The following is a 288,358-nucleotide window of genomic DNA, read 5'->3' as shown; positions in this document are numbered from 1 at the left end:
ATATAATGTTTATGTTCATTCAATTACTAAGTAAGTACCAAGTTAAATATATGAACGTGTATATTGAGCCCCTAATTGATGAGTTGTTGAAGTTATGGAATGTCATCACTATGTATGACATCTCTAGACCAATAGGACACCGACAATTTCAATTCCATGCAATGCTTGTATGAACAATACATGATGCCCCTGGGCTAACTCATTTTTGTGATATGTTATATTGTTAAGATCACATATTTTTGGTCTATTATAGTGCTTACATTTTACTATTGTATGCTTAAGTTGCACATGATAATTGTACATGATCCAATTGTACATGATCTTTTAGGTCTTTAGATAAAGAAAAAATTTGCATGTACAGTTTGTGGTCTGAAGATGAAATCTCATCATTCAAAAAATTTAAGAAAGTAAGTGTTCAATGAGTTTAGGCACTTTCTCCACAATAATCATAGGTATCGAATTGCCCAAAAACATCTTTTCAATGGAAAAGAAGAGACATCATCAAGATTACAAAGACTAATACCTCATCTATGGAAGTTGAAATACGATCGACTAAATCGTCAATGTAATATCTAATTTGTCATCCAAAGTTTAAAATTTATATTTTGATATTGTCTTATATTTACTAATGTTGTAATTGATGCTCGTGAAGGTTGTTAAGGCATCAATGACCAACTTCCTAGAGGAATGAAAAGTTATTCTACTCAATTTAGTAGGTTATCATAGTACAAGGATATCTCAATCATGTATTTGTTTGATGTTATGCATATTGGAAAGAATGCAACAAAGACACTATGGAAAATTTTGGATGGAAGGCATGATAGAGAACAAATTGTAAAAATTCGTACTGCCATTCATGAATCCAATCATGCACTAAAAGATTTCATTGAATCAAATAGCAATAGAGACTGCATAGATAAAAGTGCCCTTCCTTGGTTATTAATGGAGCAACAAAGTGATGCATTAAAAGAAGTCATAAAAAATAGCAAAATTTTCAACAAGATTTGCTACAAATATAAGCACTCTTCTATCAAAGAAAGGTGATTTTGGGCCAAGATTGAAAAGACATGGTTGGCATACTTTCATCAAGGTAAGTCATGTTCTCTATTTACAGTATATTTCTAAAATTGAATGTACTACCTATTGCATTATTTAATAATATATTGAAATGATCATTTTTTAATGATTGTAATATGTCCTACCTCTATCCCTTTCACACCAGTTTGACAACAATATTAAAGTGGTTATATATGATCTTGGAAAATACATGAGGTTAGAAGTGTTTTTTTTAGATTTGTAACTTTTTATCTGAAATCTATTGTATAATTTTATTTGAAATCTTGTTTATGTGTTTTTACATGTTGAATCTCTTTTAGGTGGTTATCATCTAAAAAAATTGATTAAAAAGATATAAAATATTGGAAGAGAAAAATTTCACAGCTTATGTGTGAAATGCAAAAGTGTTTACCTCCAATCTTTTTCAATACTCAAGAACACTACCTCATACATCAAGTTGAAGAGATTGAATTGTGTGAACCTATACAAAATAGGTCAACCAGAGGCACTTAAAATTTATGAAGGGCTTAGTTTGAAAAAGAGTATGTCTTGAGGGTTCTATAGTAGAGGGATATATGATATACTAGACCATGGTATACATTAGTGAATATTTGTCAATGTTTATAGCAAATATCTATGTAGATCACATTTGAGATCCTAACTTTAATAACAAATTCAAAGGGAGTACTTGACGGGAAAAGGTAGATTGAGGAGAGTGAGAGGTAATTATTTTTTAAAAAAATTGTATTTTAATAATTCTTATCCATTATCAATATATATAAGTTGTTTCTAACTGGTGTAATTTTCTTCTTTATAGTTGGTCATGAGTGGAATGCACTACATTTGTATATTGCAAACAATCTTGATTGGGTGATGGTATGGATTGAACAATCTCAAGAAAATGGTTGCTCATTAACATGGGATGGTGTCGCAGCATTGGTTAAAGAAGCTCATCGTAATGGAGATCCCAATGTTATGCCAATGGTAGTTGATCTAGTATATGACTTAAGAGATACAAAGGTATGCATAAGATTACTAATCATGAGACATAAGTTTAATATCAACTTATAGATCAATGCAAATAATCTTGACATGTTTGAATAATTGCAAGTCAAACACCACAAAGCTATGTACTACCATGGCTATAAATTTTACACAAAAAAGTTAGACAAAATGAAGAAAACGTGTGATTCTAGGATAAGTGATGTCTTTGCGGTCACCAATATTTTGTCTAGAACTGACATACATCCTCAATAATCTAAAAATTGATACTATGGAATTTTGGATGATATACTTGAGTGTGACTTTAATTCATTCAAAATAGTTCTATTTTTTGTCAAATGGTATAGGCTACGTCTGAATCGAAATAATCTTGATAAGACTATTATTGAATATGATAGTGGATTTACTATAATTAATACAAGGTCATTTGAGCTAGTCGGAGATAAGCCCTATGTTTTTTCAAGCCAATGGAAGCAAGTGTTTTACTTTGGTGTTTCACACAAACCAAGTTGGTCATTTGTTGTTAGACATGACCCAAGAGGAAGGTGGTAAAGTATAATGTGATGGAAAAAGAAGATACTGAAAAATCACAAGATGAAGTAAATGATTATCAGGAACGACAGTTACCCAGTGATGAAGAAGAAGAAGATGGTGATGATATTGGTCATGCTGACGATAATAGTGATAATGATGATGATGATGTTGATGATGATCATAATCATTGTGATGAAGATGGTGATGATCATGGCAATGATGGTCATGATGATGATGGTGATGAAGATGATGATGGCAATGAAGATGGTGGTGGTGACGACAATAATCAAAGTGACAAGTAAAATGATGGTGATGGTGATGATGATGATGACATGGATGAATATCATGATGATCAATGAAATGTCTAGGTAGGATCAATGTCAACTATGATGGGGTGATGTACAACCAAATTTTTCTTTCCAAACCATATGTGCAGATATAAACATTAAGTAGAACATGTCAAATATTTTTTTAGATATACACATTAGTTACACCAAATTTTTAGCCAACTTAAGACAAATGATTTACATATACAATCTACTTTATTATTTAATTTTTTTTTTTGGTAAGTCTATTACTTTAATTTTCCTGTTGATTTCTAAGACTTACTAATCTTTTTCACAGGGCGACATGGATGCACCATCTTACACACCTTTAGCGGAGATAAACATTAATTATTGTAATTTTTAATGTTAATATAGAAACAAATGTTGTATTATTATGTGTTTTTCTTTATGTCTTTGGAGTTATTTTGATAAAAATTTACTGATATTTGATGTCACAAAGGATAGAAAAAAGCTAGAATGATAGCTAATCAAATGCGATTTGAAATACGGGCGTCATTTCTACATGACATCGCCCTTAGTGCTGACCTTATGTTCATGGCCCAGCAATTCAAACAAATATACAATGATGAAATTGTTAACATTATCATCGAGGGTGACACAAGCAAGGAGAAAGAGGCACTGAGAAAATAATTAGACCATAGACTCCAACCTTTGAAGGCAAGCAGTAACTCGACTAAAGCAATAATAGAAGTTCAATAGATGTTAATATTTTATAGTACCTTATGGATCATGATCTCTAATTTTATGTGTTCTTGTATAGAAATATGTAATAGTTGTGACATCACATGGTGAGGGTTGTAGCGCACAACCTTCGTGTAAGTAACACTTTGTTTGTTTGTTTTCATCAACATTATAACACTTACTTCTTCTTTTCGTCGATGCTTCTAGCTAGTATCCCATTTGATCTTTATCCATTGAAAATGTCTTTGCTAACAATATTGTATTCTTTAGCTCATGATGAAGTGCAGATGCTTCCTTTAGTCAGTAGTCTAGTATTGCCTTGTGCATTTTCGACAATAAGGTCCATGCAAACATCCTCGTCTATACCCACTACAACTAGTAAAACCTTGTTTTGCTATATTTTTTAATGTGATAATCATGCATTTTTTTTCGTTGGGTGGATTTTGTACTCATGTACCTATCATACGTACCATAGTACAAAATCTAGTGATTAGTACTCTGGTACGTGTGACTAATCCATTTCCTAGAGCAATTCGTGTGATTAATACTTTAGTTCCATCACCAACAAAATATTCCTCAACACTTTCATTTTCAGCCTTATGCCTATATCACTATGTATAACTATAGATAAGAGCCTGGGGTGAATTGTATTTAAGACATTGGGATTTGCAAACCTAAGCTATTAAGCCTTGCATGCAAAACATACTTCTTTGGCTTTTCATTTGTATCTTTAATGGAAACTTTTTCTATGCATTTAAAATCCTATTGCACTTTTGTAAGCCTATAGATCATTGATGCTTTCCACTTCCTGATAGTATGGATATCAACACATATTAAATTACTTTCTTTCACATGCACGCTATTAGTCAAATCTATCTACTGGAAAAAAAACATACATACCAGAGTAGGTTCCTCCCAACAATATTAGTATTGGATGCTCACAAAAGAAACTACACTCAAAAACATTGAGATATAGTGAAATTCACCATAAGTTGTGTGTTATCCCTGCACTCTGGTTACAAACTAGAGAGAACAATGATGCTTAAAGGATGTTTCTCGGAAACCCAAGTACTCTAGATGCAATGTAAATCAATTGTTTCAATTGCAGAAAAGTCATTTTAAATGAAACATTAAATATTTTGTCTCCTATAGTGACATGCTTGAGGTATAAAACTCAAATTATGTGAAACAGTTTCTAGGGAAAATTGTATATGCTTTTTAAATCAACTTTTCTGTTCCTGATGATAGATCACTGACTGCAAACCAAATAATTGATTCAAAATACATATACAAGTTTTTCTACAAAACTCTTGCACATACTATATGAACTGTGGAAAGCTCATGCCCACTATTAAAATGATGATTTATATTCACCCATTTGTGTACTGCCTTCTATTGTTCTTGTAATGATAGATTATGTATTCCATGACCTGTGTGAATTACTAGACATACAATTGAACAGTTTAGAATACTTTTTCTACTATTACCTGTACAGGGAGTAGGCAAAACATTATTTTACATGACTGTTGTATACTTGTAAATAGTATCAGATGCCTCAGTTAGAGAAATTGAGAATGGATTGTTAGTGCACGCACTTTGTCATTGGCACTTTATTGCTTTGTGTAAATGTTAAAGTGTACACCTGATGAGGTTGATTAACATTACAAGTATTTAATCCCACAGTAAGTGGCTCATGTCCAATGATCTATCACAAACCTCTACTAACAAAACCATCACAGAATCAGTTGCCCTCTGCTTATGGTAAAAACTATTATCACACACATAAAATAGAAGTTAAAAACGAAACCATTATATGTTACTGTATGTGTAAATTGAACTATGTCAATATTAGATCTAGAATTGTTATACTGCATGCATCCACCAATGTCAATCTATGATCAATCACAATCTTTATTAACTCTAGCTTAGCCTATATCACTACTCTGACCACTCATGCTAAAATATTCAATTCTACTGTAATGTTGCAAATCAAAACACAACTTAACTGATTGCTCCAAAGTTCAACTACCAACATAAAAGCTCTTGACCAAGGGCTTTCCAGAGGAAATTACATGCTATGCTACCATGATGTGCAGCTCAATGCTAACCACTCTAATAGAACAATAAAACTTAGAGAAGCCACATATTACATCATAAATAATCATAATTATGTATAATATATGAAAAAATTCAGTTTGTAAAAACCACAAAGCAATGATTTCTGAATCATTGCCACCATAAAAATGAATTTACAGATAACATACTCATTGGATAGCCCATGTTTAGCGTACATCCATATTTAGCTAGTCTCATAACTTTCACTCACCTAGACTGCTAATAAAACATAGACTTAAGCTAATTCATCAAGTTGCTCTGATCTCCTCATAGATTAAATTATTCCACTATTGTCAACTTTTTTTAATTCACAATACTAGTAATGAACAAATAACTTGAGACTTGGATAACTTTTAAATTTCAAACTTAATTCACAAATTGGTCACTAATTTTTTTTGCCTCAAAGGTTACTTGGCATTTGAAACTTACATTTGCTGGTCACATGTCAGATTCCTTGCAGAACAGCAATTTGAGGCAACTTTACACTCAACAGAACATATTTTCAACATAATGAGGTTTGCTCCACTTCTACTGAAGAAATTTTTCTTTTCCATAATATATATGCTGAGAAGTAATAGCATTATTGTGTGTCAACACAAGGAGAATGAGTAGTGATAGGAAATATTAATCACCCTATAAATTTTACTTAACTAATTGAAAAAATAAAATGTCAAAACAAAATAGAAGATTAATTGGAGATTAGAGGGACAAGAAGACATTCAACTACCTCTTGTTAGTCACTGGTGACAGGGCTATAAAATTGTGGTAGTAACAAAATTATTTGTGACAAAAAAAACTAAAACCAATTGCTTCCAAGTGGTAGCAGCAAACACCTCATATCATTCGTGGTCAATAGTAATGATCTATAATGTTGGATACATATGCAACAAGGACTTCAACTCTAAAGCCACATAAGTTGTGGTTGGATGTGTTTGTCCCCAATCAGTTGCATGCAGATGTGTGTGTCTCTATTCAGGACATGTTGGATACATGTGTTTGTGTCTCAAGCCAAACCTAATGAGACCTTGGATACATGTATTAGTCCCTATCCTTGGGACCCATGGGTAGATGTGATTGTCCCTATCCTTAGATGGAAGTACGATAAATTTAGTGAGGCTAATTCCACTATTGATTGGGATGAGTAGAGATGTATCTTATATTGTTCACACTAGGGAGGTGTTAAATTAGTGTTTGTTAGCAAAATTGCATCATAGAGCACATAAGATAATAATTAGGTTTTTTAAAATTTGTTTAATAAGATTATAATAATGGTCTGTATTTTGTTGTTAAAACCATAGTTTGCAAACTCTCTGAGTATTCCCCAAGTTGCCAAGTACTCTACATTTTTTTTGTTTGGCGAGTACTCTCAAGTTTAACTTGTGTTATTCTAGACACAAAAAACTAGAGGCAAAAATGTCAATGCAAGTAAAATGTTGGTTAGAATGTGTTTTTCACATGCTTTTTTAGCTACAAAACCATGCATTTTATCTTTTAAGATGTCATTTTAGCTACAAATCCATGTCATTCAATTCCACTTTAAGGGTCATTGGATGTCAATGAAGTAAAATATTTTAAATCTTCAAACTCATCATGAGGAATGTTAGTAAAAGAATAGTATGGTCTGTAAGTGTTTTCCCTGGTTCATCAATGGATGTAACTAGTGATAAACGTTATGCCAGATAGATCTTACTGTAGTCCTATTTTGTGCACTAATAGATATACCTTCAGTTAATAGAGCAACAGAGAGCAATACTACTGAAGTTGATCCATTTCTTGGAGCAATCCGTGTGATTAGTACTGGTTCAAATGCAGGGACATTGTTGCTGAATAAGAAAACTATGTTTATATTAAAATTACGAAAGCTTCCAAGTGCTTTAAAATTGTTATTATTTAAAGTGTAAATTTAGTTTACTTTTACATTACTCGTTTTAAACTAATAATCCCTTTATGTTTTTGTAGGTAATAATGTTTTCTTTGATCATCTTTTTGATATGACATTGAGACTATTTGGACCCACCATACGTAAAAGGTACATAGTTTCATATCGTTGCTACATAATTTTTGTTTTCTTCCATTTATTGTACTATATTAAAGTTATTGATCTAACAATCTAATTTTTTTTTAAAAGGTGGAATTTACAAGCTGTGGAATTAAAAAATCAGCTGATTATATCTTTTGAGGAGAAATTTGGAAAAAACATTTTTGACACTGGCCTACTTCTGAAAAGAGCATAAAAACATATAAAGACTATGAGGGATCAATATAGAAGGGGTCTTAAGGAGAACCCAAAGTACAACCATCCTCCTATGATTCTACCAATGGAGTGTAATGAAATAATAGAAGATGCAAATGAGAAAAGACTATGTGAAAATAGAGTAAATGAAGCAGCACATGGAAAAAAAGGTATGTCATGATAGTATCAAGTACATTGTAATCATGCACTAATTAGTGTTATTTGTAAATATATAATCTAAGATGTTTCAAATTGTTATAGACTGCAGGACACATCTGTGGCTACAAAAGCGAGACTACAAAAGGTTGGCCAACACAAACTTCGCTCTAGTGGATATATGAATCTTTAGTCTCGACTTGTAAGTAGGAGAAATGAAATTTCATATTTTTTTTTTTATATAATAAATGGAACCATACATGGAAAACTGATGATATTAAGCAAAAAATACAAGGCACAGAATTCAATGTGGAGCTTACAGATGAAGATAGAAAAATTGCCTTGAAGAAAGGCTATAAAGTCGTGGTTGCATGCCTACACGGAGAATCTGAAAGCCTTGCTGAAGAATCTAGTGCACCAAATGATATCTCACAGGTAAATTGGTCAAATGAAAAGTAAATGAAATTGAATAGTTGAGAATATTATTTTTTGGTGTTAGTTTTGAACATAAATTGACTGCATAACAGTTTACTGCAACCTTCATATCCTATCACAGAACGTGCTCATGACGAAGGCCATGATGTGCATTATAGTGGTGGAGGTATTAATTTGCTAGTGGAAATTAATTATGCAATTATGAATACAATTTAACATCTTCAATTGCAATTTGATGTGTATCCTTTTTTTGAATATTTCAAAGCATGTTGAACATCATGGTGAAGGAGTGGAGCATGTTCCAAGTGTTCAACATGTTGACGTGGCACAGGATCAAAATGTTAATGTACATGATGTGACATTGTCAGGTAAGAAAAATGCATGTTATGTTGTACTAGTACTTAATTACATGTAACAATTAAAAAAAGAAAAAGAGTATGCCAATTTATCTCGTTTACTTGTTCTTTCAATAGAGCCCCCTTTAGTGTAGCAACCTCCTGCTCCTCCAAAGAGAAGGAGCCATCATAAATTGACATTACAAGTGTTAGAAGAGGAGGAGAATGAGAAAGATATGGATGCTCCTATGAGCATTTTTTTTAAGAGAGCTAAGAAAAACAAAAAGAAGAAATGATGTTTTAAAAATGCGCTTTGATAAACCTTGTTGGATAATGAAAGAACTTTGTTTTAAGTAATTATCTATGAATGATGCGTATTAATATTGATTTGTATTTATATAAATGAATATTGTTATGTGTTAATGAAGTCTTGATTAGTATTGTGTATTAATGAATTTTATATCATATTAATGAATGTTATGTGATTGTATTGATTGAATGTTATAGTTCATAAATGGATGAATGAATGAATGAAGTATGTAATTAGATGATAATGGGTCATTTAGATTGATGTTAGGGGGAGGGGGGTGAGGCTAGATGAGCTTCCACCTTCACGTGGTTCGCCTTGTTAAGTAGAGAATATTATAGTATTCTTGAAACCAAGTGAAGCTCAAACTAACATACCAAGGAATCGCAAAACCCAAATCCATCTACCTCTCATCTTCTCATCACAATAAGTCATCTTTTCTGCCACTTTTATTTGGAAGGGTCTAAAGCCTGATCAATTCATCATCTACATATCCTAAAATCATAATGCTCCAAAGAAAAGAATCATGTGCTTGAATAATGTACACTATTTCTTTCACCCACTTTATTTGAATGCCAATTGCTTGCATCACCAAGTTGAGGTAGTGTAACTTATAAGGTGCCCACAATATGTGCTCATACCTCACCTCAACTAATGCAAAGTCTACAACCTTAATCCATCAAAATCTTCTTAAGTGCCTAGTAGCACCCAACCCACTACAAGATGCCAAGCAAGGTTACCGGCCTTTACCCAATGCTGACCTCTATCTCTCTAAGTGGAATCCACTTCTCTAAGGTCTTACCCCCTCTCTAGGGCTCTTAGCAAACCTGGGTCAAATTAAGGCTTTAGGGACACTAGCCCTCAACTAGGCCAAATATGGAAAATTAGGCAAAATGCTTTCAAGGCTTCAAACAAAGATTGGTTTTGTCATTCCTAGTCCTATATACCTTAGTTTTTATTGAATACAAATACAAGAACTCCACCACTTACCTTTGATTCAAATATGGCCCCATTTTCCAACAAGATTATCTAATATGAATCCTAAAATCTCTTCCCATGATAGTGGTTGGCTTTGACATGATTTCTGCTAAGTTCATTTTGTGTATATAGGTTCGGATGGAGCATTGGGCTTGTTGGGCTCACCAAAAATTCTAGCATGGTGCTCTCTAGAATATCCACAAGGTATGAAATTAATGCTATTGTAGTTAGAGCTAAAGTGGATGAAAAAATGATCTTCAACCCTAAAATTCCACTGTAACAAAAAAAAAAAGGTTTACTTACTCTGTTCTAATCAAACATTCACTTGGTTTTGCAATCTCATCACAGGCCTAGAGATAGACCTTTTGAAATGAATGATATATTTACCATCCTCAATTCCATCCCTACCAATGTCTTACTAACATACAGACTCTACTGCAAAGCCCTTGTGCCAATTCTTTGTTTTAGTGCTATAATTTTGTCATGGTATACTTCAATTTTGTTTGCCCTTGACTGTAGTTTTTTCTTGTTTACTAAATCTATTTGTACTTATTGCTAATATAAATGTTTTCTGTTTTGTTTGTCTGGATCTCTACTTTGGTAGCGATTTTCTTTAGCAGGAGTAGTTTTGGGTGGAGCTTTGTATGCTCTTGGTGGCTTTGAGAGCCAAAAATACTTGAAGTAAGTTCACATTTGCAATTTTTAAGTTGCATGTATGTGCATCCAAATAAGGTGATTGTGTAATCAATTTACATATTTTTGATGTGTCATTGTTATTATATTTAGTCTAGTTGTTTACTTTAGCTAGAAAGATATTGCTTTGTTGAACTTTAGAGGGAGTTATTCTTTGTAGTAATTTATATGCAAAGCTTAGGAGGTGAGAGCTGATGAAAATATTTATTCAATTTCAAGTCCCAACTATAACTGTACCAAATTCAACCAATTTGCAGTTAATGTGTCATCCATTTTTTAGCTCAAACTCTCCAAACATGGATCAAAATGCAAAATTCAAATAATGAAAGCAACTTAAAATTCATTGGCAGTTTTGGGCAACTCAATTTGGAACTGAATGATGGAACTTTAGAATTTCCTAAAACTGACACCAAAACCTTGGACTTTCTCAATTTGCATAAACATAAAGACAAAAGAATGAATTGACTTCTTGTAATGAATGCACTTTTATAAAATTTTAGAGCTAGAGCTTATTCTTCACAACAAATGCCATGTAGCTTATTGGTTACACATTTCACTTAAAAGACTTCATTTCTCATAAGGCAACTTTATGTTATATTTCATAGTTGACAAATAATAGAGTCACTTTATTATTTTTACTCTTCTTCCATGATAAGACATGAATGTTCATCTAAGCTCTTGACAATTGCCGCTTTGGTGTGGGCTCTACCTATGGAAGCTCATAAGAGGATTATTTTCCATTTATTTAAATATTGTTCAACAAGGTTTACAAGCCTACTCTCTTGTGGATTTGAACCTTTGACCCCTCCCTTATGGAGTGCACATGGCTTATATCAGATTGGATCAATAGATAATGTGGCAATTAGCAGTCCATGCCCATGACTTAACAATCTTTGATGAATTTAAGTGCAATTTATCCCTTCCTCATGAATGCAAAAATTTGTACTTTAAACTAGCAGTTGTAGTCCTCCATCCTTTCCATAGTGGATGACTGTTCATGAGAAGAAGCCAGGGATATATTAAAATTTTAAGAAAATTTGGGCAATGTTTCTTATCAATTAATTTGGAGGATGATGGTAGTTGAAGTTGGGTCAGCATTGGATTCCTTTTGTGATTTGAGGTCTTCTAAATAGGTTGTGTATGTTGTAGTCTAGCCTGTCTATAATTGATGCCTTAAAGTTTTTCTCTATTACTGCTAGCAGCTATTATGCTCAGACTGTATTGATTTTGAATATAATTTCATGATTGTAGATATGAATCAATCTTAATTATTATTTTCACAATTTTCCCATGCAATGTTGAACTTAGTAGTTTTCTAGGCTAATTTATTGCCCCACATTTGGTAATCATTTTTTTCCTTTCATGGAGTTGTCTAATTAACATTTATTTCAAGATAAAATTTCCTTCCATAAATAAATTATTATATGTTTATTTGATCAAGAGGCTTAAAATTATCGCAAATCAATTTTTGTAAGGTCTTTGAATAATGTAAAGCTACACTTGGTTTCTTCTTCTTATTGAATTCAACACTTTTTAAATGTTGTTTCTAATGTTGGACTTATCACAGAGAACTTAGATAAGTGTTCTTGTCTAGGTCAGTTTGGAGGCATTTTCATTCAGCCTATAATGCCATTTCTAAAATCTTGTCACGTGAAAGTTAAATCCCAAGAGGCTATGCACATATTGCATGACTTGCATAGAGATTTTGAATTCTTTGATTTGTGTATGATATTTTGTTAAGGAAAATGTCATTGATCTCTAATTTATAGTTGGAAGCAGCTATGAAGTGGGAAGTTAAGTCCTAGAGCCTTCCTTGCATTGCATTTTGAAAGAAATTTTATCTTTTCAATTCCCATTTTAACGTTAAAATCTTGCAGAAAGATCCAGAATTCACAGAGGCTATTCTCGAGGATAACTTAGATGCTTTTCAAAACATTCTTAGAAGATGCCATCAAGAAAGGTTGCAACAAAGATGTATACAACATTAAGAATTAGTAAGTGAATTTTGTATTCTTTATTGACCTTGCACATTCTATTTATGGTTTTAAACTTCTAGGTTGTGCTTGTCTGAATGAAGGTTTTCTCGGTGGAAAAAATTAATTCTTTGCTTGCTTTGGAATTTAGATTTTCCATGATAGTGCTTATTGTGCTTAATGAATTCATTTCAAGTTTTCATGTATTCTTGTAGATGAATTGAATAAGTGATGTTGTTGCTTAAACAAGATACTGATTGTTTGTTTCTCTGTTTGTTGAAGAATATTTTTTATCATGAAAAATCCTCTTTTGATTTTGATATTTACTTAGAATGTGTAGCAATATGTAATTAGTACTCATATTAATTCTAACCTTTAGCTTGAGACATACACAGTTTTGCTTGTTTAAGGTATTGCCTCTTTTTTCTTTCCTAATTCTATAAGGGCTTTGTACGTGTCAAACACTTCTTAATGCCGATCCTTTTAATATTGATGCACAACAGAAGATTGAAGAAATGATTCGATAGGTAGGAATAATTTGATCACAATGAAATTTATAGAAGAGTTGTAGAAGCATAAACTATATATTTTGTTATATATGGCTAGTATGCAATCATAAATAGCATGTTGAGTACATTATAGATAACAGTGTGAGTTAAATGGTTGTTTTAGTTAATTTATCTTACTAAAATGTATATGCATCCTTAAAGAAAAATCAACATACCACAATGATCTAACTGAAGTACTAATTTCTAGGAGCTTTAGGATCTGCCTGCATTTAATGTTTGAAATCTGGCCATTTTTAGTGGACACAATAGGACCTTAGAAATTAGTCTAGAGGAGAGGCCTCAAATTCGTGATGTGTGATTACAAATTATAAAATTGCCTGTAGACAGACATTTCTTAAAGAAAGGTAGTACAGATTATATGCATATTTGTCTGTAGCTTCTTCAAAAGACCTTGGATAAGTATTTCTATGTAATTGAATCATTTCCATGATCATCTTCTGATGTTTTCTATAAATCTATTTTTTGTAAATGAAAATTTTATTGATACATAATGATCTTTGCTGTATAATTGATTTGATTGTCTATTTTATAGTTTGTATTGCAAATATATCACTAAAACTCCTACTCATTTCTAAAGCATTGTGAAATTACTAATCAAGACAATTTGAGAATATATCCTAATTATAAAATGACCAAAATCAAAGAAATGATGCATTTTTAATATAATTTTGGTTTTGAAGTGCAATGTATTTCATATCTTTTGTCAAATCCAGTGGCCTACTTATTTTAAAAGCATTAATTTGTGTCTCTAATCCATTGTTGATCTTTCTTCAGCATTTATTTTCTTTAAGAAATCATGCAATGCTACCCCTAATTATTGGACATTGACGAATTGCCTAGTCTATAGCCTTTAAATAAACAATGTTGACCAAGTTGAGATTAGAAACCTTATTCAGCATGCTTTCACTTATTCTTTTCGCTTTGGCTTCTACATCAACACTCACATAGGGGATAGGAGCCCACAACAAAGATGAAAATTGTTAGTCTATGGTGCAAGTTAATCAGTGAGGAGGAGTTCTTAAACTATATAGTGCAATCAACAAATATGAAGTGCCTCACACCCTTGAAAGTATTTCAATATTCTTAGCTTCTTTGAGGCATTCTATAAAACAACTCACATGCCTTACCTATGATTTGGTATTTTGCATGCATCCTACACTCTTTGGTCTAGATGATGATGGATTACACAGAGTGATCTGAAACGATGATGCTAAAAAATAAACACAATCAAATCCAAAACGAACTTGCATTACAAATGGATTGTGGAAATCTGATATTGTTAACTTTGCATGCATGTCTACCAGGACAATCACAACTTAAACATATATATAATAGTATATATATGTTTAAGTTGTGATTGTCCTGGTAGACATGAATGCAAAGTTAACAATATCATATTTCCACAATCCATTTGTAATCCAAGTTCGTTTTGGATTTGATTGTGTGTGTTTTTTAGCATCATCATTTCAGATCACTCTCTATAATCCATCATCGGGATGAGAGAGTGCAGGATGCATGCAAAATGTCAAATCATAGGCAAGGCATGTGAACTGTTTTATAGAATGCCTCAAAAAAAATGACCAAGCATTTGTCGAAATTTTGACCAATGTTTGGCAGTTTTCTACCTAGCATTTGTCAAAATTTCAACCAATGCTTGGTAGAAAACTATCAAACATTGATCAAAATTTCAACCAATACTTGGTAGAAACCACACCAAGAATTCTGAAAGTTTCAACCAATGTATTGGTCAAAATTTTGACAAATTCCAGCCAGTTTTCTAGCAAGCATTAGTCAAAATTTTGACCAATGCTTGGTAGAAATTGCAACAAAAATTTTAAAAGTTTTCGACCAACATATTGGTTGAAATTTCGACTAAGTAGTAAGTTGGTCGAAATTTCTATGAGAAAAATTTCAACCAACCTGGGTGGAAATTTCGACCAATATTCATCAAAAATTGGGTCCAAATGTACTAGTGTAATATGTGTATGTACCTCCTCATGTAGGTTCTTGACATGTTCAACAAAGTCTTTTGTTCAATACTTGTCATCTCCCCTTGCTCCATCTGCCTCAACTTTGGTGTAGTCCTTGGACTACTCCCATATACAATTTAGAATGGTGATCTACCAGTACTCCTATTCACAAAATTATTGTTAGTAAACTCTGCTTGTGGTAGAATCAAATCCCATACCCTGGGCTTACCTCCTACTAAACACATCAGCAAATTGCCCAGATTTTTATTTACTGCTTTTGTTTTTCCATCAGTCTATGGATGATATGTAGAACTAAACTTTAATTCTTTCTTCAACTTCTTCCACAAAGTCCTCTAGAAATACCCAACAAATTTAGTATCTCTGTCAAAAACAATATTTTTTGGGAGACCATTTAGCCTCACCACCTCTCTATAAAACAAATCTACAATATGCACTACATCATGACTTAGGATGGTATGTTGTTCAAGGGAAGTCAATTGTGTATTCCAAGGAGTTCCATGAAGGAGAACTTGATCAAGGAGAAGCATAGTGGAGGGATGGTAGGACACTTTGGTCAAGATAAGACCATTGCCATTATTAGAGAGCACTATTTTTGTCCTCAATTATCACAGGATGTGAAAAAGTTTGTGCAAAGTTATCAAGTATGTCAAACAGCCAAAGGATTTAGTCAAAATACTAGACTCTATCAGCCATTGCCTGTTCCATCGAAGCCTTACGAGGATATAAGTATGGATTTTGTTCTTGGATTGTTGAGGACACAAAGGGGTAATGATTCAGTATTTGTGGTAGTTGATAGGTTCTCCAAGATGGAACATTTCATTCCCTGCCATAAGACTCATGTGTAGTGCATATTGCAGATTTGTTTTTCAAAGAGGTGGTGAGGCTACATGGTCTCCCAAAAAGTATTTGATTCTGACAGAGATACTAAATTTGTTGGGTATTTTTGGAGGACTTTGTGCAAGAAGTTGAAGATAAAATTGAAGTTCAGTTCTACACATCTTCTGCAGACTGATGAACAAATAGTGGTAGTGAATAGAACTCTAGGCAATTTCCTAAGGTGCTTAGTAGGAGATAAGCCCAAGGGATGGGAGTTTATTCTACCACAAGTAGAATTTTCTTACAATAATTCTGTGAATAGGAGTACTAGTAGATCACCATTCCAAATTGTGTATGGATTTAGTCCAAGGACTACACCAAAGCTGAGGAAGATGGAGCAAGGAGAGAGGACAAGTGCTGAGGCAGAAGACTTTGCTAAACATGCCAAGACCCTACATAAGGAGGTATATGTACATATTGCCAAGATGAACCTATAGTATAAGGCTAGAGCAGATCAAAAGAGGAGACATAAGGAGTTCCAAGTTTGGGATCTAGTTATGTTATACTTGAGGAAGGAACAATTTCCAATGGGTACCTACAACAAGCTAAAGATGAAGAAACTTGGCCCCTACAAAATTTTGAAGAAACATGATTTAGGAAATGCATATAAGGTGGAGTTGTCATATGGGATTCACATTTCTCCTTTCTTCAATATTGTAGACTTAATAGAATATCATGATGATGGTGCAGAGAAGGAGTTAATGCTAGAGCCATGTCCAATTCCTACTTCTGAAAAAGAAAGAGATTGAAGAAATTTTGGATAGCTATGTTGGTAAGAATACCTGGTGAAATGGAAAGGACAACTAGTGGAAGATTCAACTTGGATATTTGTGGTGGAGTTTTCCCATTTGGGTTTTCCTCTACCAACTATAAAGTGATAGGGCCACTTTTCAATTTACCCTGAGTGTCTGATGCAGGAGCATCCAATGGTGTAAGGGCAATCCTGTAGCACCCAAAAATATGCTTAGTGTTAGTTTATGTTTAATGTGTTTTTACCTGTGGATAACCATTTGGGTCAAATAGAGATTCCAACTCTCATAGTTCCACTATTGGTTTTCTAGGTTAGTGTTTTTGAGCACCTTAGGATATGTGCCAAATGTAGAAAATAGGTTATTTTGTAGTTGAGCCATAATTATGATGAGTTAGAGGGTGTAAGTTGGAAGGATGATTATACTTGTAATTTAAAGCACTCTAGAAAAAGAATCAGGTCAAAAGGCTTTACAGTTTGAAAATTATTTAAGTTTTAAGTTTCTTGGAGACCCCCTAAGAGCACTTCAAAGTCAGATTTGAGGAACTAAATGGCCTCGTACGGGCCCAAAAAATGGGAGACAAGCTAAAGCTCATCCATGGGTCTATAAAGCACTTTGAGAGCTTTCCAAAAATGTAAATGCTTGTCGATCGAAGTCCCGAATCAAAAGTTATGCCTCCCGAAAGTTGGACTATCATTTCTGGATTCTTATAATTTTGCATTGACTTCTGACATGTTTTCTAGAACCTTTTGTTTTGGTGGTGGATGCCAAATGGCATATTCTAAAATGTATTCTTAACCCTAAACCTAATTCAGGTTACTTGAGGTCATTTTTGGCATTATAAACACTGTTTTTTGGTGGAGTTTGGGAGAAGGTACTGTGAGGAGTGTTTTTCTCCAGTATCAGAAAACATTCCAAGCCCCTAAGGCATGTCATTGAGTCTATTTTCATTGTACCAAATGTAATAGCATATCGCTTCTAATAATAATATTCCCCTTTTCCTATTGTGTTCATTTTGTCTTGGGTTGTGCCCTCATCACAAGAGGAGTACATCTTGAACATGTTAGTGACGAAGAATAAGTACAAACAACATCAAATCCTAAACTTGAGGTAGATCAAGATGAGGAAAGACTTCTAACAGTTTTGAATAGAGTGAATGCAAGACCTATTTTGTAACTTTCCACATATAGTGGAAGACTTGATACTAATTCTTTATAGAATTAGATCATTGAGATTGAGAAATATTTTGATTATGAAAGTATTCCTGAAGATAAGAAGGTGAGGATAACAACTACAAAGTTGAAAGGACATGCATCTCTTTGGTGGGAACACTTGCAAAATGATCAACATAGAAGAGGGAAAAAAGAAAAATCTCTACTTAAAGATGGTTGTTAAGATGAAAAATAAATTCCTTCCTGTTGATTATCAATTTAATTCATTGAGAAGAATGCAAAATGTGGGATGGAGAGAGATGATTGTGAAAGATTATATTGAACTATTTCACAGGTTGGACATTAGATATGGAAATTTTGATGATGGGTGGAGAAAGTTTCTAAGTAGCCGAATAATTTGAGGATTTCTATATAAGATGAAATTTATTTTGTAAAGATGGAAAGTATAGAAGAAACATATTTGTATGCATTGAGAGATGAATAAATTTTAGCAAAGAAACAAGAAAGCAGATAAAGTGATAGAAGTGGAAGATTTGAGCAAAGTAGAGGAAGATATTTTAGAAAAGTTGCAGATCTAATAACATATCTAAGACAAAGGAAAATTTGAATGGAAAGAAGATAGTGGTAGTAAAGGAAAATTTAACTACACTAGAGGTAATTATACTAGTTACTTTAGGAATAATAGCAATGGGAAGAGAGAGGATAGTTGTTGGTTTAAAGGTACTTGTTTAAGTGTGGCAAAGAAGAACATAGAGATTTTGAATGTAACTTTTCTGGAAAAAAAGTTGGAAGTAGTAGTAGAAATACTTTTATTAAGGAAGAAGTGATTGATGCAACTAATGAACCTAAGAAAGGAGATAACTTGATGATGAGAAGAACTACGTGGAATGACTAGTTAGATAATGAAGTTGTTTTGAGGAAAATCCTCTTTAATGCCAAATGTAAGATTCAAGATAAATGTTGCAAAGTGATTATTGACAATGGCAATTCTAAGAATTCAACATCTAAAGAATTTGTTACTATGTTTAAATTGTAGAGATTAGAGTATCTTAACCCTTATCACATTGCTTGGATCAAAGATAAAGATACATTACTAGTAAGTGAGCAGTGCTTGGTGAAATTTAAGGTTCAGAATTACTTTAATGAAGTATTATGTGAAATCATGCCTATGAATTGTTGTCATATACCTTTGTGAAGACCTTGGCAATATGATAGGAAAGCTTTGCATGATGGTAGATTGAACCAGCATACTATTTGGGATAATGGGAAGAAACAAGTATTGTTTCCTTTGGTTGAAAATTTTGAGGAAAGTTAGTGTACTTCTATGAGAGTTTCGTTGAGGGAAATCAATATGTGAAAAATGTGAAGAAATAGAATATTTGTTTTACTTGTATTCCTAGAAAGACTAAGAAACATGATGAACTTCAAAATGCACCTAATGTTAGATCTTTGTTGGTTGAATTTTAAGATATTAATTTTTATAATGTTCCTAATGGATTACCCCCTATGATAAGTATAAGTCATTGTATGGATTTGATACCTTGAACTAGTTTGCATAATATGTTACCATAAATATTGATGGTATATCTCTAGGGGAGTATCATAGCAATTCTAGAGATATGATTCAAAGCTTATGTGTTGCATTCATGATAAAGTTTGTCACTAATGTCAACATACACCTTATTCTGTGAAGAGCCACAAAGTTAAAAAGAAATATTCATTTGGTGTGGTTAATGGTCAATGATTTATTCTATTCACACTTGAAGGTGGCTCTAGAAACATGTCTTGATGCTATGTATATGTTTGTGAAAAGAGATTTACAGTTATGATTGAGTTATGAGATGTTTTCTAAAGGTAGCTTTTAGAGACAGTTTTTGGAAAGTGAGTATTAGGAAAATAGTTGTGTTTTGACTGAGATGGAATGTGGTTTCGCGCATCTAAAGGACAATTAAAAACATGTTGAACATGTTATGGTTGATATGCTAAAATTAGATATACAATTTAAGCCAACTTATTGAAGACTATTCAATGTGTTATTTTCTTTGAACTAACTACTATTGATATCATTAAGGAAATAGTTTAATTGTGATGTAACATATATCGTAATATCTTAAAGATGTATTGTATTATTATTGTAAATTGGGAAAGCCTCAATGTTGACTCAATACTTTTTTTAGGAATTGATATAAAGGAAAGATCATTTCCTTGTGGTAAATCATCATATCCAATCATATGCATTGTGGTTGTAGATCAATGAGATCTAATGCAGATGGTTACTATGTATGTGATCCTAAATGAGAATATCTAGTTGATCAAAGCAACAATTGATGTTGTGGATATATTGTGATCTTTAAAGGAACTATATTGGAAAATGAGTTATTTTTTAGTCGGTTCAAAGAGCTTAGATACAAAAGATTTGCTAGTGAAGACTATTTTGAGGATATTTGGATAGTGAGTTCAATTATCCTCTTTTCAACTCCTAACAAGGTTGGCATAGATCCTAATAGAGTTGGAGTCTCCTAATAGGGATTCCATGTATTGATTGTATTTTATTGACTCCTAATAGGGTCTTTCCTTTCACAAGGAACTTTTTTTTATTAGCACATCATCTTGTGGGCATCATTCCCACTGGGGTTTTTCCTTTGATAAAGGGTTTCCTTAGTTAACATATCCAGTGTTATTAATCATGTTTATCTTTCTATGGTTGTTACATCTACTATTTACATATTTTAGAATCAATAAAATATCAAGACTTGTTTAAAATGCATAATTGATTTAAATCCCCCTCCCCCCCCTCTAATCAGTTATCTTTGTCACAGAATCAAGTCCTTGAAGGAAAAGGTTTACAACTTGAGGAGATCCATGTATTTTTATTTCAGAAAAGAAAGTCCAAAGTTTCATGGAATCAATTATGACAACTTGAAGGAAAAGATGAAGACTCACTTGTTTTGTATAAGTCCAGAATATTAACTAGTGACATTGAATGTGGAGGAGGTGTTAAAACAAGACAAGCTTGACCCTTGTGAAGAAAGTGAAAATTATCTACTTTTCCAAAATGCTTGCTAGAGAGTTACTATTCTCAACTCTTCCTAAAACATAGTATGGAGAGGTAAAATCTTTAAGACTTGCAAATGAAATTTGGATTGCTTTAGAGAAAATATTTGAAGGTGATGAACATGGTAAGAAGGCTCGATTGAGGAGTTGGATATGTATGTTTCAAGATGCAAAAATGTAGGAAGATGAAACTACAAGAGATTATTTTTCTATAATATTGGAGATTTCTTTTGGAATCAAAAGTTGTTGTGGATCTAAGATAGAAGATATAATTGTGTGGAAATTTTTGAAGACTTTGACACCTGCTTATCATCAAAGGGCACAAATGATTGAACAATATATTCCCTACACACCAAAATTTACAAAGAAGACTCTTCTTGCAAGATTGCAGGCATTTCAATTATGGATGAAACAAAATGAAGAATTGCCTAGAGTAGAAACAACTTTTAGCATATGGAAGGACATACTTGTGTTCACAAGAAGTGTGAGTACAAGTGGAGATTATGCCAATAGCAACTAAGAAAAAGAAGTTGAAGATAAGAAAATTGAAGGACTTTCCCTACTTATAAAGAGAGAACCTTTAGGTTTAAAAAATTGTATTTGTTGGACATGTAAAGAAATTGGTCATTACAGTTGTAAATATCCTAAAAGAAGCTTAAGCCTAGAAAGCCTTACAAGTCAAGAATATGTAAGGATTGCTTCTATGTTAATGAGGATGGTGAACCTGATTTTAAGATGGTATGATGATGAGGATGAAGCGATATCATTTTATTCTATTAAAGAAGAAAGCCCTAAAAAAGAGATAAAATAAGAAGAAAAAAGTATTAGTTTTACAAATCGAGAAAATAAAATCTGATTGGATTATAGAAAGTGGTTGTCCCCATCATATTAAACTTGATGGAAACACTAACATTGATGATGTTTACTTTTTAAATGGTATGAAACATAATCTTTTGAGTGTTGGCCAACTAGTTGATCAGGGATATTATTTGCAGTTTACAGAAAAGATATACATTATCGAGGATAAGAATGACATATTGATTGATATTGGTACAAGGATAAGATGTAATGTATTTCAGTTGTACCCAACTGAAATGACATGTTTAATTGTTAAAGTGGATGACAGTTGGTAATGGCATAAGAGATTTTGTCATATCAACTTTGATAACATTATGAAGGTCAATACTACATTTGTTGTTAGAGATTTACCTAAGATTTTGAAACCCTCTAACATGATGTGCAAAGAATGTGTTTTTGCAAAATAGAAAAGTAATTCATTTCCAAGCAAGAAATTTACTACTTCACCGAAGTTGGAGATTGTGCATACATATCTGAGTGGTCCTACAAAGACTAGATCCTTTTATAGTGAAAGGTATTTCATGATTCTTGTTGATGATTTCACTAAAATGATGTGGGTTAGATTTCTTAGATATAAATTTGAAGCTTTTAAGAAATTCAAGATATTTAAGAGTAGAGTTGTGATCAAGTATGGTTTGAATATTAAATGCTTGAGATCTAATAGAGGTGGATAATTAATTTCAAATGAGTTTAAGATTTTATGTGAGGATAATGGTATAAAGAGACAATTTTTAGCCCATAAGTCTCTATTGTAGAAGGGGATAGCAGAAAGAAGAAATAGATTAGTAACTAAAGAAGCAAGAGTAATAATGTTTGCGAACAATGTATCACATATCTTTTGGAGAGAATCAATAAATACCATAGTATACAATATGAACATTATACATGTTAGACAAGGAATTAGTAAGACACCTTATAAACTTTGGTTTGGACATCAACCTATTGTAAAATACTTTAGAATATTTGGAAGCAAATGTTATATTAATAGAGATGATGATTGTAAAGGAATGTTTCTTGGATATTCATTAAAAAGAAAATAATACAGATGTTTTTCTCAGAGATCAAAGACCATAGTTGAAAGTAGTGAGAGTTGATGAAAGACAAAATTCAAGAAAGGATACCTAATTATGATTCTAATGTAGAAATTAATTTGAAAACTAAATATAAAATTGTTGAGAATTTTTTTTTTTTATGAAATTAACACTGATTTAAAAAGTAAACTACAAAGAGAAAATTAAGAACAAAGAGAAGAATCAATACTTCAACCTAGTGCAAAAATCAGAATTGAACAAGTGATTCCTAGTAGAAACATGGCAAAGAATTATCCTATTGAACAAATTATTGGAGGTGTGAACAAATGAGTTATGACAAGAAACGAGGTACACAAAGATTTGTGTTTGATTTCTCAAGTTTAACCTAGGAATACTGATGAAGGTGACAAAGATGATCATTGGATTAAAGTTATGAAAGAGGAGTTAGAACAAATTGAGAAGAATAGGACTTGGGATTTGGTTCCTAGACCTAAAGATAAAAAGGCTATTTAAACTAAATGAGTATTTACAAACAAGATGAACGAACAAGGAGAGGTTGTGAGGAACAACAAAAGATTGGTTTCTAAAGGATATTCATAGCAAGAAGGAATTTATTTTGAAGAAATGTTTGCACTTTTTTCTAGACTAAAAACAACAATTTTTTTTGGCATATGCAGCTAACAAGAACTTTAAAATTTATCAAATGAAGGTTAAGTCGATCTTTCTAAATGGAGATCTTGAAGAGTAGGTATACATTGACAAACCTAATTGTTTTCCTTTGACAGATGAGAAAATATGGTTTGTAGATTGAATAATGCATTGTATGGATTGAAACAAGATCCTAGGGCCTGATATGCAAGATTGGACAAACACTTGATAAATTCAGGATTTGAAAAATGTAATGTTGACAGTAATTTGTAGCTAAAGAGAATAAAGATGGATTATTGATTATTTTAGAATTTGTGGATGATATTATATTTGGAGGTAATGATGAAGCTAGAAAGAAATTTTTAGAAGAAATGAAGAAAGAATTTGAGATGAGTATTATTGGAAAGATGAAATACTTTTTGAGATTATAGATTGTACTAGAAAAAAAGATGGCATTTTCATATCACGAGCTAAGTATCTCAAATATTCAATGAAAAGATTTGGATTGGAAATTTGTAAACCTATTAGAACATCTATGGTAATAGGATGTAATTTATCCAACATAGATGAATCCCCTAGTACAAAACAAAAGAAGTACAAATCTATGATTGGTGGATTATAGTATTTGACGTGTACAAGAACTGATATAGAAAATGTCTTTGGAATTGTGGAAAGATTTCAAGAAGATCCTAAAGAGAAACACCTTGCACCAATAAAAATAATTTTCAAATTTTTGAAAGGAACGCCTGATTATGGCTTATGGTATGACATATCACATGATTTAACATTGTGTCCATACACTGATTCTGATTGGGAAGGAAATGTAGATGAGAGAAAGAGAACATGTGGTGGAACATTCTTCTTGGTGAGAAGATTGGGTTCTTGGCTAAGTAAGAAAGAGGATTGCATATTGTTGGAAATACCAATGGGAAAGTAAGTTCTGAGAGAGTGAGGGGGCATGAATCAACACTTTAAAACTTTAACCTTAGAAACAATTCACCATACATCCATCTTATAACTTTGCATGTAAACTGAAATAACTAACCATTCATCACATCCATAGCATAAAGTAAATCAACACATAACACATAAGATTTTGGTTACCCAGAAACCCTACCAGAAGAAGGTAAAACTATGGTGGGGATGACACCCAAAAATCTTCACTATTACAATTGTAAAGTGTGGCCAATTATGGCTACAAAGTTTTGACCATAAACTATGATCTACTTTGTGAGGGGTCTTCCCTATTAAAGGCTTGCAAAGACTGTTAGGTCTCACCTTGCTAAAGGATTTTAACTCACAATTAAGTAAACACTCGGTTAAGAGATTTACAACAGCCTGTTGGGACTACTTGGTTAAGAGATTTACTCTACATCACCTATTAGAGTGACTTAACACCTGATCTTTGGTTAGCACCTTTCTGCTTGATATTAAATCTCCTCTTTACTGGTTGTTTCTTGATCCTTCTGATCAAATCTATCCTTTCTAAACATCTCACTCCTTGTTCATGTTCCTCTAGACTGATTATGCTTTGCATAACTCTATCATAGCCATCATAGCCACCATGAATGCCTTCTCAACTCTTAGTATATGTCTCCTCGCGCATTGATACAATTCTTAGCATTTAGCTTTCTTAAATGAACATAGGTGTAGATGGATTAGATCTGAATCAACAGCTGTGGTTGATCCTTATTCTTGCCTAATGCTTCCCTTAATCTGAATGATTGCATGCTTGCATAGGGATTCATAATATGACTCCATAGTTATAATCATAAATTCATGATTATGTCGGCCAAAAATGGTTTACATAGAAGTTTGTGCCATAACAAACAACTATGTCAAAAACTATTCACTCAATATCAAGAGGCTCTAATGCTCGACCTTCATTGTGCTTTGAATGTTGTAATTCATCTTCTGTATAACTCGACACTTACTATTATTTGGCACCTGAATCGCTCAACAAGTATAGACTGCTAGGCACTAGAGTGACTCAGCATAGACTATCTGCTCGGCACATACTAGTGCTCGATACTGACTAATCATATTACTTGGCATATATTGTCTAGAAACTTATGCTCTATATGCTTTGATCACTTGGCTCACATTGATTTCTCAGCTCACTCTGATCATGCGTCATGCACTATGCACTCGATTTGCATGACTAAGTGTTTTGTCACTATAATCTCAAAACCAAAATGAGATTACTAATCTCCCCCTTTGATATGAGTGGCAAAAACACTTTGTCATGGCATACATATTCCTTTATGCATAAGTCAAACAATCTCTCTTCTCTGCTCAACTTCTATACAAAATCTTCAAAGATTCAAAATTTGCAAAATTGATGAAGTTACCTTTGTGTTTTACTTCCCCCCAAGTAAATGCTTCATTTCTGTTCTCTGACTCCTTTTGAGTAGGTATCTGCATTGACAAAAATTTCTTCAAAATTTGTATAATCCCCTTTTTTGAGACTATGTCATGTGGGTTTTTACACTTATAGTGTGTTTGTCCAAAAACGGCTTGCATAACTCCAACATTATCTTCAATGTTGCATCCCAATTATCACTTGATGCATCAAGTGAATGAATCTGTATTTCAAGATTAGCGTAGAAAGATGAGAATCTTTCTTCATCAATGTTTTTGCATAGGCTAGTTCCTTGTGTAATACTTCTATGTGAGGTGTCAACATGGACTGGATATAGATCAAAGTAGATCTAATATTGGCATCTTTTGCTTGTAGCTTAGCAAGCCTACTCTGAGTCCTCACTAACCACAAAAAATGTAAAAGACTATTACTAAGAGATTGTTTTAGTGTGGTACTTGTAAGTGGCAAATCTCACTGCAACTAGTCAATGGCATATTGAGTTTCCTTGGTAAATATATCATTGTTACACAACTTAGTTTATAGAGAGAAAATGTTCTCTAACACCTTTACATTTTCCATCTTGGTTACTAGATCAACCTGCCTAAGTGCAATGGCACTAAATATATTTTCCAAAAATTTTGTATGAAACTTCCTTTCAAACCATTCTAATAGTTTTATATTTTAGTCTAGGTCTTCATCATTGATCGTGTCCTCTATATTGACAAGTTTCTCTATAATAGGCTTTTCTACAGTTGAATCTGGGAGGCTAAAAGCATCAATGAATATATCTTTATGTGAATTAATTGAGCAAAGGAAGAAAGTTGAGGAAGACAAGGTTGTCGCTAAGGAAGACAAAAGGATAATGGCAACAAGACTTGAAGAAACGATATATAATGTAAAAAATCTCACAAACACTCAACTTGAGATGATGAATCGTTTAATTCTTGCAAATCAATAGTTGAACAGAAAGGATGTGGAAATATAAATTCTGATGTCACAAAAAGACTTTTTGAAGAATGAACTAAAAACTAAAAAATAACTTGTGGAAAGATTCAACAAGCCAAACCAAGCAATAAATTACTTTGAAGAACTTATGAGGTCATCTGGCAGCACTACTAGATTAGGACATTCATCGATCAAGCAAGGAGAATCATCTAGAATGGAGAACTGATAAATGCAAAGTCAAAGGGAAAACCAATATGTTATCACTTTGGAAAACTTGGTCATACTGCAAACATCTGTTGAAGCAAAAATGTTATGCAAAGTCCTAATCCTAAGTTTACTAGTTATTGTTTTCACTACAAAAAGCAAGGACATCAAATACATGAGTGTAGGTCAAGATTGAAGAATGTATCTATTGCACCTAGATTTGAATGCCATTGTTACAATTGTCAAAAGTATGGACATAGAGAATATGAATGGAGATCTCATACTAGACTAATCAAAGGAAAAATCATGCACCTAACAATGCATGTTCCAAATGTCACGAGTTTGGACATTCAAGCAAATACTGCAGAACTCAACTTCCAACAACACCAAGGGTAAAGGTAAAGTGGACATTGATCAAACAAGGAAGAAGATGAAACAAACATGGACGAAAAAGATAGAAGATGGAAGCAGTGGAACAAGTGGAGTTGAGATCACCCAGTCAATTGGAGAAGGTGATAATATCACCTCAAAATATGTAAGAAAGGTATGTTTGGAATTTTATATCTAATGACAACTCTTACATTAGTTCCTAACATAAAATGTGCTAAGGTTCATATTTTCTTAAGTAACAATGCATAAGAACAAATCTATGAAAGAATCATGTACACAGACAATGCTGAACATCAGTAAAATTGGCTATAATCACTGAACATTGCAATTGGACCTAGTACTTTGGAAGCTAAACCGATGTATAGGCCGAGCTAGATGGAAGAAACTAAGTTGTATAGTGAAGACACAGTTCAAAGGCACATATGCTGACTGAGACAGTTGACTTCCACTTAGTTGTGTATACAACATTAATGGAGAACCTAAATCGAGTGAAAGGAAGTATATATTGAAATTTGAAGGCATTATTTCATACCTTGCATATAGAATTCAAGAGAGTAATGTGATTTGGGCAAAAAGGAGATCCTAAGGAGATTTGAGAGAAAATCTAACACACAGATTGATCAAGTGAAAATCTGAGTCATGCCGAGTGAACCAGAGGAAGAAACGTTTTTGAACTCTAACAAAGAAAAAATGGCATCTTCATCATCAAGGAATAGAGGTTAGTAAGATTCAATTGGTGAAGAGTGACGCTTGTTGTCCACCTAAATTTTGTGTTATTCCTAAGATTACAATGAAAACTGACTCAGTGGGTGTGTTATCTTTGATACCACCTCAGATGATTATGATACACAATGTGTAGAGTTGCTACATGTGTAAAATTGGAGAAGTAGGAGATTATGAAATTTGAGAAGCATATGAGAAATTGTGTGATGAAGGGTTTTTGAAGGAGGAATTCAAAATTGTTGAGAGGAAAGGGTTAACTTGTGCCCTAGAGTTCCTAAGGAATTTGAAGATCAAATGGATCAAGATTGTGCTAAGCAGGATCCATGACATCAAGCTATGGCTACGCAATGGACCAGTTGAAATAACCAAGAAGATGATTCACAAGGTTGCGGGCTATCCTACACTGGACAAGAAGAAGACAATGAGAAGTTATGAGTCATGAGGAAGTTGAAGCAAATACAAGAGCCGAGTGGAATGGATGAGGGTTGTCTATCACAAACATTTTTAATCCATTGATTGAATTTGCAGTGAGAATCATTTGTCAAAAATTCTATATAGTGTACCATGACAATGTATCAAGCATGGAAGATAGTCATGAAAGATCATGAATATGATCTTGCCAAGTTGCAAAGGCTACAATTAGCAGAAAAATGGACAACCATCAAGAGGAAAATGAACTCAATGTGTTAATTCAGTTCACTTCTCATGTGCATTTTCTTTTATATTCATAAATATTTTCTTGGTATTGGAAACATTGTTTGGGAACAAGCAAAACCTATAACAAGACAAATCAGTGAACATATAACTCAATTAGGAGAGAATTTAGAGAATATCATGGATACATACTTTGAAGAATTTAGATAGAGAATGAGATTAAGGATGAGGATACCGGAAGATTTGGTCATGAAACATTATAATGATGTATGTTTCCTAGTAGATATAGATAGCTCATATAGACAGTTAAGTCGAGGAAGGCATGGCTAACAACATTTGACTATGAGATTGATAGTGAGATTGTGAATGCAAACATTGTTATATTATTGAAGGAAGATATTGGCAATGAAGCAGAACCCTCTGGGAAGTATGAAGAAGCTAAGGAAAGAATTACTATAGATATCAAGATAGCTTCCAAGGAAAAGAAGAGGAAGAAAATGATTGAAGACCTAGAGGCAAAGCTAGGCACCCAAGGAAAGAACAAGGAACCTATGTAGATAACACAAGGTCTTGGAGAAGATAAAGATAGGGGTAGTAGTGATGAGGAAGAGGGAGAAGAAGAAGTGAAGGGTAAAGCCCTAGTGGTTTCCACACTACCTAGAAAGAAGGATAAAAGAACTGCAAAGAATCCAGTGGTAACACCCCTCTCTCTTCCACCACCTACCAAAACAAGAACAAGGGCACTAGCTAGTGCCAAGCAGTTTGCAAAACAAAGAATAGTGGAGACTACTAAGTCTAGTGGGACAAAATTAAAAAGGAGAATATTAGTTAAAGGACCACCCACTGGTAGAACAAGAACCATTGATGAGGTATGTGTCGACCTAAGAAAATCTTCAGGCTTATCAAGTTTTAGATTTGTGAAATATGATACACTTGATAATGATGATAGAACAAAAGTTGTGGAGGCCATGGTCGATATGATGGAAAATCACAAGTTAGCTCCAAATTAAGTAGAGAAGAAAATACCTATATATTTATATAATAGACTTGAAAGGAGGTGGCTACATGCAAAAAAAGAAGAGAAAAACATAAGAACTGGCACATTAGACAAGGTTATGCTTGATCTATCACAAGATCATAAGGAAATATTTTTGGAGAGGTACGCGAACACAATCATATCTAAATTTAGAATCTTTATGATACTGCAAAATAAGAGTGATAATGTAATTCAGCAAAATGAGTTACTCTGGAAGAGTATTTTTGGTCTCGCAACAAAATCAAAAGAAACTGAGACCATTAATAATAAAGATAATGAGAGTGATGAGATGAGTTCAGGTGTGCCGAGTCAGCAAGGTGACATGTCACTAGTTCATGTCGACACTCCTAACACTTCATACATACCCTCCAATGCAGACTAGGAGGAGTAAGAGAAAGTAGAAACAGATAAGAACACAACTATAGGTATTCCTACCAAAGATCAAGGACCACAAATGTCAACTCCTCACATTGAGGTAAATAAGGAGAAAAATAAAGCAAAGCCAAGTACTACTATTGTTTTCTCGCGCACTAATGTACAGACAAGACTGAGTGGTGATACCCCATCACCATCTCCCAAAGAAATGCCAAGCAACATCACTTCTACACCTCAAACAAAGAAAGCAATAAAGAACCTCTCTCTCGATATTGAAGTTACTCTTGATAAGTGATTAACATGCCACAATTGGATTTGGAAAATCTCACTCTTGAACAAAAAAAATTGTTGCAAGTAATTTTGGCAAAGAAGAAAAAATAAGAAGAGATGAGGAAATATCAACAAAAGCAGGTACTACATGATGTTAAAGATATTTTTGTTGAGGCATTTGATATTCAAAATTTTGATGGGGAAGCCCCAATAATTTCCCAACTTGTAAATATTGTTGAGCAAATCAATGATGGCAATATTAAATCAAATGAGAAATTGATCAAAGTTCAATTGCAGGAACATTTATAGAACACAATAGAACTTATTTAGAAAGTACAATAGTATACTATTTTAGGTGATGTTCCAAGATTCACTAGTGATGTTCAAGCTAACATCCTGTAGATTCAATATGATATGAAGATAGAAAGAAACCCTCTTTTATAGCCAGTTGAATCTAGTTCGCAACACTATAGTAAGGTATTGTGTGCTCAAGGTAAATTGGCTGAGCTTTAGCCAGCTAACAGCAGCACGTGATCATAGTTGATCTCTATTCAATCAAAGTTGATACCTCACTTGGAGGTCATGTAGAGAGAAATCAAAATAGCCCAATATCTTATAAATGAAGATCATAATCTTTTAGTGGCTAATAGTTTAACCAATTTGGCAGCTAGGCTCTAGTTGCAAAATCACACTTTGGAATCAGCAAGAACCACTTGGGATAATGCACTTGCTATGATCACCCAAATACACAAACCTTTTATTGAAAAAATGGTTTGATTCCACCCATTCAACCCCATCAGCAAACATAAGTGACAAAAATAAGGGGGAATGTAATGATGATTACATATCTTGAATGTAGAAAAGAAGAAAGGATGAATAGAAAAAAGGGAATGAAAGAAGTTCAGAAGATATTCAGAGTTCAGAAGTGATCAAAAGGAAATCAGAGTACGACACTAAAATAATCAAACTACTTAGATTCATGTATATATATTGTTCATTTTTTATTTGGCATAAGTTAAAGTTTTGAAGTTCTATTTTGAACTAAGTCATAAGCTTAGGGGGAGTACTCATAGTAGCATTGTAACAGTGTAATCATGACAAAGTGTTTTTGCCACTAATGTCAAAGGGGGAGATTCTTGGTATTTGTAACATTGTTGTCTATTAGTGTCACACACTTAGTCATTTACTAGGTGGAGTCAGGGGTCATCACTACAATCGAGCTACTCTATGAAGGCCGAGTCATGTATAGACTTGCAAATATTAAGCTTTATAGAAGCTGAGAAAGTATGTGGTTGTTAAGTATTTTCAATGTAAGTCGAGTATAATGTTGACCAAGTAGTTCAAGCATATGAAAGTCAAGTTATACAGAACGTACCGAGCATAGTAGAGACCAAGCGTCAACAACTTATACAGTGGGTGTCGAGTGTCATAAATAGTAAGTGTTTAGCAATGTTGAATTAACATTTGAGTCAGGAATGATACAAACTTTGAGGTAAAACATTTCAAGCTAACATGGACGTGATATTTAATATTTGTAGAGTTTGTTACAAAGAGTTTTATACATTTTTATGACATCTATCACAGATCCCTATGTTATGTGATGAATGAATCAGATAGAGAGGCGAAACATGGAAGTATCTAGACAACTCTATGAAATCTTTAAATAGGTCAGAACTTGACCTATTTAAAGAGTTAGATGGTGATGATACAAAGGAGCAAACAAGCTACTCATGCAATCCAAGTGTGAATGTGTGAACATTGTAGAAGAGGCAAAGAAGTTATGTTATTCCAGAATATTACAAGTAACCTAGTCAAGCAATGAACGACAAAAAAGATTTATTAGATCAGAGATCATATAAGATTAGAAAGAGGAGATCAAATATCATCTTATGAGAGCGAATTGAGGAACGTGTATTGAATCAGTTTTAATAGATTGAGTAAAGGTAAACCTCTTAACAAAGTGGTCTTAACAAATCTTTGTAAATCTCCTAACAAAGTTCTTACTTTGTTGTAAGTGTGAATCTTCTATCAAGGTGGGATCTAATAGCCTCAAAAGATTTTGATAAGGTAGACCACTCATAGGATAGATCATTAATTTGATCAAACATTGTAACCCTAACAGGCTAACTTTATTACTACAGTAGTGAAGATTTGTGAGAGTCATTCCCACCCTAGTTTTACCTCCATTCTGAAGTGTTTCTGGGTAACCAAAATCTTTGTGTCATGTGATTACTTTTCATCCATGTGAATGATAGATTAAATCTATATGCTATTATAGTTTGATTATATAAGTTATGCATTCATAAGCAATTGGCTATGAGATGGTAAATGTGGTGAATGCTTTATAAAATTGTTGAAAAGGTTAAAGTATTACAAATCTTGACTCCCCCCCTCAGTATCTTGGTGTCCAATTAAGACTTCCAACACACATAATGGGTTGTTTGGAAGGAGCAAAGTATTTTACAAAAAATTGATTTGAAAAGTGGTTGTCATCATATCAGAATTAGAGAAGGGGGTGAATGGAAAACTTATTTTAAGAGAAATGAAGGTCTGTATGAATAGATAGTTATACCTTTTGGTTTAACTAATGCACCTAGTACTTTCATGAGGTTGATGAATGGGGTTTTGAAGTGATTCTTGGGTAAGTTTTCAATTGTATATTTTGATGACATTTTGATAATAAGTAAGACTAAAGAAGAACACCTTGAGCATTTTAGACAAGTATTGCAAAGATTTAAGGAAGAGAAGTTGTTGATTAACTTGAAGAAACCATTTTTCATGAAGGAGGAGATTTTTTATCTTGGTTTTGCAATTTTTCCTAATGGTTTGAAGATGGATCCTGAAAAGGTAAAAGTTATTCTTGATTGGCTTATACTTGAGAATGTTGGAAAAGTTAGGTCATTTCATGGGTTGGCAAGTTTGTATAGAAAATTATCAAAAAATTCAATTTAGTATGCAATGTTATGACAAAAAATATAAGATGTGACAAAAGGGATTTCAAGTGGACATATGGAGCACATAAGAGTTTTGAAACATTGAAACAAAGGGTAACAGAATTACCTACACTGGCTTTGTCTGATTGCAATTAAGTTTTTCAACTTGATTGTGATGATAGTAGAAGTGTCATTAGAGTTGTTTTGAGTCAAAAAGGAAGCCCTATAGCTTTCCATAGTGAGAAGTTGCATGATGCTAAGAAAATATATTCAATTTATGATTAGTAATTCTATGCTATTGTTCAAGCTTTGAACAAGAGGAGACATTATTTCATGCCTAAAGATTTTGTGTTATACAGTGACCATAAGGCTTTGTAGTATTTGGAAAGTCAAAATAAGTTGAATCATAAACATATGAATTGGGTTGACTATTTGCAGAATTTTTCCTTTGTATTAAAACATAAAAGTGGATAGTCAAATAAGGTTGTTGACACTTTGAGCAAAAGAAGGCATTTACTGATAGTAATGAGAGTTAAGGTATCTGGTATTGATGATTTGAATTATTTGTATAAAAATGATCCTAATTTTCTAGAATCTTAAAAGGCTTGTAAGAATTAATTCATGAGTGAGAAAAATAGGTGGACTAATTATTTCATTTAGAAAGATATGTTGTTCAAAGGAACTCAGTTGTGCATACCCATAGGATCTATGAGGGATTATATCATAAAGAGAAACATAGTGAAGAACTTGTTGGAAATTTTGGAATTGATAAAATAGTAAAATGCATTGTTGATAGGTATTTTTGGCCTAAAATTTATAAGGATGTACAAAAAATAGTTAGAAGTTGTAGAATTGTTAAACAACAAAAAGAACTAGTCAGAATTTGGGATTGCATTTGTCATCGCATGTACCTAATAAACCTTGGGAAGATATCAATATGGACTTTGTTCTTGGTTTACATTGAACTCGGAGAGGTAATGATTCTATTATGGTAGTAATTGACAGGTTTTCAAAAATGGCTCATTCCATACCTTGTAAGAAAACATTTGATGTTGTACATGTGGCTAAATTATTATTCAAGGGGGTTGTAAGATTTCATGGGTTTCCTAGAACTATTATTTCAAATAGGGGTACAAAATTTGTTGGTCAATTTTGGAGGAAACTTTGGAGGAAAATGGATACAGAGTTGAAGTTTAGTTCTGCATTTCATCTGTAGGAAGATGTACAAACTAAGGTAGTGAATAGAAGCTTGGGTAATTTACTAAGATGTTCAATTGGGAATATGCCCACTAATTGGGATTTTATTTTAGCGCAAACAGTGTTTGCATTTAACAACTCTACGAATAGAAGTACTAAGAAGACACCTTTTTAGATTGTTAATAGATTGAATCCTAAGGGAGTTACTGAACTAAGAGATTTGACTATTGGGATAAAGAGAAGTCTTGAAGCAGAGGAATTTGCAAATTTTATGAAGACTTTGCATGAGGAGGTAAAAATGAATTAGAGGATAGTAACTTGGAATATAAATAGAGAGAAGATAAAGGGAGAAGACATAATTCTTTTGAGGTTGGAGATAAAGTAGTGGTTCATTTGAAGAAGAAATGATTGCCAGTTGGTACTTACAGAAAGATAAAGAGGAAGAAATTTGGTCCTTGTAAGATCCTAAGGAAGTTTTACAGTGGAAATGCTTTTGAAGTTGAATTTATTGGAGACATGGATATTTCACCTATATTCAAAATTGCGAACATATTTCAATATTTTCAAGCAGGTGAGAAATTATAAAGATAACCTAAATTATCCTAAGGAGGTGTTAGAATATATAGTCCACCAATATAACTAAGAGGGGGGGGGAGGGTGTCAGTGAATCATTTATCCAACTAATATCACAATTATCAACCTTATTAAACTTTAACCATATGAGTAATATAATTAGAAACCAGAATAAGATATTCATGCACAATAACACCATATATGTTAACTAGGGAAAACCTTGATCAGAGAGAAAATCCCAGTGGGGATGGTACCCACAAGATGATGTACTATATAAATATTCCTTGTTAGAGGATGGACCCTGTTAGGAGTCTATAACAACATTCTATACATATCAGTCTCTGTTAGGAGACTTTGAATCCCTGTTATCCAACCCTATTAGGAGTTGTAGAAGGTAGATGGACCCATTGTCCAAACAGCTTCAAGGGCAAGACCAATGAACCCATTGTCCAAATGATCTTTGTATTATTCCTTACAAAATAATAGAAATGGATAGTATTGCTCCTTCCTCTTTCTTTGTCTTGTCAACCAAACTTCTGCTCTTTATGATCGTGTAACAGATCACAAATCTCACATCCAATAATCCCTTGGATGGCTTACTCACATTCACCAAACACTCTACTTCTTTCCGCAATTCACATTCAATACAATGATTACTCTCCTTTACATTATAAACAAGGAAAACATCTTTCCTTTATAACGTATCTTCAAAATATTTCCTTGACTTGACTTGAGGCTTTTCCAATTAATTATAATATGATAATTAATTAATTCATAATTACAATAACATTGTCAACTCACAGTCTATACTACTTCTCACATGTGCAACACTAAGGCTTGTGCATTCATTGTTGTCATTATCGGACTATCTTATGTCACTAGATGGTTGCGCATCTCCAAATTATATCTCTATTAGAAAATATAATGCAAACATCAAATATTGCTTCTTAGGTACTCTGTCTCTATACTATTCTCTATAAATCAGGCCTATCTTCCATACATCTTTGTCTCAGATACTGCGCATTGAACCTTAAAATCAAGACACCATATAGAACATGTCCATGAACGTGTATCACCAGACAATCAAAACATTGTTCGTACAACTAAGATCTCTATCTGTTTCTTTGTTAGTCTTCACAAACTTACTGCTATGTTGATATTAATGACAAACACGTTCATGAATGTAACATGTCAATCATGCTATCATTCTCCCCAAGTGTTCTACGAATGCTTAGGATACTCCCCCAAAGGAATATCATCGATATTCATGTTAACAAAAGGTTGACTGCATTGAGAAGGTTTTGGATAGCATAATAATCAAGAGTACCATAGGGAAAGATTACATGGAATACATTGTTCAGTGCAAAGATAAATCAAATGAAGATAATTTACAGATAATACAAGATGAGTTGGATATTTATGTTTCAGGTCAGAGAATCATGGTTTCTTGATGTGAACATCAATTCTTCACTTACCCCAAGTGTTTGATGCAAGAGCATCTTGGATCAATGAGAAATCTTGCATCACCCAAAAACATTTTTTATTTTTTGTACCTTTTTTTTGTTCGCAAAGTAGTTGTTGCTACCTTGAGTTTTGTGTTGTATGCAATTAGCATCTTGTTGAGGACCTATTTTCAATCCTTACCTAGGATTGCAAAACATGATGTGCCATATCCTTCAAGATTTGTGCCCTTCTTTCCAATCTCAGTTCCTTGTATTTTCATCTAGCAAGGCATGTGATTTCATTTGGCACAGTTTCCTATGATGATGTGGCATCTTGCATAGTTGGGAGCTAACTCCTAGATTGTGTTTGGACCTACCTTCAAGATCACATGAACAATTGATGCCCATTACTTGGGTTATGGATTACACCTCCAAGGCAAGACCCATATTATAATTAAATGCTTGATTGGCCATTGTGTGGTCTAGTTGGCTATATAAGAACTTGGATTTGATGTAGGAAAACAACATGATTAGCATGAGAGAAGAAGAAAGTCTCTAGATATGGAGTTTGAACTCTAAAGTTTTAATCCTTTGTATATGGTCGTAACTCAAAAGGCCTTACAACCGAGCATAATGGGTGTTATTATATCTATTTCAACATGTGAGTTGTGTAATTAGTGAGTAAATCTATAAGTTCTATGGTCTCTTTGTTGCAATTTCGTGTAAAGTTTTGTGTGTGATTCTTGGCAAGGTGTTAGAAGTAGTTGAGTTTATTCCTCCTACTATCTTTGAATCACTTTTTTTCAGCCTTTAAGGCATATAAAGATGTTTCATCAACACTTTCCATATTTACAAAACTAATTTCATCTTGTATAGAAGTCTTTAAACCATTCAAATATCTAGAAACTTTCTACTTCATCATCAACATGTTTAGATCTAATGTCCAACTTATAGAATTCATTCGTATAATCTTTCACAGTCATAACTTTTTGTCTCAAATTTTGCATTCTTCTCAACAAATTAACTTGAAAATCAGTAGGAATGAATTTCTTTTTCAAGTTACCAACCATCTTTACCCAAGTCTTGATCTATTTTTCTTTCCTCTTCTTTGTCTATCAATTTGTAAGTATTCCCACCAAAGAGATGTATGTCCCTTCCAATTTTTAGCTTCTATCCTCACCTTCTTATCATTAGGATTACTTTCATAATCAAAAAACTTCTCAATTTCAGAGATCCAATCCAGCAAGGCATTATTTGCAAGCTTTCCACTGTAAGTAGAAAGTTCAAAAGTAGGTCTTGAATTTTCCCTATTCAAAGATCTCAAGAGTCTCTCTTCATCTTGTCCCACCTCAGGTTCAAGATCAGGTATTGTTTCTTCTTCTTCATTACTAACATCTTAAAGATGTACTCCTCTTCTCTAGGTTGTTTCAAGAGCTTCAAGTCTAGCTGTAATCTATCTCAACATGTCCATAATGGCATTGTATGCATTTCCTCTACCTCAAACCGATTTAACAATAGTTCCTAAAAGAATCATAACCCTCTCAAAGTTATAGGTCTTCCACCCTACAACCAATCCAATTAGGGTTCTCCATGATCCCAAAACTTCACAAAAAAATAAACCTTCACTCTTATAACTCCTGACACAAGCTAGAGGGGATACAATCTAATTGCAAGCTACCTACACTGGAGTTACATACGAAAGAGAACCAATAAGGGAGAAATCACAAGAAATTATAGACTATAATGAATATACAATGAGATAATCTTTAACCAATGTGTCAGACATAAGCTCTACCAAGTTGCAGCCATGTACATTCTAAATACAATCTACAAGCTTAAGAACTCGGTCTTACAAAGTCAAATCTTTGTTATTTTCCTTCTATCCAATTGTTAGATAACTAAGAGGAGGGATGAATCCATTATAACCATTTATCCTACATGTATTTAAACACTTTTCCAAAAACTTAAACACTTTAAACTTTCAAATCACCAACTTGGTAGACACATTAGCAAAGAGTTAACTCCATATACCAAGTATCAGAGTAAACTTTCAGCTTATAGTGAGTTGCACAAATAAATTGTAAATATGAAATTAGATGCAACACAATAAACATCCACACAATTTTGACATGAGAATTTAACATGGAAGCCCTATTAAGGGAAAAAAACATATGGGATCAGCACCCCAAAGATTTCACTCTTTGAAAGCAAACTCTATTAGGATCCAACCTTGTTAAAGGTTACATATACATTTTTAGTGTGACCTTATTAGAGGATTTTCACCAAAGATCATCTAGACCTTATCACTCCTGAAATATCTATAGAGTGGTCTTCTCTAAAGGACTTACAAAATACTCAACTAGATGTCAACATACAATGGATTTACAAATAAGACCGTTAGGTCCACTTGATTAAGAGATTTTATACTACAATGGTTAGAGAGTAGCAGTAAAATGATATATTTAGTTGAGTACCTTTTCTTGTTTAGATCTCTATTTTGGTCAATCTATTTCCTCTATGCATCCTCTTTCTTCATTTTGCTCCCTTCTGCCTAATCCACTCATGCAATGGAACCAGCCATAAAAGTCTTCAAAGACTGAAATTAGTCCTCAAGATACTCTTTGTTGAAGTATTGAATAAGAAAGGTGTCAATTTGAGGCCAAAGTGCTCAAACACTCATCATAAGTGTTGAAATGGGATGTTTCAAGGTTCTCACAACCCAACCCAAACAAGGCAATCCTAATCACTAGGACAACGCAAGTTCCCAAGACAACTAATCACTAGTTGCTTAATTTGCATAATGACAACTTTTTACACAAATTCCCTAAAACACAAACTAGGACCAGGGGTGACTCCAAGATGAACATCTTGTCTATTTAGGTCCTAAACAAGATGGGATGATGGATAAATCCATATTTTGCAACTTTATTCCAATAGTTGCTTCACAATCCCTATCTTAGGCTTGTAGCCCTTCAATATTACAAATCAAGTTTAAAGTGAACAAACTCCACACAACCCCTGAAGTGAATCATGGACTTAGATACTCTTTTGGGTTTTATAAAACATACCTAAGCCCCAGGACTTGAAGCTATAAACCAACCAAGTATTGTTGACCTTTTCTCCTAGGCAATTAGCACTATTAGGCCTCTATTTACAAAGGAAGTACAATTTCTCCTTCTCAAAACCCCAATTTAGCAATTGGAATAGGAAGGGGCACACAATTGAAGCCTAGAAATGAGATTTCAAGCCCTGATGGCTCTTCTGTAGTGAGTTGTGGGAGTTGTTGATCCACGATATAGACATGCATATGGGTCTTGCACCCCTAGGGCATCAATTCCCTTCCAGCCTCCAGCAAGTTATCATCTAAAACCAAATGCATCTTAAAGTATAGGGTGAATACTTAAATTTCACCAAAGACCATCAAATTCCCATGATGAAATCCCAAGTTATAACCAATTTTGTATGAAACCCTAGGCCTAGGCAAGAATATGTGACATTATTTACAAAAATGTCACCCAATCAGCCTGGTTTGTATGTACATGCCCGTACAACCTGTTACAATATCAAATTTACAAGAAAATAGTGATATTTAACTGATTCAAAGTAAAAGTTACACAATGTGACCCTACCACCTTCTTGAAAGGGCTATGTAGTCATCCCCAACAATCATAACAACCATTCAAACCAAATTTAGCCATTGGGGAGTGAAAATAAAAATTTTGCAACTTCTTCATAAAAGTTGCTTGACAACTTACTAGCAATTTTGCAATAATTAGCAACTTTTGCAACTATTGACCAAATCATGGTCAAGAATTAACTAAATGATCCAACATGAATCCAAACATGTCAAAAACATGAAATAAGGAAATATTCTAAGATCTAAGGTTATTTGACACCTTTGACCAATAATTGACCAAGGGCTTACAATGTGCCAATCTTGGAACTAGGTCTTACAATTGGGTCCAAATAGATAACCTTCATTCCTAACCTATCCTAATAGTTCCTAGGACCTTCAAGAAGTCCTTCAAGTATATAGAAACACTTTGGTTTATCAGGGTGCTCCTACACCATACTCTCCTTGAGTTTTTGAACTCAAATTCCTACTTGAGGATAATTGTTCAAGAGAGATGCCATGTTGTTTAATTGATCCTTTGTCATCCAAGTAGTATCTATATCAAGGAGTCCTTTCCACTTCACCAAGTGTTGCATGTATTTCCTTTGTTTGGTTTGTTTCAGCAACTTGGTCTCAAGAATTTGTTCCAACTCAACAGGGTTTCTTTGGGGAAGATTCGTAACATCGTCTTCATTGTCTTCACCATTTGTTATCCTTGCATCACCTTTGTAAGGGATGAGGTCTGCAACATTAAATATAGGAGAAATCATCAAGGTAGGGGGAAGAGAGATTTCATAGGCATTTTGACCCATTTTGTTAAGGATGGTGCATGGTCCAACCTTCTTCATATGCAACTTTGTGTACCTACGCTTAGGTAGTCTTTCCTTCCTCATGTACGCCCATACCTTGTCTCCAACCTGGAAATGAACTTCTCTCCTTCTCTTATCTTCTTGTTCCTTGTATTTCATGGATTTTTGCAATGTTTCTTTCACTTCTGCCTACACTTTAGTGATCAGTTTTGCAATTCTTCACCTTGTGCACTCACTCTAAAATCAAAAGGTTTAAAAGTTGAGAAAAATAAACTTTTGCTGTGAATATTTGTATTTTCATTATTTTGATGTGTCTCTTTTGTTTTTTGTTTTCTTATTCAAGTTTCCCATCAATGGTAATAGATCTCTTGGAAATTAAACTCTTGTTGGTTCAACTCTTCATGTTCATGTTAGTTGATTGTATCACATTAGAATTTTATCAGAGCTGGTGGTTCTGAGCATATGAACAAAACATCGAATAGAGACAATTCATACCAAGAACTATAATTGTGGATTGAATTATCAAAGCAAGTAGTTCTAAGTGTGTGAAAAACGTTGGGTAGAGGAAATTCATACCATAACCTATGAGAGTGGGTTCAGTTCAAGAATGATTCCCAAAAGATCTAGGTAGAGAGTGTGTAATGTTGTGTTACCTAGAGAGTGGTTGCGAAATGACTAGGGACAGAATAATGGGAATTCCTAGGTGAGGCAAGAGGAAGTAGAGTGAGAAAGAGTTGGTGGGTTTATTATGTGATTACTTGAGACATAAGGGTTTGCAAAAGTTGAAGCATGAAAAAGAGAAGAAGATAAAAGTAGAAGAAAGAAGAAAACGTGAAGAGGAAGAACATAAACAAAACAAAAAAGAGTTTAGAAATGTTAAAGAAAGAATTCGAAAAGTTGAAACAAGATTTGAAAGAAAGGATTAGGCAGTAGTGACACTTACTAATCTAACCAAGGATTAAGTGGCCCACAAAGAAGATCATCCATGAAAGGAGAAGACAAGCAAAGGAGGCAACTCAAGAGGCAAAGGTAAAGCTTGGATCTACTATTCAACAAGAGCAAGGTACATTGCAAGTGTTTGACAGTTCCTTTGAGTTTGAGAGCAAACAAGATTGTTTGATCATTGATGAGTTAGTACAAGAGCCTACTAATGTTGGTACTCATGATGTGGTTGTTGTTGATGGACCAGCAAGAAATGTTAGCATGAATGTTGATATTAAGGTTCACATGGAGAGATAAGTTGATGCTTATGCTAATGGAGCAAAAAAAAAAGTTCCTAATCAATTGTATGTAGTGATTTTAGGCAGGCAATTGTGTTAAAGACACCTATGACAACATGGAGATGTATACTGAGGACTTGGGTTCTTGGAGCTAAGAGGTTGAGTATCAATTAGACAAGAGGAGGTGCGACAAGAAGCAGAGGAAGAAAGGACCAAATCTATTGGAAAGAACAAACAACCATGTACAAAATAATTGGAAGACCAAGAAGGAGAATGTTATTCAAAGAGTCTAGAATTCTTTGTTCTATGTTGTGAGTTTTCACGACTTTCAGCTTCCAAAGTGATGGGGTCACTTCTTTTCTAGTTCGAGTGTATGATGTGGAAGCATCTTGTTAAAAAACCACTAGCAACTTCAACCCTACATTCTTCAATCACTATTGGCTTCAAATGGTTGTCTTAGTTGTAGGTTTTAATACTAGACCTTGTTGGTATGCATTGTGTTAAGTCTGATCTATTGGTTAACATCAAATTAACTATGCATGCAAATCAAAGTCAACAATTGAATCATTTATTACAAAATTTGAAATTTCAAAGCTTCCAAATTTAAGCATCGCTTTTGGATTTCAATTCTGTTTTGATGCTCAACTTATTACTTAGTTCTAGATGTCTAAGGTAAGGGGAAGTTAAAGAAAGACAAAAGAATAACATACTAGGGATATGGATTGTTAGAAAGTAAACTCCAATAAGATAATTGAGAGGGGGGGGAGGAATTTTTTATGCAAGTAAAATAATTTTCAATATCCTTATTAATGCCAAAGCATGTAAATAGCAGATGCAACAACTATAGAAATATAACCATACACAATAACACCAAATCTATTAACTAGGGAAACCCTTGATCAAAGGGAAAACCCCAGTGGGGATGGTACCCACAAGATGATGTACTAATATAAAACTTCCTTCTAGAAGGATGGACCCTTTTGAGGAGATAATGAAATACATTTGATACATATGAGTCCCTATTAGTAGACTTTGAATCCATGTTAGGAGATTTCAACCCTATTAAGAGTTGTGTCAACCCTGTTAGGATTTGAAAGGAAGACAGATGGACCCACTGTCCAAATAGCTTCAGTACTATCCTCATTGAATAATACAAGTGTACATCAACAATTGTCCAAAAACTTGTTTTTGCCAAATACAGTTTGTTGTAAGCTCATTGTGCCTCAACTGCACCAACCGCTTCTTTGATCTAAAAGATGTTCACATGTAAGGTTGCACAATACATAGCATAGATATGACCTCATATCACACTTTACATCCAAGAAAATGACCATTCCTTTATACCAAGTCCTAAAACAAATTATTGAGTTAATCTTGAGGCTTTCCCAATCTCTAATAATAATATAGGACCAACTTAAGATATTACAATACACATTACATTACAATATTACATCTTTTTCACAATTACATTTAATTTGTTGGCTCACGGTCTTCATAACTTTCCACTCATTAATCATCTAAATGTGTGTGATTAAACACAACATCCTTAACATGTCTTCAACCTTTGTCCAAGTTTGGTCAACCAAATTCCATCTCTCTTAGGAGATACAATCCAAACAACAGTATTAACATTCCTAATATGTTGTCTAAAAATTGCCTTCACTAAATTCAACATAACTTTGTCATGTCTTCATATTTCTGTATGTGCTCTTAACTGTAGCATCTAGACATACTCTAGAACACAATCCCACGTGCACATACGCTGATCTTCAATCCTCGAATTGCACGGAACCAAACTTTGTTTGTTGCTCAGTCAGTCTTCACAAAATAGCTAGTATGTTGACATCAATGACAAACTCTATCATGAATGCAACACACAACCTCTAAATCATGTCTCCAACACTGCTAGGATACTCTCCCATACGAATACCATCAACATTCATGCTAACACAGATATATATTAGAGAGTTCAATACATATTCTAAAAGTTGTGTATGATTTAATTCACATAAAGTGTTTGTCCATATAAAAAATACCTTTGACAAATTTTCATTTGAAGATACATTTCTACAAATTCAAAGATATTTTATATGGAGTCCTACTTAAAGAATGCTATAGATGTGATTAAACAATTTGAATGAATTATACATTTTACATGATATATATTTATTAGATAATACTCTAATTATTTTTCTAAAATTATTCAATTAGAGATTTCAAGTTTTAAACTAATTTTTCCCGCCGTGTGAGAGTCTATTAAAGAATACTCATAATTCATTACTATTTAGATCTTACCTCTTTGATGTCTTCGAACAACTCCTACAGATGTGTTTGCACTTATTTCTAATGTTGGATTTAAGTTACTTAGATACAAGTATGGGTACACATATAAATATCCCTCTTGAATCTTGTTCATTTTTAAAACAATTGTGCATAAAATTTTAACTAATAAGATTAAAATTAGAATTTCCAAAAAAAAATACTTGCAATGTGTGCATGGTTAGTATCAATATAAACATAAACAAAAGTTAGCAGAGTGAAACATTATGAGTTTAGAGGTTGTTGGAACTTGGGTTTCTTATTGGAAGAGGTTTAAAAATTGGTTGGATGAGTTTAAGTATATTTTCTCAACTTGGAGCTCAGAAGGGAAAGTGGAATGGCTAGAGAATGACTTACTCTTAACTTCAGCAGCATCAAATGTTCAGAAGAAGTGTCACTTTTGGCAAGGTTTTCAAAAAAGGTTTGATTCTGAATAACTTAACACTTCAAGCAGGAATCTAACCTGAGAGGAAAACCAGATGTAAACTAGTTCTAGTATGGAAAGAGTATTCATAAAAATATAATTATATTTTTCATTCATATGTCATTACATTTTTTTCATATAGGTAGTTTCCAATGTGTGTTAAAATATTTTATATTTTTTTTAATATTTAACTTCTCAATTTTGGATTGAACTATTTTGATCCATATCTCACAAATAAAGATATACAAGAACCCATTATTCGAGCAAAAATAATCAACTCAGAAATCATTGTACATCTAAGTGACTATCCATAGACTATTGTAATCTTATTTTTAAAAAGTAAAAGCCAAAAGTATTTAATGACAATAAATATTTTCCATGCCTAAAGAACATGTACTATTGCATATAAGGACTAATTTTGACGGATAAAATTTCCTCCTACTTGCTAAAGAGCTAAGTTTCTGGTTCGGACTCTGGTACAAATGCAGGTTCAGGTTCGAGATTCATCCAAATTTTTGGATGGTTGGGTTTGGATTCGTTCAGGGTTCGTCTGTACAAGTTTATATATATATATATATATATATATATATATATGCAACATCTTTTTGGTTCATACACAAATGAAGGCAACAAAATTTTATTTTCATTCACAAATGCACAAACAATGCCCTTTTGGTCTTTTAAGTGGTAAGTTTTAGGGTTGGAGGGTCAAATTGACCCGAGGATGCAAAAAAATCTTTATATGACATTTTAAGTCAAATCAGCAACAAATTCATTTTGGGTTCCTCTGGCCAAATCAAAAGCCTTCCAAATTTGTCCTAAATTCTTAAGAGAATTTAGACCGAATTGCCTGACTATAGCAGAATTTTCAGTGAATTTGAACAAAATCATCTTTGCACCGAAATGAATTTCGAATTCCACCTTCTAGGAGTGATTCTGTTGATCATTTTTTCGTTCAATTATATAGCTGTCTCCAAAACAAAATAAACTAATAGCACTAACATATTCAGTATCATATCACCAAAAGCATGCAAACAGAGCTATTTTCAAAATCCAATCCACACTTGGCTGCATTTCTAGCTATATAATTCATGCTAGAGTGAAGTCAAAGAGTAAAAATATTTACCTAAAAACAAAAGCCTTTAAAAAATAAATACCTAATGACTACAGACAACTACCCAACCCTGGAACAAGATAGACACTACTAAATATATAGTACATAACAGAAATATCTTCCAAAAATGGAGACTCCGTGACTACAGATGACCACCCAAGCAAGAAACAATTCAAAGACTGCTACTTATGTACTCGTACCAAATACCCAGTGGCCGTAGACAACCACCCAAGCCTGTGTTTTAAGTGTAAGAATTTAAATAGAAATACATGGGAAGGTATTGTTAAAACTCAACAAGAAAGTGCATTATTCATTCCATTAAGACTTATTGCTGCACTGATAAATTCAACACAGAAAAGAAATTATAATATGTCTTCTTTAAAGGAAATAAGGTTGATGCTGTCTACTAATACCCAAAATGCATATCCAGTGAGATGAAATCATGGATAATAAAGCAAGATCCTTCCTACCCAAACAAATTTTATCTCAAAACATGCATTAGCCTGCTCTTTGATATGAAAGTCATACAAAATTTGATTTGTCTAACTAGGCCCGTTGATGATCTAAAATGAATAAGAAGGGGAAAAGGAGGGAGCAAAAGATTGGAAAGAAAGGTATTCGACAGAACCTGAAGGAGAATATTGTTATTTTAAAAAGATATGTAGTGATTTATAATTCTGCATAGAATGGCCAATTATAGATCAAGGTGAGGATTTCTTACTTTCCAGCAAACGTTAAAAGGTCTGGTATTTATCTACATAAAAGATAGCAGAGGCCACAGGTCTCAAATAAATCTGGCATCATTGTGCAATATCGTACCCTTAACATGAACTTAAGCCAGCAAAGGCTTTTCTGTACAAGCAATATAAAGTGATTACATGACAATAAATAATGTCAGTATCAAGATCTACAGTATTTCATGATCTATAAAGATTGTAAATATTCTTGCAGCATCTTTACTTACATATTGCAATAATAGATTAAGTAATAGACCAACTAGTGCTAGATCCATCTAATTTATTGGATATGGTGGTTATAGACCGGCACTAAACATAAGAATCATTGCCACAATGTGATTCAACTGTTAACACTCACAAAAAAAGTAATCATTAAGACAGGTTAAAATGTGCAACTACGGAAAAATATGCAAAACAAATTGGTGACCACCATTACCAAATTGGTCTGAATTGTAAACAAAATTGCTACAGATGTCAAATTAGAGCAAGAAACTAATAGATCTAACTTATAATCTCTAACATTGTCCTTATCTGACACTGACAAACTCTTGTAGAAGAGAAGAAACAAGAAAAATGTATCTGTGATAAAACAGATCAAGATCTAATACAATTGATAGTTTAATTTGGCACTGAAACCATGCAAAATTATGTCCATAAGTCACTGTATATGCACCTATCAGGCATGCAACAGCCGACAAGTAGTATTAGACCCAAAAAGATGCTTTCACCCTTGGCCTTAAATGTACATCTTAGAAAGCATTTTAGCAATCTAGAAGGGTATGTAATGGGCTAATGCTTCTTGTGAATAGTATAATAGCATGTGATTTCGGCATATGTTAGAAAGGTCAAAATTGGTAGTGGGGAAACATTTCCCAGCATGCGGTGCGGTGCGACAATTTCAGCTTAGCATTAGTGCAGAAAGTTAGTAGTGGGGCTTTGTGCATAGCATGACATTTCCCCACTACTAACTTTCTGCCCTAATGCTAAGCTGAAATTGTCGTGGAATTGGACTAGAGGAGCCTCCCCTATGCATCCCTTATTGGATTCTTTAGTCAGTACATAAATTATGGGGTAAGATGACAGGTTGCCATCATAGGAGGTCAAAATGTAAGTTACTAGTAAAACTCTCAATCTGAGCTAGCTTTAGAAATTGATCCATTCAGTTTTACCCTGAAAAAGCAGTCAGTTGAAGCAAATGATTAGTTTTTCTTTCAAGTTGGTGTTCAATGCTTTAAAATAGTTCCTCTAGTTAGTCTCCGGAATATAGAAATGTTTACAACATCTCCATTTATAAAAGGTTATAGCGTCCTGGATGTTCAGAGAGATGGCAAGGTTCCTGAAAAAGATCACATGTTTTACGAATTCTACAAAGCTACACAAGGCTTCCCTTGTACACCTCTCCTTAGGATTGTACATTATACATTGTCCTAGTTTCCATCTGGTAAAACTTGATAGATTTCTTAACAAGGTGCAAAGAAACATCAATTAATCTCTTAACAAGGACAGAAAAACTTTGTTAAATGTCAACTGGAATATCTGTTACCTTAACAAAGATTAAGGGGTCTAAGTTTGATTGATATGGCCAAGTGCAACAACAAACCATGCCATTGAACTATGGGTTAATTGTCTAGCGACAAATAACATATTATCACTATTTTCGCTCTTCATCCATTTTCTGCTGGTAGTTCTCTATTTGCTAGGCCACCTAATAGAATAGCAGAAAAAATTCAATAACTGCTAAACTATGGTCAAAAACTTAGAGAAGTAAAAGACATAACTAGTGTGAAGAAGTCAAGTCCACACACAACTGAGAGGACGGGGGGAGATCAATTGTGAACAAATATAAGTAAATCCAAACTTATAAATCTGATCTCCAACAATTAAAACAATGATGCACAACAATAAGAAACCATACACCATGTTTAGTGGTGAAATGGAAGTAATGAATAAGATGTGGAAATATAAGATTTCCAGTCCACTCTAATGACCAAAATACAAGAGAAAGATGGGCTTCCAAACATAACTCTCAATATAATAAAAGTTAGATTAGTAAACTCCAAAATCGATAGAGAGATGTCAATGCTAAACCCAAATTATATCAAGTATGCAAGCAAGTCCTCTTTCATGCAACATAAATTTGATTAAAGAGATATAAATGTAAATGTAAATGTGAAATTGAAGTAACTGATTTATTGAGAAGAGTAAGATAGATCTAGGTGCTAAATATATGCAATCATCCCAATTAAGACATAGAAATAGGTCAAGATTAAAATGTGAAATAAATGATCACGTACTTAACTCCAAATGTGCAAGGGAATATGCCTTTATGCTTCGAAAATCGTGGATCTGAACCTGTGACTGAACTTGCGACTGTGAATTTGCAATCACAACAGTGAACTCAGAAAATGTTGTTTTTCTCAGGCTTCCAGGAAGACATCAATCTGGTGGTAAAGTGTCGAGACACTTTACAACAAGGTGGAACGTTGTAATAAAGATACAATCATGAAACTTCAAACAATATTATCATATAAAAAAATTATGATAGTATCTTTGATGCCTTTTAAACTGAGATGCCGATGAACAATTACAATCATTGGTAGAAATTTACCATGCTAATATTTTTAACAAGCCCATTCTCTTGTTTGTCTATCTGTTATAGGACAGTTGATGGCTTCTTGTTGGGTTGTTGTTTGTCTATGCTCTTTCTTTTGCAGCTTTGGATTTTAGGTTCCAGATCCCTCTAAAATCTGTTTATAAAGGCTTTTGGAGCCCCTTCAAAACCTGATTGTTCCTCAATCAAAAGCAAGTGTGGTCTCTTTCCACTAATCATTTTTATATTTAATTTGAAGGTTACAACTTACAACGAATTAATAAAGAGGCTAACCAATAGATGGCTGCTCGTCATGTCCCCTTATTCTCAAATAGAATTTAATAATAAATAATCAAAACAAGTAATAATATAACTATTATTAATATAATATTATATATAAACACATAATAATCTAAACAATGTTATAATAAATAATAATCATCATTGTGAGGAAGAGATTGGGGAGGATGGATGGCGTTTGCAACTCGTCGCCGAGCCAGGGCAGTCGTGCCCTAGCTCCTTTTTGTTGTGACTGCGACTGCGTAGGTGGGGGGTGGTTGATCGAGTGTGTGGGGGGGGAGTCGTTTTTCTACTGTCGACAGTTCTGGTTATCCTTTTCTGGTCGCCGTTCTGTGCTGAGACGGTTTTTTTGGTCTGTGTATGCGTGAGGGGGTATTGTGTTTGTGTTTGACGCCTCTGTTCTCACCTTTTCTGCCTGCGGATCTGTGCAACGTCTGTGATCTGATCGCAGTGCTGTTGTGACAGGTTGGGGTTGTGCTGGGCCCGGACGGATCCCATTGCTGTGGGGTGTCCAAGGTTGGGCGGGTTAATGGCCAAGGGAGAGCCCTCTAGGGCGGTGCCTGGTACAAAATTTCAAGAAACGGTGGGTATGAATATGCCAGGTCAGGAAGCAAGGGTTTTTGAAAATGCCCTCTTCTCTCAAAATAAAAGGGCTACGGATCCAAGCTCGCCTATGGGATCTCGGATCACGAAGATTAACGGATGTCTCGAAAGATGCAAAGATAGACCCAAACTGGTAATTCCCTTTGAAATGATTGCTGAAGATGTTGAATATTACTCTAAACATTCATTGTATTGCAAGTTCCTAGGTTTAAGAGTTTCTCTCCAATTTCTGGAGAACTGGGCATGGCATGCAGGCTTTAATCCTTCTGAGGAGCTTCCAAATCGGGTTCCAGTGTGGGTTCGGTTACCCAAATTTCCTATAGAATGTTGTCGCGAGGATGTTCTCCATATGCTTGCATTGATGCTCGGGAAGCCGATGGGTCCTTCAACACAAACCTTGGGTAAGAAAGTTATGACTTTTGCTCGAATTTGTGTGAACTTGATTTGAGTAGACCATTGCCTAATGCAGTGGAGATGTGTGCTGGCTCACAGTCCTGGGTGCAACAACTGGATTATGAGACCCTTCCTTTTCGATGCCGCCTTTGTCATGAATATGGCCATCTTGTGAGAAGATGCCCAAAGGCCAAGTCAGTGGAACAACAACTTTTGCCTCCTCGTGATATTCCTAGTGCGGACAAAGGGAAGAAGCCTGTTGTTGGGGAGGGCAAGGATGCTGAGGGCTTTGTTCAGGTTAAGGCTCAAAATCGGAACAGAGGCCAAAAGCGGACTCTAAGGGAGCGACAGGAAGAAGATACCTTTAACAGGTTCGAGATCTTGGATGAATTGGGTCAGCCAGAAGTTAATCCTGGATTAATTATTGAGGATCAACATGCAAGGGATTCTAGAATGGAGACTACTTCGTCCATTCCTCCTACGGATTTTCATGTGGAGCCTACCATGCCTATGGTCACGGATGGGCAGACAGGGGTTCAGATGATATTAGAGCCAAATGTTGAATTGGGACAGGGGGTAGAGAACGTTTCTATTCCTGCACAGAATGCAGCTCCAGATTCGGATAAGCGAGGTAAATCTTCTCCTCATCTGGGCATTCTTCAAAAAGATGGTAAGGGGGTCTCAGAGAAAAATGTTAAGGTAGGACGAAAGAAGGACCTAGAGAAGATTAAGATGATAGGGGAGACATTGGTGGAGTCAGGTTCTGTGAAGACCTTGGATTCCCACTTTTCGACTCCTTCGAAATGATAGTTATTTCATGGAATGTAAGGGGCTTGAACAGCGGCCCTAGACAAAAGGTTGTTCGAGAATTAGTTAGAAGTCATTCTCCTAATGTTCTCTTCCTTCAGGAGACTAAGGTTTCTGTGGAATGCATGATGAGTATTGCATCTAAGCTGTGGAGGAATGGTCTATGTCAGTGTATTGGAGCTCAGGGATCTTCGGGGGGTGTGGCATGTCTCTGGAACCCATGAAAGATCCATCCTGTGTCCTGGATTTCCTTTAAGTCCTCCTTATCCTTGGTTGCTCTGTGCACTGAGTCGGGGGAATCTATCCTTTTTTCTAATGTCTACACTCCTATTGACTTCCAAGGTAAGCTTCTTGTCTGGAATAATATTTTTTTGGTTCGTAGTTTATTTCCTTACTTGCCATGGATTATTGCTGGGGAATTTAATGCTATTCTTGATCTCACGGAAAAACGAGGAGGTAATACAAGACTGGATCCATCTTCTTTCTTGCTCCAAGATAATATCTCAGCACTCAATCTTGTGGATATCAAGCCTAACAATGGCCGCTTCACTTGGAATAATAGAAGGGAGGGTGACAGGTGCATTGTTGAACGCTTAGACCGCTTCATGGTTTCCTATTTTTGGGTGGGTGGATTGTGGTCTTCCAGTTCTGAGATATTAGATTGGAGAGGCTAGAATCATTGGCCAATAAAGCTTGTCATTTCTTCAGCTCGCTTGCTTCAGAAGCCGCCTTTTAAGTTCCAGCTTATGTGGCTTCGTGACCCGAACCTCTTTGGTTGTGTTGCCGAATGGTGGCAGGTTGGTAGGCCGGCTTTTGGTACAGCAATGTATGTTTTTGCTAAGCTTCTCCAGTATGTTAAGTACCAGCTCAAACGGTGGAATCGACAATGCTTCGGAAACATTTACCAGGAAAAACATGAAGCTCAAGTGGAGTTGAATGGTATTACCAGATTGATTAGGGAGGAGGGAGTGTCTGAGTATTTGTTGCGGGAAGAAGCCAGAGCTTTAAAAGCATTGGAAGAATGGGAGCTGAGAGAGGAAATCTTTTGGAAACAGAAAGCTCGGATTGAGTGGCTTCAAGAGGGAGACAAGAACACTGCCTTCTTTTTCAATTCAGTGAAAGCCAGACAACATGGTAATGCTATCTCATCTTTGGTGACTGATAGGGGGGAGATTATTTCCTCTACTCAGGGTATCGCTAATGAAGCGTTGCAATATTTTGCTTCTTTATTTAGAGAGGATGCACAGGGAGACTCTGTTGCAGAGGCCCAGGTCCTTTCCTGTATTCCTTCTTTGGTTTCTTTGGAAATGAAACAACATCTTATGAGTGTTATAACTTTGGAGGAGTTAGAAAAAATTGTTTTCCAGATGAAAAAAGGTAAGGCTCCTAGTCCAGACGGTTTCCCAATTGAGTTCTTCCAGGAATTTTGGGACATTATCAAGTTTGATTTATTGGTAGTTGTTCAAGAATCCCAGAAGAATAAGCAAATGCTCCGGGCCCTGAACTCTACCTTCTTGGCACTCATTCCCAAGGGGGAGGGGGTTGACCGGTTAAGTCAATTTCGCCCTATTTCTCTTTGCAACGTAACTTATAAAATTATATCTAAATTGATTGCTGAAAGGTTAAAAAAGTGGCTTACAGTGCTAATCTCCGAAGAGCAAAGTGGATTTGTGGAAGGTCGTCAGATTTTGGATGGGGTGGTGGTGGCTACTGAGACTATCCATTCCATGGCTAGTTCCAAAGCCAAGGCTATGTTCATCAAACTGGATATGGCCAAGGCGTATGACAGAGTTTGTTGGTCCTTCCTTTAGAAGGTTTTGGGTGCCTTTGGTTTTGAGGAGGAATGGATTTGTTGGGTTATGAGCTGTGTGGTTTCGACTTCCTTCTCAGTTTTAATTAGTGGGGAGCATTCTAACCTCTTTGGGGCCTCTCGAGGTTTGCGGCAGGGTGACCCTCTTTCTCCTTACTTGTTTCTTCTTTTGGTGGAAGGTTTGGGAAGGTTGATTAAAAGGAATGTTGCAGGAGGCTTTATTCAGGGCTGGCAGTGGGGAGGGGGTATTCCTGTTCAGTCTCACCTACAGTTTGTGGATGATACAGCTTTGATGGGTTTGGCTACTATTAGGGAGGCCTCTAACATGGAAAGAGTGCTGGATGTCTACCTTGCTGCTTCTGGTCAGTTAATTAATGAGGCAAGTCTTCAATTTTTTTCTTCAACACTCCACCTTCAATTCAACAAAGAATTGCCCATATACTCAGGTTCCAAATTGGAAGTCTTCCTTTGCTTTACCTTGGGATCCCCATCTCTACTGGCAGGCAATCTAGGGATTCCTGGCAGGTTATTCTGGATAAGTTCAATGTCAAAGTGAACCACTGGACTCATCGTTGGCTGTCCTTTGCTGGTCGGGTCCAGTTACTTCAATCTGTGGTGCAGGCTCTTCCTCTTTACAGGTGTTTGATTCAGGTGGCGCCGGTGAGCTTTGTTAAGAGCCTTGATTCCTTAGCCAGACAGTTTTTATGGGCTGGTAATTTGTCATCTACTAAGTGGAGCCTTATTAAGTGGGAGACTGTTTGTAGTCCTAAAAGATTTGGTGGTCTTGGATTACGACAATCATTGCTTTCTAGTACTGCTCTGGCAGCTAAATTGTATTGGCGATGGTGTGTGGAACAGGATCGGGTGTGGGCTAGGATCTTGTCTCACAAGTACTTTTTTGGGATCCCCCAGTGAGATATCCCTCGATATAGCTTGGCAGGGAAAGGCTCGACGATTTGGAATACTCTCAAGAAGGGGGTTGCGCTTATTAAGGGTGGTCTCTTCTGGATTTGTAAGAGTGGGACAGAGGCACAGTTCTGACATGATTCCTGGGATGGCTACCCCCCCATAGTTTCCCAATATCCTCACCTGAGTATATTGGCACAGAGGTTTTGCGAAGCTGGTTGGACTAGGGTGTGTGACTTTAAGTCATTTTTCCTTCAAGGGCAGGTGGTGGAAGCAAGCTGGAAGACTTCAAGGGAGTGGCCTATTTTTGGGTTGGAGGCTGAGTGTGCTAAGCTTCATAACATTCTTTCGGGTCGTAGTTGTAGCACCCTTATGGATAGTGATGTGTTGGCCTGGTCCCCTAATCCCAAAGGTACATACACTGTGTCTACTAGTTATCAAGTGCTGCTCTCCCAGCAATTTGCTGGGGGGGAAGTCCATTGGTGGAAGAAAGTTTGGAATAATTTCTCTTGGCCAAAATGTACTTGCTTTTCTTGGACTTTGGCTTGGAATAGATGCTTGACCTGGGACAATATTCAGAAGAGGGGTTTTGTTGGCCCTTCAAGGTGTGTTCTATGTGGTGGGGGGGAGGAAGATTCTCCACACTTATTCTTTAGTTGCCCATTCACACTGCAATTATGGCACTTCTGATGGGATGTCTGGAAGAGTCAGTGCTTTCATGCATCCTCCCTGGCTGAGCTTTGGATGAGATTGGGAAGGCCCCCTTCCTCGGCTCCCTTCTTGTAGGATGTCTGGTATGCTGGCCCTATCTTTTTGCTATGGCAAGTTTGGTTGGAAAGGAATCGTAGAATCTTTCGGGGTGAACATTTGGAGATTCAACAGGTCTGGACTAGAATTATGGGAATGGTACAAAAAACTGTGAAAGCTAAGAGTGAGATTATTTTGCCGCTGGAGAAAGGTGATGCGGAGATAGTTAATAGGTTTGGTATACAGGGGATATCTCCAGCCTTAACTTGCGTAAGGAGAAGTAGGCGTGTGAAACATAGAGTTCAAAGGATGGGGAAATGGCTCCCCCCTCCTAGCGGCTTTCTGAAAATTAACACGGATGGTTCTTCTAGGGGTAATCCTGGTCCGGCTGGGATCGGTGGGATTGGTAGGGATTCTTCTGGATCTGTGGTCTTTATCTTCTCGGCTAATGAGGGCGTGCAGACTGTTAATAGGATGGAAGGCTTGGCTATCCTATATGCTTTGAAGCGAGCTTATGCCCTAGGGTGGCAGAAGGTGATTTGTGAAGCTGACTCTCAAGTACTAGTTAATTTGCTCCTTTAGAGGAAGATGTCTGAAGTTAGTTGGCAACTATCTATGTTAGTGCAACAGATATTACAGGTTAGCTCTATAATGGATTTGGTGTCTTTTACCCATATTCCAAGGGAATGGAATAGGGCAGCTGATTGTCTGGCTAAATGGGCGTCAAAAGATATTGATGGCCGGAGGATTGATGAGTGGGAGTAGTTGCCCTACGAGCTATGTCAGGATTTGGAGAGGATTCTTGTTGAAGATGAAAGTGGTGTTGGGGAATGAAGTTCTCGTTCTTGTTCTTTCTGTAATCTCTAGTAGTTCTTGGGGCTTTGGCCCTTTGTTGTTTTGCACTCAGCTGTTCTAAGTTTCAATAAAGTTTTTACCTCTATTTTTTCAAAAAAAAAAAAAATAATCATCATTGTAAATGACAAATGATAAATAATTATTTATAAATAATTATTATTATAAATTAGAATTACTAAATTATATGAGTTTCTTAAGAGACATGACATTATCATCACAAGTCATATGGGAAAAGGAAGTGGCATCGAAAATATCAATCAGCGACTAATCAAAGAAGATAGAGATGCAATTAAACTCCCCATTTTATCAAACATCTGATTAATGAATCATAGTTTTCCATGACTATAGAAAACTGATATTATTAGTGACTGATTAATAAGAATGATTAATCGGTAGATGAGCTCGAGTTAAGAAACAATATTAAGGAAACCCCTAATACAAATGGCTATTTTAGCAAAATGGGGCACAATCTTCATATAGCAGCAGACACAACTCGTGCAAAGCAATGCTTAAGTCGAGGAGGGGGGTTATTATATTTATCCAGAGAACATTATTCAGCAGGAAGAGTACAGAATAGGGAGATAAATGTGAAGACAACTACTTATGTATTCAAGACAACAGTGAATAGAATAAATACAGTCAACAACACAAAAATAAATAACAAGTCAGCAGCGAATAACAAAAACAGCAAGGAATATAACAAAAATATATTATCTGCAAATTATTTTTGAATATACTCTGCTTAGTTACATATTATGCAGGAAATAGATCAGATATTTTTGGGCATTGACTCAGAGGAATAACACAGCAAATACACAAAGATATAGTTTGATGTAATAGACCACACATCAAAGTTCAAACAATTGAAACATTGACATGGTAGATAGATGGCGATTAATATAAGAGAGATATTAACTCGGGAGAAACAATTCAGATCGATCACATAACACATATTAAGACCATAATTACTTATCGTTGCAGAGAACAATATATCAGAGAAGTCCATACCATTATCTTAGAGGATAATATGTATACTGCAGAGGATAACATACAGTTAGCAGAGCAATATTGACAGCAACCACGTAAGGCAGAATAAAAACTGCAATTCGCAGCACCCAGCGACAGGGAAATAATTTAGTATAACAGCAAAGGCAGTGATCCAATCACTCATTCCCTTTATTAGATAACTAACTTCTTATTAAAAAAATATCCTTTTTGAGAGAACAAGACCAACTAATCAAATCTCCAATTCTTATAAATCCATCCATGAACATTCAATCGCATGGTTACAAGTCTTCAGACAAGAACATCAGTCAATAAGAGATCAAGTTTACACTTTCTATCGAAATTAGTTCATATATTATTTTGGCATTTTGGTTTCGCTATTTATAACATTAGACCCCCATTTATTGAGATTCACCTTAGAGTCTCAATTGAAGTACTATTAAAACAATACTTACTCATATTTGAGATCGATCATATATATTAGTAATTCATTACATTACATCAAAAGCACATAGCAGGCCCAAAGGTGGAAGCTTATGCTACTATAGTTGACCATCTAATTGTACATAGCCTACCATTGTGAACAAGGCCCTTTAATAAAACAATTTCCCATAGTTGACAATTTGAGAACATTGTCTCGACATTCCTAGCTAGGGGGACACAGGACATTATAGTTCTACAGCTAAATTAAGCAGTCCCATTGTTGCCACACCCAGAAGTTTCACCTGAACCCCCCTAAAAATAGAAGCTTCCTCTATATAATCCCTTATTCACCAATGTCTTGCCATTAGAGAGATTTTACAAAATTTGCATCTGTAGCCCTAAATGCCCTTTGCAAAATTATGAGTCTGCCCAGTATCTAGTCAGCTTTTGCCCCTTTTATAAAGTCGGCATAGCCCTACATTAATCTCCTCAGCTAATCACTTCCACCTTTGTTTCCTGCACAATCAGAGGATAGCTAGCCTTTTCACTTTCATTTTTGGCGGACTGGCAAGCCATATTTTCTAAAACTGTGTGTGCATATTAAAGCATTAAAATAGTGTGATTTTCATTACTGTTCTGCTTTGTCCCTATAATCACATAACCATCCAAGGGAAGTAACTTATTTTTTCATTTTTTCGTATTTATGTACAGCCAAGCAAGGCTGCGCAGAGTTCAACTGCTTCACTGAGTTAACTGTGTTTGGGTATTTGCACCACTAGCAAACACCTTCCACAGTAGCAGACCTTTGGTGACAGAACACAGCCACCATGTTTTTATTTTGTTATGGGAACATACCAAAACGAACGATGCATATGTTTCAACCCTAAGTTACCAACCCACAATGACAAATGAAATGCTACTGTCTAGCAGACAAATAGCAAGATAAGGCTTTAGTGAGCTGTAAAATGTTGACGGTTGGCTTCATACTAGAATACAAACAATGAACTGGTCAACGAGATCAGCAAAGGAGCACTCCTAGAAACAAAATGGCAGGGCAGAAAACACGCTTGCTCATATTGTAAATCTTGAGCTTTGCTGTGACATCAGTCAGCCCAATGAGAGAATAGTTTTTCTGTGTTAATGTTAATTTGGAGAGTTTTCTGTTGCTCTTTCTGGTTAATGTTGGACTCTGTGGAAGCTATCATTTTAAATACACTCTTTGCTAAAATATCCAACAATGATATTATTGTTTGTAATATCCCTAAATAGATTTACTCTATTTCACTTCAAAATTATCAATTTGAGATAAAAAATGAATGATTCTCGATTATATTTTGCACTTAAAATATATATTAAGTCTATGCTCGCTTTTAAAAATATTTAAACTTTGGATAGTATACGTTTTCTATTATGAACCCCTCCTAATAATGTGATGCCTTTATTTTATCCTTATTATTTCCCTTATCTTATTCCTTACTTTTTACCTTCTTTCCGCTATCATTTACTTCTTCTTATACACCCTTATTTTGTTTGCCGTATATATACTTAACTCCCTTGCCTTAAACCATTTTATCGATCCTTACTTTTTTTTATATACTTCTACAGGCATTTCGGCTGGGATGCTTGTTGTGTGGATATTTTGCAACTAACAATTTGGGTAAGATTCAGTCGCAAAATAGGTAGACTAACCACAATGTGTGAGACAAAGTCTCTCCTACATTAAAGGGAAGGCTCCCCCTTCTCACCACTCTGGATCAACTCAAGGTAAGCAAGAAGTTGAGAGATTTGTAAAGGGTGTTACCAATATTCTTTCCTCTTAACTTTTAGGAAATAACCCACTTACCCGCAAAGCAAGTAATGGGAAAGATGAGACCTCTAACTACACTTCTATCTAGTAGCTAGAAACGGTGATACTAATAAATCAACGCCAACTCAAAGGTTGATTGAAAGCGTACAAGTTCGGCTCTAAATCCTGTTTGTCTAATTTATAAGAAAAATCACTACCATTGGGGTGCAAAGACTTCCAGAAGTAGGGAAATTCTAACTATTTTTCATGAATTTGAGATGGCAACACAAGCTACAGTCAAAGCTTCTAGTCTATGCATCACCACCATCGCTCCCAGTCAAACATTTGGTTCTGATTGCTTATTAACTCAATATGCTCTATTATTGAACACATAATAATAACATGAATCAAAGACAATAAGCACAAATTACAATCAACGCTTATAATTTTCTCTATAACAATTGCTTCCAGTCAAAGCTTCGATTCCAATTGCTTCTTTCATTCACTTTTCTCCCAAATTGATACTACACAATCAAAGTTATGCTTGCACAAGTGTAGTAGAGCTTTCTTGCATACAACAAAAGATGAGTTTTATAATGAGGGGGCACTCCTTTATATAGGAAAAGGAGTTGAGAGAAAGAAATAGGAAAAAGTAAGAACAACTCAACCATCTTTGATCTAGTCAAACTAGGCAAGAGAAATTATTGGATTACATGTCATAAGGATATGCAAATCGTATTACATGTAATTACACAATTCCATGCAATACATCCTCTTCATCTACAAACTTGGGAACTAAAGGAAGAAGACGGAAGAGAATTGAAATGACCCTAGGGATTTGTTCTGAAGGACCTTGTACTTGGCGATGCAATCCTAAATGATCACAGGATCAAGAGTTCCTATATTTTGTACCACTGCATTCACCTTGATAACCATGGCGTTGCATCTTTTGATAGCCTCTAACTCTCTTTGATGGATTGTCCATTGTCATTTGAAAATTTTATGCGATCAAGCATTTTCTCATTCAAGTTGTCATGGATTCTCCTTTGTAGATCGGCACAACTGAAGTCTTTGACACTTTGAAAACCTTCTTGATGGTGTCCAAATGTAAACTCAAAACAATTTTTTATTAGCAGCCGCTACTAACTTTTTTTTTTCCTTTTTTTTTGAAACAAAGTGTTTGGTGCATTCTCACACGAACTTAGGTTCTCGGACAACCATTGGCAAAATGGAGATCAAATGAATTATTGCTTCTTTGATTCCAAGCACTCCTTTATTGGATGTCTTCATTCTTTATAGAAATTTTGGCAATCTTGACTTGCTGCAACATGAAAGTTTCAATGGGATTGAATCCATAATTGGAATATATGGATTCTAACTCCATGAGAATATTGGCAAAATGGATCTCTGAGGAATAGTATATTTGGAGTATTGATTAGATACTCATAGAACATATGCAATGAATTGGATGTGATATGGAAAGTACATGCGGAGGGCTAAAATGGGACTTAGGAAGATAGATGGCATGTAAATGCATATGGGAAGAGGATGAGTTCTTATAAAGATGCCTTAAGGAATGAAGGCTAGGTGCATGGGAATGCATGCAAATGATAACTTTTGACTTTAAAAGTGTGACCTTTAGCCAAAAATGTGTTCTTGAGATGTAATTACATGTAAAGTGATTTACATGTAATCATGACTTGATGTAGTCATGCAATGAGGTTCGAAGAATGAGATTACATGTAAATGTGGATGGAAAATAAAATTACATATAATCGCATGTGGAGAATGAGATACAATGTGCTATGGCATATAATGATGGATATGGACTGAAAAGATCTACTTGCATGAGATGATGGAAAGTGGAGTGAAGTGAAACATGCTCAAGTTCTTGAGAATGAACTTGCAATTTTTTCCAAATGAAGAAAAGCGAGAAAGCAACCAAACAAACAACGAAAACAAGCACAATAGATGTTAAGGTTTTAGCTTTAATCAAATTGATTCGATCTGAGATATATTATTGTTATTGGTAAATGATCATTTCCTATATATACTTATCCATGTTATACATATTATTTTTGTTAATATATTATTATTAATTAAATGATGATTAAACCATAGAGACATGTCTCTTCATAAAACATGTCTCCTCTCATATTTATATAAGATTCAAATCTACATTTGGAACACACCTATAACAATGGCAATGTTAGTACATTTGCAATGATTCTGATAATTCAACATAGTATCCGAGCCACCCTGCAAATGAACATGCAAGGAATAAATCAAAAGACATCTTGAATGATGAGAAATGAAACGAATATCAATCAATATTGCCATGAAATGAAAAGTCGGAGATTAATAGATGTAATGCAATGAAATACATTACCTTCAGCCTTAGAAGATATCATAATAGAAGGAAAGAACACATGGTCATACGTGGCCAATGAGCAGATTGACGATACTGGGTTGGATCTATGTCAACCTCGTGTTTGAAACACATTGCAGTTGGATAGGGTTAAGAGGGGCAACCGGTTCAATTTTTGATACCTTGCAGAGAGGAATGTGCATAAAAATGGATGAGGACAAGTTGGCAAGGGCCAAAAGAAGATGCATGACAAGCTATGCTATAGGATGCTCTTTTGTAATACCTTAATCTACAAATTTGTACTTCTCTACATGCATGGAAAAGTCCACCAATGATATTCTATTTCATGCTCTTGGCAGATTCCAAACCGTTCTTTAAATTCTGGTTGTTGACACACAATTGTTCTTTGAATGAATTCGCAATTATGTAGAGACCCTGAATCGTACAGCAAAATAGCGAATTAGATCAAACATGGAGTCATAGAATAAATCAAGTGATGTGGATCGAGTGATTTGAATTATGGATCTAATTGTCATGCACATTTGATCTCTCACCGATCCATCAATTGTAGTTGGTCTATGTGCATGTATGCAAATATTGGGCAACCATAAGCCATACAATCTCGTTGACTGAGCATTATACAGGCTTGTGTTTAAATAGTATATAATGGAATCTCAAGCATTTGAAAATGCACGACACTTATAGTTTATGCATGCACACTTTATCAAATGCATCCTCCCCTTGACGTAAATTGCTTCATTTCTTACAACCGCAGGTGCATCCACAACTTGAGTTGTCGTGAGAAAAGTGTTGACAATCTTGAAAGGCATTATGTTCGTCTCCTTTTCAATGTAATAGGTTATAGGGTAGCATATAATCAATTTCCCTAAGAAAATTTTAGAAGTGATGTCGTGTATCCATGCACACACTGAAAAGAAGAAACAACCATCTCTTCAATGCCTTATCCCTTTCATTTTAATGGGGCCTGATGCAGAGATAGATGACGATTGGTGAAAATTTTTGGATGGAAAATAAAGAAAAGCAAGCACCATATTTGACTTGGACAACTCACTCTACTCTCAGCAATATCTGATTTCCTTTGAACTATGAACAATGGTCTCTATTAGAAAATGGAGATAAGAACAAGACAGTAAATTTATCAACACGAGTGAACAAGACTAATATTTTACTTGCAAATTAGAAAATGGAGATGTCTTGGCAAACCTAAAATATCTGTCGCCAAATCACCAAGCTGAATTGAGAAGATCATGAAATAGAAAAATTCTTTATTTTGCAAAGCTTCACTCGCCACTTTACCAATGGCCCTCGTAAGCCTCCCTATGATGTGTGCAACGTCTATGAGACCTATTGCGACTCAGAAGGCTCCATGTTTGCAAAGGTCTTTTAGATGTTTCTCAATGAACGTAGTGCCATTGAAAATGATACACAATGAGTGAAGGAGATGCTTCGAGAGCCCAGAAAAATGGCCTTCCACCACCACCAACTACCCTTGGATTCATTCTTCATGTTCTCTTTAGTGATGATGTTAATCCACCTATCAATAAGAAGGTATGATTGGATTGGAGCCTTCTCGTGTGTTGTCGTTCTTTCCTCATGCACAAGTGGAATTACTGATTGCGAGATCTATTAGCAGAATCTACGAAAACTCAGATCGAGCTTAGAGGAGTAATGTCAACTCGAAGCACGTCAATTAGGGGGTCGGGCTCACTGTTGCCTGACAAAATGATGTGTGAAGTTGCTAGAGCATTCAAGCAAGGTGATCTCACCGCATATGAGCAAGTTATATATTATCACAAACCATATCTTTGGAAAAATGTTTAAATAATCAAACCTTACCACATATTCCCCTTGCATAGTTGCTATCGAGTTACTATGGCCATAAGTATTGCCACCTAGTCAAATATAAAATAAACAGTTAAGGGGCAACCACCTTATTGGCTTGACTAATTGATATGTGGCAGAAAAGATAGTTATCTTCGCGGACACTGATACCACATTGGGTACATAAAACGCATAGACTAATCAACATTGATGTGTGGAGACCTTGGTGATGGGCAACTATCTAACAAAGAGGGTCATTCAAATAATAGGAATCATATGCAATAGGTAAGAATAGGTAAGAACATATCAAGTAGCAATGCCTTAAAGGTGAGCACATGTGATTTCAGTTTTCATTTCATAGTATTGTGGATTATAATATTTATGTTTCTTATATCATTGATGTGTTAGTAGGTATATGGCATGTAAATAAATATGAAAACATATATATGATGAAATTTGATCATTTGATATTAGTAAAAGCAAAATGAATGTATAGTAAGAAATATAATTCTATAGATGAGATTAATTAAAAAATGTGTAGTGCTAGTGTAGGAACTATGCTCACTCCTACGCTTCTTTACTAGATGACTTCATTCTTTATAGAAATTCAAGCTTATCTTACCTTGCTGCAACATGAAAGTTTCAATGGGATTGAATCCATCATTGGAAGATATGGATTCTAACTCCATGAGAATATTGGCAAAATAGATCTTTGAGGTATAGTATATTCAGAGTATTGATTAGATATTCATGGACATATGCAATGAATTGGATGTGATATGGAAAGTACATGCAGAGGGCTAAAACGTAATGGATGCCCCCAAAATCTGCTTACAAGTATTCATAGCTATATGGTAATTTTATCAAACACTTAGCTTGCAATCTCTAATTTCCCATTATGCGCTACTACCCTTATGACTCCTAAAAGGTTTGTGTGTTGTGTTTGGCATGTCACATAAATATAAGAATTGGAAAAGCATAACATATATCACAAGAATAACTAGCACACTATATTTTCTATTGATTTCCAAGAATTAATAACAAGTGCAAAGCTGACTCACTAAATACTCCAACAATAAATCAGAACATTGTTTACATCAAATAGTTGAGGGCGTAGCCCTTGCATTGACCTGCTACAAACAATATGCAACTTCTACAATAACTTGCTACAGTAACTCGGCTACTACAGTGAATCTGCTACAATAACTTGCTACGGTAACTCGGTTGCTACAGTGACACGACTGCTACAGTGATACGGCTACTACAGTAATGCGTTGCTACAGTAACTCGGTAAATATAGTAACTTGCTACAGGAACTTGGTTGTAGCTAGAAATACACCCAATCTGTCGGATATAAAGCTAACAACAATGAATTCCAAAGGCCAAACCCCAAGGGAATGACGTCTAGAATGTCACACGAGAGGATAGACGTCCTCTAATGCCAAAAACAGATCTGCAACTGACACATCTATTTTCTTCTCATATTCAACCTGTTGAATGAAGCCACTAATGCTCCCTTTTATTCTTTCTCCAAGGGTCCATTCCACTCACATGAGCAATGTGGGATAAAAGATGTGCGATATAAAACAGATTAAAATAATCACTTATGTCTCCCTTAGGTGCCCCTTTTGATTTGCATACATTCCAATAAAATTTAATATTAAAGTAACACCTTAATATTTTACAACTAAATTACTTGTTACTTTAATAAAACTTTAGGCATAAAAATATATTAGCTATCGGACTCCAAATATCACAAGTGATAGCTCGTCAGAAATCTCTCAACACGAAGTATCAAATTCAATCACCAAAACTAGCCTCCCCTGTGTCTTGCTAACTTATTAAAAATAGTAATTATGCCTGAAACTGAGTAGATCAACTCTGTTTTGGCCCAAACTGGAGATTACTAGGCCAAAACACTCTAAGATCCCTTTAAACCCTTCGTTAGCCCTCAGGACCATGTAGAACCAGGCTAACACACACACACTTGGTCAACTGCTAAAGTGGGGACATCACAGTCTGCCCCCCTTGAGGTTGCTTGTCCTCAAGCAATCTCAATCCAGCCTGTTGAATAACCCACTCACTCTCCCATGTAACATCCTCCTCCAGCAAATCTTTCCATCTAACCAAACACTCCTTCACTATCATGGTTCTGAGTTTCCTCTCTCAAGTGTCCAAAATAGCCTCAAGTACTAACACAAGCTTCCCCTCCTCATCCAAATGGGGTAAATCTGTAGAAGGAACTACACTCTGACCAATGGCTTTCCTAAGCCTCGACACATGAAATACATTGTGCACTCGACTGCCCTCTAGAAGCTCAAGCTCGTAGGCAATTTCTCCCTCTACGAATTACCCTGTAGGGACCATAAAATCTAGGCTTCAGCTTCTTTGCTCCGCTCCTCTTGAGTGATAACTGCCTATATGGTTGTAGCCTCAAATACACCATATCCTCTACCTTGAAATTGCGCTCTACCCTATGCTGATTAGTATACAACTTCTGCTGATTTTGAGCCTGTTGTATGTTCTTCTTGAGTGCTCTCAGCATATTCTGACTATCCTACAACACGTCTTTGGCTTTGGGCACTCGATTGTTCCCAAAATCTAAATCCATGAAGTTGGGTGCTTCATACCCATACAATGCCATAAATGGGGTCATCCTGATGGTCATGTGATATGTGGTATTGTAACAATACTCCCCCATGTATAACCACTTGACCCACGCTCTCTGTTGCGCAATCACATAGTTCTACAACTAGCCTTCCACCCATTTATTTACTATTTCTGTCTGTCCATCTATCTAAGGGTGGTAACTCGTACTAGGTGTAAGATCTCTACTACACAGCCTAAACAACTCCTGCCAAAAGGCACTCATGCAATTGCTATCCCTATCACTAACAATAAATATTGGTATCCCATACAACCTAAAGACCTCTCTCAAGAACAAATCTGCAACTTGTGTTGTTGTATAAGTGGAAGGAATAGCAAAGAAGTGAGCGAACTTTGTTATCTGTCTACCACCACATAAATACAATTTCTTCCCTGCACTCGTGGTAAACGGGTGATGAAGTCCATAAAAATACTTTCCCATTTCCTGTCCGGAATGGGCAAGGGATGTAGTAAACCTACAAGAAATGTGTGCTCTCCCTTGTTCTGCTAACAAACTGCACACTCCTGACATACTTCTGAACATCATCCTTGAGCCCTCTCTATGAGAACCGCTCTCGAATCTGCCTACAAGTCTTGAAGACCCCTGGGTGCCCAGTTGTAGGTGCATCATGAAATGCCCTCAGAATCTCCTCTCTAAACTGTGATGTAGGGATCAAATAAACCCTGTCCTGAAATCTAATCAACCCATCCAACACCACATACCTGTCATCCTGAATGGTGCTTGTAACTATCCCAAAAGCCCAATCATCTCCTGCATACTCTGCTGCAATTCGATCTCTCCAATCTCCTAAAACCTCTGCCAGAGCACATAAGTGAGGTCTCTACGATAAAGCATCAGCCACCATATTTTTCTTACCTTTTACAAACTCTATATCAAAGTCATAAGCCTGCAATTTAGTGACCCATTTCTACTAACAATCATTAAGATCACGCTGGCTCATGAAGTATTTAATACTATTGTGATTGGTTTTGATCACAAAAAACGCCCACCTACCAAATATGATCAGAATTTGGCCAATGCATGCATTATGGCCAACATTTCCCTGTCATAGATAGAATAACTCCTCTCAACCCCTCGGAGCTTCCTACTCTCGAATGCAATGGGGCGTCTCTCCTGTATCAATACTACTCCTATCCTGTCTCCTAAAGCGTCACATTGAAGCTTAAATGGCTTCGTGAAATCAAGTAGAGCTAAAATTGGACAAGATGACATCACCTGTTTGAAGTGGTCAAAACATCTCTGCACTACCTCTATCCATGTGAAGGCTCCTTTCTTGGTAAGATTTGTCAAAGGTGCGACAATCTGTGAAAATCCCCTAATGAACCTCTTGTAAAAACAACATAAACCAAAGAACCCTTTAAGCTGTGTGAGGTTTGTGGGAGTAGGCCAATCCACAATAGCTCGAATCTTTTCAAGATCAACCCTATAAGAATTTGCCTAAGGCAATAATTCAACACCAAGATCAAGAAGTTCAATAGATAGCACAAGAGAGACTAATGATGATCAAATGAGAATCTCAATAATGATCAAGATGATAATGGATATCAAATAAATATACACTAGAAGTGTCTTGTATATAAAAGCAACTAGAATGACTAGAAGTCACACAAGAGATAAGGATTACAACTTAGCACATGTCTACCAAAGGTGGATTATCCTCCATTGAACACAGGAATTTGTGCGATGATGAGAGGATAAGTTTACATAGTTGTATCTCATAAAGAGATGTTGTAGACACCATGTGCTCTAATAAGTTGCTAACTCTTGTGTTGTCAACAAGACAACTCATATGACTATGCATATTCTTAAGTAATCTTAAGTGTAATAATAATTAATTATTTACACTAACACCCCCCCTTAAGTGCAACTTAGGGGAATGCACTTAAGCTCACAAAGCTAAATACAAGATGCAATGTGGGTCTCGACTATTAGGCCATGCTAAGTACCCATGTACAAATGCAATGCAATCTCTCCGAAAATGGAGAAAGAGGGAAAACCTCATGGGAAAAATCTCCTCCAAAAAGAGAGATAAGTACAATAAAGAAGAGAAGAGTCATGTGACCCCCTCTGGTGAAAAATCCCGCACCCCCAAGAGATCTTGCAAATGAAGATACTTGACCTCAATGAAGGGCAGGGTGAAGATATCTACAATCTATTGTTCTCTAGGACAATACTGCAATGCAATGACCTACTCATGAATCAGCTCTTTGATGTAGTGCATATAAATCTCAATGTGTTTTGTGCGTTCATGTTGCACTGGATGTTTTGAGATTTCAATGGCACTCTGCTTATCACAATGTATGACTGTGGGTCTAGGTATGTCAAAACCGAACTCCTTCAGAATATGTTGTAAGCAAATAGCTTCTATAGCCGCAGTGAAAGCTCCTTGATACTCAACCTTAGTAGATGAAAGAGCAATAGTATTCTGCATTTTACTCTGCCAACAAATGTGGCTGAAACCAAGATGAAACATGTATCCTGAAGTGCTTTTGCAAGAATCAAGATCCCCTGCATAGTCTGAGTCTGTATAACCCATAGTTACAGGACTTGGACTCGCCTCTGACTCAAAAAGTCAAAATCCGACTCAGACTCGGACTCGGCAAGGACTCAGAAAATTGAAAAACCCATGAAATTCAAAGATTTTTAAGGATTTTAAGATTGTTTATGCATCTTTCAATCAATTAACATCAAATACACAATAATTGCAAAGAAGCTACTTAATACATAGACACAATTTTGAATAGATCACATAAGTATAAAAACGAATTTCTGAAGGAAAAAAACTGAATAACACAATATAAAGTTATAAACTATAAAGTATAAACTTAAAGTAATAAACATAGTGTCACTCCAATGTCAAAAACTCAAATGTTTACAATATTCGTGGATTACGAAATCCATGGTATCAAAAGTTCAAAACATATATCAAAATAACAACTACAAGACTAAGGCTCATAGTAGTCTATGTCCTCCTACGAGTGCGCCTAAGATAAGTCATAAAAGACTGTAGAGCCATCCTCTCTCCCTGTGTCTAAGCCTGAGCCTGAACCTCATCCTCATCCTCATCCTCATCCTCACCCACATAATCCTCGTCATCAGACTCGGATCTATCACTCTTAGCCTCAAGGTCCTGCACTCTGTCTCCTCGCTCTAACCTCCTCAACTGCCATCGCTATTGCCTCAGTCTCTCGATCCACCTGATCTACCCACTCCACATCTTCATCATTGAAGACAAGATCAACCATCTCTGTATTCCACTCTGCATGAGGAATAAAATTCTTTAATACAATTGGTGATATATCAGTTCCAAGGATCTGTTTGCGGCGAGGGCGAAGGTTGTAGTGAACAAAAACAAGATCATTCAATTTTTTCACTGCCAACCTATTGCGCTTCTTCGAGTGTATGTGCTCAAATAGACTCCAATTACGTTCGCATCTTGATGTACTAGATGGCTGGCTCAAGATGCGAATCACAATCCTCTGTAAATTTGGCACTTCTGTGCCAAACATCTCCCACCATGCATCTAAAAGATCATATCGATAACTTTGAATTTATCAAATTAAAATGGTAATAGAATTAGAAATTAGGATGTAGAATCAAACAATTTTTACCAGGCATCAATTTTGTCTTATTTTTCTTGCACAACTCCCATGCAAATAAGTCCCCTTGAGCTTTCTTAAACAATTCAATCTCACGGACTACAATTGTTCCAACTCTTGAATCAAGTGACATTCTCCACACCTCATCATCAGCCTTGAAATGTGGGCTGAATTGATATGCTGGATTAAGGAAGTAGGCCGCTGCATGTATAGGCCTGTGAAGTAGATTGTGCCAACGTCTATCAATGACATCCCATATAGGCCCATACCTATCTCGATTCTTTACAAAAAAAGAGCGAATGGCCTCCTTCACGCTATCCATGCCCTCATAAATGTAGCCCATTGAGGGCTTCTCTCCATCAGTAGTTCGTAGGAGAACAAACGGCTTTACAAACTGCAATCATTATGAAAGTTAAAAGAGAAATAATCAGCTTTAAGTTTTTTCTTTAAAAAATGAACAATAATTTATAACATAATTTCATAAATAAAATAAAGTTGAAATGAGGACAAAAAGGAAAATTGTCGTCACAATATCAGCAATGGGTGTCCAAAAAGAAGCCTCATCAAAAGCATGATCAGCTACATCAATCCCTGCAGTGGTCTTTGCGTATGATGATGCAATCCACTCTTCACTAAGAAACATGCATCTCAAACCTCCCTTTGAATCAAGCAAACATTTCAATGTGAAAAATTTGGTTGCAAATCTAGTGACCACTGGACAAGACAACTCTTTTTGCTCATTGTGTTTCCTCATGAAGTTGAGAACCCATGTATGATTATATATGAATTTGCATACACTCCTTCCTTGCTCTATAATTTTTTTTATCCAAAGTAGTTTACCAAGATCTTCTAACATGAGGTCAATGCAGTGAGTAGCTCAAGGGGTCCAAAATATGTGAGGGTGTCTCTCCATAATAAGCTTTCCTGCAGCAACATAATTTGCTACATTATCTGTAACTATCTGCACCACATTCTCCTCACCCGCATCCTTTATCACTTCATCCATTACCTCACAAAAATATTCAGCATTCTTTGTTTTTCCTGAGGCATCAATTGATTTCAAAAAAACCGTGGCACTTGAAGAAAAAAAAACAAATTAGTATAATAATTAATGATGAATCATAATTTATAAACTTATCACTTAAGTACAAGCTCTACTTCTAAACTTTTAATGTCTAAGAATCTAAGTACAATTACTTGATGAGGAGATAAGAAAGTTGTGGAGTGTTCTACTCCTATCAGTCCAACCATCAGTCATGATGGTGCAACCCTTCGTCTTCAATACCTCACACTGCTCCTTGATTGCACCTTTTACATCAGCCACCCTTTGGTTCAAAATAGGGCCTCCTAGCTCGTCAACATTAGGGGCTTTGAACCCCGGACCACAAACAGCAACAACATCGATTCCAATTTGCCAATAAGGGGACCTAAAACAAATTAAATAAAATTTAAAGTTAAACAAATTAGTATATTATAAATAAATTTGAAAACAAAATACAAATTAAAATAAACAAAATAAGCATATTATTGTCTCTTGAAAGTTGAAAGTTGAAACTTTGAAAGCAAAAGAAGACATAAACTTAAATTTAAATAAATAAATACCTTGCTGCATTGAATGAAATGTTGTTGTAGATGAAGAAGTCTCCAAGTGTCAATTTTGCATAATCATGCTTCTCTTTGTTCCAACCCATGCTCTCAAGCGATGGTTGTGCACCTGGAGCCGTGCATGGAACAAACATGGAATCAAGTGTTGATCTTTGTTTACGAATGCGAGGCCCAATGGTCAAGCTTGTAGAGGCAGTGACTTCCATAGGTGGAGTAGGGGATAATGGAGAGCGGAAACTAGAAGATCCCTGTTGGGCTAGTTGTGTCATTTCTTCTTGTTGCTTTTTTTTCAATTCTTTTTTCTCCATTTTTTCCTCTAGAAGAGTTAGCATGTCTCGCATAACATCTTGGGGTACATCTTTGCATTTTTTAGCATCACGCCTAAGTATATTGGCTAGGTGATACTTCAATCTATTTATTCCTCCCCTGTTATATACTACACCGCAATGCCAACATGTAACAACTACCTTTTTGTGCCTCGGGATGATATGTTTCCAAGCCCTATCCCTTGCTATTGCACTTGGGTCTACATCAAGGTTAAATGTAGGCCTAGTTCCACTTCCCTCACCCTGAAGCATTATGTCAAATTTCAATGTGTTTTCTGCTAGCCTGCTACAATATGAATGTATTTTAAATAGATAAAAGTTAGCATCATATCAGATTTTTAAACTTTAGGGCCTTCTTACTTTGTCATCAACATAAATTAGAATAAATCTAGATTCTAAATAGTAGATAGCAGAAGTAGAGACTAAACAAATGTAAACAAAATGAGAAGTAAAAAATATGAATGTAAAAGTTTAAAACATATTACAAAACAACACAAAGAAATGCAACTTGTTGCTTACCTCTTCAAATTTGCACAAAGTCAAACAATGGAAATGCAAGTTTGTAGAAGCCTCCACCAAATGCTTCCTTAAGCTCCTCTCAATGCTTCAATGCAAGCTACAAAGTTGCACAAACCATCAGTAATCGATATGGGAGAGTCAACCGATTTGCTGATTTCTCTCTCAAAACCCCAATATTCTTCTTTAACCCTTTCCTCTCTATCACAAGCATAAGCAAATGGTGGAATGACCTTTTTAGGTCAAATAGATGATATAACAACCGAAAAAAGGCAACTTAATATAATGATTTTTTATTTTTTTTTCACTTTTCATGTTTTTGCCACCGGCAAGAGTCTTGGGCTCTGGGCTCTGCGAGTCTGGCAAGTCCGAGTGGACTCTACCAAGACTCGGCCGAGTCCGAGTCCAAAGGCAAATTGTCTCGAAAAGGGCGACTCTGGCTCAGAGTCGCAAAGTCCTAGTCAGACTCGTTGAGTCTTGTTACACTGCTACAACCCACTAACTGTAGTCCAGTACTAGCTTCATAGCATATTCCATATGTATGTGTTCCCTAGATATAGTGTAAGATGCATTTGGCTGCCTTCTAGTGAAGTTCATGTGGCTCTTGCATGAAGCGAGAAACCATGCCAATTGCAAAGGATATGTCAGGGCGTGTATGTGTCAAGTAGATGAGACTTCCAACCAACTATCTATACAAAGTAGCATCAACAAATGGAGTGGAACACTTTGCTTCTAACTTAACACCTGAAAGAAATGGAGTAGATGCAGCCTTGTAGTCACTCATGCGAAATCGAGCAAGTAGATCAAAAGCATACTTAGGTTGAGATAATGTAATCCATGATGAAGATTGTTGTATCTCAATACCAAAGAAATAACGAAGTAGACCCAAGTCTGTCATGGAAAATTTATCCTACAAAGTAGACTTGACACTATCAATGATGGATGTTGTACTCCCTGTAATGATTAAGTCGTCAACATAAAGCACAAGTACCAAGTGAGAATCATCCTGGTGAAGAATGTAGACATTACATTTGGTGAACCCTACTCAGAGAAGGAAAGAATCCATCTTGGCATACCAAGCTCTTGGAGCTTGTTTTAATCCATAGATAGACTTTTTCAACTTGCAAGCCAAAGTAGAATCCTGAATGAAACCCTATGGCTGCTCCATTTAAATTTCCTCATAAAGATCACCAGTCAAGAATGCACTCTTTACATCCATCTAATGAACAACCCATCTCTGAGCTGTAGCTATAGCTAGTGTCAAACGAATGGAGTTCATTTTTGCAACTGGGGCAAAGGTCTCAGTGTAGTCAATACCAAGCACCTATGAGAAACCTTTTGCAACAAGTCTAGCCTTATACTTATCAGTACTTCCATCCATTGCAAACTTGCTCCCATAGATCCACTTACATCGAACCAATTATCTTCCCTTAGGAAGAGAGACTAAGTCCCATGTGTTGTTTCTCATAAAAGAATTGTCTTCTTCCTCCATTGTTGTATCCCGTTCTAGAATTCCTGAAGCTTTTTTGAATGATTGAGAACTGCAATATAAGCATGAGGGAGTGAGTTGTGTTGTGATCTTGTCCTCCTAGTATCTGAAGGATTCCCTACCAATGGTCCTGCTGCATTCAATGTCCGTTGAGCCCATTTAGGTCTAGTGGAAGATGTAGAAGTAGAAGGAATTTTCTCAAGCTCATTTGTCTGATGCCTCTGTTTGGGTTGTGGACAGACATCTTCCAAGTCACTGTCATCACTGTCACTCTCTTCAATGAAGGAGGAAGGAGGAGTTGAAGAAGTAAAGCTTGGACAAATTTCTTCATAGTGTACACTCCTCTCATAAAAAATTTCATGTCTCTGGATCCATCAACTTGTAGGCTTTATGAGAGTCTACATAACCAACAAAGATGCAAGGTTTACTTTGAGGTTCCAATGCCTTGCGTTTCTATGGAGGTATCTGTCCCCATGTTGGACAACTAAAGACTCTAAAGTGCTTTATAGTAGGTTTCCTTCCATTCCAAGCTTCAAAAGGAGTTAAACCATCCAAAGCTTTATGAGGACTCCTATTCTGGATGTAGTTTGCACAATTTATTGCTTCAGCCCACAAAACTTGATCAAGAGACTTATGTAGTAGCATGCAAGTGGTCATCTCCTTGAGGGTTCTGTTCTTCCTTTCTGCAACACTATTCCACTGTGGAGTGCATGGCACTAAATGTTGAAGGTCAATTCCCTCTTGAGTACAAAAATCTATAATTCTTGAGTTCACATATTCCCTTCCATTATCTATTCGAAGAACCTTGATGGCTTTCTCTGACTGCTTTTCTACTTGAGCCTTGAAGGTGAGAAATCGTTCAAACACTTCACTCTTATGAGCCATGAAGAATACCCAAGTATAGCGAAAGTAGTCATCAATGAAGGTGAGTGCATAGCGAGACTTTCCAAATGATGGCACTGGAAATGGGCCCGCCACATCACTACGAACTAGGTCAAGAACACTTTGTGCTCTCCAAGACTTCCCCTTGTCAAACATTTTTCTGGATGCTTCCCAAGTGTGCAACCTAATCAAACACCATCTGAGCACTGGACTTGAGGTAGACCATGAACCATGTTCTTGCTGCTAAGCTGTTATACCCGTAGTTGAGATGTCCAAACCTCTCATGTAACAATTTGCTTTCTGTATTTGAATGAATTAACAAGGCTTGTGCATTATATTTAGGCACAAAGGAAGAGAAAGTGTAAAGCCTCGAATCATGTTTAGCTTCACCTATTGCAACCATACAATCATCTTTGATGCTTTTCACAACAACTGAATCTGGAAGAAATTCAACCTTGTTTCCACCTCCATAGTGAGTGATTTGGTAGACTAGAAGAAGGTTGGAGGTAAGATTAGTAACATAGAGAACATCCTTGAACGCTACACTTTCCATCTCAACTTTAGCTTTTCCTTCAACTTCTACTTTAGTATCATCCCCTACAAAGATGTTGGGTACCTCTGAAGGTGTCATTGAAGAAAAATCTCTCTTTGAAGGCCCCATGTGATGTGTGGCACCTGAGTCAATAATCCATTCCCTCTGACTGACAGTGTGTGTGAGTAAAGCTTGCCCTTTACTCTTAGAATCTGAAGATGAAGACCCATTTTCCTTATAAGCATTAGGTAATTGAACATTGTGTTTTTTCATGATGTTTTTCAATTCATCGATCTGCTTGTGATAACACCCGAGTCAATAATCCATTCCCCCTAACTAACAATGTGTGTGAGTAAAGCTTGCCCTTTGCTCTTAGAATCTGAAGATGAAGACCCCTTTTCCTTATAAGCATTAGGCAATACAACATTGTGCTTTTTCATGACGTTTTTCAATTCATCGATCTACTTGTGATAACACTCATGTTCATCATGACCAATTCTTTTACAATAGGCACACTTATTCTTTTCCTGATTATTGTCCCCCTTTTTGTTGGTATTAGTAGAAGACTTGCCTTCTTGTTGATTTGATTTAGGTGGTGACTTTTCTGTGTCCCTTTGTTTGTTATCTTTACTCTTCTTCTTTTTACCCTTGCCTTTGTTTGAACTTCCACCAGTTGGATTTTTTGAGCTCTCATTGTTAGCCACCAATGCCTTAGACTTTGAAGACTTGAGAATCCCCATTGTTATCAACTTAGCTTGTTCATTCTCTAACAATTGGGCATATTCATCAAAAGTGAGTTTTTGATAAGAAGCCCCAAGGTTGCCTTTGAGGTGTTGAAAGTAGAGACAAATGTGTAGTCTGATGGCAGCGTATTCTAAATTAGATAAATCAACCTATCATCCTTAATGGGACTACCACAATCATTAAATTTTGTTCTCAACTCCTTAATGATAAAATACTGGATGGAATCAAAGTTCTTAGGATCTAGAGAGATAAGTTCATCTTCAATCTTGTAGACATCCTCCTCAGTCACTTTCCCATATAGCTTTTTAAGGGCATCCCAAGTTTCCTTGGATGATTTTATGATCTGATAAAGGGTCTTGTCATCAACCCCTAACCTAAGGATTCCTAGGGCTTTTCTATCTACCAATTCCCAAGCAAGGATATCACTTTGAGTTACTTTATCACCTGTGGGTTTAGGAAGAGATCCATCTACATATTGAGAAACTTCTTCATTCATTAATTCACACCATTTTTTAACTGACCATGTGGCATAATTATGTGGTGTTAATTTTGGAATCTTAATGTTTCCCATAATGCAAGGAAAGAAAGATAATAGCAAGAAGAAAGGAACACAACACCAAGAGACACCCACCCCCTCCCCTGCGCCAACCCCCCCCCCCCCCCCCCCCCCCCCCAAATGAATGCTTTAGGCACTTTATACTTAGTGCGATTTCAACAGCCACTTGCCAATTTAGGGCCTAAGTGGACTTCTAATTTTGTTGTTTACAACCTCCTTTTGGAGTTCAAATCTAGTACTTAGCAATGTAGCTGAGATATACAACAATTTTGAAGTTTGATTAAAGCAATACAATGCAAAAAAGGATCTATTTCTGAAAGTGATGTTTATGTCCACATAAACCTATAATCTAATTGCAAATCTGGGAAGTAGATGAAAAATCATACACTTTAAAAAAAAAACAGAACTTGAATATGTGTCCAGATGAGCCCGTACGGAGCATTTGAAATTACAAAAGGCAGGATTGGACAAGTACAGTCACCAAATGTTGACATTCCAATCATGTTTGTTATTAGTGACATACACTTATTCAGATTGTGAGTTCATACCAAGCATTTGTACAGTTTTAAGTGTTAACCAAGCATTCTAGTTGCTACCAAGTCCTACAGTTGCTACCGAGTCCTATGAACAAATTTCAGTTTGAACCGAGTAGTTACCACAGAGTTGATGAACAGCAGTGTAAACCAAGCATTTCAGTGTATGCCGAGATTACCAATGCAAACCGAGTTGTGCAATGCTTACCGAGTTCGCAGTTGATGTGATGTGAGTCTAGTGTTGACCAAGCTACTCAGTGTTAACCAAGAGACTCAATTTATACCAAGCTCAAGGTGATAGTGTTTACCGAGCTATGCAGTGTGAATCAAGTAATTTAGTTTATATGCCAAGTTTCACAGTATTTGCCGAGTCACCAATGCCGACCGAGTTCAAGACTACTTGGAAGTGATCAGTATGGACCGAGCTTTTACGTCTACCGAGTGCATGACGATGCCAAGCATTGACAGTGGATGTCAAGTATCAGAACCTCACCGAGTCAAATCTTCAAAGCCTGAGTTTCTACACTTTGGCTGACTTTCTAATATTTGTGTAAACTTGTATTGTGGCCGACTTTGTAAATGTGTAATTGGATTGATATATATGCAATGTATTGTATCACATCCAAATCATTGAAGTGAAGTAATGTAACCCATCAGAAAATCGCAGAAGAGTGAATTATAAATGCTACAGTAGTATAAGGAGCAGCAAAGATTCATCTATCACAGCAAGGTGATTTGTACACTCAGAGGAATCTCATTTAGAAAACCAAGTTGTAGATCAGAGATCAGCTACTGTTTCATCCTAACAACAGGTGGATCAATCAAATCCTTTAACAACGTAGACCTATCATTCTTATGTAAATCTCTTTATCGAGTGCATACTTCATTGTATGTTTGTAAATCCTTTTTCAAGGTGGACCTAGCAGTCCTTATTGCTCCTAATAGGGTAGATCATCAGAAGTGATTATTGTAAGTCTTAACAAGCCAACTTTATACTACAATACTAAAGCTTGTGGGTATCATCCCCACCCATTTTTACTTTCTATTTGGAAGGTTTCTAAGTCACCAAATCTTGTGTTAAAATGTTGTGTATGCTTTCATTGTTTTTAGTTTCTCATGCATGCAATTAGATCTAAATTCATATAAAGGATTAATTGCTAATTGGGATAAAAGGTTGAGAAGTTACTGATTCACCCCTCCCCTCTCAGTAACTTAGCTTGTCATAATATTTCCAACAATTGGTATCAGAACATTGTGGTTCTCAATGGAAAGGTTTGACAGCTTGAGCAAAGATCAAAAGCAAAGGAGGTATTCGGACTTGACAAGGCTATTGACAATGAGAAGCTAGATTTGGAATTGGCCATTGGACAACTCAAGAAAGCAAAAGAGCAACTCTCTCAATCCCTAAAAAGAAGAAAAGATCTTGCAATCCAGATGAATGATTCACTCTACATTGAAGAAATAATTGAAGACATCTATCCAAGCAATTCAGATGAAGCTGATGAAGCAATCAAAGAACTATTGGAAAAGAATAATACTCTTCAAGAAGAAGTAAGAAAACTAAGAAGAGAGCAAGAAATTCAGTCAGTGAGAATGTGTAAAGTCATGGAAGAGAAAAACAAGATAAGAGAAGAGATAGAAGGAAAGAACAATAAAATTCAGCACCTATCCCTTCAACAAGGAGACTTCACTGATCAACTCACCAATGCAAATGAAGAAATCATGAACCTAAGATCAGAGAATGAAAGATTGCAGAATGATCTAAACATTGAAAAGCAAACCAATGAAAGAATGTTGAAATCCCAAGCAGACATGAATCAGTTGAATGAGCAGAGTCACTTTAGACAAAAGGGAAAAGCAGGAATTGGATATACAGAAGGAGAATCATCCAAGCAAGGAGCTCAAAGGAACAAAAAACCTACTTGTAACCACTGTGGTAAGATAGGTCATACTTCAAACAAATGTTGGAGCAATAGGAAAGCAAAATTCAATAAAAAATGCTACAATTGTAATGAGCACAGTCATAGAGCAAATGAATGCAAAGAGAAACCAAAATTTGAAGGCAAATGTCACAAATATAAGAAGCATGGGCACAAGTCATCAAAATGCAAAACCAAGATATTGAATCTAGTAGCACAAATTGTGAAAGCTATATTTGGTTGGGACTATAACACATGGTGCAGATGTCACTACTGTGGAGAATTTGGACACATTGGAATGAATTTTGTAAAACATCACATGAGGAAAAGAGATACTACCAAAAGATGTTTCATTTGTACAGAACTTGGTCATCTTGCCAAGAACTATATGAATACTGGAAGAATTGAAGATGAAAAGATGGCAAAAGCTGATAACATCAGAAAACAAATGAAACAACAATGGGTTCCAAATTTCACCAAGAATGCAAGTCCAAGCAATGATGATCAAGTCACTCAAGAATTGGGTGACTCCAATATTTCTACTTGATTTCTCAAAGGAGTACTGGAATTAGACTACCAAAGGAGACATCTAAATAAGTTCCAGTTATCAGGACAAAAGATCCATATCAACATTCAAGATGTGAAAGGTATCACCGAGTAAAAGGGTACCAATTACTAACGAGCTACCTTCCTTACCGAGTGAGGTCGGGTGACAAAATCTACCGAGCGAGGTCGGGAGTAACTAATTCTTATGTGGTTACCGAATGAAGACTCTACCGAGTAATCAATGCAAGCAAATTGGATGACAGTCTGTCAAATTCATCTAACTTCTGTACCAGGCATTTAGGGCAAAATTTGATATAAGGAATGAAATCAAAGTCATTTTTACCGTGAACTTTCGAGAGCAAATTGTGCAGTGCGATCTTCAAGAGCATTCAAGCAATTTGAGTGAATTGTTATCAAAGTTTTCAAATTTTCTCAAACCCTGCGGAGTGAAGATGGCAACTACCAGCAGAAAAGCAAAACGAGGATCAGACATGTTGATTCGAGGTGTAGAACAGAAGGCACTGGATTTTAAGCTCACTCCTGCAGTCGCTGAAACCCTAGATCTAAGTGGAGTGCAGTTGCAAATCCCTCCCAAGGTACTGTTGATCAACAATATCCGTTCTCATTTTAAATGTGCAATTCAAGATATTGATACTCTAGAAATGGATGAATGTTTATAGGAGTTATGCAATGATGGCATTTTGAAACTTGAGCATCAACATCTTGAGGCAAAAGGTTTAACCCATATTCCTCACATGCCCCATGATTTCCAAATGAAATGGATTAGGTATATCCTCAGTCGTGGGACAGTTGTGGTTGGAGCAACCAATTTTGATAACAAAGAAGATGATCCACAAGATCACTGGTCTCCCATGTTGACGAAAGCTAAAACGACAAAAACCCTACGTCAGGTCGAACTGGAAAAGAAAACCCTAGCTGAGTGGGATGGTAGGGGAATGAAAATTAGCAATGTCACTGACATGGAATTGAAGTTCGGTATTCATGTCATTGCAGACAAGATCTACAATTTGAGCTAGTTGAATAGTGTGTAGTGTGAAGCCATAGACCTGGCATACAAGGTAGTCAAGAATAACCTATCTCTTGACCTTGCCGAGCTACTATTGAATCAATTCAACAAGAACATGAAGAGCATCAGGACATCAAAGAACAATCCATGTAAGTTTGGCTCATTTTTGACATGTCTATTCTTTTATGTTCAAAAATTCTTTCCATCAAAAGGTACTGTTGTGTGGAGGAAAGATGTGCCAGTACTTTATCAGATAAATGAATACATTGTTGAGATGGGAGAAAACTATACTAGTATTATGGATAATTATTTTGATGCATTCAAGGAGAAAATGAACAACAGATACCGGATCCCCAAGAAACTAGTTGAGGACTATAAGGATGATGTACGTTTTATGGTGGATAGCGATAAGGTATACATTCAAGCAGTTAGGCCTAGAATTCCATGGGTGAAACCTCTAGGATATGAGGTAAACATTGATGAAACAAAAGATATAATTGAGGCACTAATAAATGAACCAGTTGACCCCAAGCTTGCATATTTTGGCACATGTGATGAGGCTAAGGCTCGAACAGAACTAGAGATTAAGCTCCCTCAGGCGATTAGCAAAGGCAAGAAAAGGATTGCCAAGTTGAAAACAAGTTCTACTCTCTTGTTAACTAAGGGCAAAGGTGAAGATGAAGAAGCAGAGGATGAAGAATCACTGAAGAAAAAGGGCAAGGTACTCATTACTAAGCCTGCCAAGGCATCCACTGCAGTATTTACTAGGAGATCCTCCAAAAAGAAAGCAAACAAAGAAGGGGGAGACATAATTTTCAAGAGGTCTCCACCCACATTTGAAGAAAGGATGAAGGAATTGGAATCAGGTTTCGGGATAACAAATTTCAAGGCGTTAAAATATGAGACTAGAATAGCTGATGAGCAAAAGCAGATTGAAGATATTCTGATATCTAAAATGGGCAAATGGAAATACTCTCCTAACCAGCTCACTCAGCAAATTCCAGATGCATTAATGAATAAAATCAAGCCAAGATGGGAACATGCAATTGCAAGGGACATTCATGAGCAAACCTTGAGGCAACTTATGCCAAACCTAAGTGACAAGGAAGTAAAAGAATCTTTAAACAAAAATGAAGAAAAATTAACTTTAAGATTCAATACTTGTCTAATTTTGTTAAAAGAAATAGAGCATGTTGTGAAGAATGCAACAAATACATGGAAAAATATCTATCTTCTTCACAAACCGAGTGATTTTTCAGGTTAGTATAAGTGACAAAGATAATCAAGAAGATCAAGAAAAGGATGAAGAGAAAGATGATGAAGAAATAACACATTTTGATAATGTTGAAGATGAAGAGGAACAAAAGCAAGAGGCTACCAAGGAAGGTACACAGGATGTTGAGGAAACCGACCCAGTCAAGATTGTTACAGTAGTCATTGCCTCGCTTTCTCATTCTCTAAGCAAAATAGTGACAACATCAAGCACGGAGACAATCTCAGCTGGATTGATTGTGTCTAGCACTGCAAGAACAAGCATCCAATCAATCTTTGCACCAGTCCAACTCAACACTTCATTGACTGAAGTACCAAGTACTTCATCTACCGAGTTGTAGACTCTTCCCTCTTCAATAGTTTTGGATACATAAATTTTGGCTTCAACAGGTATTTCTACCAGTATTTCTACAATGAGTGCAGTATCAATTTTTGCAGAAAGCCCTACTATTTCAACTATTGTTTCCATTCCGAGTTCATAAGCAATAAGTGCAAAGAAAGTTGAGACCAAGCCTCAACCGAGCACAAAATTCTGGGTAAAGGTAAAAAAAGGAGGATGTAGATCTTGATGAGGAAATTGTGATTCATAATTGGGATATTTCAAAACTCAATCCTGATCAAATGCAGACCTTTAGAGAATTACTCCAAAAGAAAGCCAAGTAGCAGAGACTAAGAGAGGAAAGAGACAAAGAATTTAAAATCATTGAGAATGCCAAGAATATTTTGGCAAAAGCTATAGGTATAGTGGTTGATTCTTCTCAACCAGTTTTGTATCAATTGGAAGAGGCAGTCCACAAATACAACGAAGATCTGAATGGACAAGATAAATTATTATAGAGAGCAGAGAAAAAGTTTGAGAATAAGGTGTTAGAACTTATTGCTCAAAAGATTGCCATTTACCAAGCAGAGTTATCTACTATTTTGAGTTCCCTTAAAATCTCATGCACTAATGTAACTTTACTTTTTGGTAAATTATGTGATATTTCAAGTTTTACAAAGGAAATAAAAGACAAATTGTCTAAGATTGATGAAGAGCTTCAGGCGAGTGCTCAGCAATTGCAGGTTGACCCAAGTTCAAGCTCTGCCCATTTCAAAAGGATCAGATTTTTGACAAATATACAGGCAAAATTACTCAGAGAAGAGGCCAGAATCAGATCTACATTGGTAGATATTCAAAATATGATTCTCCCTAACATGGATGCACTGCAGAAGCATATTGCATATTCAAAAACCCTCATCCATGACAATAATTTCTCTATTGCAGACCATATGATTGAACTATCAGCAGAAGTGCAGGTGGCATTGCACACATGCAGGCTCTTGCAAGAGAATTGGGACAAGACCTTAGCACTGATACTAGAGGTACATTCAGACTTCTTGTCTCATTTTGGCATTACTATGTAAATACATATAGTATAAATCTTTGGCATTAATGTCAAAAAGGGGGAGAAGATATAAGATGATATAAAGGGGAAGAAACTATAGAAGTCATGAGGAGAAAGATGTAAAAAGATAGGGGGAGAAGATTGCAAGAAAAGTGTAAAGCAAATGTATATTGGATGTATATTGTATATTATACTATGAAAGAAGCATTACCATGTACAGAAATGTATCCTTTACAAAACAAATTTTGAAACATCTCAAAAACAGTATACTCTACTGAGTTGGAGATATAAGGTGAACGATAATTCAGTTTTGACTGATAAGTGTTTTGGTCACTGATGTCAAAGGGGGAGATTGTTGACATTCCAGTCATGTTTGTTATTAGTGACATACACTTATTCAAATTGTGAGTTCATACCGAGCATATTGTACAGTTAACAGTGTTAACCAAGCATTCTAGTTGCTACTTAGTCCTATGAACAGATTTCAGTTTGAACCGAGCAGTTATTATAGAGTTGATGAACAGCAATGTAAACCGAGCATTTCAGTGTATGTTGAGTTTACCAAGGCAAACTAAGTTGTGCAGTGCTTACCGAGTTCACAGTTGATGTGATGTGAGTCTAGTGTTGACTGAGCTACTCAGTGTTAACAAAGAGACTCCGTTTATACCAAGCTTGAGGTGATAGTGTTTACCAAGCTATGCAATGTGAATCAAGTGATACAGTTTATATGTCGAGTTTCACAGTATTCGCTGAGTCACTAGTGCAGACCAAGTTCAAGACTACTTGGAAGTGATCAGTATGGACCGAGCTTCTGCGTATATCGAGTGCATGATGATGCCGAGCATTGACAGTGGATGCTGAGTATCAAAACCTCACTGAGTCAGTCTTTAGAACTCGATTTTCTACACTTTGGCCGACTTTGTAATATTTGTGTAAACTTGTATTGTGGCCGACTTTGTAATTGTGTAATTGGATTGATATATATGTAATGTATTGTATCACATCCAAATCATCGAAGTGAAGTAATGTAATTATCAAACAAGAGCAGAAGAGCGAATTACAAAGGCTACAGCAGTACAAGGAGCAGCAAAGATTCATCTATCATAGCAAGGTGATTTGTACACTCAGAGAAATCTCATTCAGCAAACCAAGTTGCAAATTAGAGATCAGCTACTATTTCATCCTAATAGATGGATCAGTCAAATCCTTTAACAAGATAGACCTAACAATCTTATGTAAATCTCTTTACAAAGTGCATACTTTATTGTATGTTTGTAAATCATTTTACAAGGTGAACCTAACAGTCCTTATTGCTCCTAACAAAGAAAATCATCAAAAGTGATCATTGTAAGCCTTAACAGGCCATCTTTATACTGCAGTACTAAAGCTTGTGGGTATCATCCCTAACCCAGTTTTACTTTCTATTTGGAAGGTTTCTAGGTTACCAAATCTTGTGTTAAAGTGTTTTGTATGCTTTCATTGTTTTCAGTTTCTCATGCATGTAATTAGAATAGAATTCATATAAAGAATGAATTGCTAATTGGTATAAATGATTGAGAAGTTATTGATTCACCCCTCCCCTCTCAGCAACTTAGCTTGTCATAATATTTCCAACACCAAAATCTCTCAATTATGCAAAATCTACTCACCAAAACTAGAAAGTAGTTGCACCAACGTGAAATTTAGAAGATGTAGCCCGAAATCAAAAAAAATTGTGCTTGATCTAGAGTCCGGATGAGTGACTTATGGCCTCTTGAAGATGGACTATCAAATCAAAAACGCATATGAAGAGGGGTCCAAAATGCAAATGCTTTCTAACATCAGCAAAACATGATCCTAAATTTGATAGTTTGGGTCCTGTCAAGGCAAAAAAATGAAAGCCCTCCTTTGACTGTGTCAAATATTCATGAAATGCAGAAATTAATGAAAAATACCAATTTTAGATGTGGCAAGAATCTTGCAATGCAAGGTTTTTATAGATTGATGGAGATGGCCAAACCCTAACCCTAAGGGGGGTTCATGGAGAAGGAACTGCATCAGAGTCCCAATGTTTAAGCCAAACAAATGACCACGCTTCTTACGAGAAACGGCTCAAACCATTAGCATACAGTGCAAGATGATTGAAAGTCTTACAACTGTTGATAATATTTGCCAAATGATTTCTTTCCGTTGTTACTGTCGAAAATTGAGCATCAAAGGGCTATCCAATGCCAATGTCGCTCGCAAATAAAGACCATTGATAGAGATCAGAGAACCGACAAGAGGAATTTGGGGTTGGATCGGTGATCTCTCTGAGAAGATCTTAGGGCCGCATGAATCAATGAAGATCTTAGTCAAATTGTGCAGACTAGTCGATGGGAGAAGAAATCGACTTGTGTTGTAATGTCTAGATCTGATGCGCTACCAATGAGATCACAATATGTGATGCTTGAATCGTATCAGAGGAAGTCAGAAATCCAACTATTAGAAGCACATTGGGGGCTCGTCATTGCTTGGTGATGGACCTGATCGGCCTCCAAATACAAGCCAATGGAATCAATCTCAATGCGCTGAGTGCTCCCAAACTGTAGATGGGATTCAATCAACTGGGATCGCTAGTGGAGTAGATCTATGCTCCAAGACCCTGCGTCGTTTAATAATAGGTCTCCATCAGTTTACCTCATGGAAGTATCCATGGCGACATCGAGGCATCCTTTCGACAAGATCTTCGCCAAAATGGTTGAATGTGATGGTGACATGTATTATCTCGTCCCCTGTAAAGCTGTGATGTCCACGGATGGATAGGAAGTTACCATACCGTGGCAAGCTTGTCCTTCAAATTGACAAATTGGTCTTCCAAGTCCGATTTGCAAAAAAAATTTGCCACAATTTTTGTAGAATAAAATAGCCCAAAAAGCTCTAAAATAACAACGATTCAAAAATATGCACCAAATAATGCCAAATATCCAAATCTTCAAATAATGGAATATATGCAGATTTGAGAGAAAAAAATGAAAATAGTTTTTTTTTTTTAATTAAAAAAAAACCTCAAATCTGTACCGCCAAGATTTTGTCTGAGATTTGACTTTTGCCCAACATAGGCAAATTTAGTCAAAATTTATGGAAATGACCACCCAGACGCAATGATGAGATCAGATCTTGCTCAAAACGCTCTCAATTTCTGCGGATACTCCAGATCCGAATCGTGGCCCTCCAAGAGGTGAAGCAAAAATGGTCTCCAATAGCTATGTGAAGAGATCTCCTATGGCTCTAATACCATGTAAGAATTTGCCTAAGGCAATAATTCAACACCAAGATCAAGAAGCTCAATAGATAGCACAAGAGAGACTAATGATGATCAAATGAGAATCTCAATAATGATCAAGATGATAATGGATATCAGATAAATACACACTAGAAGTGCCTTGTATACAAAGGCAACTAAAATGATTAGAAGTCACACAAAAGATAAGGATTACAACTCAGCACATGTCCACCAAAGGTGGATTATCCTCTATTGAGCACAGGAGTTTGTGTCATGATGAGAGGATAAGTTTACATAGGTGCATCTCATAATGAGTTGTTGTACACACCATGTGCTCTAATAAGTCGCTAACTCCTGTGTTGTCAACAAGACAACTCATATGACTATGCATATTTCTAAATAAACTTAAGTAAAGTGTAATAATAATTAATTATTTACACTCACAAACCCGAACACTATCAGTACTAGTGATATGCCCAAGGTAAAGGAGCTCGGTCATGCCAAACTCACATTTTCATTTCTTAGCAAACAATGACTCTCTATCCAGAATAGATAACACCTCCAAATGCTGCAAGTGCTCCTCCCAGATCTTACTGAGGACCAAGATGTCATCAAAAAAGATGACTGGATGGATGGAAGCATAGGAGAGATTGATCGGTTAAGGTTTCAATCCTGCCTCCGCCTACCTAGGGGGCCAAGATGAATCTCCTCAATTGCCCCTTGAACACCTGGTTCATACAACTTTGAAATGTGGTAGGTGCATTGGTTAGCCCAAATGGCATAACCATAAACTCGAAGTGGCCATAATGACATCGAAAGGTTGTCTTCTCGATGTCCTCTACTCATCCTAATCTGGTGGTATCCGGATCGGAAATTGATTTTGGTGAAGAAGCATGCACCATGCAACTCATTAATCAACTCATCAATCCTACAAATGGGATACCTGTTTTTAATTATTTTTTTATTTGGTGCCTTAATGCACATGCGCATCGTCCCATCCTCCTTCACTAGAACTCCTGTTGAAGAAAAAGAGCTTTTGCTAGACCTGACATGCCCCATCTCCAATAGCTCATCAATTGCCTTCTCTATCTCATCCTTGTGTTTCTTAGGATGACGACAGGGAGTAATCATTACTAGTTTGGCTCCCTCCTCAAGCTCAATAACATGCTCTATTTTCCTGTTAAGAGGAACCCCGTGTGGAATATCGCCAAATACTTTGGCATGCCCATCAATTATCTCCTGGATATTCGATGGATGACTCTTTACCTGTGGCTCCTATGGGGTTGGCATGATGGAACACTCTGCTGCTCACTCTGTCATTATGCCAAAAAAGTCTCTGCATTCTCCTTAGGGAGATTACTCTACAACTCCCATCCAAAAGTCCCCTAAGTACAACAGTTCTTCCCTCATGCTGGAATCTCATCTCCAATTTTGCTTGGTTGAGTGTGAACTCAACTAGTGAAGCCATCCATGTCATGCTGAGGATGACATCATAGTCTCCCATGTCTACTACATAGAACTCATCCTCTAACTCATAGGCATCTCCAAACCTGATGTGAAGATTAGATATCTTCCGAGTGCATAATAATTTGTCACCATTAGCTACCATGACACTAAATCCAGCATGTTCCTCGGCCTGTAATCCTCTCGTGGCTACCAGTCGTGCATCTATGAAGTTATGTGTAGCCCCAGTGTCAATGAGAGAGATCACTTTCTGGGCCTAGATAGTACCCCTGACCCTAAATGTGATCGCCTTTTGAGCCCTTGTCAATCATGCCAACGGCCTATCCTTAGGAATGATATTCTCCTCTGGAGTGCTATTCTCATCCGAATTAGAGTGCTAATCCTCCCCCTCTGACTATGACGACTCCACTGAAAAATACTCCATTTGATTTTCCTTAGCCTTGAGAGGGCATTTATGAGATAAGTCCCAGGGCTCTCTACAATGAAAACACAACTTCTTCCTCCTCAACTCATTCAGGGTGTCATTATCCAACTTCCTATTATCCTCTTTTGGCTGTGCATCCTGGTAAAAAGATTTTTTGTCCTTATCCTTATCATTCTTCGTATGTGAATCCCTAGGCTGAAATATGCTCTTAAAACAAGGTGTTAAGTCACGAGCCTTCTTAGCAGCCTCCTATAATGTAGCCAGGTCATACCCTTTGACCCAACCCCTTCAGGGATCTGAGAGTCCATCCATAAATAGCACTACTAATATCCTCTCTGAAATATCTGTAACTAACACAGCTAACCTCTCAAATTCACTGATGTATGTCTCAACTGATCCCCACTACTTGAGTTGTGCCAACTCTTTAAACTGTAACTCAGGATCTTTGGTATCGAATCTCTCTATGAGTCTCTCAATGAACTCCTCATAAGATGTGATCCGATTATGCCCCAAGGTTGTCATGCCATGGTGCCACCACTCATGCGTTGGGGCATCCAAATGAATAGCCACATACTTGATAGCCTCCTCCTTAGGCATCGGATTCAATTGGAAGTATGTATTTACCTTTTGCTCCCAAGCTCAGTCATCTTCCTTGAAGCATCATAATAAGGTAAAGAAAGTTTTCCAACTTTCTTTCTTAGCTTAAAGTTTTGATTTCTCCCTCCTACTCTAGGCATGTGTCTCATCCTCAAGTCCATATAATTTCTAAGGGAAATATCCGCCTGAAACTCTGGTCCCCTAGCCTCCCAATCCCTCATGAACTAATCCTATAACTCAATAATCTATGATTCATTTACTAGTTGAACCGGATCTCTAGGTGGGAAGGTGGGTAGAAGAGGTCTCGAGCTCACTATCCGAGCTGGGCATGCAACATGTCTAAAGTTATCAGCCTCATTCCCATTATTACCATGTCCATTATTATTACCATTAATGTTATTCCCAGGACCATTGTTGTTGCTTCGGCCTCCATTATTATCATTGCCCTCATTTCCATTGTTTGCATCACCTAGATTAATATTGACACCCATCTGTCTAGCCATAGGCTGCAACATCATATCCATTCGCCTGTTTTGCTCATGTTGCATACATTGCCCCTCCTCTAACGTACCCAATAACCGTCTGAATGTTACCTCCTCCTGATCTAGACAAGCATTCCTGTCTCTGCCTAGTCCTGTATTCCTATCATCTTGGTCACCCACACTACTGTCTTGTTCAAAGAATATCTCCTCTATGTCTGTATGACTGGATTCTATGTCCACCTGCACGGATGAATTAGACTGCTCCTCTGTAAGTCTGAATCTTTGTTGTCTTGCTTTGGTATAGCAGAAGTTAATGGCCTCTGTCGCATGCTCAAACATACATTCTAAACCTGTTTTATTTCTGACTTAAGTGCTTTGGCATTTCATTAAACACTTTTCCCTTTATCTGGCTATTCCAAATTCCCTGTAAGGCTTTTACAGGATGGCAGGACTTAAGGCTCTGATACCACTGTAATGGATACCCCCAAAATTTGCTTACAACTATTCACACCTATATGGTAATTTTATCAAACACTTAGCTTGTAGTCTCTAATTTCCCGTTATGTGCTACTACCCTTATGGCTCCAAAAAGGTTTGTCCGTATTGTGTTGTGTTTGGCATGTCACATAAATATAGGAATTGGAAAAGCATAAACTATATTACAAAAATAACCAACACACTATATTTGATATTGATTTCGAAGAATTGATAACAAGTGCAAAGCTGACACACTAAATACTCCAGCAATAAATCAGAACAAACATTGTTTACATCAAATAGTTGAGGGCATTGCCCTTGCATTGACCTGCAGTAAACAATATGCAACTGCTATAGTAACTTGGCTGCTACAGTGAAACTGCTACAGTAACTTGCTATAGTAACTCGGTTGCTAAGGTGACGCGCTACTACAGTGATACGACTGCTACAGTGATACGGCTGCTACAATGATGCGTTGTTACAGTAACTCGGCAGATATAGGAACTTGGTTGTAGCTAGAAATCAACCCAATCTGTCGGATATAAAGCTAATAGCAATGAATTCCAAAGGCCAAACCCCAATGGAATGACGTCTAGAATGTCACAGGAGAGGATAGACGTCCTCTAATGCCAAGAACAGATTTGCAACTCACACATCCATTTTCTTCTCATATTCAACCTACCGAATAAAGCCACTAACGCTCCCTTTTATTCTTTCTCCAACGGTCCATTCCACTCACATGAGCAATGTGGGATAAAAGATGTGCGATATAAAACATATTAAAATAATCACTTATGTCTCCCTTAGGTGCCCCTTTTGATTTCCACACATTCCCATAAAATTTAATATTAAAGTAACACTTTAAAATATCACTTGAATATTTTACAACTAAATTACTTGTTACTTAAATAAAACTTTAGGCATAAAAATATATTAGCTATCGGACTCTGAATAGCACGAGTGATAGCTCATCGAAAATCTATCGTCGCGGAGTATCAAATTCAATCACCAAAACTAGCCTCCCCTATCTCTTGTTGACTTACTAAAAATGGCAAGTATGCCTGAAAGTGAGTAAATCAACTCCGTTTTGATCCAAACTGGAGATGACTAGGCCAAAACACTCTAAGATCCCTTTAAATCCTTTGTTAGCCCTCGGGACAATGTAGAACTAGGCTAACGCACACACACTTGGTTGACTGCTAAAGTGGGGACATTATATAAAATGGGACTTGGAAAGATGGATGGCATGTAAATGTATATGGGAAAAGGATGAGTTCTTATAAAGATGCCTTGAGGAATGAAGGCTAAGCGCATGGGAATACATCCAAATGATAACTTTTGACTTTAAAAATGTGACCTTTAGTCAAAAATGGGTTCTCAAGATGCAATTACATGTAAAGTGTTTTACATGTAATCATGACTTGATGCAATCATGCAATGAGGTTTGAAGAATGAGATTACATGTAAACACATATGAAAGATGAGATTACATATAAATGTGGATGGAGAGTGAGATTACACGTAATCGCATGTGGACAATGAGATAAAATGTCCTATGACATATAATGATTAATGTGGAATGAAAAGATGCACTTGCACAAGATGATGAAAAGTGGAGTGAAGTGAAACGTGTTCAAGTTCTTAGGAAAGAACTTACAATTTCTTCCAAATGAAGAAAAGCTAGAAAGCAAGCAAACTAACAACGAAAACAAGCACAAAAGAAACATGTACCTTTGGTTTTAGACTCAAATATGTCAACAAGCAAGTTGTTTTCATGTGCAAATACAAATTTGGAGTTTGGGGTAAATCCAAAAGTGTGAAAATGAGAGTTTTCATCATTCATAAAGGCAAAATGCACTTTTCATGGCATATATATGAACAAGTGTGCAATGTCAAGCTAAAATATACATCAAAACAGCAAGATAAGCATGAATTAGTAAGCAAGATTAAAAATGTCCACTTACTTGGACATCAAAGAGCCAAAATAGCCAGTTTTATAGACTTGAAGACCAATTGTCCCTCAAATCCGGATTTACAAACAACTATTTGACTTCCTCCACACTTGAAAATAATGAATGATTAATGAGCATTTGATGGTCGAATTTGACATGAGAACGCCAAAACATAATCTCCAAAGGCAATAGCATCATTAAAACTTTAAAATGATCTCTATAGATCCGAACGTATGGGCTGGAAATGCCATTTTTTTGGTGTTTTTAACTAAAATGTGCCCTTTTCATGCAAAAATCTGGGTCGTTTTTGCAAAAACATGGCCAAAAAATGCATGTATTTGAGTGCTTTTTGATTGGGGAATGCAGAAACATCGTCCCCAAATGCATATACATGAACCCAAATGCAAAAACGTGATTCCAAAATGCAAAAAAGTGGATAAAAACCAAAATTTCTCGGTGTTTTTAGCAAAAACGTGATTCATAGAAGGCATGAAATGAAGTATTTTTGACATCTAAAGGCGAAAATGTGTTCTTCAATAGCAAATATATGGATCAAAACCTCAAAATGACTTCTATTTGAGCCAAAACATTAATTTTTTTGCCCTTGAATCTTCATATTCGGGTTCACCTTTAACAAATGCATGAAATACATGTAAAACACATTCTCTAGGAGAGATTACATGTTTAAAAATACATGTCTTTTGTCTTTTTCATTCCAAACACACTCTTGGGTTACTATTACATTTTTTTTTTTAAGTATTATGACTTGCCATTTAAAAGGCACTCTTGGAAGGTTTCACATGTTTTAAAAATATGCTATATGCCTTAAAGATGCAAAATGCACACTTGGAAGAGCATTGCATATTTTAAAAACTTGCAAAAGCATAAGTCTTTTAGTGCAAAATGCACTCTTTGGAGGTGATTGCACATTTTAACGACTTGAATACGCATTGCTCACTCTACAAGCCTCATTGCATATTTTAAGTTTAAAGGCATTTATATGCCTTTAGTTCAAAAACACATTCTCTAGAAGCATTTGCATATTTACATACAAATGGGTTAAAAGACATGTTTGCACAACTTAAATGACCAATTAAGCACATTTTAATTGATTTTTGAAGAAATGTCACTTAATTGGATCATAAATAATATTTACGCTATATAGTGTAATATACAATGTGCAAATATCATTCAAAAAGTAATATTTACTAAAATGTTTTGAATCAAAACTCAAAAATTAAATCAAACTATATAATTAATATAGTCACTTAAGTGATAAATTTAAGTGATAAAGTAACTTAAAAACATAACATTAACTGGATTTATGTTATATTTTTCAAAAAGTGAATCTCAACTTTAAAATATAACATGATATTTTAAATCATGCAGTCGTACCTAGAGAATCCACCTTTTGGGCACTAAAATGGTTATATCATTTGATTAAATAGTCCATTGAGTTGTGGTATAAGATCAAATCAAAGGGAAAACCGAAAGCAATAATTTGAGCAAAGCCACAAACACACTCAAAAACGGAAAAAAAAAGGACTTTGAAGGCTTAAAAAATCAAGCATAGGCTCAACAAACTTGACAAAAGCCTCCAATAAAAGGATTCTTTATATCAATTGGGATCGATTGATTGAGCAATGTTATCCAATTGAATAATGAACTAACTCAGAGAAAAACAAAACTGAGTTGAAATAGTTTCATACTGTTACCTCCATTTTGTGGTGACAAAATGCAGGACAACAATGCTGATCTTTCTCGTTGGTATGGATTCCTTTTCACAATAATAATGTTATAGGGATTCTCGTCACCACTAAGCTTGTTTTCTTCCAATATTTTTACACCTTTGAATCTCACTTGATATCTACTTATTATTGATTCTACTATCATCAAAGGTTATTTGTATGTCCTTCCCACTTTGTTCATTGTCTTCCCTTCCTAATCTTTTCCACTGTCTTGAATATTATTTGAAGTATAATGAAATATTAAATGTCTTGTGTTAGCTACTCCAAAAATGACCAAATCACTATATATGTTGAAGGTATATATTAGTGTTCCAAATGATAACCAATCAATAATCTAACAATGGAAGTAATAATCTAGTTTTGATGATCGAAGACTATGTAATTTCTGTCAGTTATTACATTCAATCAGAGATTATATAATGTTGCTGGCGACTTTGAAATTGGAACTGAAATGATATATTGTTGTAATCGATTTTTCTATTGGGTTAGATTTTTTCCAATATTGCACAGTTGTTGATTGTGATGTTTAGACTAGGGATCACTAATATATTGTCGCTGACTGTATCTTTAATCTATTGAACTCAGAATTAATATGTTTTGAATTTAGATAGGAATGATGATTCTATCCCCTCTGGTTCATGTTCCTTCATATCATGTTTGACGAATGGATGCAACGCTTAGAATGTCAAGAATGTTGAAGTATAGCATCAGTCGAAGTGACATACTAATTATATTGAGTATTGGTATTCATGATTTATATGAACATTGTTTTATGTCTTATATTTGTTGGTAAACAGATTTGTCCTCTCTTGTTTCTTGTGAAGATATGACTCTTAATGCCTGAATGATGAACAATATCTATTTACAACAGTTGAAAAGCCATTCTCTGATTACTGGCTTCTCTCTGAATTGGTAGATACAGCTCCCTATGTGAATGATGTTCAAGGAATTATGTCTTATTCCTAAAACTAATGTGGCGTATGCTCTTAACCCGAGAGCAGAAGAGGCAAACCGAATTAAGCCTAACTAGAACTTAATTCAAGCAAGAAAGACTTCTAAATACTGAAACAAATTCACGTATCCACACCTCTTATGAATCCATAAATCTATTCGCATAAGACTAGAATAAGTTGAAATTCAGATCTAAACTACAACTGATGAATCAGGAAAAACTAACAGAATCCTTTCGTCAAATGAATTATAACAATACTTATTACATTCATTTGTATTCTGGAAAATAGGGAAAATGAAACTCTATTCTTCCTTAGTTCTCTGTAAAACAGAAAGGAAATACTAACTAATCACAATATGTACTGGAACAGAAAATGATTGAAATAAAATACCATTCAATTGTTTCTGCAACAAATAGTACTTCACACCAAAATTTTGCCGACCTTTCATTAATCATTCAACTTCATACATATAGAGTTGAGAGATGACCGTTACAATAGGAATTTTAATCAGTTCAACTTCTAAGGATGACAAATGGCAAGATGTCAGTTTGTCGTTTTACAAAATTTACAAAATTTACCAAAATTTGCAAAATTTACATCAGAGAATGAAAAGGGAGTGTCAAATGAATTACTTAGACTTCTTTCCCTTCTCAGTTTTCGCCCTATATGTTTTGGCAGCCACTATAATTGGGATCATTTCTTCGTGACTAGGCACATGTACATTAGTGAATCTTAAGAGCCACTTTGAATGCTCCCGAGCCAACTCCTTTACTGCATTTAGTTGACTTGTCAATTCTCCAGCAGCCACATGTACATATCCACCAAGCGTCTGCAACTCCACCACTCTGTTTTGACCACTTGAAGTTATTCCAGATAGATTACTCAAGTATGTGGAGAAGTTATTTTTCATTACTTCTACCCCAATGAGAGCTTTTCCTTGCCCACTGTTTTGTGGGTCAGTGTGTAATCCTCACATGAATTCAAATGCTCTGTCTTGGATCTTCTTTACCTTTTCCTTTGTTTCTTTGAGTCCTTCAGCCTCTTGAATCATCTCCTGCTTGAATTGCATGTTTTGAAGCCATTTGAACAGAGGCTCAGTCCCCTTCTTCAAAATATTTGCTTCAACTGCCTCTTTTGCTTTCATTTGGATGACCATATTCAGGAGAGAAATACATTCGTCACACCTTGCCTTTTCTATGGCCAAAGCGTTGTGATTAAAAGTGATATTATCCTTCTCAATTTCCAATCAAGGGATAACATTTCCAATTTGATCAATCAGAACAGCTCCATCTGCATTGAGTTTCTCAATCCATTCTTTTCCGATCTGGCCAAAATGCCTATCCTTTTGAAGCTATGAGATGAAGGCTTGCACTTCTTCTGCAGTAGGGTTCTCAGTAGCAGGCACACCAGTAATGGTTGTCAATGGAACAACGAATTGCCTGATAAATCTTTTCAATTCTTCAATCTCGGCTTTCATTTTGATTTTTGACAATTTGAGGTTCTCCAATTGTTCTTCTATCACCTCGTTACTTGATCTCCATAGGTCCACCTTTGTATCATGCCTAGCCTCTTCGAGATTGATTGACTGCAGAGTGAAATCTTTAGGTGTCATGTCCTCAATTCTCCCTGCTTTATTTGGCTTTGCTACCTCCATTGTTAAGTGTCCTGTTTCTGGATCTTGCCCAGTACTGATAAAGTCTTTTGCTTCTTAGCTTTTGCTACTGTAGATCCAGGGCAAACTGCTTGAGACACAGTATCCTTTGCAGGGATACTCTCCTCTTTCCTCTTTCTCTTCCTTTCTAGAGTATCTTCTAGCCAGGATTCTGTGCTGATTACTTTAGAAGCAGCCCCAAGTGATTCTATACTGAACATCTTCTTCCTCATCGGAGTCACTGGCGCTGAAGTAGCAGAAAATGGATTCTTAGGATCCTGAAATAGAAGCCTAGAAGAACTCGGGACTTTCTCTTCCTCTTGAGTTTTCCTTGCGGCTTCATCAGATTCAGTGGATTCATTGCTACTATTCTGTTCATCCCCGATTTCTACTATCTGAATGGGGGAACCAGTCGGCTTCAAAAGGGGAGCACTTGCAGATGGAGCAGGGCTATGATGAGGAGATGGAGTAGCAACCACATGAAGAGGTGAAACTGGAGCAGCCATATGAGGGGGTGAAGCTGGAGTGGTGGTTCCATCTTTAGGCTCTTCTGTCCCTTTTTCTGCAGTATCAGCTTGAGCTCCAATCACTGGTAGAGAACCTCCTTGGCAAGTGGGAGCTATTGGAATATTCTTCTGTGGGGGTTGATCACCTCCTCCTAAAGATTGAGCAAGTCCTGGAGCAGCTGAAGTTGTAGCACTAGGCGTGGCACTTTGAGAAGAAGTGGGAGTAGCAGCGGCTGGTGAAGCTTGAGTAGTCTTGCTCCTACTGCGGCCCTTTTTTGCTGTCCACTCGACCCATTTCCCTATTCTTTTGATAATCCGAGCCATCATAACATCAAGGTCTTCCTCCACATCAACATATGGCTCAGAACTGATTGGAGTATTTCTCAATTTGGTCAAATATGTATTACTATACATATTTTGCCCATCATCTTCTAGCCCTTCCACCTCTAAGTTAATGCCATATGTCTTTATTTGTTTTATTGTGAGTCTAGCAAAGGCACGGTCTCGGCTCTCTAGCTCATCTTTGCAATCAGCCCAGTAATCTTCTATAGTAGTTACATGTTTGATGACACTTCCAATTTGAAGCACATCTCTAGCATACCCATTTGGATCAAACATGGGCCTTATCACTTCATACTCCTCCAGTCTGTATTTGTTCTCGAATGCTTTGAGTATGTTCTTCACATCTGATCGAGACTCACAACTGTATGCTCCAACTTTTATGGGAAATTCATATCCCTTTTTCTTCAAACTGGTGCTCAGCACATTTACTTGAATTGCTTGCCTGACGACCTCGATGAGCACGATCATATCATCCGGATATCTGGGCAGCTTCAGGGGAAATCCGTCAAACGTTGCAAGATGCAAATAAGAAAAAGATGAGAATTGAATAAAATAACAGCCAAACTGGCTGATGACTGCCATCGCTTTTGGGCTAAACCTTCGCTCCGGACCCCCTTGAAGTTCCCTACAGATTCTCATAGTAAATGCATCATTAACCCGAATATACTCCGCATAGCTATTCTATAACTGCAAGCATGGATAAAACTCATAACTTTTTACATTTTCGGGAAAATTCTCTATTCTAGGGAGTCCCGGCCACAATTGTAGGGAAGCCAACATATATATCAAGAAAGATGACATATAAAATGAATTGTAAAACTTAGCTGCACTGAGAGCCCTAGACAGATGTTCACTAACTTCATATGCCCAGTCAACATACTGTGTGTTTGAGCAGATAATTTGCACCATAAAGAAGTATTGTTCTATAAAATTGAATGCTTCTACCTCACCTTTTAGTCGGTGCAAGAGGACCAAAATATCCACAATTTCGGGCTTAAGATCCATGCCAAACAGGGTTTTAGGGACCTTACCTTTGCCCCTCTGGGCTTTTGGAATCAGGAATTCATGATCTCCTTCCGCCACACCATCTTCTTCAAGGAGAATTCGGACATGGCTCCTCCGATTGTTAGCTCAAAGAACTCCTCTCGTTTTGGAATCCGCAAACAATTCACCACCACTTGCCTATCAATCGAAATCAATACCGTTTGATCAAGCAATAGGATCTACTTGGTGTCCAAGTTGTAATGATTGATACATTCCACAATTAGTTCCGGAGCTTGTACTGCGACATGAAACCCAGCTGCTTCCACCAGTCCACTTCCTCGAAGCTTCTCCATTATAGGCTGAGTCGGCTCAGTTCTCAGCCTTCTCTGAAAATCTTACATATCGAAGAAACGAAGTGAAGTGTCTGTGATATTCTGCCATGTGGACTTGATTCTTCCCAATCCATCAAATCCAGCAAATCTTGTTGCCATTTCGATTGAGGTAGAGATAATTGGAAATCTTAAAACTCAAAATAAGATAGAGAGTAGAGCTTTGCAACTGTGGGGATTTCTGAATCAATAATCAACTTAACAGCATAACAATTCAAATGAGTAAGCAATAGTTTGAAAATCCGTTATGTTCATCTCTATATAAAAACTCTAATCCACTCGTTAATCTTTAAAATCCGTGCCACATGAATGACTTAAATGATAAATCCGTTAGAGTAGTAAATGTGAAGGTTACAACGGATTCTTTCTTGTCTTTTCACTGTTTCCGTTGGCCCAAAGGTAACTATCCTTTATTACTGACTTACCTTTCCGTTTTCACCCAGTTTCGGAAAAACAAGAACGGAGTGCTCCCTGGGGAAGAATCCACTTGGCTAGATTCCGCTCAAAATATCTTTACACCTTTCATTAATTTGCTTCCATTTGTGTCCCAGACACATCCTGTGATTTATTCAAACACTTACCATGCTTGTAGTAGCCATTTTTCATTAGATGCGGAATATTGGTTTCAAGGGTAGAAAACCCGCAATGGAGAAGGCAATTTTCATTTTTCTGCTTAAGCTTTCGCTTTACCTTTTCTGCCTTAAGCACTTTACTATAAGCCTTCGGAAAACATAAAAAAAAGGCTTCGCCAGCGAAAAATGAGGCCCACTAATAACTTTACCCTTCTATTTAGGCCTTTTCGGAAAACTTAGTTCTTAGTTCGGAACCCGCCAAAGGAGAAGCTATTTCTGAGTTTTTCGCTAATACTTATCCTGATCATCCTGATGAGTTCTAAGTGATTCCCACTATGAAAATGTGATAATATTTGAATGATTCATCCATAATATGACTTACCTTTCCTTGTTTCAGCCTACAAATAGCATTTATAGATCCCTGCGGAGTTTCACCTTCGGGGTGCGAAAACCCGCTATGGAGAAGAAGAAACTTGATTTTCCGCCAATGCCCGTTATTTTACTTTCTCTGCCCTAATCACTTTACTTTAAGCCTTCGGAAAATATAAAACCGACCTCGCAAGTGAAAGGTGGGACCCACTGGCTCACTTTATTCTTTTACAAACACCTTTTCGAAAAACTGACTTCTTGGTTCGAAACCCATAGAGGAGAAGCCGTTTCTGAGTTCTCCGCCGTTGCCCTTTTCAATCATCTTAGTGAGTTTTGAAAGATTCCCGTAGCGAAAACATGGCAACAATTGACTGATCTATCCATAACATAATTTGCTTCTCTTCATTTAAGCTCAAGAATCGCATTTAGGAATCTCGGCGGAGTTTCACCTTTGGGGTGCGAAAACCGCCAAGGAGAAGATGAAACTGGATTTTCTGCCAATCCAACTTTCTATAAGTCCGGAACAAAATGACTTGTGAGTAAATTCATATGGAGTAAAATAATTTAAGAATCTCCATCGAGCAAGGTCCTAAACTACCCCAAAGACTCATGATGATAAACAAAACCCACCCGGCCATACAATGCGAGAAAAAGGGAAAGATGGAAACCCGATGGAGATACTTATTACTTGAGGAAAGAAAAGGGGCAATTGACTCGACTAAACTAAAAACAATACAAGCTAATCTCCACTTTGCAAAATTGGTCCATGGTGAAAAGTGAGGCAACAATATTTGATAAGAATAATATATATATGTGTGTGTGTGTGTGTGTGTGTGTGTGTGTCTATTTATTTATAAATGACTTAACTAATCGGACTCTTATAATCAAAAGAGACTATTATGTTATCGAGTTCCTCAATGTAATTGTTTTACCACCGCATGATTGTCGATTGAGAAGCAAACTAATTGTATTTGCTTATACATCGATGGTGATCAAGTAGGGACATAACCTTACATGGCCTTTGGCCACGTAGAGTCATGTCTCTACGGGGACATGACTTTGTTGTTAAGGTTGTAGCTTCTGTTGGATTGATTTTATCATAAGATACCTTGTTGATGGTGAATCATCTTTAAGATAAATATCTTATATATATAATATATATTATACATTACATATTATTATATAATATAATAACATATTATATATACTCTTAAAGATTAATGGTTATTTATATTATTAATATATATTATCTAATGATGATTAACTATAGAGACATGTCTCTTCATGAGACATGTCTCCTCCTCTCATATTTATGAGTCTTCAAATCTGCATTTGGAAGACATCAATTAAATTGGCAATGTTAGTACATTTGCAAAAAACGATCCATGTTACTTAACATGGTACCAGAGCCAGATTACAAATGTAAGAAACATTGAAACTTATTACTATTTGCATTGTATTCACATTAAAGGTAGTATAGACTGCAAGGCTATCAATTGTCGAAGGTTCTTTACAAAAGAGTTGGTGTCTATGCTTGGCCAAAGAATCTTGCAATTTATAAAGCACAAACTTGATGGAAGTCGTGCTTGAAAATGAAAGGTTGAGGAGGATATGACTAACCAACGCCTCCAATGCCATCAACTTTTGAATAGAATCATGTGGGCCATGTTAAAGAAGAAATTATAAGGAGAGGAACTGCCTATGAATAAAGGCAAGCATACTGTTGGAAGATAGAAGGGGTCGGTCCCTATACCTTGGAAGCATTCAGAAAACAACAATTGGCAGATACGAATCAAATTCAAAACCAGTTAAAGAATGTCTGTAGTGGCTGATCAAAATATAGATACAGAAAAACACAAGCAACAACTAGAGGAAGAAATAAGAGCAGACAGGTGACAGCAATAGCAGTAGTTGGTTAAATTAACCAGCGAATAAGATAAAAACAAATATCATCAATTGGATAGCTCTAGTAGCACAGGCGGATAGCAGTAGCGTGAGAAAGACAACGAACACTAGAACAAGTAGTCAACAACAAGCCAAGTCGGAGCATTGTTTGAAACATTAAACTTCATTCGTATTAATAAATTGAGGAGCGGCCATCAAATCTTTCATGGAGAAATTCAGAGTTATAGTGTTGATTGGACCCACCCATTATGGGGTACAGATTATAAAGGGATATAATCCCATGTGGCCATCAAAGTCAAAGAACCAGTAAAAGAAGAAAGGTGCATGTGTCAAAGTAACCTCTAAGGGAAGTTTGCACAATAATGATGCCACTTAACATTTAGTGAGATAATTCTTAACACCGAAAGAGGAGGATAATCGTTGAGCGATGAGAAAGGCGATCAACATATGAAAGCATTAGTGAACAACATGATAGTGTCACCTGATAAACAACTGTCAAACAATATCAAGCTCCAAAGAAGGCACCGACCAATGGATTATTAGAAGTACGCGAATGTGCTAACAACTCTGATGCATGACTGAGAATGAAAATAGGACAGCGCTGACTATAGATCGTAGGAAAATGATTAGGAGATTGTCCATCATCATTTGCAAGGAAACTTTTCATTATTAGAAGTTCTATCACCTTCATAAATAGGTAGCGAGCAAGAGTAGAAAAACAATAATCGAAGGAGTAATTAATGATGATGTGCAGATAATATGGAAAGGCTAATAGAAGAGTTTATAATGACATTGGATTTAATGCATGTAACAAAAGATGTGATGCCTAGTAATTATAAATGCACTAAGGGAAGAGGAATGTTATAAAGTCAAAAATGCAACGTGGAAGAAATAGATCTCATGCATGATTCTAAGTCTAAATTTCCAAAGCATGTCGATGCTAAGTGCTTCATACATAAATTCAATCAATCCCCTTAATGTTACAAAATTGCAATATATCTTTGAATGGTCATGTATCAGACACAATGGATTTATCTCAGATCGACATGACCTTATATTATGTGTGATACCTTGCAAATCATAATGTTTGATAACATCCTTGGCGATCGTAGAACATAAAATGATCTCATTTACGTTTGACGACAATATAGAGTAGAAGTACCCATTACAAGGAAGCCAACTTAAAAAAGGATGAGCAAATATTTTACAAGGACAAAATAACGAAGGCATCTTTGATCACTAATAGAAGGATAAAATAATAGTTTATTAAATCTCTCGAAGTGTGAATGGATAATGTTAAAGACTTGATCAAGAGTGGATGCCCAAATATCCATTGGCATTTCGTTAGAGGCAATCTTGAAAGAGAGGGAGCAGATAGAGGATATGATTCAATCAATCTTCGATGATCTCGATCCTATTGATTCAGAGGGAGTAAACTATGTTGTGATGGAATCTTCAATGATCGATAAATTGTAACAGTCAAGAGGACTGTAATTCATGCAACTATGTGATCCTAATGGACCTACCCCTTGTGTACATCATATGAAAGTGGTGACTTCAATTGAACCATCTATGGTAAATGGTAAACAATGTTCTATTCTCACTTGAACCATCTTTAAAGGGAAGATGTTCCATTCATGTGGAGATAAGTATTTGTTGTCTTTGAGTATTACATTGATCTACTCATTGTATTCTCTATTATTTGTAATTTCTGTACATACCATAAAGGTTATTTGCTTTGATTTTTTCCTTTATGTCTGAGGATGTTCTGACAAGAAAAGAAAGTTGGTACTTTACACATGCTACCAAATATTGTGCAGACTCAACCTAATGATAGTAACTCCAAAGACCCTAATGATCAAGATGGATAAAATAAGGCTCTCATCTTCGATGATTGAGATTATGAGATTCTTCTACATTATGAGGGAGTATGACACTTCTTCAACGGCAATGCAGGAGCTTAGAAGATTGATACTCAGAGAGAGTCTAGAAATACATGTGGGTAACTACATGATGTTGATGGGCCTACTCCTACATATATCATGAGGGAGTGATTAGTTCGACGGGCATCCTTGGGTAAAGAGAGTTTCTGAGGAAGCAACTAGAGGACCTAACTTCCCAGAATCAATGTTCAGAGGGAGAAATTTTGAGATGCTATCTTCTCTATGAGGAGAAGTTCTAAGAAAAATTCTTTATAATGTGCTCTCCTCTATGAGAAAGAAGTATGAGGTGAAAATCCTTTGTACCACCCCATGACTAGGTTCATGGTGGTTACTATTTCACATATGATATGTAATAAAAAGTGACAATCTTTCATTGACATATATAAATAGAAGGTAATCATTATAATATGACAATCTTATAAATAGTAGACCTGTTATCATGGTTCTTTGGGCCGGATTTTGCCGGAGACCATGATAACAAACAGACAAAAGGTAATCTTTGTAAGGTGACGATCTTGCAAATGATAGGCCTGTTATTATGACAGTTTTGTTCCGGATATTGCCGGAAGTCATTGATAACGAAAGCATTATGATTACTCTAGATATTGTTTTGGACAATTAGAGATCATAATATATGTTATGATAGTGTTCATAACATTGTGATCATAGTTATTTGACAAGTCACTATTTCAGAGTGTTAAAGACAGATAATATGTTGTGTATAGATATCCTTGATACTGATATCTCATAAAAGAATTGTCAAGAGGGAGTATTGAAGTATAGCATCAAAGTGACATACTCATTATATTGAGTATTTGTATTCATGATTTATATGAACATTGTTTATATATATATATATATATATATATATATATATATATATATATATATATATATATATGTGCGTGTGTATGTCTATTTATTTATAAATTACTTAACTAATCGGACTCTTATAATCAGAAGAGACTATTATGTTATCGGTTTCCTAAATGTAATTGTTTTACCACTGCATGATTGTGGATTGAGAAGCAAACTAATTGTATTTGCTTATACAAAGACAGTGATCAAGTAGGGACATGACCTTGTTGTTAAGGTTGTAGCTTCTGTTGGATTGATTTTATCATGAGATACCTTGTTGATGGTAAATCATCTTTAAGATAAATATCTTATATATATTATATATAAGATATTATATATATTATATATCCATGATGAGACCCAATGAGGAATCATTGTAATCTTGATAGACTTTATCTCTTCCTAAGACCTCTATGGCATAGTCTCTACTTTGTAGTGGGGTGCCTTATCAATTCTCTTATAATCACAGTGTAATAGGGTACCCTACTAGCAGTTCTCCCTCAACTACTTCTTCAAGAGGGTGTCCTTAGTGGTTATCCCACACTTGCAACATAGTAGGGTGCCCTTTTCACAATTCTCCCTAAAGTCTTGTTATAATGGGGTGCCCTTCATGATTCTCCCTTTATTGCAGCCTGAGCCTCTTCTGCAAGAGGGTGCCCTAGCAGTTCTGCCTTAATTATAGAGCAGTGGAGTGCCCTTGTAGCCGTTCTCCCTAACATGCATAATAGGGTGCCCTAGCAATTCTCCCTAAATGACAGTGCAATAGAATAATAATTCTTTTTATTGCTACTGCAACAGGGTGCCCTTGCGATTCTCCCTCAATTGCCAATCATTTAAATTGAATATTAAATTTCTATTAATAATCATAATAATATCTACATACATGGATTGTTTGATATTTATATTTCTTGATTAGGGTATGACTAAGGTTGGACTTCCTTGAAGCTCCAATGCTTTTTTATTCCCTCATTCTCTGTTTGGATATTATTATGATTCACTTGATCACACTTTGGTTTGTTCTGTGAATTTTCTTCTTTATCTATTTTAGAAATTGCTTCTATTTTATGGAGTTGACTCTTCTTGCCGCACTTATGTCCTAGTTCCCAAGGACCTCTACATCTAAAACATGTCTTTCTTCAATGTGTCCACTTTTTGTTTTTGGCCTTCCTTGCTTGGGCAATGGTGTCCTCTTTTCCATCTTCCTTTGCCGAAATAACATTATTTTTCTCTATGACCTTTTCTTGAGTCCTCGTTTCTACGTTGTCTTTGCTGAAAATTCTTAGATCTTTCTTTTGAAGGATTTGATTCTACCACCTTTGCTTTTCTAATGGCTTCTTCCAAATTTTGAGGTTCATGTAGTTTTACATGTCTAGTTGAGTCTTTTAATCCTTCTATAAACATATGAGTAAGTCTCTTTTGCAAAAGGTCTCGGACCAGAGCTAATAACTCTTGGAATTTGTGAGCAAATTCTTCGGCTGTGCCAATTTGTCTAGGTTGAGTTAGTTCTTGGAAATACCATTCGATATCCTTATCATCAAATCTGTTCATGAGCTTTTGGGAGAATTTTTCATAGGATTTTACATCTTTATGTCCAAATGAGATACATCCATGGGTCACCAATCATGTGTTGCTCCCTCTAGATGGACTATATAGCGAATTGGAGGGGATTTAGACTTTAAAATGTGTTTAATTTTTCTAACCATTGGTGCAGTGTAATCTTTTCTCTCCCATCAAAATTTAGGATTTTTATTTTGTTGGTTTTATGTTTAAGGTCTTCATTTACAAGCCTTTGGATGTCTACCTTCCTTTATCTTCACAAAATTCTCTAAATGATACCACTTCTCTAATGTTAGGCTCTAGAGTTGCATATGCCCTTGCAATATCTTCAGTGTTGGTCATTGGTTGCTCTATTCCTTCTTCTCTTGGTAGCTCTACTCTATGTAAGAATGATGGTGGTTGTATTCTAGTTGCAAAAAATACATTATTATTTGCTAAGTGAGTGAAGCTAGTATCTCTTACCTGGTTGGGCTGTCCTCTCAAATTGTTGATAGAATTTCTCATATCTTGCACTTTTTGGAGAAATGCTTGATTTAATTTTTCCATTTGATGCAATATAGTTTGGTTGTCTTTTTGTTTTTCTCCATATAGGATTTTACCTCATTTGCTAAATCATTAATGCATTGTAGTTTTCTTTGTCCTCCTCTAGTAAGTTTGCATAAGCCTTCACTCACAAGATGGTAGGACTATGCTTTGATACCACTGTAATATCCCTTGATAAGTTTACTACTTTTCATCTCAAAATTATCAATTTGAGATATAAAATGAATGATTCTCAAATATATTTTGCACTTAAAAACATAAAAAGTTTATGCTTGCTTTTAAAAATATTTAAATTTTGAATAATATATGTTTTCTATTATGAACCTCTCCTAATAATGTGATACCTTTATTTTATCCTTATTATTTCCCTTATCTTATTCCTTACCCTTTATCTTCTCTCCACTATCATTTACTTCTACTTATACTCCCTTATTTTGTTTGCCGTGTATATACTTAACTCCCTTACCTTTTATCTTCTGTCCACTATCATTTACTTCTACTTATACTACCTTATTTTGTTTGCCGTATATATACTTAACTCCCTTACCTTAAACCCTTTTATCGATCCTTATATTTGTTTATATACTTCTACAGGCATATTGGCTGAGATTTATCTTTCTCATTGGTATGGATTCCTTTTCACAATAATAATGTTATTGGGATTCCCATCACCACTAAGCCTGTTTTCTTCCAATATTTTTACACCCTTGAATCTCACTTAATATCCACTTATTATTGATTCTACTATCTTCGAAGGTTATCCGTATGTCCTCATTTTGTTCGCTATAACTTTTCCACTGTCTTGGATATTATTCGAAGTATAATGAAATATTAAATGTCCCGTGTTAGTTACTCCAACAATGAAAAAATCACTATATATGTTGACGGTATATTAGTGTCTCAAATGATAACCAAACAGTAATCGAACAATCAAAGTAATAATCTAGTTTTGATGATCGAAGACTGTAATTTCTGTCAGTTCTAACATTCAATCATAGATTATATAATGTTGCTGGCAACTTTGAAATTGGAACTGAAATGATATAATGTTGTAATAGATTGGGTTAGAGTTTTTCCATTATTGCATGGTCGTCAATTGTGATGTTTAGACTAGGGATCACTAATATATTGTCCCTGACTGTATCTTCAATCTATTGAACTCAGAATTAATATATTCTGAATTTCAATAGGAATGATGATTGTATTAATCAATTTTTCTATTGGGTTAGAGGTTTTCCATTATTGCATGGTCATCGATTGTGATGTTTAGAATAGGGATCACTAATATATTGTCCTTCAATGTATCTTCAATATATTGAACTCAGAATTTATATATTCTGAATTTTTAGAGGAATGATGATTGTATCCCCTGGTTCCTGTTCCTTAATATCATGTTTGATGAATTGATGCAATGCTTAGAACCTCAAGAATTCTTAGTCACATTCTTCCTTTACAATTGGAGTAATGGGCAGCATCCATATTAAGCATAGAAGGAAACGATTAGCGATAAATAATCGATTATTATTAGAGCGAGACCTTTATTAGCATCTTTTAGTCTTTCAGCGATAATCTTCTAACACCTCCTTATATTGGTTGATGATTATATATTGACTTCATGCTTGGGTAAAGACAATATTTCTGGTGTGCAGAAACAGAATGGCCATATCATTTATTTATTAGTATTTCTTATGTCTTCAGCAGTATAGTTTTAATATTTATAGTTGGTATATTATAATTATTATTTACTATTGGATCTGTATATTAGATAATACACACTTGATGGTATATATTATATTAATATATGTATGTCGTGTGATAATACTGGTTTGACTGTTATATTTTAATGTTATCATATTTTATTTATTAGTTTATTATATCATTTAGTTCTTCTTATAATTTATCATTTATTCATATCTTCACATATTTTTATTATACATTATTAAACTCTAGAATTGAGGGACATTACATTGTTTGTCAAGAAGTCTATATAGTTCCCTTAGGACTTTCATACTGCATGAAAATGATGCAGGAGCATCCAGTGGTGTAAGGGCCTATATCACCCAAAAAAAATGCTTAGTATTGGTTTTTGTTTAATGTGTTTTCATTTCTGGATACCCATTTGGGTCAAATAGAGATTCCAACTCTCTTAATTCCACTATTGGTTTTCTGGGATATGTGCCAATGCAGAAAATAAATTATTTTGTAATTGGGCCATAATTATGGTGAGTTAGAGGGTGTAAGTTGGAGGGATGATTATACTTGTAATTTAAAGCACTGCAACAAAAGAATCAGGTCAAAAGGCTTTATGGTTTGATGGTTATTGCAGTTTTAAGTTGCCTGGAGACCCCTTAAGAGCACTTCAAAGTCAAATTTGAGACACTAAATGGCTTTGTACGGGCTCGAAAAATGGGGGACGAGCTCAGCTGGTCCGTAGGGCTATAGAGCACTTGGAGAGCTTTCTGGAAATGTAAATGGTTTGTCAATCGGAGTCTTGGATCAAAAGTTATGCCTCCCGGAAGTTGGACTACCATTTCTGGATTCTTCTAATTTTACACTGACTTTTGACAAGTTTTCTAGAACCTTCTGTTTTGGCAGTGGATGCCAAATGGCATATTCTAAAATGTATTCCTAACCCTAAACCTAATTTGGGTTACTTCAAAACATTTCTAGCATTGTAAATGCAATTTTTTGTGGAGTTTGGGAGAAGGGACTATGAGAAAGGTTTTCTCCAGAATCTGATAACATTGTAAGCCCATAGGGCATGTGGTGGAGTTTATTTTTGTTGTATTGAATGTAATAGCATACCACTTCTAATAATAATATTCCCCTTTTCTTGTTGTGTTCATTTTGTCTTGGTTGTGCCCTCATCAAGTGGTATCAGAGCGGGTTTTCTTGAGTGTGTAGACAGAGCGCCGACTGTGAAGCAGTTTGCACCAAGACTGTGGTTGTGGGATTTGATATAGCGAGAAGATGCCTCCATGAAGAGAGCGTAGTGGAAGGGCTGGAGTTGTTCCTCCTGAGGTTAGAGCCCTCCAGAGACAAGTTCAAGCATTGCAAGAGGAGATCCGTAGAGGGATGAATATTTCCGTCGATGACGGAAGTGAGGAGGAAAATGAAGAAGGAAATATTGGGCAGGAAGGGGAAGGAGACGAAGAAGTCCTAAACTAGGCAAAGGAGAAGCTTTTTAGGGCCATTGCCAAGCTGAGAAAAAGACCTAAAATTGACGTCGGCATGTTTTCGGGAAATCTAAACCCGGATGAGTTGATTGATTGGATCAATGAGCTAGAGGAATATTTAGAGTATGAGGATATTGGAGACCCTGATAGGGTTAAGTTTGCGAAGGCCAAAATGAAAGGCCATGCCAAAATCTAGTGGCAAGAGATTTAGTTGGGAAGAAATAGAAGAGGAAAGGAGAAAATTACAAGATGGGATCGCATGGTGGACAAACTAAAGAAGCAGTTCATTCCTGTTGATTACGAGCTTGATTTGTTCAAGAAGATGCAAGAGTTAAATCAAGCGGGAAAATCTATCCAGGAATACACAAAGGAATTTTACCAAGTCCTTATTAGGGTGGGGCATACGGAAGCAAACAAGAAGATTGCTCGTTACCTTAATGGGTTAAGACCTAGCATTCAGGAGTTAAGTCTAGTTAGAATGACTAGCATTGAAGAGGCATACTAGTTTGTCTTGCAAGTTGAGAAGCTAAATAAAAAGTTTGATGGAATACAAAGAGCGCACAATTAAGGAGGAAGAGGCGGAGGCAGGTCATTTGGAGGCTGAAATGAGAATCAGAAGAAAAATGAAGATGTGGGTACTAGCCGAAACCAGAGGAACAAGGGTTTTAACTACTCCCGTGATCAAAACTTTGGAGATCAGAGAGGAAGGGGTAGAGGATGTGGACAAGGTTCAGGAAGAGGAGGCTTCCATGGTACCTATTTTCATTGCAATGAAGGGCATCGTGCCTACAAATGCCCTCAATGCCAAGGAAATGACAGATAGGAGAGCTGATGGTCAAGCAAGGATTGCTCATGTGGATAATGATGCACAGTCATCGCATTCAAAGGATGCAAAAAAAGGAGAGGTTTTAGTAAATGAAAGGGTCTTACTGAGCGGTGAGACTGAACCTAGACAAAGGAGGACTTTGTTTCGTACCAAGTGTAAGTGTGAGGGTAAATGTTGTGATGTGATTGTTGATGGTGGAAGCACTAACAACTTGGTGTCAGAGGAGATGGTCTCAAAGCTAAAGCTCAAGAGAGAGAAACACCCCCAACAATATCGGATTGCTTGGGTGCAGGATGATCATAAGGTCCTTTTTAGTGAGCAATGTTTGGTAAAGTTCAAGATTGGGAGTTACCATGACGAGGCTCTCTATGACATCATCTCAATGGATGTCTGTCATTTATTGTTGTGAACGCCGTGGCAATTTGATAGACATGCTATACATGATGGTCATGCAAATACATACTCTCTGACAAAGGATAGAGTTCGCCACAAATTGAAGCCCTTGATAAAGGAGGGTGAAAAGTTATGCAATAGTGCTAGGGTATGTCTTGTTGATGGAAGAAAATTTCTAGATGGCATGAAGCATCAGCATATGTGTTATGCTTTAATTCCTAGAAAGGATAAGAAAGGTAGTAGTGAAGTTTCACTTGAAGTTTCAAGTTTATTAAGTGAATATGGAGATGTCATCTGTGATAATGTGCCAGAAGGATTGCCGCCAATAAGGCAAATTAGTCATCAAATAGATTTAGTCCCTGGAGCTAGTTTGCCTAACAAGGCTGCTCATAGAATGACTCCTACTGAGACTGAGGAGCTAAATAGACAAGTTCAGGAGCTGTTGAGGAAAGGTTTAATTCGAGAGAGCTTGAGTCCATGTGCAATACCTGCAGTGCTAGCACCAAAGAAGGATGGAGAGAGGAGAATGTATACAGACTCTCAGACTATAAATAAAATAACCATCAAGTACCGATTTTCTTTGCCAAGGATGGATGATCTTATGGACTGCTTGAGTGGAGCTTAGTACTTCACAAAGATAGATCCCAAGAGTGGCTATCACCAAATATGGATACGAGAGGGAGATGAGTGGAAGAATACATTCAAGACCAAGGAGGGTCTATATGAGTGGTTAGTCATGCCCTTTGGACTGACCAATGTGCCAAACACCTTCATGCAACTTATGAATGAGGTACTAAAGACTATCTGGATGATATTTTGATTTTCAGCAAATCTTCGGATGAACATTTATTGCACATTCGTAGTGTCCTTGAAAGGTTGAGGGAAGAGAAATTGTTGATTAATTTGAAGAAGTGTAGCTTTGTCAAAAGGGAGTTAGTCTATTTGGCATCTGTTGTATCAGCTGAAGGTCTTAAAATGGACCCAAAGAAGGTGAAGGTCATCTTGGAATGACCTACTCCCCAAGGTCTGCCATTGGGGTGAGGTCATTCCATGGTCTGGCACCCCTAACTAAAACAATGAGGGGGGATAAAAAAGAGTTCAAGTGGACTACAAGAAAGAAGGTGACAGAGCAACCTGTGTTGGCACTTCCTGATTTCAACAAAATGTTCCAGGTGGATTGCGATACTAGTGGCAGTGTTGTTGGGGCTATGTTGAGCCAAAAAGGTAAGCCTATTGCCTATTTTTGTGAAAATTGGAATGATGCAAAGAAGTATTTTGTTTATGATCAGGAGTTCTATGCAATAGTTCAAGCCTTAAAGAAATGGAGGCATTATTTGTTACCAAAAGAATTTGTTTTGTATACTGATCACCAGGCATTGCAGTACCTAAATAGCCAAGGTAAATTGAATCAAAGACATTTGAAATGGGTAAGTTCATGCAAAGCTATACATTTGTATTGAAACATAGAAGGGGAAGGTCTAATAGGGTTGCAAATGCATTGAGTAGGAGATAGTTGTTGCTGACAGTAACACAGGTTGAAGTGGTTGAGTTTGATAAACTCAAGAATCTATACCCTGAGGATCCTGACTTTGCAGAGGCTTGGAAGGCTTGTAAAGAACCTGTTACTCAATACAGGATCAAGTGGCTAGATTACATGACTCAAGATGGTATGTTGTTCAAAGGAAGTCAATTATGTATTCCAAGGAGTTCCATGAGGGAGAACTTGATCAAAGAGAAGCACAGTGGAGGGATGGCAGGACACTTTGGTCGAGATAAGACCATTTCCATTATTAGAGAACATTATTTTTGTCCTCAATTGTCACAGGATGTGAAGAAGTTTGTGTAGAGTTGTCAAGTATGTCAAACAACCAAAGGATTTAGTCAAAATACTAGACTCTATCAGCCATTGCCTGTTCCATCGAAGCCTTGGGAAGACATAAGTATGGATTTTGTTCTTGGATTGCCAAGGATACAAACGGGTAATGACTCAGTATTTGTGGTGGTTGATAGCTTCTCCAAGATGGCACATTTCATTCCATGCCACAAGACTCATGATGCAGTGCATATTGCAGATTTGTTTTTCAGAGAGGTGGTGAGGCTACATGGTCTTTCAAAAAGTATTGTTTCTGACAGAGATACTAAATTGGTTGGGTATTTCTGGAGGACTTTGTGGAAGAAGTTGAAGATAGAATTGAAGTTCAGTTCTGCACATCATCCGCAGATTGATGGACAAATAGAAGTTTGGGCAATTTGCTGAGATGTTTAGTAGGCGATAGGCCCAAGGGATGGGATTTGATTCTACCACAAGCAAAATTTGCTTACAATAATTCTATGAATAGGAGTACTGGTAGATCACCATTCCAAATTGTGTATGGGAGTAGTCCAAGGACTGCACCAGAGCTAAGGAAGATGGAGCAAGCGGAGAGGACAAATGTTGAGGCAGAAGACTTTGCTAAACATGTCAAGAACCTACATCAGGAGGTACATGCACATATTACCAAGATGAACCTATAGTATAAAGCTAGAGCTAATCAAAAGAGACATAAGAAGCTCCATGTTGGGGACCTGGTTATGGTATACTTGAGGAAGGAATGATTTCCAGTGGGTACCTACAACAAGCTAAAGATGAAGAAATTTGGCCCCTACAAAATTTTGAAGAAACATGACTCAGGAAATGCATATGAGGTGGAGTTGCTAGATGGGATTCACATTTCTCCTATTTTCAATATTGCAGACTTAACAAAATATCATGATGATGGTGCAGATGAGGAATTGTTGCTGGAGCCGTGTCCAATTCCTACTTTTGAAAAGGAAGAGATTGAACAAATTCTGGATAGTCGTGTGGGCCGGAGTACCAAAAATAGGCAGTATGAAGAATACCTGGTGAAGTGGAAAGGACGACTAGTAGTAGATTCAACTTGGATATCCACAACGGAGGTTGCCCATTTGGATTTTCCTCTACCAGCTATAAAGTGATGGTCACTTTTCAATCTACCCTAGGTGTCCGATGCAGGAGCATCCAGTGGTGTAAGGGCAATTCTATATCACCCAAAAAAAATGCTTAGTTTTAGTTTTTGTTTAATGTGTTTTCATTTCTGGATACCCATTTGGGTCAAATAGAGATTCCAACTCTCATAGTTCCACTATTGGTTTTTTGGGTTAGAGTTTTTGAGCATCTTGGGATACGTGTCAATGCAGAAAATAGGTTATTTTGTAATTGGGCCATAATTATGGTGAGTTAGAGGGTGTAAGTCGGAGGGATGATTGTACTTGTAATTTAAAGCACTCCAGAAAAAGAATTAGGTCAAAAGGCTTTACGTTTGAAAGTTATTGTAGTTTTAAGTTGCCTAGAGACCCCCTAAGAGCACTTCAAAGTCAGATTTGAGGCACTAAACGGCCTCATACGGGCCTGAAAAATGGGAGGCAAGCTAAGCTGGTTCGTAGAGCTATAGAGCGCTTGGAGAGCTTTCCGGAAATGTAAACGGTTCGTCAATCGGAGTCTCGGATCAAAAGTTATACCTCTCGAAAGTTGGACTACCATTTCTAGATTCTTCTAATTTTACAGTGACTTCTGATGAGTTTTTTAGAACCTTCTGTTTTGGCAGTGGATGCCAAATGGAATATTCTAAAATGTATTCCTAACCCTAAACCTAATTTAGGTTACTTACGAATATTTCTAGCATTGTCAATGCAGTTTTTGGTGGAGTTTGGGAGAAGGTACTATGAGAAGGGTTTTCTCCAAAATCTGATAACATTGTAAGCCCATAGGGCATGTGGTGGAGTCTATTTTTGTTGCATTGAATGTAATAGCATATCACTTCTAATAATAATATTCCCCTTTTCCTGTTGTGTTCATTTTGTCTTGGTTGTGCCCTCCTCAGAAAACCAGAGATGTCTTTGGTTTGCTCATTTGTGAAATTCAAAATTTGCAACAAAATTATATAAGAACTCCCAAATAGATCTGTAAAGCCATTCTAGGAGAACCAGGTTCATAGTTAGAAGGCTATTGAACATTAAAAATTGGAGCCATTGGGGAAAGCACCTCCTAGAAAACTCCACGAGCCAAATTGGCTACAACATGTAGTGGCAATTCATTTTGGCATATTGTAACATACCATTTTTCCTAAGCCAAAAGAAGAATCATATTCTAAGGTAAATCTGAATTTCATAACAGAATGACATAAGGTGGTCTATTCGTTAACTCACATAAATGGAAAAGCTATCAACTGATTTCATAGTACATGAATAAATGAAATAGAATATAATAACAACCTTTTCCAGTTCACATGAAAGGAAACTAGTTGAACTTCCATAACTAACTTTTGCCAATACATTCGTTAAAAAACTTCAGAACACTTTATATATATCTCCAAAACATTAAATTAAGATAAAGAAATGTACAAAAGGAACAAGTGTTATACATGAAGCATATAACTATCACTGTGTTGTGCAAGCCTCGGCATCTAGAGAAGAGGAGAAGCATTGGCATGGACTTAACCTCCCAACCGCAAACCTTAACTTATCCCACACAATCTCATTTGAGAAAGGCCCCCCCACCCCAGGATTAGGCTTGGGGCACCATGGTCCTGCCACCCGAGCATACTGGTGTTAGAATGTTGGCTAAGCAGCAAACAAGGAAGTTGATATCCTCCATCAACCTCCCCTCTGTCAGCTAGCACTCTAACCTCTAGTGATCAATTGTGACAAGCATATCACTAACCTACCTTGGCCAAGGATTCTAGTTGGCTATTAACATGCCCGATCACCCACCACTCGACTTGACAAAAAGAATATAATTTGGACAATCATGAGATAACTCAGTTTATACAATTAATCATTTAATTAGTTTCATTTAGTGACAATCATTTGCTCTTGCAGGGTTGCTTCTCTTCCCCACCCATTAATGCTTGACCCTTCCGGTTTTGGGTGTATCTTGGGAGATTTCGAGCCATGTATAGTGAAAGTATAATTTTAGCAATTCAGATCTGTTTCTCATTCAAACTGATCTTGTCTTAGAGGTATATGGCCAATACCTCTATACAAGTCAAATCGATGCCTTATGTAATGTAATATATATCAATGCTTGCTTCATATATTCATGCACAAAATATGCCATTAGCAATGTGATCGCTGAACATTCATAGTGATGACAATTTATAGTTGCGGGTCTGTATTATAGGTAGCAACCGACAAGCATAGTAACAAAGGAGATTTAAAAATGTCTATCAATTCCTTAGACAACATTCTATAGCTTTATTTACGACATTGTTGCTTCATTTATGATCAAGGATGAACAATGATAATACAGCAACTAGTTCGCATCATTGATTTTCAACATCGAATCAAATATGAACAGAGAGTATATGGCAATAAATCATGAGTAATGATTGCAGGAACTGTAGTTGGATTGGTGTTTTGTCTAGTGCGGCTCGAGAGCAATGAGCTGCCATGCGATGAATGTTATCTGCACTACTGGAAACAGCATTGATTTGATTCACAGCCTTTGTTATTCACTAGAAAAAAAATGCAGGGATTCGTGATAAACTATCTATGGGAATTGAATTCTTGAGGCCGTGAGAGAGAATGCTTGCAAACAAAATATAAACTCAGAAACAATTGCAAGAAGAAAGGGAACACTTCCCAGGAAACAGGGAGTAATAAATAGATCATCTGCACGCTAGCTCAATTACAAGAAAGAGTGGCGGTGCATGGCCAGTCATCGGTCACAAGAAACTCCACCAATTTAAATTTTAAAAGATTATAAGCCAACATGAAGGTGGCAATTGCTCATCAATATGGAGCCAATGTTAAAGACATAAAAATTATTATTCCTTATGATTGTTATATTAAAATATATTGGCATCATGCTATTGGCGGCACCTTTAGTTATACGTACATATGTGTGTGTGTGTGTGTCTGGATAAATTGAATCATATAATTCATTTTATCAAAATGTTAATTTACGCACACACACACACATATATATACATGTAGGTGCAAGTACAAAAGTTAAAAATAACATGGTCTCAACATATAAAATCACATTTAGGTGACCACTCAACAGTCTCAATTATAAAATGGTAACAATTTTATGTTATTAAATGTTTAATGTTTTTCTTTCTTTCAGAACCGACTAAGTAGCTCATGGTTGTCCAAGGTATACTCTTGCTTGTCTAGCCGTTAAATACTTAACCAAGATGGTTAGAATTATACCTGATGGCTTGTCGATGAACTTTTGGTGCCCCAATCCTTTAAATCTCGTTTAACAATGCTTTCCCTCCCTTCGTCTTCCCCTGCATCCAAAAAGAGAATATCTCCACAATAATAACATATTCCTCAATCTTAAATCAAGACAACTATAATCAAAAGTATTTCATAATTGTCACAATGGCTAACCACCATTACTACTAACAACTATTTTTCTAACTTCTTGAAATGTAAATATTCATTTTCAATTGAATTGTAATCGAACAACATAATTTCCTTTTCACAAGATCATAACATCCGATTGTTTAATTAACTAACTGCCATTCACATGAAATATATAACGACTATACAGTTATTTTAATTCAGCAATGATTTGGGATGTAACATATCCTCCCCCTTGTGTCTCATCATCCTCGATGAACTTTATAATATAAAAGGAACAGAATTCTACTTAGATAAACAATCCAAAGTCCAAGTGATAATTTAACAAAAAAATATTTTTGGTTCAAGTCTTTGAGAAAGGTGGGAAAATTTGTGGAAGATCTCATCATAGTCTTCCCACGTAGCATTTTCCTCAATATATTGGTCCCACTAGACCTTGCACTAGGTTATCTCCCGATTTCGCAAGCAAAGCTTACGCACCCCGAGTATTTTGAGTGGCTTTATTTCCACCATCCCTAGGTCTCACACCTACAAAAGGTTCCAGTCAATTATATACTCATGCTGGGTAATATATTTCTTGAGATATGATATGTAGAATACGTCATGCATTTTGGCAAGGCTGGAGGTAGTGCAATCCTATAGGCTACCAAGTTTACGACTTCTAACACCTTAAATGGTCCCACATATCTTGGGGCAAACTTGGTGTTCTTCCTAAACTTGATAGTACTCTTGTGGTTTTAACTTTCAAAGCACTTATTCTCCCACTGAAAATTCTCGGGGTATTCTTTTTGCACCTACATAACTTTTTTGTCTGTCATTTGCCTCTTTTAATCTTTGACGGATCTGAACATGTCCCTACATCTCTAATAGCATCTCAGGGCCACTGATGATTTTGTCTTCGATTTGGTTTGAACTTACAGGGGTTCAACGTTTATGGTCATTTAGGGCCTCAAAAGGTGCCATCTTGATAGCGGATTGATAAGAATTGTTATAAGAAAATACTACTATGGGAAGATATATTTCCCATTGGTATAGTTGATCCATGCAATACACTCTTAGGAGATCTTCTAATACCTGATTTACCCTTTTGTCTAGCCATTGATCTCAGGATGATAAGCGGAGCTGATATTTAGCTTGGTCTCCAAAGCTAGAGTAAAGTTTGCCAAAATCGGGATGTTATCCTAGCATCTCTATCGGATATAATCTTTTTTGGTATCTTGTGAAGTCTGAAAATGTCTCTGACAAACTTGTGAGCAATTTCTGATGCTCAATTTGTTAAATTACCTGGTATGAAGTGAGCCACCTTGGTTAATCTATCCACAAGCACTAAGATGGTGTTGTGTTTGTTCTGGGTCATGGGTAGCCCTTGAATAAAATCCATGGTAATTATCTACCACTTCCATTCGAGAACCTCATTGGGATGTAGTAGTCCTGTTAGTTAACGGTACTCTTCCTTGAGCCTCTGACAATCGAGGCATCCTACCATGTATTCTACTATTTCCCTTTTCATCCCTTTCCAAAAATACAAGGTTTTCATATCTGCCAACATCTTGGTAACCCCAGGATGTCCAGAATATGGAGTTGTGTGCATTTCTCCTAAAATCATCTATCGGATTTTTGGAACCTTGGGTACATACATCCTACCTTTGTATCTCAAAAGTCCATCCTCTTCTAGTTGGTAACCTCCACACTTGGGGTCTTGAGGATCTCTGTGAAGCACTTGGCTAACCTCGCTATAGAAGTCGTCACTGAATAGATGTAGTACTTACTCCCTAAGCACAGTATTTATTGCTACCATAGCTGATATATGCCTTCACCGGCTTAAAGCATCCACTACCTTGTTTTCCTTGCATTTAATATAATTGATCTCAAAATCATTTTCTACTAGAAATTCCAAACATCTTCTTTGATGGGCATTGAGGCTAGGCTGAGTAAATATGTGTTTCAGCCCATGATTATCTGACCGGAGTTGAAATGTTTTCCTATGAAACAATGTCTCCACATCTAAAGAGCATGAACAATGGCTATCAATTGTCAAAAGAAAGGGAACGCTTCCCAAGCAAAATGGAGAGTAATAAATAGATCAGCCTCATGCTAGCTCAGTTACAAGAAAGAGTGGCAATGCATGGCTAGTCATCAGTCACAAGAAACTCCACTAATTTAAATTTAAAAAGATTATAAGCCAATATGAAGGTGGCAATCACTCATCAATATGGAGCCAATGTTAGAGACATAAACGTTATTATTTCTTATGATTTTTATATTAAAATATATTGGCATCATGCTATTAGCGGCAACTCTAGTTGTATATACATATATACATTTATATATGTGCGTAAATTGAATCATGTAAATCCTTTTATTAATATGTTGATTTATGCGTACACACACAGATATATATACATCTAGGTTGTTACATCCCAATTTTTGACCTAATTTTAAATGTTCATATAGTCGTTGAGATGTCATGTGAAATCAATTGACAGTTGAAATTTGTTATAATCATGTGAAATGGTAAGATGGCTAATTGTTATAATTTCATATGAAGATGACATGTCAGTTAATCATTATGATGTTATTATATTGTTATCTTGAAATCTAAGAAAATTGGTTATCATTATGGGAAGTGGGATGATGGTTTATGAATAATAATTTGTTATGGTAAATTGTCATTATATTGAGGAATATAATATAATCGTGGAGAATTCCCTTACAGGAGTATGTCAAAGGGGGAAACATTGCCAGAAAGGAATTGGGTATGGAGGGGCACCACCATCACTAAGCAAATAGGTACAAGCCCTAAACCATTTGGGCTAAGGATAACGACTAGGCAAGCAAGAGTGTACACTAGACGACCATGAGCTAACTTGTTAAATCACATATCATTTAATAGTAAAAGAGATTACTAAGCATGAATTGGAAATTGAACGAGTTTGTACCTTTGTAATTGTGTTGTTGGGTGGAGCCTTCTAATGTATAATCATGTCTTATCATATCAACATCATGATACCTACATATTTATACATGTATATCCGTATATATGAAAACCAACTTTATATATGCAAGAATGTATACGCATACTTGATATTTTGGCGTGTACGAAAGAAATATATGATTGGGGTTTACACATGTACACATATATGCATACATACATATATAGGTACCTATAGATACCATGATGCTAAATACTAAGACAATATTATTTTTTTAACCTTGGCGGTGGTCTACTATTATTTAATGCATAGCAACCTTTCATATTCTAATTTTATTTCTATCGGGCGTTATAAGTTGAGATGGCCATTTTAATTATTTATGCCAATGACTCCTTGTTGGTATTGTAACTCTTCCACCGCCACCTTCTTGTTCTTTTTATAACCGAGCATGGATTGATTTTTTTTTTGGAGAATCTTGCTGCCGTAAAGAGATATATACCTCAACCTCCTCTTGATCAGGGATCAATCATTTTAAATCTCTTACTTTGTGTTCGCATGAAACAGGGATTGCAGTCCTATCATAGCATTTGTGATCTTGTTATGGAATCAAATCACATCGTGGACTTGACCACTAACCAAACACCCAATAACGAGCTAAGTTTGATGCACAATACGGGTTCAATTCCTAATGGCATCATTTATGATTCTTTGATATGGTAATTTATGTACTCATTCAAGGTTTTGATGATCCTCAATTTTTGCCGCAACTTCATATATTTTTCCTAGATCATGTGTTTAATCTATTGTCAACACTAGTATATGTATGTCAGACTAGGATGCTCCCCTGTTACTTTCATATATTAAATCTGCATGGAATTAGATGGGTATCGGTACATTTGAGTTATGTATCTCTGTAGTTTGGGTCAGTTGTATTCATATGCAAAGGCTTTCTTTTATTTTGGTTGTACATGCATACTTGTATCAATAATGGTGATTCACTTAGTCTTCTTGTCTCTCAACCCGGATTTCCTTATCCCATATCATGTTGGTAACTTGTATTGATTTTCCTGTCACAGAGCTCTCACTATGATGAAGAGTAAAATAGATGCAAGTATAGTTTGCTTCATAATACTGTGATAAGTCTGGATAGGACATAAGATTTCACTGTGATTATAATACAAAAAGAACATTTAAGCATACACCCAAAAATTCATCCAAGACAACCATCTTGGTTGAGATGAACGGTGAGATGAAAATTATTGTACAATAGAATTATTTCCTGCATGAAAAGAAATGAACCTTTACTAATAATAATTGAAAGCTCAAGAAAAGAGATATTAATCATCAAGAGTCGGCTCATGGTAATCCTATATGCTTAGTCGAGCAGTGGGAATGATACCCTAGTACTAGGATGCTCAATGATTGGTTAAGTTGTTCCATGTCTTCTTCCGGATAGGAAGGGTCTTTCTTGTTAGAGATTGTGTGGAAATAAGTTATGGTCCGAGGTTGGGTGGTTAAGCCCCTGACAATGTTTTCCCTCTCTACAAGATGTCGAACGTGCATCAGATAAAGATAAGCCATGCATTCAAATGTTTGTCAGAAACAAGTATTTTTACTTTTATGATGTATATGCAAGTAAAAGGTAAGATTAATTGAGTTGTATCATCATTACAATTATTTCTTTAAATGAAAGCAACTCTTATCGTCAATATAATTGGCAATCAATTAGATCGGTTGATCTTCTAACTGAAAGTGGAATATATTTATTTGCGAGAGATAGATTTATCTAATGGATTTATTTATAAGAATAATGATTAAGACCATATCTTCTAATCTTATGTTGTTGCCATAGTTAAGCAATCGGAAGAAAAGGAATGATATAGTGGTATTGACGCCCCAAATGATACAATGGTATCTGATGCCCTAAATGATCCACTGGTAATTGATGCCCTAATTGACACAGTGGTATCTGACTCCCTAAATGATATAGTGGTATCTGATGCCCTAAATGATCCAATGGTATTTGATTCCCTAATTGATATAGTGGTATTTAATGATCCCCTAAATGATCCAGTGGTATGTGATGCCCTAATTGATATAGTGGTATTTAATGGTAATCGTCATTTGATTTTGATATAGTGGTATTGGATGGTAGTCATCTTTTGATATTGATATAGTGGTATTTGTGGACTAACCTAGGTGTTTGCAGAAGCATTCCTAGATTGATTTCAAACTTGAATTCCATGGTATGTTAAATTTAATTTCCATAGTAAAATCATTGATGGTATTTTTAGTTCTTAGTTATGAAAAAATTGTTTAACACATTTTAACCATTAATCTCATTCATATGAACATAACTGATTTTAACTGTCTTCCTATGAAAATGAAGTAATAACTGTATTTCTTTGAATATGTTAGTTGTTAATTAAGACCCGGAAAAAGTGGATGTTACAAAGGTGCAAGTACAGATGTTAAAAATAACATGGTGTCAATATATAAAATTACATCCTACCGACCACTCAATGGTCTCAATTATAAAAAGGTAACAATTTTATGTTATTAAATATTTAATGTTTTTCTTGCTTTAAGAATCAACTGGGTAGCTCATGGTTGTCCAAGGTATACTCTTGCTTACCTAGCCGTTAAATCCTTAACCAAGATGGTTAGAACCCATACCTGAAGGCCTATCAATGGACTTTTGGTGCCCCAATCCTTTAAATCTCATTTAGCAATGCTTTCCCTCCCTTTGTCTTCCCTTGCATCCAGAAAGAGAATATCTCCATGATAATAACATATTCCTCAATCTTAAATTGAGATAACTATAGTCAAAAGTATTTCATAGTAGTCACAACGGCCAACCACCATTACTAATAACAACTATTTTAATAACTTGTTAAAATGTAAATATTCAATTTCCGTTGAATTGTAATCGAACAAGTTCAATGGCGAACAAGTTCAATGGCCACAACCAATACTCTAGAACAAGTCAAGGATCTCGGTAGTTCGAGAGTGGATGCGATGATACTCATGGTGAATAGTGGGAGACACCCAGTCGTGGTGGAGATCGGTATCTTAGGAACCACTATGTTAGGAGTGAATGTCTTGTCGAAGGAGACTTGGAAGAGTCTCGGGAAGCCGACGTTATGGCCACCAAGTTTCAACCTCTAAGGGGCTGATCAACACAGTATCAAGCCCCTCGGGACCCCGATGGAACAAAAGGTAACAATTGGTACACAACTATTCATCCTAGACTTCATAGCAATCCCCCTCCAATGGAAGGGATACGATGCCATTTTAGGAAGAGGATGGTTGATGATGGCTAGCAAATCATAACTGGAAGAACACTATGTTGTTTGAGAAGGGCGGAAGGAAGTATGTAATTGACTTGAGAACCCAAATGATCGGCGAAGAGATGGCATCCTCATCGGAATCAGAATCCAACAAAAGAATAGATGAAGGGACGAAAGGCATGGAACCTAGCAGTGAAGGGGTACTAGAATTGAGGGAGTTCTCTAACGATGCAGATTCTATGGATGGGCTATTTCATTGGCAAATGGGCGATTATGAACTATTTATGAAATTGTGCAATGTGTTGGAGATCATAGAGGAAGAGAACCAATTCCCTACGGAGTACACAGAATACAGGGAAGGGGAGGCGAAAGTTAAAGACAACCCCAACCACCAATTCCCTAAGGGAGAAACTATTAAATACCAAGAGGCCAAGTTGTAGGAAGTAAATTTGGGAGATGAGCACAATCTGAAGACTATTCTGGTAGGGGATGACTGGGACCCCGTACGGAAGACTATCGCGTTCAAAAATATTTACAAAATACAGGGATGTGTTCACCTGGACATATAAAGATTTGAAGGGTGTACCTCTAAAGTTGTGTACATTGAATCCCTCTCATACCTGGAGCCCAACCTATGTGCAAGAGGTCGTACAAGATGAATAAAACTTATGCCACAAGAGTGAACACAGAGATCAAAAAGATGTTGGAGGCGAGCATCATTTTCCAAGTCGAGACGAGTGAGTGGGTTTCTCCCATTGTCATTTCTCTCAAGAAGGAAGCGAATTAGATCCACATTTTCCTAGACTTCCGAGGACTGAACACAGTTACCATCAAAGACCCATTTCCTATCCCATTCACTGACAACATCCTAGAAGAAGTGGCGGGTCATGAAATTTACTCATTTATGGATGGGTTTTCTGGGTACAACTAGATTTCCATTGCGGAGGACAAATTGAAAATGACTTTCGTAGTGGAAGATGGTGTGTACACATACAACTATATGCCCTTCAACCTCTGTAATGCGCTCGCGACTTTTTAGCAGATCATCTTACACATCTTTGATAAAATGTCGATAAGAAACTTCACAACATTCTTGGATGATTGGTCAGTATTCAGTGGATAAGACAAGTATATTCCAGCTTTGGGGGAGTACATGGAGAAGTGTTAACGAGCTTGCCTTGCCCTCAACCCAAAGAAGTATTGCTTCATGATGCTGGAAGGAAAGTTAGTTAGGCACATTGTTTGTAAAGCTAGAATGAAGACCAACCCAAAGAAAGTACAAATGATTGTTGAAATGGAGGTCCCTACAAATATGAATGGATTTGAATCATTCCTCGATCATATTGGATATTATTAGAGGTTCACTAAGAACTTCGCAGACATATCCCAACCATTGGACAAAATCACTAGGAAAGGGGAGCCATATGTATGGGGAAAGAAACAAAGAGATGCTTTTGAAGAATTAAAAACCAAATTGATTGATGGGTGCTCCCATTCTAGCATTCCCAAATTGGGATAGAGTTCCATGTACATGTAGATGCGTCGAACTACATCATTGGGGCTACCTTGGCCTAGGAAGGGGCACACGGATTGGACCATCCTATATACTTTGCAAGCCAATTGTTATCCAAGGCATTATAGCACAACTGAGAGAGAAGCCCTCGAAATGGTTTATTAGGTAGAAAAGTTTTGGCACTACCTATTGGCCAACTCATTCAACTTCTGTGTAGACCACCAAGTCCTCATGTACTTGGTCAATAAGCCCATCATTCAAGGGAGACTCAGTCGTTGGCTTCTACTACTTTAGGAATTTATATTCAACATCGTGGTTTGGCCAAGGTGCAACTAGATGGTTGCAGACTAATTGTCACAAATCAGGTTGGGAGAGCCACCCGTGGGAGTAAACGATGACTTCCTCGACGCACACTTGTTTCAAATTTCCATATTTCCTTCATAGTACACTAGTATTGGGGAGTACCTATCCACGACTCAATTGCCATGGGACATGCCTCCAAGAGAACGGAGGAAGTTGATTCTCAGGAGCAAGACCTTTCAATTAATTAACGGATTACTCTACAAAATGGGGGAAACAAAGTTTTAAGACAATATGTTATGGAAGAGGAGATACCAGGAGTACTCTGCGAAGCCCATGAAGAACCAGCAAGTGGGCACATGGGTCCAGACACCACAACAAGGAAAGTACTCTTGGAAGGCTTGTGGTGGCCGACATTGCACAAAGATGCACGGGAATGGGTTGTCGCGAGCAACACGTGTCAGCATGCAAGGAAGCCTCTCAAACAAGACTTCATGCTGCTCAACCTATCATACATGCATGAATTGTTAGAGAGGTGGGGGTTAAACTTCGTTGAACCCCTACAAGTTGGTCAGGCCAAAAAGTGTTGGTATATATATTGTGGTAGCCATGGAATACTTAACAAAATGAGTGGAAGTGTGAGCATTGTCGGACAACTCTACATTAAACATGACTAAGTTCATCTATGAACAAATTATAAGGCAATTTAGAATCCCAAAGATTGACATCGGTTAGGCAATGTGATTTTGTAAGCCAAGGTAGTAACTTGATCAATTTTTGGAGACTAGGTAGAGCAGCTTGGGCAGGACGGCTCAACAATATGACTTGCCTTGGAGCCTTTTTGAGGTTTACTTAAAGGAGCGGACATAGTTTTGGCCTTGATCGTCTAGGACTCCGAGTAGACAAGCTTAGCTAGAATAGCTCGACACTAGGAGTTGCCTTGAAAGCTTGCTAAGGTATAGGGTACAGGTTGAATAGCAAAGACATAGGATGAGAATGGCTCGGCATTTCCAAGTGACAAGCAATGGGGCTGGGCACTTTGTGAATCATGTCATCAAGCTGCTAACTACTGAAATCAAGATTTTCCATATGCTATCAAGTTCGTACTACCCTCAAGCGAATGGGCAAGCAGAGGCAACCAACATGATTTTGGTCAGAGTTATTTATAAATCATTCGGAGTTGAGGGCGAACACTGGGAGGAAAAATTACCCTTCGTGTTGTGGGCTTACCAAACCTCTTACAAGGTAACCACAGGGCACACACCATTCCAACTAATGTACAGGTAGGAGGTTGTGGTGTCGGTAGAGTTCATGGTACCAAGTTTACGGATAGCTATTGACAATAGGCTCAGCAACATGGAGAGCTTGGGAGAAACACTTTATGCCTTGAATAAATTAGATGAGAAGAGGGTGTTGACTCAATAGGCGATTGACATGGCACAACCGCGAAAGTGTTGGCATGATAAGCATCTTCAGAACATGAGGTTCCAACCCAACCAATTAGTCTTGAATTTTAATGACGGAACGACATCAAGCCAGAAAAATTCAAAGTGGCTCGGGCCGTATAAAATTTGAAAAGTTAGAGCCAACAGATCAATCAAGTTGTGGACACTAGACAACCAAGAAGTTCTAGATGCTATGAACAGCTCAAAACTAAAGGTCTACCATGAGCGACGTGAGGACCTACTAAGGCCACCTAATTTAGACTTAGGTACAATCTCATATATATAATAAATGAACTTGGAAAGAAAAGAAGACCCCATTGAAAGCCACAAACATCTCCGAATAGACTAGTGGGGGTAGAGGGTAGGTGGAAAGAGAAGTCTTCTGTTGAGAAACATAGACCCATGAAAGAAGCGACCCACAAAAGAAGACCAATGACCATGGAAGGGATGTAAGGGGCCACGAACAAGAAAACTCCCCAAACACCAAACCCCATAGTCAAGTAACATGGAAAGGCGGAGAATAAATTTCAAGACTCTATAAAAAAGAACCTTACGAATCATTTTCTATGGAATAGCATTGACCCGTGGAAAATGCTAAAACTCCGCGGAAGGCATAGGAGGTTGTAGAAACAGGGAGGAGCCTCCAAGTGTAGCCCCTGTGGAGACAACATCGCAACCTGGGAAAAAAAAGTCTGTGGGAACAAGGAAGAAATTCTTGCGAAGAACACAGGCCCCATGAAGAACATCAAGATGGGCAAACACCATCTTTTTTCCGCGGAAAGCGTTGGCGCCAGATGTGACCCTATGCACTCTTTCGCAAACATAAAACCCTTTTCCACAGACTACATGCATTCTCTTGCAAACACCAGTAAGGCTGCAAATTATCAAAGCACCCGCGAAGGACATTGAGAAGCTCACAAAAAAGACTAAAGAATGAACAAAGGGAAATTAACTTCACATGGAAACAAATTAACTTCAGAAATCAAGTATAAAGTTTGAGCAGTTGCTACACACGCAAAGTCATATTGGTAGAAAGCCCCATGGAGAAGACAAGAGCAACAATCGACAGGGAGAGTGTAGATGCGAATGCATCCAAGCAGTGAAAGAGAGAACGCAATGCATCGGCCGCATTTAGGTAGTGGAGGAAGATAATAGGGGTTGCACAACACTACAAAAAAAGGTGACAGTGGCCTCCAACCCTAACTGTTTTTTTCCTTTTTTTTGCATAACGACAAAACAAGAAACTGTTGCAATATGCATTCAGCAAGCAAGAGGAGGCATTGGAAGGATCAGTTGGAAACAAACAGTTCAAGCATGGACAAGAACGCAAAGTTTTTATCCTCAAGCATTCGAGTTGCAGGCCAAATGCAAGAAGCAACTTCCAGTAGTAAGAAGTGTTGCAGTGGCAGATCAGACGGATGTTATAGGAACTAACATGTTTAAAAATGCTACAGGAAGTTATGCAGAAAGTTAGTGTCATGTTTTAAATGTTTTCAATTTTAATGTTTGTAATAAAGTCCTATGTTGTGGTGGCATAAAGCGAGGAGTGATTTGATAAACTCTCCAATTATAGTCACTTAGGACAAAGTGTGTTTCATTTGGATGTTGAGTCAGTTTTCTCTAAGTATGTTTTGTGTGTTCAATAATTAAGCAAACTAAACAATCAACAGCTACAAGAAGTTGGCGACAGTTTATGATTCCTCATGATTTGAATAATGGCTCTCTGATCTTGATTTTTGGATGATGTTTCACAGAGATAAGAAAGTATTGAAAAGGCAGATTTTTGAATGTAATGGGGGATCAAATATGGAGAGGAATAGAAAGTTTTTTTTTTAACTTTTTCTGATTTTTGTGAGTCTATGGTTTTCAATGTGCGATTTTCTTTGTCTTCTTTCCTAAATCAATATTCTAAAATCTAAGAACATATTGATGGTTTTGTTTAAGAACAGCAACACATTGATCGATTTTGAATTCAAATTAAATTTAGTGTTTTGGAATTGGTTTCAGGAAACACGATTTTCTGATTCAATTGTATGTAAAGTTCTACTGTTTTGAGGGTCGTGGAAATCGATGGGAGTCATTTAAACTCTCCACAATCTGTTTTCTGGGATCGTGGAGGAATTTTGTATCATACGTTTTTGTTTTTTCTTTTGTTTTCTAGTTCTATTTATCCCTGCTTGTACCGCGTGATAGTCAATCTCTAAATCGGGTGAATATGTTCATGTATTCACCAATATGTACAATCACATGAATAATATGTGATGTTGATAAACATCGATGCGAACCATGAAATTTGTAGTTTCAGTTCATGTTTGAAATGTCATGTTTGACTGTCGGCTCGGACCCGAACTTAAATCTCACATGCAGAACAATGGTGTGGATTCGAACATAGTTTATCATTGTTTGATAGTTCAAGTGTCGTAGGATGGATGCTCAGTTTTTATGTATTCAAAGATGATCAAGTCATCTATGTATCTCGAATTAAATAGGGAAGTGGTCAAGTTGTGTTAAGTTAATGCAGGAAACCAAATGTTGCTACAGAAGATTAAACGTGTATGTGCCCCTTGAAGCAACTTAGTTGAGTGATTGATTTCCACCTAAGTTTTCCAAGGTGAGGCTCTACATCAAGAAGAAGGTCAAACCTAAGATTCCACAGACTTCTCAAAAAGATGAAGTCACACATCTTACAATATAGTTAAAAGGATTCAATGGGCTCGAGTGTCGAATGCGGTGGAAGGAAAGACTTAAGACAGATGTTGTAAAGCAGTTATTGCAACGGGCCGTAATACATTGGACTATTCAAATGTCGTCATTCCCTATTCGGACTTTTGAGAAAAATTTATGAATAGTGACTCAAGAATTTGATGGATACACCAAAAAAACTACATTTGAGTATCAGAAACATCCTATCACCATTTCTTTGTCACGTCCCCTTTCTAGAGTGGACACCAAAGGCGATAGAGTTAGCCTATCAGGGAGTTTCGTAGGCTGGCAATGGTGTTTACAGACTCAGTCAGGGTATACAATGTTCGGATCTGGAGTTTCAGACAGTAAGAGAGCAATTGAGAGCAGTTCCTTAATTGTAGGAGTTTCCTACATTTTAGGAGGTGGAGATGGGTTATAGTCTTGAGTCTCTACGAGATCATTCTATGGTTTCAGTTTTGGGAGATTCGGAGACGCTCCTATTTTTTAGGAGTATCCCTAATTTTGAGGGATGAGACTGTCAGTTATTTTAGATTATCTAGCATCAGTCATAGGAGGTGACGAGTTCAGTTTCACCTTGTAGAGGTGTTTTGGCTATCAATTCGTTATTTGGGAAATATTTTAATATATTTAAATATTCTCCTAAGTTAGCATTTTAATAATTTAAATAAGGCTAAGTTATTGCCATTTTGGAGTAATAAGGGGTTTTTGGCCTCATCTGGATGAATATCCCTTGGTGTAATAGCTCGTTGGAAAGGACTTGAACTTTTCTAAATATTCCTCTTTTGACTCAGACCATTTCGGTGAATGGATTTCTTTCTATTGGGAAAAAGGTCATTTTCTAGATACTTGACCACTTTAAAAATGAGAAATATATTATTTTGTAACCCAATGCCACATGGGGACACTGTTAGGGTTCAAGCTAAGTTTGGTGGGTTATAAGGAGGTAAAGACAAAGTTTGAAGGCATTATTGACATATTACATCTTGGATTTGTGTTTTGGGCTCTGATTGAGCTTTCAACATTTGGGACGCCAACTCCACTTGCTTTGCCTGTTTGGGACATAGCCCCCAAAACAATGGTTTGGATTCTTGTAGTCAGAAGCATCTTGGAGATTGTGTTTGAAATGAGTTTTCTTTAAATGTATTTGGAATACATTTTTAGAACTGGTTCATGTTATTGTACTTTTGTTATTACTTATTGAAAAATCATCAAAAATATAAAACAATCAAACCCTTCTGCAAGTTCTGTCTAGTTCTACAAGAAAATTTTAATAAATAGGGAAAACAAATCTAAAAATATAAAATTACAGCAAATCAGTAGAAGAGATCCATCAAGGATCTTTCCGTGGTATCAGAACCTAGAACTTGCTAGTCTATTGGAAAAGAAATCAGTTCAATTACAGGCCAATACCATGGCTAGAAATAAAAATGGGTGCTCTAAGGTTTCATATTCGTTAACAAACACAAGTAAGATGTCTCTTGCCAAGACATTCAATGTTGCAGTTATGAGCAGCGACCATCAGTATTGTTCTCTTCCTAAGGAGATACGCAACCTCCTTTCCTCTACAAAATTTATGGGTGTACCTGAACCAGATGATAACTGGGTATCTACAAGCTCCTTTCAGTAGCAAAAAGAGAAAGAAATATTAAATAATAATAAAGAAGCCATTGGTCACAAATTGGAAGAGATTACAATCAGGGGACAAACCATTAGAGATGTTGGAAATGTGACACCAAGGTGTGAGGCATATTCTGAAATTTGCAACAGCGGTTCAAATCATAAGGCAACATTTATTTCAAATGGGGGTAATGATGTTGATGATGGTATTCAACTTAAGAATGGGATGACAAGTTTAGTATGCAATGACAAATTTAGTATGCAAGCAGTTTGATTTTGAATCTCATAGAAGCTAAGTTGAAGACTTCTTTGAGCCACTTCTATCTAAGCATGTGAAGAATCAAGATGGGGTGTTGTTTGATGATTGGAATGGAACCATGGAGTAGGCTCCCACAACTCTGATTTGGGACATGTGATACCTTACACCCTCCTTGTAATACAGTAACTCTTTCACTTGGGAATAGTCATGAAGGCCCGTATGCAAGTGGTGACCATGAGGCTTTCTATGATAATACACTTAAAGGGGTAAAAAATATAACTAGAACACATCATAATGATTCTGAAGTTCATAACAGCAGTGACACAACTTCGTTACCTCAAGATGTGGCATCCTATGGTCAATAAGAGAACAATGATTTGTATTCTATATTTGAGGGTACACATGGTGCAAGCATGGGACGTGATGATGGGAATGGTACAGGTCATCATAACCCTGATTTTATGTACTTTGGGGTAGATGATATAAAACATTGTCAAAGATTGAATAAATATTGGTTAAATAGAGCTATGCAAGCAAAGATGCTGCCCAAGCAAGACAACGTCTCCAAAGAGTCAAAGAATGCCATAATCAAATAGATGATGCAAGGAAACAAAGGGAATAATCCATTAGAACTTTATTTCTTCCAACGGAAGAAGAGGCCAACGTTGATTTGGATGGAACAACAAGTAATATAGAGGGTCATGATTATTTTGGTGAGTTTGCACAAGAGAGTAATCCAGACATAGGTATTTCAGAGGCATTGGGTGATGAGACTTCATGTCATGATGAGTCTGATTTCTTAGACCATACCCTAGAAATCAAAGTAGTGTGTACTAATAGTGACACTGAATCCCAAGATCGTGATTCGGTTGTATGTGCAGACACATGGGGAGCTGATGAGAGTGAGCATAGTATGGTGACAGCAATTTCATCATTGACAGAGGAGGCGGTCTCAGAGGTACAAAGTTGCAGTACTATAAAGGAGGATACATGCATTAGTGAATGCATACTGGATACACCTTACAGCGATGTACATGACTCTGACACAATATTCTACCATAGCGCAGATTCAAAGGTAGTACACATGCCTGAGAACTATCATTTTCAGACTCTTCATCGCTTGATTAGACAACTCACGGTTGATGACAGGAGGGTAGACATAGTGGTTGAGCACTTTGATGTCACTCGATCGATGTTATCTACACTCAGTTGGAGTGCTCTTATGATTGATGAGCAGGATAGTGGAGGATTTTCCGTGGCAGATTTCCATGCTCTTCATAAGGCTATGGGGATATTGAAGCAGGACTTATACTATCCATGTTGCGATAGTGCGCTCCCATCTTCAGAGGATAGAGTTATTGACTGTACGCCTTGTCTCACAGGGATTCCAGTATGTTACCACCTTGGTTGTGGGAACACTCTCATCTAGTGTGGGATCCTGGTATTATCCTATGCAGTGCATTTGATTGGGTGATCCTTGATGTGTTGCTTCATTTCACACACCTAGGACTGTATATCAAAGTGGCGCAACAAGAGTTTGTTCATTGCTTGTGGACAAGCAATCTCCGGGAAGGGAGGATTGAAAGATCCTTGATGGATCTCTTCTGTTAAACTGCTATAATTATTTTATATTTAATTTTGTTTTCCTGTTTATTTATGTTTTCTTGCAGAACTAGATAGAAGTGTAGAGAGGTTTGTTTGTTTTTTATAGTTTTATAACATAGAAAGGAATAGGGAATAATAAACATGAAACAAGATTGGAATAAATAAAGTATGCAGCAAAAATCAGAATTATTGCAAACCGTATTAGGCAGATTTGTCTGAATTATACAGCCAAGCAATAAATCCAATGCATTTCCTAAAGCTCACATACAAATTTGATGTCAAGCTGGAAGGTGAAAATTGTTCTCGAATCCAGCATACATATGGAGGTGAATACAAGCAATACCCTATGCACCACGTGGTGTATCTGCTGCAAATGGCGTCCCACAGGCTGCAATGAACCATGTCCCAATTGGAAAGATGATATGCTACGCTGAAACCCTAATGAGAATTGATGCCTCTATCATTAATCACCACACACAATGCTTAAGACATTCGGTGCCAAAGATTGTTGAGGGCTACGTCCTAGCCAATCACTAACCTGGGGTTTGCATCCCAAACTAGAAATCGCCCATTCAGAGCAAATTCATAAACAAGTTGTCAAATATGCAAAAGATGATCATAGAATGAAGCTGCTATCTCCTTATAACCCCTCTCAATCACAAATCGAACCCTAAGTGTCTCCAAGTGGTGTTGGGTAGTGAAAGTGTTATAATTTCTTATTTTAAAATAGTCATGTTACTAGAAAATGACCTTTTTCCTCATAGATAGAAATCTGTTCACTGAATTGCCCTAAGACCAAAGAGGAAGATTTAGAGAATTTCGAGACCTTTCCAACGAGCTATCACACCATAGGATGCGCATCCAGATGAGGCCAAAAACCCCTTATTACTCCAAAATGGCTAATAACTTAGCCTTATTTAATTATTAAACGCTAACTTGGAAAATATTAAAAATATATCCCAAATAGCCACAAAATGCCCAACTGACATCACAAACCATAAAATCATCCTGTCACCTGTCTGTGACTGAAGTCAGAAATCAAGGATCCACTGGTAGTCTCATCCCTAAAATCTAGGGATGCTCCTAAAATTTAGGAAACAAGCCCTATCCCTCTGAAATTGAACCCAAAGAGTAATCTCATTGAGACGCAACCTTGGGCAAGATCATACCTCCTAAAAAGTAGGAATTGCCTCCTAAAAACAAGGAACGTCTCCCAACTGATCAATAACTGCCAGAACATCAAGTCCCCAACACTGAATAACCATACTGGATTTCTATCCAACCCTGTCGGCCTACAAGACCCCATGTTACATCCCAATTTTTGACCTAGCTTGAAATATAGCCGTTGAGGTTCATATGAAGTCAGTTGGTAGTTTAATTTGATATAATCTGGCGAATTGGTGAGTTAGTTGGTCGTTATGATTTTCAAGTGAAGATGACATGTTAGATGATCATTAGTCACGAATTCATGGAATTAAGATGAAAGGTTAACTGATATGATTATTTATAATTTATAATTTAATTACAGAGAAATTCCTTGCAGGGAGCATGTCGAAGGGGTGGAAGCATTGTCAAAAAAGAATTTGGCAAGGCATCACCATCACTAGCAGACGGGTAAAGGACCTAGCGATTTGAAACAAGATACATCTGTGGAATTGCATGAGTTATTTAAATAAATAATTTAAATAAAATAATTGAGTTAAAATATAAAATGTATCTTAAGGACTTTAATTTTTAAAAGGATTTTAATTTATCCTTCTTTATAAACATATATTTTTGAAATCATTATAATTTAATAATCAATTAAGTAATGTTGATTGTACATATAAGATTTTTAAAATGTTCGAATTTTAACAACATTTGAATTATTATTTTCGAGTTATATTCTTTTATGCATTCCTTGTTTTTAATCGATTAAATAATTGGAAATTAGAATCCATTATAATCTTCCAACTTACGTTCTTGTTTTTAATTAATTTACTTTGAATTAATATTTGGAATCAAATGGTTACCTTGGGAATGCGAATAGCTTCATTATATCTATTGGGTAGCCTTAAGGTCAGCTCAAATTTATATTTGAAACATTTAACGTGTACCGACAGGAGAAAGAACCTTGTAATCGGCTTTCTTTTCCTTTTTATTTTATTTTCCCTCTTCCTTTTCGAATTCTTCATATTAATCAAATTAAAGACTTGAACAATCTTGTAACGGCAGGAAGCCATAAGGACCCCTCCTTAAGTATATATTGGCTTGTTGTATTCGCTGAGGGATAACCAACTTTCCTCCTTCTTGACTTTAATCTGGTATGGTGCCATAGTCTTAGAACTACACGTCTTTGCCTCCATTCGTTTTGAAATTCAGAAGTTCTAACACCATTTCATCTGCTCCACACGTATAGTAATTAGAGCTCATATATCATTGCATCTAAGAATACATTCGGCTGTGCATTTAGAATTACTCATTAGTGAAATCAAAGAGATAAGTCTCCATTTTCTCAAGCATTTGATACGTGGAAACTTAAGGAGGAGATAAAGTCCAGTATTAGACAAATCAACCGCAGGGCAGACAGCCACGTAAGGAAGTCATGCTCAAATCATTTTATATCTTTATTCCTTCTTTTGATATGACTAAGTCGGAATTCCTTTCTTAAGTTTCAATTTCATGATTTCCGGTCATTGTGAAATAGGTTATCTTTCCCTTGCTTTAAAACACAAGTTAATATCACAAGATTGCCTACGATATCATAAATTCTGCAATATGAATATAGCCGTACAATGATATGGATTCAGTGATAATTTTTATAACAATTTAATGTCAGGAGAGAACAGAATAAATCTACAATTTGTCAATCATTTGAATGACTCTTTTCTTTTGTAACTCTACTTTAATCCTTCTAGAAAATATGTCATAGCATCTGATAACAGTAATGGAGCACCAATGATATCACCTGGCTAAAGCCAAAATGAAGTGATGAAGGTGAGATAAAGATAAATGTTCAGGCATCAAGGAATTGTCGGTCTGATGACTTGATTAGGGTGATGAGATGTTGATGAACCTGGAAAAGAAAATTCAAGGATGATATCAGATTTAAATAAGTAATAAAATAAATAACACTTCAGCTTATATATGTTTCATTCATGTTGTATGATTGTCATGGTGGTGTCAATTTTGTCATCATAAAAGAACATAATCATAGAATGTGAAATTATTGATGTATAAAATCTTCTTGAATAATTGTTAGAACCGTTCGCTTTGAGAATTTTGGATACCCGGGACTCACCCGGCTGTCTAGCCAATAAGTTGGGTGATGAGGTGTGAGAAAGGAATTGTCATTAATATGAACCAGTATCAATTAAAGACATTTTAATATTTACCATTTAAAATGAATTTAATCAATAGCTCATGCATATTCCTATTATGATGATCATCTATTGCCAAGTCATATGGCGTGTTTATATCTTGAAGTTTAGTGGATGGTAAGATGTCCCCTGTCAATTCCGGGTAGGGAGGGCCTTTCTTGTTAAAGACCGTGTGGGGAAAATATTTGGTCCGAGGCTGGGTGGTAAAGCCCTTGACAATGCTTCACCTCACTCAAGATGTTGGATATGAGTCAGACAGAAGTAAGTCATGCATTCAATTGTTTATCAGAAATAGGGAATATCATTTTTTGTTTATGAGAAGGTAAAGATTAAATTGAAGTATCTCATTGTTATCATCATTTTTACTTTCATATAAATGAATATTGAATATAAGAATTTATCTAATCTTGAGAAATTGTCACAGATAAGCAATCAGAAGGAAAAGAAATCCAAAGCCCTAATTGATTGTGTGACAGCTGGAACCTTAATTGATTCAGTGGTATTGGAAGCCCTAACTGAATCCGTGGTATTGAAAGCCCTAGTTGAATCCGTGGTTGCAGAAGCCCTAAATTGAATCTGTGGTCATGGAAGCCCTAAATTGAATCCATGGTCGTGGAAGCCCTAAGTGGTAAGTGGTATCAAAAGCCCTAGATAAACCGATGGTAATTGATGCCCTAATTGGTAAGATGATATATGATGCCTTAATTTAAGTTATAGTGGTATTTAGTTGTATCCATCAAATGATTTTTTGAGATAGCAGTTGATTTGAGAAATTGTTATAGTGTATTTGTGGACTAACCCGGGTGGTTGCAGAAGCATACTTAGATGATTTTCAGTCTCAGTTTTTTCGAGGTATGTGATTTCAATTTCTAAAGTAATTTCATTAAAAGGTATTTCAAGTATTAAATTATGAATTTTTTGTTTAATTGACTTTAACGGTAAATCTTCTTCACATGAACATGAATGATGTAACTGCCTTCTTATGAAATTGAAGTTATAACCGTATTCTATGCATATGTTAGATGTTAAATTAGACCCAAAAAAATCTGGATGTTACACCCCATAATAAGCTGACTCACGTCTCTGCTAGACTGAGCTAAAAAGGGATATGACAGTCCTCCCCTCTCGGAGATGCTTGCCCACAAGCAATACAACACTAATCCTCCACTATCCCAAGCAATCCAAATACAGAGCACTGATCGACCCCAAACCTGAAGTGTCTTGTCAAGACAAACATACTCCCAATTGTAAGGTGTAGAAGTGAAGTAGATCACATCGTCACAGTAGAGTATCCACCCCTGAATACCCTCGCACCCAAGAATCCAAACAAATGGCCATCCTGTCCTCCTATCAAAATTCAGAGCAGTAGTCGGTCCCAAAACAGTCCTGTTATGCAACCCGTCCCAAACCTCATACAATCTCCATGGCAAGTCTATCATACTCCTAGCTGATCCACCCTGAGATGGAAGTGGGCATGCCTTGAGCACGATCTTCCTTTTCCCCACCATAAACTCCAATTGTCTCTTCCTGAAATCTTGGTTGTATCTCCCCAAGTATTGCAACCACTGTACACCCAAAACTACATCTATGCCCCCTAGATCACACATGTAAAAATCATCTATCAAGGTATATCCCTTAATGCCTATGCTCGACTATGGGATACCCTTGACGCATTGCAGAGTAAGACCATTGGCCACAATCACATTGATCATTGGAAAATTCTGTGCTTGCAGACCACATCGGTCTACCATTCTTCTATTTATAAAATTATGCGTAGACCCACTGTCCACCAAACAATACACAGTATGCCCATGGATCATACCCGAGATGTATAAGACGTGAATCATCGATGCACCTAACAACATAGCCATAGTCCCCTGTGTTGCGATCACTACCTCAGCATCTTCGAGCTCAATTTGGACACCATCATCTTTGTCATTTATATCCTAAACCTCCTCATCGTCCGCATCTGATATGACCTCAATAAGATGTGCCTTTCCCTACCCAAGGCACCTATGTCCCAATACCCATGGATCCTTACAAGAAAAACATAATTTCCTCCTCCTTAGTTCACTTCTAGAATCCAAGTCTACTTTGGGAGGTGGAGGTGGCGTGTCCTTAGGCCTGTAAAGGAGGTCTCTGTGGTGCCTGTATATTCCCCAATGGTTTCTTATCAGTCTGATAAGAGGTAGGAGTGGTGTCCAATCTCAATGTCACATCAATAGCATCCTTAAGAGTGGTTGGCTGGAAAGCACGAACTAATCTCTTAAGCCTGTCCTACAATCCCTCAATGAATAGCATCACACTACGCTTCTGTGTCATATCAGGTACCATAATTGCAACACGCTGGAACTCATTTAATTTAAGCTTATGCATGACCAGTTTGTCTCAGATGAGCCAACTCTCTATAGTAAAGTTTTGTATCCTCACGGTCAAACTGTGTAATGAGTCGCTCAGTGAACTTAGCATAGGAATGTACTAAGGCATGATCCTGGGTAACCAATCCATGGTGCCACCAATCATAGGCAATCCCCTCTAGATACAACACAGCAAACTGAATAGCCTCACGCTCAGGCATGGGCCGTAACGAAAGATATATATCCAGCTTGTGAACCCAAGCTCGTGCACTCATATGTCTTGAGCCATTATATGTAGCCAATGTGATCTTCCCAGTAGCTCTATTGAGGTCATAGTTCTACTGCTGCTATGGTGGTCTATAACCACAATCTCCCCTGAACCTAGCTGTATCTCTACACTGTGCACAATACTAGGGAAGAGGGTAGACATCCCTAACCTCAGGGGGTAGAGCTCTCCACTTTGCTGTGGCTACCAAAACTAACTCCTGGAACCCCACCTCTAGTGGTTCCACCTGTGCTGGCCATTCACCTGGTATGAACTGAGGAAGCAATGGCCTATGCATAGTAGGTGTACGATGGCGATGCCGCCTAGAGGAATGAAGGGAGCTCCTAATTGAAGAATGGGACTGATGGTTGCGCTGACTACCAACCACTAAAACTGATCTACTTCGCCTTCCTCTGTGTCCACCCATCTCCAAACGCTCCAAGATATCTTGTAATTTGTCTAAAGCCTGAGCTATCCTGGGCTGAGTAGTGAATAGGATCCGCACCATCTCTCTCTCTTCATCATCCTAATTCCTTGTGCCGCCCACCTGTTCTTCTACCATAATAGGTTTCTGGTCTATTCCAAACCCTTGCTCAAGTTGAGCTCTCCTGCACGTATAAAATCTATGTATCTCAGCTCTTGGATGCATAGATTTGTATTCAATCCACCAACTACTAACTACCCAAATGCTAATATGAATTATCAAAACTTTTGATCCAGTACCCAGATGCCAAAATGAATTATCAAAACTTTTTAGCCAATACCCAGATGCTGAAATGAATTATCAAAACTTTTTATCCAATACCCAGATGCCAAAATGAATTATCAAAACTTTTTAGCCAGTACCCAAATGCTGAAATGAATTATCAAAACTTTTTATCCAATACCCAGATGCCAAAATGAATTATCAAAACTTTTTAGCCAGTACCCAAATACTGAAATCTGTCATGACAATTTCTCACAAACCCCACAGGCTGGCAAGATGTAAGCTCTGATACCACTGAAAGATCCCTGATGGATCTCTTCTGTTAAACTGCTGTAATTTTTTTATATTTAATTTTGTTTTCCTTTTTATTTATGTTTTCTTGTAGAACTAGACAAAAGTGCAGAGAGGTTTGTTTGTTTTTGATAGTTTTATAACATAGAAAGGAATAGGGAACAGCAAACATGAAACAAGATTGGAATAAATAAGGTATGCAGCAAAAGTTAGAATTATTGCAAACCATACCAAGCAGATTTGTCTGAATTATAGAGCCAAGCAATAAATCCAATGCATTTCCCAAATCTCACATACAAATTTGATATCAAACTGGAAGGTGAAGATTGTTCTCGAATCCAGCATACATATGGAGGTGAATACAAGCAATACCCTATACACCACATGGTGTATCTGTTGCAAATGGCGTCCCACAGGCTACAATGAACCACGTCCCAACTAGAAAGATGATATGCCAGGCTGAAACCCCAATGACAATTGATGCCTCTGTCCTTAATCACCATGCTTGTGCCTAAGAAATTTTGTGCCAAAGATTGATGAGGGCTACGTCCCAGCCAATCACTAACCTGTGGTTTGCATCCCAGACTAGAAATCGGCCATTCAGAGCAAATTCATAAACAAGTTGTCAAATATGCAAAAGAAGATCATAGAATGAAGCTGCTATCTCCTTATAACCCCTCTCAATTGCAAATCGAACCCTAAGTGTCTCCAAGTGGCGTTGGGTAGTGAAAGTGTTATAATTTCTTATTTTAAAATGGTCATGTTACTAGAAAATGACCTTTTTCCTCATAGACAAAAATCTGTTCACTGAATTGCCGTGAGACCAAAGAGAAGGATTTAGAGAATTTCAAGACCTTTCCAACGAGCTATCACACCATAGGATGCACATTCAAATGAGGCCAAAAACTCCTTATTAGTCCAAAATGGCTAATAACTTAGCCTTATTTAATTGTTAAACACTAATTTAGGAAATATTAAAAATATAACCCAAATAGCCACAAAATGCCCAATTGACATCACAAACCATAAAATCATCCTATCACCTTTCTATGACTGAAGTCGGAAATCAAGGATCCACTGATAGTCTCATCCCTAAAATCTAAGGATGCTCCTAAAATTTAGGAAACAAGCCCTCTCCCTCTGAAACTGAACCCAAAGAGTAATCTCATGGAGACCCAACCTTGGGCAAGATCATACCTCCTAAAAAGTAGGAACTGCCTCCTTAAAACAAGAAACGTTTCCCAACTAATCAATAACTGCCAGAATGAATAACCATATTGGGTCTCTATCCAACCCCGTCAACCTACAAGACCCCATAATAAGCTAACTCGCATGTCTCTGCTAGACTGAGCTAAAAGAGGGGACATGACAATCTGGGACATGACAAGGATTGTCATGTCCCCTTTCTAGAGTGGACATCAGAGGCGATAGAGTTAGCCTATCAGGGAGTCTCGTAGGCTGGCAGTGGTGTTTAGAGACTCAGTCAGGGTATAGAGTGTTTGGATTTAGAGTTTCAGACAGTAGGAGGGCAGTTGAGAGCAATTCCTTAATTGTAGGAGTTTCCTACAATTTAGGAGGTGGAGATGGGTTATAGTCTTGAGTCTCTACGAGATCATTCTATGGTTTCAGTTTCGGGAGATTCAGAAACATACCTATTTTTTAGGAGTATCCCTAATTTTGAGGGATGAGACTGTCAGTTATTTCAAATTATCCGGCATCAATCACAGGAGGTGACGAATTTAGTTTCACCTTGTAGAGGTGTTTTGGCTATCAATTCGCTATTTGGGAAATATTTAAATATATTTAAATATTCTCCTAAGTTAGCATTTTAATAATTTAAATAAGGCTAAGTTATAAGCCATTTTGGACTAATAAGGGGTTTTTTGGCCTCATCTGGGTGAATATCCCTTGGTGTAATAGCTCGTTGGAAAGGTCTTGAACTTTTCTAAATATTTCTCTTTTGACTCAGAGCATTTCGATGAACGGATTTCTTTCTATTGGGAAAAAGGTCATTTTTTGGATACTTAACCACTTTAAAAATGAGAAATATATTATTTTATAACCCAACGCCACATGGGGACACTTTTAGGGTTCGAGCTAAGTTTGGTGGGTTATAAGGAGGTAAAGACAAAGTTCGAAGGCATTATTGACATATTACATCTTGGATTTGTGTTTTGGGCTCTGATTGAGTTGTCAGCATTTGGGACGCCAACCCCACTTGCTTTGGACATAGCCCCCAAAACAATGGTTTGGATTCTTGCAGTCAGAAGCATCTTGGATATTGTGCACTGTTTCTTCTGGGGAACGCAGTACTAAGTTAGAGGTTTAACTGGGGTTTGGGCATTTTACCCACGTGTGGACACTTTGTAGCTATACGGCCACACCTGGCAGCCATATTCTTTCCCACGTCCAGCATTTGAGAGCTAGATTCTGGCCGTAGCTTCCTTCTGGGCTCATATTTCACCTTCACACCTTCAGGTTGGCTTTATTCTTGGTTGTAATCATCTAGATATTATTGTAAATCTTCATCTGGTTACATATTAGGCTTACATTCAAAAAATCTGCTTGAAATGACTCTGTTTTAAATGTATTTGGAATACATTTTCAAAACGGGTTCATGTTATTGTACTTCTGTTATTACTTATTGAAAAATCATCAAAAATATAAAACAATCAAACCCTTCTGCAACTTTTGTCTAGTTCTACAAGAAATTTTTAATAAACAGGGAAAACAAATTTAAAAAATATAAAATTACAGCAAATTAGTAGAAGAGATCCATCAGGGATCTTTCATTCTTTTTCAAAGTTGTTGACTTCACAAGGGTGTTCGGTATTCCAAGAAAGAGTGGACAGCAGGTAGAAATGAAGAACCGAAACCTGACTTAGGAATAGATAGAGTTTTGGACGAAGATGATTGCTCAAGAGCTCACACCTGCAGAGTTCAAGTAAAGGAGACAAGGAGCAAAGGAATCCGACGAGATTTCATTAGGAAGGGGCCATGACGTTGCATACTAGATGTGTTGAAGTGTAGGCTTAAGGGAGCAAGTCGCGCTTCAAATATTGCACTGCCATAGATAGTTTTCATGAATGGCATTATGAATGGGGTAGTCTACGATTGGGCTTCTATGTTGTTTGACAAGATGTATGTATTCCTGATACTGCAACATCATACCTTCTATATGCCCCATCATGCCATCGACTTATTTCTGGAAGCCGTACATCTGATTCAGACGCAAGTGTCAGGTGCCTCCCAATGGAAAGTTGGCACCAAGGGAGCCTCCTATATTCTACTAGCACTATCTATATACTGGAGAAACAACGACACACATGAAATGGTTAAGGCACGATGCAGGCTTAGACCACGGAGACACAGATAGCAGGCATCAGGCAACATTAGATAGCACAAGTGCCTCCACAAATGATGAGAGTTCTCAGGCTAACGAGGATGAAGGGGAAGTTTCTTTTGAACCTCGAGTATTATTTGCACCACCGACATTGCCCATGACAGTGCACTTGACACCAAGTACTAGCGCACAGCCTTTATCACTCCTTTTGGGCAATTTCGAACACTTATTGTGATGACTCCATCAACTATCACTTCGGACAATCTCCACGTAGGAGATTGTTGCAGTGCTTCTGATGCCACAAATAGTGCCCATGATACCTTCAGAGGAGGGCATCCCTATAGAGGTAGTCGAGATAGTAACTACAGGAGAGAATGTCACAGTAGCAGTTTAGCAGATGGAGAACGAGGCACCTCGAATAGAGTACTATACCTCAAGAGAGCGACGCCATTCCGAAAAAAGAAGGGGATCCTACATCTCATCCATCTCTCAATGTAGCCAAGGATACGGGAGCAACAGAGATTGCAGAGATTGGAAATAGTCCATTACAGGAGACGCATGAGCCTCAAGTTCGTCTTGAGGTTATTAGATCGGAGGTAATGGTGACTATAGATATGGCATTATCAGCTGAGCTAGGAGTTTGTAGTAGGGAGATGATGACACTACCCACACTATTATAGTCGGCACCATTGATGGGTCGTGCAAGTGAGCTCTTGAGATAGCAGTTTGGACTTGCCCCTATGGTAAGGGGACCTTCCAATCAGTCCCTGAGAATGGAAGATATATTGGCTAGAGTACTTTATAGTACTAGGAGATATGGGGATTCCACAGTACGAGGATGCCCCAGGTGATGAGGAGATCATACCAGATGTGGAAATAGCTACAACAAGAGGAAGAGGTTCCCAAGGAATGGAGGTAGAAGCCATACTACACGTGGAGCAGGAAGAGGAGGAAAAGATAAACTATGGTTTGGATAATGAGAGAACGATGGCATTCTGTGAGAATCTAGGCAAAGCGTTGGAGATGGGTTGTGTGATTGGTCAAAATTATTGACCAAAGCAAAAGAGTTATAGCTTATTTTAGCCTTCATACAGAAGAGATGTGTTGCATGCTTTCGATCTTGCTTTGACGCAAGAGGGTGGTCGGTAATTGAGACGTCGTAAATGATGGCAAACTGGGCCACAAAATCGAAGTTGGGACCAAAATTGGGACAAGGCAGAAGCACTATGGAGAGGCTTGGTTGCAAGATAGTAGAGGCTTATAAAGGCACCTACTATGTTCAACAACGTGCTAAGACAGATAAAGTGGCGACTAAGAGGTTCGGAGACTTGTCAGATAAGTCTAGAGAGCAATTAGCCATCAAATTGGCTACACAACAGGTAGAGTGGGCAGCAGAGCGAGCAGTACTCCTACAAGACAAAAGCATGGTTGAGAAACAATTAGAGCAACATATGCAAAGACAGAAACTAAGCCTTTTGACATTGCAATTATGTTGACAGAAGGTGTAGAGCTCAATTCACAAGTACAAGTAGATTTGGAGATTCACCGTGAGCAAGTCTACCAACTGCGGCAGATATTGGACTCTACAAGGACGTCTTCTAAGCCCCCTTCCCCTTCTTCTTAGTATTTTGTAGTATTATTTTCCCTATTTTGTTGTATTTAATCCCAAACATTTTGCATATTGTAGTTTGGAGACGACTATCTTTTTCAGGGGGGGTGATGTCGAGTAATCGAGAAGTTAGACAGTTTTGTGTAACCAAGGGCAATTACCAACATGATGGTTCATCTCACGTCCCTCAGTTACTATATGTACTAGTTGATGTCACAAGTAAAGACATGTTACATGTTGGAAATGTAGTCTTGCATTTGATAATGAATGAATACATAAGTTGCTTCTATGTTCTTTATACTTCCTGCATTCAATATCTTATTCTATCTTTATGCATTAGTTCTTGTTAACCCTGAGAGGGAAAATATAAGTTTTCAAACCTTTACTATTTTGTTGCACGTTTTCGCTTATCATTGTACACTTGTTCAAAGATATGCCATGTCTTTTGCAAATTTCCTTTAAATAAGATTTTGAAAACTTTGATTTTCAAGTGCTTGGAATTTCCACAAATTCCAATTCCGAAATTACATGTAACAGAGCATCTCGGTATTTCTCATGTCCAAGTCAAAAACCAAAGGTATGTTTTTGTTTTGTGCATAGTTTTTCTCGTTTGTTTGCTTGCTTTTTTTTGGCTTCCTTTTTGGAAGAAAGATGAAAAATCCTACAAAAGAATGAAAGTGCATATTGCATCCATTCACATTTCATCTTTTCATGCAAGTGCATATTGTATCCTTTCACATTTCACATTTCATCTTTTCATGCAAGACCCTGTAGCTGGTATTGTGTTGTCTTTTTGCTTTCTTTTTGTTGTCTTTTCCAACTCATTGCTTTTAGCTACTTGTTTTAGCTTGTTCTACTATCAGTGTTGATGCACAGTTCTTCTGGGTTTCTTAGTTTTTATTTTCATGCTACTCTATAAAAGGTTTCGGGTCCTTTAAAACCTATTTTTACTTAATCAAAACACATGTCAATGCATTTTACATCCACTTTCCAATATACGCATTTGCATCCATTTTCATTTACATGTAACTCATACTTCAAACCCAGTTACATGTTTTACATGTAAGTCACTTTACATGTAATCACATCTTGAGAGCTCGATTTTGGTTAAAGGTCACACTTTTAAACACCAAAGTCGTCATCTGCACACATCCATATGCCACCCAACTTGCATTCTTGACCATATCCACAAAAGCTCATCTTTCCCACATGCAATCCACCCTTAACAGTCTGATTTTGGCCCTTTTTGCCCAAATACATATGCTTTTCCAACCATCATATGTGTTTTATAAGTATCTAATTGATACTTTGAACACTCATCCCTCATGGATTCATCATTGTAACTCAAATTCCAAAGTTTTCATGAACCCAATCTCATTGGAAGATGTTTTCATCTTCATGTTATGGCGTACCTTTCAAGATATGTAAGAACTTCTTCAAAGAATAGAGACATCTTGTCAAGAAGGAGAGCTTCAAACCAAAAGTAGTAATTCATTTGGTTTCTATTTTCCCAATGGTTGTTCAAGAACCTAATTTCGTGTAGGAATACGCCAAGAATGTTGCTTAAAAAAAAAAGCTAAAGGTGCTGATGGAAAGTTGATTCGAATTTACATCTGAGCATCAAGAAGGTTTTCAAAGTGTCAGACTCCAAAACCTACCAATCGACAAAGGAGAATTCACAACTCAAACGAGAAAAATCTTGATCACATCAAGTTTTCAAATGCACAACTAGAAACTCATCAAAGAGAATGCCGTGGTGCAGAATACAAGAATCCCCAATCCCACGATCATCACGAACAAGAAGGATTTTGTTGATAGTCTACAGGATTGATTCTTTCAGAATTAACAATTTCAACATTTTCTTCAAATGTTTTCCAGCTTTGTAGATGCAAAAGATGAATCGCATTTAATGCAATTGCATGTAATCCAATTACATGTCCTTCAAACATGTAATCCAATAATTCTTCTCACCTAATTTGACCGAGTCAAAGTTGGTTGAGTTGATACAACATTTTCCTCCTTTTTCTCACTTCTTTTTCCTATATAACGAGTGCCCCTCTCATTGTAAAAATCAAATTTTGTTGTATGCAAGAAAGCTCTACCAAACTTGTTCAAGCATAAATTTGATTATGTAGTACCAATTTGGGAGAAAAGTGAATAAAAGAAGAAATTGGATTCAAAGCTTTGACTAGAGGCAATTGTGATAGAGAAAATTAGAAGCTTTGACTATAATTTGTGATTATTGTCTTTTATTCATGTTATTATTGTGTGTTCAATAATAGAGCATAGTGAGTTAAGAAACAATCGGAACTTAAGCTTTGACTAGGAGCAGTTATGGTAATACATAGACTAGAAGCTTTGATTGTAGCTTGTGTTACCACCTCAAATTCACGGAAAAAAAGTTAGAATTTTCCTACTTCTGGAAGTGTTTGTGTCCCAATTGTAGAGGTTTTTCATATAGAATGGATTAATACTAAAAATATGTTATAGAATAGAGATCATCTACTTGTGGAAGTCTTTGCGCTCCAATGGTACTGATTTTTCTTATAAATTAGACAAACAGAACTTAGAGCCAAACTGGTACGCTTTCAATCAGTCAAATGAGTTGGTGTTGGTTTTATCAGTATCACCATTTCCATCTACTAAATACAAGTGTAGATAGAGATTTCATCTTGCCCATTGCTCACTCCACGGGTAAGTTGAGTCTTTCCTAAAAGTTAAGAGGAAAGAATATTGGTAACACCCCTTACAAATCTCTCAACTTCTTGCTTACTTTGGGTTGATCCAAGGAACAATGAGAAGGGGGAGCCTTCCCTTTAAGGTAGGAGAGACTCTGTCTCATATGTTGTAGCTGGTCTACCTATTTTGCAACTAGATTTTCACAAAATTGTTAGTTGCAAAATATCCACCCAACAGTTTTTGGGGACTCTGTTGGGGACACAACACACAATTGAGAGCCTCGTGCTTTCATTTGAAGCATAAATGTGTCATTTTTCATTGGAAATATTTATTATAATTTTTTCAAGCATTTACCAAGGACATGTAAATGGCCCAACGTCCTTGGGGAAATGCTTATGGACCATTGAATTTAGCTTCACTCCTACATGCTCTTCCTAATTGCTTGAGAAAGAATTTTCTCAAATTTTTTAATGATGAAGATCAACATCCTGATGAACATATTGTTGCTTTCTACATTGCATGTGGTGTTCATGCTATTGAATATGAGGACATGTCTGTAAGGTTGTTTGTGGAAGATCTACAAGGCTTGGCTGCTGATTGCTTCTACCATTTACCACCACGTATTATCACAAACTAGGCTACTCTCATAGCTATATTTGAGGAAAGGTTCAAGCAACCTGAAGATGCCCGTACATTGTTGGCCCATCTTGCTTAGCTGAAGAAGACATCTCACATTCCTCTGCGTGAATTTGTTGCTCACTTCAACAAATTGACATAGAGAATTTCACTTGTTGCTCAACCTACAACTACAAATTTGAAGTGTTTCTTTATCAGTTCCCAAATTCCTGAAGTTGGTTTTCTATTAAGGAGAGAAGCCCCAGCTACTCTTATAGTTGCACAAACATTGGCGATTGGCATTGAAGATAATCTTATTCTTGCTAGAAAGATAAGAACCCAAGCAAGTGGGTTTGAAGAAAGTTATTATTCTTCTATTTCATTTTCTTCCAGCACAAGGACGGATCCCGAGGTGCAGAGGTTAGCAAATGAGTTACTTCCCCTTAGAAAGAAGATAGGTGAAGGCATGTTCTTTGTTCCATGCGAAGATGTACAAAAGAGGCCTCTTCCAACTATTCCTCAATGTTCTATTGTTGGGAATCAACAAAAATTGGTTTCACCATCAAAGAAGCTTACAATTGAGGAACTACTAACAAAGACAACAGTGAAGCATCCTATGTTCGAAGCTAGTGATCTTGCTATTCTCTTGCTGGAAAAGGAAGAAGACGTAGCTGGCGACTCTCATATCTAGTGTATGTAATCTCAGAAGGCCAAAGATGAAAAGATGAGAAACGAAAACTTTTCTTCCAATATTCAAAATAATCATGTCATAAAAGGGGACATGCAAGCAAGTTCTAATCAAGCTGAAAATGGTGTATTTGTGTCTCAAGGTCATGAACTTGAGAACACTTTGCATAAATGTTCTACCCTAGAGCTTGAGAAAGAACTTCTCATAAACAATAAAGACTTTCCCTAGTCAGAAGATTGTGAGCATCATGTTGATCTATGCAGTGCAGGCATGTCATTACTGAAATCACACGAGCAAGATCTTCTTGATCATCCTAAGGTGCCGGTAATTCATGAACCAATCAAGAAAGTTGTGGTTGGCAAAAAGAGTCTAGAATTTGTTCAACCAAGGGCATGTCCAATTCGACATCTTGCATCATTGGAGGCTAATGGAAAGCTAGACATTTTACATGTACCTAAACTTGAAAATATTATTGAAGAGGAAGCAAAAGAAGCATGTTCAGTTCTGGAGGAGCAGTTTCAATTCTTGGACCTATCTTGGAGAAACAGTACACATGATTCATCTCAAAAAGATGAACTCTTCCATCTTTGTGTTACATTGGGCATTGACAACATTGCTCCAATTGTTCGTGTTTCATCAATATGAAGTTGCTTGTGAACATGAAAGGTACCGTAATATACTAAAAAAAAAGGTGCTATTTTGTTGAGCCCGCAAATGATTTTATCTAAAAGTTTGCATAGTGGCTAGTGTTAATTAGGTAGGTTTTTTTTTATTTTAATAAGTGTGCTTGCATATTTTGTTTTACTAGATTTTCTTAGCTTTAGTTGTATTATATCTTTTTTGTTTTTGGTCGCTTGACTCTATAACCCAATCGAGTGGATGAAGGCACTTAGAGAGATGGATTCTATGTCACTCTTTGTTTCCAAGAAAAAACAAGAAACATTTCCCAGACAGAGCCAGCTATTGTCTTGCATTTTGTCACCACACTGTAGGTAATAGTACGAGACTTTTTCATCTTAGTTAAGCATTTCTCTGAGATTAGTTCATTATTTAATTCGCTAACATTGATCAATCAATCAACCCCAATTGGTATAATAAATCCTTTTACTAAAGGCTTTCATCAAGTCCTTTTTCGTTTTTCTTTTTAATAAGCCTATTCTTGATTTTTGAAGCCATCAACATCATTTTTTGCATTTTTGAGTGTGCTTGTTTTCTTTTGATCTTTTGATTTTGTTCAATCCCTTGCTTTCGGTTTTCCCTTCGATTCAGTATATCTTAGGGCTTACTCGGACTAGGCAGTCAAAAGATATGATCATTTAAGTGCCCAAAAGGTAGACTCTCCAGATGCAATTGCATATTTAAAATACGGTGTTATATTTTAAGTTGACATTCACTTTTTTTAAATTATAACATATATTCACTTTATGTTATGTTTTTAAGTTACTTTATTACCTAAGTGACTATAGAGCACTTATGTTATATTTTAATGTTGAGTTGATTTTTAAATTTAACATTAAAGTGACTTTATTAACTATATAGTCTAATTTTAGAGTTACTTTATGTTTTATTTCAAAAGATCTAAGTTAAATATTGCTTTTTGATTAATATTTGCACATGATATATTTATTATATTGTGTAAATGTTATTTTTGACCCAATTAAGTGATATTTCCTAAAAAATCAATAAACATGTGCTTAATTGATCACTCAAGTTGTGTAAAATCAACATTTCAACCCATTTACATGTTTGCATGTAAAGAGCCTCCAAGAGTATGATTTGCACTAGAAAAGCATTTTTAAACACTTAAAACAAGTTTTTAGAACATTTAATAGACCTTCAAGAGTTCGATTTGCATGAAAATGGTCTTTTACATGTTAAAGTGTTACATGTAAATGCATTTAGAGTCCATGATTTTGCTTTCAAAGACCAAAATTGCTCAATGCATATTACATGATGCATACTTTTAAAATATGTAATGGAGGATGTAGTGTGCGATTTTCATTCTTATTCATATTACATGTTTTTAAATATGTAATGGAGGATGAAGAGTGTGATTTGCATTCTTATTCATATTACATGTTTTTAAAATATGTAATGGAGCCCAGAGACTGTGATTTGCATTGTTTGTTATATGTGTGCATTTTAAAACATGCAATAGCAGAGGGAGAATGTGATTCCCCTTGTTTTCGAAGAATGCATCCATTTTAAAACATGTAAATGCTCCAATAGAGTGTGATTTGCTCTTTCAACTCCATTTACATGAATTTTAAAACATGTGTTTGCCCATGGAGAGTGCAATTTTCTTTCGCAACCTCCAAATGTATGCATTTTAAACATGTAAACTCCTCCAGAGAGTGTGTTTGGGCATTTTAATACATGTAAATTATTCCCAAGCCAAAAACAGCTCAAATGCATGCATTTTTAGGGCACGTTTTGCTAGAAATGCCTAGAAGATTGGGTTTTTATCCATATTTTTGCCTTAGAGAGCCACGTCTTTACCTTTGGATCTATGTTTTAGCATTTCGGGAAGATGTTTTTGCATTCACGAGTCAAAACGACCAATATATATGCATTTTTAGGGCACTTTTTTTTCTAAAAACGACCAGAAAATGGCATTTCCAGCCCATGCGTTTGGATCTATAGGGCACGTTTTTAAGTTTTAATACATATGCATTTGAAATCCACATTTTTTACCCTATTTATGAAAAAAAACCCATACTCATGCATCTAGAGGTTACATTTTTATCCAAAAACATCCCATGTACAAGAGTTTCTCAAGAATGATTTACACTTGGAGGTTTTAAGAATCACGTTTTTTTTTGCATCCACATATAAAAACGCACCATATATTTGACATACGAGGATCACATTTGCAAGCTTTGAAATGGTCAGAGTTGTTTGGAAAATTCGAGCTTGGGGGGAAAGTCATTCATTCCAACTTCTTAATCTTTGATGTTTGGCTCTTCAATATCCAAGTACGTTGAATTTTTCAAACCTTTACTATTTTGTTGCATGTTTTGGCTTATCATTGTACACTTGTTCAAAGATATGCCATGTGCTTTGCAAATTTCCTCTAAATAAGATGAAAACTTTCATTTTCAAATGCTTGGAATTTCCCCAAATTCCAATTTTGAAATTACATGTAAGAGAGCGTCTTGGTATTTGTCATGTCTAAGTCAAAGACCGGTACATTTTTGTTTTGTGCATAGTTTTCTTGTTTGTTTGCTTGCTTGTTTTGGCTTCCCATTTGTAAGAAAGTTGAAAAATCCTACCCAAGAATGCAAGTGCATATTGCATCCATTCACATATCATCTTCTCATGCAAGTTCATATTGTATCCTTTCACTTTTCACCAACACACGTCAATGCATTTTACATCCACTTTTCAATATATGCAATTGCATCCATTTTCATTTACATGAAATTCCATCCATAAAACCCAATTACATGTTTTACATGTAATTACATCTTGAGAGCCCAATTTTGGTAAAAGGTCACACTTTTAAACACCAAAGTTGTCGTTTGCACATATCCATATGCATCCCAACTTGCATGCTTGGCCATGTCTACAACAGCCCATCTTTGCCCACATGCAATCTACCCTTGAGAGTCCGATTTTGGCCATTTTCGCCCAAATACATATGCTTTCCAATTCATTTCCAGCATTCATATGTGTTTCATAAGTATCTAATCCATACTTCGAACACTCATCCCTCATGGATTCGTCATTGTAACTCAAATCCCAAAGTTTTCATGGATCCAATCTCATTGGAAGATGTTTTCATCTTCATGATATGGTGCACTTTTCAAGATGTCAAAATTTCTCCAAAGAATAGAGACATCCTGTCAAGAAGGTGTGCTTTGAATCAAAAGAAGCAGTAATTTATTTAGTCTCCATTTTCCCAATGATTGTTCGAAAACCCGAGTTTATGTGGGAACCTGCCAAGAACGTTGCTTCGAAAAAAAAGAGTCAAAGGTGTTGATGGAAAGTTGTTTTGAGTTTACATCCTTACATCGAGAAGGTTTTCAAAGTGTCAAAGACTCTAGAATATGCCAATCTACAAAGGAGAATTCATTACAAATCAAACAAGAAAAAGCTTGACCGCATCAAGTTTTCAAATGACAAATAGAAACTCATCAAAGAGATTGCAGTGGTGCAGAATAAAAGAATCCTCGATCCTGCGATCATCACGAAGAACAAGGCTTTTGCTGATAGGTTACAAGATTGATTCTTTCATAATTAACAATTTCAACATTCTCTTCCAATGTTTTCCAGCTTCCTAGATGCAGAAGATTAATTACGTGTCATCCAATTGCATGTTGTTAAGTATATTAGCTTCATGGTAATTGAAGCAATATATTTGGTTTATATTAAAGCGTAACCCTACGTAAACATGCCTCAATACATATATATATATATATATTGCTTGTATTCTGAATTCTGAATCAATCAATCAAAAAGGTAATTGCATCCCAGTCTATTCAGATCTACACATATATAAAACAGTATCAATAAAAGACAAAGGAAATCAATACTCATATATAAGGACATTTATTCCAGATCAGAAATACATTTATAAGAAATTAAATTGAAGATGTTCAAGATACTTATATATTCATACTATAGGGGTTGGTAAGTCTGCACCAATAAACAATCTATAAACTTTATACATGTAACTTAAATGCATGTAATCCAATTACATGTCCTTCAAATAGGTAATCCAATACTTCTTCTCACCTAGTTTGACCAAGTCAAAGTTGGTTGAGTTGCTCCCACTTTTTCCTATATAAGGAGTGCCCCTCTCATTGTAAAAATCATCGTTTGTTGTATGCAAGAAAGCTCTACCAAACTTGTGCAAGCATAACTTTGATTGTGTAGTACCAATTTGGGACAAAAGTGAATAAAATAAGCAATTGGATTCAAATCTTTGACTGGATGCAATTGTGATAGAGCAAATTAGAAGCTTTGATTGTAATTTGTGCTTATTGTCTTTGATTCATGTTATTATTGTGTGTTCAATAATAGAGCAAAGTCAGTTAAGAAGTAATTGAAGTCGAAGCTTTGACTAGGAGCGGTTGTGGTAATACATACACTAGAGGCTTTGATTGTAGATTGTATTACCATCTCAAATTCACGAAAAATAGTTAGAATTTTCCTACTTCTAGAAGTCTTTGCATCCCAGTGGTAGAGATACGTTAGAACATGACATCGGTAATAAAAAATGTGATCTTGGTACTTAATGAAGTCAGGAGTTTAATTTCTAAGTTCACACCTAGATTCATGGACACAATGTATGGTAAGTTTAACAAGTTGTTAGGACTAAATCCATAGAAACTCTTTAGACTTGTCCAATTTGTCCTTAGAAAATCAGATTCAAAGGCAAAAGTAAATTTTTCTTTTTTTGAAGCCAAGTGTAGATCAAACTTTTTCATAGGGTTCTTATCCAAATGCTTCTTCACAACCTTCCAACGAATAGAATCACCAAGTTGGTATAGAATTCGTTGGTTAATTCAAGGATAGTGAAGTCTGAAATTTAGTATAAGTACTTTAAAGACCATCTAAGTTCAAGCTTTGTACTAGGAACCATGTTCGGATCAGAATCAAGGATAACCGCAAGGGAGTGAACAAAAGAGGGTGGAACAAAAGTACAAGCTCAAGGCCAGGGATAGAAATGAAGAGAATTAGTCTAAAGCAGTCAAGATCAAAGGAAAACAACACTTCAAGATGGCACACTTCAAAGATGGAATAGAGGAAAAAGAAAAATTCAAGGATTAAGATGAAGGAATTATCCCAAGACTAAACCTTTATCAAGCAGGAACGTGGGACATGTCTGCACTTAAAGAGGTCCATGGACAAGTTCAAGGATTCAATTCATGGACCTTCATGGGTCCCTATGCAAGTCAACTCCACACTTGATTAAATGTTAGAAGAGTAAAGACTCTCTTACAAGGAGATTAACTTGTCGCTATTCACATCAACTTCCTACAAGGATCGAACAAGTGCACCAAAGAATGTTCAAGGATCATTATAACACCAAAGTTAGCATGGAAGCATGGATAATGACATAAGGACAAGTTCGATATTGAGAGTAAGGAAGAGTTGAAGGACGAAATTCTCATCTGGGAAGTGATCGAGACACGCAAGGAAACAGATTTACTATGTCAAGGAAGATGTTAATGTGTTCAAGGGATTTCTCAAAGGATCAAATATGAAGATGAAGACAAAGAAGAATTCCAAACAAAAAAGGTGGAAATACCAAGCATTATAGAGCCCATTCATCCAAGAGAAAAAAGTCCAAGAAAGATGAAGAATTCCTAAGAATAAGGTGGTAAGATTAAGAGAAAAATTGCATGGAGAAGTTAGAGGTCACAAAATTATAGCTTAGAGGCCTTCCTAGTTCGACATGGAGGAACAATAATATTTTACTTAAGTTCCTTGGTTTAACTAAAAGGGAGAAGAACAAAGGAGTATACATCTTGGATGATGATTTGTATGATGACGAAGCAGCTTCCTTGTTTCATGGGCTTATTTTTTCGTGCTTCATTTCTTTTGGTTGTCCCAGTTAGGGTTTGTAATGGATTAATATGGGCCATTGATTTCAAATCAATCTTGGTCGTTCATTGTAACTGTCGCTCCTATATAAACCTTGCCCCTCTCATTTGTAAAATAGGACTTGTTGGAAAATTGTTGCTAATAGAATTTCAAATTTTCTCTACTTTTCATTGTTGTATCTTGCATGGTTAATTGTTGTGATCACGTTTGCATTATTGCATGGCGATCCATATTTCCTCACTTAGCTTATGATTTCATTTCATGTTGTTTACAAGTAGTTTAGTTGGCTGAAAGAATTGTGGATGTTTAATTGCTTGACTCAAATATAAACTAGGCCACTGGCCTCTTGTTGATAGTAGGAGTGGCTTGTGTGTTGAGCGAGTGAAAGTACTTAACTTTAACTTGTATCCAATCTTTAGTTTGCATCCATTGATGGGATTGAAAACGGTAGATGTTGATTCGAAAAAAATGAGTATATCCTCATAAGCTTGCACTAGGTGAGTGGAGTCACAAATTAAGCTATATCTAGTAGGATCTGACTCCATCCATGATTCCTTGTACTCATAGTAGAAGTAGAAGAAGAAATAGAGGCTAGAAGTTTAAGTTGTAGCTGAAGTGGAAAAGTCAAAGCATATTTTCATTGCACATTGTAAAGCTAAATCTTTAGAAGTGCAAGCAATTGATGTTCATTGAATATATAGTGTAAGTTTCCTAAGTGATTACCAGCAAATCCCATTATTTCATTGAGGGAGTGTCCACAATTGAAGGAACCCTGAAGTCACCCTGTGATCTTACTTTGCAAGCTTAGCATAAATGACTTTATATCAAGCGAGAGTTAAATCTTTTATCTTTTACTTTGAAACATTGAGTATTTGATTTTGCATGTTGTATTGAACTAAAGCTCACACCAGCACTACCAAGGTTAGTGGAGTACTTTGAGGAACCCATGGCACCCAAAGATACATTTCATGCTTTCATTACTCTGTGAAATGAGTTTCAACCTATTAGGAAAAAGACTATACTAGAGCTATAGGCTATGATGTATACTCTTGAGTGACTTGTCCACAACATAGTTACAAATATTTCATGTGCAATTGTAGTTGTGTTCAATTTCAAGGGAATCAACACAGAAAATGTGAACATAGCCATTTTGAGTAAAATATTGAGATATTTTGGTGGTGGGGAGAATGGAATCATTAGGAAGGAGACCTTGGAATGCCTCTAGTCCTTTAAGGTTCTCATGACTTCGGCAGAAGACCATGCAGCAGATTGGGAAAGCACCATTGTGGCAGCCAAGAACAAATTGAATATAGCAAAGAAGAAGATTCACTACACACACACAACTCTAATGAATGAATTCAGCAACGTGGTGTCTAGATTCATTGGACTAGCAAAGAGAGAAGGAGATAAAGGATATCATTTTGGATAGTAATTTAATGTAAGCCCATGTGGCACCTATTTCTCATTGGTTAGTTGTCTGTGTCTAGTTCCAATTGGCCCCACATTTGTGGCATCTTTTGATTGGTTACTACTTTCATGGAATTCTGCTATTGGTCTATTTTGGGATACTTGAGTCTCATTGGTTGATAGAGTGGAAAACTAGTTAGAGTTTGTAGGATTTAATCTTAGGCCATTGATTCTAATTTAATCTTGGTCCTTCATTGTATTTGAGCTCCCTATGTAAGGATTTCTCCTCTTATTTGAAAGTGAAGATGTCGGAGAATTGTTGCAAAGCTAATGCTAAATTTTCTCTACTTATTTATCATTGTTGTGCTTTGCATGGTGATAAATGTGATCAAGTTTGCACTAGTACATGGTCACATTCATCCTCATTTAGAATAGATTTCATTTCAAAATTGTTTTCCATTTCAAGTTGTTGAGATAAAGTAGAATAGAATTTGCTTCAAATAATGTAGTGTGGTTGAATAAAAGCAGTTGCAGATGTTCACTTGCATGACTCAAACAAATACAAGCCACTAGCTTTTGACGGATCGTAAGAGTGCCTTGCATGGTAAGCCGATGAATAATAATAGTTAACTTCAATTGGTATTGAGTCTTCAATTTGCATCCATTTGATGGGATTGAACAGGAGATGTCAATGTGAAAACCATTGGAGTACTCCTTAGAAGCTTGCAGTAGGTGAATCAAGTAGTTGATTAAGCTCCATCTAGTAGAGTCCAATCCATTCACATGTTCTTCCATTCAAGATTAGGAATAGAAATAATAGTCAAGTTTTAATAAGTTACGAAGTCAAGAGCTGAAAATTGAAAAATAATATTTTTATCGCACATTGTGAAGCCATATCTTTAGAAGTGCATAGTCAAATCTTGAGAAACAACGTAAGTCCCTAAGTGTATACCAGCGTATCACATTGTATCACTTAACAAGTATCCATGATTGATGGAACCTTAAAGTTACTGCATTATCTTACATTGCAAGCTTAGCATGAGGGGTGACTTTATTCAAGAGAGGATTGGGTGTTTAATGTTTCACTACAAAATGTTGAGTATTTGATTATGTATGTTGGAGGGGAATAAAACTCACATTAACAACACCATATGATCTTATATATATATATATTCAGGGGATATGCTTCAGTTTGTCCTCAAATGAAGATCTTACAAATGCGGTACAATAAGCAGAATAGGGTGGAGTTGTTCTAACAGAAACTGCAATGTGCTAGAATAGGGAGGATGTTGCTCCTTCGAAAATGGCAGGCAAGCTGAACTTCGAATTGGAGTTTGCAAATACAAATAAAAATATCAAATCAGATAACAATAACTAACTTGGCCTTATATATGGCTCAAGAACCTTCCCGTAGGATTACAAATGTGCGGACATGGCTGAAAGAATACTAACTAGTAAATTAAAAGGGCTTGAGGGATATAATTATTAAGCTTTGGGGCCATACACAAATAATCTCAAACTAAATTATTTTATTATATTGGGGACATCACATTAGAAAAGATCTCTCGGCAACTAGGGTGATTGTTAACCACTAAAACTGTTAGTACAAAATAGGGAGGATCTTGTACCTCCGGAATTGCAATAGTACAAAACTCCAACTGAAATTCACGATTACAAAGAAAACAAATTCGCCATGCCTACTATAATACCAAATTCCATCTTATAAAGGGCTCTAAGAAGTTTTGCGAAGGGTTACAAATGGTTGACATACTTTATTTATTAGTTTATTACATGTGCGCCCCTTGATGAATTAATTAAAGGTCCTTTATAATAATATTTAAATTTTGGGACCACTTAATTAATTTAATTTAATTAAGTCGTTCTACTAAAAGTTTGGGAATATTACAGATAACTAGCACATTAACTTATATGCCTATAAAGGACGAGTAATTGCATCCCTAGTCAATAGCTTATAAGCTAACCTATATAATAAAAATACCATATGCAACTTCAACCAAAATTATCCTAAAGAATGATTAAAAAATAGCATCTTCGATGGCCCTTTTACCTAAGCTGGCAGTGGACAATAACAATCCCTAGCAGAAATTGACCATGAAAATATTTTTAAGAATTTCTCTCTTTGTTGATCTTATTTATATTTAATTTGAGGGTTACAACAAATTGCTAAAGAAACTAACCAAGAGATGGGACTGTTGTACTATTATATTAAGTAGTCCCCTCCTTCCTTGTCACAACCAGATTTCTCACCTCAACCCCAAAAATCATAGAATCTTTCTCTATTTAGTCTTTTATTCACCAAGGTCTTGCCAGTAGAAGCTAGACATTTTGAAAAATGAGCATCGATAGATGTAAATGTTCTTTGCAGAATTATAAGTCTATCCAACATCTGTAATATCCTCATTTTTAGCAGGTTCCTACAGTTGGCTAGGTCAATTCACCATCATGACCCTTGTGAGCTGACAGTGGGAATTGAGGGTCTCAAGTGTGTGGTTATAAGCTTTCCAACAGCCTATGGTGTGTTTTGGCTCCATTTGAGCGACTTACTATTTATGGTAAGTCAATCTGTTGGTTCCAATGAATTCAGTTCAGTTAAAAGAGTTAAGTGATGCTCTAAGTTTTTATTTTAGGCTTCTAGTTTGAGCTCCAAGAATCTTGGAGGGAGCACTTATTTATAGTAAGTCACCTCGTCAGGTTCATTCTTTGTTTTTCAGCATCAGGATCACTTTGGTGTTGCCAAATTCTGATTCTAATGCTTCTTCAGTTGTTTTTGCAAGACAGGTGAGTTATTATTATTATTCATCTAAATACACTGAGGTTTCTCTTTTTGTTGATGTTGTTTGTCGGTCACCTCAATAACATAGCTCGTTGGAGCCAGGATGAAAAGTTTTAAATCGTGGGAACAAGAAACAGTGGCCTTACGTGTCGGAATATTAAGTTATGGTGGAAAAGGTCATTTTTTGGAGCCAAAAGCAATTAATAAATTAGATTATAGTGGCATTTTATTACATTTTAATGTTGTGTGTGGGAAGCTTCTTAAGTGAAGTTCGTTTGGGAAAATTTGTGCCAATTGGAGATTATAAATATGAGCCCATTTAATGAGTAAAGCATCCAATTATTTGTTTATCTCTTTGCTTGATATCTTTGTGACAATTCTAAGTCTATGGTTTTGTACCCTTGCTGAAGTATAAGGGTTAGATTCTAAGTATATCTTGCAATTTGTTGCTAAGGTAAAGCAAATTGTAATTGCTTCTCTATTGTATCTACTTTTATCGAGAATATGATTGAACAAGTGAAACATGGATTCTAGAGAACAAATTGAAGCCTAAATAATTAATTTTATGAGTCTACGTCCTGGCTAGGAGTTCAATATGAGTGTTAGAGGGTCGTCATTTCACTATAGGGCAGCAATTTATCAATTGAAGGGTCATGTTCACCTAAGGAGGGTTTGTGTGACATTTATGAGGGGTCGTGTTACAATTTTCAAGAGTTGCTTTCAATTTATATGGCCTGCGATATATACTATTGGGACTGTTATAGATTCACATTGAACTGCAAATTAAAAGTCAAAGCCAATCTATATTTCTAGGTTCTTAGCATTTTAATATATTATTGTTGCTACTATTTGTTTGAAACATTATTGGTAATGAATTAAAGTTGGAGCAAATCCTCTGTCTTTCATTATAATATAATTGCACAGTTCGTAGGGCATAATTATGAATTAATGTTGGCATTCATACAAACTTCTTAGTATTAAATTGATCTGAGATTATAAGTGTCCAATTGCATTCTCTAGTGTAATTTCAACAATCAAATTATCAAATTTGCAACAACAACAATAAAGACTGTAAAATGTTAGACTATTGATTAGCAAAGGAAAGTTGATGATATAGCCAGCTAGGGTCATTACAACATCCTATCAGATTTTGTCCCTTTTTGAAGTCATGATATAGCTACATTGTTCTTCTCAACTAACCACTTCTACCTTTATTTCTTGTCAATAAGGATAGGCTAGCCCTTGCTCACTCATTTTGGGCAATGCTTGCAAATCGCATTTGTATATATTTTGTACGCATATTGAAGCATAAAAATAGTGCGATTTTCATTATTCTTCAGGCTTATGCCTATAATCACATAACCGTTGAAGATAAGTAGATTATTCTCACTTCTTTCAGGTTTTTGTTTGGTCAAGAAAGACACAAGAAGAGTTCAACAGCATCACTGAGTTAACTATATCTGGATATTTGTGTTACTAGCAAATATCCTCCACAATTGTAGGAGTCCTATTGATGCAAGAGCATCCTGGGTGAATCAGTAATTGGCAATAACGACAAATATTTCGCCCATTTTTTTGCTTCAATTAAAACGAACCTCATAAAAGATTATAGCCATTGTAATGGCCCTATTTTAAGCAATTGGTAGGTAGTTAGTGAGGCTTGTCCATCATTGTGATCTTCGTCGGTTCAACATATTGCTTATGTTAATTGTTTGGATCTCTGCAAATGTAATAATATTGTTGTTATAATTGATGTTTTTCAAATGCAAATCCCAAACTCTTATAAATTTAAGAGTAGGAGACATGTCTCATGAAGAGACATGTCTTTATGATTAATCATTATTAGTTATTATATATATTACCAATATAAATCACAATATAACATATGATTTATATATATGTATAATATATTATATATATAATATAATATATAGATATATATGTATATATAATATAATACATATTTATAATATTATATATATGTAGTATAATTATAATATGTGTGTGTATCAACATTGCATCTTAGGATTAAAAAATCCAACTAAAGCTATAATCTTAACACTCCCTCTTAGCTAGGGAGGACTTGTTATGGAACACAATATGCTCTCAAGCTTATATATGGAGATATATCATCCCAATGAGATATTTATGGATATCAACAAATTCCATCAACTCACACATATATTAACATATATTACATATGGAATTTGCTTCAGTTCACTATGAGGCTAAATTTCTCAACACTCCCTCTTTAGGAAAGAGAGAATTAAAGCAATTTGATTACAAGATTTGAACACCACTTTAAGTGTGGTCTATGATAGATTTAAGTTATGGTGTCCAGCAAGATCCGGCCCAAAGATCCATAACAAATTTCATTGAATCCGGTGAAATTCGGCCCAAAGAACCCTAATAACACTTTCTTCGAGACATCCAACACATTTTGGTGCTACAAGTTAATGTAGCATATCTAGGAGATAGGTCAAACTATTGATGAGATCGTCACCTTACAATAGTTACCTTATGTTCATTATCATAACTTTCGACACTCCGAGACAACAACTTAATGTAGTATGTTAAGATAACAGGTCCAACTATTGATAAGATCATCACCTTTCAATAGCTCCCCTCTAAATGTATACATCAATGAAAGATGGTCACCTTTCATGACATAATCACAACAACATCATGTAATAACTCACATGATATCCACCATGAACCAAGTCAGAGGGTGGACCCACCATAACTGCTACTAGAGGGTGGATCAAGGGTTTTCACCTCAGACTTCTTATAGAGAAGAATACATTACAATTTTACTTAGACCTTCTCCTCATAGAGAAGATATCATTTATAAAGGATTGCACGTCAAAATTTTCCCTCTAAACATCGAGCTTGGGAAGTCAAGTCGTCTAGTTACTTCCTAAGAAGCTCTCTTTACCCAAGGATGCATGTCGAACTCACTTTGAATATATCAATCTTTTGATTTTCTAGTGATAAGTCAATACTTCCTCATGATGCACTTAAGACCATCAAAATTATGTAGTCACACACATGTATTTTTGGACTCCCTCTGAGTATCAATCTTCTAAGCTCCTACGTTGCCTTCGAATTTGAAGAAGCATCATACTCCCTCTTAATGTAGAAGAATCTCATAATCTCAATCATTAAAGATGTTTGCTTCAAAAGCCTCATTTTATCCATCTTAATCATCAAGGTCTTTGGAGCTACTATCATTCTGCACAAAATCTGGTAGCGTGTGTAAAATACCAACTTTCTTTTCCTGTAAGAACATCCTCAAACATAAAGGAAAAGATCAAAGCAAATAGCTAGTATGTATAGAAACACAAATAGATAAATGTAATACTCAAATATATGAAATACTTATCTGCACAAACATTATTGATACAAGTTGCTCCAATGAGGGTCCATATGCAACAAATCAGAAAATCATCTCCATATAAGCATTCGTCAAACAATGGGAATGAAACATTAGTTATAAATCCCCCCACAATGTAAAATTCGCACTTACTCCATTATACAAGGTTTTCAGTCACTCTTTAGTCTCATGACTACACACATGAATTTCTTTCTTCCTTAAATGCAATCTCTTATACTTCTATTGGAGTGTTTAGAATAATTGAAAGGGGTGGTGAATCAGTTATCCAAGGTCCAAATGTCTAAATAATACTTTTCAGTACTTCAACTTATACTTATGCATGCATTGATCATTCAATATCTTAAACATTTGCACATTGTTGTCCTAGGTCAAAATAACTTTGCAAAAATGTAAACATGGAATACCACAAAATCAATCGCACACGTTGACACATGGATTTTACGTGGAAACCCAATTTGGGAAAAACCACCACTAACATGCTACCAATTTTCACTCTTCTCAAGTGAGCCCTGTGAGGAGCCAACCCTCTTAAACATTACAATGCACACTATTAAATGTGACCTTGATTAAAGGATTTCAATCACCCTATTACAAGTGAGCCTTGTTAAAGGACTTTAGAACATTCCATTAGAATGTCACCCTGTTAAATGATTTACTCATGACTATTAGGTCAACCTTAGTCCAAAGGGTTTATCCAGACGGTTGTTAGAAAGTAACAATAGGACTTAAGCTTATAATAAAACAACTCACTTGCAGATTACAGATCTCTTGTTTAGTCCTCCATTATGTTTGGCATTCATCCTCTTCGTCTCTAATTGCTTGTTTACCCTTCAAGCCTTCTTGCTTAGTATGCCAACTGCAGACTCTTTCATTCACCACCATATGAAGTAACACCCTAGACTTCTTGTCTTTCTTAGGTTCACACTCTTCTCCTATTGCTTCTGACATGTTATCTCTTTATATAGAGAATTTAGATCTTTTTCCACTTAACAACAATCGTCCATCTTAGGGTTAGGTCAGATTCATTGAATCTACCCTCTTTTTGAATTTATTCCCTTCTAGAAACTTCTTTTACAATCCTCTTTGAATTCGTCTGAAAACAATTTATATTGAATTCCTTGCCACCAGCTCATCATAGTTATCTTCCACATGCTTCACACAATTCAAGAAATCAACTTTGTCGGCTCAGATTCATCAAATCTTCGATCAAACTCATTTTACTATCACTCGGCAATAATATACTATTTACTCAACAATCACTCTCTTCTGATGCTCGGCCAACACTAGGTTTCTCGGCATACACTAAGTCTTTACTAGTGATCGACACATACTAAACTTTCTTCACTCGGCACCAACTAGATTTCTCTTTGCTTGGCACAAACTGAACTTACTGCTCAGCTTCAACTAACTTTTTGCTTGGCCTGCACTAACTTTCTCGGCTTCTATTGTTTGCTCGGTCAGGCTTAGCAAACACATTTATTTACTTAGCCTTCTTCTAGTCTTTGCTCAAGTATCCTTTCATTATAGCCTTCAGTAGATAAACAATACACTATATCATCAATGTCTTACTTGGTCTTAGCACTTCTTTTATACACCATATAACTCAACCTTTCTCTAGGTTCTCTTGTTATCCTTTCTTTTCAAATCCTCTTCATCAATCAATCAAATGATAGCATTCAAACCAAATTAGCAATTATCTCACCAACAAGTAGCAGGTTTGACATCAGTGACAAAATAATGATTGTTCCATGATAGGTTTCATCAATCTTCTTCATTTCAACAATCTCCTTTCAACAACTTCTTGGTTTGTCATATTATTTCTCCACAAAGGGCTTGTGATTGATATATTATTTTCATCAGCCAATAGGAAGTTGAGTCTTAAGTTGGTAAAGCCCTGTATTAGCATTTGAGCTTGAACAGTGACTTTGCAAGAAAAAAATCATATATCATTTTGTTACAATATAAGCAAAGTATAAGCTTGCTCAATGTGTCCATTCACCAACTTCACTCCTCCATTTCCAACAGATAAAGTAATACAATCTCTCTCTCAAAACATCTTATCTCTTTCTCTCAATTGTTTGTTGGACAGGATATTAATTCCTTCTTAATGGGTTGTAAGTTTCCTCTACATCTTTTTTTTGGTTATTCTCTTTATTAATTCCACTTGGAACGAATTTCCTTTACAATGTGGGTGGTGGCATTAATTTTGTTTCATATCTTTACTATTCCTTTGCATGCATTATCATTCCCATTATCCTTTTAACTGCTCAAAAGTTTATATGCTTTGGCATTTATTCAATCCTTTCCCTTTTTAATATTTCTTCATCCCTTTATATTATAATTTGCAATGTTTGGTGATACACGAGTATTCGTCCATGCAATGAATTCTTTGTATTACTAGGGTTTACATTACTTGATAAGGTTTTAGGCATAGAAATGTTTGTCTAATATATTGAAGTGTAATACGTGTATCAATGCATCCCAAAATTAATGGTGTTGTACGTATCGAGGAATACTCCCAAAGTAGGATGTAGGAATTTCAGTATCCATTTCATATATATCGGTATATATTTCCTCCTCTTTTATGTTGGTTGTTCTTATCTTCATTACAGGTCTGGAATGGTTTAAAAGTATTCCCTAATTTGGAACTTCATTTCATCATTATAGTTGGGTTGTAGCTTTGATTCAAGTCTGATATAATTATTTAGACTCGGTTATTTCAAAATAGATATATCTAATTGCCAATTCAAAAATGGAGCTATCATTTGTCCTCTGCTGAAAGGTTGCATTACTCTTCTTTGCTGATGATATATTGAGTGTCATGATCAGAACTACCTATATTCCAGTGATGTGCAAGAACTCATATTTTACTGTTAACTTATATGTGCCTACGAACAAAATTCTAGGTATTTGAAACCTTGCAGATATCCCTATATTTATCTTCCTAGTCCGTGATGGAATAAGGTAATGATTTATCTGTGGATTAGATCATTTTTGTAAGAGTTTCCATAAGTGATGAATGTGAAGGAAACTCCCCTATTCACTAGTGTCTGTGTACATAAAGTGTGAACAGGTCATTCTGAATAATAGTATGTCTAAGTTTTGATATTCCTTGAGTATAAAGATATGTAGTTGCAGATGCCTACTCAACAGCTTCAACATTTGTTATGTAGAATTAATCAAACTCCAAGGTTCTTTCTCATTCTCTATTCCATATGTGCTTTGATTAAGATTTCAAAATGAGATTATCCTTTTCTAGTATGTGTGTCGGACTGAAATTGGGTTTCACTATGCTGATAGGGTGCTCACGCAATGATTGGGTTTGTACATGCGGCAAGTTCTTTTCAAGGTACTGTCTCATTCCTTGTCATTGATATATTCCGCCTATGTCTTTGTATCTTCTGTCATATCCTTCAATGATTGCCATGTTTGAATTTCCTTTAGAACTCTGATTGCTTGTCTGATATCAACATCTGATAGAAAAATTTCCATGGGGGTCACTTCTAATCTTTAACATTCATTATATGTGCCTTAGCCTTGTGTAGCTACCGTGCCTTCGACCATCAACATAGCTTCTATATTTATGACACGATATTGGATTTGAGTCCATGTTCCCATCCGTGGAAGTTGGTATGCATTGTGATTTATTTGTCTTGACTGTATAATACTTTAATGTCAATCAAAACTCTCCTAAATATGTGTTCAGATCTGTTCACTGAAAGATGTCATCCCCTGGGTTGCTAGTAGATATAGTTTTCACTGTATGTATTCTCTTTGATTCCCGATATCAAACCAGTAGTATTCTTTTTATATGTTCTCCGTTTGTGGCTCTGAGTATATATAAAAGGGATGTCATGATGCACATTCTCTATTTTGTATTCCAATCTCTTTTCTCTTAATTGTTCTACAACTTTTCTATTTCTTGCATTTGCGGCCTGCTGCTCTGATACCATGTTAATTGTTTGGATCTTTGCAAATGTAATAATATTGCCGTTATAATTGATATTTTTCAAATGTAGATCCCAATCTCTTATAAATATAAGAGTAGGAGACATGCCTCATGAAGAGACATGTCTTTATGATTAATCATTATTAATTAATATATATTAACAATATAAATCACAATATAACATATGATTTATATATGTTTATATATATATATAATATTACATATATCTATATAGTATAATTATAATATTATATATATATATCAACATTGCATTTTAAGATTAAATCAATCCGACTGAAGCTATAATCTTAACAACTTAAAGGGTCTATAGTAATCAAATTACTATTTTTACTAATTCAATAATGGTGATTTCCGTTTCTGGCAAACACCTATGTCAAGTTGGTGATGATATTGGCACTTTTAGTGGCTTTGGGCATAGTTACGGGACTCTGCAAATTTGAGCCAGAGTCCACATTTCCGAGGAAAATGGCCTCTGGACTTGGACTTGGCAGAGTCTTGCCAGAGTCAGCATGGACTCACCAAATCCAAGGACTCTCCTGACTCGCAAAGTCCCAAGCTGTAGACTCTCTCTGGCAGCATGACTCATAAAGTGCAAAAAATAATAAAATAAAGGGTTAAGTGAATTTTTTGTGCTTTGTATAACATCTATTTTATCTAAAAAGGTCATTCTATTCTTTGCTAATGCTTGTGATAGAGAGAAAAGAGTTGGATGTCAATCACCTACTTGCCAATAACTTTGTCCAATTTAAAAGCCTCCATCTCCAAGATCTAAACTCCAAGTTGTTAAACTTCTCCAAGAGAACTCTACTCTGATAACAATTGTTGGAAGTATAAATTGGAAACCAAGATACTGAGGGGGGGTGAATCAGGATCTATAATACTTTAACTTTTTCACAATATCAATGCATTCACCACATTTGCCATCTCCTATCCAATTGCTTATGCATGCATAACTTATAAAATCAAACTATAATAACATATAGATCTAATCTATCAATCACATGCATGAAATGTAATCACATGACACAAAGATTTTGGTTACCCAGAAACACTTTGAGGTGAAGGTAAAACTAGGGTGGGGATGACACCCACAAATCTTCACTACTGCAGTAATAAAGTTAACCTATTAGGGTAACAATGTTTGACCATATCCAATGATCTACCCTATGAGTGGTCTGCCCTGTTAAAAGCTTTCGCAATTCTTAGATCTCACCCTGTTAGAGGATTTCACACTTACAACAAAGTAAGAACTCTATTACGAGATTTACAAAGATCTGTTAAGACCACTCTATTAAGAGATTTACCCTAACTTAATCTGTTAAAATTGATTCAGTACCTGATCCTCGGTCTGCTCTGATAGGTTGTTCTTGGATCTCCTCTTTCCAATCTGATATGATCTCTAATCTGATATAGCTTTTCTACCCTTCACTACTTTGACTACGTTGCTTGCTCTATTCTGGAATTAAAAAAACTCTTTTGCCTCTTTTGCAATGTCCACATATTCACACTTGAATCGCGTGAATAGCTTGTTTGCTCATCTTTTTCTCTATCTCTCATATCCTATATATTGAAAATAGGTCTAGATCAGCTCTATTTAAAGATTTCATAAAGAGTTTTCTAGATGCTTCCTTGTTTCGCCTCTCTATCAGAATCGTTCATCACAGAGCATAGGGATCAGTGATCCACATCTAAAATGCATAAAACTCTCTATAACAAACTCTACAAGTATTAAATATCTTGTCTATGTTGACCTGAAATGGTTCACCTCAAAGTTTGTATCATTCCTAACTTGAATGTAAATTTTGTGTTGCTTGGCACTTAATGTTTTTGACACTCGGCATTCATTGTATATGTTGTTGACACTCGGTTTCTACTATGCTCGGCACCTTCTGATAGCTCAGCTTCAATATGCTCGAACTACTTGGTTAACATTAGACTCAGCTTACATTGAAAATACTTGACGACCAAAGACTTACTCGGCTCCTATAGAGCTCGGTATCTACAAGTTTATATGTCTTTACATGACTCGGCCTATTTAGAGTGGCTCAATCACAGTGATGATCGTCTGACTTTACCTAGTATATGACTAAGTGTTTGACACTAATAGACAACAATAATTAATGATATCAACAAGATGACCATATTTCAATAGAGGATTGATATAAATAAATGGTCAGGATTACAATTGCTTGGTAAACAAACATGTCAATAGGGGACATGGCAACTTGGGATGACCTAAAAAAAGCATTCCAGGAGGAGTTGAGATTGCTCTATGACAATAATGACGAAGTGGTAGCAGAAATCTACAACACAAAGAAAGAGAAAAATGACACCACACAATCCTATTACCATAAGTTGAAAGAACTCATCAACAATTTGGACAACCAACCTATGGATGGCTTGAAGAAAAGGTGGTTCATCAAAGGGTTGAAACCCTCCCTCTGAAAGAAAATGAAGGTGCTACCGCCATCCTTGTACACAGTGGTCTACAATTGGCCAATGAAAATTGAAAGTGAAAACAAGACATCGAAAGGAAAGAAACAAACTACTGGCAATGATAGTACAAATGGTGAGAGCAAAGGGGAGTCCTACACGATACAGGCCCTTCGGAAGGACATTAAGGATGATAAAGGAAATGTGAGAAGAGAAGGATACTACCAAGGAAGAAAAAGCTAAGGAACTATGGTGTATCGAGTGTAAGAATGAAGGGCACACCAAGACTAACTGTACCAAGAAACTATTCTATGACATCTGCCAAGTATTGGGATACTCAATTAAGAAGTGCTCATACAACCTAAAAGCAATAAGCACATAAGTGCTCTTTACCCAACAAGAGCAACTCCACCTACAACACCGCCATGAAAAATGAATAATAATGCTACATCTGATGGAAACCGTAATAATGGACGATGAGGCAACAATAACAATAACAACACATCAAGAAGCTGCATCTAGTAAGAAGTCAAGGGATGGCCCACGATAGAATGTCACATATGTAATGAGTCACTTTGCCCAAGACAGCCAAAGCAAACAAGGAGGCGGAAGCATGCTTTGCAAATGGTGTGGTCCTGGTAATCGTGAGGATGTTGGCTGCCCTAAAAGGAAAGGGGTAAAATTGATAAATGTCACAAGATTTGAGGAGGTCCTAGCAATCACAAGGTCCCAGAGGAAAAAATTCACGTACCCTAATCCCTTGTATAGAGAAAGAAAGGTTGAAGGAAGCCAGAATGGAAACAGAACTAGAAATGAAGGAAGAACGGAGTTGAACGCATGCTAACCACCACTATTGTAGATGGAGGATTAGGTGTAAATGTACTTCTAGAAGAAACATGGAATGCCCTTGGTAAACGTATACTTTGGCCGCAAACCTTCCACTTGGTAGGTGTCAACCAGCATGGAAATAAAACCAATCGGGACGCTCGTGGCACATAAGGCTGTTATTGGAACCCAACAATTCCTTCTATATTTTGTTGTCATCACTTTAGAAAGGAAGGAGTATGATACACTACTCGGCAAGGTATGGCTCGTCACAATGAAGGCCAACTATAATTTGAATAAGAACACTCTCTCCATCAAGAGCAAAGGGAACAAATATGTCATTAACCTCCGAAACTAAACAAGACAAGAGTTGACATCAAACTTGGAGTCAGAAGGAGGAGAGTTCGACAGGGAAAGAGGGATGGAATCGAATGATGAGGGGGTTCTAAGACTAGAGGATTGTTCAGAAGACACAATGAGTTCCCTAAATGGACTATTCCACTGGAAAATGGAAGATTATTAAGTCCTTCATCCAAGTTGTAACATATTGGAGATCCTAGAGACAAACAAGAAAGAAAAGGATACCTACTCCCTAGAGTACAAGGATTACAAGGAAGGTTTGGCAAGGGTGGATGATACCGAGGCCCACCAGCTCAAATGAGACAAGGCTGGAAAATATGAAGAAAAAGCAGCACAATGGAGGCAAAATGAAGGCAAAAGGGGACCCACAAAGAAGCTCAAAGCAGGAATATAGGATAGGATGATGAAGAAAATAAAGAAAAAGAACCTTATAAATTTAACGGGAAGTTTGCAATAGTCAAAGAGTTATACCAAAGACCACAAAAAGGAAGGAAAATAAACAGTATGGGACTTTCATGAAAATTTATTTGAGAAAAAAATCAAAAAATCAAAGCAAGGAAGATGGGAATACAAGGCAAATGGGTCGGAAAAATAAGGGGTGATGAAGCAATTATTAAGGGACTTATATTGAAGGGAGTTATAAGGAAAATAATGCCAAACAATAAAAAGGGAAAAGAATGAGAAAAATAAAGAGAAAATAAAAACTCCAGTATTCCAAACAAAAAGGATATATGCCATTAAAACCCCAAGGGTGGGAAAGTGTTGTACATTGAGACCATTTCAAGGAGTGACCAATTATGAAGGAGGGAAAAGGTTGGGAAGAGGCACCCAAAACCAAAGAGGGAGGAAGAGAAGGAGGGTAAAAGTTGGGAAGAGGCATCCAAAACCAGAGAGCGAGGAACAGAGACAAAGTTACTAAAGGAAGCAGCAGTACATCTAAATCATTATCCGTATACCGTATGGCCAAGAACAAGCAACATTATTATATAAGTTGTACGGGTGACAAGGAAAGAGTCAAGTGCACAGCAAGTTGTACGAACAAAAGACTAATTTCTATGTCATTTGTACTCAACATACAGGGTGTAAGAGTACAACTAGTTGTATGACAAACAATACAAGGTGTTGAGATCTATCTGTACAGTTTGTACAAGTATAGGACAACATTTCTAGCATTTTCGTGCAGCCCATATGGGTACAAGAAAACATTCACCTTCGCGGTATACAGATGCAAGATAATTTGTGTACGGGAAGTAAGTTACAAGAAAGCCAAGTAGGGGAAGTTGTATGCCATAGGAAGACCTCCTGTATTGGTACATTTCATATGGACCATATGGGTGGAAGAGTTAGCCAGCCTTCTGTAAATGTCATGTGAGTGAAAGAAGGTAGGATGACACTCACGTATACAAGCAAAGGGAAGATTAGATACTATACGGGCAGAAGTAGATGCATGAGCGTGGTGAAATCAACTAGGGAAGGCAACTGCAATACAAACCATTTCATTGGGAAGTGGGAGAAGGTCGTACGAATGGGAGTTGTATAAAGCAAAAAGATGGCAGGATGTAGAAGCAAGATGGCAATTGGTGGTCGAATGGAAGTTGACAGAGGAGAGATGACATTGGAAAAAATCAAGAAAATGATGTGCACCATGGAGTTCTGTGTCGTTTTGAAGGTGCTAATTTTATCTTGGTGATGGGGCACTACTTGTCAACCCTGCTCTATACCATGACAAGGAGCACTCCTAGGGCACTATACCTAAACCCTACGAAGGGCGCTACCCCTCAACCCTATGATGGGCATTGCCCCTCAATCCCGTTGGGGGCATTGCATGTTAATAAAAACTATTATGCTATGAAACATATATTATTTTGTCAATGGCGTAATGTGATTCTATGTTACTCGTGCTATTGTTCTATTTCGTTTCTCTTGTATTAGGCAATCCTATTGAATCTATATATACTGTACAATCTCTGCCAACTTAGGTATCTAAAAATAATGCAATTACAACATGAATAATTTTTCAACAAGGAAAAAGAAACTTGATACATTCAAGATAAAGACTTACATGAATCAAGGTCAAGCCTTCATCAACTACAGGTGTGGATAGGTTTGAATTTAAAAACAAGGAGTTTATGGACAAGTTCAAGTTCAAATTTAAGAACATCATGTGTCCATATCACAAGGCAATTCTCCACTTGATTAAATGCTTGAAGAATAGGATTGTCTTATAGGGAAATAAACTTGTCCCTATTATTTTATATAGGGACTTCAGATTGTCCCTATCCAAATGAATTTTCCACTAGCTAGGAAAGATATGCAAAAAAGCAAAAGGGAGACATTTTATGGAGACTTCATTTTGACCTTGACCCTATCAATTTTTCACCAAGAGAATGAGCAAGAATCAAAGCAAGGATTGAACAAGAAGCATAAAATCAATTAATCCCTTAAACAAACATATTTCCACCATAGGTGACTACAAGGAGGATTGTAGAGTGATTGTGAAAGAGAAAAGATTCCCTAACAAGATGACGAAAAGGTTTGAGACATCAAGAAGGCTACCAAGAAGATTCAAAGGAAATAAGAGAAGGTTCAAATTCAAAAGATACGATTTGTAGTCAAAGGAAATTCAAAGGGACCCAAACATCACGAGGATGATCAAATAATGCAAGAAAGAAAGTTCTACAAATAAGAAAATACCCATCATCAAGAGTTCAAGGGCATGAAGATTTACAAGTCCATGATCAATAGAGGGAAACCCATCACTTCAAGAAAGCTGAGGTATATAGAGCAATTTCAAGTACAAGTTCAAAGAGAGAATTTCCTCAAGAAAGAGGATGAAGAATTGAAGCAAGGATCAAAGGTGAGCGAGCTAAGGTGACATGTAGTCATCATTCAACCAATCAGAGAGATCTTTCGAGATCATCCAATCAGAATAATTCACAAATGAACATGTGGAACATATTGTTTTCTCATCAATTGATCCTCAAGGGATAGAAAATGTAATTTTCTCGTTGGCCCATATGTTGGTGTCTTGTTTTTATTGGTTGTTTGTGGTTGGCCTAATTAAGGTTTGTCATGGATTAATCTAGGCCATTGATTTTGATTTAATCCTGGTCGTTCATTGTATTTGCGGCTCCTATGTATACCCCACTCTTCTCGTTTGTAAAAAGATAGACTTGAATTATTGTCATAATATTATCAAAGTAATTACTAATTCATTGTTTGTCTTCATAGTTAATTACTTGTGTTTCTTTGGAGTATTGTATGCTTAATTCATTTCCTTACTTAGAATAGGATTTCATTTCATGTTGAGTAGAAGTATTGTTTAGTTTAATGAAAGTGATTGTGGATGCATCTTTGTTGAACTCCCTTAGACCATAACACTAGCTGCTTACTGATTGTAAGTTTGTTTTGTGTGGGCAACTAGCATATTCATAAACCTTAACTTTGACTATTGCTTGCACATTGATATGCATTGATGTATGGTATTACTAGAATGGCAATAGTTTGAACATGTCAGATTTACCTTAGGAGATCGCACAAGCTTGGTTGACGTCACTGGTTAAACTCAAACTAGTAGAGTCATAAAGGCATTCATCATCTCTTACATTCTAGGAGCAGAATAGCTTTCTAAACCCTTTCCATTTGTAGTTTATTTGGTCGGAAGTGATTGAAGTTGTTAAAGCAGTTGATATCCATTGAATGAACAATGTAAGTCCATTTGTGATACCCAACAAATCACATCACTATACCTGAGTGAAAGTCCACAATAAGAAGGAACATTGAGGTTCTCATTTGATCACACAATCCATATACATTGTTTAGCATATGAGCATCCTTATTCAAAAGAGAGTTGGAGATTCAATGTTTTGTCCTAGAGTACTAAGTATTCAATTTTGTATGTTGTAGTGGCTAAAAAATCACATCAACACTACCTCCACATGCCTAAACACTTCATTACATGTTACCTAGTATGTTTTTGTTATATTTATTCTTTAAAAACATGAGTTTCATTTTTGAAACATTGTGAGGGCCCCTTAAACTGAGCAAATAAGTTCTAAACCTGCCATTCCTATCAGTTTTTCCAAAATTGTCCAAAAAAGTAAATAGGGGTTTAAGTTAGACATTATTCTCAATGGGTCTTATGAGAAAAGAGGGGATAATAGATGTTGTCTCTACCTCATCTATACAAACCTACATCAGCAAATATTTTCCTTTTATGAAAGCAAGAGCTTCTTGATGTTAATGATTTCCAAAGTAGAGTAGAAGAAGCCCACAATGAAGACTCGTGACAATTTAAGTGGGCTTAACCCTGGAAGAAACTTCATGCTTCACCCCTGTAAGTATTACCTAGATGCAATGAGTGCTAAGTGTTTGATTCATTTTCATGAGACGGGTTCTTTTGAACCACATTAATGATACATGGGTGAATGAGCTTGACTAGAAAAATACACAATTGAATCCTAATAGCAATATCAAAATTTCAACTTGTTGAGGAAAATATGTCCTTATCAACTACTGAGCTAAACGGCCTCTATAATAAATGACTCGTAAGGCACAACACTTGTTGAAGGTTTTGCACATGAAGTGGCAAACTAAGTGGGCTTGACCTTGGAAGAAACTCCATGGGTAAGCACGCTTGAGTGGGTTGTTACTAGGATGGGTGATCTCCCGAGAAGACCCGGTGCTTCACCTCTATGAGCATCACCTAGATGCAATGAGTGTTAAGTGTTCCATTCATTCTCAATAGATGGGTTCTTGTGAACCACTATTCATGACACGAGTCAATGAGTTTGACTCAAAAACTACACAGTTGAATCCTAGTAGCGATATCACAATTTGGCTTGTTATGGAAAACATCTCCTACTTATCAATGAATAGATAGCCTTATATATTCGAAGGACTACCTATGAATTTCACCTTATTAACTATGTAACATGAAATAATAATGATAGAAACTCATCAAGATGATAAACAAAAAAATGTATGCAACACAACTGAAATGGAAAACTATCAAACAACAATCATTGATTTTAATGATTGCCCAAACTTAAATGCTTTCATAAAAGTACTGAATTTTAACATTGATGTCAATGATTGTCACCCTAACATTTTTTACTAATAGTTGACAATATTGCTAGAATGATATTCAAAATGAATCTAACACCTTATAAATTCAAGCCTAGTTCTAGATTACCCCTACACACACACATATAGATATTCTCATAAAATGAATACAACTATACAAACCAATGTATAATGAATCAATAACTTAATCGATACTAATAAATTGGAAAATAATCATATTAGGCAGATAGATTAAGTTTAATTAGATGACAGTGGCTAAAGAAGTACCTTGGTGTGCTGCCAAGACGCCCTTGCAATAGAGCTCAATGTAAACCATAATGCAATCCCTGTGGTCATTTCACGTTTCTCTATATGCAGGCATCTAGATTGTATCAGGGATGTTCTTCCAGCATAAGACATCTGGGTTTTATCAGCCACAATTTCGCAACCTTTTTCGGATGGATTCCACAGACCTTGGCTGCAAGAATTAATTTAATGAAAGGGCTATACAAGGTACAAGGTTGTACTAGTGGCTGGGTGATTGCTTAGGGGCTGGCACGATTTTCTGTGGCTTGGCATTTAGATGTTGAGTGCATCATCTATCTTTTTTGGAAGTTCCCAGACTTGTATTGATGATTTCTGCTGTTTGGAACTGTTTTTTGCTCGGAATAAAGTAGATAGGATATGTTGATGAATTGCGCCTAGAGGCATCTTGCTGTTCCATTCTGTGCAGGTGTGAGCTAAAATTCAGTCAAGTTCTCATTTTGTTTATTAGTGGCTGAGTGTAATATTATTTGTTGGGCATGAAGGAAGAGATAGTAACAAGTTGGGATAGGGCTCTAATTTGAAAACATTAGAAGATAAACAAATTTCATACTTCTGTTGTACTCAGCAGCCTTTTACAGTTTGGTTTCAACACCCATCACTGCTGTACCACCCTTTCCATACATCTATATGACAAACTTCATCTTGAACTTCAACTTTGTCGACAAACAAACAAGCTGTCATATCAAGGCATTTGTTGCTTGTAAAGATTTCATGCATTGGTTTGGTTTGCAATAAACTTTCCAGCAGCAAGTTTATCACCACGCTCATGCTCATGCTTGTGCTCATGCATCAAGCCTGAAAACAGTACAAGTTTAACTTTATTCAAAGCAAAAACATCATGATAGAATATAACATCAGAGATAATATATTGCCAAGCATATCAGAAATTGTGATAGTGGAAACAATCCATTTCATATTCAATTGCTTTGAGTTCATTGTAGCTTCATTTGTGAAATTTGAAAAAAAAATAAGGGGGCAAATATTACAAATGGATTCAAAATAAAGAGGAGATGTACCTGATACTTGTTTCTTTTCAGTAATGAATCCATGAGATAGATGCATTCCCATTTGGCAGGTCCAACCCCTAAATGTTAGGCAACAGTTTGAAGATAGCCTTCACTTCTACATCTCAAGATCATCACAAAGGAGAACTTCATCAACAAAGGTCCAAATTCAAATTGTTTAGGTTACAAGTACACCATTATAAAATGGTGTGTATGGAGAGATGTGTAGATAATAAATTAGCTAGAGAGCTAGATAATTGCCCAATACCAACAACCCATTTACTATATACTAGAAACCTAGGACTCTGTTTTCCTAGAATATTTTTGTGTTCTTGTTTAATGATTATTTGTTCTGGGTTTGGTAATTGATTCATTTTCTTCATATAAAATAGATATTTAGAGCTGATCCTAGATTTCTTCCCAGCAAATAGAAGATCGGGCTTCTTCAAGATTAATAACTATTCAAAGTTTTCACTTACTTCTACGAGACTCCATCCTTGTTTGAGCCCCAGAGGTCAGTCATCTAGTCCAATGAGAATAAATGCTTTTTCAGTAATTTTGTTAGTAGGTTCGACAAAACTATACAAATAAATCATTATGCCTTAAATTGATTGTTGAGAGACCTTGGTGTTCAGAGCTGGGTTATCAACAAAATGGATATCAAGTAGCTGATTACCACTTGTAAAAAGAATACCTTAAATTTGTACCTGAATTCTATATATACCCAAAAGCATCAGTGTCAGTAACATTGAGTTAGGAAGCTAGCGGAAATCTATGTTTGATAGATTTTTCTGTTTGAAAAAGCTTATTTGATGATATCACTCACATTAGCCCTTGTAGAGGACAGGAAAACAAAGTCTCTGTTATCTTGTGAAGAAAGATTCAACATTCAACCAATTGACTGAATTGAGTATGATTCAAATGAAATCGTACCTTTTTTAGGCATAAGCTATGTCAAAATCTATCTTTAAAAAGATTCTTTTTACTGACTTCGTTCCACAAGGACATGTCCCCCCAAAAAAGTTTGCATGCCCTATAGGGAAACGATTCCAAGACGTGGAAACTTGGGAGAAACGTCCCCCCACCGAACCACCACCTCTGCCACCTTCATTGGTGATGCCCCTAGGTCACTTGCTATATTGCACATGCCATTACATACTAAATACAATCTTTGACTTCAGAAAATTAGTTTGGCATTCATTGGGTGCTTGCAGAGATGTTATATTGCAGACTGCCTTGAATATTTCAATTCACTTCAATTTGTATATCAGTGCCACCCCCTCCACCACTACTTTGTTGTCATCCCCCCTGCTGTCAAAATCCATCTTTAAAATGATATTTTTTGATTGGCTTTGTTCCACAAGTACAGGTCCCAAAAATAAACTTGGGGACTTGGAAGGAATGGCCCCCCACAGAACCACCACCTCTGCCACCTCCATTGGCAGTACCCTAGGTCGCTTGCTATATGGAGTATGCCATCACATACTAAATGCAATCTTTAACTTCAGAAAATTAGTTTGGCATTCATTGGGCACTTGCAGAGATGTTATATTGCAGATTTTGACTTGAGGATTTCAATTTACTTCAATTTGTATATCAGCAGCACCCCCTCCACAACTACTCTGCCCTCCTCCCCCTGTCATCCCCAAATTCAGGCCCTTGGTGCCCTGTCTCCAAAACCTGTCCCCTCATTCCCGCATCCCCCAATTGGGAAACTTTGTGGAACATTGCTCTTCGATTCAATACCTTCCCATACAGTGATAGTATAATTTCAGACCAGTTTGCTACCTTAAATAATTATTACCATCAGCAGCTCTTTCTTTGGCAAGGATTTTAGTAAAAATGCTTTTAGAAACATTCAAAAAGGTAATAAGATAACAACCACCTGCATTCTCTATTTTTGAAGCCCTGTCAAATGTGTCTGATCAGTGCATCGACTAGCTTGCCTATGATTCTTATTTTAATGGGTTTCTCAAAATCTTGAGTAAGAGATTAATTTTCCTGTACTGTTAAATCCAGAAACACAAATTTTAAAAGTTAAATCTTTTTGGTATGTTTTGCTTTAGCACTACTCAGAGACCACAGCATCAACTCAATAAATATGATTTATTTTTTAAGAAATTCTGAAAATAAAAAATTGGTTACATGAAAGATGAATTAGCATTTCAAACACCTGAACAGTTGATAGTAGGTAGTCCACCACATCCAGTGATGAACCTCTGACAGGGACACCAAGAACAGAAATTGTAATCATTGAAGTTATCATACCTGCGGTATGAGTTAATTGTTTCATTAATAAATATTTAATTAGCCTCCTCACATTTAATTGATAAAATATACAGTCTCAATGCAAACAAACTTCTTGCACAATTCTATCAAAACATGCAGCCAATTCAAAGTACAAAGAACAGGGAAAATGATTGTCTTTTATTATTTTATATTGACACTATTGTATTACTAGTTCTAGCAGCCAACTAGAGCCTCGTTTTGTGCAGAATTTTGGCTATATCAAGAAGGGTGCATGCTACAGAGCTATATGGCAATGTTCTAAGACTCTATAATCATATTTGTGTGGTTACACTTGTAGAAAACAGATGGCAAATGTTATATTATGTAGACAACCATGAAACAAATGTAAGAAATTCTTTGAATGTTTATGGTGAAGACGTCCTTGGGCTTAATTATAGAGCAGTCTCTTAGCTTACAAACTACATTCATAATGAACCATGACAAAGTATTTTTATTTACAAGAATGGGATCAACCCTAGACAAAAAGAAAAGTACATAATTACAAGGTTGCACCCAAAGAAAATAGAAGAAAGAATTTAAATTGAGAACACCAATTTTAAACTAATATTTAAATGTAAAGGTGCATGATAAAGATCCATAAGAAAATTGTGGATGAACTTTTTGGTTCTCTCTTCATCGCACAAAATTTCTACTCACTATAGAAAACGAAGAAACCTTACTTCAAGGTATCTGTGAATGCATATCTCATAGCAAACCATACTTTAGCTATCCAAAGCCCTAAACCAGACCTAGTTCATGCAATTTTTACCAAGATTACATCTTAATGAGCTAGTTAAAAATTCCATGGACAAAGGCTGTTATATTTACTTAGTCAACCACATGACAGCTCAACAACCGAACTCTCGGATAGGTGACCCCAGTTGCTACACATATGTTCACTTCTTATGATACTGAATGGTTGTGATTATGATTTTTGCATCTTTTGATTGAGTTCAAATTATATGCTCCTCCCTTACTTGTGTTTTAAATGCACACCAATTGATTGAGAAACGTTGTCCAAATGTAGGGTAAATTTACAAGTTAAAATTGTCTAGATGACTGTTATTCTAAATAAATTTGTGAGAATTGTCTCAGTCTCTGTAAGTCATCGTGAAAAACAGTGTGTTCTACTGTGTGAGAGATTTTTGCAGGAAATTGCTCAGAATTGAGGCTTCTGTGAACGTTGACGAATTTGGTAGCTAATGATATTGGAGGAAAAAGATGATATTGGTGGCTACTGTTCTCAAACAAACCCATGATTGTTGGCATCCACATTCACAGGTGTGCTGCAGTCAAATTCCCTAGGAGGGGTTGTCCAGGTGATTCAGCTGATCCAGAAATTCTATTTTATTGGAGGAGGAATCATCCCATATTTCTAAACAATAAAGTCATCAAGGTCTAAGCTATGCATACCCGAGAAGGTCTGTGTTACCTAATTGGATATCGACTCAAAACGGGTAGACCAGTAAGATGTCCACGTTCTCTTGCATCTTCTACTTATATAACAAAATTTATGAAAAAGAAAACAAATTATTACATACCTTAATTTTAGGCAAGTCCACGAAATTCTCGACTAGGGCTAGTTTAGGATAGCCGTTGCATTCCAGATCCAATTCACTTTGCTGTCATGGAACGAGACCAAACCCAGCATACCCATTATATGCTCATTAAGGTGGAAAATAAATAACCAGGAAATACGGAGTAACAAAAGCTGCAGGTCATTGCGACAGAGAATAACTCCCCACGAGATGTGACATTTCTATTGTCCTTCTCGTGCAATGGCGAACAAACACCAATTCAGGCGATGTGCAATCCCCAGCATAAAATTCCAACTAAACAGGGTATGATCCAATAATAAACAGTACAGAAACAGAGGAAGTGCTTATTGAACTAGTAAATGAATCTAATGAGACTGAGCATATCTAGACCTTAATAGAATCACCTCCCAATTTAGTAAAAATCAATAACATCGCCAAGAAGTTTGCAAAAATTAAATGAAGCATGGTGAATTTACCCGAAGAGAGACCCTAACCAGAGTGGACGGCCACCACATGTGTGCAGTCTCAACAACATGCTTTCTCAGAAGTCCAGTCCTCCGAAAACCTGCATTGCCCCATGGATTACAAAAAGAAATCATAAATCAATTCACAAACATAGAGTATAATTACTTGTGCGGCGACTGTGAGGAGCACCTGGCCACCTGCTTTTGCAAAGATTGTAATGAGAACATGTTCTTTCATATTGAAAGAGCCAGCATTCAATGAGAAGAAACCCAATAGTGGCGCTCTATATTTTGTAGTGGGCAGAACCGAGGCCATGAAAACAGGAGACAAGATGTATCTTGTAGGAAGCGCTGCCACTCTATATCTCTGTCCTAAGCAGACAGAGGCTCCTTGGTTAGCCACATAATTGAATCAGCGAAACGACAGTTAAGCATGAGAGCGGTAAATATGCTATTCTGCTTTTTCTTTTCCAACGGTACGATGAAAAACATCTCGCACGCAGAAGAGAGCCGTTTGGTTCGCTGCGCACGAGGTCGTTTTTTTCGTTTTCTTTGATTTTTAAAAACATCATTCCTTAAACACTTGCAATGAAAGGAGGTGCAATGTGTCTTTAGTAGTAAATGTATGTGAGGTAATTTATTGGAGCTTATAAAATTAAAGGAAGGAAACAAATCGTAGTGATAATAGCTATTATATATTAAAGAAAAAGGAAGGAAACAGATCAAGAGAATGATGGTAAAGGTCTACACATTCCTAATGATAATAGTCATTACTCTAGGTAATAGTAATAGTCTACACATTCCTAATGATAATAGTCATTATTTGTAAGGGTAAAGTGTTCACACTCTTAATGATAATAGTCATTACACATTAGTGGCAACTATTTGTCAAATAATTATAACTAGTTGAGAGAGAGAAGGAGTGAGATATTACGCTGACATTTATCATTCTCGAGGCACCTATTTTCATTTAATATCAAGGTTATATTTATGAAAATAGGTGCCTCGAGAATGATTAATAGCAGCACTATATATATACACGTGTGTGTGTGTGTGAGCTAGTGGCAGTCTCATTGCAACAACAAAAAACAATATTTATTATTCTATTTTGATAAGGTTGGTATCAATTATTCTTCAACATTTTTTTTTTTATTCTATATATCATGTTCAATTTGCATTACTTTAAAAAAATTACTTTAAAGAAATTGTTATGTAAAATGTTATAGTTAGGAGTAGAGTTATAGTTAGGGTTAGGGTGAGGACTAGGATTAGATTTAGGGTTATAGTTAGTGTTTGAGTTAGGGTTAGGGTTAGATTTAGGGGTAGAGTTCGGGTTGGGGTTAGATTTATGGTTAGGGTAAGGGTTAGGTATAGAGTTAGGGTTAGGGTTAGAGTTAGTGTTATTTTAGGGGTTAGAGTTAGGGTTCTAGTTAGTGTTAGAGTTAGGGTTAGGGATAAGGTTTGGTTTAGATTTAGGGTTAGGGCTAGAGTTAGATGTTACGCTCAGGAAACACAATTGGAGAAAGGGTTAGATTTAGAAGTTGGGTTAGGGTTATAGTTATAGTTGCATGCATGATTAGGAAAAGGGTTAAGGCTAAGGTTATAATTATAGTAATGGTCTAACATGTAGTTGTTTAACATTTTAATTAGGATTACAAATGGCAATATATTAGGGTTAGGGTTTTAGATTATATGTACTTTTATAGTTAAGCTTTCTATAAGATTTGGGCAAAGGTAGTGGGTAATGTAATCGATTGGAATACAACTATGGTTATAGTTGGAGTTAATGTTAAAAAATGGTTACATTCAGGGGCAACCTTATGATAAGTTCAATATGTGGCTAATTTGCAATGTTTCAACCCACATATATCTTCTTTGATGATATAGTGATTTTTATTATAAGTTATAGTTGTCTTTTGGATGCATTTGATTTTGTTAAGATTGTTTGTGTTTGTATGGCTAAGTTTAATTATATTCCTAAGGTGAAGCTTATGGTTAGGGGTAGTGCTTGTATTACAATCAAGTTTAACTTGTTATTGTTGCACTTAATGTTAGTGTTAGGTTATCAAAAAAGTTAAGGGCAGTGCTTGTATTGAAATTATAGACAATTGTGTCGTTACAATTATAGTTAGTGTTAAGGTAACTATTATGTTTCATGTTGTAGTTAGTCTTTGGGCTACATTTTATTTTTTAATTCTATATATGGTGTTCAATTTGCATAACTTTACATTTTTTTAAGGATATTGTTACGTAAAATGTTATAGTCAGGAGTAGAGTTATGGTTAGTGTTAGGGTAAGGAGAAGATTAGGATTAGAGTTAGTCTTTGAGTTAGGATTAGGGTTAAATTTAGGGGTAGAGTTAGGGTTGGAGTTAGATTTAGGGTTAGGGTAAGGGTTAGGTATAGAATAAGGGCAAAGATTAAATTCAAGGTTAGAGTTAGAGTTAGGGCTATGTTAGGGGTTAGGGTTAGAGTTAGGGTTAGGGTTAAGGTTAGAGTTGGATTTAGAGTTAAGGTTAGGAATAGGGTTAGGTTTAGATTTTGGGTTAGGGTTAGAGGTAGGGTTAGAGTTAGAGTTATAGTTAGATGTAAGGATCGGGATAGATTTAGAAGTTGGGTTAGGGTTATAGTTACACACATGATTAGGAGTAGGGTTATGGTTAAGGTTATAATTATAGTAAGGGTCAAACATGTAGTTGTTTAAGATTATAATTAGGGCTAAAAATAGTAATATATTAGGGTTAAGGTTATAAACTGTATGTACTATTATAGTTAAGCTTTCTATAAAACTTAGGAAAAGGTAATGGGTAATGTAATCAATTGGAGTGCGACTATAATTACAATTACAGTTACAGTTAATGTTTAAAAAATGCTTACATTTAGGGGCAACCTTATGATAAGTTCAATATGTGGTTTTCAATGTTTCGACCCACATATCTTCTTTGACGATAAAGTGATTTTTATTATAAGTTATGGTTGTCTTTTGGATGCATTTGAATTTTTTTGTATTGTTTGTATTTGTATGGCTAGATTTAATTATTTTCCCAAGGTGAAGGTTATGGTTAAGGGTAGTGCATGTATTCAAATCAAGCTTGACTTGTTATTGTTGCACTTAATGTTAATGTTAGGTTATTAAAAAAATGGTAAGGATAGTGCTTGTATTAGAATTATAGACAATTGTTTTGTTATAGTTATAGTTAGTGTTAGGGTAACTATTATGTTTTTTGTTGTAGTTAGTCTCTGGGCTACATTTTATTTTTTAATTCTATATATGGTTTTCAATTTGCATAACTTTAATTTTTTTTAAGGATATTGTTACATAAAATGTTATAGTCGGGAGCAGAATAATGGTTAGGGTTAGGGTCAAGGTGAAGATTAGGATTAGAGTTAGTGTTTGAGTTAGGGTTAGGATTAAATTTAGGGGTAGAGTTAGGGTTGGGGTTAGATTTAGGGTTAGGGTAAGGGTTAGGTATAGAGTCAAGGTTAAGGTTAGATTCAAGGTTAGAGTTAGGGTTATGTTAGGGATTAGGGTAGGGCTAGAGTTAGGGTTAGGGTGAGGGTTAGAGTTAGTGTTAGAGTTAGGCTTAGAGTTAGGGATAGGATTAGGTTTAGATTTAGGGTTAGGGTTAGAGGTAAGGTTAGGGTTAGGGTTAGAGTTAGATGTAAGGATCAGGAAATATGATTGGAGAAAGGGTTAGTTTTAAAAGTTGGGTTACGGTTATAGTTACATGCATGATTAGGAGTAGGTTTATGGTTGAGGTTTAATTATAGTAAGGGTCAAATGTGTAGTTGTTTAAGATTATAATTAGGGTTAAAAATAGCAATAGATTAGGGTTATAGATTATATGTACTATTATAGTTAAGCTTTCTATAAGACTTAGGAAAAGGGAATGGTTAATGTAATCGATGGGAGTACAACTATGGTTACAATTAGACTTAATATTTTTTTTTTAAAATTACATTTAGAGGCAACCTTATGATAAATTCAATATGTGGTTTGCAATGTTTCAACCCACATATTGTCTATGACGATATAGTGATTTTTATTATAAGTTAAGGTTGTCTTTTGGATGCATTTTATTTTGTTAGGATTATTTGTATTTGTATGGATAGGTTTAATTATATTCCCAAGGTGAAGGTTATGGTTAGGGGTAGTGCTTGTATTAAAATCAAGTTTAACTTGTTATTGTTGCACTTAATCTTATTGTTAGGGTATCAAAAAATGCTAAGGGTAGTGCTCGTAATAGAATTATATACAATTGTGTTGTTATAGTTATACTTAGTGTTAGGCTAACTATTATGTTTTAGTTAGTCTTTGGGTTACATTTTACAATTATATTAGCATTTATGTTATGATAAATATGGTTTTGACAAAAAGTTATATACAACCTTAGGTAATATTAGGATTAAAGTTTAATTTATCTTTATTATGATTTATTTTAATTTAAGTGGTCTTTATGATGTGAATTAATCTTACTACAACCTTAATTTGAGGACCTAATTCATGATCATATAAAATTTAGAAATTAGAGAATTAATATAATGAAATTTTAGCCAAATGAATCTTGCAACCATTAAAAGGTCAAAATAATAAGTTAATCATGTTAAATTGAGCATATGCACTTTTTTTCATCATGAAGTGTGGAATATAAACTAGCAATGCATGCAATAAGATTAATAACATAATACTTGAGGATGATGTTCACATAATATAGAAGAACAAATAATTCTATATTTTTTAATAATAAGTTGCAAATACATATTGACTTTCAAGACATCTGACTCTACATTCTTCTACTTTTATCTTTGAAATTTATTTCCCACTTTTTATTTTCTCATAGCGATCATATGTGAAGGGTGGCATAATTTTCAATCCATCTAGTAACTTCACATAGGATATAGCCACAAATGTCAAACCTGCTCTTTCTCTTGGACCTATGTTGATTGTGGCTTTTGAAAGAGTTAGCCCTTGAGATTTGTGAATTATCAACTTCCATGCCAACCTTAATGGTAGTTGGAAGGTCCTACACCTTTGAAATGGTGCTATTGGTACTATTTTTGGACAATGATCATCAAATGGTATTCCAGAGTAATTATCAAAATCAATGGTAACATATGTAGGTGGCCTAGGTGGAGTTGTTCTTGGTTTTCAGACAATATTTTTATATAGCCTACTTATCCATTTACAAGACCAACTTCTCTCCATAGTGTTGGTTCCTAATTTGACAGATTTTAAACAATCTTTTATGATGCCATAAAACCTAGGAATTAGCTAAAAATCATTGTGGGCATTCTGCAAAATAAAAATAAAAGGACCAACTAACAAGACATCAAAGTCTTCTTCACTTTGAACTCTACAAGATTCAGGCGAGTTTACCTCAGGAATTCAACTTTTACCTATTCTCATATCAAGATTCTTAACATGAATTCCAATGACAATAGATTATTGGGTCTTCTTTCGTCTAACTCAATGGTCATAAAGAGATGATAAGTAGCTATTTCATCAAACCCTAGACACCATGAATCACATATAGGCTAACACTTCATACTTGAATAACATAATTGTAAAAGATTGATTAATTATAATATTTATGCATTGTGCAAAACATTCCATTCATTTTAATTCACAAGGATAGCTAGTACGTTATCCAGTGGGCTATAACTAATAGAGATTACACCTACTTCTAGATCTTATCTCAACACTTTATGCAAATATCTATCTGTATGCATTTCTAGACCTTATACTTATCATATCTCTACTTAGAACCATAGTTTTCTTTCAAGTTTCATTAAGACTTTACATAATCCACTAGATTATTAGAAAAAGGAAATTGAAATATAATTCAAAGTGAATTAAAATTTAAATCTAATAAAATTTGCTATTAAAATTTTAGAGAACAGACCAAAGACAAGGAAAGAGACAAGGTTTGGAATGAAATCAACTTTCAAAATTTGTATTAATTTCTTTGAATTGTATACAACTCAGTAATCATCTCTATTAGAAGGATAACACAATAGGCCAACAACTATAACTCTTATATTCAATTTTGGAATTGATTTATAGTATACATGAACTGACTCCAACTTTACATAGACTCATGCAAAATGAAATAAAACTCAAACCATCCTCTAGCCTTGGAAACTCACTTATATAACTTGTGAGTTGCAACAAGCTTCAGGCCGAGGAGGAAACGATAATTGTCCTTAGAACAAAAAGATTTACAACAAGACAAAAAATTATCACTATCAAAAAAATGCACAAGAAAAGACAAAAACTAGTGGCCGTTTGCCTTTAACAACATAATGACTTCTTCATTGGTTACTTTATGGTGGGGCCAATTCTGTTATAGCAACTTCTTGTACATCCACTACATCTGATGATTGTTGTTGCTCCATTTGTTGTTCCTCAAGTTGTGGGACCACTTGACTTTCACATGTTGCATCAGGCTCTAATATCTAGATATTTATTATAATTGGTTTCTCTTCTACCAGATCATCAATTTGGATGGCCATGTCCATTGTTGTAGTTTGTTTCTCTTTTTCTATGTCTTCTATTTGAACTTGTTTGATTCAACTGTATTCTTTCTATAGCAACTTCTTTGTCCATACTTTCTTCTTCAACTTCTATTTTGTAACAACTGGGTCGCTAGAGAATAATTTTCCATCCACTTGTCAAAAAGTGTGTCATTTGACCAGTTGAAGCTCAATATTTCTTGCTCTCTTTTCAAGATATCTTTTCACAATTTCTTTATTTCAACAAAATCTTGTTTGAAAGAATCAAAAAATATTTGTACTTGTAGAAATTCCTCAATAGTTCTTGCAAAGAAAATGTAGTTCTCTTTATTTACTACTTTATTTAACCTGATATTCATTAATTCCTTCAACTCATTGGCCCATTCTTCCTTATCTTTTATTTTACCTATGCCTTTGAGTGCATGGGGAAAGAGATCAATTTTTTTTGCTAAGGTATCTAGAGAAACAAATATTTATTCTTCTCTATAGCATGTCCCTCCTATGATCAAAATCCAATAGATCATTGCCCTAGTCAAAAGTCTTTTCTAATTGATCATTGAAGTGATCAATAACTGAGCAACATAGGGTTGTGATAGCATCATCCCTATTGATCCACTTACTCAAAATTGGTCTCAAGGTGGCTTTATTATTGTTTAAATAATTCCATATCTCTACCAACCTTGACCATTCTAAGTAGAAAAGGGGCTAGCCTACCCTATCTGCTAGATACAAAATTGTATCTCTAATCATGTCTTCATGTTGGATGCCTAGTTTCACATGCAATGACCATATCTTAGCCTTATCCTCATTTAGCTCATCATTCATATAAAAATTTGTTTATCGAGGAGTGCTTGGAATTTCCACAATTGGAATAGTATTAAAAGGTGGCAGAGCGGGAGGACCTATTGTAATTTTGAGCTATCTAGATTGTCTGCCTGGCTTACCTTTTTCCATATTTTCCCATGTTTGCAATTTTATTTCCTAATTGGTAGATTTGTCTACCCCTTTAATCATAGGCTTCTAACACCTTCTCAAACTTTTCATTTAGCTCTAAAAACTTGTTCTTATCCTTAGTAGCAACCACAATCCCAAAATTTTCTACTTCCTTATTTATTAAGGCAACATTTTCACTATCCACTTCCTCTACTCTATAGACCATGAGACTGCATGTATTCTCAGAATCAAAGACTTCCTGAATTTTGGTCTTGTCTCTCTTCTGAATGGACCACATGACTAAAGCTTTATGGTCATCACTATACTTAACCCCTTTATGGGCTTATATCACTCCATCCTTAGTCCTGAACTTGGTCCCTTTTTCTTTTCACACTGCATCAAAGATCATTGCATTAGCAATGTTCCATTCTGATAGTATCAAAACTCCTTAATCCTTTAATAATTGCCTTCCCCTTGTAGGGGTTATTTGGTTGAATTCCTCCATGAGGTTAGCCTTAACCTCCTCTTCAATCTTAGAGTCATGCCTAGTAGGTTTCTCTATCTTTATTTGTTTGCATTTAGCTTCAAAATTTTCTATATTGTTCCTCCACAAAAATTGGATGAATGCTCTAGATTTGACAAAATCTTCATCGTCCAAAAACTTCCTTGTTGCTTGCTACACAACAAGATCAATTTATTTCCCTCTAAAGTCCTCTACACTGAGGGCTAGTAATGGCATGGGAGGCTCTATGTGTGCTCCTTCTTCTACCTCTACTACAATTATCACAACATCCCCTTGACCTCCTATCTGCCTCAATTGCTCCCTCAAGGAGTCCTCATCATCTATGTGGATGGGGGATTGTGAAGGGGAGTACTCCTCAGCTCTTGAAGAAGATCCATGTTCTAGTTTCTACTTCTTAGGAGCAGGTGTTGTAGGAGGACTCTATGAGAGCTATCTCTTATAGAGGAGCACATGTTGTAAATTTATATTTCTTGCCACCACATACCCAACTTTCTTCTATAATGTATATTGTCTTAGGTTTATAATGGCTTTACTTGCCAATCTTTTTTCCTATTTCAATAGCCTGATCTAGGTAGGCCTGAACCAAAATTGCCTTCTTCTCATTTAGAGTTTGCATGAACCCAAAAAAATTATTCATCTTGCATATTAATTTTATTTCTCCAATATTTTATATTAGTCAAGGGATCATACTTATTATCCAATGCCATGATAAATTCAAGAATCGTGCTATAAACTTTCTATTTTTCCTTCCTAACTTCTTGTTCTTGTAATGAAAATTCATTTCTAATTATATCTTCAAGAAAGTAAACAAAATGTTCATAAGACCTAGCCTTTCTTCTATCTTTGAACATATCATAGAATCATTTAGGATCAATAAAATAGGGGAGGGATTGGGCCATCTGATATCTATCAAAAAATTTACCTAAATGCCTCCATCCTCCCTTGGTGATTACAAAATTGTGAATTATTGTAAAATTAGGGAAAATTGTACCTCTTGACCTATTGACCAGCTCCTTTTCCCCTAATCCTCCTATCTGCAAGAGGAATTTTGCAATTCCAACCTTTAGTGGCACTTGGTATGGTAGGACATGGGGCTTCCCTTGGAAACCATACACTCTGAATATAGTGGAGATTAAGTATGGGATAATGTCCCCGTAGTTGTAGCTTACCTTTAGTCCCTTAGTATGATCCTTAAGCTTGATAAATTCTAACAAGGGATGAGGTATTCTAGGATTGTTTCTAGTTAATAAAATCCTCAACTTAGAAGCAAAATATCTGTCAAATCTCATAAAGTTGGCATCAGTGACCTCCCAAGTTATATTTGCACTCCACAATTAAACTAGTAGTTTTTCTCCATCCTTCTCTAACTCCAATTTCATTTCCTTGGAGAAAACAAAAATAATTTATACATCCCCTTTTGGAATCTCACATTGAAATCAAATGTCGATTCATTTAGGTTCTTCTTTATGTTGTTAAACTTGTTCAACATAAAACTTGCACTGGTGTTGTCACCATATTATTCATTGAAATTTTTTTCCAAATCATTCCATGAACCAACATTGTCATCAAACAGTCTTCTAAATCAGTCCCTAACATCTTCCTTGATAGAATGGACAAATAGATTGATCACCACATCCTCATGTTCTATCTCATTGTCATTGAGCATATCTATAAATTTTTTGAGGTGCTCTTCACTAGTTATAGCACTATTACTTGAAAACTTGATGACTTTGTCTCCTTGGATCATTAGAAATGGGATGAGGAAAACCAAGAATGCCTATGAATTACATTTGATTATATTTTTCCATATAGATAGGTCTTCTCTGAAAACCTACAACATTTAAAGTGGTTGGTCCTACCCCTTGGGTTTGTATAGGAATTTGAGTTTGCTGACTGACAAGAACTTGACCAATTTTTGTAAAAGAAGAGGCAGATACTAATTGAGATACATTTTGGCTAGTTATTGTGGGTACACAAACAAGAATAGAGGGTGTAGCTTGTGAAATTTGATTTGGCCAAGATGCCAAGGTAGAGGCAAATTTAATAAAGTGTATTTTAATTTCCTTCTTGTTTAGTAGCTTGAGCCTCATTTTCAATCTTCTCAAGATCTTTGGCTAAATCTTCCCTTTCCTTCTTCGCTTGTTCCAACTCTAAATCTAATTTGGACATGACACGATTCTTAGGGGGAATTTGGGGCTCATTGATTTGTATCCCTAAAAATTTATACTTTCCTTTATTAGGGTTTTTTTATAGTTAGATCTATGATATCAAGTTCAATAGGCTTGTAGGGTTGGATTTGGGAGAAGAAAGGCCCTTCCTTTTCTTTTAGGAGGCATTCTTGTTCTTGAACCTTGGATCTCAAAACTTCAACATCCCCAAAAACATCTAAATGTAGTTTAGAAGATCTCTTCCAATTTCTTATTTTCTCCTTTAGGGCATCCATCATTCTAAGTAAGGCTTCCCTCTTTGTGAGAGCATTCATGGTAATGGTCTCTTTTTCTTTCTATAAACATATACATTTAGCATCTTCTTCTATAACCTTTTTCTTAAGAATCTCAATTTCTGATAATAACTCCTCTAGGTCTGCAGAAGTAGCCTCTGAATCAACTAGGTCATCTAAATCTATAAGGTTCCTTTCAACATATGGGATTTTCCTAGGATTAAATCTAGTATTCAGAGTGTCCCTATATCCCCATATATGGGTAAATTATCTTTCCATATCAGGCCTAAGAGAGATATTTCCTATAGAAGAGACATTCTTATCATGGTAAATACTTTCCTCTAGTAATGGGGTAGTGTGTAGTGCCTCTCCCATTTGACTTCTATAAGTCATGCTGATGGATGCAACCTTGTTGATCTTTCGTTGTGATGGATTGTATTGGGACCATGAGTGGTTTACACCCTTGAGGTGATTTAAATTTATGTTACTATATCAGCTGATTTGGTTATGCTTATGAATGATTTATGAGATTATGATGTGATTTATGGTTCACTGAGGTTTGTGCCAGTGGTTATTAGGATCGATGTGGTATCATGATGTTGTTTCATAATTACTTTGACATGTGTGCAGAGATTGCACTATGTACTATTACCATGCTACACTAGACTAGGTTCCTGTAGCAGTGGTTAGTCATGTTTATGATTGTGTTTGCTTTTGTGTTTTAAGTATCTGTCCATGTTGTTTAAATAACCATTATTAAATGCTTAAATAATTAGAAATGGATTTTCCATCTTGGATTTATTGGTTTTGTGTTGTGAATATTTATCTTCTTATATTTTGATTTGAGAGATGGTTGTTACTCAGGTTGTGTTTTATATTTGAGATGACCTGAGGGTTAGATGTTATACTTGATTTCAATGTCATAGATGTTAGACTACTATGTTGTTCAGTCGATCATATTGCATGATGATGCCATTTTGAGATTGCAATGTGTTTTATGATGATATCTAATTATCCAATATTTGGACATATCTCTAATTATATTATGTGATGGATTTAATGGTATGGTTATTTACTTCATTCCTACGTTGTTATGCTTTATGCAAACATGAGTGACGTAAATAGATTATTTTAGTATAATTAAATAAATGGTTAAATTAAGTGATTTAATGCATTTATTGCTTTAGCTATATTATTATATGTAATTGCACTTGATCATGTTGTTTAGTGTGTAGGATTTATATCCCTAGTAGTGGCACATGGAGTTAGTGATTCATTTATTCATATTTCTCCAATGTCATCCCTGTATGGTCGACATATCCTTATTTTAATTGATTAATTAATCCTTTCAGTGATTATTAAATCCAAACTTATTTGCATTATGTGATTAGACTAGTGAGTGTGTTTGTGCATTTTAGAGGTTTGCATCATCACAAAAATTGTTAAGGAAATTTCTATGTTTTTTAGCTTTTAATTTATTGAATTTAATTTCTGGTAGCTTTCCCATAGATGAATTCCTATTTCTAGGAATAACCTATTTTTGTTTGGGACAATTCAGGGTTTAACTAGGTTGGTTGGTTATTTGCCCTAATCAATTATTCACTCAAAAAGTGAATAAATATCAAAAAAGGGAATTTAATTCCTCACTTCTCACTTTTGAATTAGAAATTTTGAGAGTAAAACCCAAAATCCTCTTCGTGAGGATTTACTATTTTATTCGTTGTGGGAGCTACGGGTGTGGGATCATTGCGAGATCAGTCTTGTTAGATCTAGCTCGGGGAGACCTTGGATTACTGTGATTTTTAGCTACTTTTGAGGGATTTTTATTTTATGGCTCAGATTTCCATTTTTCCCTTTTGGCTGTGAGGTAGGGCTCTCACGTTTTATTATTTCTGCTCCATTTCTACTTCTATTTTTGGTAGTCGTTTGTTAGGAGGATGAGAACTAGTGTTCCCCTCCATTTCTATTTGCTAGTTTTGCCTGGTTGGTCGGGTATGAGCATTTCCCTATTTTTCCAGTTGAGGGTTTGAGGTTTTGCACTATTATGCTGGTCATTTTTGCATACAATGTCCAAACTCAATTATTTTTGGATTTTTGTGGTTTTTGAACTCAAAGGCCAAATGGGTTTTAATTTTGAAGTTTTCCAATTTTTTGGGGTTTTTACCTCGTTTTGCATGCCGCCCTATTTTCTCAAGTTTTCTTGGCATGAGTTGGTTCATGGACTTAGATTATCCATTTGGATATTAATCAAACTTTTAATTGTACTTTTATGTTTGCATTGGGATGCATGTCACATCCGTACCCCCGACTTTGTGTTCGATTGAGTGATTTTATACCTGTTGTTATGGTTTCTTTTGAACCTTTGTTCTTGTTTCATGGACACTAGGATTCGTATAGAATCCATACTAATAGATTAAGGCTAGTTGAGTGAGTTCATGGTGTTTGGCCTTGTTGCATCATTGGGATTTGTGTAGAATCCATACTCTTGGATTGAGGCTAGTTGAGTGATTTCATGATGTATGGTTCTATTGGTTCTTTGGATTTTTGTAGAATCCATCCCCTCAAGTTGTTTTTAGTTGAATGTTGTTTTGCATTGTGTTCTCATCCTATCCTTATGTTATGATCTTCATGATGGTGGTGTACCACACACGAGTGCATGCCCCTACAATTGTCGGGTGACTTGTAGGGCCCAATCTTCCATGGTATTTTTGGAAGCTATGATCATTAGGGTTGGGTTGGGAGTATGCATGCCCATGGGCACTTGTTGTAGGATGAGCATGGGTAGGGTAGGGTAGCATATGGAGGGGGCTTCTATCTCGCAGCCTAAAAAATCATGGCATCATGGGCTGGAAGAGGGAGCTTTAAGTAAGTGATAACTAAATAAAATGTGTGAATGATAATAAAACTTAAGATAATGAAAAATGTTTTGTGCTTGAGCCTTCCATTGAGGGAGTTGTATCTACATGATCTAAGCTTGGGCTTATCGATGTCAAGTGACTTTCCATGATGTTAGCCCCTACTTAGTAGCCTTATGAGTGTCTGACTAGGACCTGTACTACTTGCATCATCTTAGGTTCTTGGTTACAACCATCATACTACTTGACATGAGTGTTAGCCATGGATGTTTTCTATGTGTGTGTGTTTGTGGTTGGATCATTATCTCTATCAACACAACAGGAGTGGGCTTGTGGGTTCCATGTGGTTGGGAGGCATAGCTACCCATACCAATGCTAGGGACTAGTATACAGAGATGATCTTTTGTCCTAGTGCAACCATTGCTAGATGTTTTCACTTGATGCTTTGGATTTCAAAGTATGCTTTCTTGTGATTTATGCTTTTATTGGAATGATTAGATATCATGTTTAGATGATGTTATTTTATTTGATGCATTCCCATATTATGATGTTTAGCATATGATTAGATGATGTGAATTTCTTTATTAGCATATCTATTGCTTATTGGTTTAGTATTTTAGATTTCCTATTTTTATGATGTTAGCATATGATAGATGATGTGGTCAATTTATTAGATTATCTAATGATTTACTTTTAGCATGTTAGATTTCCTTAATCTTATGTTGTAGCACGTTTTAGTAGTGATGTCCTCATAAGATAACATCGATGATTTGGTCAATAGTTTTGGATGTTATGCATGAGGGATGGCTAGGATCCACAATGGTCTTATGATACTATTGATGATTGGGAGGAACCATGTACTTATTTTGGTTGTTCAGTTATTTCTATACATTACAATGTTGCTTTTAGTACATTCTCTACTGTTATGGTTTAGATGGATAGATGTTCCTCTTTCTTGTTGTATGGCATCTTGTTGTTTATGTACTTGAGTATCTGTTCCTTGATTTATGTGGATCTGGTACTCCCCAGTGTGGAGGAAATTCATTTCCTAGGTTGTTTTCCTTAAGTGTTTTGGCTTACTGATGTCTTTCCTCGAGAAAATTTTACTTTTTCATGCCATAATGTGAAGGTTCGCATGGCTCCTTGCATGTCTTAGCACAGTTATTGGTACTTCCTCATGTAATAATGTGAAGGTTCATGTGGGTCCTTGTATTTCTTTGTGTGGTTCTTGGTATTTCTTTGTGTGAGATTATGCACTTCCTCACACAAGATTGGAGACCAATGTACTTCCTTGTGCAAGAAATAGGGAGCAGTTAGGCTTGGTTGAGGAAGTTTTGAAAGTTGGTTTTAGACACCTTATTGAATTTTACACCTTTCTAGTTCAAAAAAGTCTTTCTAAGGGGTTTAAAATATATAGTTGATGTATATTTGATTCCTTATACTTTAAGATATATTCTAATATATGCGATGAGTCTTTTGAGATAGGTTTCAGACCTCTTTGAGATAAGATAAAGATTCTAAGAAATTTCAAAGCTTCAGGATTTCAGACTTAGACAAATTTCAAGATTCTGCATTTATCTTCCAATATGGTGTTTATTTGATGAGTGGTCCTTTATTTTAACCCTCATCTAATGCATGGTCATTGTTGGCCTCTGTTTGCATGTGTTTGTTTGGTTGTGGTGTTTGGAGATTTGTTAGATGTAGGGATTTGGTGAAGTCTTCCATTGTAATCTTTGTGATCCTTGTATGATGTTGTCATGTACATTCATACTTGTAAAAAAATATCTTTGCTTGAATTGAATCCTTCTTCCAAGGATCTCTGGGTGGGGCATTACATAGTGAACATTTCTCCCAAAATTCTAGTAGTTTTTGATTCAAAGTTTATGGAAGAGGATTCTTTTTCTATCACAGGCTGGTATTGTGAATGAATTGACACACTACCTCTAGGCTTCCATGAAGGATTGGGATCTAGTTTGTTTTTATCTTGGTCCTCTCTACCTCCATGAGGTATATCTGTATACAATGGTACTTCTAGGTTTGCCTTGGTGAATGCTTGTGTACTTTTCCTTTTATTGTCCATTTGAATGAATCACTTTGAGTATATAGCACTAGCTTACAAAACCTTTTGACTAAGTCTCCACCCTATAGAGGGAAATTATTTTAAAATGGATTTGGAGAAGGAAAAATATCATGGGACAAATAGCTTTTAGAAATATATTTGACAAAGGAAGCCTGACCCAGAAGGTTGTACATTTATACTTCTTGCCACCACATACCCAACTTTCTTCTGTAATGCATATTGTCTTGGTTTTATAATGGCTCTACTTGCCAATTTTTTCTATTTCAATAGCATGGTTTAGATAGGCTTGAACCAAAATTTCCTTCTTCTCATTTAGGGTTTGCATAAACCCAACCAAATTATTCATAAGCATATTAATTTTATTTCCCCAATATTTTATATCAGCCAAGGATTATACTTATTATCTAGTGCATTGATAAATTCAAGAACCCTACTATAAAGTTTCTATTTTTCCTTCCTAACTTCTTGTTCTTGTAATGAAAATTCATTTCTAACTATATCTTCAAGAAAGTAAACAAAGTGTTCATAAGACCTAGCCTTTGTTCTATCTTTGAACATATCATAGAATCCTTCAAGATCAATAAAATAGAGGTGGGATTGGGCCATCTGATATCTATCCAAAAATTTACCTAAATGCCTCCATCCTCCCTTAGTGATTACAAAATTATGAATTATTGTAAAATTAGGGAAAATTGTACCTCTTTACCTACTAACCAACTCCTTTTCCTCTAATCCTCCTATCTGCTAGGGGAATCCTACAATTCCAACCTTTAGTGGCACTTGGTATGGTAGGACATGGGGCTTCCCTTGGAAACCATACACTCTAAATACAAGGGACACTGGGTATGGGATGATGTCTCCCCAATTGTGGCTTATCTTCAGTCCCTTGGTATGATCCTTAGGCCTGATCAATTTTAACAAGGGCTGAGATACTCTAGGATTGTTTCTAGTTAATAGAATCCTCAACTTGGAAGAAAAATATCTATCAAATCACACAAAGCTAGCATCAATGGCCTACCAAGTCATATCTACACTCCATAATTGAACTGGTAGTTTTTCTCCATCCTTATCTAACTCCAATTTTATTTTCTTGGAGAAAACAAAAACCCCTTTGTACAAACACATGTACATCAACATTGAATACTAGTAGAAGGGCTTCTCAACTTTGGCTTTGCTTATACCAATTAATCCATTATGGATTTCCTCTGCTAAGTATGTGGCAAAATAAAAAATTAAGCTCATGCCATATTGTAGTGTCTGGGCAACAATGAAAACCATGGACCCTTGGATGATCTTTCTCATCCATCCCAAAAAGTTTACAGAGTGAGAAATATAGTGCTTGTGCCCTAGGATTGAAATATTTCCTTAGCAGTGGCTCTAGGGTATTTATTGTCACTAATAGAAAATGTGCTCTTGTAATGGTCCCTTCCTCAGGTATACCTCTAAGCATTACACCTGGCCTGTAGATCATCCAGATTAATCTTCTCATGCAATGCATGGTTAGGGTTTAACCTAAAAACCTCCCTAATCACCTTAGGTGTGACCCTACAGAGGTTTTCTCCCACATGGTTCTCAACTACCCTTAGCACTGGGTCATATATTTTTTCTATCATTTTTAGTAGGTCATCATCGAAGAAAATGCCAAAAACAATTAGTTTCTCAATGTTGAATTGTTAAACATTGCTAAAAGGAGTGTCATGTTTATCTCAGAAAACCATTTTCAAAAAAGCTCTAAACCCCCAGTAGATGTCTGAGCATCTTTTATCCTATTTTCTTTATCATAAAAACTCTCACTAACCTATAACCTAGGGTTTTTTGGGACTAGGTCTTTCCCCTTAGTTATTTCATTAGTAGAAAAAGGCAATTGTTCCAAAAAACCAGCATGTATATTCCTCTATTGATAATCTACTTTCCCTGAGAAATCCCTTCTTGGAGGCATCTTATATATTTAATGCAATTCAAATTGTAATTTCCAGAAAACCAAGAGTTTCAAGCACTAACCTACAAATTTTAGCTAAAAAATATGTTTGCAAAATTTCTTTGTTCAAGCAAATCACACTTTGAGCTCTAGTTCTTTTGCACTCAAATTCTCTTTCACTTGGTACTCAATAATGAATTGAATCGCAAGTTTTATATAAATTCTCTTCACACAAACTCACATTAATCAACATTAATGTTCTAATAGTCAAATTTCAGGGAGCGCCAAAAATTTGAAATTTGGTCATTGATCTAAGCATGATCAAACGGTACTGTTTTAAACTTAGATGACTATGTTACCTTTTTGGAAAGTTGAACACGTGTCAACATGTCACATTCTCACTTTAGCTAAAGTTTGAGCATCTTCAAAATGCAAGAAATCGACGATTGTTGATCTTTATTTGGTCAATAATCTTGAAAGATCCTAGTTGTCACTATATTCATCTTAAAACTTTGGGCCCACTGATACATGTGTCACCTCATTGTTTTCTCACTTTAGTTAAACATCATGCAACTTCATTTTGTGAGAAAGCGATGATCATTGATCATTTGATTACCTTTCTTTATACTATGTATTCTTGGCAAATTAGAGCTCGCCACATGGAACCTCGTACTAACAACAACCTTTGGAAACTCATAACATGGGTTGGCCCTACCATTTCCACATGTCATCATGTCAAATTCTCTCTTTGGTTAAACTTTGTGCAACTTCAAAAAGTGAGAATGCAACATCCATTGATCAAACAAGATCTGACAGCTTCTAGGAAATAAAGTTCTTTTGTTACAGTCAGCATCTTCAACCAATCAAAACATTCCATTTGAAAAACTACTCTGACACATTCATTTTTGTGAACCAAAACTTAGTCCGACCCTACTATTTCTATGTGGAAACATGTCACTTTCTCCCTTTGGCTAAAGTTCGAGCACTTTCAAAATGCAAGAAAGTGATATGTGTTGATGTTCATCTGATCGACAATTGACGAGATGCATGATTTTACACTGCTTGAAACCCAAAAAAGGGGCCTATAGGGACAAGTGTCAATACGTCAGTTTCTCACTTTAGCTAAACTCCATGTAAATTCATAAGCAAGAAAGTGATGATCATTGATCTTAATTTGATCAAAGATCATGAAAGTAACTCACCAAGGGTTAAGAACTTAAGCAAAACAAAGAGTGGGCTAACCATAAGGAAAACTTAGGTTAAAATAGAGTTATGTGCTAGGGTAGGGTAGAATTTCACAAAAAAATTCAAAAGCCTATGCAAAACTATATAATAAAAAGATTTTTGAAGGTTTTAGGGCGTTATTAAAAACTCCCACCCATATTTTAAAAATGTGAACAATGTTAACCAACTTTTTAGAAACCTAGGGAACAAATGGCATTAGGGAAATACAATTAGGGATTTTTCTAGGGCATAATCAATCAAGAGACATATAATCCCTAATTACAAAATAATAATTGGATTTTTTCATAACAAATTTTGAAGGATTTTGACATGTGAAAAACCAGGCGAACACATAGATTTGTAGTTAACATTACCCTTGCATCGTTATTGAATAATAAATATGTATCAAGTTCTTCAGTTGAGAAATATTTATTTCTATTATTATTTCTTGATTTAGTTGCAAGGTTGTGTCATTTGTAGAGAAAAAATGCATTATTATGTCATTTGTAGAGAACAAATGCATTATCTTATGAAACTCATCATTTCTTACAACATCTAACCTTATAGGCATTCTTGTCAGGAGAAAGTTCCATCCATCTATTTGTGGATTTGCATCTCTTAGATTTGTGAGAATATGATGAAACCTTTATTGTTGTATATCTTCTTCATCTTTCCTAAATACTTTATCTAGTGTAACCATCATCTTGAATTTTTGTCATAGTAACTTTGCTCGCATATTGCTTTCATATGTTGGTCTTGTTAGAAATGTTTAGAATAACTGAGGGGGTGGGGGGGGGGGGGAGTGAATTAGTTACTCAAGGTCAATATGTACCACTTGAACAATTAAACAATAAACACTTCATTATTTTTCTTATCTTGTTGTTGCTCAGTTTATACTATAAAATTGTCATAAACATAATATGCATTTCATAATGAAAACAATATCAAATGTAAATACACATAAACCATTCATCACAGTTTTGACACTAAATTATATGTGTAAACTCAATTTTGAAAAAAAAAACACCAGCAACATTTCACTCTTTTTCACTCTTTTGAAGTAAGCTTTGTTAGGATCCAACCCTGTTAAAGGTTACAAAACACACTGCTAAATGTGATCTAGTTAGAGGATTTAATCACCTTGTTAGGAGTGGCCTTGTTAGAAGACTTTGATTGATTCATTTAGAATGTCACCTAGTTAAAGGATTTACACAGATTGTTAAGTCTTCAAATGACTATTAGGTCAAGCTCTATTAAAGGATTTCAATATAAACTATTTAGAATGACTAGAAAGAAAATAATAGGTTTTGATTTGTGAAATTACAACTCACTTTTGTAGGTTTAGATCTTTGTTCAATCCTTGTGTTGGTTTACTGATAAGCCTTCCATTGACATCTTTGATATTGATTTGCTTGGACACCCTTCAAGCAATCAATCCACTTTTCTCATCAACACTTAAGCCTTCTACACTAATGTTCTTATCAATAACAACATCACATGTGCATGATTTCTCCTTTAGCTTCACATATCTACTTAACATGAAAATAAAGACATGCATGAAAATAGATAACACAAGATTTTGGTCACCCAGAAACCCTCCAGAATGAGAAGGTAAAACTAGGGTGGGGATGACACCCACAAATTATCACTACAACAATATGTAACTATTTAAGGTTACAAAGTTTGACCACTTCCAATGGTCTGCCTTGTGAAAGGCCTGTCCTATTAAAGACTTTACACCCTGTTAAAAGTGACCTAGTTAAAGGATTTACAAACACTCACTTGGAATGTTACCTTGTAAAAGGATTTAGCACCTTGTTGAAAGGCTTACAACATGGCTATTAAACCAACCTATCATCATAGGATTTTCATTCCTAATACAATGGCTAGAAAGTATTAGAATCTGATGACCTGATGACTTACAATCTTTAATTGCTGATTCTAGATCCTTGTTCTGCGTAATCTGATATGATCCTTCCTGATCTGATATATCTCTGCTCGTAATGCTCATGCTCTGTTCTAACCAACTAGATTCTACAATGCTACTCTTCTTTTTCTAAGTCTTTACACCCTCTGAACTTAGCTAGCATTCTCCCTTAAACTCTCACTCATGCACGAATAATGGGGTTTCGTCCTCCTTTTAAAGGCTTCGAAGACTTAGGGTTAGGTATGAATCTACGATCAATATTCATTCTTCTTTTCTTGCTCAATTCTTTCACTTTTCCTATTGGTTGCATGCTTTCTCCATTTTTCTCATTGGTTGCATGCTAATTACATAGGGAATATAAAATATTCGATCTTATCTTTATGATCCTTTGAGATTCATCCTAAGTCGGCTCAAAAATGGTTTATATCTGAGTTTGTGAAGACATAAACTCAGATGTTGATTTTGTGTTACTCAACACTTACTAGTTGCTGATGCTTGGCACATATAGGAATTTTGTCTCGCTTGACATCTATACTAACTCTATCTCACTCAACATCAATACTTTTCTCGACACCTATAGTGACTCGGCATCACTTATCACTCGACACCGGATTCTTGCTCAGCACCTAAAGTTCACTCGACACCTATTGAATTTTTAGCTCAGCACACATTGTAGCTCAACATCTATATTATACTCGACATCAAATTAGAAATTGGTTAAGTGTGTTGACACTCAATTGTCAAAACCAATCTGAGACCAACAATCTCCTCCTTTGACACGAGTGGCAAAAGCACTTAACTAAACATTATGAATCTAGTCTCTACGAGTATAATACACATCCTGAAAAATTTGTAACTCCCCCTGAGCTGGTGTGCCATTTCTATAACCAAATTTCCTTAAGCTGAATTTGTCTCATGTTGATGTGTCTAATACTCTTTACCTTGTCTACTCTGTGTCTACTCTGTTTCGGGTCTGTATATGCTCTGTTTGTACTCCCCCTTTCACATCCTCTTGTGGTTTTTGTTATCCTTTTGGCATTATTTCCTTATCTCTCCTCAAAACTCAAAATTTGAATATCTCTCCCTTTGGGTATTCTTTCTCCTGTGGGTCTCTTTTATTATCTCCCAAAAAAATGTATTACTCCCTTTATCTACACATCCATTCTTATCATCTCCTATCTTTATTATATCTCCCCCTTTTTGACACTTATGTCAAAGGGTCCTAAGAATGCATGGAATATTTACCAAAAATGTTTTATTTACCTCCATTATTATCTTCAGAGAAGCATCCCAGTTGTCTAATGCCATTTTCAGTGCTTTGAGCTGGATGGTTGTCTCTACTGGAAGATGTACAAGGCCTTCTAATGTAGAAAGATTAAGATCTTTCTTCAAAACATTTTTTGCATAGGCCATCTCTTTATGTAATACTTATAGCTGAGGGGTGTTTGTAGATTGAATTTGTATTAGTTTGGCCTTAATATTAGCCTCTTCTGCTATTAATACAACTAACTCTTTCTGAGTGTGAAGTGTTGTTGCAAAATGCTTCTCACTTTGAATTTGATCCTTAGGTAGCCGTGTGTTAGATATATTAAGGTTCCTCTCCAACCTCAATATTCTTTGGCTAGTTTCTTGTGTGAAATATGAAGAGTCACACAGTTTGGAGTACAATAAGAATATGTTCTCAATTGATATTTTCACCTTTTCTACCTTTTTAGTCAGTTCCACTTGTGATAGTGCTATCTCACTAGATATATTTTCATTTACCTTCATTTGAAACTTATTTTCAAACCATTCCAATAATATAACATTAGTATCAAGGTCTTTATTTTGTACTTGGTCCACAATGTTGGATAGTTGCTCCATAATGGGCTTTATTTCATCAGGTATGAGCAAGTTGAATGCATCAAGAAAGATGTCTTTGATTTCTACTAATGCTTGCTTTTGTCTATACTCATTTCTGAGTATCTCCTACTTCTTTTTCCTTTCCAGTTCCTCTTGCACATCATTTATCTGTGCTAGGTTCATTGCCTTGTAGTCATAACTTGGTATGACTTTCTTCATCAAGTGTAGGGTCTCCATAGTGAAGTACCCTTGCTACCTTGGTAGAGCTCGAGCTTGGTGCTGATATTTGCAGTGGTACTGCATCAGTGCTTGGATACTTGGTAGGAGTCCCTATAGTAGGAAAATTAACCAATGTCTGTATTGCCTCTTGCTCTCTTTCCTTGGGGGTTTTCTCCTCTTCCTTATCTTCTTCACTTCTGCCTTGATCAATTACAATGATTTGAGGAGGTGCATCTTGGCTTTGTGTTGTAGGATCCTTTTGTCTTGTCTATTCCTTTGCTAACTCCTCAGTAGTTGAAGTTATTGTTACTGTGGAATCAACCTTAGTAGTTGTGTCTTGTGTTGCTTTCTCTTTAGGTTGATCTTTTGTAGCTATAGGAGGTTGTGAAGGTGGTTCTTGTGTGTGCGCCTTCTCCTTGGTAATTTTAGCTACAACCTTTTGCAACTCTTCTACACTCACCAAAACATGATTTGTGCATAACCTCGATTGCAATGTTGTTTGGTGAAGGATCTTTTTGTGATCCTCTACAATCAATGGATTAATGTTCTGGCCTAAGATGTCAGGAATATCCTTTAAAATTACAGTTTCTATAGATGTAGGTGCTACATGTGGAGGACTAGGTGGTGGCAATTGGGTGTCTTGGACACTCTATTCTTGTTTTTGCTCCTCAGTTGTTGCCTCATCACCTTTATGTGTCTTCTCCACTGTTACCTCCTCTTTCTCTTTCTCTCCTTCTTCCTCCTTCTCATTTTCTTCTCCTTCCTCATCATCATTTCTTCCCTGAAAGGGATCTTCTTGCCCTTCCTTGATAGTATTCAATCCATAAATCAATTTCCATATTTGTGTGGATTTCTTTACAACATCTTCAATTTTATTTTGCAAAATATTAAAGGCTATGTATTTGGGTGCAAATTTACTCCCATGTTTCTTACTTACCTTACTTATTTGACCTTTTGTAAGGTCTGAAATCACACGAGCCAATGTTGACTCCCTTATTTCCTTCTCCATATTTAGGCAATAATGCCATTTATTTTCAACAATGGAGCTTAGCTCCTTAGGCATATAATTGTCCAGTTCAAGTGGAGTAGTCTTGAACTTGGCCATCATAGTGTAGATGGATTCTTCCACTATGTTCTATTCTTCTCTACTCAATTTATTAAAATAAATGGTCTTTAACCTAGTTAAATCTACATTATCTCTAATATTATCACAAACATTTTCCAAATTAGATTTGGTAGAGTGTCTTACCACTCTGAATTGATCATTCTCAAATTTTGTCTTCTCTTCATCTGACTCTGGGGGTGCAACATATTTTATTCTTTTCTTTTCTACAAGCCCTCCTTGCTCTGTGGCTTATTTCTTTGCCTATTCCTTAGCCACTTTTTTTGTTGTCCTTTTGTCTACCCTTGTAGTAGGCTTGGTTGGGCTCAGCTTAGCTTTTTTCTTCTTCCCTTTGGGCTATGCAGTAGGCTACTTTTGTGCTTTTATTTTCTTAGATTCAACCTTGGGTGCTTCTTGCTTGGCACCTTCTTCTTCCTCTGCATCCTCACCCATGCCTTGGGTCAATGCTAATGGTTCTTGACCTTGTTCAAATTCATCTTCTTCTACTTCTTCATCTTCTTCCTCCTCTACTTCAGCAGCACCTTCTCCAAATTTCGCTTTAAGTTTCTTTACCAATTTGTCCTTTTTCTTTAATGTGGAGGCAGTCTTTAATTCTATGTCCACCTTTGATTTGACCACATCAAAAGTCCCAAAATGTGGTGCATTTTTGTCCACTTCCTCTGCTAATAATGCAATTATAGCTATAGATGCCTCATCTATGTTTATCTCATATCCAAGTGGTCTTAACCATCTAACCATTGGTATGGCTGCTTGTATGTAAGTATAATCAATATCTACAAGAAAACATACATCATTTACATGTTGTTCTACTAATGAATCTAGTATCCTTAGCCTTTGTTTCATGGATTTCTTGAAATCTTCAAAATAACTTGTCATAAGGGTTTCAAAATTAGCTCCCATTTATTCAATATATTCATTTACTTGAGCTACTATGGATCTATTGGTTTTCTAGCTTACTTTTCCAAAGGATGGAAATTCATTTTGTACATAGAAAAGTATACAAATCAAAATTGCACCAAACTTGCACTGTGCTCCCTTAGTTCTCCTTATCATTGCTAAGTTCTCATTGATTTGTTGCAATTGGAATTCTGCAAGATCATAAATATGATCCTTTTTCACTATTTTGTAGCCAACATCCACTACAATGCAAGTTACAGTGTTAAGTTTGCTAGATTGATAAAATTTATGTGAAATAACCCTAATAGCAAAGTCAACAAGAGGGTCTTGGATAGTATCTATAGTCATTCCTCTCTTATTCCATTTGGCACCTATGTTCTTCTCAATAGCTTCCTTTGAGTCACTTCTAAGGGTCTTTGGCCGATCTAAGGTTGGATACCCTGTTACTCTATATACAATCCTCTTTGTTATTTTCACTGGGCCATCTTCTAGCCACAAATTTCCATCATGAATCCTGCTAAGTACAATTCTAATCTATTATATTTTGAAGATAGTGGGGAATTATAGGGCACGTGTCAAACCCTTCCTCTCAACAATTTGGTATTCTTCTTTCAAGACTCTATTTTCACACAACTTTTCATAGGCTTCCCTCATCTCCATATCCCCAATAGCACCAATCTTACAGTTATAACATCTCCTAACATCCTAGACAATAACTACCTTAGGAGGAATAACAGATAGGGCTACAACTAGGTCATTTTTGTATGCCACTTCAGGGATTGGCTAGAAATTAGGTTGTTTTACTTTGTTTGACACAAGTTGGACCTCAAATGACTCTTTCTCCTAGGGTTTCTTAGAACCAGAGGCCATTTTCTTCTATCTCAGTTTAAACATAAAGAAAATGTCAAACTGCATAGCTTGGCACTAGTGTAAATACCTTGAATTGATGAAATTGTGCTGAATCACTATTGAAATTGGCTCAAATGCTGGATTCTCTACTTTGAAATTATTCTGCACTCTTCTTCGTCTTAGCTCTTTATTTTTGATGAAGAGAAATGGTTCAAAATTCAATAATATACCCTTATTTTGTAGCATTTAATGGTTAGTGCATTTACAGCTATCCACTCAGCTTCTTAAGCATTTTTGCATTATTCAACTTCCATTGTCTTTCCACCACTCAACATCCACTGAAGTATCCCTCACTTGGCTTCAACTAAAATTTCCTTTCTAAGAGAAATGGTTCAAAATGCAATAAATACCCTTATTTTGTAGCATTTAATGGTTAGTGCATTTACAGCTATCCACTCAGCTTCTTAAGCATTTTTGCATTATTCAACTTCCATTGTCTTTCCACCACTCAACATCCACTGAAGTATCCCTCACTTGGCTTCAACTAAAATTTCCTTTTGCTTGGCTTCTACTACCAACTCGCCTGTAACTAATCATTCAGCTTCTACTAACTTTGGCAATCAACTCGACATGTATTGAAATTTTACTCAGCATCTAAGGGCAACTCAACAACACTTATGGAATCTTGAAATTTTAACTTTGCATCTCTATTCATGTTGATCTCTTATTTTCATCACTTACTCATCTTGGAATCGATGTATGATAAAAGCTATGTATATCAGTTCCACATGCCATCTTGTGCTTAGTTGGATGAAGTGTGACCACTTGACCTTTTAGGTGAAGTGATCCCTTCATTTGATGTTCTACTTCCATCTTTCTTTTTCCATGTCTTATTCATTTCTCCTTTGATGTGTTCAACATCTACCTTCTCTTTTCCTTTGTTGATCTCTGAGTTGGGTGCCTTTGACCTTGTTGGGCGATTCCTACTGATATGACTAGTATTCAAACAACTGAAGCATGTAGTTTGGCTGAGCCATTTGTTGTAGTTTCCACTAAAATGTGTTCTTATGCAATTTTTTCAGGGATGTGTCCATATTCCTAACAGTAATGACAGTTATACCTAGTGTTGTAGTCCCAATTTTAGTGATGCCCATGATTATTTCCCCTTGCTGGCTAATTAGGTGTCCACATAGGCTTTGATCTACACTCAAAAGCTCTATGTCCATACTTCTTTCAATTGTAGCAGTGACCTTCAAATCTTGGTGTTTTGATGGTCCTAGTCCTGTAGTCATGTGCTTGATGTCCTTGCTTGTGGCACTTGTGATAGTGACGCATATTCTTGGGTTTGTCATACTGATGGGTATTCTTGCTTCTGCATACATGAGAGGTATGTCCCTTTTTACCACATAAATGACAAGTAAGTTTAGTGTTCTTACCTTTGTTATTTCTTTCTACTACAGTCTTGGATGACTCTCCTTTTTCAGTGCTGGTGTATCCTAGTCCTAAAGTATCATTATTGGCTCTTGATGATTTTAGTAGTTGTTCAAAGTACTTGATGGCCTCATTAGGTTTATTGAAGCTCTCTACAATTCCCTTTTCTCTTTTTAGGTCATTTTGCAGTTTTTCATTTTGCATCTTCATTGTGGATATCTCAATATCTTTGACATTTAGTTCATGATGTGCATTCATCATCTGACTTAGGGTGTCTAGTTGCATGTTTGAAATTCTTGCAAGCTCAATTGACTTTTCTTCTAGTCTATTGGCAAGGTTTCTCTTATCATCCTCTAGCATAACCTTATCTTAAATGACTCTTTTCTTCTATTCAGTTACTTCACAAAGCATCATGGCTTGAGATTCTTGTTCAATCTTAAGAGTTCTAATTTCTTTTGCTTGAGCTCTATTCTTCTCCATTAGATATGCTATTGCTACATCAAACTCTTTGGAATCTCCATTTGCAAACAACTTTGAGGTGTCAATCTCCTTGTATTGTGTATCATTCTTAGCTATGGCAATCTCTCTTCTTCTCTTTAAAGATTTTCCCAGTTCTTCTCTGGCTTCTTCCAAACTATGTAAAGCAAGTTGTATATCAATCACGTAGTTTTCTATGACCTTCCCAAGTTTGTAGACTTCCATTTATAGATCCTTTCTTCAAGCTATAAGGATCCTTGTGAGAACTAGGCTCTGATACCAATTGTTGGAATTTACAAGTAGGAAGGTTTACTTCTGAGAGTGGGGGGGAGGGGTGTGTGAATCAGAAGTAACTAACTTTAACCTTTTAAAACTTTTAGTTGAGATCATTCAAATGAATCTAAAATATCTACTTAACATGAAAATAAAGACATGCATGAAAATAGATAACACAAGATTTTGGTTGCCCAGAAACCCTCCATAATTAGAAGGTAAAATTGGGGTGGGGATGACACCCACAAATTATCACTGCATCAATATGTAACTATTAAGGTTACAAAGTTTGACCACTTCCAATGGTCTGCCCTATGAAAGGCTTGTCCTGTTAAAGACTTTACACCCTATTAAAAGTGACCTAGTTAAAGGATTTACAAACACTCACTTGGAATGTTACCCTATTAAAGGATTTAGCACCTTGTTGAAAGGCTTACAACATGGCTATTAAACCAACCTATCATCATAGGATTTTTATTCCTAATACAATGGCTAGAAAGTATTAGAATTTGATGACCTAATGACTTACAATCTTTAATTGTTGATTCTAGATCCTTTTTCTATGCAATCTAATCTGATCCTTCCTAATCTGATATGTCTTTGCTCAAAATGCCGATGCCCTATTCTAACCAACTGGATTCTACAATGTTGCTTTTCCTTTTCTAAGTCTTTACACCCCTCTAAACAAGGTTAGCATTCTCCCATAAACTCTGACTCATGCATGAATAATGGGGTTTCATCCTCCTTTTAAAGGCTTTGAAGACTTAGGGTTAGGTATGAATCTACAATCAATATTCATTCTTCTTTTCCCACTCAATTCTTTCACTTTTCCTATTGGCTGCATGCTTTCTCCATTTTTCTCATTGGCTGCATGCTAATTACATAGGGAATATAAAAGATTTGATCTTATATTTAAGATCTTTTGAGATTCATCCCGAGTTAGCTCAAAAATAGTTTACAACTAATTTTGTGAAGACGCAAACTCATATGCTGATTCTGTGTTACTTGACACTTACTAGTTGCTGATGCTCGACACATATAGGAATTCTATTTCACTTGACATCTATAGTAACTCTATCTCACTCGGCATCAATACTTTGCTCAGTACCTATAGTGACTCAGCATCACTTATTACTCGACACTTGATACTTGCTTGACACTTGAAGTTCACTTGGCACCTATTGAATTTCTATCTCGGCACACACTATAGCTTGACATCTGTATTATACTCAACATCAACTTAGAAATTGGTTAAGTGTGTTGACACTCAGTTGTCAAAACCAATCTAATACCAACAACACATGCACTTACACTTGCACTCTTTTGCTTTGTTTGTTTGGCTGTATACCTCTTTGAATAGGTAATTTGTGTTTTACCATTTTCTACACCCATTGTAGATCTTAGGGTTTATGATCAAATATAAGTTGATTCACTATATATGTCCATCTAATTGATCTTCTTCTAGAAAATTCTCTAGAATTTGTCTATTAGGACTTTACCTAGTCTTTTCCTTGAATTCAATGATATAACTCATCAATATCATCTTCAACATGGTTTACATCTCCTAAGGAATCAACTTAGTCGACTTGATCTCACAATTTCCTTGAATTCATTCTTATAGTGTCACTCAAAAATCTCTAAATTCTAGCACTAAGTCATCACTAAAATACTCGATCATTGTAAAGCTTTCTGGCTTGGCATCAACTATCTTTCTCGATCGATGCTAACACTTGGTCAACACTAGATTTTATCAGCACTAACTCTAGCTCGATTGGCATTAGCATTACTCAACACTAACTATATTTTATAATTTTTCTCAACTTTTCTTAGCTTTCTTGACATAAACAATCACTTTTCTTTATCAAAGTCTATCTAATCAATATCCATTGTAGCTTTCCTTTCATAACTCAACCTTTCCTCTGGGTGCTATTGTTATGAGTAACTTTTCAAATCCTCTTCATCAATCAAATAGATATGACATTTAGATTAGGTAGCAATATGTTTTATCAATATATTTGACATCAATGACAAAACAAAAATTGTTCCAATTGTAAGTTTCCAACAATCTCCCTGTTTGACATTGATGGCAACATCTTAAACATCTTAATACTAGTAATAGCTTAGTTAGCATACAATCCAAAAGATTTTGTTATTGACATTCTGATTCTTCTTTTTTGAATTGTTCTCTCCAAAATTTCTCTTAGGAGTAATTTCTCCCTCTTTTTGTAATCTTTCCTTTTGTAAATTTCTAAATTTCTCTCCATAGTAAGTGTTCTCTCTTAAGAAATCTCTCCCTCTTTGACAAAAATGTCAAATATGTGTAATTTTCTCAACTTTAAAGTCTTCATACATCTAAATCATGTAGATTTAGCATATCTCACTGATATTTGTCATCTATCTATGAATGATCTATTATGTTGTACTGAATTATCTACCTTAGGTATTTCCCAAAGTAGAGTTGTATTGCACATCATTGTGTAGGATTTTCTGATTAGTATATGTGATGCAATGCACCTTTCTAGCTTAAGTAGCTTTGATTAGGGGAATCACCCCTAGTTTACCTCTAAGACATTGATGAGCATCTTTAGGTAAGGGTTTTGTGAATATGTCAGCAATATGTTTATTGGTATTCACATATTTTAGCTTCCCTTCTTTTTCTTGAACTAATTCTCTCAAGTAGTGATACTTCATAGCAGTGTGCTTTGTCTTAGTGTGCGTCACTAGATTATCTAAAATGTTGATAGCACTTGTGTTATCACAATATACAACCATTGGATCTCTAATTTCTTCTTTCATACCTTTTAGTAACTGTTTGATCCACATAATATTTGAACAGTTCACTGCAGCTACCACATACTCGACTTTAGTTGTAGATTGGGAAATACAATTCTCTTTCTTGCTTGTCCATGACACCAATCTCTTTCCTAGAAAGAATGCACTTGATCCACTACTATTTTTTCTGTCATCAATATTTCTTGCCCAATTGGAGTTAGTAAACATCGTTAGTTCAAACTTATCATTTCTTTTGTAATACAATCCATAGTCTTCAGTACCTTTCAAATATCTCATTATCCTTTTCACTAGCATCATGTGATTCTCTTTAGGATTTTCTAAAAATCTAGTAACTATCCCAACTACCAAAGCAATATCTGGCATGCTGTGAATAATATATTGCAATTTTCCAATCATGGATCTGTATAGGTTCTGGTTCACATTAGTAGAATCATCAGTCTTAGATAGCGTATGTCCCATAGACATATGTGTGCTCATCAGCCTAAAATCTTCCATATCAAAAGTCTTTAGTATATCCTTGATATATTTGGATTCTGTAATGAAAATACCAAAATTCATTTGACACAATTGTAGTCCAACAAAGAATTTGATTTCACAAAACATAGACATTTATTCCTTCTTCATTTCATCAGAAAATGATTTGCATAAAGCTTCTCTTCCTCCAAATATAATATCATTAACAAATAATTTAGATAACAATACTTCATTGTTCTTACCATTCTCCAAATATAGGTTACTATTATCATTTGTCCTTTCAAAACTAATCTACACCAAATAGTTGTTTAATCTTTCATACCATGCTCTTGAGGCTTTCTTAAATCAATAGAGGGCTTTGTTTAGGTTGCATACCATGTTCTTATTTGTATCTACAAATCCTTCAGGCTTTTCAATGTAATCTTCTTCCTTTAGTATACCATTTAAATGTAGATTTGACATCCATTTGATATGCCTTGAAATTTTTGTAGGATGAGTATGCAAGCTGAGTTCTGACCCCTTTAAGTCTTGCTACTAGAGAAAAAGTTTTTGCATAATCAATTTCTTCTTCTTGAGAATTAATAACCCTTGCATACTAGTCTTACCTTGTTTCTTGTTACTTCTCCATTCTCATTGAGCTTATTTTTGAAAACCAACTTTGTCCCAATGACATTTTTGTCTTTAGGTCTTGGCACTAAGGTCCAAGTATTGTTCTTCTAAATCTGGTTAATTTCTTTGTTCATTGTCTGGATCCAATCTTCATTGTCTAAAGCATCCTTTATTGAGTTGGGCTCAAATTCACAAAGTAAGCATGTATTATCTCTGAATCTTCTTCTTGTGATAACACTTGATTCAACATCACCAATGATTTGTTTAGGTTAATGAAATCTTCTCACATATTTTTCTAGCATAGGTAGTTTCCTTCTCTAATCTTCTATAGGTTCATCTTGAAAATTAATCTCAAGTTATTTTTCTCTCCCTTGCTCTGGTTATGATTTAGGTTCTTCATGCTCAACATTTTCTATTTGATGGTTGCAATTGCCTATCTATGACTTGACATCTTCACTATGTTGCTTGACACCCACTCTTTGTTGTTCTACAATTTGCATTTGCATTTCATCTTTTTCTATCTAATGTAAACTTATATTGTTCACTTTGAGTCCTAGGAGCATCATCATCCACATATATTAATATATTGTAGTCTTTAGGTTCTTCATTACATTAAGTGTCACCTTCTTCTGCAAACTCATCAACACTCACATTTTCACTTTCCACAACTTTGTTAATGTTAGAATCTAAACACTTATAAGCTTTTCTTTTAGTGGAATAACCTAGGAATATGCCTTCGTCACTTTTCGTATCAAGCTTTCCATTCCTATTATATTTCAATATATAGCATCTACTATGAAAGATTTTGAAATATGTAACATTAGGAGTATAACTATACCATAGTTCAAAGGTGTAGCATTTGTACCTTTCTTGACTTGTACTCTATTTAGGGTATAAGCAAAAATACTAATTGCTTCTCTCCAATATTTCTATGGTACATTCTTCTCCATGATTAATGTTCTTGCCTAGTCCATTATATATATGTTTTGCCTTTTAGTTATTCCATTATGAGGAGGGGTCCTTGGTGCTGACATTTATCTTTTGATGCCTCTATCATTGCAGAATGTATTGAACTCATGTGAAATGAATTCACCACCTTTGTTAGATCTCAAAAACTTCAGATTCTTCCTTGCTTCTTTTTCAACTCTGGCTGAATATCACTTAAATAACTAAAAAGCATTAGATTTAGTTATAAGAAACATCATAGTAATCATTCTAGAGTAATCATCCACAAATAGAATGCAAAAATGATCTCCATAGTAATTTTGAACACCAATGGGTCCATATAGGTTAGTATGAACCTATTCCAAAATATCATTATTAGTATATTTTTTCTCATAAAACTAGACTTTGTCATCTTTCCCAATTGACACTATTTACACAACATTATTAGGCTTCTTTAGTTTAGGAAACCCTCCTACTTTCTTCATCTTACTAATATTCACCAAATTGTCAAAGTTCACATGACATAAGCTCTTGTTCCATAACCAAACATCTTCTTGTTGTGTAAACAAACATGTCTCATTTGATAGGTATAGATAGAATAAGTTACCTCTTATCTGCTCTCAGGTTCCAATTAGCTTACCATCACCATCATGTATCTTGGCCTTTCTATTTTGAAATTTAACTCTGTAACCTAATTTTTTCAGCTATGAAACACTCAATAAATTGTAGTTAAGTCCTTCAACCCAGTAAACATTGTCACATGTTATCTTGTTAGTCAGTTGACTAGTACCTTTACCTTTTATAAAACATGAGATATCATTACTAAATTTAACACATCCATCACTATATGGACAATATCTTCAAATTTATCTTATCACTAGTCATATGATTGGAACATCCTCTATCAATTATCCATCTATCACTTTTGTTCACATAAGAGATTAATGCAATTTTCTCATCTTCATTAGAATCTTCTTTCATAACAACATAGACAAATTCACCATCATTACTCTTCAGTTCATTATCAGTCTTTTCTTCAGCAATATAACAAGATTTCTTACCTTTGTCATCCTTTCTTCTCTTGTAGTATTTTCCATCTCTTCTTCATTTGTACTTACTTTCCTTCCTTTCATCCTTATCATCTTTGTTAGGACATCTACCAACAATATGATCAACTTTGTTAAATGAAAAAGAAATGATAGGTAATTTACCTTGTATTTACCTCTTCCTCTTCCAAACCTTTTTGCAATGAGGGATTCAAGTTCATCAATCTCATCACTAGAACTATCACTTTCACTCTTTACATGCTTTCTTATCTTCTTGCTAAGAACTAGTTGTGACTTGAAAGCATATTCAATAGTAGAAAGTGTGTAGTTATCAAAGTTAGACATCTCAAAAGCAATAAGTCTACCAATTACACCTTCTAAAGTCAAATTTTACCTAGTGTGCATCTTAGTTCTTGGATTGTAGAGACTCTAATGGTATCAATAGGGAGTAGGGTCCTTAATACCTTACTTATAATTGTTTCATCTTTGATTTCTCCATTTGTACCTTGAATAACATTAACAACCTCTTTAACTGTTGTGTAGTATTGTACTATGTTCTCACCATCTATCATTCTCATGTCATCAAATTTACCTCTTAGGCTTTCTAATTTCGCTCTTTGAACATTGTCATCACCTCCATATATGGTCTTCAATCTGTCCCACATATTCTTTTCACTATTATAGTCTTTTAGGTCATTAAACTCAACATAGCTTAGGGTTGAGGCAATCTCCAAAATTGTTTGGTTGTGTTCTAGCTTATGTTTTAGTTGTTCAATAGTCTTAGGAGTAGTTGTTACCTTTATATATTCATTATCTAGAAAATTGATAGTAGCATCTTTGATAGTAGATATGTGCATCTTCATCAAGGTCTACTATGCAAGAAAGTTATCCTTGTTCACCTTGGGTACATTTCTCTTATTAGTCATGATTTTTAGCTTTAAGTATCTTCAAACTTTTCTCTATAAGCATTGAGCTTTGATACCAATTTTTAGAAGTGCTTAGAATAACTGAGGGAGGTGGGGGCAGGGGTGACAGTTACTCAAGGTCAATATGTACCACTTGAACAATTAAATAATAAATACTTAACTATTCTTCTTATCCTATTATTGCTCGGTCTATACTGTAAAACTATCATAAACATAACTTGCATTTCATAATGAGAACATTATCAAATGCAGATACACATAAAGCATTCATCATAGTTTTGACACTAGGATTTTATGTGGAAACTCAATTTAGAAAAAATCACCAGCAACATGTCACTCTTTTTCACTCTTTTGAAGTGAGCTATGTTAGGATCCAACCCTATTAAAGGTTACAAAATACACTATAAAATGTGACCTAGTTTGATGATTTAATCATCCTATTAGGAGTGGCCTTGTAAGAGGACTTTGATAATTATATTTAGAATGTCACATATTTAAAGGATTTACACCAACTGTTAAAGTCTTCAAATGACTGTTAGGCTGATCTCTGTTAAAAGGATTTCAATACAACTGTTTACAATGACTAGAAAGAAAACAACAGGTTTTCATTTCTGTAATTAAAACTCACTTTTGTAGGTTCAAATCTCTATTCGTTTCTTGTGTTGGTTTACTAATAAGCCTTCCATTGACATCTCCGATCTTGATTTATTTGGACACCCTTCAAGCAACTAGTCCACTTTTCTCATCAACACTTAAGCCTTATGCTCTAATATACTTATTAATAACAACATCGTATATGCAAGCTTTCTCCTTTAGCTTCACATTCACTCACACTCTTGTGTGTTTCTAATCAACCTTGCTCTATATGTCTCTCTTTACAAACAAAATTCACACACAAACACACTCATACACATGCACTCATTCACTCAATTTGTTCAACTTTGTACCTCTTTAAATAGGAAATTTGTGCTTTACCATTTTCTACATCCACCATAGATCTTAGGATTTATGATCATATTCAACTCGATTGACTATATCTATCCATATTCTTGATCTTCTTCTAGAAACTTCTCTAGAATTCATCTATTAGGTCTTTACCTAATCCTTGCTTTGAATTCAATGATACAACTCATCAATCTCATCTTCAATGTGATTTACATCTCCCAAGAAATAATCCAAGTTGACTTGATCTCATGATTTCCTTGAATTCATTCTTATACTGTCACTCAACAATCTCTAAATTCTAGCACTTGGTCATCACTAAAATACTTGGTTGCTGTAAATCTTTCTGGCTCGGCATAAACTATCTTGCATTGGTTGATGTTAACACTTGGTCAATGCTAGATTACTACCTGTATGTTATAATTCTGCTCATCTTTGCTTATCTTTCTTGACATAAACAATCACTTTTCTTTATCAGAGTCTATCTAATCAAATGTCCATTGTAACTTCCTTTTCATAACTCAACCTTTCCTCTAGGTGTTATTATTATAAGAAACTTTTCAAATCCTCTTCATGAATTAAATAGATATGACAATTTATATTAGGTAGCAATATGTCTTATCAATAGATTTGATATCAATGACCAAACAACAATTGTTTTAATTATAAGTTTCCAATAGATCTATCATTAATAAGAGGTAATTTATGAAATCACCAACTAAAATAATAGATACACCCTGAAAGATGGTTCAAAATTTTTAAGTTAGTACTATATAGTAAAATCATAACATATGAATTCTATATGAGCAATATTAATAAGTTTTAAAAGATGTTAATAGCACTACATAATGTAGGGAAAGGTATATGTCCAAAGTTTATGTCTGCATATTGTGGGAAGGCTTGTCTTAGTCGACAATCTATATTTTCCAGCATGGTTGATCTAATGAAGCTCATTTCATCAATCAAAATATATCTAATATTCTCCATCTTTTGTTGAAAACATGTGAGTCTTGTCCCTTATAGCTATGTAAAATCAGTATTTGGTATCCACAACTTTGAATGAATGATAGAAGCTCCTATATTGAAAGTTGTGACTCCAGTTGGCGCAAGTAATAGAAGTGGGGAAGGATTTATCATTGCGAGCATTTGAAGACATTGTTTGATGGCTCTAATTAGATAAGACTTTCATATTCCATTTGTTCCTTAGATTGTCATAAATAAAGGATTTCCCACTTGATTACTATGGTAGTGTGTCATAATAATATCAATTGCCATTTATTACTTTTGATGTAGAGTTGTAATGTTGATGCTTTGTGGGATGTCCTCATATATAAGAAATCCATGGTTTTTCATTTCAGGTATGAAATTTACTACTTGGGTTGTGTGCTCTTCACTTTGATATTCACTACACCAATTTACATTTCTATAAATATCTCTTATCCCCAACATGTCAATTTCAGAAACTTGCATATGTTGTGTTGGCTCCTTATTTGACACTAGTTTTAACTACCTTTTGAGAATGAAGAGAAAACCTAGGATTGGGCTTCTATGTTTTCCAATAGGATGTACAAATTATTGACACTACAACATTATAACTTCTATATTTCCCATCATGCCATCAACTTATTCCTAGAAGCTGCACTACATTAGATTCCAAAGGAAGTGTTAGAGGTACCTCTCGATAGAAATTTGGCACCAAGATAGCCTCCAATATTCTACTGGCAATATTTGGATATCGGAGGAATAACAACAGGCATGAAATAGGTAAGGTATGCTATAAGCTTAGATCACAAAGACACAAATAGTGCACATCAAGAAATGTCAAAGATCATATGTGCCTCCATGAATGATGAGAGTTCTTAGGCTAGCAAGGGTGAAGGGGAAGCTACTTCCAAACACTGGATATTATTTGCACCATTGATATTTTCCACAACAGTGCACTTGACACCAAGTACTAGCACAACCCCTATCCCTACTTTTAAGAAATTTTGGACAACTATTATGATGACTCCACTGACTATCACTATAGAGAGAGTCTCTACGAAAGAGGTAGTTATAGTGATACAAGCCACAAACAATGCCCATAATACTTGTAGAGGAGGGCATCCCTATAGAGGTAGTTGAGACAATAACCACAGGAGAGGATGCCATAGTAGAACTTTAACAAATGGAGAGAGAGGCACTTGGGGTAGAGAGTATTATACCTTAGGAGAGTGATGTCATTCTAAAACAAGAAGGGGATCCTACATTTCATCCATCTCTTGATGTAGCCAAAGATATGGGAGCAATTAAGATTGCAGAGATTGGAGACAGTCCATTATAGGAAACACACGAGTCTTAGGTTCACCTTAAGGTGGTCAAATTGGAGGCAATGGTGACTATAGACACACCATTACTAGCTGAGTTAGGAGGAGTTGGCAGTAGGGAGATGATGACACTACAAACACCATTACAGTTAAGACCATTGGTGGGTCATGCAAGTGATCTCTTGAGACAATCGTCTAGACTTTTTGTTGTGGAAAGGGTACCCTCTATTTAGTCCGTGAGAAGGGAAGATTATTAGCATGAATTCTAATGATACTGGGGAAGTATCCTAAGCATTGGAGATATTGACATGTTGTATTCATGACTGTGTTTGTCATTGATGTCAATATAACAGTAAGTTTGTGGAGACTAGTAGAGTAACAGAAAGAGATCTTAGTTTTATAGACATGATTTTTCTTGTTTGATGATGTATGTTAATGGACATGTTCAGTACAGTATCTAGATGACAAGGTTCAATGCACAACATGTAAGTCAAAGATGCAAATAAGTTGTACCTGATTTACATAGAGCAATATAGAGACAGAGCACTTGGAAAGTAGTTCCTAATATTTGTACTATATATTTCATCTGAGATGTAATGAGAAGATGTGTGATCAAATAGTGACATTAGATAGTCAGATGATGATGTCAACAGATGTGCAGGCCTTAGTATTACATGTGTGAATTTTTGTATAGATTGTGAGCTACCAGTGCTATTGTAATTGATATTAATTAATTATCTTGTTACTCAAGGAAATATTTTGAAGATATTGTATAAAGGAAATAAATTTTCCTTGTTTGTAATTTGTTGTGTTAATTATATGAAGTGTGAAGTGCGAAAAGGAGAAGCCTTTAGTGAATGTAAGTGATCCAAGGGATTATTGGATACAAGTTTTGTGATCTAGTTACAAGATTAGAAGAAGTAGAGGTTTGGTTGACAGGATAGAGGAAGGAAGTAATATTCATTTCAATTATTCCACAAGGAATAATACATAGATCATTTGGAGAATGGGTTCATTGATCTTTCCCTTGATGTTGTTTGTGCAGTAGGTCTAGCTGTCTTTCACAACTCCTAGCATGGTTGACACAACTCTTAACAAGGTTGGAATCTCCTAATAGGGGTTCAAAGTCTCCTAATAGGGACTAATATGTATTGAATATTGTTATAGAATCCTAACAGGGTCCATCCTCTAACAAAGAACATTTATATTAGTACATCATCTTGTGGGTACCATCCCTACTAGGGTTTTCCCTCTGATCAAGGGTTTCCCTAGTTAACATATCTGGTGTTATTATGTATGAGTATCTTGTTGTGGGTTTTGATTATATTACTCATATGGTAAAGTTTTTTTAAAGTTGATAATTGTGATATTAGTTGGATAACATATTCACCCCCCTCTCAGTTATATTGTTGGACTATATATTCTAACAATTAGTATCAGAGTTAGGTTCTTGAAGGATAATCTTAATAGCTTTGGGAGATTAATGGTGAATCTTTTCAGAAAGGATAGTCTTAGATTTGATGGGGCCAACTATGACAGTTGGAAGGAAAAGATGAAAAATCATCTGTTGTGCATGGGCCCAACTTATTGGATCTTGACAAAGAGTGAGAAGATGATTGTCGAAGAAGGGAAACTTGAAGAATATAGTGAAGCAGAGAGAGATATGTTCATGTGCATCATGAGTGCTAGAGAAGCTGTACTATCAACTCTTCCAGAGATTGAATATAGTTAGGTAAAGTCACTTCAAACATGTCATGGAATTTGGAAAGCATTAGAGTCTACTTTTGAAGGTGATGCACATACAAGGAGAGTAAGATTGCAAAATTGGATATGTGCATTTCAAGATACTAAAATGATTAAAGATGAATCTAAAAGAAACTATATTAGTAGGATACCAGAGATTGTTGTAGGAATCAAGTCACATGGTTCAACCAAGGAAGAAGATGAGATTGTGTGGAAGATCTTGAAAAATTTGACACTAGCATTCAAGCAAGTTTCTTAGATGATTCAACTATTAATATCCTGTACTAAGGAGTTTACTAGGGAAATGTTGCATGGAAAATTGGAAGCAATAGAAGGAGATTTGAGGCAATCAAGACAACTAACAAGAGTTGAGACAACTTTCAGTGCCTTGAATGTTTGACCAAGCCTATCTAGAAGTGCAAGCACATATGGAGATTTTTCTCTTAGCAAAAAAACTAGATCTGATGAAGACAAGAAGATTGAGGAAAGTATGACACTTCTTGTGAGAAGAGAAAATTATGGTGAGAATATCTTTAAATTTTGGGCATGTAATAGATTTGGTCACTATGCATCTAAATGTCCTAAAAGAGAACAAGTATAATAGAAAAAGCCTAGAAGAGATAGAAATTGTTTCTATGCTAATGAAGATAAGGAATCCAATGAAAGAGCTCAAAGTGAAAGTGATGATGAGCTAGGATTTGTAGCTATTAAGGAAGATGATCTTGATAGAGAAATTAGACAAGAAAGGGCTCTAGTTTCCCAAGTTGAAAAGAAATTTGATTGGATAATAGATAGTGGTTTTTCACATCACATGACTAGTGATATAAATAAGTTTCTTAATTTCATAAACTATGATGGAGTTATTGTTAGAGTTGGTAACAATGCAACCTATCATATTATAGGGATTGGATCCATTACTTTAGATGGAAGAAGTAACACTGACAATGTTTTTTTTGATATATTGAAATATAATTATTTGAGTGTTGGACAGTTGGTGGACAAAGAGTATCACTTGCAATTCATAGAGAAGACTTGCACTATCAAGGATAAGGATGGTAAGATAATTGTAACTGAAACGAGGTCCAGAGGTAATATATTTCAATTGAATCCCACTAAAATGACTTATTTGGTTGCTAAAGTGGATGAAAGTTGGTTACAACATAGGGTATTTTGTCATATAAACTTTGATAATATTGTAAGGTTAATAACACGTTTGTGATCAAAGATCTACCTAAGATAATTAACCCTATTAATGTGGTTTGCAAAGAATGTATTTGGTTAAGTAGAAGAAGGTATCTTTTCCTAGCAAGAAGTTCACTACCACAAAGAATCTAGAGTTGTTCACACAAATCTGAGTGGTCCCTCGAGAACAAGCAAATTCTATAGTGAAAGGTATTTCATGATTTCATTTATGATTTCACTAGAATGATGTGAGTAGCATTTCTTAAAGATAAGTATGAAGCTTCTGAGAAGTTTAAGATATTTAAGAATAGAGTTGAGAATGAATCTAGTGTTAAGATAAAATGTTTGAGATTAAATAGAGGAGGAGAATTCACCTCTAGAGAGTTTGACATATTTTGTGAAGAGAATGGAATCAAAAGATAATTATCTTCACCTAGGACACCTAGACAAAATGGGATTACAAAAAGAAAAAATAGATTGATAGTAGAGGAACCAAGAGCAATGTTGTTTGAGAATGATGTACCCAAGACATTTTAGAAAGAAGAAGTCAATATAGTGATGTTCACTATGAATAGAGTATAGATTTGAAAAGGTATGAGCAAGGCATCTTATGAAATATGTTGGCAAGTTTGATCGAAGAAGTGATGAAGGTATGTTTCTTGGCTATTCATTGAAAAGTAAGGCATATAAATGTTTTAATCATAAAACCAAGACAATATTTGAGTGTGCAAATGTAAAGATCAATGAAAAGTTTGGAACTAAGGAGAAGATGTTAGATTACAATTCAGATGAAGAAGAAGATAATTCTAGAATTGTTAGACAAAATGTAGAAGTTTTCTTTGCGACTAACAATGATCTGCAGAATGATGTGCTAACTGTTGAGAAAAGAGGAGAGTAGAGATCTAAACCTAGAGATGAGATAAGAGTTGAGATGTAAACTCCTACCCCTAATAGGAATCTAACAAAGAATCAACCTCCAAAGTAGATAATTGGAAGCAAAGATAAAGGTGTGATGATAAGAAACAAAGAATGAAGAGATATGTTTGATTTCTCCTGTTGAACCTAAGAGTGTAGATGAAGCATGTAAAGCTGATCATTGGATTCGAGAAATGAAGGAAGAGTTAGATCAAATTGTGGAGAATGAGATATGAGAGTTAGTTCCTAGACCTAAAGATAAGAATGTGATAGGAACCAAATGGGTATTCAAAAACAAGATGAATGAGCAAGGAAAAGTTGTGAGGAACAAGGCTAGACTTGTATGTAAAGGTTACTCATAGTAAGAAGGCATAGACTATGAGGAGACATATGCACCTATAGAAAAAATGGAAGCAACAAGACTGTTCTGAGCTTATGTAGTGAATAAGAAGTCCAAAATATATCAGATGAATGTTAAACCAGCCTTCTTGAATGGACAACTTGAAGAAGAGGTATATATTTAGTGCAACCTAAAGCTTTTCCTCTAATAGAAGACAAAGACATGGTCTACAAATTAAAGAAAGCTCTATATGGTTTGAAGCAAATGCCTAGAACCTAGCATGCAAGGTTACATAGCTATTTGGAAAAGCTTGGATTTGTTAAAGGTACAATAGATAGTAACTTGTATTTGAAAGAAATTGAGAATGGTTTCTTGATAATAGTAATATTTGTCAATGGCATCATATTTGGAGGTAATGATGAAGCAAGTGATAAGTTTGCTAAAGAAATGAAGAATGAGTTTGAAATGAGCATGATAGGAAAAATGAAGTTTTTCCTAGGATTGTAGATTGTGCAGAATAGTGATGGTAATTCCATTTGACAAGCTAAGTACTTGAAAGACTTGTTGAAGAGATTTGGATTGGAAAGTTGTAAGTTTTTTGGTACACCTATGATAACTGGTCACAAGTTATCTAGCAAAGATGAGACAACTATAGTTGAGTAGAAGAAGTACAAATCCATTATTAGAGGTTTGTAATATCTTACACCAGACCCGATATAGCAAATGCAGTTGGGATTGTAGATAGATTTCACGATGATCCTAAGGAGTATCATTATGCAATAGTAAAGAGGATATTTAGATATTTGAAAGGAATATCCAACTGTGGAATTTGGTATGACAGATCAAGTGATTTCACTCTATGTGCATATACTGATATAGATTGGGAAGGTAGTATGGATGATAGAAAAAATACTAGTGGTGGAGCATTTTTCCTTAGAGGAAAATTGATTTCTTGGCTGAGAAAGAAACAAGATTGTATTTCTCAGAGCATAGCTAAGGTAGAGTATGTTGCAGTAGCTAATAATTGCAGTCAAGTGATGTGGATGAAATAGATACTTAAGGAGATTAGAATTGAGTTCGTAGAACTTATTATCATTTTACCGTGATAACACAAGTATAGTGAGAATATCTAAGAATCCTATATTGCATTCTAAGACTAAGTATATATCTATTTAGTATCATGTGTTGAGAGAATAAGTAGCAAAAAAGGAGATCAAATTAGAGTATGTGAGTACTGAAGATTGTAGACATGTTTACAAAGCCTTTACCTAAAGATACATTTGAGTACTTGAGAGGTATACTTGGGATTATGCCCTTGCCTACATATGAGTAGATGATGCAGTAAGTGCATCAATCCACTAGTACAGAGCACTATTGTTAGATTGGACTGAATGTTGATGCTTCTTGTATGGGGGAGTAGCTATGATGAGCTTGGCTATTGAGGACTCTTGGTATTTGGTCTTGAACAATGTCTTTGGACACTTGAACTAGTTGAAGACTTGGAGTAGTAAATTGACATAATGAGGACTTTGTCATTGATGTCAATGGAGGAGAGAACATGCATGAGAAATACCCTCCAATTGAATGGGGGAGAGAATGCATAAGAAAAGTATGAATGAGAGAGAAATCTCTACTTTAATAGGGAGATTTAGAAAGATTCATGTAAAGAAGAAGGAGGAATATCTCTATGGGGGAGATATATATTGCAAGTTGTTTACTGTGAATAGTTTTTGCCAATCCTAAAGAAGGAGAAGAATAGAGCAATGTTCTAGAAGATTTTAGATTTGATTGATGAAGAGGATTTGAGAAGATGAGAACAATAGTAGCAACAGCAAAATACTATTTTGGTATTCTTAGAACTTAGATTTTTTTTTATCTATGTCGCCATCAATACCAAAGGGGGAGATTGTTAGTATGAATGCTGATGATACTAAATTAGGAGAGTATCCTAATCATCAAAGAGTATTGACATGTTGCATTCATGACTATGTTTGTCATTGATGTTAACATAGCAGTAAGTCTATGGAGATTGGCAGAGTAATAGAGAGAGATATTAGTTGTATAGACAAGATTTTTCTTGTCTTATGATACACATTCATGGAAATGTTTAGTACAATGTCTAGATGATGAGGTACAAACAAAAGTTGTGCCTAATTTATAGAGAGCAATATAGAGATAGAGTACTAGGAAAGTAGATCCTAATGTTTGTATTATATCTTTTATCTAAGATGTAATGAGAATATGCGCTATCAAAAAATAACAGAGGATAGATGATGATGTCAGCATATGAACAAACCTAGTATTGCACATGTGAAGTTTTGTATGGACTATGAGTCGACAATACTATTGTAATTGTAATTAATTAATTATCTTATTATAATTAATTGGGAAACCTCAAGGCTGACTCAAGGAACTATTTTGAAGATATGGCATAAAGGAAAGAAGTTTTCCTTGTTTGTAGTGTGTTGTGTTAATTGTATGAAGTGTGAAGTGTGCAAAAGAGCATAGTGTTTATTGAATGCGAGTAAGTGATCCAAGGGATTATTGGATACAAGTTTACAAGATCAAAAGGAGAGGTCTGGTTGATAGGACAGAGGAAGGAAGTACTATTCATTTCTATTATTCTACAAGGAATAATACATTGATCATTTGGACAGTGAGTTCATTGGTCTTTTCCTTGAAGCTATTTGGGCAATGGGTCCAGCTGTCTTCCAGAACTCCTAACATGGTTGGAACAACTCCTAATAAAGTGTCCTAATAGGAATTGATATGTACTGAATATTGTTATAGACTCTTAACAGGGTCCATCCTCAAAAAAGGAATATTTATATTAGTACATCATCTTGTGGGTACCATCGCCACCAAGTTTTTTCCTCTGATTGAGGGTTTCCCTAATTAACATATCTATTTTCTATTATGTATGAGTATCTTCTTATGGTTACATTTGTTTTAAGTGATAAATGTGATATTAATTGGATAACTAATTCACCCCCCCTCTCTCAGTTATATTGGTGGACTGTATATTCTAACAAAGATATCTTGGCTAGAGTACTAGTGATTGCAGAGCCTAGAGATATGGGGATTCCATGGTTTGAGGATGTGCTAGGTGATGAGGAGATTGCATTGAATGTGGAAATAGCTACAATAGGAGGAAGAGATTACCAAGGAATGGAGGTAGAAGCTACACTACAAGCATAGCAAGTAGAGGAGGAAAAGATAGAGTATAGTTTGGATAATGAGAGAATGATGGAATAGCTTGAGACTTTAGGGAAAGTGTTGGAAATTGGTCATGTGATTGGTCAGAATGCACTGACTAGAATCAAGGAGTTACAACTTATTTTAAGATTCATATGGAAGAGATGTGTTGCATGCTTTTGATCTTTCTTTGAGGTAGGGGGGTGGCCGAAAATAGAGATGTCAAAAATGATGGAAAATTGGGCCATGAAACTAGAGTTGGGACCAGAATTGGGATAGGGCATGGTACTATGGAGAGGCTTGGTTGTGAGGTAGTAGAGGCATATAAAGTTACCTACTATGCTCAGCAATGTGCTAAGGCTAATAGAGTGGTGGATGAGAGGTCCAAAGACTTAGAAGATATGTCTAGAGAGTAGTTAGCCATCTTGTTGCCTACACAATAGGTAGAGTGGGCATAGAGTGAGTAGTGCTCCTACAAGACAAAAGCATGGTTGAGAAAAAATTAGAGGAGGCTTGCGTTGAGGTGACTATGAGTTGAGCAACATATGCAAAGAAGAAAGTTGAGGCTTTGGAGGTTACATTTATGTTGAAAAAAGTTTTAGAGCTGAATTTACAAGCACAAGCAGATTCAAATATTCATGGTGAGCAATTCTACCAACTATGATAGATATTGGACTCTATAGAGATGTCTTCTAAGCCCCCTCCCCCTTATTTTCTTCTTCTTCTTAGTATTGTAGTATTATCTTCCCTATTTTTATTATTATTTAGTCCCAGACATTTTGCATAATGTCATCTAAAGAGAACTATATTCTTTTGTGTGGGGGGGGGGGGGGGGATGATGTTGTCAGGTAATCAGGTAGTTAGACAATTTTGTGTAACTAAGGGCACTTAGCAACATGATAGTTTACCTCGTATCCCTTGGCTACTATATATACTAGTCTCTATCACAAGTAAATACATGTTATACATTTGAAATGTAATGTTGCATTTGATAATGAATGAATACATAAGTTTCTTCTAAGTTCTTTATAATTCATCTGTTCAATATCTTCTTATGTCTTTATGCATTAGTTCTTGTTAACCTCAAGAGGGAAAACATAAATTTTCAAACCTTTACTATTTTTTTTGCATATTTTGGCTTATCATTGTACACTTGTTCAAAGATATGCCATGTATTTTGTGAATTTCCTTTAAATAAGATGAAAAATTCCATTTTCAAATGCTTGGAATTTCCCCAAATTCTGATTTCAAAATTATATGCAAGAGAGCATCTTGGTATTTGTCATTTCCAAGTCAAAAACCAAATGTATGTTTTGTTTCGTGCATCATTTTTCTTGTTTGTTTGCTTTCTTGTTTTAGCTTCCTTTTTGGAAGAAAGTTGAAAAATCCTACCCAAGAATGAAAGTGCATATTGCATCCATTCACATTTCATCTTTTCATGCAAGTGCATATTGTATCCTTTCACTTTTCCACCAACAACGTCAATGCATTTTACCTCCACTTTCCAATATATGCAATTGCATCCATTTTCATTTATATGTAATTCCATCCTTCAAATCCAATGACATGTTTTACATGTAATTATATCTTGAGAGTTGGATTTTGGTAAAAGGTCACACTCTTAAATACCTAAGTCACCATTTGCACACATCCATATGCATCCCAACTTCCATTATTGACCATATCCACAAAAGCCCATCTTTGTACACATGCAAAACACCCTAAAGAGTCCAATTTTGGCCCTTTTTTCCTAAATATATATGCTTTCCAGTTCATTTCCAGCCATTATATGTGTTTCATAAGTATCTAGTCCATACTTTGAACACTTATTCCTCATGGATTTGTCATTGTAACTCAAATACAAAAGTTTTCATGGATCCAATCTCATTGGAAGATATTTTCATCTTCATATTATGGTGCACTTTTCAAGATATGTCAAAAATTCTTCAAAGAATAGAGATGTCCCATCAAGAAGGCATACTTTGAATCAAAAGAAATAGTAATTTATTTGGTCTTCATTTTCCCAATGGCTATATGAGAACCTGAGTTCATGTGGGAATGCGCCAAACATGTTGCTTACAAAGAGAGAGAGTTAAAGGTGCTAATGGAAAGTTGCTTTGAGTTTACATCTAGGCATCAAGAAGGTTTTCAAAGTGTTAAAGATTCAAGAATTTTCCAATCTACAAAATAGAATTCAGGACAACTCAAATGAGAAAAAGCTTGATCACATCAAGTTTTCAAACTAAAACTAGAAACTCATCAAGGAGAATGTAGTGGTGTAGAATATAGGAATCCTCAATCCCATGATCATCATGAAGAACAAGGCTTTTGTTGATAGTATACAGGATTGATTCTTTCAAAATCAATAATTTCAATATTTTTATCAAATATTTTCCAGCTTTGTAGATGCAAAAGATTGATTGCATGTCATCCAATCGCATGTAACTCAACCACATGTAATGAAATCACATGTAATGCAATTACATGTCCTTGAAACATGTAATCCAATAATTCTTCTCACCTAGTTTGACCAAGTCAAAGTTGGTTGAGTTCCTCCCACTTTTTCCTCCTTTTTTGCACTTCTTTTTCCTATATAAGGAGTGCCCCTCTCATTGTAAAAATTATCTTTTGCTGTATGCAGGAAAGCTTTGCCAAACTTGTGCAAGTATAACTTTGATAATGTAGTACTAGTTTGGGAGAAAAGTGAATAAAATAAGCAAATGGATTCGAAGCTTTGACTGGAAGAAATTGTGATAGATAAAATTAGAAGCTTTGATTGTAATTTGTGCTTATTGTATTTGATTCATGTTATTATTATGTGTTCGATAATAGAGAATAGTGAGTTAAGAAGAAATCAAAACTAGAGCTTCAACTCGGAGTGGCTGTGGTAATACATAGACTATAATATTTGATTGTATCTTGTGTTACCATCTCAAATTCATGAAAAATAGTTAGAATTTTCTTACTTCTAGAAGTCTTTGCATCCCAATGGTAGAGGTTTTTCATATAGAATAGATTAAAACTAAAAATATGTTATAGAATAGAGATCATCTACTTTTGGAAGTCTTTGCACCCCAATGGTAGTGATTTTTCTTATAAATTAGACAAGTAGAACTTAGAGCCAAAGCAATATGTTTTTAATCAACCTTTGAGTTGGTGTTGGTTTATCAATATCACCATTGTCAACTACTAAATAGAAGTGTAGTTAGAGATTTCATCTTTCCCACTATTTGCTCCATAGATAAGTGGATTCTTTCCTAAAAGTTAAGGGGAAAGAAAATTGGTAACACCCCTTACAAATCTCTCAACTTCTTTCTTACTTTAAGTTGATCCAAGGAACGGTGAGAATGGGGGGCCTTCCCTTTAAGGTAGGAGAGAATTTGTCTCATATGTTGTGGCTGGTCTACCTATTTTGTGATTAGATTTTCACAAAACTATCAGTTGCAAAATATCCACCCAATAGTTTTTGGTGACTCTGTTGGGGACATGCCACACATTTGAGAGCCTCATGCTTTTAGTTGAAGCATACACATGTCCTTTTTCATTGTAAATATTTATTGTAACTTTTTCAAGCATTTACCAAGGACATGTAAATGGCCCAAGTTCCTTTGGGAAATGCTTTTGGACTGTTGAATTTATCTCCACCTCTACATGATCAAAACATGAGAAGAGGAATACTTGTTCTTCAACCTTTGAAAATCTAAAAATAACATGAGAAGAGACAAGATCAAAATAGGACACTCAAAATACTTCTCCCTTTGTATTAATTTCACTTGAAAATAATAATATCTTTATGTTGAAACCCCATGAAGATCAACTAAAAAATGAATATGAAATTTTCTCGTCACCATTCTAAATCATAAAAATACATAGTAAACTGGACTGAGTTTGAGAAAACATAGAGACTTTCTTCTCTTCAAAAATCTCAGACTCTCAATCTTAGTCTTGGAAATCCTTTTATAGACAAGGATTATAACAAGCTTTAGACCTGGGAGAGTGATAGACACATGCCTTTTAATAATAGCATAGAAAACATAGTTTCATAAGAGATGAAGTGTCATTATCAACAAATTTTACAAAATAGCTAAATAGACATACAATTAACAATTTATATGTTTTGAAGAGAGTTTCATAAATTTTCAAGTAAGCATACCCACAATGGATGAACTAGAAAAGTAAGATACCATATTTAGATGACTTATTATTTCTCTTTTGATGATTATTGCTAGAATTCTTCTCAATTGTCCTTTATTTCTAGTGGGATAACAATTTCTTCAACACTATCTTGATTCTATTCATCAACTGTCACCTATAGGTTTTCTTCTTTTACTTTTCCTATTGTTTCTCCTTCAATTGTTGGTTCACTAACTTTATCCAAATAAGCTAAAACCTATTTAGCTAGTTTTGTAACCTCTTATATTTAAGGAACATTCTATTTAATAGGTTCTGGAGAAACCTCCTCAGTAGGTTGAGGGGTAACCTCTTCAGTAAGTTGTAAAGCCTTTTCTATTTATCCTTGCTTCTGTAATTGTCCCTCAATCTCAACATGTAAGTCCTCTATCTTGGATGCATATTTTGTTATCCATTCATTGTAAATAGTATCATTGGATAACTTAATTTCCATGATCTCTTTTTCCATGCTAGTAACTTCTTTCCATCTTACCCTCAATTTCTTGACATCATATATATATATATATATATATATATATAGAGTTTCTATCATTCTCTCTATAGTTTTACCAAATGGATCATTATCATAACTGTTTATTATGTCATTCATTCTGTTGCTGAGCAAGATATATAAATCTTCATCCCACTCTTCAAAATATTTCAAATTGAGATCCTTATTGAAAATAAAAGGAAAAAGATCAAAATTCTTATTCTTATACTTGGAGAGATAAAATTTTACCTTTCTCTATATTAATTCTTTGTTTACATCAAACTCTACCAAATTCATGACATAATCCCTTGTTTTCTCAATTGCATCAGTAGTTTGGGCTTTGTCTATAATATTTATACATATAATGACCATTTCTTCTTCTCGATCAACCCACTTATGCAAAATTTTCCCTATCACATCTTCATTTTTATTCAAGGATTTCTCAATAACCAAGAGATTTGATATCTCATGATGAAGAAATGTGGTGTCAATTCTTGATGCTAGATGCAAAATAGCACTCCTCACCTTATCCTCATCTCTTAATTCCTTCCAATTGAGAAATTCTAAGTTTACTCTTCTCTTCTTCAATTTCTTCATTTGATAATTCTCCATAATTTAGTGGGGTCTGGGGAAGTTCAATGATTAGGACATTAGGGAGAGGGGGAGCTGGTGATGATTCAATCATCATGTGAGAAGATTCACCCAATGCATTCTGATTTCCTTGTTGCTTCTCAAACATTGCAATAATCTTGGCCATTTTACTGATTTTTCTCACTCTTTCATCATATGCTTCTAGCACCCTTTCATACTTGGTGTGAAAATAAATAAAATTTTATTTTTCTTTTCTAGCCACATCCAAGTTGAAATCAACTACTTCTTTTCTCTTGAGAGCTGATTGTTCATTATCAATCTCTACCACTCTAAACACCATTAAGCAACTCGTTTGGCCTATGTCCAAGGCTTCTTGATGCCTTGAATTATTTCTTTTTTGTAAGGACCACATAACCAAAGCTTCATGGTATTCACTATAATTTATTCCTTTATGAGCCTCCCTAGATTCTTCTTCAGTTTTGTTCTTAGTTTCTTTTTCTTTTTTGATGGTATAAAATACCATAGCATTGGCAATATCCCACTCAGGGAGAATCAACACACCAAAATCCTTTAACATTTATCTCCCTACTTCTGGAGTAATTCTGCGAAAGCTTTGCATCAATTTATCTTTTATCTCTTCTCTTATAATAGATTCCTCTTTATTAGGTAGCTCTATTTTCATCTTTTTGCACTTTTCTTTAAAATTTGATATACTTGATCTCCATAAAAATTGAACAAAAGCCCTTGATTTAACAAAATCATCATTAGAGATGAATTGCTTGCAGGCTTGTTCTATCATGGGGTCCAACTCTTTCCCCTTAAAATAATCTACTCTAAGATCCAACACTAGCATTGGGGACTCTTGTAGCATTCCCTCCTCCAATTCTATAGTAGTTACCAAAACATCATCACTACCTCCCATTTGACTCAAGTGTTCAGTCATTGCTTGTTCATTATCAAAATACATGGGGGTTTGGGAAGGTGAATATTCCTTAACCTTTGATGACATTCCTTTCTCCAATTTTTGCTTCTTTGTAGAGGGCTCTAGAAGAGGGCTCTCAGTGTATTGTCTCTAATAGACTGGGGCAGGATGAATATATGTGTTCCTCACAACAACATACCCAATTTTCCTCCAAAGAGTGTATCTTCCTGGGTTCATTTCAGAAACATTCAATCATGTTTTTGTCACCTCATTTTCCTTATCTAGATATGCATTTATTAATGCATTCATCTTTCCATTCAAAACTTGAAAAATCTTAACAAAATGTATCATTATCTTACTCAATTTTGCATCTCTCAATGGGTCATAATCTTTATCAATAGAATTAATAAAATCCGTAATCTTTTTATACACCCTCCACTTCTCATTCTTTATTTCTTTCTCTTTTAGGGAAACTTCATTTCTACTAACATCCTTATGGTAATAAAACTTATATGTATGGTCTTTTGCCTTAGTTCTTATTCTAAACATTTCATAGGAACCTTTAGTGTCTATGAACCTTGCATGAGATTGTGTTATATTATCTTTTTTTAAGAACTTTCCTAGATGCTTGTACACTCCTTTGGTTATGACAAACTGATGTGCTATGGTGAAGCTAGGAAAAAATGTTCCTCTTGGCATACTTGTCAACTCTTCCTCTTCTAGTCCTCCAACCTACTAGAGGAATTCTACAACACTTACTTTAAGAGGGACTTGGAAGGGTAGCACATAAGGTTTTCCTTGAAAACCATAAATTCTAAAAATTGTAGACATTGGGTATGGGATAATGTCTCCCCAATTGTGACTCACTTTCAAACTAGTAGCATATTCCTTAGTTTTGATTAATTCCAGCAGGACCTTGGGGATATGAGGATGTTAGTGAATATACTGTCTTTCAAGAAATTATGTACAAATTAACTCTAAATACCCAGATAGGAAGATTAAATCAACACTAACAGTTGGATAGGTTATCATTGGATTGATAACCTTCTTTTAATTTTATCGAGTACATCTCCCCATGTAGGATATACAATGAATCAACTACACTACAACTTATAATGCTTTTAATTTGAAAGCAAGAAAGGTTTACAAACATCTATATGTAAACACGAAATGGATGCGAAAAGATTAAGTTACTGAAAAAAAAATGAGGAGTAAATGACACACAGTTCATTTACCCAAATGCTGTATTACAAAGAGAATGAAAACAAAGAATGCATCTTCCATCCCCTGAGAAAATGAAGGATTAAAGCTTCAAAGATATCTTGAAATCAAAATGTATTAAGGAAATCACAACATTTAAATGCATTTAGAGAAAACTGAAAGTCATAGAAAGATCACAATTAGTGGGAAGAAAATTGTCCAAACCCCAAATTTTGATATACATTTATCTTCCAAATCTCCCTTCTCTAAAGCATAAAAGATAACAAAGATCTTATTACACATTGTATAAAATATCACAATCTAAAAGAAACATAAATCCCTCTTTTGCATTACATTTAAAATCAAAATTTCCCTTCTTTTTCCAACACATAGTTCAGAAAAATGAAAGCTCTGGTGTTTTATAGCCCCAAAGTCTGCTTTCTTAGAAAAGAAGGAGAAGAACTAAAAAATTGGAAAACTCTTCCCTCCTGCTATAACACATAGTCTGTCCTTAGGAAAATAAAAAGTGAAACCCCCTAGGCGACCCCTCTCTTTGTCCTTTTAACATGAGCCTGTTCTCGGTAATCTTTTTCAGTTTCTATAATTGAATCTTTATTATCTTCGAAGGTTACTCATTCTTGGATTACAAAGCCTAATGTCACCTTCCTATGACAAAGTAAAATTATTTGTCATGTGATGCAATCATTCTAATAGGTGTCCTCTGGGGCAAGAGCTGTGACTTACACACATTCTTACCATCCCAATTTTTATATCGACGTTCCTGAAGACAGTTAGCCATGTAGAGAGTGGCCTTCTTGCATCAAATAGTTAGTGAATGATCTCTTTTAGGTGTCGAGACACCAAACCTAGGTGTCACGAATTGCCTTTTAGGTACCGAGCCATCTGAGAATCATTTCTACCTGTTGGGGTTATGACAACTCCATATTGTAGGGAGACATTTGTTTCTCTGTTTGAATTATTTATGACTGTCATGCTTAACAAGCAGTGTGTATAATCCACATGCCTGTCGGTGGTTCTTCAACAATTAGCACACGACCTTATTAGTAAGGCCATGGGCACCTTTGATGATTCCATGTATTCGAGAGCTCAAAACTTTGTTGAATAATTTGTTTTCAAGAAATGCGCTTCTTGCATATCCCTACATATTTGATGCTCCCTATTGAGGAACTTTATGTATGCAGCCAAGAGCTTAGACTATTTCAAAACCTATTTAGAGTTTCACACTTGTGATTACATTTCACATCGAGTATTTTACACATGAACACTTTATGATATTCTCATGAGATGGAGAGGCTTGACTTCAACACTATCTGCAAATCTTGACACCCAAATGTAGACCGTAGCTCTCATTCTAATTCAAAATATTTCTCACTATTGGTGAAAGTTTTATAATTGAATGAGTTCACCAGTTTTGGTGCCGAAGTTTAGTCCATTACTCTGTGATCTAGTTATTCATCATGTACCGAGGGTTAAGCTTTGATGTTGGCACACAGTTGGAATAATTAGGTGTAAAATACACGTCATATTGTGGCCCATCTTCACAAGCTTGTACCCACACCCTCTCATAGGTAGATCTAAGATGATACATGGTTCTTTATGAGAATTATGTTTGATGTCTTCCATCCATGTGACTCAGTGGCAACATTACTAACATAAGCTTTTATCTTTGTTATACCACAAATCATCCACTATATTTAGACAAGCATTTGGTCGAATGATTCAAATGCATCTTTATGCTCCCTAGCCATCATAACCACAGAACCCATGGGATAAACCATGACTAGCTTGGTAATTGAGCATACAATTATTACCACTACCAAAAGTAACTTATTCTTTGCGTTTCCACTTGGCGGTATTGCTCCCATTGATGTCACTGTATAATACATTTGTCTGCCCTTCCTTGTGACGTGGAGCTTGCGGGTGATGTTTCGACCATCGACATTTATTGTATCCCATGACAATGTGTTGCACAAAGTACCTCACAGAGGCATCCATAATTATGTTGAAAAACTTCTATGTATAAAATCCTTGGTAACCCACTCGATGTATCGATGGCTCCATTTGTACTTCAGCAAAGGATCTATGATAATTATATGGGCTTTACTATTTCTCGTGCTTGAAAATCCAAGGCATCACCCGTGGATTCCTCTCATTCTCTAAATGGATAATATACCAACAATTTGTCAAGCAATCCCCATGTTCTTCATGTGTGATTAATGGTGCCATCACTATGCTAGGATCATTGGGCCATGTGGATGACTTAGTCATTAGCCGCCTATGTGTCGAGCCTAGGTAGATTTGACACAATGTCAAATTTTGATTTAGAATTTAGTGAAGTTGGATGCACAATTCGTGTCGGGGAGACATATGCAAATGCATGGTCCCAACCGAGACATGACCATTGGCGTCTCAAAATGAGTGATGAAGGATACTTGAACCAGCCCAATTCCTCATTCAATGACTAACTGAATCTGTCATTTGTTTTAGAAATGATAACAATATATATTACTATGGATTCGGAACATCACTCCAAAAATCTAACCTTGTGTCTGACTATACAATATTGATTTCCTCTTATTGCATCCATCATGACTTAAAGGCATCCCTGTCAGCTTACATGATGATCAAATTAATTTGCACAAATCCCATTGTACATGGCTCATATATTTTTCAAAAGCTTGAACCAATGGCTTCCTCATACGTAAAGAAGTTTTTCAAGCTTTTGTTATTTTGATATACTTGGCTTATTGTAAATTTTCACATAATGTGTCAGGAACTTCTGAACTGATTCATCATGAAACAAATGGAGTCTTGGGAGTGTGAGGACTTATAATTTAAATCAACGAATCATTCTTTGAATTTGAATTTATGTCTTGTAACTGAATCCATTGGACCAGATCTCCACAACCTTGATTTGCACTTTCTCGAACTATTGAACTGACGAAATTTGAACCTGCATTATGAATCGAGATTGAATTCGAATATTAAACTGGACACGGATTCTGAACTTTTGTGAATTGAAAAATCTACATTTTGAACCACTTCAAACCATCAAACCACTTCAAACTACTTTCAACTTTGGTTCAAAGAGTTTCAAGACCTTAAACTGAGAAATTCAAATACCGGGTCTATGTTGGGTACCAACAGGGGATTTTCTGAAGATAACAATGCTCTCATCTTTGAAGCGAATATCTGTCAAACCTTACAAAACTAGAATCTATTATTTTTGAAGACATATTAGCACTCCATAATTGTATTGGTAGCTTCATCCCTTTACATTACTTTTCTATCTTCATCTCCTTCCCAAACACAAAAACTCCCTTTAAAATGCATAGGTACATAAGCAAAGAGTACCATCCAAAGGGCTTATAAACTCTTCCCTTACTTATCCCAATCAGTCCATTATGAATTTCTTTAGCTAGATATGAGGAAAAATAAGAAATTGAATCCATCCTATACTACAAAATTTGAACCATCGTCTACATTAATGGAATAGGTACATAATCATGCTCGTCCATACCAAAAATGATACACAAAGACATGTAAATAGCTTGAGCTCAAGGATTGAAATATTTTTTCAAACATGGCTCTAGTTTGGATGATGAAACCAGTGTTAGGTTTCCAACCTTTATAAAATGCTCTCACAGAGGCCCACTCCTATGGTAAACCCTATGGGTTTCATAATTTGGTTGCGATTTATCAAATTCAATCACTTTATAGAGGGTGGAGTGAGGGTTTAACATAAAAACTTCACTAATTACCTAGCAGGCTACCTCTAGAGTGATTCCTCACTAGATAGAGAATGGGGTCATACTCTTTTGTAATTAGGGTTAAGATATCAACATCCATGAACACACCGGGGACAACCAACTTCTCCAAATCAAAGTTTCACATATTGTTATGAGGGGTATCCTTGTCTCTCTGAAAGGGCCACCTCTTAAAAAACTCAAAATTGCCTACAAATGTATGTGCATCTTTGAGAAAATTTCCCCTATCATATAAACCCTGATCAATTTTCAACCTAGGGGATTTGGGAATTAATGCTTTACCTTTAGCTGAATCATTTGTTGATGAATCCAACTATTTAAAAAAATTGTCATGGACCGTCCTATTCATATAGTTTGTTTTTCCACTAAATTATTTTTGAGGAAGCATCATAGAATATAAAAAGTGTTGGAAGCATGAATGCTAATGATATTCCTAGGGGGAGTATTGTAGATATGTTACTATGATGATATGTTACATTCATGATTGAGTTTTTCATTGATGTCAACATAACAGTTTTTTGTGGTATCTGATAGAAGGATAGCGAAAAGATCAAGTTGGTACGTGCAACTAGTTGAGTATTCTAAATATTTGAGGTTATGGGAGATATGTCTAAGTATCTAGTATATGCAGTTAACATCAGATGAAGAAATGATAAGCCTGGAAGAAGTTATGTAAGTTTTGGTGATGTTTGTTCTAAGATAGAGTTTATAGAGGCATGTTTTGGTAAACTTGTCATATCTCTTAGCAGAGTTTTTATTCTAAGAATTGAGGTTGAGGATATGAAGAAGACATGTTGGTGATGACATGGTTAAGTTTTCTTGCCATAATATTATGTGTATAAAAATATATTCAAGTTGCAAGGTGGAAGATTAATATTATCACTAAGTGTAACATGTTCTTAATGTGGTGCTATAATGATTAATTGAGAAGGTCTAACAACCAACTCATGAAATTTTTTTATGGAATTTGTATAAAGGAAGAACATTTTCCTTTATCATAAAGAGTGAATGGTATCAATCAGAAGTGATTATAAGCAACAGAGAGAGTGGAATGCGAAGTTAAGCAGAGCAAAGTGAAAGTGAAGGGAACTTCATTGCCGAGGTTCTATTGTGTGATCTAAGGTTTGATATTTGGATTCAAGGTTTGCAACCTAGTCTACAAGGTTTGATAGTGTTTGGTTTAGTTGACAGAACAAAGGAAGAAAAACATAATAACAATTTTCATGTTTAGGTAGTAAGCTCTTCTTGTAGTTAAAATTGCATGTTTGGGTAGAGGGCTTATCTTGCATACATTGTACTACAACTTTTAACAGGGTTGGAATCTCCTAACAAGGATTCAAAGTTTTCTAATAGGGACTCTGATCAAAATTGAGCTAGCATATTATATTAAGTCATATATTGTAATTATTTCTTATCTCTAATCAATTAGTATGACTCTTCAATTTTGAATTGTCCATTCAATTTCTAATGAAGATGTAAATGAAGCAATCTTTCAACTTCCATGAATATGTATAAAGAGGCTCAAGTGGAATTCAACAAGGTCGAATGATATGTAGAGACAACTCGTTTGCTAAGATTTCCAATTTGTATCAAATCTTATATACAGAGTTTATGGGCAGACATCTCAACCACGGGATTGCCCAACTCTTATAAAGTTCATGGGCATACATGTCATTCATGAGATAGCCCAATTTTTATGAGCTTGGACACATAACTTCTCCACGAGTTTGTCCAAATTGGATTGATTTGCAAGCATACATCTCACTTACAAGATTGTCCATAATTGTATAAAACTTTATTTAATATTATGAATAAATAGAAGTTTTGATACTATTTATCATGTATTTACTATACCAATATTTATTCTTTGGGTATTGTCCTCTAAATTGACAAAATGATTCAAATCAATGGTGTCAAATCTTTTATGATCTGATGAGAGAAAAATTAGATCTGGAGTTAGGGATGACATTCAAGTAATGAGGATCATCCACATTGGCTTTAGTCTAAAATTAAGACCTTCTGGCTAACAGTAGTGGTGGAACTAGCAAGTGTTAGCAACAATGGACGATGCTGAGAAAGCAGGGATAGATGGTATCAGACATGGAAAGTGTAGACCAAATCTATGAGAAGGTTGAGGTTCTTAATATAAATTCAAAACCTAGTTCGGATATAGAGGATACAAGGACATTGAATAAGCTTCCAAGTCCCAACAAAAGAGATACAAAAATAATGGTGTCCAAATTGCCATCAACTTCACAACCTGTACTTGTTGTCATAGGGAATGATACTGCATCTGTGTACGTTGCACCTAGTGGAAATCCTACTCCAGTAGTCTATTCCTATGGGGTGAATAATCCACACATACTAGGGACAAATGGATATCAGCAACCCACATTTGTGACTAATTATGGTTATCATTTTTTGGTTTATCAGAATGAAGTTGCCTTAGTTTTGTATCCTCGGTTGATGGAGGACATCCACCTCATGCTTGGTCTAGCCCTGGAGAGATGCAAATCACCCCACTTGGCACAGAAAATGCTTAAAACTATTATTAGTCACAACATCTAGGTTCACTTTATCAACAAGTTACTTATCTAGAATATATGTATTGGACATTTCCATCAGATAATCCATCACTAGAAGTTGTAATGCCAGGTCCAGTAATGCCTCTACTTGATCAAATATCTAACCAAAATATAAGATACAGTATAAAAGGAAGATCAATAGTCAAATATTGTGATTAAAGATAAATTCCATTGAATCCTGATGCATAGCTCTTTTCTAAAGATGCCCATCAGATTGGAGGAGAAAAGTGTTATATCTATAAGCATGTTGTGAATTTATTGGTGTAGCCAAGAGATATTGGTGTAGTGAAACTATAAATCAATTCATTTAGATATAGCAGACCTTCATGATCCTATGATGCTTCAACTTCCAAAATCTCCCTTGTTTATCTTTGTTCTCACAATGCATCTTCCATGCCAAACTTTATTACAAATAACTTAAGGGTTTATTCTTTAGCATTGAGGCCATGCATATTAAAGACAATTTATTTATTGTGACCTTTGGATTTCGCATGATAAATGACTTTAGTAAAGATGCAAAGTTTGGTACTCTAGTGCGAGATTTTTCTTTAGTATGAATTAAATCTCATTGAAATTTGTTCTATCTACAACTTTAAGGTATCTTGATAAGGCTATGGTCTCAACACAACTTCCAAGCTGCATAATAGATCTTTTAAGGAATTTGGTGTAATATATTTAATCAGATATATCTCAACATGCTCATGGTTATAATGTATTCGTGGAAGCCAAAGAATACATTAAGGAAAGATGAGTTTACCATTATTTTTTCTTAAAGTGACTGAGATCATGACAACTCAGAGGGGAACTTATCTCAATATATCTATATTTCAAGCTACATAGAAAAATGATAATTTAGTGTATATACTGTAGAAGGTGATAAGGGGGCCCATTGCCTCATAAGAGGGGAGGAATTATCATAATTGAACTGGCATATTATATTAAGTCATATGTTTTAATTATTTCTTGTCTCTAATCAATTAGTATGACTCTTCAATTTTGAATTGTCCATTCAATTTCTAATGAAGATGTAAATGAAGAAATCTTTCAACTTCCATGAATATGTATAAAGAGGCTCAAGTGGAATTCAACAAGGCAAAATGATATGTAGAGACAACTCATTTGCTAAGATTGCCAATTTTTATTAGATCTTATATACATAGTTCATGGGCAGACATCTCAACCACGGGATTGCTCAACTCTTATAAAGTTCATGGGCATACATCTCATTCATGAGATAGCCCAATTTTTATGAGCTTGGACACACAACTCCTCCACGAGTTTGTCCAAATTGGATTGATTTGCAGGCATACATCTCACTTACAAGATTGTCCATAATTGTATGAAACTTTATTTAAATATTATGAATGAATAAAAGTCTTCATACTATTTATCATGTATTTACAATACCAATATTTATTCTTTTGGTGTTGTCCTCTAAATTAACAAACCAATTCAGATTAGACTCATATGTACTAAATGTTGTAATAGACTCCTAGTAGGGTATATCCTCTAACAAGGAATATTTATATTAGTACATCATCTTGTGGACATCATTCCCATTGGGGTTTTCCTTCTGATCAAGGGTTTCCCTAGTTAACATATATAGTGTAACTACCTATGTGCATCTTATTATGGTTGTTGTTTACTTTGGTTGAATGGTTAAGTTTGTTTAAAGAAGATAAATATTTTAATTGTTCACCCCACCGCCCCCCACCCCTTCCCCCCTCTCGTTATCTTGGTACAATATTATTTCTAACAATTGGTATCAAAGCATTAGGTCCTTGAAGATAAAGTTCAACAACTTTGGGAGATTCATGGTGAGCATGTTCAGGAAAGATAGTCTGAAGTTGAATGGAATAAATTATGATAGCTAGAAGGAAAAGATGAAGACCTACTATTGTGTATGGGTCTGGGATGTTGGATCTTGACAAAATTAGTGAAGACAATCATTGCTAAAAAGGATTTGGAAAATTACACCAAGGATGAAAGAGATCTTTTTGTGTATGACATGAGAGCTAGAGAAGCACTATTGACTACACTTCCTAAAATTGAATACAATCAAGTAAAATCACTTGCTACTTCACATTTGATTTGGAAAGCTTTGGAAACTAGTTTCAAAGGTGATGCACATTCTAAGAAGTTGAAGCTACAAAGTTGGATTTGTACATTTCAAGATGCTAAAATGATGGAAAATGAATCTGTAAGAACATATGTAGGTAGGATATTAGAAATTATTGTAGGTGTTAAATCTCAAGGAGGAGCCAAAGAAGATGATGATTTTTTGTGGAAGATATTGAGGACTGTAACACCACTATTTAAGTCAGTAGTTCAAATGATACAGTGGTCGATATCTTGTACCAAATATTTCACAAAGGAAACATTACTTGGAAGAATTGAAGTAGTTGAGAATGAGAATAGATGATTTGGAGAATTGACCAAAATAGAGACAAATTTCAGTGCCTTGAATATTCAACCTAGTTTATCAAGGAGCACAAGTGCTAGAGTAGATTTTGCTAGCAGTAGCAGATCTAAGGAGGATAGAAAGATTGAAGGAGTAGCCCTTCTAGTAAGAGGATAAAAAGGTGGTAAGAAAATCTTTAAATGTTAGACTTGTGATGAATATGGTCATTATGCATCTTAGTGTCCTAAAAGAGAGAAAAAGTATAAAGGAAATTAACAACCTAGAAGAGATAGAAAGTGTTTGTATGAAAATGAAGAAAATAATTCTAATGAACAAACAATAAATGCTAGTGATGATGAAATATGATTTGTGGAAATTAAAGAAGAAAGTCTAGAGAAAGTAGCTTTGGTGTCATAGGTTGAAAATAAATCTAATTGGATAATTGACAGTGGTTGTTCACATCATACGGTTGGTGATATGAACAAGTTTGTTGACTTCAAAAGTTAGGATGGAGGCATTGTCAAATTTGGAAACAATGCAACATGTCAAGTTAAAGGTATTGGATCTATAACTCTTGATGATAAAACTAACATTGAGGATGTATATTTTGTATATGGTTTGAAGCACAATATTTTGAGTGTTGGACAACTATTGGACAAAGGTTATCAGTTGCAGTTCATAGAAGACATGCATAATCAGAGACAAAGATGGAAAGGTAATTGGAATAGGAACTAGATCTATAAGTATTGTATTTCAATTGAATCCCACTGAAATGACATGTTTGGTTGCAAAGGTAGATGACAGTTGGCTATGGTATAAGAGATTTTGTCATATAAACTTTGATAGTATTGTGAAGGCTAGTAGTATGTTTGTAGCTAGAGATTTGCCTAAGATTGTAAAACCTACTAACACAATTTGCAAAGAGTGTGTTTTGGAAAATCATAACAAAACTTCTTTTCCCAACAAGAAGTTTACTATTATAAAAAAATTGGAGATTGTACACATAGATCTCAGTGGTCTCAAAAATCCTACAAAGACTAAAGGATTATATGGTGAAAGGTATTTTATGATTATAGTTGATGACTTCTCTAGAATTATGTGGGTTGCATTTCTTAAAGAGAAATCTGATGTATTTGATAAGTTCAAGATATTTAAGAATAGATTTGAGAATGAATTTGGTATGAAGACCAAATGTTTAAGATTAGATAGAGGAGGAAAATTTATTTCAAATGTGTTTAACATGTTTTGTGAAGAAAATGGAATCAAAAGATAGTTATTAGCTCCAAGAACCCTTGAATAGAATGGCATTGCAGAGAGAAGGAATAGGTTTGTTACAGAAGAAACAAGAGCTATGTTAGTTGATAATGATGTATCCAAGATGTTTTGGAGAGAAAACCTATGAATACAACAATCTACACCATGAATAGAGTGCAAGTCAAGAAAGACACAAACAAGAGCCCTTATGAACTGTGATTTAGTCACTCACCTACAGTTAAGTATTTTAGAATTTTTGGTAGCAAGTGTTATATCAAAAGAGATGATGATATCAGAAAGTTTGATGCTAGAAGTGATGAAGATATGTTTCTTGCTTATTCATTGAAAAGAAAGTCATATAGATGCTATAATCTAAGAACTAAGACTATTATAGAAAGTGCAAATGTGAGAATTGATGAGAAATTTAGGATACAAGAGAGAATAAATGATTAATATTCAGGTGATGATGTTGTTACTAAACCAAGGAATGATGAAGTATTTCTTAAGACTAACAATGATTTATAGAATGAAGGAGATCCAAGGAAGGGAAAAACCTTAGAACCTTTAGTAGATCCAAGAGTTGAGATAACAACTCCTACTTTGGGAAAGAATAAGATAAACAATCACCCATCTGAATAGATCATTAGAAGAAAAGATAAAGGTGTGACGACAAGAAGAAAAGTCAATGAAGAGCTATGTTTGATATCTCAAGTTGAACCTAAGAATGCATATGAAGCATGTAAAGATGATTACTAGAAATAAGCTATGAAAGAGGAATTGGATTAGATAGTAAAGAATGAGACATAGGAATTGGTCTAGACACTAGTAGACAAGAATGTGATAGAAACTAAATGGGTATTTAGGAACAAGATGAATGGGCAAGGTGAAGTTGTAAGAAACAAGGCAAGATTGGTATGTAAAGGTTACTCACAAAAAAAGGAATAGACTATGATGAGACCTATGCTCTAGTGGCTATAATAGAAGTAGTAAGATTATTCTTAGCCTATGGAACACAAAAGAAATTCAAAGGGTATTAGATGGATGTCAAGTCAACATTTTTGAATGGAGAACTTGAGGTAGAAGTGTACATATAGTAGCTTGAAGGTTGTCCTTTGACAGATGATAAGGACATAGTATACAAAATAAAGAAATCATTTTATGGCTTAAAGAAAGCACCTAAAACCTAGTTTGAAAGGTTGGACAAGCATTTGACAAAGCTTGGATATAGCAAAGGTATGGCTGAAAGTAATCTCTATTGGAAAGAAATTGATGATGGTTTGATGATTTTAGTAATATTTTTTGATGATATCATATTTGGAGGAAATGATGATGAAAGTGACAAATTTGCTGAAGAGACAAAGAAAGAATTTGAGATGAGTATGATAGGAGAAATGAAATATTTTCTAGGATTACATATTGTACAAAATAAAGAAGGAATCTTTATTTATCAGACTAGGTATTTGAAGTATTTACTAAAATGATTTGGTTTGGAAACATGTAAACCCATTAAAACACCTATGGTAACTTGACACAAGTTGTCTACAAAGGATGAGACTCCTACTATTGAGTAGAAGAAGTACAGATCTATGATTGGAGGTTTGTAATATTTGACTCACACAAGATCAGATATATCAAATGTAGTTGGAATTTTTGCAAGATTCCAAGCTGATCCTAGAGAAGCACATTATGTAGTAGTCAAAAGGATATTTAGATATCTAAAAGGAGCATCTAAATTTGGATTGTGGTATGATAGATCTAATGATTTTAATCTAAGTGCTTATACTGATGCTGATTAGGCATGCAATATGGATGACAAAAAGAGCACTAGTGGTGGAGCCTTCTTTCTTGGAGGAAGATTGGTTTCTTGGCTAAGAAAGAAGTAGGATTGTACATCAAAAAGTATAGTAGAAGTAGAATATGTTGTTGTAGCAAACAATTGCAATCAAGATGTTTGGATGAAGAAAATGTTGAAGGATATAAGGATATAAATTAGTGAACCTATTGCCATACATTATGATAACACAAGCACAATAAATATGTCTAAGAATCCAGTGATGCATTCAAAGACCAAGCATATTTCTATTAAATATCACATGTTGAGAGAGAAAGTTGCAGAGAAGGAAATTAGATTGGAGTATTGCAGAGAAGGAAATTAGATTGGAGTATGTAAGCACTAAAGAGAAGATTGCAGATATATTCACTAAGCCTCTTCTCAAAGAGACTTTTGAGTATTTTTGAGGTATGCTAGGGGTTATGCCCCTTCCTACATCAGAGTAGATAATGCAAGAATGCACTAGTCTAGTGTAACAAAGCACCATTTTTTGTCTAGATTGAATGCCAATGCTTCTTATATAGGGGAGTATCTATGATGGATGGAGTCATCTAGGACTCTTGTTGGATATTGTTTTCAACACTATCTTTGTACACTTCATCTAGTAAGAATCAATTGTTGCAAAGTTTGATGGTTGCTAAAATCTTTGACATTGATGTTAATGGGGGAGAAGTATGGCATGAAAAAAATTATGAGGAATTACATCATGGGGAGAAGCAGAGATAAGTAAGCATAAGTACAACATGGAATGATAGTTTGATGGAAAGCACATTGAGGTATATCAATGGGGGATAATGATTAATGAAGAGGATTTGAAAAGAAAGATGAACAATCTTGTTGGTATTCTTGGAACTAGATGTTTTTCATTTATGTTGCCATCAATACCAAAGGGGTAGATTGCTGGAAGTATGAATGCTGATGATATTCCTATTGGGAGTATTGTAGATATGTTACTATGATGATATGTTACATTCATGACTGAGTTTGTCATTGATGTTAATATAGCAATTTTCTGTGGTATTTGATAGAAGAAAAATAGAAAGATGAAGTTGGTATGAATGGTTAGTTGAGTATTCTAACTATCTGAGGTTATCGGAGATACATTTGAGTATCTCGTATATGTAGTTAACATCAGATGAAGAAATGACAAGTCTAGAAGAAGTTATGTAAGTTTTGGTGATGTTTTTTTTGAGATAGAGTTTACAGAGGTATGTTCTAGTAAATTTGTCATATCTCTTAGTAGAGCTATTATTTTGAGAATTGAGGTCAAGGATATGAAGAAGACATGTTGGTGATGACGTGGTTAAGTTTTATCATCATAATATTACGTGTACGAAAATATATTCAAGTTGCAAGGTGAAAGATTAATGTTATTGATAAGTGTAATGTGTTCTTAATGTGTTCCTTTAATGATTAATTGAGAAGGTCTAACAACTGACTCAGGAAATTGTTTTATGGACCTAGTATAAAGGAAGGATATTTTCCTTTATCATAAAGAGTGAATGGTATCAATCAAAAGTGATTATAAGCAACAGAGAGAGTAGAATGTGAAGTTGAGGAGAGCAGAGTGGAAGTGAAGGGAACTTCATTACCAAAGTTCTATTGTGTGATTTGAGGTTTGATATTTGGATCTAAGGTTTGTGACCTAGTCTACAAGGTCTGACAGTGTTTGATTCAGTTGATAGAACAAAGGAAGAAGAACATAATAGTAAACTACATGTTTGGGAAGTGAGCTCTTCTTATAGTTGAAATTGCATGTTTTGGTAGTGGGCGCATAGTGGGCGCATCGTGCATACATTGTACTACAACTTTTAATAGGGTTGGCACAACTCCTTACAGTGTTGGAATCTCCTAACAGGGATTCAAAGTCTCCTAACAGGGACTCATATGTACTAAATGTTGTAATAGACTCCTAGTAGGGTCCATCCTCCAATAAGGAATATTTATATTAGTACACCATCTTGTGGGTAATATTCCCACTACGGTTTTTGCTCTAATCAAGGGTTTCCCTAGTTAACATATATGGTGTACTTGTCTATATCCATCTTATTATGGTTGTTTTTTACTTTGGTTGAATGGTTAATTTTGTTTAAAGAAGATAAATGTTTTAATTTTTTGGTTTAGTTGACAGAACAAAGGAAGAAGAACATAATAGTAAATTGCATGTTTGGGAAGTGAGCTCTTCTTATAGTTGAAATCGAATGTTTTGGTAGTGGACTCATCACATACATTGTACTACAATTTTTAACAGGGTTGGTACAACTCCTAACAGGGTTGCTCCTAACAGGGACTTGTATGTACTAAATGTTGTAATAGACTCCTAATAGGGTCCATCCTCTAACAAGGAATATTTATATTAGCACATCATCTTGTGGGTATTATTCTCACTAAGGTTTTCCCTCTGATCAAGGGTTTCCCTAGTTAACATATATGGTGTAATTGTTTATATGCATCTTATTATGGTTGTTGTTTACTTTGGTTGAATGGTTAAGTTTTTTTAAAGAAGATAAATGTTTTAATTGTTGGATAACTGATTCACCCATGCCCTAGTTATCTTGGTTGACTATTGTTTCTAATGGGGATTTGGGAATTAATGATTTACCTTTAGCTAAATCAATTATTGATGAATCCAACACTTTTTACAAATTGTCATGGACAGTCCTATCCACATAGTTTGTTTTTCCACTAAATTATTTTTGAGGAAGCATCTTAGAATATAAAAAGATCACACACAAATGACCTTTTCTCAATTTTCCTATGTTGAATGAGAAATTTCAAACAAGAGGAATTAATTACACTTTAGCTTCTAACCTTTGTGAATTTTGGTACAATTAGTCAATAAAATAGACATTTTTATCAGATATGCAGTGCAAGCATTATTTTCACCATTCATTATTGTCACACAAACTTGAAATAAATTCGGTGTTAATTTTCTGAATGCAATGGCTGCAAAATATCAAAAAATGGCTTCAAATATAATGTGTTGATTCAAAATGATCTAACTTCCTAATTTAATCTACATGGTGAATCATCATTCAAGAAATGATCAGGCAGGAAAACCAACTAGATGATGCCAATTATAAGCCAATATGTACCATGTGGACCCCTATTTGGGAGTTTGAAAACTCATGGACATGTGTCACACAATTGTATAATTGCTTTCACTAAATATCTTGCAACTCCTTTTGGAAAAAATGCGACAATCATTGATTTGTTTTGATTCAATAATACCTAAACTTGGGTAAAACTGTGAGACTCTCGGACACTTGTCAACGAGTCACATTTTTGCATTTGTTAAAGATTGTACACTTTCATAATGTGATAAAGTGATAACTGTAGACTTTCTTTAATCTGATGGTTAGGGATTTGCATACGTTTCAATATACTTTTATGTTAGACTAGGCCCCACAGGGACATACATCAATCAATCTCTTTTTCACATTTCTTAAAGACCATGCACACTCATTATGCAAGGAAGTGATGATTGTAGGTCTCCCAAGATTTGATGGATGAAAACCATATGTCCTTGACTTTGAAATTTGACCCACCATGGACACGTGGCAATCAATCACCTTTTTATATTTGGTATCCATCGTGCAACTTCATAATGCAAACAAGAAAAAACCATATATTTTCCTTGATCCAATGGTTTAAAATGAGGTGACTTTTGTGTGATCATTTTAGGAACACATGTAGTCAAAGAATGCAATTGAAGTGTGAGGTTAATTTGAGATCACAAAAATAACATAGATGTGTGGTCAACTTAGGAACACATCAGGACAAAGAATACAATTTTTGATAAAAATTTTATCTTGACAAAGATAAGGCTATCCAAGGTAGAACAAAGATTGATAAAGCTAAATCAAGGATTGAAGTTTGATAGGTACTGCCCCCTAGTGATCAAAATCGAAATGAAATAGAGGATAAACAACAAATTGATAAATTTGATCAAATCGAACTAAAGATAAGGTTCTTGATGTAAAATGAAAAATATAAGGATCACAGAACCAAGGTAGACCATCAAGAAAGAAATATTATGCCCCAAAGTTGAATTAGAAGAAAAGAAGTGGGGTCAAAGAAAATGGAAGCTAGAAGTTTGGAAGAGGTGGAAAGAAATGGAAAGAAGAAAGAGAATTTTCCTCAAAATAAATCTACTATTTAAGATAGAAAATTATGATTGAAATCATGAAAGAAGATGAGGAAATAAAGATCAAGACATGACCATAGTTGATTAAAAGTCCAAAAGAAAGATGAAGGAAAACCCTCTCAAACTCATAATGCAACCTAAAAATGCAAATTAACATGAAGTCTAACAATGTAAGCTACATGAACATGTGAAGGTGTACTTGTAATAGAGAAACTATAACATAGGGTACTCCTTGAAGTTTGGTGGAGGAAACTAATAGTGCCTCACAATTTGTGCATTTCTTTCCTTCAACATTTATTTTTTAGATGCAAATGCAAAGGATGACATTTCTAAACTAGGGTTTGAAAAAATTTTATTCAACAATTTCAAAAATAACTTAACTCAACACTGGAACTTTGCTTACTAAGTTCTTCCAATTTTACCAATGGCACACTGCAATTCTCTTATTATGTTGGTAAAATTACCTTAATCACCTTTGAATCACCTGTGCACTAAAAATCACTTGGTGAAATGAAAATGAGTACCAAAATTTTATATATACCTTCAATCTTGTTCATTAAGGTTTGCAATAAATGTGTTGTACTTAGGTAGGTGCATAACAATTTGTCTCACCCTTCACAAGTTGTGTTTGTGCTTCTTTCCATTCAAAAACATGGTCACTATCACTTTTCTTGGTCAATACCATTTGGTTCAACCAATACATTAGCTCAGTCGATGTAAGCTCTTGGTCTATATTGCAATGCTTGGTCAATATAGACTGTATTAATGATGCTTAGTACTTGATAGTGTAACTTATTCCATTACCTAATTCTTCTCTTAGATTTGTCTCAATGCATCTTAATTCATGCTAATATAGACTCTTGATCACATTTTTCATTAAGAACTGATATATGATATATCTTTGAAGTATATAGTCCCTTGCATACCTTTTTGCTTAGTTAGATGAGTGTGATCATATGATCCATTGGATTGGGTGACCTTAACTTTTCTTCTCGACTACCTCTAGATTCTAACATCTTTTTCCATGATTGTTTCATCACAATTTTTCCTTTTCCATTATTTATTTCATTTTTTGGTGTTGGTTCTCGAGTCATGTAGTTCTTACTAACATGTCCAACTTTGAGACAACTGAAACAAACTAGGTTTCTATTCAACCATTTCTTGTAATTTACTCTTAAATGTGTTTTAATGTAATTTTCTAGAATGTGTCCATAGTCTCCATACTAATGACAATTATACCATGTGTTGTAATCCCAATTGCAAGAGTTACCTTTCTTAGGTGCATGTATTTTCCCTTTAGATGTGCAGTTGGGTTTTGCTTTGGATCTACATTCTTGAGCTCTATGTCCATATGTCTGATAGTTGTAACAATGTCCTTCAAATCAAAGTGTAGTAGGTACATCATTTGTATTTGACCTACATTCATGTGCTTGGTGTCATTGTTTCTTGCAGTGAAAATGATTCCTAGTAAATTGAGGTTTAGGGTTTTGCATACCATTTTTGCTTTTGCAAATGTTCACCGTGTGTCCAAGTTTAGCAAAATGATGACAAGTAATTTTTCCTTTGGATTTTTCATTTCTTTTCTCTCCACACTTTGATGACTCTCTTTTCTTAGTAGATGAAGAGTGTTTGATATATCCTAGACCAGAAGTATCGCTAGATGATCTTGGTGATCTCATCATTTCTTCAAAATATCTGATAGCTTCACTTGGTTTGTCCATTCTTTCCAGAATTTCTTTCTCATATCTCAACTTATTTGTTAGTTGGTCACTTTGTGATCTCATATTTGTGATCTCCATGTCCTTTATATTCAACTCTTGATTTGCAAGCAACAACTGGTTCATCAAGTCTAAATCATTGTTTGTAGGCTTTTGCACATGAAATAATATTTCTTCAATTCTGGTAGCCATTTGTATTTTATCTTCTTTAGCCATGATCTTATCTTCTTCATCTTTCTTATTTTGTTAAGTCAGCCCACACAGTCCTGTTGACTAAATTTCTTGTTCTTTTTTGATTTCTATAACTTCTTTACTTAGAATGTTGTTTTTCTCAAATAGATATGCTATTGCTACATCACTTTCATCAGTATTTCCACCGTTAAGCAATCCTTTGACATCAACTTCTTTATATAGTGTGTCATTCTAATGGATGGCCATAGCTTTCCTTTTCTTTAAGGATTTCCTTAGCTTTTCTTTTTCTCCTTTAAGTTTCTACAATATGATCTAGATTTGAATCATCTAATTCTCAACAATCTTTCCCAATTTGTGTTCCTCCATTTACAAGACTTGTACTGTCAAGCTATTAGATTTGTTTCAAGAGAACTAAGCTCTGATACCAATTGTCAGAATTCTTATTAGGAAACAATATATTGAGGGAGGGAGGGTGTGAATTAGGGCCTATAAAACTTATCAGCATTTAAACAATATATTTGATTAATTATATTCACTCCTAATCCATCTCATATCTTAGATCTCATACCATATAATCATAAACTATAACTCTAAAATTAAATCTATCTAAGCATGACATCCATGAAAATATAAACACATAACACAAAGATTTTGATAACCAAGAAACACTTTAAGATAAAGGTAAAACTTGGGTGGGGATGAAACTCACAATCTTTACTACTGCAACAACAAAGTTTTCTTGTTAGGTGTTGGTGTTTAAAAACTACTAAACAACATAAGCTCAATATCAAAGTAATAATACTCACAAATCTAGGGATTAGCTAATTCCCTTTAACAATTATGTGTGCATACCATTTGGGTCCAACTTCAACAAAAACAAGATTGGTTTTCTACTCTTTAAGCTCTACAAAACCAAAGTGGGTATACCTAGGGGATGATTCAAATGAATACAACTATATGAGAATTATATTAGTTTCATTCTGATTCTCATCTTCTATCCTTGACATATATATATATATATATATATATATATATATATATATATATATATATATATATATACATATATATGTATACATATACATATATATGTATACATATACATATATATGTATACATATACATATATATGTATACATATACATATCTATGTATAGATATACATATGTATATATATATACATATATATATATATGTATATATATATACATATGTATATCTATACATAGATATGTATATGTATACATATATATGTATATGTATACATATATATGTATATGTATACATATATATGTATATGTATACATATATATGTATATGTATACATATATATGTATATGTATACATATATATGTATACATATACATATATATATACATATATATGTATATATATATACATATATATATACACACACACATATATATATGTATATATACATATATATATGTATACATATACATATATGTATATATGTATATGTATACATATATATGTATATATACATATATCTGTATACATATACATATATGTATATATGTATATATATACATATATATGTATACATATACATATATGTATATATGTATATGTATACATATACATATATGTATATATGTATATGTATACATATACATATATGTATATATGTATATATGTGTATATGTATACATATACACATATATGTGTATATGTATACATATACACATATATGTGTATATGTATACATATACACATATATGTATATGTATACATATACATATATGTATGTATATATACATATATATGTATACATATACATATATATATATGTATATGTATATATATACATATATATATACATATACATATATGTATATGTATACATATATATGTATATATATATGTATATATGTATATATACATATGTATATATAAGTATATATATGTGTATATATAAGTATGTATATGTGTATATATAAGTATATATATGTGTATATATATGTATATATATGTGTATACACACACACACACACAACTTATTCCTTTCTTGACATTTTCAGATGACTTTCATCCCTCATAAGTAGATTTGGTCACAATTCTCCTTGGGTTTACAAATATTTTTGGAAATAGTAGCTACCTAAGACTCAAAAATTAGATATAAATGAGTAATGACCAAAATTTACAACCTTGAAAAAATTGGAATAAAATTTATTTTGATTTTATAATTGATTGGATATGTAGTGGTAGAATTTACTCTCACTTACTTTTGATTTATGTGACCAACGCCTTATCCATTGGGTAGAAAGTTAACTATTAGCAGGAGATTGAATTCAAATAACTTGTAGATGAATATATCAGTTGTAATCACCCATTTCCATTCTTATGAAACATCCCTTTCATAAACTCATAAACTCTACTGATTTTACTAAAGCATTTCCTTAACTCCTTGAATTAAAAGCAATAATAAAATGAGTATACAAGCTATCTAGACTGCATTTAATCAGTTAAACCTTATTCAAATGATCTCAAAGTAAAAAAACTCATAAAATGGAGATTGAAATCGGTGACACAGATATAGTGTAAATACCTCTTTATATTATCCTTTTAAAATACTGATACAATAACCAATAAAAAATCAATAAAAAGCCCAGAATATCTTGCCAATTCTGTCATTTCTATATATCATTAGAAAGCACACAACCTGAAAGTAAACTCAAAACAACTACACAAAAATGGACCAACTGTATTTTTCTTGGAGAAAGGAAAATTATACAACTTTTAGACCCATGACACTACCTTGAAAATTCATTTATATAAGCATGAGTTGCAACAAGAAAAGGGGAAAATGTGACTGATAGGTGTCCTTAACAATAGGGAATACAACAAAATTTTAAAAAATCTTTGTATCCTCAACACAAAAAGAAACAATAGAAATAATTGTAACATGACAGTTAGAAGCATCAAATCTTCAATTTTGTCCTCTTCTTCAATTTCCCCTTGTTGGTAAAGCTTTTATTTCCATGATTACCTCCCTTACAATGACTTCTCTTTTTGTTGGCCACTCACATGCTTTGATTGTTGTTAATTCACCAACAAACTTATGCCATCTGGCATTTGTGACTGCCTTCCCCTTTGTTATGAACCTATTCATTTTAGTTTAACCTTTAAATAGAGTATCAATGAGTTCATTGAAAGAAAACTCATTAGTGTCACCTTAAAAAATTGATGCAATTTGTGGCAAATTTACAATATGTTCAAAAGAACTAGACCATTCATTCCAATCTTTTATTTGATTATCAGAATTAAGAATAAAAAGGATTAAGGAATAAAAACCATTGATTGACACTTTCATCTTATTCTAAATGATTGTTAATTTCCCTGTAAAGAATTGTAGAAAATTCCTTTACTCTATCCAAACCCTCTTTAACTGAAATGGCCTTATTAGGAAGGTCTAGCTTTTTGGCCAATAGAGGTATCAATCTATCAAAAAATTACATGTATGGCTCCCACTGCTGGAAAATAGGGTCTAACAAGATTATTGCTTCTTTGCACATTTGCTAAGCAATTTGCAAATTGGTGAGTGCATTATATGCATCTTGAGAGATTCTCTTGAAGATGCCTATCTTGCGATTCAACATATTCAGCATTACACCCCTCTTTAGTGCACCATTAGATTGAGGAATCTCACCTTCCACATTAACTGCTAGTGCTTGCACTATTACCCCTATGGGTATATCATGTGTTTGAACTTCCACCTCATTAGTGTGCCTAATTTATTCCACACTCCTTTGTGCATGTTCTACCTTTGTTGCAACTTTGAGTTGGTCTTTCAGAGATGCAATTTCCTCTTCTAGGTTCTGAACCTTACCCTCCAACTCTTCTATCCTTTGTTTCTACACATAGCTTGTTTTAAGTTCTTCTTCATACAACTTCCTGGTGTCCAAGCACTCATTGTAGGAAACAACAAGCCTATCCTCAATATGATCCATCTTTTCCTCACTCACGAATGCAAAATGTTTAACCATGCTAGAGATCTCCTTGCCTATGGTGGTATCCAATGTCCAGGTAATCATGTTACCTTGAGCAGTCTCTTCTACATTCATCATTCTAGGCTTATTAGTATCAGGGACAATACTCTCGACAACTAGGGTCTTAGTATCTATATTAAAACTTGATCCTCTATTCAAACCCTTACTACTGGTAGCCTCATAGCTGATTTACTTATCTTTCCTTCTAATCAAGTCAAGTACAAAGGCACTTTCAATATCCCAACCTTGCACTAGAATCATGCCAATCCTATGCACTAAGTCCCCAGCCTCTATAGGGGTCATTATCTCACTGTTTGGATCATATGCTGGTAGTTTGTCTACTAACTCTTTATTTTTCTTAGGATCTTCTCTTGGCATAAGGCTCAATGTGAGCTAATTTTTCTTAACTTTGTATAAATTTTTTTTAAACTCTGATGATTTAATGAAATCATCACCTTACATAAATTTCTTAGATTGGATAAGTCTATCATCCAACTTGGAAGCTATAGTTTGTAACTCAGTAGAAGCTCTACCCGCCTCTATTGTCCTCTAATACAAATAATTTTGCCTACTGTCAGCAAAATATTGATCATTACTTGGTACAACTTGTAGGGCTTTGCTCACCACCCTCTCTGGGATATGCATAGTCTTCTGTCTTTTGTTTCCTTTGGGTACACATGTAGAAGTTGAAGGCTGCTCTTCCTCCTCAACATCAATCTCCAATTGGAAACTAGGCTTAGGGGATTCTCAATTTACTATTGCCTCCTCTCCTATAGGCTCAGTTGGCATTTGAGCCATAATATGATCAAAGTTTTCCACCATTTTCCTCAAATTCCCAAGATATGGGATCTTTGTATAAAAACCCTTGAAGTTTGGATTGGTCCTCTTCAAGGCATCCTCCACCTTTCTAATTTCATAATACTTTTCCAACAATTCCTTAGACTCCTCTATTGCTACTATATTAGCAATTAAAACTTCTATAGGGATGGGTTTTTTGGGAAGCAAAATATAACCCCTAATAGCTTTGACTCATTGGTTACATAATTTTCTGGGTCATACATTCCATATGGTCCAGTAGAAAATTTACACTATCCTAAATACTCACTAAGTTCCTCATAAGCACTCTTTCTAATCATAAAATATCCTACTTTAAAACATCTACACACAAATGTAGGTTTATGTAGGGAAGGAGGAATCATTTCTTTATTCATTAATAAAAATTTCCAAAAGAATTCAATAATGGCTAACAATATTTGGGTAACATATGAGGTGGCCGTGGGCATGCATAAACCTTCATTAGGGTACACTCTTTGAACAAAAATATATCACCCCAATTATGGCCCAATTTTACTTTATCATCCAAATAGGAGGGTCTAAGAAATGTTCTCAAAATGGAGGGGGCCCTACAAAAGGTATGATCCACCATTCTCATGATCACAACACTGAACAAATTGAAAAACACAATTGCATTTGAATAATGAAAATTTATATCCCAAATAAGAGTCCACAATTGCACAGGAAACTCACCAAATTCATCAGAGATTTGATCAATGAAATCCTAACTAATATAGCCAATGTTCTTTTATAGGATTAGATGCATGAGCAGTGAGTAATGATGGAATTTGAAGTTCTTCAGCTCTCCTTTCTTAGCATTCACAATCTGATGGTGCATGCTTTCAATAATGAACCCCACATAGTCATACTCCCTATTATGGAAAGGGTCTTGTATGTCACATGCTATTAAAAATCAATGAGCCATATACACAATCTTTTACCCCATCCATCCAAATTTTCCTTGTAAATCTTCAATATCTATGGGCACATCCATCTGCCCCGCCAAACCAAAAGCCTCTATAAAAGAAGTCCTATCAAGTGTACATAAGATGCTCCCATTATGTTTATGGAATGATCTAGTGATTGGATTATATGAATTTATTAGAGCCTTCAACAAATCCACATCAACAAATACTTTAGGGAATATTAATTTTTCCATGTTCCTATTCTAGGGGTTACATACTGGTACATTTTTAGTTCATTTCTGATAGAAGTACATGAACAGATTAAACCCATCGATCTTGGGGCACATTGAATCTCTAGATAAGAAGTAAGGGTATTTAGAAACATGGTAATTAGCTGAAATTACATTGGATGACCTTGGGAGTATCTTCAACCATTCCTCTGCATGTTTATTTGGTTTTCGAACCCTGGTTTTCTTTTTAGCTTTGATTGTCCCCTTCTTCTTCCACTTCTACTTTATCAATAGGGATCTCTTCAACATCCATGTCAACCATAATTTTCTAAAAATTTAGACCTCAAACTCCTGCAACACTTGGCATAGAAAATCACAAAAGATATGGATACCTAAAGAATTTTTAGAATAGAAAAAAAGAGCTCTCAGAAGTTGCAAATACTCTAAACCTTCAATTAAATCTTTATACTTTATTCATGCGATCTACTAGCTTTAATAAATTATGCATGCATGAGCTTTAATACAATCCTTGTAGGGTGTTAGCAAATAATATCAACCCTATAATACAATCTTGAAGTACCTTTTTATTTTTTGTTTTTACTTGGCTATAGTGAATTCATCCTTTTTCTTAACTGGCATGACACCTCAACCGGCCTCCTTTTATTTTTAAAGCTCAATATTCTACTTATACATTGAGTCCCAACCATACAACCCTCATATTATTTAAGATGCAACTATCATACCCTTACGCTTATCCGGTAATGCTTTAGAAAACTTCAAGCATAGAAGCATTAACCCTCTCTAAGCATGGTTTTGCAATTTTTTCTATGCCCCTACAAGGCCCTCTTTATAGTAAGATCTCAAACCCTTTCAACATATCCTTATTGTTGGTGTAAATAAGTATTCACTATTTATACTTTAGTTAAGTTTACTTAGGTTAATGTATTATTTAATTATTTTGCATTCTTTTATTATTTATTTAGGTGAGATACTTAGGAGTTTGTGTACTATAATATAAGTACACAACTCTAATTATGCACATGGTGTCTACAACACTAGAGTTTGCATCATTCACTAATTTTTCATGTTGACAACATAGTTATTCGCACTCCTAATTTAGCACATATTGTCTACACCACTTATTTGCATGCTACACCATTGTTTGCTTATCCTTACATTATCACACTTAATTTTGTGCTTAATGGAAGATAACCCATATCTGGTGGACATGTGCCTAGTTGTATGACTTATCATGTTGCTGACTTCTATGCATTCTAAAAGCTCTCCAAAGGCCTTTATATACAGGCACTCCTAGTGTACTCTTGATGTGGCATATATGGCATATTGAATGAATATTGTCATTTTGATCATACTCTCTCTATTGGTCTACTGTGTGCTTATGTTGAGTTCTTATTTCTTGGGTGAATTTTGGCCTAAGACAAATTCTTACATGGTATCAGAGCTCTCGGGGAGATTCTCTACACATAGCCATTCAAGACCATTGTTGCTTCAACACCTTCGATCCAAAGATCTAGAGAATCTGTAGAAATTGGGAGCGTCTAGAGCCAAAGTGAAACTCACCACTACATTTGGTGCGTTGATTTGGTGAATTGACTATAAATTCACCTATGTTGGCCAATAGTCAAAATTGAGGCAATTTTTTTTTTGCAAACTGACACTCGAAGGCCCGATTTGCAAAATTGTTATGATCTTTTCAGATCTATACATTTAATTTTTAGATCTACATTTTTTTCATTTGCCTCTCTATAATTTTTTTTGGATTTGCATTATTTTCTGGAAAATTGGCCATCGGGCTTGTAGGAGAGATATTTTGCAAGTGAAGATTGAAGATTGTTGGTGCAAATCATATATTTGCATCACATTCAGAAGGTTAAAAAACCCCCAAATCAGATTTTGTTTCATCCAAATTGGACATCTAAGGAAAAATCTAGAGCCATTTCATTTTTTGAGGTGCAATGGCGATTTAGAAAAAATAATTACAGCAGCAATTTTCAAACAGCAATATCTCCATCATACAGACTCCTTTTTGCGAGCAATTTTTTTTGTTTTGAGGTAGAATTTCATGATCTACACATTGATGTAGGTGGTTTGAGATCTCTATTTCTCAATTTTTCTACAACTCAAAAATCTAAATTTTTGCCTCTTCAAATGCTTGGTACGGGCTCATCTAGACTCCAAATCAGGTTCCATTTTTTTTGAAAGTGCATTTTTTTGTCTACTTTCTAGATCTGCAATTAGATATAGGCTTCTATGGAAAAAAATACTACTTTAAGAAATAGGCCCTAAATTGGCAAGTGACTATAAAGTGCCAAATCATACATTAGGGGGGGTTGATTGATTATTTCTATATTTTGGGGGGTGCATACATTCATTGATCTCATCGAGGCTTGTCACATATGTCAGTCTAGTCTAAGATCAAAGTTGACACTAAGGAACTATAAAAAATGGAGTGCCTTGATGCTTGATCATCTAAGAGAACATTCAGAAGTGATTCTTTCTCTTTGCTCAAAGATACCACCTTCATTCAAATATCTTTCTAAACTTATTGACTTTATGTATAACAATATGAGTAAGGAATCCTTTGCTCCTCTTCTTATGGCAAGTTTTCCTCATGATGTTTGGATAGCTCTTTGGGAAGCATATGGAGATCCACGTGTTCCTCCATTTCTAGAGGAAATTCTACATTCAGTCACTCCAGATGAGATCTCACCTCCTGATACTCCTGTTTATTCTACTGATCTAGTTCCAACCATAGATGCTTTGGATTTAGTTTAACAGGACCCTTTATATCTTCCTACTCTACCTTCATGTGACGACTTCCTTCTTGCCCTTGCAGCCCTATTTGTGGAGTCTTACATTGAAGATGTGGGAGACACTATTGATGATATTCATCTTCTCTTTGAGGTAAATTCTTCATCTATTGTTACAGTGACAGATTCATGTACTTCAACATAGTAGGGTACACTATGTCTTCCAGTTCTAGCCTTAGGTGATGACTTCTTGACTAACATTTTAGGTTTGTTCATGGAGTCACACACAATAGATTTGGAGGACTTCTTTGATGATATTTAGCTCCTATTTGATGAGGATGATCCTTCTATAGTTCTTGTGAGGGCCCACTCTGAACCTTTTGTTGATTCTCTACATGATCGATCATTACAGGTTGAAGTGATTGTGGATATTTATGATCAACAGTTGCAGAGGGCTTCTTCATTAGCCGAGGAGACAGATAGTTCTTTGAGACAGGTTCTTTAGCTAGTTGAGCAAGTTTTAGAGACATCACTTATCCATGGGATTCTTTCCACACACAATAGAAGAATCTCATTTGTACCTTTGGTATTGTTTCTTCCTAAGGGGAGGAACACCATTTTGTAGTCTTGGATCAACTTCTTCATCGAAGCGGTCACTGGTAGTCATTATTCTTTGGGGGGGGGGGGGGGAGCCTATCCTGTCTCTCTTCCTCCTCTCATCATTCTCTTATGTATATACTGGATGTATGTCATAATGGGGGGGTCTTGATTACTCCATCCATTCATACATCTTGTGTATTTTTCATCTCTCTTTTTGGGGGAGGGTTTTTCCCATGAGGTTTTCCCTCTTTCTTTGCTTTATGAGAGATTTCATATCATTATGTACATGGGTACCTAACATGGTCTAGTAGCCGGGACCCATCATACACTTCATCCTAGATTTGTAAGCTTAAGGGCATTCCCTTAAGTTGCACTTAAGGGGGGGTGTTGGTGTAAATGAGTATTCACTATTTACTCTTTACTTAAGTTTACTTAGGTTAATGTATTATTTAATTATTTATTTAGGTGAGACACTTAGGAGTTTGTGTACTATCATAGAAGTATGCAGCTCTAATTATGCACATGGTGTCTACAACACTGGAGTTTGCATCATTCACTGAGTTGTCATGTTGACAACATAATTATTCACACTCCTAATTTAGCACATGTTGTCTACACCACTAATTTGTGTGCTACACCATTGTAGGCTTATCCTCACATCATCACACTTAATTCCATGCTTAATGGAGGATAACCTATATCTAGTGGACATGTGCCTGGTTGTATGACTTATCATGTTGCTGACTTCTATGCATTCTAGAAGCTCTCTAGAGGCCTTTATATGTAGGCACTCCCAGTGTACTCTTGATATGGCATATATGGCATGTTGAATGAATATCATCATTCTGATCATACTCTCTCTATTTGTCTACTGTGTGCTTGTGTTGAGTTCTTAGTTCTTGGGTGAATTCTGGCCTAAGCCAAATTCTTACATTTATGTATTTGCACTTTAGAACATCTTGTATCAGCATAAAGCATTCATTTCACCTTTCTATTTATCTTTTATGTGCCTACGCTGAAACACATGATCTTGCTCTTTTAAGAGTTCCTTACGCTCATATGCCAAACCAATCTTGTATCCATGGAGAGAGACATGAAACACTTCTTTGTCTTCATGCTATACTTGCAAACATAAGAATGCAAGGGAAAACTTTTCTCTCATAAAATCAACGACCTAGATTACATTTTAGAAAGAACATCACCATTAATTTAAGCACATGTAAAATTATTGACTTAAGTTATCTTTCACATGGGCTAGGCCCATTTGACATATTTGACATGTCACAATTTGATTCACTCTTTTCAGGGCCCAAGTGGCAATCTGTCAGGTCCCACACGACACATTCCTCCTTATGACACCACTTTATGGTTGTCTGCAAGCCAAAATAGCAGAAGCACGTAGAAGAAATAAAATATTGCTTCGCTCTTACGAGCTTCCTTTGTGTGTAGAACCATAAAACACATTTAATATTCATTTCTAACATCTTTTACGCCATCATGGGCCTTTATGCCCTTATGCCATTTAGCAAAATGTAAGAGCATAAATCAAACCAATCCACCTTTCTGCCCATCTACTCAAGTTGTTATTCATATCCCTGTAAATCAATGAACATAACCACTTTAACCTTATTACACTCATATGCCAAAGAGGAGAATGTATAGCTGGAGGTATCCTAATGATAGGCTTTCATTCATACGAGCTAATTCGTCATCGTGGAACTGTAAGAAAAATCTTATAAGGTATCAAAAATTCTTACACGCCTTTGATCAAGGATCAAACATATGGCTATAAAGATTAAAAGTTCACTACTTCGCTGTTACAAAATACACAATTGTATACCCATAAACCAAACTCCTCATTATACCCTTATGCCATAATAGTGAAGCATAACCATGGAGACAAAGGAACAAAAGCACAACACTCCTATGGGAAGCCCAAACACCATAGAACCGTAAGAGAAAAGAACTTAAGATTTTTGCAAGCCCTTTTGAAAATTCAAGATAAACCTAGGGTTTTAACATATTCAAGACATTTTGAGGACTATGTTGATGACAAACCTTGAGAATTTAATAAAATTTAAACAACACAGAAATCAGGGCATAACTAGGGTAACACAAGATTTGAAAAATGATAAGAACATAAACCCTAATCTGCAGGACATAAGGATTATATGATTTTTCACACATATTTTGGAAATTATCTACACTATGAAAAATAAGACCACCAGTGGCTTTATTTGGAGATGATAGACTGCCTAACTCTATGCAAGAATCTGGAATCTATGGTAGAGCAAACCACATACTTGATACAAAATTGACAACTTCCTCAGAGAGCACAGAAACAAAACCACTAAAATAGGAAACCACACTATACCAGGGTATTTATAGGGACTTACAAAAAATATACATAATGTACAAGGACATAAGGAACCCTATAATTACTGTTCATGGAAAATAGATGCTTTATGAAAAGTATCTCTTCAAGAATTGTCCATGAACTAGCAATTCAAGAATATCTCCAGTTAGATCCCTCAAAAAATATGAGTCTTCACCATTTGTATAACAAATGTTGTATGGGCCAAGCCAAATGGGGTAAAATTTACCATGCTTACCTTTATCTTCCATCCTAGCATTCCACATCAATACCATATTACCTATTTCAAATTTCCTCTCAATGGCCCTCTTGTCATACAAATGTTTCATTTGTGACTCTAACGTGGCATTCTGAATAGAGGAATCTCTTCTTGTTTCTTCCAGTTGTAGGATATCATCCATCCTAAGTTGCATCTCATCAATGATATCATCTTCATAAATTTGGACAAATTTATACATCTCCTTTAAATTATTCTGTGGAAGTCTAGCTTGTATGCCATAAACCAAATCAAAAGGGGCACATCCAATGGCCTTTTTCATAGTAACCCTATAAGTCCACAGAGCTAATGGCAATTTTGAATCCCAATCCTTCTTGTTCTCTCCTAAAATCCTTTTGATAATTTTCAATATACTCTTATTGCTTGATTTTGCTTGACCATTCCCTTGGGGATGATAAGGTGAGGATGTGTATTCTGTAATGCTATATTTCTTACAAATTTTTTTATATTCCTTAGATTTAAACAAATAGCATTATTAGTTACAATTTTTTGTGGGCATCCAAATCTGGTCACAATGTTATTTAAAATGAAGTTAATTACTAGTTTACTTGTTGCATTCTTAGTAGGAATTTCTTCAACCCACTTAGTAAAGTAATAACTAGCCACCAAGATCCAAGAATGTCCACCATTAGACTTGTTTGAAATCCCACCAATGAAATTAATTCCCCATTGTTGAAATGGTGCCTACACTTCAATAGGTCTTAATGGTAGATTCCCAAAGAACTTTAGCTTTCCAGTAAACCTTTGGTAAGCATCACATGTTTTAACAAACTCATGAGCATCTCTAAAAAGTGTTGGCCACCAAAAGCCATCTCTAAGAATTTTATGAGCAATGGTTTTAGCCATATAATGACCTTGACACAAACCTTCATGCATATCTCTTAGGATCCTTTTAGACTCAATTTCGTCTACACATTTCAAAAGGACCCCTTCCATATTCCTCCACTACAATTGCCACTACACTATAACATACCTTTTAGCATGCAACTTCAAGGATCTTCTTTGGTTGTCTGTTAATCTTGGTGGGGATTTCATGTTTTGCAAGTAATAAATCACATCTCTATACCAATTAAAAGTATCCATATCATAGAGATTATCCTTGCAACTATCATCAAATTGATTGATTTGGTTTGCCTCTAAATTGGCTTCTATCATCAATTTGGCTAGGCCTTGACCTCTAACCAGTTTGGTGATCTGAATATCAATATTAAATTCTTGTATTCTATTAATCCACCAACATCTTCTGCTAGATACCTCTTGTTGTGAAAAGATATCCTTTACAGTAGCAGTAGGGACAAATGCAATGACAATGGCTCCCATTAGGTAACATCTAAAAGCCTTCACACCTTTCACTAGTGCATATGCTTGTTTTTCATTGATATCATACTTGAGTTCTACTGCCTGTAATGATTTGATAAGAAACACAATGGGCTATTCATAACCTTCCTCATTTTTCTATAATAGTACTGTAGCAACAATGTGAAATGAAGCAAAATAAAATGTATGCATTGGCTTATCATAATTTGGTGCCCTAAGAACAGGAGCATCGTTAATAGCTTGCTTGATCTTTTGGAATGCAATGCTAGGCTCCCCATCCCATTTTATCTTAGATCTTTTCTTTAACATCTTTGATATAGGCCTACTAATATTTGTAAAATTAGTAACAAACCTTCTGAGAAAGTTAATTTGCCCAAAAAATGACTGAATTCCCTTAACACTTTTAGGCTTCTAAATTTTCTCTATTGCTTCTACCCTTTCAGGGTTAATCTTCACTCCATGCTTACCAACTAGATGCCCTAACAAATTTCCTTTAGTAACACCAAAATTACACTTCCTAGGGTTCAAAGAAATTCCATATTCAAGGGCTTTGATAAATACTTTTTCTAGATGCATACAATAATCATTCTCATCCTTAGAATAAGCAGCTATATCATCCTAATATATAGCCAAGAATTTATCAATAATATCAGCAAATGCCACATCCATAGCATGTTGAAAAGTATCCCTAGCATTAGTAAGCCTAAAAGGCATCTTGACATACACATAAGTACCCCATGGAGTAGTAAAAGCAGTCTTAGACTATTCTGATTCCTTAACAACCACTTTATTATAGCCTGGAAATCCATCCATCATGGACATAAGTTCAGAGCTAGTGACCTTTTGCAACATAGCTTCCATATTTGGTAAACCATAATCATCCTTTAATGAAGATATATTAAGATTCTTGAAGTCAACACACAATCTTATACCTCCATTTTTCTTCTTAACAGGGACTAAATTAAACACCCAAGATGAATGTGTGATAGGCTTGATGATTCCTGCATCTCTTAACTTGATTAGTTCCTCTTGCATTTTGGGAGCTAGAGTTGGATTTATTGGCCTCTATTTCTATCTAAAAGGCTTAGCATATGGTTTCAAAGGGATTTCATGCTGAAAAAGATCCTCTTTATAAGCCTTTAGGTCATCATATGACCATGCAAACACATGTCTATATTTTTTTAACAAACCTATCAAAATCTGCCTTATTTTAAGATATAATTTCTTACCAATATATACCTTCTTGGGAATTTTTTTAGTTCCTAAATTTACCTCCTCAAAATCCTTAACATTATATTCAATGGCATCCACTTGGGACCTGTCTTGGTTGTCAAAAATAGTTTCTAAAACAACCAAACCCCTTGGGATTTTGTTTGTTTTCAATTGCACAACTTCCTACCCAAAAAAAATATCTTTCCCATTTATATTTTCTACATAATTTGAACAATCAATTTCTTGCCTTGACAACACATTTTCACAATTCAAAAATCTTAGAATGTCTTTATCATCCTCAAATACTTGCCAATTCTGGACATTATCAGGAATAGAGGGCCTAGTTTGAATCTCAATTTTGGATATACCAGCAAATGTAATGTCATTAGGCTTTATTACTATATTTTCTAGAAAGTTTTCCATCTTGTTATTAGTTATATCTTTCCAAACTATCTGAAATGCATCAAAATATTCAACCATATCCCATACAACATTTCTATATTGTTTTAATCTTTTGTTTTTTGATACATAAACATTTATTACTTGGGATACAACCAATTCAAAATCCCCTATAATATGTAAACATTTAATCCCATTCTTGTAAGCTAATTTGAGTCCTAATAACAAGGCCTCATATTCTACTATGTTGTTAGTACAAGGGAAACTCAATGTAAAAGAGAATTTGTATGTTACCCTAGTAGGAGAAATCAATAAAATACCTGCAATAGATCCATCCTTGTAGCAAGCACCATTGAAAAACATAACCCATAGATCACCTCTGTCTATCTTTGTGTTAGCTTCTACTTCCATTTTTGATTTATGCTTATCTTTCTTCAAAGTCAAAACCTCAGCTCAAGATGCATTGGCATCTATATCCACAAAGTTTTTCATATCATCCTCTATCTCCTCTTCTATCATATCTATACTCTTAGGCTCTCTATTTATTTTTACTAAATTCCCTTCAATTTAGAAAATGGCAAATGAAAAGTCACATTGTAAACTCCCACCCATGGTAGCACTCCACTTTGTAGATAACAACATGCCATACTAAGGTGGAATGTCAACAACCAATACACTCATAGTAAGTTTTTTGTCAGGATAAGCTATCAACTTATATGGTAAGGCATTAATGGTGCCTATGACTATCACTTCTCTTTTATCCATAGCACAACATCTTCCTTGAGTAGTATCAACCTTCAAGCCTAATTCCTTCATTATTTCAAAAGGCATAATAGTATTGGAAGCACCAGAATCAATCATGAAATTTTTCAATATTTTACCATTTACTAAAATACTAAAGAAAAATGGCTCAACACTTCCCAAACATTGATTTATAGAGCTATGCAAAAACATATGAGGAATTTGAGACACAACTACTTCAACTTCTTTATCTTTCACCTTTTCTTTATTTTTTTCTTTGGGATTATGATATCATGTCTTACCTTTGTATCAATATCTCCCAACCATGCTATGGCTTTATTTTAGTGCTCAGGGATTCTTAATACTTCAGACAAAGGGACCTTGACAGTGATTTGTGATAACACATTAGTCATATCTATAGAAGAATCAAAGGCGCCATCAATCACCATACTCCTTTTCTTGTGATGTTTCTCCAAAATGTTTACATCATCTTGATGATTCTTGTCATTTTTAGTGATAATTTTTGGTACCTTCTCATCTAATTTCTTGGGAGCATTATTTGGGAGATCAAAATCCTTGGGACTATCCACTTTCTTTGGTTCCCATTTCTTATTGGTAACTTTAACCTTCATAATAGGGATTTCTTTAGGCTTCACAACTTCCCCTTTTTAAATATTAACTCCTTTTATAAACATACTAGCCACCTTGTCATTACCATCATTTTGAGCCATGTTTCTAGTATGTACCTGAGCTATCATGCTGGTAGTAATTTGATCATTTTCTTCCTTAGATGGCTTCCTTAATGTCACTTCTTCTTTGGTAGTTACCATATTACACACATTATCTTCAACATCACTCTCATAAGAAAATACCTACCACTGCATATCATTCTGAAACTGCCTTTGCTCATTTACATCTCTGTCATAATACTCACAGTCAGAATAATTATAATGTGACTCAAACATATTACATCCTACATTATCATTATTTTCTTCATGTTCTTGACATTCTTCTACTATAGTCTAATTTCTAGGGAATGATAAGGCTACGACACAAGATTTAGGAGCATGGGGTAATTGACAAATAAAGCACCATGTAGGCTCAGCAGTGAATTCAGGATCATCCACTAGATTTACAAATTTTTTGGATAAGGGATCAGGGGTCACCTTGTTGTTGGTGTTCTTGGGATGAGGGACACTAGGCTGACCATCCTTCCAAGTGGTGTTATAAGGGAAATTTTGCAACCTATTCTATCTATTGAAATTTGATTGATAAGGGACCCTATTTTTAGTGGGATTTTTATCATTCTTAACCTAAGGAAAATTTAGACACTTTATAGCATTTAAAACTTGACTTATCTCACTAGGCTCTTGCTTTTTTCCACCTACAATTTTGTGATCTTCCTTTCTGTTTCCCTTACTCCCAAGCAACCTAGGGTCATCTCTTTTTCTCTCTAACCTCCCTAAAATTCTCAAATTATTTTCCACATTTATAGCAATTTTGAATGCATTTCTTAAAGTCCTAGGTTCTTTATCCCTAAGTTGGTATACCATTTTACCATCAAAAGCATTCAAATAAGTGATTAGACATATCTTGTCATCAACTCGCATGGCCTACATTAGCTTGTACATCCTTTTCTAAAATCTAGTATTGAATTCAGTGACAGACTCATTAGGTAGCCTCTTAATGTTACTGAATTCACTTAGGATATAGCTTTGATTTTTCTTGTCACCATATTGCTCTTTGAAATAGTACTCAATATCCTTCAAATCAACAATGGATAATTCAAGAAGTCTCTTGAACCATTCTCTAGCATCTTCAGTTAACAACTGAACAAATAATTTTATAATAACATCTTCAGCCTCAACCTCATAATCACTCATCATATCAAGAAAACTCCTTAAGTGATAGCATTATTCCCTACAAATTTAGGCAACCTTTTTCTCTTTTCTTGTGGGATGGGATTAGGGAACCTAGGGATTCCATCAAAACATATTTTCCTATAACCTTCTAATTGAACAGGTCTCCTTTGTAAGTCAATCTTAGGGCGATCCACAACATTTCTCTTACTATTATTTAAAGTATCACTAGTAGTAGCATCAGCAATAAAATTATTAAGATCTATTTTCTGTGAAAAAGAAGACAAGAAAGAAGTAGGTACCTTAGTAATATTTTGATTTGCATCATTAGATCCATCAATTACATTATCTTCAGGCATAACTGTAGATTACTTCCTAGCACCTTCTAGGAATTTAATCTTATTGGTCATCTCAGCTATAGTTGCTTCATTTTCTGCAATTTCTAATTTCTTAACTAAGGCATCCTTCTCTTTCATCTTCTTTTCCAACTCAATATAAAAAAGTGATAGTGAGTCATGGATCTGAATCACCTTTGAGGGTTCATTAATCCTAATACCAACTTCCTTTTGTTTTCCTTTGTCCTGGACATAAACAACATGTTCCACATCCTTTTTAACTTCTAAGGTCTTGTAATTCTTGATCTTTTGTACCATAGGACCCTCTTGGTTTGCATCCTAGCTTTCTAGCAACTTTTTCTCTTGCATCTTAAGGTACTCAACTTGACCCACAATCTCAAGCTGCCAAGCACTGGCTTCTATCTCATTTTCCTTCTTTAGTGCAATAATTCACCTAAGTAGTTCCTTCTTTTGTTCATAAGCTTTCATGATCATCTCTTCCATCTTCTTTTGAAATTTCCTATCAATAGCCTCCTGCTCAGCAAGCTACATTCTCAAGACTTCATTCTCATCAGGATTAGGAATGGTAAACTTAGAACTAGAGGTCTTCTCATCATTGAAACTCTCAGGCTCTAAATGTTTAGGTCTTACTCTTTCAAGAGAGTAATTTGACATGAAAGAGTTCCTATTATTCTGAAAAAGATCATTACTATTCCTATTATTTAGATTAAGTGCATGTTGTTGCACAACTTTATCTTGACATATTATTTTAGGAGTATTATAAAAATTGTCATTAGATAAGCCTAGATGAGATCTAGGACCTTTGCAGAATGGTTCCCTTTTAGTAGTGGAAAGATAAACATTTTCTTTCCTTGATAGTTGCTCTTGGGAATAGTTTCCTTTCTGCATCTGAGTCCCTTTCACAACCCATTTCTTCTTTCCTTTAGGAGGAAGATTAGTTTGTAACTTAATTTTTGGGTTTTTCTTCACATCTACGCCTGTGTTCTTCTTATTTTCTATAATTTGAATCAATTAATTCCTAAATTTTGACACTGGCTAAAACCTTTTGAGTCGCCTCCCACCCTATTAGAGTGGGAATAATTGCTAAATAAATCACAATCACTTCACTAACAATCTTAGGCAAAATGAAAATAACCCCCAAAACCACATAAATCTTTACGTGAAACGTCTACCTTAGACTCTATCCAAGGGAAGCATAGATCTTAGATGATATATGAGTTTAAGATAATACTAAGTGTTTATTTCCCCAGTAAAGTTTCTATTTTGTTGGTGTTTAAAAACTACTAAACAACAAAAGCTCAATACCAAAGTAATAATACTCACAAATCTAGGGATTAGCTAATTCCCATTAACAATTATGTGTGCATACCATTTGGGTCCAAATTCAACAAAACCAAGATTGGTTTTCTACTCTTTAGGCTCTATAAAACCAAGGTGGGTATACCTAGGGGATGATTCAAATGAATATGAGAATTATATTAGTTTCATTTTGATTCTCATCTTCTATCCTTGCCATATATATATAGCTTATCCCTTTCTTGACATTTTTAGATGACATTCATCCCTCATAAGTAGATTTGGTCACAATTCTCCTTGGGTTTACAAATTTTTCTAGAAATAGTAGCTACCTAAGACTCATCAATCAGATATAAACAAGTGCTGACCAACATTTACAACCTTGAACAAATTGGAATAAAATTGATTTTGATTTTATAGTTTGTTGGATATGTAGTGGTAGAATTTACTCTCACTTACTTCTAATTTATGTGACTAGTGCCTTATCCATTGGGCAGAAAGTTAACTATTAGCAAGAGATCTAATTCAAATAACTTGTAGATGAATCTATCAATTGTAATCACCCATTTCCATTCTTATGAAACATCCCTTTCATAAACTCATAAACTCTACTAATTTTACTGAAGCATTTCCTTAACTCCTTGAATTAAAAACAACAATAAAACTAGTATACAGCCTCTCCAGATTGCATTCAATCAATTAAACCTTATTCAAATGATCTCAAAGTAAAAACTCATAAAATGGAGATAGAAATTGGTGACACAGATATAGTGTAAATACCCCTTTGTGTTATTCTTTTAGAAGATTGATACAATAACCAATAAAAACTCAAAGAAAAGCCTAGAATATCTTGCTAATTTTGTCATTTCTATATATCATTAGAAAGTACACAACCTAAAAGTAAACTCAAAACAACTACACACAGATGGACCGACTGTACTTTTCTTGAAGAAAGGAAAATTATACAACTTTTGGACCTGTCACAATGCCTTCAAAACTCATTTATATAAGCATGATTTGCAACAAGCAAAGGGAAAAATTTGTCCGACAGGTTTCCTTAACAACAAGGAACACAAAAAACTTAAAAAATATCTTTGTATCCTCAACATAAAAAGAAATAATAGAAATAGTTGCAACATGACACCTAGAAGCATCAAATCTTCAGTTTTGTCCTCTATTTCAACTACCCCCTATTAGTAAAGCTTTTATTTCTACGATTGCCTCCCATACAATGACTTCTCTTTTTGTTGGCCACTTGCATGCTTTGATTTTTGTTAATTCAACAACAAACTTTTTCCACCTAGCATTTGTGACTGCCTTCCCCTCTGTTATGAACCTATTCTTTTTAGTTTCAACTTTAGATAGAGTATCAATGAGTTCATTGAAAGCAAACTCATTAGTGTCACCTTCAAAAATTGATTCCACCTGTGGAAAATTTATAATATGGTGAAAAGAACTAGACCATTCATTTCAATATTTTATTTCGTTATCATAATTAAGAATAGAAAAGATTAAGGAATAAAAAAAATTGATCAACACTTTCATCTTATTTTGAATGATTGTCAATTTCCCTGTAAAGAATTGTAGCAAATCCTTTACTCTATCCATACCCTTTTTAACTAAAATGACCTTATTAGGAAGGTTTGGCTTTTTGGCCAACAGAGGTATAAATCTATCAAAAAATTGCATGTATGGTCCCCATTGCTGGAAAATGGGGTCTAACTAGATTATTGCTTCTTTGCACATTTGCTCAGTAGTTTCCAAATTGGTGAATGCATTATATGAATCTTGAGAGATTCTCTTGAAGATGCCTATCCTATGATTCAACATATTCAACATTACAACCCTATTTAGTGCACCATCAAATTGAGGAATCTCACCTTCCACATTGACTATTGGTGCTTGCACTATTACCCGTATGGGTATATCTCACATTTGAACTTCCACCTCAATAGTGTGCCTAATTCCTTCCACACTCCTTTGTGCATATTTTGCCTCTGTTGTAGCTTTGAGTTGGTCCTTCAAAGATGCAATTTCCTCTTCTAGGCTCTAAACCTTACCCTCCAACTCTTCTATCCTCTATTTTTGTACATAGCTTGTTTTAAGTTCTTCATACAACTTCCTATCGAAGCACTCATTATAGGCAGCAACAAGCCTATCCTCAATTTGATCCATCTTTGCCTCATTCATGAATGCAAAGTTTTTAACCATGCTATAGATATCCTTGCCTGTGGTGGTATCCAATGTCCAGGTAATTATGTTACCTTAAGCAGTCTCTTCTACATTCATCATTCTAGGCTTATTAGTGTTAGAGGCAATACTCCAGATAGCTAGGGTCTTAGTATCTATTTTAAAACCTGATCCTGTCTTCAAACCCTCACTGTTGGTAACCTCATAGCTAATTGAATTGTCTTGCCTTCTTATCTAGTCAAGTACAAAGGCCCTTTCAATATCCCAACCTAGCACTTGAATCATGCCACTCCTATGCACTAACTCCCTGGCCTCTGCAAGGGTCATTGTCTCACTATCTAGATCATATGCCAATAGTTTGTTTACCAAATCTTTATTTTTCTCAGGATCTTCTCCTGGCATAAGGCTCAATTTGAGCTCATTTTTCCTAACTTTGTATGAAAAATTTTAAACTTTGATGATTTATTGAAATAATCATCCTCCATGAATCTCAGATTGGATAAGTCTATCATCCAACCTAGAAACTATAATTTGTAAATTAGTAGATGCTCTACCTGCCTCTATTTCCCTCCCATGCAAATAATTTTTCCTAATGTTAGCAAAATAGTGATCATTACCTGGTATGACTTGCAGGGCTCCGCTCACCACCCTCTCTAGGATATGCATAGTCTTCTGTCTTTTGTTTCTTTTGGCTACTGATGTAGAAGTTGAAGGTTGCTTATCCTCCTCAAAATCATTCTCCAATTAGATATGAGGATCATGGTATTCTCAAATTACTATTGCCTCCTCTCCTGTAGGCTCACTTGGCATTTGAGCCATAATATGATCAAAGGTTTCCACCATTTTCCTCAAATTCCCAATATATGGAATCTTTGTATAAAAACCCTTGAAGTTTGGATTGGTCCTCTTATGGGGATCCTCCACCTTTCTAATTTCACAATACTTTCCCAAAAACTCCTTAGACCCCCCTGTTGCTACTATATTAACAATTAAATCTTCTACAAGGATGGGTTTGCTGGGAGGCATAATATAACCCCTAATATCTTTGACCTCATTGGTTACATAATTTTTTGGGTCATACATTCTGTATGGTCCAGTAGAAAATTTATACTATCCTAAATACTCACTAAGTTCCTCATAAGCACTCTTTCTAATCATAAAATCTTTTACTTTAAAACATCTACACACAAATGTAGGTTTATGTAGGGAAGGATGAATAATTTGTTTGTTCATTAATAAAAATTTCCAAAAGAATTCAATAATGGCTAACCTAGGAGGAAAATATTTGGGTAATATATGAGGTGGCTGTGGGCATGCATAAACCCTCATTAGGGTACAATCTTTAAACAAAAATATATCACCCCAATTATGGTCCAATTTTACTTTATCATCCAAATAGGAGGGTCTGAGAAATGTTCTCAAAATGGAGGGGGCCCTACAAAAGGTATGATCCACCATTCTCATGATCACAACAATGAACAAATTAAAAAATACAATTGCATTTGAATAATGAAAATTTCTATCCCAAATATGAGTCCAAAATTGTAGAGGCAACTCACCAAATTCGTTAGACATTTGATCAATGAAATCCTAACTGATATAGCCAATGTTCTCGTGTAGGATCAGATGCATGAGCAGTGAGTAATGATGGAATTTGAAGTCCTTCAGCTCTCCTTTCTTAGCATTCACAATCTAATGGTGCATGCTTTCAATAATGAACCCCACATAGTCATACTCCCTATTGTGGAAAGGGTCTTGTATGTCACATACTATTAAAAACAATGAGCCATAAACATAATTTTTTGCCCCATCACTTCCCATAACTTTGTGTAATCCATACACAATATTCTTAAAGTAATTCTTGAATCTACTCAGTGGCAAGTGATCTTCTACTTTCCTTGCCTTTTTAAAATTGTAGTGAATATGGGGTAGCGTCACATTATTTAAATAATGAGTTTTATTTCTTCCAAATTTTCCTTGTAAATCCTCAATATCTATGGGCACATCCATCTGCCCCTCTAAACCAAAAGCCTCTATAAAATAAGTCCTGTCAGGTATACATAAGATGCTCCCATTGTGTCTATGGAATGATCTAGTGATTGGATTATACAAATTTATTAGAACCTTCAACAAATCCACATCAACAAATACTTCAAGGAATATTAATTTTTCCATATTCCTATTCCACGGGTTATATACAGGCACATTTTCACTTGTGTTCTAATAGAAGTACATGAACAGATTAAACCCATCGATCTTGGGGCACATTGCATCTCTACATAAGAAGTAAGGGTGTTTAAAAACATGGTTGTTAGCTATAACTACATTGGATGAGACTGGGAGTATCTTCAACCATTCCTCTACATGTTTATTTGGTTTTCAGACCGTAGTTTTCTTTTCGACTTTGATTGTCCCCTTCTTCTTCTTTCCATTTTCTGTTACTTCAACAACATCTTCTCCTTCCTCTTCCACTTCTACTTCATCAATAAGGATCTCTTCAACATACATGTCAGCCATAATTTTCTAAAAATTTAGACCTCAAACTCCTACAACACTTGGCATAGAAAATCACAAAAGCTATGGATAACTGAAGAATTTTCAGAATAGAAAACACAAGCTCTCGGAAGTGGAAAATACTTTGAACCTTCAATCAAATATTTATACTTTATTCATGTGATCTAACAACTTTAATAAATTTTTCATGCATGAGATTTAATACCATCCTTGTAGGGTGTTAGCAAAGAATATCAACCATGTAATATGATCCTAAATTACTTTTTTGTTTTCTTGTTTTTACTTGGCTACAGTGAATTCGTCCTTTTTATTAACTGGCATGACACCTCATCTGGCCTCCTTTTTTTTTAAAGCTCAGTATTTTTCTTATACATTGAGTCCCAACCATACAACCCTTATATCATTGGAGATTCAACTATCATACCCTTACACTTATCTGGTAATGCTTCAAAAAATTTCAAGCATAGAAGCGTTAACCCTCTCTAAGCATGGCTTTGCAATATATTCTACACTCCTATGAGGCTCTCTTTATAGTAAGATCTCAAACCCTTTCAACATATCCTTACGTATTTATACTTCAAAACATCTTGTATCAGTGTAAAACATTCATTTCACCTTTTAATTTATCTTTTATGCCCCTACACTGAAACATGTGATCTTGCTCTTTTAAGAGTTCCTTACACTCATACACCAAACCAATCTCATATCAGTGGAGAGAGACATGAAACACTTCTTCATCTTCATGCTATACTTGCAAACATAAGAATGTAAGGGAAAAATTTTCTCTCAAAAAACCAATGACCCAGATTACATTTTAGAAAGAACATCACTATTGATTTAAGCACATGCAAAATGATTAACTTATCTTTCACATAGGTCAGGCCCATTTGTCATATTTGACATGTCACAATTTGATTTTCTCTTATTAGGGCCTAAGTGGAAATTTATCAGGTCCCATATGGTACATTCCTCCTTATGACACCACTTTACAGTTGTTTGTGAGCCAAAATAGTGGAAGCATGTAGAAGAAATAAAATACTGCTTCACTCTTATGAGCTTCCTTTGTGCATAGAACCATAAAACCCATTTAATATTTTTTTTTGAAAAATATTTTATGCCATCACAAGCCCTTATGCCATTCAAAAAAATGTAAGAGTTTAAATCAAACCAATTTTCCTTTCCGCCTATCCGCTCAACTTGTTATTCGTACCCTCGTAAATCAATGAACATAACCACTTTAACCTTATTACATTCATACATCAAAGAGGAGAATATATAGCCAGAGGTACCCTAATGATAGGATTTTTTTGACATGGGATAACTTGTCACCATGGAACCATAAGAAAAATCTCACAAGGTATCAAAACTTCTTACATGCCTTCGCTCAAGGATCAAACGTATGGTCGTAAAGATCAAAAGTTCACCACTTTGCAATTACAAAATACACATTCATATACCCATAAACCAAACTCCTTGTTACACCCTTACACCATAACAATGAAGCATAACCGTGGAGACAAAGGAAATAAAACACAACACTCGTATGGGAAGCCTGAACACCGTAGAACCATAAGAGGAAAAAACTTAAGATTTTTATAAACCCTTTCAAAAATTCAAGATAAACCTAGGGTTTTAACATATTTAGGACATTTTGAGGACTACGTTGATGAAAAACCTTGAGAATTTAATAAAATTCAGACAACATAGAAATCAGGGTATAACTAGGGTAACACAAGATTTAAAAAATGATAAGAACAGAAACCCTAATCTGTAGGACACAATGAGTATATGATTTTTCACAATATTTTGGAAATTCTCTGCACTGTGAAAAATTAGACTACCATTAGGGATAGAATTTTATTGCTTTTGATGATCTACCCTATGAGGGGTCTACTTTGTTAAAATATTTACAAGATTGTTAAGTCTTACCTTGATTAAAGGATTTTACACTTACAATAAAGTAAAGACTTTGGTAGGAGATTTAAATAAGGTTAAAACCACCTTTTAAAGAGGTTTTTCATGATTCAATCTATCAAAAATAATTTAGTACCCAATCCTTTGGTTTTATCTAAAAGCTATAAAGGGATCTCCTCTCTTTAATGTTTCAATCTAATCTCCTTACTTGATATGCTCTATTCTATCCTTCACTCCTAGGTTTCTCTATCTGATCTCTTATCTACCTTAGCCTTCCTTTCTCTATACTTAGCTTATTTTCTCCTTTATGGTCTCTTTTATTTATGATAATGATTTAGGGTTACAATTCTTCTTCAATAGATAATCATATAAAGTTCTAGATCTTAATCAATGATCCATTTCATCCTTTCATATTTTTATCTTTTTGATTTTTTGATTGGTTAATTTTCTTTTTTTAGCATTAATGCCATCTATTAAAATGTGTAGTATGCTCCTCAACCATCTCTAAAATCTTTAAATGTCATGTAGATGTTGGCTAAAATTATTTACATAAGATTTTGTGCCATTAGAAACAGATATGTCAAAACTTGTTTACTCGACAATTGAATGTCCTAACACTCAGTCATAACTAACATTCATGCTATCTGTCAGGTTCTATACACTAGGAATATACTCACTCTATTGGTATTATCAATCTTTACATTGCTTAATCTCTACTATTTTACACAACATGTATTCTAACTCAGTCTCTACTAGGGTGCTCGACAGCCTTTGACCTATTTGACATGTAGGGAAATATAAACAAGTCCTTTGTAGCTATAACACCCCACCCAAAGATCCTTGGAACAAGGATTCAATACAAGCCAAGTTTTTTTTTTTACAAGTATGAATGCACATGAAAACATCATATAGGGATCACAAAGATCTCAATGGAAGACTTCATCAACAATCCCAACAAAACAACAAATCTCCAAACACCACTACTTAACTGACATGACCAAACTAAAGAACAAAAACCAAAGACTACATCAGAAGACAAAATCTTGAATCTGTTGAAGTGTAGAACTGCTAGAATTCTTAAAGGGTACTCAAAATTCCAAATTGCATTCTCCAAAAAATAGTAGAGATGTCCCCTATTTTTTGCCTGAGAGAATTGACAACTGATAGTCTTGTGCGAGGAAATACCTCTTTGTGCAAGAAAGTAAACTAAGCCACACAAGGAAACACCATCTCACATGAGGAAATGCTAGGACCAGCAATGAAAAGCACTGCACTAGTACTGAGGTTTGTGCGAAGAAGTGCTAGTAGCCACATGAGGAAATGCAAGGCCTTGCATGAAACTTCCACAATCTTGTGCGAGGAACCATAACAATACACTAGAAAAATAAAGGTTAAGAAAACTAGAAGAGATGATTCCTCCACATCGGGGAGTACTAGATCCATAATCAAGGCATAAACACTTGAATCATAACCATTAAAAGACAAAAATTGAATCTAACCATCTAAACATCGCAGTGAAGGAAATGGATAGAGAGAAACATCACAATGTACTGAAATAACAAACTAAGTGCATGGTTCCTTCTAGCCATAATAACATCATGAGACCTTGAAGGTCCTAGCCATCCCCCATGTATAACATCCCAAAATGCCAATTAGACAGTCAGAGCTATCTTATAAGGATGTCACTACTAAAGTGCAATAACATCAGAAGAACATGAAATCTAACATGCTAAAGAAATAAGCAATAGATACTCTAACTAAGAAAATCCCACTATCTAATCATATGATAAACATCATAATAATAGGAAACCTAACATGCTAAACCAATAAGCAAAAGATATCCCAACTAAGAAACTCACATCATCTAATCATATGCTAAACATCATAATATAGGAATGTGTCAAATAAACTAACATAATCTAAAACATGATATCCAAGCATTCCAATGAAAACATAAATCAAAGGAACCATACTCCAGAACCTAAAGTACCAGGTGAAAACATCCAGCAATGGTTGTACTAGGACAATAGACCAACTTTGTACACTAGTCCCTAGTAGTGGTGAAGGTAGCTATGCCTTCCAAACACATGGAACCCATGGGTCTACTCCCACCATGCTGATGGAGATAATGATCCAAACATAAACACACATAAAGAAAATATCCATGGCTAACACTCATGCCAAATAGTAATGATGACTAAAACCAAGATTATGAGACAATGTAGGTACTACAGGTCCTAGTTAGATACTCAATGGGTTACTATGTAGGGGCTGACCTCATGGAGAGTCACTTGGAATTGAAAAGATGAAGCTCAGATTGTGCAGTTCAACTCATTAATGGAAGGCTCTCGCACTATGTCCTCAAACTTAATCAGGTGCTTATGCATAACAAGTGTCCTCAAACTAAATTAGGTGCTCATTTAACATTTTATTATCTTAAGTTTTATTATCACACATATTTTATTTAGTTATCACTTGATTAAAACTTCTACACACAAATGCACTAGGCATGGACACCAGGCTCTAGAGATAGAAGCCCCCTCCATATGCTACCCTACCTTGCCCATGCTCATCCAATGATCAGTGCTCGTAGGCATGCACATTCCCAACCCAACCCCAAATGATCATAACTCAATTGCTTTACCACCAAGAGATCATTCCTTGCAAGGCACCCAAAAAATGCATGTGCATGTGCTCGTGTGTGGCACACCACCATCACAATGATCATAATACAAGGACTAGATGAGAACAAAAGAAAAATATCACTCAACTGAAAATAACTCAAGAGGATGGATTCTAGATGAATCCCAAGAACAATAAAACCATATATCATGGACTCATTCAATCGATCTTAATCCAGGAGTATGGATTCTACACAAGTCTTCATGATGCAACAAGAGAAAACATCATGAACTCACTCAATCGACCTCAATCTGGGAATATGGATTCTACATGAATCCTAGTGTCCATGAAATAATAACACTAGGTATAAAATTACTTGTTACTAAAATTTTGCACATGTGTAAAATTTAAGTGTGCATACGAGAAAAGTACATAAGTGCCATTCATTTAATTTTTTGAAAAAAAAAAGAAATATCCTTGTATTATTCACTTTCAAATATACAATTGATGTTTTCAAAAAATGAAATGAATTGATATGTTGAAAAGAAAAGATCTCACACAAGCCATGAGTATAGCTTATTCTACTAAGTTTCTTTCATAAGGGAATACACAAATAGAAGATACATATGAATGAAAGAAATAAGAGTAGAGATAACCAATCATTGCTTGTTGCTTTGACTGGTTATGGATTCCTTGTCGTACTTGTCTAGCTCCAAGCTCCACATTCTCCAATAGCTACAAAAAAGAGGGAAAGTCAATGTTAGATCCCGAAGAATTTAAGCAATGACTGCATATCTTTATTCCTACACATACTCTATCTGTCGATGCATTTCATCATAAAAGAAAATTAGTAGTGATATTGAAATGAAATTATGAAATAGATAAAAATCATTTGTGAGTGTCATGAGCCCATGCTCAAACCTCATAAAACATGCAATAGGATAGAAATGATTATAGCAAATAAGTAATGGTCAATATCATGATGAAGTATCATAAACTCTGAAATAGCAGATAAGCATTATTCTCCAAATTGCCATTCAAAAATAGAAAATAGAGCACCAAGAAGGCATATTTATTGTGGATGTGGAATAGATATTGAAAAGAGGGACGAAGCTAAAATTGAGCAATACTTTGGAATTTTTTTGTTAGCATCTGGTCTTAGTGAAGCTTGAAATATCATCAGAGGCCTTACCCTGCTAAGTTTTATGAACTGGATCTTATGAAATATGATAGAGGTATTGCATACATCAGTAAAAGAACAAAGTAACTACTCAGGCATAGGTATGAGAATCAGATGTAAAAGAATGATTGCTGTAACAGAGTTACCATTTGCAACTGAGGTTTCTTATTCAAGAACAATTATGTTAGTTAAATGGTGGAATTTAAATAAAGTGATTCCTAACCATTTCAATAAAGAGAAGTGTTTCTTACGTACATTTTAAGAGATCATGGTAGTATCATTTACAGAAAGATACATAAAAGAATGTAGTTATGACTGTAGATGGAGGCATTCTCAAATTGAGAAAATGATATCAACTTTGTAATGGATTGAAGACATATTGCTAAAGAGTTTGCAAGGAAAGCCAGAAAAAATAATGAATCAATGAAAGACTATACCTGGAGAACTACAATATAGTAGTAGAGCATACAACTAGAAATAAAATAATATGTATGCTTTTTATTTCACAAGCATCATTATTCTTGGTCTCAACCACTATTCCAGCAAGGTGCCAGCAAGTTTTGCAACCCAAAAAACTTAATATAGCATGGCTTTACTAGCATAGAGGCTGTGCTTCTTATTTTGAGCAAATATGCATGAAATTTTACTCTTTTAATAAAGGGTATATGAAAATGCCTTTCCATGTTATGAAATATCGAAGACATGTTGACAAACCTCCATTGACACTTGAATAAATCATGGGTTGAGTCAAACAGATTGAAACAATAGATACTGTTGATTGAGTTGTTGATCCACAATACTATGGTATGGTGATGGCTATGAAAGAATGTTAGAAGTATTATTGAGTGGCAAACAACTTGGTTTCTATTTCTATATCAGCAAGCTAGAATCTATTGGAATCTACACCTTATGTATTCTATAATTCATCAATCTTTGCTGGTTTTGAGCTTTTATTTGTATTCCTTACCCGTACCCACGAGTAAAGAGGAGTTGAATTAGAAAACTAAAACATACAATTTTAAAGTATAAGGAATAGCTAGAAGCCGTGCTTCTTATTCTCAAAATGCAGTGAAAAAAGTTTTAACAAAGAAGTTGGAAATTAGGGATGCAATATTGCATATTTATTCATTAAAACAAGAGAGGAGGAGAGTAGACGACGCAAAGGAAAGGAATAAATATCAAGCTATTTCTAGATGGAATCAACTAATAAAAGCTCTTCTAGTGGTGACAAGCTATAAATCCCATTTAGGTTTTAAAGAGGAAAAAGAAAACTTGCATTCATATAGCTGTGTAAGGGTGTGGATAACTATAAGAAATGATTCTAAAAGTCATCACAGTGACAACATAGGAATTTAAGTAAACAAATTCCATAGTGACCACAAAATGCTAATTATAAAATTATGCATAAGAAACCCATTTGGGTATTTATAAAAGCAACGACTTCAATACCTTTTTATGGTAGATTTGTCTTGTGGTGCATGAGTTCAAATAGAAAACAAAAAACACATTACACTAAAAAAGGAAATCAATTTGTAAATGAATCTATTATTTTAGCAAAATCCATACATGAAACAAAAAATCTAAATGTGCATTCAAAAGGGCATATAGCATATAGAAGCTTCCCTTGTTCTTGGTCTACATATGTAGGTTTCAAAGTAATGTGAAGATTCAAAGAAGAGGAAAAAGCATATCTCCAGCAAGAAGGAAAATGTATGCTGCAATCTATAGAAGAAACTCGAATCTTGGGTTTTGTAAAGAATAAAATATACAAAAGTATATACTCCTAGCTCGAGCTAGGTGAGATCCATTCAAAATAAGGAAAACTTTTAGTAATAGCAAATAAGATTCAAAAAACCTAGAATGGAGTTCCATGCAGCAAGCAGATATCATTCATGGCAACATTTTCATGTCTTCAAATAGCATGGAAGTTCCAACTAAAACATATAATAAGGTTACTATTAGCATAAGAGAGATTCAAAACAAACCAAGATAATTTTCAGGAAAAATAACCCTTGCTCTTCATGTAATAGCAAAAGCTCAAAGAAATGGAGGATCTCTTACTGAAATTAACAAGGATTCAATTTGCAAAGTGGGGTTTGAGGTAGAGATGAACAACTTATATCAAAGTCAAATGCAAAATTAGAAGCTTCTTTCACAACAGCTTTTGATACTACAAATGGTGTGGTTTTATGGCACTATCTTGACATTACTTAGAAATATAAAAGATATTTCAATATTGGATCAGAGGCTATAATTAGAGAGAGCATCAAAGCTGTGGATAATTTTATCTACAAGATCATTTGAACCAGAAGGCAAGAGATTTCTACATAGAAGATATGAAATAACCAAAATCTTACCTCTGCAACAAAGAAAAATACTCTATGAAATTATATAGCGAATCCCTACTTGGATTTTTGAAAGAAATGAAGCATTGTTCCTAGAAGTAGCAACAAAATGCAACAAAAATGACATAAATCATACCTCCAATGAGATTTACTGGCAACGAATTCAAAATCAGATAAATGAGCTCCATTTCATGGTGAAACCAGCAATATTTTCACTCATGGCGGCTAACTCAGAAATTCTAGAATATCTTTCTTATGGAAACAAACAACAGTCAGTAAATCTCCTTCATTCATGGCAGCTATCATCCCCCCAACAGCAAGAAATATGTAATAGAAGCCACAAGATCAAATAGAAAACACTCATTTTCCTTCACCGCAACAAATTCTTCACTGATGAAGTTAAAAATGAAAGGAATAGGGTATTCGAACCATACAAAGGATTTTGTGCCTTTTTCATGTTTCATAATCTGTGGAGTCCATAGTTTTTAATGGGATGTTAATCCTTTTAAAAATATTTATATTTGTTATGAGAGGGGGGTGGTTGATGTTAGTCCATAGAGGTTTTGTATTTGTTATCTTATTTTTGAATAGGTGTAAATATAATAAAGACATAATATTAAATGGTTTAATATTATTGTCTTGTTTTAAAATGCAAAAAATAAGAGGGTTTTTGTTTTCATTATTTTTCTTTTGCATAAATATTTATGTAAAGGATAAATATTTAAATGATGACTTTTAATTCATTAAATATTTTTGTATTTTTGATGCAAAAAAGAAAGTATGAGTCATTATATTCCTATGTAATGGTCTTTATGTTAGAAATCAGTTGGGAACATCTAGAGGGAATATAAGTTTTCTGAGGTCAGATTTGCTTTTACCCTATCAGTTTAAAGATATTTGTGATCAGTTGGAGTGTTTAGGGGTAATTTCTGATGAGTCATAGGCCTCATTATGGATTAGTAAAGCCTTAGGAGTTATGAGACTTCATTTTTGGAAGTTTCTTAGCTTTGATTTTGAGGCTTTTATTTTGCATTCAACCCAAGTGTTGTTTTGGGGGTACTTAATGAGTTTTGTAACTCATTTGTCACCAGTTCTAATTTTATGATAGAGTTTTGAGACTTCTTCTTTGAGTCTTGAGCTTTGTTATAGATTCTGCAATTCATCATTTTGAAGACATAATACAAATGACAATAGTGTGATGATGCTTTGTTGTGTTCATTGTTAAGCCTTTTTCCTTTTTGCAAGTTCTGTGTGCATCTTTTTGAATGATTTGATAGATTAACTTGAGAATGTTCATTATTCCTTGTCTTTCTGTCTCATTCCAACACCTGTTTGTAGAAAAGTAAGTTTATTTGTAGGTTATGATATGTGTTTAAAGGTGAAATTGAGTTAAGTGAGGTGTTAATTTTTCCTCCTTTTTTGTTTCATTCTTGAAGCCTTATCATAAATTATTTGTGCAAATCTTTATAGGAAAATGTGCTTTGTTTGCATTTCACATAGCTATATAGTCCTCTCTGTCAAGTGTCTTTGAGTCTTCATAATCACTTTTTGTGTATCACCTCCTTTTCTTAATTTAAGCTTTAGGTTTTAGGTTTACTTTCAACAGTTTCTCACCTTTTCCCCTACAAGTTCACATTAAGTATTTTAGATATTTTCACTGAATATCCAATAGGAGCCGGCCTAGAATCTAGAGGTCTTATTTCATTTGCATGTCCCACGAAGTGAAGTGATTCCCATGTTAAGTAAGGATTACTAAACTCTTTTAGTTTAGTATTGGGTGCAAATCCTGAAACTTAACATTACTCAACCAAACACAAAGTCAAGAGTATAGATGTGGCACACATCCCGATACAACATAAAAGTGCAACAATGATCTAACTAGAATCCCAACAAATGATCCAGGTCCATGACCAACATCATACCAAGAAAACCCAAGAAAATAGGGTGGTACACAAAACAAGGTAAAAACCCCAAAACACAAAAACTTCAAAAATAAAACTCGTTTGGTCTTAAGATACAAAAAGCCATGAAAATCCAAGTAAATTTGGGTTTGGAGTCTGTATGTAGAAACGACCAACATAATGGTGCAAAACCCCAAACCCTCATCCAAGAAAATAGGGAAATGCTCATAACTACCCAACCGAGTAGAGCTAGCATATAGAAACAGAGAGGAACACTAGTTCTTAATCTCCTAACAAATGACTACCTAAAATAGAAGTAGAAACATAGCTGAAACAATAAAATAAGAGAGCCCTACCTCATAGCCAAAAGGGCAAAATGAGAATCTAAACCATAAAATAAAAATCCCATATAAGTAGCCAAAAATCGTGGCAATATCGTGACAATCCCACACCCATAGCTCCCACAACAAACAAAATAGTAATTCCTCATGAAGAGGATTTTGGTTTTTACTCTCAAACTTTCAAATTCAAAAGTGAAAAATAAGGAATTAAATTCCTCTTTGAATACTTATTTACTTTTCAAGTGAATAGTCGATTAGAGAAAATAACTAGGAACCCTAGTTAAATCTTGAATCAACCCAAACAAAAATAAGCTATTCCAAGAAATTCAAATTCATCTATGGAAAAGCTGCCAAAAATTAAAATCGATAAAGATAAAGCCTGAAAATCCCTTAAACCAAAATCATAGAAATCCTTAACAACTTCACGATAATGTGAAACCCTACAATGCACAAACACATTGACTGGTCTAATCACATAATGCAAATGAGTCTCAATTTATTAAATCATGAGAAGGTTTAATTAAACAATTAAATAAGATATGTCAACCATACAAGGACAACATTGGTAAAATATGAATAACTGAATCACTAGCTCCATGTGCCACTACTAGAGATATAAATCTTGCACACTAAAATACATGATCAAGTGTAATTTCATATAATAACTTAGCCAAAGCAATAAATGCATTAAATCACTTAATTTAACCATTTATTCAATTATACTGAAATAATCTATTTACATCACTCATGTTCGCATATAGCATAATGAGGAAAGAATGAAGTAAGTAACCTTAGCATTAAATCCATCACATAACATAATCAGAGATATGTCCAAATACCAGATAACCAAATATCAACATAAAACATATTGTCATCTCAAAAAGACATCATCATGAAAATATGATCAACTTAACAACATAGTAGTCTAACATATATGATACTGAAATCAAAGTATAACATCTAACCCTCAAGTCATCTCAAATGTAAAATAGAACATGAGTAACAAGTATCTCTTGGATCAAAATATAACAAGGTAAATATCCACAAAACATAACCAATGAATCCAATGTGGACAATCCATTTCTAATTATTTAAGCCTTTAATAATGGTTGTTTAAAAAATATGAAAAGGCACTTAAAACACATAAGTGAAAATGGTCAAACACATGACTAACCATTGCTGCAGGAACCTAGTCTAGTGTAGCAAGATAATAGTACACAGTGTAATCTTTGCACATATCTCTAGGTAATCATGAAACAACATCATGATACCACATCGATCCTGGTAACCATTGGCACAAACCTTAGTTAACCATATATCACATCATAATCTCATAAATCAGCCATAAGCTTAATCAAAGCAACTGATATAGTAACATAGATCCAATCACCTCAAGAGTGTAGACCACTCATGTTCCCAATCATGATCACTCATCAAACAAGATCATCAAGATTGCATCCATCAGGATGACTTGCATAAATCAAATGGGAGAGGCACTATAGTAGCTCGACCTTCTCTAGATGGCTTGGTCATAGTGATGACTGACCAACACTTCTTTGGAAATGAATAAGCATTAGACACTAATAGGAAACATGGGTATAGAGATCAAAAATTGGTTGGGTCCAAATTATGACAAAAGATAATCATCGATAATTAGTTAGGCATATTGCAATAATACATACCTATTAGAAAGAACTAGTTTTTTACTGCACCAAAAGATTGATCTATCAATGTTAAATACAACCAATGTCTTATAGAACCATAGGAGGTGGTTAAGCCATGTTGTGAATCCTATGAGTGACGCTAACCCATTTCTAACAATCCCACTTCTAGAGGTACGTGCTGTGGGCTACAAGATTTGAACCTATGACCAAGCTCTAATACTCATTGTAAGCAAGGCCAAGGTTGTCATTGCCCCAAAAGATCAACCAGTCAATACCCGATACAACCAATAGTCTTATAGAACCACATGAGGAAGTTAAGCTATGTCACAAATCCTATAAGGGACATTGGCTCAGTGCCAACAATACATTCACTGTAATTTCTATATTATGTAAACTTTTCATGCTAGACCCAATCATAAATATTAAATTGAAATGAACATTAACATGAAAGGAATGGTTAGCCAAAATTTAGTTCCATTTTGTAAGGTCATCCTTAACCTCAATTAATTTAACTTGGTATACTACTAATTTATTTCAACAACCATTGAATAAGCACATGTAGACATGAGGTATATATGTTATTTCTACTTACTCATAATGTTACTAATTGTAAAATTATCTCAAAAATTTGTAAGAACAAGTTTCTCATACTTAAATTATTTTATTTTATAGATACAAGTTTTTTCAAATACTAGTTTCTTTTCCCATAACATAAATTTCTATTTATTTTCAAGTTACAATATAGAAAATAGAACACATATCTATATCCATAATGTAATAACAAACATACTAGATGTGCATCCTATACACATGCAAAACGACACCATTGGGATATCACATCATAACGCTAAAAAATAGGTACCTTTCTTGACATGCCCTCACTCTAGGGTACAATATCAACATCATTTGTAGCTATAATCAAAATGAAGAATCCATAATCCATATGTTTCAAAAGTATAATACATGATCCAATCCTCACTAAGTGGAGAATCACATCACAACACATGACTTGCATTCAAAAACAAAAAAATAAACCGTCCTACCCACAAATTTTTATCAATATAAACTATTAAATAAATCAGACATAGAAATAATAAGATGAGAAATTTCCAATACTTTGCAAAAATAAACCAAGTATAAGATAAATTTCAAAAGTTGTGGCCAAACCATTGCAGAAAAAGATAAAATAATATGTTGGCCTACATATTCAAAGATAAAATAAATATTAATTACACATTACATTACTATGTGACTATATTTAGCCACCGCACAAGGAAAGGGAGAACAACGTCTATCTATCACAATAGCCCTTCATGTGGGGCACCCTAGGTGCACTCTCCGCTTGGCATGGAGTGTTTGTTGGTATATCTAACTATTGTTGTCTAT

At 35.3% G+C, this 288,358-nt stretch overlaps 1 protein-coding gene across 10 annotated transcripts; it reads right to left on the bottom strand.

Moving 5' to 3' along the window:
• Positions 1-46,828: 46,828 nt before the first annotated feature.
• On the bottom strand, positions 46,829-181,424 carry LOC149569096 (oligopeptide transporter 4-like). 10 transcript variants are annotated; one of them, XR_016362687.1, is made up of 4 exons: positions 181,083-181,424; positions 180,905-180,993; positions 116,736-116,815; positions 46,829-47,248 (listed from the first exon to the last, which is right to left on the bottom strand). XR_016362687.1 is itself a non-coding variant. In XM_089821874.1 (4 exons), exons 1-4 carry the CDS (start codon positions 181,206-181,208, stop codon positions 178,864-178,866), a joined length of 294 nt encoding a protein of 97 aa, XP_089678000.1. In that variant the 5' UTR covers positions 181,209-181,424; the 3' UTR covers positions 178,689-178,863. The 10 variants fall into 10 exon arrangements, 3 of the variants coding, with proteins under 3 accessions (XP_089677999.1, XP_089678000.1, XP_089677998.1); XM_089821874.1 differs by lacking the exons at positions 46,829-47,248; positions 116,736-116,815 and adding exons at positions 178,689-178,869; positions 180,432-180,512 and having other exon boundaries at positions 181,091-181,424; XR_016362686.1 differs by lacking the exon at positions 116,736-116,815.
• Between the last annotated feature and the right edge of the window lie 106,934 nt (positions 181,425-288,358).

The sequence above is a fragment of the Cupressus sempervirens genome, chromosome 3 (genome assembly GCF_028749045.1).
Source record: "Cupressus sempervirens isolate cs-2001-9-10 chromosome 3, ASM2874904v1, whole genome shotgun sequence".
Taxonomy (NCBI): Eukaryota; Viridiplantae; Streptophyta; class Pinopsida; order Cupressales; family Cupressaceae; genus Cupressus; species Cupressus sempervirens.
The sequence above is the reverse complement of the archived record's forward strand: the minus strand, read 5'-3'. Positions and strand labels throughout refer to the sequence as shown.

Coding starts and splice junctions, on each gene's coding strand:
- LOC149569096 (XM_089821872.1), bottom strand. CDS start 181,208: ATGGCCTCGGTTCTGCCCACTACAAAATATAGAGCGCCACTATTGGGT. Junction 180,994..181,090: donor TACAATCTTTGCAAAAGCAG/GTGGCCAGGTGC, acceptor GGGGCAATGCAG/GTTTTCGGAGGACTGGACTT. Junction 180,723..180,904: donor TGGTTAGGGTCTCTCTTCGG/GTAAATTCACCA, acceptor TACCCTGTTTAG/TTGGAATTTTATGCTGGGGA.